We start from the raw sequence: 288358 nt of genomic DNA, 5'->3' as shown, positions 1-288358 counted from the left end.
TCTTCTCCTTTTACTTTTCTCCGAGTGCCCCATAGACGGTGGATAGATACTATTTACTCAAGTCTCCCTAGGAAGAGTACAAGATTATCAGTAGAGTGTGTGGCCTGATGTGGTGGAAGCAATTTTGCAAATATCACAGCCCTACGTGACGTAAATAATTATTCTTAGAGTTTCTGGGAACTCTAAAGGTGTTCCTCATTGTCTTTTTTGCATTTCTACAACATTAAGTTTTTAAACATCCACACTGCATATGGGTAATAATAAAGACCTTTTTTCCTAAAACACCAAAAAGACAGAGCACATGGTCTGCCAACAAAGGAGACAGCGCAATTCAAGAAAAGGCCCAGAGATAATGATCAACTCCACCTCGACAGCAGCTTGAGGAAAACACGGCTCACCTGAGGAAAATAAAACCTTCTTCTGCAGAACCGATTAATACCCAGCGAGTGTGTGTAGTGTCTGTTTTATACCGGGCAATAGTTTCTTTTTGCATCCCAGGTTAAGCACAGGTGCCTTTACATTGCGGCTCTGAGTTGTCGCCAACAGAGGTAAAATTTCTACCCCACAGAGGAGCAAAGATTCTCTTCACCACTCCCTTACTTAATATTAGATAGCATCTTCTCCGGTGTGGTGTTGTCTGTAGTGCTATGAAAGGCTAATTCTAACAAAATGAAAGAATAAACCATCATCTTCACAATGATAAGTCATGGCCATTTACAGATTGGTCATCTACAGAATCTAACACAGAAAGGCAAGACTAGGCTCATGATTATGTGTCCAGTTGTAAGATTTCTGGACTTGAATGCTTCCTTTGTGCAGTTTTAAAATCACTCTGAATCACAAGCTAATTAGAACGAATCGAGAGGATATTTCATGTCTACTTGGGAACAGATGCAAACTGAGGCAATTTGACAGTTGGAACATAGACAAAATTGATGAAGTATTGGAGACAGATTCCAAGCATTCTGGCCTCAAGATATCCCTGCATCGGGTGTGTATCCCCAGAAGTTTAAGACTAAATTGTCCACTAGAATCTGAGAAATGTTTTCATCATAGCACAAAGTGAGGCCATATACGGCAATGCAGTATGGCATGTGGTTTTATAAAAATTAGTCAAATCGGCGCCCAAGGAGAGAGTAGAAACAAAAACAGATGTGTAAACATGCATAATCAGAAAGGCTTATGCACATCATCCTGGTGGCTTTATCCAGTGGCTTATTCCAGTTCAGTAATCATGTTGGTAGATGAGCTAATTGCAAATTTGTTAAATATTCATAACCAGCAATTTCTGCTAAATGACAATGAACTGTCACCGTCAAGTGAATTACAGACCCTCATGTGACATGATTTCATAGGCTCCTTCCTGTCATTGCCCCCAAATCATATCCACACACACCCCCACCTCTGGCAAAGACATTTAGGAGCAGAATAAGAATCCAGATAAGGAGCAAAGGAAACAAAGACTGGCCTTCAGGTTTGATACCATGTGGAAAACTGAGACCGATGCCTAGGCATTTTAAGTTCAAAGCTGTTCAAAGTCCAGGGTTTTGTTACTGAATATGAAGAATACATTGTTGGGATTTGTCTCAGTTAGGGCTTCTATTGATGTGAAGAAATACCCTGACCATGAAAATTCTTATAAAGGAAAACATTTATTTGGGGTGATGTCTAGCTCAGAGATTCAGTTCATTATCATCATGGCAGGGAGGATGTAGTATTCAGGCAGACATGGTAGCTACATATTGGTCATAACGCAACAGGAAATGGACTCAGTGTTACACTGAGGAAGGAGCTTTAGCAAGAGACCTCAAAGCCCACCTCCACAGTGACACATTTCCTCTGACAAGACCACACCTACTCCAATGAACTACACCTCCTAATAATGACCCTTCCTTTGGGGGCTATTTTCTTTCAAACCAATATATCCCACTCCAAAGTCTTGTAGCCATATCATAAAGCAAAAATGCATTCAATTCAACTTCAAGAGTCCCCATAGTTGATAACAGTCTCAAATTTTTTCAAAGTTCAAAGTTCAAAGTCTCTTCTAAAGACTCATGGCAATCTCTTAATTGCAATCCCCCCGTGAAATCAAAATTTAAAAAGCAGATCACACACTTTCAATGTATAATGGCATAGGATATACATTATCATTCCAAAACTCAGGGAAGTGAGCATAGTGAGGAAATACTGGACCAGAGAAAGACTGAAAGCCATCTGGGCAAACTCCAAACTTTGCAACTCCATGTCTGATATCCACACGCTCTTCAGACCTCAGCCAATTCTGTTCAGCTCTGCTGACTGCAACACACTTCTTTCTCTTGGTCTGGCTCTGCTCCCTGTTAGCAGCTCTCCTTACCAAGTATCCCACAACTCTGGTATCTCTAGCACCTTGACTTCTTCAAGGCAATCAATCCAGTCCTCAACCCACAGCTTCATTCAATGACCTCTCTACTAGACCACCATTCTGGGACACCCTGATACATGCCTGGTCTCAGCAGCTTTCCTTAGGCACAGGGGCAAATTCCATAGCCCATTTCTTCTGTCCTTTACTCTACAGCCAGAACCATGTGGCAGAAACTGCCAAGTTCTGCTGTTTGCTGGGGCTGGAACATAACCCCTTCATTCAATTACATCTTCACCAATTTCTGGTTTTGATTGTTACCTTCACTGCCTAAAGTTGGCTGTCCTGAAACTGTATCTGTAGACCAGGCTGGCCTCAAACTCAGAGATCTACCAGCCTCTGTCTTTCCAATGCTGGTATTAAAGGTATGCATCTCCACACCTGGCTCTAAGATTTTCTTTAGTTCCTTTTCACAAATTGGAAGCTTAGCTGGGTGGGATCTTGGCCTGAGTTCACCACTTCCTTAATCCCATATTCATTTATCTCTTTGAACATGGAATTTAGCTCTATTCCACGTCCTGGTGCCCCTTTTCTCCTTAATTGGTATATTTTATATTTTCACTTGTTCAGCTTGCTCCTTTTCATTATAAATCTTCAGTAGAGTTAACACTAAAAACCACACAACAGAATCTATACTAGACTGTTTTGAGCTTTCCTCTGTCAAACAAATTAACCAAAAACTCTTCACTTTGCTCTTAGACAGACTCTTTGGATAAAGGTAAAAAGCAGCCACATTCTTTACCAAAATATCACAAGACTTGTCTCCAGGCCACATAATACCATTCATCTCCTCTGACACCTCTTGATCCAACCCCCTATAGTTCAAATAACTCTTAGCACCACTGTCTTCCATGCTTCTACTAGTTTGGTCCATTAAGCAACACTTAAATTGTTCAACTGCTTTTTTAATCTACAGGCCCAAAGTCCATATTCCTTCAAACAAAAGCATAGTCAGGCCTATCACTGCAATATCCCAGTCCCTGGTATCATATTTCTTCAAACAAAAGCATGGTGAGGCTTATCATCCTAGTCCCTGGTACCAACTTCCATCTTAGTTAGGGGTTTTATTGCTATGAAGAGACACCATGACCATGGCAAGTCTTATAAAGGAAAACATTCATTTGGAGTGACTCACTTAAACTCAGAAGTTCAGTTCATTATCATCATGGCAGGGAGCAAGCTTGGCAGGCAGTTATGATGCTGGCTACATCTTGATCAGAAGGCAACAGGAAGTAGACTCAGTGTCACACTTGATCAAAAGAGACCTCAAAGCCCATCCCCACAGTGCCGTATTTCCTTCAACGGGACCACACCTACTCCAACAAAGTCACACCTACTAATCGTGCCACTCCCGTTGGGGGCCATTGTCTTTCAAACCGCCACAAGGTACCATCTCATTCTTAACTTCTTCGTGTAAACACCACTCCATTGAAGTAGAAAAGTACATGAACAGTTCAAAACACTTTTCGTTAACAATTTTTCCTGTTAAGTGAAGTTTCACTCCTCTACATTATGTTCAGTGAACCAGTAGCATCCAAACTACCTTGGCATATATTCAGGCCTGAAGAATCTCAAGGCTTCGCCCAGACCTACAATTATGACTTAAACTGAAATAGCACCCGACAGGATTTGAGCACATGGGCCCTAGCTGGAGGTGCTGTGTGAGAAGGGTACAGGAACTTTCAGAGTTGGGGCCTGGCTGGAGGAAGTGGGTCGCTAGGACATACACCTTCTGTTTTGGCCCCATCTCTACACGTATTTGTTTACTTTGTGATATGGAAACTACACCAAGTTCGCAGAATCCTGGACCAAATTAGTCTCAGCTTTCATGCCTTTTTCACCATAATGAACTTCCCCCTCTCAAATCCTGTGCCAGAATAAATCCTTTCTCCCCTAAATTGCCTTCATCCAATATTAGCCACAGCAATTAACTAATTTACTTTCTGAGCCATGATCTGCATGTGAACAGGATTTGCATCCCCAGGTGAATCTCATATACTTTAAAGTTCCAAGAAACACACTTCAACTTTTTCAAAGGAAACACAACCCCTGAGATTCAGGATCACATGGGCATAGAAGGCATGGAATTCTCACACTCAGGAGTTCTGGTAGTGCCCGTGTACACTGGGAGTTTAACCCATCTCTTTGTACACATCCATAAAATTGGCAGCAGTTACTGTAGAAACCAAGTTTAATCTTCCCGTACCCAACGTGTAGAAATTTGTATTTCACAGCTCTGTCTTTGTCCACTGGCATGATGTGATACACTGTTGAGGTTATTCACAGATTCGCACATAACACAAAGAGCTTTTTGTAGGGCCTTGCTTTTTTCCCTTGCTCTTCGTGAACAGATTCCTCATTCAACCATAATATGCCTGCAACTCCAAATACCTTGCAGTCCTTCCTTGCTGTGAGTTCTATATTTCTCAGTTTCAGATTAGTCTATTCACATGAATATCATTTTTACTTCACCCAGATGGTCACAATTGGTCAACTAATTCACTCCCCATGCAATATGGCTCCATTGAACATAGTCATTCTTCCCAGCATTTTCTAGGCACTCATCTCATTATTCAATACTGCACATAAATTATCTCTAATTTTCTCAGCAAACCGGCACAATAGGTATTTACTCCATATTCAGATCATAAAATCAGTCTCCAAAGATTATTTATTCAAACTCCATATAAAAACACAGGCGAACCTGCGTCTAAATTGGTTTCTTTTTTCTACCTTACCCTCCCCTATTACTGCTTGGCAATTTATATCATTAAAGTCACAAGTTTGTATAACCATGTAGTTACCACACCTAGGTGCTACAAGTATTCATTTCAGATTATTCAGCATGCATCCTTGTCATTTGGAAAAGGAATATTGGCAAGTGCACCAGTGTTCTGGCCAAATCTCTTTGGGCTGCAAGAAAGAAATTCACCTACTATAATTCAAATAAAAGATAATAGAAAATATCCAAAGGTAAGAACTCTTTACCCCTGGCTACCAAAGGATGAAGGCAAGGAATATGGACAGCTCACGGAAGCCATGAGTCAACAGGCATCTATGGAATGTGGAGTTTCTCTACAACCTGCTTTCTCTTTGAGCCTTCCCGCATCACAGCCACTCCTCATCCCAGATTCCTAACTAGGAGACCAATCTCGACCGCACAAGGTGGCTGTCCAGCGTCTAAATGGAGAAAGCTTTACAGTGTCATCTTTCTTTTCTTCACCTGTTCACACCTGGGGAAGAGACCACACACCCTGATGTTAAAAAGGACAGCATATACAGTCTAACTTTTTACAAATGCAGTTTCGGACTCATGATGATATTACCAAGGTCAACACAGGAAACCTGTAAAATGACATCTGGCCTTGGAGTCCTTGACCCTCAGAGCTCTTCTACAAAACCAGCTCCCTTATACAGGAAATACTGGGCCAAGATTCAAAAGATAGTTGTGAAATCAAACTGTCTTGCTTGTCTTCTAACATTAGGCAAAACCCAGTGTTTAAATTGACCATGTCTTAAGGAGAATATGAGCAAGGAAGTCAGGACCATGAGGGGTTGGTTCACCCACTGAGACAGTGTGCCTGATCTAATGGGAGCTCACCAACTCCAGCTGAACTGGGAATGAATGACCATGGGATCAAACTGGACTCTCTGAATGTGGTTGACAATTGGGGCAGACTGAGGGGCCAATGATAATGGCACTGGGATTTGTCTCTACTGCATGTACTGGCTTTTGGGGATCCTATTCTCTTTGAATGCATACCTTCCTAAGCCTGGATATAGGGGGTGGGCCTTGGACTTCCCACAGGGAAGGGTGCCTTGCCCTCTCTTAGGACTGGAGGGTGGTGGTGGAGGATGTGCAGGGGAGTGGGAGGGAAATGGGAGAAGGGGAGGAAGTGGTAATTTTGATTGGTATTGTTTATAAAGTAATAAAAAATAAATAAATTGCCCTTATCTTGAGATGAAGATCAGAAATCTATGAGAAAGAAACACTTAGGCAGCAAGGATATCCATGCAACTGCCTATAACAATTTAACAGCAGATTTTTAAGCACAGGACCCTGAAAGTGTTATCACTCAAGACTAGTGTGACCATTCTATCACATTTCTCAATCACCATGGGTATGACACAGTGTGACCAGCATGGTCAACTCTGTATTGCTCTCAAGTTAAATACTTGGCATCATTTCAACTTCCCATGATATCTTCTAAACCACCGATGAGTCAAAAGGCAAGGAAGAAACTAACTGACCTTCTTACCTATAGGCTGACTCCAAGGCTTGATGTGGGGTTCCCCTCTGTAGGCTGTGACTATGTTTTAGTACCATTGGTTAGTAAAGGAGCTGCTTTGACGTATGGCATGGCAGAATATAGGTAGGTGGGAAAACTAAACTGAATGCAGGGAGAAAAAAAGGCTGAGTCAGGCAGACACCATATAGCTGCAAAGGAGAAAGATGTCAGAACATTACTGGTAAGCCACAACCTCATGGCAATATACAGATTAATAGAAATGGGTTAATTTAAGATGTAAGAGCTAGTTAGAAATATGTCTGAGCCATTGGAAAATAGTGTTGTAATTAATTTAGTTTCTATGTGATTATTTGGGTCTGGGCATCTGGGAAACAAAAGCACAGTCTCTATTTATACAGGCAGAGGCAGGGCACAGACACCAGTGGCAAGCTCTAAGTAAATCTATAAGACCAAATCAAGCTCAGAGTGTCATGTGACAGGAAAGGCATTCAAGAAGAGGTTTGCCACATCACTGACAATGAGAACCAATCAGCATTTACAACAGAATATTTTGCCATGAACATGCATCTTTCTTTAAAAATCAAATTTTCAAATCCTTTGCCTTAAAGTAGCAAACCTGCATGCTTCAAAAGTCAAAATGTTCTAATAAGACAATGTGAAAAATTAGTCCTGCCTTCTACCTCTATGCCCAACCATTTTCATAAGTCATTTCCAATAGGCAAATATTGTCACTATTATCTTATATTTCTCTCTATAGATAGATAGATAGATGATAGATAGATAGATAGATAGATAGATAGATAGATAGATAGATGATAGATAGAGATATGTGTGTGTTTAATGCATTCAATTATATGTAGAATATACATGATTATGCATAAGTAGAAGGGTCTGTTGGCATATATGTCACAGATACCCAGTTCCTTGTAATTTCACTTCAAATATCTTGGCAAACCTACCATATCAGAATATAACAAATCCCATTTGATGGATATAACATAATCTATTCAATTGGTTCACCATCAGTGGACATGTGGATATTTCCAGTCTTGAATTATAATTCAATATTACCATATTACTGACATATTACTGACAATATTACCATAGCAGTCACTTAGGCTAAAAATTGTTCCCTTCTCCCCTGAAAAAAAAGGATCACCAGTCTTAATTCTCAGAACCAATGTTACCAGATATGGCAAAAGTAAATTGCAGGTATGAATTAAGTTTTAAAGTGAGACGATTTTATACTACCCAGCTTGGTTCTCAGTGTTATCACATGGACCCTTAAAGAAGCTCAAAGAATTATGCCAAGAGCATAGGGGAGCCAGGGCAACAGAGAGGCCACTCATGTAGTCAAACACCAGTTAGGGAGAGGCTCTCCCCTAACAAAGTGCAGCCCTGTGGCTCCAGAGTGTGACCCAGTGCCACAGACTTCAGATTGCTAGATTTCACTTTATAAGAAAATACATTGGTGCTGCTCTCAGCCCCCAAGACTGTCATAATTTGTTTTCGTAGCCACAGGGAACTAACATATGTGGACATTTTTTAGATATTCATATGTATGGGTAAAACTCCATAAATTCCCCCAAGGACAGATGCCTGCAGATGTGCATTTATGATCTCTCTAGGTCAGTGGTTCTCAACACATAAGGGTAGCGACCCCTTGGGGGTCAAATGACCTTTTTGTAAGGTCTCATATTAAATATTCCTGCATATAAGATAATTGTATTATGATTCATAACCCTAGAAAAATTGCAGTTATGAAGTGGCAACAAAAAAATTATTTTGGAGGTCACCACAACATGAGGAACTATATTGAAGGGTCGTGGCGTTAGGAAGGTCCTTGAGAATAGTTGCCATAGATCTTCCTGATTGTCCCTCATGGTAAGTGTGATATTTAGCACTCCCAGAAACAAAGAGTAAAAGTTCCTTTGTTCTGATATGTCCCAGTACAAAGCTAATAAAGGTTTTGACTATAAAATTTCATATGGTTTTCTAATTGCTGCTTTAATTTGAATTTTGATTATTATGAGTGAGATGGATTTGTTTTTTAGTCTACTGTATTGATTTTTTCTGGAACATGTAGTAGAGGGGCTGCGGGCCGGCTTCCTGCCGCCAGGCTCCCAGCCACCAGCTAGCTTATGCCCCGAAATCACAACTCACAAATTGTATTCTTTTAAATACTGCCTGGTCCATTACTTCCAGCCTCTTACTCACATCTTGACTAACCCATATCTAATAATCTGTATAGCACCACAAAGTGGTGCCTTACCAGGTAGATTCTAGCGTACGTCCATCTTGGGCTGGAGCTTCATCGCGTCTGGCTTCTCTCTCTGAGGAGAGGCACAGCGGTCTGTCTAACTTAGGAGAGGTGTAGCATCTGACTGATCCTTCTACCTCACTTCCTCTTCCTGTTCTGTCTACTCCACCCACCTAAGGGGCGGTCTATCAAATGGGCCAGGCAGTTTCTTTATTAGCCAATGAAATCAACTCAAACAGAAGACTCTCCCACATCAGGAACATCTACTTTCATCTGTTGCTAGTTTTCTATTGTGGTGTTTGCATTTCATCTAATGAACTTTCAGAAATGTTCATCAGTTTTCTGGTCTCGTTGGTTTATGGTATGTGAATCAAACTCATGCAGGCTCTAAGTTCAAACTGAGCTAGAACTTCAGCCCATAAATTGTGTTTTTATTTAGGAAAAGCTTTTTTACTTTGTTTTTTATAATTTTTTACCCATCAGGATTTTTCAGCTGTATGTGGCAAAAATCATATTTGGGGGCTGAGATGATGGTTGAGTTGTTAGAGTACTTATTAAGGATGAAGAACTGAGTTTGGATCCCCCATGCCCACATAAAAATGCCAGGCATAGTGTGTGCTTGTAAGTCAAATGGTATGAAAGCAGAGGCAAGTGGATCCCTGTGGCATGTTGAACAAGCGGTCTTTCTGAATTAGCAAGCTCTGGGTTTGGTAAGATATCCTTTGGCAAGACTACAGTGGAGAGCCTGCATGACTAAGTTAAAGGTAACTACTTCAATGCTTGATGACTTGGGTTCAATCTCCAGGACTCATATGGTTAAAGTAGAGAACTGGCTACTTCATGTTCCCTGATCTCCAAGTGCATACTGCACATGTAGCCCTGTTTTGCCCACACATGTGCACATTTAAATAAATATCAGTTTTAAAAGAGAAGGGAACTCTTTTAGAAAAATAAATAAATAAATAGAAAATCATTCCATATCCACCTCTGGCCTAAACATACACCACACATGTTTATCCATACCTGAACACACATGTGTACACCATACATGTACACAACTTTAATCCCAACACTTAGAGGCAGGGGCAGGTGAATCTCTGTGTTCATGGCCAGCCTGGTGTGCAGTTCAAAGATGGCCAAGGCTACTCAGAGAAACCATGTGTTGAAAAAAAAACTTTAAGGAAACCAACAGAATCAAATAACCTGGGTTCATAGAGACTCATAGAGACTTAACCAACAATCAGAGAGTTGGCACGAGACTGTCACAGGCACTATGGTTATATGGTACAGTTGTGTAGCTTGTTCTTCTTGTGGGACTCCTAACAGTGGGAGCAGGGAGTGTCTCTGATTCGTTATCTGCTTTCAGGACCATCTCCTCGTACTGAGTTGCCTCAGTGTGAGGCTTGTTTGTGGGGGTTCAGGTGCCTGACAAAGGGAAGCTATAAAAGAGCCCCTCAGAGTCAAGGAAGAGAATCTTCCATTGAAGGGAACAGAAAGAAAGGAGGTTAGGACATTTGTGGAACAACTGGGAAATCATTTCAGTGATTTCGCGAAACTGCAAAATTATGTTTGGGGCTGGTGACATGTCCAAACATAGCCACAGAATATCATAAGGACCCTCTAAGCTCCCTGCCATAGGAACCATGAAATTTCTAAAGCTTGTCTAGGAAATGAAAAGTAAATTAGCACTTAAGAGTATCCAGGGGAAATAGATAAGATCGCCTGACAAAATTGGGAGCTTGGGTGTTGGGGGGAGAGAGGAGAGTGGAAGGGAACGAGAAAGGGAGAGGGGCGGAGGAGAACTTGAGGAAATGGGATAGTCGAGATACAGGAAGGACAGAGATGAGCGCAAGGAAAGAGAGATTTAGATTGAGGGAGCCATTATGGGGCTAGCAAGGAACCTGATTAGAGAAATTCCCATGAATCCACAAGGATGACCCCATCTAAGACCATAAGCAATAGAGGAGAGGGTGCCCAAACTGGCCTTACCCTGTAGTCAAATTAATGAATATCTTAAATTCATCATAGAACCTTCATCCAGCAACTGATGGAAACAGAGGCAGAGACCTGCAGCGGAGCACTGGGCTGAGCTCCCGAAGTCCAGTTGAAGAGTGGGAAGAGTGAGAATATGAGCAAAGAGATCAAGACCATAATGGGGACACCCACTGAAACAGTTTACCTGAGCTAATGGAAACTCACCAACTCCATCTGGATAGGGAAAAAAACAGTATAGGTCCAAACTAGTTGACAGTCGCATGGCTGGGGCAGACAGGGGGACAACTGGCAGTGGCACCAGGATTTATCCCTACTGCTTGTACTGGCTTTTGGAAACCTATTCTCTTTGGATGGATACCTTGCTCAGTCTAGATATAGGAGGAAAGGCCTTGGACCTTCCCCAAAACAATGTGCTTTACCCTCTCTGAGGAGTGGATAAGGGTTTGGGTGGGATGAGGGGTTAGGTAGAGGGTATGGGAGGAGGGAAGGGAGTGGGAACTGGGATTGGTATGTACGATGAGAAAAGATAGTTTGTTTTCTTTTTAAAAAAATAAAAGAAAAGAAATTATACATTTAAAAAAAGTTTCCAGTGCCTAGCATCAAAAATAACAACAGTTTAAAACAGCAGCAGGACTAGCTGACCACTGCTTCCCATAGACCCCAGGGCAGGGTGGGAGTGCTTGCCTCCAGTGTGACCCTCTATATGGTGGTATACAGTTGCTGTGCAGTTTTTCACTGTGCACGACTTTTTAAAGGGTTTCTTTTGGTTGTTATTAATTTGTTTAAGGTCAGGCATATAGAACATAACTTGATGCATCCAGGTCTTCTTGTTCTAAAGCACCGTTAGGTAGAAGCAGTGCCTGGTGAGTGCAGAAAGGAGAGGCAGACTTATTTCTTATGTATTAAGGATGGAACAAACGCCAGCCAATTAACTCCCTCGTAGCATCAGCTATAAGCCTCCACCCAGAGACTGAAGGGTGCGCACAAAGCTACCAATATGTTACAAGACCTGGACGGGTTCAGAGATAAGCCTTCAGACATATGAGCAGAGAGGAATCTCCCCCTGTCCAATTATTCTACAGAGACTGCCAGCACAGTGGGAGCCACCACAGCAAAGGGGTCTATTAAAATTAAAATTAAGTAAGAAATGAAAAAAGATAAACGTGTCCTCCTTCTTGGTGTTTCAAGTAGAATAGATTATCCACTGGTCTTCTTGCACAGTGTCTAGAGAATCGTGTAAAAGAAAGGTCTGCCCTAATTCCTGGAAGAAGATGGTGACAGGAGAATAGGCCTAAGCCGTAGATATGGCGGGTTAGGTACACCCAGTTAACTCTAAGACCTAGTCAGCATGAATTCCCACAGCAACATTTTTCTTATCCCCGACAGTGTTTTTATATAGAATAATTAACTCTTCCTTAAGGAGGAAATATGTATTTTAATAAACCTATGTGAAGTATGTTCTTAAGGGCTATGGGTGTTTGGAATAACAGTGTGAGATAAGGTAGGAAATTCTCTGAAAATACATGCTCCCAACGATCTGTTCCTGTGGCATACACAGCACAGAGGCACACGCACGCACACACAGAGGCGCACATAAATCCACACATGGAAGCATATACACCTGTGCATACATGCACACACATGCACACACACACACACACACACACTGCATTCTGTGTCTGAAATAATCAGGAACAGGTTAAGTCTGAAGAATACTTTTCCTATTACTGCCATTTCCTCTTAGGATTGTCATGTCTTTCTGCCTTCTTTCTGTCGGGGCAAGAGGACAAATATCCTTTCAGAGGAAAGAAAGAGGGCAGGGATATCAAGACATCATAAAATGTCCAAAGTGCTGATGTGTCTACCAAAACAGTTGCTCTTTCAAATCTGATTATTAGGAAAACGGGATCAATGATAATATAAAAGCAAGAAGGCAGCACAAAGACCTGTGTCTCTTAAAAGATTCTTATTTTTTTAAAGCTACAAAATGTTTCACACACACACAGATTCTCTTCTCTGGCTGGGTTTCTTGGCACATTGACACAGCATGTTTTGCTTTCGAGACTTTTGATTCATACCCTGTCAAGTGTGTATGTGTGTGTGTGTGTGTGTGTGTGTGTGTGTGTGTGCATGCGTTAGTGCAGTGATGGTAAAATACCTAACAAAACAAATTAATGGAGAAAACATTTATTTTATTCACAGACTGAATCCTTTATAGAAGAAAATTGAGGTGAGTCTATCAGGGGGTGCTGGGCACAGGTGGCAGAGACTTCTCACATCATGGCAAATCACCTAGCAGACAGTGCCACAGGCACAGAGAGGTGGATATGATTTTCAAAGACTCGCCCCGAGGCCCAGTTCCACCAGTCAGGCTCCACCTGCTAAAGGCTCCACAGTCTCTTAAAATAGACTCATAGTGTGAGGAGCCAGCATTGCAAAAAAGATTCTGTTGAGGCCATTACAGACCGAGTCACAGTAATCTCTTGAGTATTCCACTTCGAAGTAGCACAAGATCAAGATGGAATAAATAGGATTTGTTTGATCATATCACCAATAAGAGGTAAAGTTTATGGACCATTAAATTTCAAGATTCAAGATAATCAGTCTTTGGAGAGCAATGATCCTGAGAGATGGTTAACAATTAAAGCCACTCCGCAATCGCCTTATCTAACTGATTCGAGAGATTGTCAACATATGTTTCAATGCCAAGGAACCAAGGTGGAGACACCAGCATCTCAATTCAAAAGCTGTAATTAAGTGCCAAGAAGACCAAGGGCACAGGGCTCACAGGGCCCAGTTCCAAGAAGGGAAGATCTACAGAGAGGCCCACTCAAGTACTGAGCAAAGTACTGGCTGATCACATACATGAAATTTCCTGAGAATAGGGAAAAAAGAATAACAGTGTTACTAATCATCAGCCAGACTCAAAATCTCATCACTTACAGGAACACAGTTATGGATTTTTACTTTTTAAATGGTTTATGAAATGAAAATTATACTTCAGGAAAGTAGTCAGAAATAAATGTGAGTAAAAGTGTGATGTTATCTGTGAGTCTTAAAACATGAATTAACAACTTTCCTCAAGACCCAGTAATACCACTTTGGGGTATATATCGAAAGGATGCTCAATCGTGCCACAAGGACCTGTGCTCAACTATGTTCATAGCAGCATTGTTTGTCATAGCCAGAACCTGGGAACAACCTAAATGCCCCTTGACCAAAGAATGGATAAGGAAAATGTGGTACATTTATACAATGGAGTACTGCACAGCAGAAAAAAAAATAACAACGTCTTGAATTTTGCAAGCAAATGGATGGAGCTAAAACACATCATATTGAGTGAGGTAACCCAGACCCAGAAAGACAATTATCACATGTACTCATTCATAGGTGGTTTTTAAGCATAAAACAAAAAAAACCACCTCACAAATCACAATCCCAGAGAACCTAGACAACAATGAGGACCCCAAGAGAGACATGCATAGATCTAATCTTCATGGGAAGTAGAAAAAGACATGATCTCCTGAGTAAATTAGGAGCATGGGGACCTTGGGAGAGGGTTGAAGAGGAGGGAAGAGGCAGGGAGGGGAGCAGAGAGAAATGTAGAGCTCAATAAAAATCAATAAAAAAAACATGAATTAAGAGCTGAAGAAGCAGCTCAGTGGTCAAGGGCACTTTCTGCCCTTGTAGAGAACCCAGGTTCAGTTTCTAGAACCCATGGGGTAGCTCATTCCAGTTCCAAGGAATCTGACACCATCTTCTGGCCTCTGTACATAGACACATATGCAGGCAAGTACTCATAGATGTAAAATAAAAAATAACTAAACCTTTAAAAAATAAATTGAACATGAAGACTATCAAGCCAGCAGTGTAGTTCAGAATCAGAGAACTTATGTAGTCTGCACAAGGCCCTGGCATCAATCAACAGTACTACAAAGAGAAACAAATTAGATAACGTTAAAATAATTATGTGCCCATAATATAGTAAGGGGGATTTTCCAGTTTACTTATTACTTATCATATTGAACGTTTATAATGTAAAGTTTTGTTTAGCCAAATTTGTTAATATTTCTGTACCTTTTCTTCCCTTAGTGTTATGCTTATGTAATACTTGTTGGGTCTTTCCCAGGTCAGAGACTGTATAGACATTAAAATATATTCCCTGAAATTTTTAGAGATCATTGTTAGTACAGGAAACATTTACACTGTCCCTGAAATTTACTTTGGTACAGAGATAAGGCTTTTGCATTTTCTTAAATAAATCAGTAGCCACACTGAGACTTTTATAGAAGTCAGTGTTTCCCTTCCTGTATACGCAATAAATTAAACTTAACTTTAAAATAAAAGCCATTGCTTTAAAGGTCTATTATAAGTTATCTATGTTAAAGAATTTACCTCCTAAGTTCTCTCCATTCTACATTTGCTTGTGCTCTGGGCTGAAACGTTCCCCCCCGCCCTTCTCTATTTTGTTTGCTTGGTTGGTTTTGTTTGCTTGGTTTGTTTTGTTGTTTGGTTGGTTTTGTTTAATGTTCTAAATATTTCATAGAATTATTTTATTGTAACAGAATCATTTCTCCAGTTTCCCGGCCACAGCCATATCTGTTGGTCTAAATTCTCAAAATAGTGATGAAGTATTTAACAGTTAGAGCTGAATCTAGAATCTAGAATCACCTGGGAGACTGGCCTCTGGGCATGTCCCAGGGGATTGATTATCTTGATTAGGTTAAATGGGATGGGAAAATTGCCCACTTTAGGTGGTACCATTCCCTGGACTTGGATCCTAGACTATGTAAAAAGGAGAAGGTAAGGAAAGCACATCCATTGCTATCTGCTTCTTGACTGTCAATATGATGGAGCTGAAGAAACAGCTGTCACAGTTCTTGCTTCTGTGACTTCCCTATTATGATAGTTGTGACCCCAAACTATGAGATAAGATAAACCTTTTCCTCTTTAAGTTGGGTTTATGGTGGCATTTTACCCCAGCAATGGGAAAAATAATTGATATAACATCTGATCTCTCACCTTTTTCCTGGTTCTAAGGAATCCAATTAACCCTGCATCTCTCTCACATTATCTGACCACACCCATTACATATTTTCTACTCTCATTCTAGTTCACAGAACATGTGTGTGCTTCTCTGGTTAGGCACTTGCTTTCAGCGAGTCTGTTGAGATACAATTTCAGTACAGCAAAATTCACTTCTTGGCCTGTGCAGTGTTTTATGAATTTTCACAAATGTATAGCATTGCATAACCATCACGACAATTGAGATAAACAAAAGCTTCATGACACCACAAATTCTCTCATACCATCTGTAGTCAAATCTTTTCCTGCCCCTTCCCTGACACTACATATCTAGTTTCTGTCCTTAATAGCTTTGCTTTTCCAGAGTGTTGTATAAATAGAGTCATATATTATGGTGCTTTTTAACCTAGTCTTTTCTACTTAGCATAATGCATTTGCAGTGAAGCCAAGCTGTTTCATGGAGCAAGGCTTGATTACTTTTGGCTTTTCTTTTATTGTCTTTTTGTGCTATTTTCCATTTATAAGTCCTGTACTACATTAATAAGTAGAAACAGCAGTAACAAGACAAAAAACTGTGGTGGCACAGTCGTGGTCAGAGTACAAACGAGCAGTCATATTATAGTTTGGAAATAAAATGTCCCTCAAAGGGATTCATGTATGAAAAGATTTTCCCCAGCTAGTGGAACCACTTTGAGAAGGTTTAGAAACTTTAGTAGGCAAGGTCTCACTGGGCAAGGTCAGTCACAAATCTGTCGTTGTTCCAGGTCCCTGTCTACCACTTGTCCCATTGCTTCCTGCCCACCGGGAACCAAAGATGACCATTGCCAGATGTTCCCACTGACATGATGTTCTTCCCAACCAAGAAACCAAAGATTGGATCCTGTAATACCATGAGTCAAATTAAACATTTCATCTCTCAGATTCTTTTTCTGTTGGGTCTTTTATCGCCATGACAAGAAAGTTCATACAAAAGTTGCCCATGGTTGCACATTGTCTCAGAAAAAAGTTCTAGTCTCTCCCTAGATAATATGTCTGCTGTGAGCCTATTACAAATACCTTTCATCAGATTGATGAGGTCTCCCCTCTTTCTACTTTACTCAGTATTTTTTTTGCAATGAATGTTCCTCATGAATAGATGGCAGATTAGAGACTTTACAAAGAGAGAGGAGAGGGTAGTAGAATCTTGAGCATTCATCACTGTATCTTCGTCTTTCACACCTTGAGTTATAACACAACACTCGAGTCATGGAAAACTGAAAGAAGTGAAAATCATTCTCATCTAAATGCAAATCGAGCCTGTGAAAGGCAATCAGCCCTTACCCTATGGATATTGACCACATTTTGCATTTAGTTATAAATTTGCCTTATTATTGCTCATCTACCTAAAATATGTGGCACGTTGAATTCTCCCTTGAACTTGCTTATGAAATGATGTGTGATGCCATTCTGTATGCTGTGAATATGTCTTATTATCCTTGGTTAATAAAGAAGCTGATTTCGCCAATAGAGGCATTGCCACTCTTCTCTTATGGCTTGGTTTTGGTTGCATAACTTATTACCATAGAAGAAAGCATGCAACAGCCATTTGGAGGCACTCCATACCATAATACATAAAGATACCCATATTATGGTTGTGTTCATAGACAAGTCACCCTTAGATCAGCCTCGGCTACATGTCCTATCACTCACTACAAGGATGATGTGACTGCTCCTCTATAACTTATCTTTGACTCTGTTGGTACGTATTTTGGTGTTGATGCTTTATATCATTTTTCCTAGGAGACATGATCAAACATCTATTTATCCCACATAGAGCACTAACGGCAGACTAAAGAAAGGATTCCACCTAAATGTAACTTTGCAAATCATTGAATCTTAGGAGATTATTTACAGGAACATGGATGAAGTGTTATGTACAGATGCATGGGCAGTGATTCAGAAGCAATTGTACAGTTGGTAATAGAACAGAATGGTTGATATTGGCGAAAGAGTACGTGTGTGTGTGTGTGTGTGTGTGTGTGTGTGCATGTGTGTGTGTATATGTGTTTGTAGGAGAGGAGATAGTGAGGGATAGAGAGAAAAGGAGAGAGGAGAGGGATCATGTTCAGCACAAAGTTTTAGTCTAGTGCTCGGCCCTCAGCCTGGCTGCCAGTCTATAAACATCTGAATTTATTAACCTACTCTGCTTTTGCCTAAGATACAATGACAGAATTCTGTCACTATCATAAAACCTGGCTTGTATGACAATGATATGCATCAATTTTTAAACTTGTAAGATTTGTACATGAAGTTTTCATGTTTGGGGGTGCAATGTGAGGAAGTGTGTAGTGAGGAGCTGCAGGTTGCGTTCCTGCGGCCCAGTTCCCGGCCTCCTGACTAGCTTATGCCCCAAAATAACAACACACAAATTGTATTCTTTTAAACACTGCCTGGCCCATTATTTTCAGCCTCTTACTCACATTTTGATTAACCCATATCTAATAATCTGTGTAGCACCATGAAGTGGTGCCTTACCGTTTAGTTTCTAGCTTACGTCCATCTTGGGCTGGAGCTTCATCGCATCTGGCATCTCTCTGAGGAGAGGCACAGCGGTCTGTCTAACTTAGGAGAGGCGTAGCATCTGACTGAGCCAACTACCTCACTTCCTTCTTCCTGTTCTGTCTACTCCACCCACCTAAGGGCTGGCCAATCAAATGGGCCAGGCAGTTTCTTTATTAGCCAATGGGAATCCTCCATCATTTCCCCTTTTTCTGTTTAAAAAAAAAAAGCTTTCACTTTAACATAGTAAAATTACATATAACAAAACAGTTATCATGCAAAAATTACAGTTACAATATTTATATCTACTTTATCTTTTATCATAACAAAGGAAAACAACTATAACTATCTATCTATTCTTCAGCTCCATCAAAGACTCCAGAAGAACACAATATTACCTAAGTAAATAAGAAATATGCAATTTCCATATAACTCTAGAAATGATAGAGACATCTCGCTGCCTGGACAGTCACCCAAAGTTCTTTTGTATTGTTGGGGCATCTATCTTCGGCCTATAGGCCCACAGTATCCAGCAGAGTTTCCCATGAAGCAGGAAATTTCAAAGACAGTTCAGTCACTATCTGCTGTGTCCTGCAGAATGTCTCGCAGACTCTTTCATGAATCAGGAACCCAAAGAGATCATCTCACCTCTAGGCAAGTTCAGCAGTCCTCTCTCTGAGGGTTCTCTGTGTCCAGTTTATGCAATAGTCCAGGCAAGAGCAGTTTCTTGCCCAAATGGCTATCAAACTCAATAAGGAGCCTCTTCGATGCCCATCTTCCTCTTGAAGTAGATTGGTGCTGCCAGGAGCAGACATGTCTCATTGTCATGAAAAACCCTAAGTTATTAAGACATTTAAAATGCAATATTCTGTAGTCTTTAGAAGATATGAAGTATGCCTATCTAACTGAAATATATCTCTATATATCTAGAAAATCTAACTAACATGACTACAAGCTTAACTATTATCAATGATTATTCATTAGCAACCTATATTTCCTAATTATACATTACATTTTTAAATGAACTACACAATCACAATACCTTAATCGTTATTAGAAATACATATACATATAACAAAGTAGACCTTAAATTTCTATCAATAGGCAAAATTTATACCAATGTAAATTATTCATATCTATATCATCTCCCCCTTTAAATGTAAAAGAACATTTATAAACAATATTTGGGAATATGGACGTAGTTATTTCTCTCCAAACTGCTTCCTGCTGAATGGGGACGCTGTTAATCAGATCTTTCATGGTGTAACCTGTGTGCCAGGTTCATCTCAGTCATCAGTTGGGTGAAGTAATTTTCTGAAGGTGTTCACAGCAACCTTTCAGGAGGGCGTGGTCTATCATACCATATTGGGAAAGAAGCAATCCATAAGGTCTCATTTTCTGTAAAAACAAAAGAAGAATCTCTTTTCCAAAGTATCATATCCTTAGATCCAAATTCTGAAGTCAAGGTATTTTCAAAATATCTATCTTGGATTAGTTCAGCAGCATTTATAAACAAATATCTTTTAGCAGCTGTTGCTTCTTCCTCAGCATTCAAACAATTCAAAGAGAGCATAATAGTATACAGTATCAAGATTCTCTGTGTATTTTCCATCTTTGTGTGGCTTTATTTTAACCTCTATTTCTTTTATTTTTACTTTTACTTTTTGAGACAGGTTCTCTTTATATCTTTGTCCTGAAATAACTCTGTAGACCAGGCTGTCCTTGAACTCACAGAGATCCACTTGCCTCAGCCTGGGATTAAAGGTGTGTGCTACAACACCTTGAACTCACAGAGATCTTTCTGTCTCTGCCTCCCAGGCATTCGGATTAAAGGTGTGTCCTGCCACACCTTGAAGTCACAGAGGTCAATCTACCTCTGCCTCCCAAGTGTTGGGATTAAAGGTGTGTACCACCACAACAAACTACTTCCTTTTTCTTTCTTTCTTTCTCTTTAACTGTAAAAACTTAAACTTTTAGCCTGCATGTATTTTTAACTCACTGTAAACCATTTAGAGGTTTTCTTTGTCTTTGCATCTCTCTTTACTGTATATCTCTCTTTTTCTGACCACACAGGTCTTTAATTTACCAAGCAATATAGGTAGGATTAAAGCCATGACTTTGGCAGCTGGATCCAGCCCATTCCTTAGCTTTCCAGCCTCTTGCAGAGGTACTGGCTGTAGCCATGTTTATCACCACAACTCTGTGGCAGTTCAAGGTCCCTGCCAGCAAGCAAGCTGCAACAGTGTTAAACAACACTCAAAAGCTCCATAGTCAGGACCGCCTGCTTGAAAGAGTCAGAGTTTGCCCTGGCAGGACGGCCCAGAAAGCTGGCATTTTTAAAACAGCACAACTTTTTTCCTGCTACAACTGAAAACAAACAAGCAGACGTTCAGACCCAAGAAATTGCTGCTACCAAGAAGCCATGCTTTACTCTATTCTTTCCCAAGCTTTCTCAAGCTTTCTGTGGATTCATTTATCCACGTCTGGGCGCCAGAAGTGTAGGGTAAAAATTCACTAATGAAGGAGGTACAAAGGCCTCTCCATTTTTTCAGGAATTGGCCTAGCTTGCAGGAATCACCCAAAACTGGAGTTAGATGACAGAGAAGTACCTTGGTATAGCTATGGTCAAACTTCCTGGATTTTTATTAGCATTTCAAAATGTTTTCAATAAGTTTGGATCATATTCACCCCAGCTCCTCTGAGATCCAATCCTACTACTCTACTCACCCAACTTTGTCTCTATTCTCTTCCTTTTTCTCCTTCTCCACCCCTCCTCCTCCTTCTTTGTACAACTGTGAAGTTCAATTTGTGCTACTCATATATTCTTGGATTCATGGACTTCCATTGGTCACCTTCCTGTGTCATGATTTTGTGCCCCACTGACAGGAGGTCTGACCAAAGTCTCCTGTTTCCATCCCTATACAGGAAATGCTGGTGACTCTCCTTCCTGTCAAATTCCAAAACTCAAGAAAGACATAATTCAGGCCAGCATATCTCAGTCTCACCCTGGAAAAAGAAATAGTAGTTAAAGAACTGGGTCTCCAAGAAGATGGCACCACGCATCGACATCTAGGAGCTAGAGGCAGGCAGGGGCATACCTCAGAAACCCTGAATGTCCACTCTGCACTTGATGTTTACAAAGGCCAGTTTAGAGGAAGCCATGCATTCTAGTCAGCAACAATCATGAAATATAGCCAGGTATGAGCTCTATCCTTAATAATAGCCAAAGTTTTTAAAGAATTAATAAACCCAAACCCAGAAAAGCAAATGCTACATGTTTTCCATCATTGTGAATGGTAACTCCGAAAATATGCATGCTCCATTTAGAATACCATAGAGGTCGGGAAATTATGGAGCCATGAGTAGGGTCTTTTAAGAAAGGGAAGATAAAACCCAGTAGTATAAAGGGAAAAGTAGAACAGAAAAGAGTGAACTGGGAGAGGGGATCGGAAGGCAGGGTAGAGAGAAAAGGCTTATTTGGGCTTAGAGTTTCAGGAACTTATACTCATTATCATGGGGAAGGCATGGGGATGCCACTTTGATTATGGTGGTAGGAGCATGTGGTAGAAGCTGCTCATGCCATGGGTGGCCAGGAAGAGATACTACAACAAGAAACAGTCTGGACATAACCTTTGAGAGCACATCCAGCAAGGGTATTCTTAGCTAGGCTTCCAATGAAATTTAGGCTTCACCCTGTAAAGGTTCTGTGGCCTCCAAAATAGCACCACCAGTTAGCAGGCATGCATTCAAAACATGAGCCTGTGGGGTCATTTAGGATTCATGCCAAAGCATACCTGTGGTCTTATTTTCTTCATGCTATTTCTGGCCAATGTGTCTAAATAATAATAGAAGTCAGAATTCAGTTAAGGAAAGAGTAATTGTATTCATCCATGGCTTGCCTAAGTTAAACCACAGCCTAATTCTAAAAAGCAGTCCTTTAAGGCAGGACTCATCTCCACTTTCAAGATGAGGAAACAGGTCTGCAGAAACTTCCTGGTCTGGGAGTGGTAGAACACAGAACCTGACACAGGACAACAGGCTGTGATCTTTGACTCCACAGCTGAAAAGTAGTGATCTTGCCTGGGCCAGGCTGAGGCAATGGCTGTGTCCAGCACAGTTCTGAGCACATTGTTTTCAGAAACTCCCGCCGTGGCGTTCCCTGGTCTGTTTCTTTTCAGGGCTTCTGCTGCTTACTTTCCAGTAAGCTTGGCACAGTTTCATGGCTGCTTCACAGCAGAGTTCCCCAAGCTCTCCGAGTCTCCCAAGCCTTGACATAGCTGCATAACACACACACACACACACACACACACACACACACACAGAGAGAGAGAGAGAGAGAGAGAGAGAGAGAGAGAGCCATGAAGAGCAACAAATAGGCACTTTAAGCGGTGGAACTGGTTTGGTCTGGATGCATTAAAGGTCTAAATGTGGGGATGAAATGTGCACTTGCTGGCTATCTCCTTTATATGCCAAAGACCATTGATATCCAGGGTGACATAAAGGCAAATTAAATTAAAAAAAGGAAAAAGGAGAAACTCATACACTGTGGTATTTCAACCTAGATGCTATAAAATTTTTGTGGTTTTGCAAACACAAATATATACACATCCTATATATGTGAATATATAAGTGTGCGTATATAATATACCTATATCGTAGTATCTCTATGAATACAATGTTCAAAGCTGTTGATCTGACACATGTAATGATTTTCATTCTGTCACAATAAAGACAAATACCCCATAACCCACTTTGAGAATCAAGTTAGATTTGATTTTCAGAATTTTTTTTCAAAATTGAAAATTTTGCTTTTCCACTGCTCAATCCTGTGATATCTCTGAAATCCCTTTGTTCTCAGCTTGGCTCCTGGTTCAGTTTGTAGTTTAATTCTGTGGGGAGAAAAAATCAAAGCAAAATGCAGTGATATTCATGTTCATTAGTGTGGAGTAAATGAATTCTGGCCTTGAATTCATAAACAAAACAAGGGAGAAATTCACAAGTCTAGCAAACAGAATGCAAGTAAGTGGCATACACTCTATTCTATTTGTAATCAAAATTTAACTTTAAAATATCTGTAAGAGTATATTTTGATTTATTATAAAATAAAGCTACCGTTCGTCTATTTTCTAGACTAGGCAGTGGGGATGGAAATGGTTTGGGATTACAGAATTCTGCATGGGGTAGGATGTTTATTTCCATCAGAATTGACTTTCCAGGTGTCTTACAATACTCTCTTCTGTGAAAAACCAATTTATAATTTGCCCTTTAAAAACTAAATACAAATAGAAAAACCTCAGTTCAGAAATAATGGTACTCCATTCCCTAAATTTAAAATACAGCAAAAAAAATGCATAGGGCATTTTCTTTTAACACATCAAAAAGTAACATGAAAGTAGAAATTACTAGGCCAAAAACTGAAGCTGCGTTCCAGAGAGATGCTCACTGTCCCAGAGGACACACTAAACCCTTCAGCCACCTGAATCCTGACAACAGTACTGGCATTCTGAGTTCCATTTCAGACGGCCTTTTTAGCATCCAACCCTTGCCAGAGTCCTAGGCCTCCTGAAATAAACCAGACCCATTGGAGTCCAGCATAGTGACCAGCTGCTACACAGACTTCAGAACAGTGTCAACTTCTTGGTAAATCAACCCTGCTATTTCTGGCATGGGACACACACTCCTATGCTTGCTCTGGAGCTTGTAGAATTCCAAACCCTAGAACTGCCTTTTGTGAGCTTCACTACTGATACCCAGGTGCCAGGAAATGTCCTTTGAAGGAAAAAAGAGTTGCCCTTCCCCAAACATTATTTCTATAACTAAACTTGAATACAATGTCCAATACAAAGCAAGCAGAGAGACAAGCACCCAGAGAGACATGATGCAGAGTTAGAATCTGCCAAAACAATACAGAGAAATTCATAAGGATTTGTGACCATCTAAAAGAGATATAAATACATAGGCAATTATATATAATAAGAAATTATAAATATTATTGTTAATAAACAAGAAAGAAATTGAGATGATAGATATTGCTTCAAGTTACTAGTTAGGCACCTGGTGGGATACTATGCAGCAGGGATCAGCAAAGCACAGCCTAGGAGTCCAGTGTACCCCGTGATGGGTTTCATTTGGTTTCAGTGTTAGTTTTGTTTGACAAGTGAGCTAAGAGATTTTTACATTTCTAAATGTTTGTTTTATAAAAAGGAAAGAAACAGAAGAGACTAGATGAAACTTCAATGGCCTATAAACACTAGCATTTCCTCTGGGATCCATTCCAGAGAATGTCTGACCATTCTTTGGAGAAAGGGAAATAAAGGAAATTCAGTGGAGCTCAGGGTGTGACATATGGCTGACACAAAACCAGCAAGGTCAAATGTCAAAGTTCCCATGTGAGTCCAAACCCACGGTGGTAAAACTATAGAAAAAGAGCAAAGGAAGAGTGTCCAACCGCATCATAAACAGGAAAAAAGGAGAGGGGAAGACGATGAATACGCTTTAAAGTGAATGCATTGACTTCTTGTCGGTGATTGCTATGAAAATGTTTGCAGCAATATGTTTAAATGTACTGATACGTTTTATGCATGTTCTGTATGTGCATTCTATTTAGAGGGTGAGACAATGTCTCATTCTGTAGGTCAGGTTGTTCTGTACCTGTGAAATATGGCCTTGTTTTAAACTCCAAGCAGTCCTCCTGCCTCACCCTCTTGAGTGCTCGATTACAGGCATGAGCTACCAGACCCAGCTTGCGTGCATTCTATTTTGCGGGGAAGATGTTTAAGAGACTAAATGTATACAAATCAACTGAAAGGGGAGACAAAGAAGGAGGGATAAGAGGAAAGGAAGAAAAGATGGGAGGAAGACAGGGGAGGAGAGATGGATTAAAATTTCATCTTCTAGGCAAGACTGATGTTTAGAGTCTAAATTGGAAAAAATCCTAAGCAGTATTTTCAATCGCCCCTTGAGTCAATAGGCAATTTTCATAGGAAATGATTGCCTATTTATATGTTTATAAAGGACTTGGCTTGAAGGAAAGGTCATTGTTCTTGCTGGGGGATAAAATATTGATGAAAATTGCCTCGGCTTTCTGCTCCCCAGCTGTGGTCCCCCCACCACACCTGGCGATGTGCTTACAGCTAACAATGTGCCTTCCGTAGGCTGACCTCTGCACGGGGACATTATCACATCCTCTAACAGAACTCAGTCTTCCCCGTAGATCTCAAGGTCCTCTTTTCTTCCTCGTTCCTTCTCCTTCTGAAAATATTCTTACCGTTACTGAACTGACAAGTGACAATGACAGTGAGCGACAGTTTTAGAACATGTGTCATGAGAAGCTTAGCACTATTGTACTGTACAACTTCCAGGCAACGTGGAGGCAGGAGAGGCAGTCACATTGCCTACAGCTGGGCAGGGCAGAACCCAGACTGAATCCATTATGTGGCAGCTTGCCTGGAACCATGTAAATACATTATTCAGATTCCTTTGGGTCTCAGAGAAAAAAAGAGAGATTAAATATATCGCACAAAAGATTTCGATTAAGTCATAAGTGAATTTCTTTTTTGCTGTTAAAATTTCCCAAATACTAGTAGGAGCCGTATACTCAAATTCTGTTCATTATTTAAGGCCCTGTCTAATTTCTATACCTTGTAAACTTCCATATACATCAGCAGAGTTGATTCTCACAATTAAATCTAATGATAGGGCCAACATCAGTCAGTTTCTATAAACAGTGTCAGACAGAACTAAGCCGGGAGCTCATTCTTACTAGTCTTGCAGTCTTGGGAAATCTGCATGGTCTCCTTAGAGCCTCACATTCTATAGCTAGAATTAATGACGATGATAGGCGTAACCATCTACCATAGAGAATTAGGCAGATTAATATACCAGGTGTACAGTCCTGACAATAATGTCCCTATATCTACCAACTTCTGCTCTATCTACGACCATTCCTGCTTCCCTTCCAAACAGATCTTTCCTCCTGGATCCTCCAGGCCAGACATGCCAGGGGTCCTCTACCCCTCCCAGTGCCAGGATCCAACTTCCATCATTACCGTTCCAAGCAGTTACTAAGTAATGGCCATGAGTCCAGGCAGTGGACACTAGACAAACAGAAGCTTGTGAGCAGTGGTTCCCTGTTGGTCCATACACAAAATACACAGCATCCACAGACCCACAACACTGGCCAATGCTTTGCCTGTCGTTCACAGAATAAAGCCCAAACTCTATTCACAGCCCACAACCTACCTACTCCCTCCACACCTGCTACCTTCCCTTCTGGAATGTTCTCCCCTCCATTGACATTCCATCGGTTCTTCAGCACTGTGGCTATAAAAATTCCCCTTTGACGCACCCTTGATTCCCTTGCCTCTGCCTTCCCCCAAAATGCTCTACCTTCTCCCCTGAGCTGCCAACATTCATGTCATGACCACATGATTAAAATTAGTCCCTGTTCTGTACTGAAACACCTTCAAGGTTTTTATCCTGCACATTGAAAGCCACCGGTGTGCATTGTTCCCATACTTTACTAAGTTTGAGGTCTTTTTACACATTGGTGGGCATGCCAAATAATAGCTCATAATTAATTGATTGAAATAGAAAATAGAATCTTTCCATATTTTTCATATGTTTATGATGCATATGTGTGCATGTACGTGTGTGTGTGTGTGTGTGTGTGTGTGTGTGTGTGTGTGAACACTCATATGTAACCTTGGTCTGTGTTGATCCTTACTTTCCCTCTCATTTGAGACCAGGTCTTTCATTGTTAGCAGCTATATATACATGCCAAACTAGCTGGCCCACACACTTGTGTGGTTTCTCACTTCTACCCCGACTTCAGGAGCACTGAGATTAAAGGTGCACACTACCGTCTACATGGATTTTGGATTTGAACTTAGGTTCTCACATTCACACATGGAGCCATCTCTCTCATCCCCTGGAGTCTTCTTTCCGGGTGACTTTTCTAGGAAAGCTGGTTACTTGATGTCGCTGAGGTATCTTTGCTAAGATGTGAAGAATCTTCACTCATGGTCCTTTTCATTAACATCTCAGTGTTTCCACGTGATGCTGCACGCGAGCCAGGTGCGGAGTTTAGCAGTCACGTTTCCTCAACATTGCTTCTCTCCCTGCTGTTGGTCTTCCTTAAGAGAGTGTGGGGCTGGAGGGGCAGGAGAGAGTGCCCCTAAGGCCTTGTGTAAGTTGAACAAACACTCTACACTGAGCTACATTCCCGGTTATTTTTATTTTAACTTTTGTTAAAGTCAAGGTCTCACTAAGTTTCCCAAGGTATCTTTAGACCCACTGTGTAGAACAAACAGGCCTTGATCCTGTGAGCCTTCTGTTTCAATCTCTTTTAAATAGCCACTGTGTTGAGCTGAAGCAGTTGAGGTTGTGCTTTCTGGTGTTGATAGAAAGCCAATCTTAGGTGCTCTCCTGTCTCCAAGCAAAACCATATAGAAGTGATAGGCTATTGTTAAATCTTTCTGACATCAAAAAAAAGAAAAAACAAAACAAAACAAACAACAAAAAAACTCACAATGCAGCCTTAACTCTTCTGTTCTAAAGTACATCACATTTTCTCTTTAGTTCTTTCAAGGAATCTGGCCCACACTTGTGGGGTCTCTATGTTATCAATCATAATATTAGAACAGTGTTTCTCAACCAGTTCATCATGACCCCTTTGGAGGTTGCATATTAGATACCCTGCATGTCAGGTATTTACATTACAATTCATAAGAGCATTCCAAATCACACTTCTTAAGTAGCAGCAAAATAATTTTATGATTGTGGGTCTCTACAATCAACTGCATCAAAAGGTCGCAGCATTAGGAAAGTTGGGAACCACAGCCACAGATACTTCATGAGAAGGTGGCGGAGTGACACTTGGACCTTTCAGTGCAGCTCAGTTGGGTTGAGGCCTGGCCACAGTTCTCAAATCCACATGTGGATTCCATTTCCTGTTGCTTCCCCGACATGTTAACTTCTCTGCTTGGTAAAATTGCAAATTCCCAGTGAACACATTCTCCGATTGATTAGACCTAGGCTGCTTGGCAATTTCTTTCTAATCTCTTTTATTGGGCTTTCCATAAAAATGACAGCCCTGGTATAAATCCTAGTTAAATCAATACCAGTAAGTGCTAATCTCTTCGCAGCACTAGAGATGAAAATGTCAAATGGCACCTGCTGGGCCTTCAACCTCCCACTGTAAATCATCAAAAATTAAAGCAACACCAAATTGATTTCAGTTACCATCTTAAAAATCTGTCTCGGATTCATTATTTTTCCCGTTCTATTATTCCTCTTTATTTCTTTTCACTTATGGCCTAGTAGAATGAAATTGATTAGCTGAATTTGTAATGATGAATGTGTTGATGTTTCCTGGCAAAAATATACAGGACCCTAAGACTTACTAGGAAGAGCTTAGGACAAAGCTCCTACGGTTGTGAATGACATACACATTTAAGCTGCATTTCAATTCTCCTTCCTGGGATAAAACCTCAGTACAGTGTGTGATCTTGGCTGAAGACACTGTAGCAAGAACAGATGCTCAGAACCAACACCAGTCATGGCTCAGTAATGGAGAAGAATGTGTAACCCTTTGTCTCTTATCCCATAGGCAAGTGCCAGAGTGCCCAAAACCTTCGCTAAGAGATACACTACTGGGGGATGGATGACTGGAAGCTGAGCATCTCACAGGCAAGACTTAGGAGCATGCTTAGCTCAAGTGCTTAGTTTTCAATTGATCCAGGAATCCAAGAAGAACAGAGCAGTCCTGGTTTGAAAACTTCAGGTAAAACATAACTAAGAACGTTGCCCAACTTCCCAAATTTACTCATTTTATCAAATAAAAAAAAAAAGCTTTGGGTGATTTGACATCAGGGTCATGATCACAGATTTAAACACAAAGTATAGCTTCTAGATATTTAATCTGTCTCTTGTCATCATTTGACAGTATAAGGATCATACTTACATTAAACATAGAAAGTGCAAGCAATCTGGTGTGTGCATACCCACAACAACAATTCATGAGGTAAACTTTACATGTGTTTATGAAATGCAGAAGCATCGAAATTACAAAAGGCAGAGTGAGCTTTATTTTGCCAGCTCAATCACGTCACCTTCAGGTTAGTCTGCACCTCAGGGTTATTTCTAGGAAAAAAAAAAAGCATTTTCGTATATCTCTTATGTGACTCCCTACCGTCTCTCACAGAGGATGCTAACTAGCAATGAAATGCTTACAGAACATGCAGCCTAAAGGGATGGCAGGAAAAACACATCCCAAAGACAAAGCAGTGCATAGAACAAGGAGCTGGCCTTTGCCTAATGGAGAATTTCCTGGGAGATTTCCATGATCTGGAAACAAGCTTTCCCCTGGCTACCTCCTCCCATGCTTCATCAGTCTTCAGCAAACCTCCTTCATAAACCGCTTATGACAGGACTCTTCTCTCTTTCTCTGCTCCTGGGAATCTGTCCCAAGATTCAAAGTTTAGTGGCTGGCTTTATTAAGAATTGATTTTTTTTTCCAATGAAAAAATGTAATGTGTGTCTCATAGGCAGCAGAAAATAAAGAGCTACATTTTAATTGATTTTTTTTTTAAAAATGAAAGAGACTTTTGTTGAAGGATTATAGATGTGCACAGGTGTGGGAGAGGGTGCTTGCCAAGAATCATGCTTCAAAGGTCACGTAGGAAGGCAGCACTATGCTACCGTGAACCACTGCCCACTGAGGAAACAAGATGTCTCCAAACTGGTCCATAAATTAATTCATTATTACAAGTTCAGTAACAGTACTAACGAAAGGTCAGGGCCTTCAAAAGCACTCGTCTCTCCTTTCATTAGCTTACTTATTGAGTCAGTGGCAAATGCAAATGACTATGTAAGCCAAGAAGGTAACAGAAATGGATAGCAGGTGCTGAATGGGTAAGAACTGGCATATCCAAGAGCATATCTCAAGTAAATAGTTCTGTCGAGCTGAAGCAAGCTATTGGTAAGGAAAACCGCATGCAACTAGTTCATTTCACTTTTGGGGAGATGCCAGAAGCCAAAGTTTGATGTGAACGCTCCCTACCTATAACTTTGATAATTAATGCAAATTACTATAAACATCTACCTGCTACCAGTGTGAGAACCCTAACCCCAAAGAAGGAAGGTTCAAGAATCTAGTGTTTAATGAGGTAGGAGAGAGATTTATGAGCAGTTCCCACTTTTCAAGGGCATCTGTTCTCTTAGCATTGGCATTTACCAGGAGCGAACACTGATATCACGCAGCCCTGTCATATGGAGGGATAAATTTATACCAGAAACAGAGAAGTCACAGCCAATGGCAGGTACTAGACAGAGTGGCACAGCCCATGGGATGACTGATGGTACAGGTAGCAGCTTGAGGTTGCTCCTCATTAAGTTGAATAGACATGAAAGCCAGACTCTATAGATTCTTTCTTGTTTATGAATTTGAAATAAAAAGGCCGGATTCATTTTTACTTAGTTGTCATGGCAGAGGCTCCTCTAAGTTCCGTTGTGGGGATGTGCACAAGGGTCACATCTGGAGCCTCCCTGGGGCTGCGGTGCAAAACTCACTCATCAGGTGCTAGGACTTGGGTTTCTTCTCCGTAGCCGCACCGCGGTGCAGAAACTGAAGAGCGCAGGAGACAATGGCAAGGGCAGGGCTGCAGTCGCTGCCCACCGGCCACGGGGATCTATTTCTGCCGCTCCTGGCTCTTCCCTTCTTTTGTGTGCTTTTACTTAAGAAGGCTGCTCTGTTGACCTTTCAGCGGCTGCCCTCAGAACATTAGAGCCATTTCCCTTGTACTGGGGACTGTAAATGCTTGTATGAACGCCAGGAATTGGTCCTCAGCCCATGGCGGCTCCTTTGCCTCCAGTTGATATACCCTGAAACGATTATGACCACTCCCCCTGGCTGGTCCCTGCAGGAGCAGGCTAAGTGAGTGCTGTCCCTGGCCACACAGGTTGTCTCAGCCTCCCTCCTCTCCCCTGCCTACCTCCTCCCCTACCTCCTCAGAGTCTCTAAGAGACCTCCTTCATAAACCACTTACGACAGGACTCTTATCTCTTGATTGCTCCTAGGAATCTCTCCCAAGATTGCCTTATTATGAGCTGATTTTTCCAATTAAAAACACGTGTTTCATATGCAGCAAAACAATAAAGTGGCACATTTTAATTGAGTTTTAAGACATTTTTAAAAAAACGAAACAAATTTTTGTTTTAGCTCTGAGAGGATTAGAGATGTATACATAGGTGTGGGTGTGGGGAGGGTGCTTGCCAAAATTACACTTCAAAGCTTGCATACGAAGGCAGCACTAGGCTGTTCGGAACAACAGCCCACCCATGATACCCCAACTCGTGGTCAATTTGTTTACACAACAGACATAGCAAGCCTCATCTTTCAGGTTCCCCACTTTTCTGTTGTTGATGACACCCAACAGAAATTGAGATTTTTAAGGTAAAACATGATCTAAGGGTTCGGAGACTGAAGTCTTCATTGTGAGTTTGCGGTCTGCCACTGCGAGCTTCATTCTTCTCATCAACAGTTGATGATGTCAACACAAACATCTGTAAACACTGAGTGAGAAGAACAATAAAGCTTAATCAGGCTTTGTTGTCACCTGTGTTCGATGTGGGATTTCCCTCTGTATGTTGTAAATATCATTGGTTAATAAAGGAACTGCTTATAGGGGAACAGAGGTAGGTGGGGAAAAACTAAACTGAAGGCTAGGAGAAGGAAGGCAGAGTCAGAGAGAAGCCATGTAGCTCCACCAGAGATGGACACCAGAACTTTATCCAGTAAGCCACAGCCTCATGGCGATACATAGATTACTAGACATGGATTAAATTAAGATATGAAAGTTAGCCAATAAGCTAGAGCTAATAGGCCAAGCAGTGATTTAATGAATACACTTTCTGTGTGATTATTTTGGGGCTAAGTGGCTAGGAACCAACAAGCGGCCTCCCTCCAACATGTGTTGACCTCTAAAAGCCCTCTGCTAGCAAACTTTAACAAGCACTGAAGATCAGAATAAACTCCCCACTTCTAGAAAATAGAGAACAATTTACAAATGGTTCATCGGTTGCCAGGAAAACCAAACTGCAAGTCTTTTACCTCCCATATCAATCCCCATTATATTCCAGTAAGACAAAATGAAGTTTGAAGACAACAAGCAATCCTACGGTCATTTGTTAAGCAGCTACAAGATTTAAGACTCATTGTTTTTGCTTTTCTGTCTCCCCCAAACCAGGCAACTGATGCCCTCTCTGCAGTGTCTTTCCAGAGGGAAGTTTCCCGCTCTGGTTAGAGCAGCACAAATCAGTGCCTCCTTTCCTACTTGCCAATCATTCACAGAGGTGGCCAACTACAATCTTCAAAGGGAAGAGTAGCCCAGACCACGCCCACCAGTTAAACTGGGATGGAAATATCCATAAAGGTAGGTAGAAGAAGCAGGGAGCCGGGAGAGGGAGGGGACAAGGTGACAGGACAGATGGATGGACATCAAATGGTACATACAGGACTGCTAACCCTCTGAGTTCTCAAATCTCCCTGTGGGAAGCAGGTTGGAAAACAGTATATAAAGTAAACTTTAGCTTATTGTTTAAAGAAACAGCACCAGGTATTCATGGAAGCCATACCTGAAGGGTACCAAGCCGTAAAAGCAACTGATCTCCCTCAAGCTGCTTAACTTTTAACCAAGCAGGTTTGACCTCAGAAGCCGCAGAATGAAGACATCTTAGAGACTTTCTCCTTTGTTAGCTCTCCCGTCACCAGAAAGGCCTTGGTAACAGATGGAAGCAGAATTCAGACCCAGGAAATAATCTCTGTCTTTGTCCTGTGGGTTCTCCTCCTAGCATACATATGCAGTTGTCCCACATCCTAAAGGTTACATGGTCATACTGAATGATTCTACGTCACACTCTTGACGGCCATCAAAATCAAGGAAGGTGGGGTAGTCACAATTTGTCTCTGGGAACTGCTACCTCCTTTTAGTCCCTGAGCCAGTGCCTAGCCTCTCTCTCCTTGTAGGAATCTTTCTTCCATGCGACAATTGTAGCCGAGTCAGAACCAGAACATTATTCTCACAATGGTACAACAGAGGGGACACAGAGCTGTGTCCTTCCTGCCCTGCCACACCGGCAGTCTCTGTGTAAATCTCTGAATAGTCGTTCTTCCTTTCCCAGAGAGGATCCTGCAGAGCGGAGCCGTCCTGATTTGCAGAAGTGACAATAGAGGAAAGATTCTCAAAGGGATTTACATTGACTAAGGAAGAGTAAAGAAAATTTGCTAAGAAATGGACAAAATGGGGTGCAAGGAGAAAGTAAAAATCTCAGGTTTTTTAAAATAACAGGGTTTTTTTTTTTTTGTCTTTTTCAGGAAAGCTGGGATGCCTGAGGGCCAGCTGCAAGAAAATGCATTCTAATTAGGCAAGCATTTTTGAGCATCTTTATGCTTTTTTTTTTGTGAACAAAACTACTGAATGAGAGCATAATTCTCTGCCTATAGGTGGTTCCATTCAAAGCACCTAGCTGAGTTCTAAGCTCAGGGACTTAAAGTGAATCCGATGAAAATTCTAGTCTTACAAGAACCGTCAAAGAAACTGAGATTGAAAGAAGTGAATGAACTAACTCAATTCACATAGCTAAGACGTTAAGGAATCTAGCTTTGGATCCCACTGTGTTTACGTCGAGGGGGCATGATCCTTCTCCTGGCTAGGCATACAGAAACTATGGAACAGTGTTAAAGGTAAGCTTCAACTCTAAAGCGAGACATCCTAGGTTGGCATTCTGCTCCCTCCAATTAGGAACTCTGGGATATTGCTCAGGGAGGAAACTTGATCTTTTTTGTGCCTTGGTTTTGTCATATGCAAAATAGAAATTTTAAAAGCATGTAATTTGCAATGTTATTTTAAGCATTAGATGAACTAACCTGTGAAAAAGAGTTCAAAGCAAAGCTTAGTGTGTCGTGAGTTCTCAGCTAATCTTTCAGCTAATCATTCTAACCGTTTTGTGTAGGTCATTGGAGTCAGGTGGATAATTCCATCCAGTAACAAAAATTCCAAAGTTAGGTGTCAGTTGCCCCAAAGTGGATCTCTTGACCATGAAATGAAGCAGCAGTCAGTGACAGCCAGCCCAGTCTTTGTTTTACTAGAATGATCCGATATCACCAACTTCACCAACATAGTCACCACCTTCATGTCATCTTCTCCATCTCCAGCTCTCACTTTTTAATATATTTCTTTCAGGTAGAGTCTGCACTCCCAAGCTGCTCAAGACAAGAGAGTCAACCAGCTTCAAGTCCTGATTCCAATATTATAAACAGGGACCGGTGCTTACACCACTGTCCTCCTGTGCTGATGACTAACACTTTCAGATTGGAAAACAGTCCGACACCACAGAGAAAACAGTGGTCGTGGCTCAGATGCTTCCACCTCTGGTTTCTGTCTCTGGTCATTCTATCTAATATCACAGGCCTCTGATTTCTCATATGCAAATTACAAGTAAAAGAAGATGGCCATGGAGTGTCTCACCCAGATGACACCATGTAGAAGCTGAACGCACAGGTCTTATTAGTCTCTTGTCTTATTCCAACCATTTCCAATGCGATACAAGTTACAGTGTAACTACTGTAGCTGTACAATGTTAATAAAATTAAACAAACAAATAAATAAACAAACACATTGAGAGATAAAAGTACCCTGTAATTTGGATCACATATTACTCTGCCTCCTGAGAGCTACAAAAAAAAAAAAAAAAAAAAAAAAAAAATGCATTGACTGACAAGATAGGCATATCTCCTGGCATCAATTTAACTTCAAAAATACATGTCAAGGTTTTACTTGAATGTTTCATATAACAACCTGAAAAAAAAATCAAATCCGTTTGAGTTGAAGTGATTCTGAGAGGGATTAAAATTTTATGGCTTAAGCATGATGCCTGATAGTAACCAAACATGACATGAGCACAAAGTTATAAACATGAAAGTGTTCTGATGTCTATGGAACAAAGGACTTGCTGCAGGAATGCAACTTGCAGAGTTATGGGTGGCACTTGGGTCTGACAAGGGAACTGGAGTCTGCTATAAAGACTCGCATTGGTACAGATTTTGGTTTATTGATACAAATTTAAAGTCAATTTTCTTATACTGTGCATATGTATATATCTGCTCTTGATTAAGGTACTGTGTTTGTGCAGTTCATTTAAAAATGTAATGTATAATTAAGAAATATAGGTTAATAGATAGTCATCTATAATGCTCAAGCTTGTAGTCATGTTAGTTAGATTTTCTAGATATACAGGGATATATTTCAGATTGATAAGGATTCTTCAAATCTTTCAAAGCCTACAGAATATGGCATTTAAATAGTTTAAGAAGTTAGGACTTTTCATGACAGTGAGACACACATGTTTCTGGCAGCTCCAAGCTACTTCAAGAGGAAAATGGGCATAGAAGAGGCTCCTTATGGAGTTGGTTAGCCATTTGGGCAAGAAACTACTCTTGCCTGGACTGCTTGATGAACTGGATCTGCAGGACCCACAGAGAAATGATTGCTGAACTTACCTAAAAGTGAGACAATCCTTTGGGGTTCTGGCTTCATAAAAGAGTCTGCTAGACATTCTGCAGAACACAGAAGAAAGTGACTGACAAACTGCCAATATAAGTAGAACTGTCTTTGAAAATTTCCTGCTTCATGGAAAAGTCTGCTGGATACTATGGGCCAGTAGGCTAAAGATGGATGCCCCAATGGAGCAGAAGAACTTTGGGTGACTGTCCAGGCGGGGAGATGTCTTTGTCAATTCTAGAGTTTTAGAAATTGTTTACAATGCACTTCCTGTTTACTTAGGTAATATTATATCCTTTTTGAGTCTTTGATGGAGTTAAAGAATAGTTATTATTAAAGTTTTCCTTAGTTATGATAAAAGATAAAGTTGATAACTATAATTCCTGCTTGATAACTCTTTTGTTATATGTAATTTTACTATGTTAAAAAGTTAAAACCTTTCTTTTTATATAAACAGAAAAGGGGAGGTGATATGGGATTCCCCTCTGTATGCTGTAAATACCATTGATTAATAAAGAAACTGTCTTGGGCTTGTGCAGGGAAAAGAGGTAGGCAGGGAAAACTAAACTGAATTCTGAGAGGAAGAAGTCAGAATCAAGGAGAAGTCATGGAGCCACCTACGGAGACAGACATGCTGAAACTTTGCTGGTGGGCTACAATCTCGTGGTGATGCACAGATGAATGGAGATGGGTTAAATTAAGATAAAAGAGTTAGCCAATAAGAAGCCAGTATTTTAAAAAATATAGTTTTCTGTGTGATTATTATGGGTATGAGCAGCTGGTAACCAACAAGCAGCCCTCCTCCAACAGGAGTCCCTGAGAGAAATCTCCAACCCCCACAAGAAGCATGTTTGGGTCAGTACCTAAGGGTCCAATTGTCAACCTGGAGTTGCTAGAAGTCGGTGGAGCTGGGAGATGTCAAGAAGTGTCTGATTTGGAAGCTAAACCAAAAACTCACCTGTGCATCTGCCTCTCTGATGTGGACACAATGACCTTCAGAACAGGAATGCTTACTGCTTCCATTCACCCAACACCTCTCCAAAGCTAGTGTCTGGACTACAATGTCTAGAACTACAATGAAAAGTTTTTGTGAACAAATACATTGGTCCTTTTAGCCAAGTGGTTTGTGAACAACAACAACAAAAAAAAATAACCTACCCAGGGCACAGAGCCTATCTCCAGTCAGAAACAAGAAGACATACACAGGAAGGAGTCGTGAGCTAAGGGCTCCTAAGGACTAGCTGTGCAAGTTGTTCCTGCTCTCTATGTATCTGATATGATGGGCAGCAGTTAGTTTGTTGTCTTAGCCAAATTATCCCACACTAGCTTTCCAGAAGACACAGCAGTCCACACAATACCTGTGTTGATGCTTGACCTACCCAGAGCCTGTGGACTACAGTAGTGTCCAATCGCCTCCGCTGGCCTGTGAGGTTCCAGCTGCGTCTGACAATATGCTAGAGGAACAGTGACTAATACAATGCCATACTGTCCCGTGAGACCTCTAATGAGAAAATGATAGCACCACATTGAGCTGAATGACTCTTCCATTTAGTAACAATAATCACACATATAATCATGCAAAGTTTCACTGTGGCTTTAACTATGCAAAGCCTTACATTTATTTTTACCTTATTTTATCCCCGTGGTCCTAGAAAACTTAATAAAAAATTAAATGTGAGCTCCATAGGCTTAAAACCTTTCTTATTTCATTTTTGCAAACGTGTTTCCTATGTGATTAAGTAATTTAGTTGTTTTCCTAATTATTACTTAAAAACATTCTGGCATTTTCATACATATGTCTTTACACATTGTACTTATTCATCGTCCTTCCCCATTTCCCTTGTCACTCTCTTGTTGGTCCCTCCCTTACCCCAAGTACTGCTTCCTTTCTTTCATGTCACATACATTCCATGAGTTTCTTCTTTTCCCCTGCCTCTCTCTTCTCTTGAATTATTTCTCCTGCATCAGTCTTTTTGCTGCTTTCATCTCTCTCTCTCTCTCTCTGTCTCTCTCTCTCTCTCTCTCTCTCTCTCTCTCACACACACACACACACACACACATCATTTAAATCTAGAGTCTGCATGTAAAAGACAAGTAAAATGCACCTTTGTGAGTATTGCTATTTCACAATATATTCTCCAGTCACATCCATTTTCCTGCCAATGCGAAGCTTTCATTTTTCCTTTGTGGCTGTGTTGTAGAATATTATTTTAAGATGTGTTACATTTGTTCATACTGCGGAACATTTGTTTAATGATGCAAAGATGTGTTGCATTCTGTTATGTTCCACTTAACTCTGTGAAGCTGTGTTGCTTTCCATGTCTAAAACACCTGATTGGTCTAATAAAGAGCTTAATGGCCAATAGGGAAGCAGGAGAGAGAAATAGGTGGGGCTGGTAGGCAGAGAGAATAAATAGGAGAAAAAGAGGATTGGGCAGAATGAGAGATAGAAGAGCAAAAAGAGAAGGAAGACATCAAGGACCAGCCACCCAGCTACACAGCCACACAGCTACTTCTTATGGAGTAAGAAGTAAAGAAAGATATACAGAAATACAGAAAGGTAAAAGCCCAGAGGCAAAAGATATAGAGGATAATTTAATTTAAGAGAATATGACTAGAAACAAACCAAGCTAAGGCCAGGCATTCAGAAGGATTAATAAACCTGCATATATTTATGTGGGAGCTGGGTGGCAAGGTCCCCCCAAAAAATACCCCAAGAGCCAAAAGGATAAAAAAAATTTACAACAACATGACTACATAAAATTCAGTTTTGAATATGAACCACATTTTCTTTATCCATTCATTTGCTTTATGAATTGAATGAATTTTATGAAATTTATGAATTTTATGAAATGAAAAGCTGATCTCATTCTCTGGCTATTTGAAAAGTGTTACAATAAGCATGGATGTGCAAGTATTTCTGCAGTGCACGGACCTAGAGTCCCTCCTGTGTGTATTCAAGAATGGTGTGGCTGGCTCCTATGGCAGTTTACCTTTACGTTTGGAAGAGCCTCTGTACTGATTGCCATAGTGGATACACCAGTTTACTTTCCCACCAGTGGTGAATAAGGAAGGGTTTCTCTTTCCCCACATCCTTGCTAGCATTTTTCATTTGTTTTCTTGATGACAGTCATACTGACCAGGGTGAGATGAAATCACAAAGTGGCTTTAAGTGGCACTTCCCTGATGACTAAAGATATTGAACACTTTTTCAAGTATTATTTATTTTTATTTCTGCTTTTGAGAATTTTTTTTCAGCTCACTAGCCCATTTGTTGATTGAAGGATTTAGGGCTGGGGTGTGTTACCAGTTCTTTATGTACTTTAGATAGTAATACCCTATCAGACATGAACTTGGCTGAAATTTTTCCCACACTCTGTAGGTTCTTGCCACCCTGGTGATTGTTTCCCTTTCTAGGTGGAAACATTTTAATTTGATATAATTCTTTTGTCAGTTTTAGGGATTCCTTTCTGTGCTACCAGCATCCTTTTCAAAATGTGATTGTCTATGCCCGTATCTTTCAAACCTTTTATATAAGTTTTCTTCAAGAAGTTTCAAAGTTTCAGGTCATAACTTGAGGGTTTTGGTGTATTCAATTTAGGTTTTGTGCAGGATGAAAGATCTGTGTCAAATTTCTTCTCCTATGGGTAAATATCAGGTTTTCCCAGTACTATTTTGTTGAGGAGGCTGTTTCAATAGATATTCTCCATTGTATTTTTTTCGCATCTCAGTCAAAACTCACATAGCTGAGAACGTGTGAGTTCATCTCTGCTTATTCTCTTTTTCTCTTTGGTATGAGTGCCATGCTGTGTTTGTTTCTATGTGTAGGCGGACGCTTCTGTCCCACCAGGTCCCACAGTAACCCCACAGAAACTATATTATTTAAATCACAGCCTGGCCTATTAGCTCTTTTTTCTTATTGGCTAGCTCTTGCTTCCTAAACTAACCCATCTCCATCAATCTGTGTATCGCCACATGGCTGTGGCTTACTGGCAAGGTTCCATCACGTCTGTCTCTGATGGTGGCTACATGGCGTCTCCCTGACCCTGCCTTCTTTCTCCCAGCATTCTGTTTAGTTTTCCCCCACACAGCTCTGTTCTGCCCTGCTATAGGCCCAAAGCAGTTTCTTTATTAATCAATGGTAATCCCACATGCAGAGGGGCATCCCACATCAACTATGGCTCTGTAACATGATTTGAGATGAATTTTTTTCATGCTTAAGATGGCTTTAACTATTCAAAGTCATTTCTGCTTCCATATTATCAGTATTTTTTTCTAGTCATGTGAAGAATGTCATTGGCATTTTGATGGGATTGCATCCGGTCTTAGATCACATTTAGTAATGTAGGCATTTTTTACAGTATCGATTCTTCTAACCCATGAACAGAGGGATTGCTTTCATCTTTCTAGTATCTTCTACAATATCTTCCTTCAATGTCTGAATTTTTTTCTTTGTAGAGATCTTTCATATCCTTGATAAAGTTTATTCCCGAATGGTTTTTTAGAATATTGTGAATAGGATTGTTTTCCTAATTTCTTCCTAGGCAAGTTCATTATTGGTATATATAAAGATTACTAATTTTTGTGTGTTATATTCTATTCTGCTAGTCTACTGAAAGTGCTTATCAGTTCTCAGAGTTTTCTGTTGTGTACTTTGCTATGTTTTAAGAATAGGATGTATCATTTAAATAGAGGTAGTTTGACCCGCTTTCTTTTTTAGCCAGTTTTTTTCTTTTGTCATACTGCTGCAGTTCAACACCTTAAGCACTTTATTGTGAGCACTCTTGCCGCATGCTAATTTTAGAGGAAATGGCTGTAGTTTTTTTTTTCATTTGATATAGTGTTGTCCATAGGTTTGTGGTATGCAGCCTTTATTAAGTCATGATACATTCTTCCTATTCCTAGGGATTTTATCAGGAAAGGATGCTGAACTTTGACAAGAGACTTTTTCTTTATCTGTTCATGTGATTTCTATGCTTGCCTATTTTCATCTTGTGTAACATTTATTTGTTTGTGCATTTTGAATCAACCTTGCATCTCTGGAATAAATTTAACTCGTTATGGTATATGATCTTAATGTATTCTTTAATATGATTGTCAAGAATTTTATTGAGAATCCGTGTATATATGTTCATCACAGAAAATGGCCTGTAGTTTTTTATTGTTTTCTTATCTAGTTTTAGTATTGGTATAATACTGGCTTCTTAAAAGGAATTTGGTGGTGTTTCTTTCTCTTTTGTGGAATAGTTTCAGGATAACTAGTGTTCACTCTTTTTTAAGTGTTTGGTAGAATTCAGTAGTGAATCCATCCTGTCCTGGACTCTTCTTTGTTGGAAGAGTTTTTATTACGACTTCAATCTTATTGCTTGTTTATATCTGCTTAAGTTGTTTTTATCTTCCTGATTTAATTTTAACAGGTCTTTACATTTTTCCATTTTTTTAGGATAAAAGTTTTCAAAATATTCCTGGTGATATTCTGGATTTATTGGAGCTGTTTGTAACATCTGCTCTTTTATCTCTGGTTTCATTTTCGGTTTTCTTTGTCTTGCTTTTGTTTCAGTTCAATGGGGAAATCAACCCTGTTCATATTTTCAAAGGACTAATGAATGATATTTTCTTTGACTGTTTCTATGTATGATAGGTTTTGTTTCCATTATGTTGATATCTGTTTTGGTCTTTACTGTTTCTCACTGCCTACCATTTAAAGATCTGTTTTCTGTTTTTCTCAGGTTTTGAGGGGAAATTAGAGTATCTGAGGTCTCTAAACTTTTTAACACAACATTCATAGCTATATGAACTGCTTTGTCACAATTCTTTCCTCTAAGAACTGTTATATCCCAAAGGTTCTGGGAAGTTGGTCTTTCATTTCATTTTTTTTTTAAATTTTCTTTTCTGGTTTTGTCAATGACCCATTGGTCATTCAAGAAAGAATTGCTAAGTCTCCAGTTATCTTTGTAGCTTTTCTAAACTATTCGTTTCTAGTTTTATTTCACTATGATCTGGCAAGATAAAAGGAACTATTTTGGCTATTTCATATTTGTAAAGACTTGCTTTGTGACCTAGAATGTGTTCCAGTTTAAAGTAGGTTCTGCAGGCTGCTGAGAAGAATGTATATTCTGGATTTTAGATGAAATATTCTGAAGATACATGTCACATGCATTTCTGGTCTATGGTTTATGTCAAACCTGAAGAGTTTCTTTGCTTACATTAGTTTGGATAACCTATTTGAAGATCAGACTGAGGTGTTGAAGTAATCTGTGACTATTGTATCCGAACATAAGACTGTTTTCCATACATTACTGATTACTTTAGGAAATTTAGAGTCCCAACACCTCAAGCATACTATTGGTTACTTCTTCTTGGTGAATTATTCCTGTAAATAACACGCAGTGACCTTCTTGATCCCTTCTAAGTAGGTTTTCTTGGAATCTACCTTATCAATTTCTATGTACTTGATAGATTGTCATCCATTCTGTGACTATAAGTTTGTGGCTATCTTTACCTATAAGATATGTATTTTAGTAATTGTATCTAGTTTTTTTTTAATACAATCATCCAACCAGAATCTTTTGTTTTGTTTTATGAGACAAGGTTTCTCTGTGAAACAGTCCTGGCCATCCTGGAACTCACTCTGTAGACCAAGCTGGCCTCAAACTCACAGAGATCCACCTGCCTCAGCCTCCTGAGTGCTTGGATTAAAGGTGTGTGCCACTACCATCCAGCCCCAACCTGAACGTTTTTAGTGATAAGTTGAAGCCATTTGCATTTCCTGTTGTAACTGAGAAATGTGTACTAGGCCCTGTGCTTTTTTGTCGGTTGTTTTGCTGGTAGGATAGATTATTTTTGGTTCTTTTCCTTTCTCCCCCATTAGTATTGGGGATTTGACAGTTTACTGTGTTGGACATGATGCCTTTTTTCCTAACCGTTCCTTGTTCATTCTTTTCTCTCATGAAACTCATTATTTCCTGTGTTCTTGTGTTTAACTCCTTCTTCTTTGGGATATAGTGTCCCTCTAAATATTTTTATGCAGTTCTATCTTGTGTGTTCTGAACTGCATTAATTTGTGATTGTTATAAAACACTGTTATTTCTGAGTGGGTGTTAACATGTATGAGGGGTGCATATGACCATAAGTCAACCCAAGATGTCCTTCCTCAGGAGCTCTCTGTCCTGTTTACTAGACAGAGTCTCCCATTGGAACACGGCATTCACTACCAGACTAGCTTGGTTGGTTAGTAAGTCCCAGGGATCTGTTTGTCATAAGCTCCTTGGCACTTGAATTCCAAGAAAGCACCACTACATCCACTTTTTACTTGACTTAAATGCAATAAAGTAAGAACACTGCTAAAAGTAGTAGATGTGTAATACAAAAAAAAAAAAAAGGAGAGTGCTCAATGGGGAGTAAAAAGGCTTTTTATGTCCTTGAAAATTGTCCATGACTAATTGTAGGCACAGAGTGAATGTGTGGGCCATTGTACTTCTTATATTTCCTGTTTGTTTATGCCAGTGTTGAGCCTATATTGTACAAATGTCTGATATCTTCCCGTTGTCTTTTGGGGGTTGGTTTTTTTTGTTTGTTTTGTTTTGTTTTGTTTTGTTTTGTTTTGAGACATAGTCTTTCTGTATAGCCCTGTCTGTCCTGAACTTTCTCTGTAAAGAACACTGACCTCGAACTCAGAGACCCACCTGCTCTCCTTCCCATCTGCTGCACCACTATGTACAGCTCAGAGTTGCCTTCATTTCAGTAGTTCTCCTTCTCTGAATTCTAGGGACCTCTTCTGGCCACACTTGGCTCCCGCAGTCTCTGGGCTGAGCTGGTTTTCTCAGCTACCCAAGACTCCAGTACTCTCCTGCGTGGCTAATGTTCTAGGTAGCAGAGAGGTGGAAGAGGATTACCTAAACATGTTGGGAGTAAAGAAGGCAGCTATAACACAGAGGCAGAGGAAACACCTTCATACTTTCCAGACCTCCTAGTTATTAATCAAGCTGCTAGGGGCATGAAACTATAGTTGTCCTGTAGGCATCTGGAGTTTCAAAGTCCTCAATCTCCACAGTGGTGAATGCCAGGTGACTGAATCCAGAAGTTGGTTCACCTACTGGTGTGAAGCCATGGTGCCACTCTGGCCTACACACTTTGTCTGTGCACCTCACAGCCTGAGCAGAGTGTCCTGGTGCCTACAGAGTTTGCTTGTCAAAGTCTGGACTTCTGGCTTTCCACACTGCCTCACAGGAACATCTCCCACCCTGGAGCCATGACAAATTAAGTGAAAGTTGTCTATCTTCTGACTGGCCCTTCTCCATTATCCGACTTCAAAGTAGCTCTGTTTTAAACAATAGATTTTCTCTCAAAATGGCACCTGGATCCTGCCCTCCACATCATTCAGAGTGTCAGATGTGTTTCGAAGCTTGTGAGGGGTGTGGGCTTTTCCTAAGAGTAAGAATTCAGTTTCCTTCACTAGAGCTTCCAAGTTTGACTTTTGGGGAGATGGTCTGCTCTTCCACTCTACACTGGAAAACTTCATGGTTAGAACTGTGTGTGGTTTGGCCTCCTTGCTGTATTTTCCCATAATTTTACCACAGTTGGAGTACTAGACCACTACTCGTATGGATTTCTGTAGTTCTTGTCTTTGGAGAGAATCCTTTTCTCTTATCTTTGATGCCTTTCCTTCACTGAGTCACACAATAAGCTTCTAATCGACCGTCTTACCCATTATTCACTTTGTTCCATCCACATCTCCTCTATTAATATGAACAGACATTGTAGAAATGGAATGAGTTTTCCACCAGGGTTCAATATTTTCTACCATTAGTACTTCTTTGAGCTTCACAGCTGATATTCACAGTGTCATTCTGTGTTTAGTAAATATTTATTTTTGTGTCATTTTGAGGAACCTTATGGGAATTATGATTTGGTTTATCAAGGTCCATTATACAATATAATAAGAAAAGTATTCACTTCATTTCTAATTGGTACAGTAATCCAGTAGAAAAGGAAGTTATAGGTGAGCAATATCCAAGACTTTCAGACATGAAAAATGTCAGGATCACCCAGTCCAAATGAAGCTTGGGACAATTAAATTCAGGTTGCAGACACTGAAAAGACTCTCTCTCTCTCTCTCTCTCTCTCTCTCTCTCTCTCTCTCTCTCTCTCTCCACACACACACACACACACACACACACACACACACACACACACTGAGAAGCTAACACAGCCTTGGGAGGCAGAAATTAATTTATAGGGAAATGAGTACCACCAAGCCCTTGTGCAACATCATCTGACAAACTGAGACTGTGTCCTGAGCCCTTTAATGTTTTCTCCTCAGACCCAGAGTCTTTTCAGACTCAGAAAATAAAAAGCAAGAAATGGAACACAGGGTGACTTTCAAGTGCTTACACTTCCCAGTGATGCTGTTAAGCACATGACTTATATTCTCTCTATTCTCTCTCTTTCTCTCTCTCTCTCTCTCTCTCTCTCTCTCTCTCTCTCTCTCTCTCTCTCTCTCTCTCTGTGTGTGTGTGTGTGTGTGTGTGTGTGTGAGAGAGAGAGAGAGAGTGTGTGTGTGTGTGTGTGTCTGTCTGTCTGTCTGTGTGTCTGTGTGTGTATGTTTTGTGTGGCCTTTTAAGAATTTGATCACAAACCAACCTGACAAGTTAATTCCTGGTTCTACTTTATTGTGTTATAAGAGTGGTGTTTCTCTCATCACGGCAATCCGCTCTAGGCTCCCATGCTCACATTCACACCAGTTCACCCTAATTCAGTGAAAAGCCTTCCAGGTTATTGCAATGATATCATTGTATTAGAGCCTACATTTTAAACTTAAGATCTTTAATACCAGAGTTGCAACACACTGCAAAACTTCCAGGTGCTCAAGATTTCTCAGTGATTATATATTTGATATTTTCTAAAAATTACACTTTTTTTTTTACTAAGAATGAGAAGATTGAAATAATCTGGAGAAAAGGCCTGTGTGTTCCTCTTGGTCACTGTTGCTATAAAGAATGATGATGTGATAAAGAAAAGCCTTATACTACGTTGTGATTTCTTCCAAAACTCTCCAAATACCATTTATTGTACCAACTAATATGCATCCATCTTATCTTTTACAACAATTTCCTTCATCTTTGAAACAAGAAACAGCCCTTTTTGGTACAGGATAATGAAACTGAAGAAATGGGGAAAAGAAACCTCAGTTCTACTAAAATATATTTATTCTGATATTTAGATTGCTTCCATCTTGTGAACATAAGGGTTAATTTCCCCTGACCTCCTATTTTGAAACTGCTTCTCTGGGCTCTCCCATTTGTGCCTATCTTCGTGGCAGATTGTTTTAGCATGGTAATGTGCTCAGCTCATTTGCCAATGGCACTGATGCTACTACCAATCATTTACAGACATGTGAGAGTGGAAAGACAAATGATATGCTTCCCCAACTTCTTCAGCCTTGCACAGTTGGCTTCTCTGGAAACTGCCCTTAGTATAAAAGAATTCTCAGACCAGTCTGAAGGCACATCAGTCAGGAAGGCTGAGCTCCTCTGCAGAGGACAGGAAGCCCAGGCTGTGGATAGTCAGTACCACGGACAGAGTCCACCACACTGCGCATGCTCTCCAGAAGGCAGCTTAACCACCACCTCCTTAGGCCATCTTCTTCCATAGTTGTAGAGGTGGTGTTTTCCTGCTTGGTTTGTTTTGTTTCATTTGAGAATTTTGATTTGTTTTTGTTTTGGTTTTTCTGGTAATCCCTTTTACCCCCTTTCCCCCCCACCCTGATTATCTGAATTTTCCCAATTTGATTTCTAGTTGTTTGATTCTGGACGTGGCCTATAAATTCTGGCTGTCCCATTTCCCCGTGCCTCTTAATAAAACAGTATGAATACGTCTCCTACATTTATTCTTCTATGTTGTGTTATTTGTCACTGTTCCGTTTATTCTGACAACTGCAGTCTTCCATCGAATCTCCAGAAAGGCTGGAAAGTTGTAACTATATTCATAATAAGAGCTGAATTCAAAAACATAATAGGTTTAATATTTATGTATTCGACATCCTCAACATGTAGAGCATATTTTCATTTTACAGGAAATTTCCTAGTCAGGCTGCCAGCAAGTAAGAAATGATGTATATAAATAAAGTCACTGACAAAAGCATCAAGGGGATCAAGAAAATCCAACGAAGCCCCAGAAACTAGTAATGCATTGGTTCCATTGTCCTTATAGGATTAAAAAATAAGACAGTGGTTAATGAGATCTGAAGAATCTTAGACAAAAAATAAAATATTTGGTAAAGAAACATGTGCTGAGCCCCTAAGGGGCAAATGTGGAATAGAGAACCCTGAACCACTCTTTGCCAGCTCTAATTTAGAAACAGTTTCCCCTGCTGTCTTAATTCAATGGGAAGCCATGAAAAAGGAGTCTAAATTATGTGGTCCATAACAGTTAATCTCCAGGCACAGCACAAAATGGAGTGAAATCTCAGAAATACCTCCACATATATGATATTATTGGGGTCCACATAATAATACACGTCAAAAATCATTAAAAGAGTATAAACTCGGATTGTAGTATAGAAGCCAGTTGGCCAAATATTCACTAGTTGGTGCTTCTAGAAAGTAGTTGACTCTCCAGTCTCTTGCTCAAACACCGTACCCTCTTTGAAGCATCAAAGACAATTATTTTCTATGGGATCCCTCACTCAACACCACTCACACTGCAAATTAAACAATATAATTTCCCCATTGTTTACTGCTTTGGCAAAAATGAAATGCCTTCAGATGAATATATTCAGCCCCATATGTGAACAGGTCATTTCATGTTCTACCAAAACCTCATCTTCAATCTACTCTATGATTTATCTCTTAAGATCATTCTCAATTGAGGTAGAGCAGAAATCCTAAAATCAGAGGACAGCCACATTGCTGTGGCTTTTTGACGAATCACCGCAGCTAAAAGACACATGCTCATGCTCCTTCTCTATTCATCTGTTCTTGCTGAGGAAAGTTGCCAGCTCCTCCCTGTGCATGTCTCCCTGGGAAAAAAAATGATAGGAGAAATAATAAGGGCACCTTGAAGAGAGGATGTAATTATACATAAAGTCCTGTGGGCAGTGATGAGAGCTGAAACGACTTTGCCATCTCATGTGGAACTTGGAACAGGAATCCTTTCTCCTTTCTTTGCCAGTGAAAGAAATGTGAAGACACATTCCGGCTGTTATTTTTATCATCATTTGAACCCTAGCTTTTACATAGGAGTAAATGACTACTAGTTTCCTCTCATGAAAATTAAACCTGGATTTGGGTATGACTAATATCCTAATTAACTGAGCAAACCTCCCATCAACAAGTCAATAAGTCATAAGTTAGTGGCATGCTGCTCACTGAGGGCTACAGTGGCTGGTGAGTCCACAGGATAGGATGGTCCTTCTTAATGTTCTCAAAGAACCACAATATCAAATGTTGTTTCCTCTGTCCAGCAAATCAAGCATGTGAAGCTGGAGGACTTGACCGTTTCTGCAGCTTGAGCTTGATTTTAGTTGACACCTTTTAGTACCTTTGTACCTTTGTAGTTCTGTACCAAAACCTGTCTCTTACCCCAAAACATTACCTATAACTGGGGAACAGATGTCAAGACACCAGTGACTATTTTGTGTTATCAGACATGGACAATGTGCCTTTCTTGAAAGTTTGTATTCTGGAAGTCTGAGATTAATATGTTTATATCTTTTCTAATAATTTAGAGAATTTGCCTTTAGGTACATGTCATTTGAATATGTTTGGTTAAAGATATTCTAAAAACATCTATGGGGCAGAAGAAAATAAGACTTTATAGGTTGTTCAAACTAAAAGTCACAAACTCAGGAGACCTTAAGAGCCAGGTGAGGAATATAAAACATACAAATTGTATTGGTAATGTAGAGGCATAACTCAGACCCAGTTTCATGGAGTGGGGAGATCAAGAACCACTAAATCTAGTGAGCTGCAACTACAGCCAAATCTTTGCCTATACCAAAAGAAGCTCCATCCCTGAATTTTTACAGGAAATAGTCAACCTTTAAGGGGTCGTGACTATTTTCATAATCTTTGTGATCCACATAGGAACCCCTCCACATGGAAATCACTTGCATGTGTAACTTCCAACAGAAATTCATACGTATGGGGTGTGTGCTGTTAGAAATTAAGTGTATTTAATTTTTGTCCAGTCTTGGAAACTAAGCAGGTTAAGGCTTGATAAGAAGATGGATAGGAGAAATTAATACACTCTGAGTGGGATGTACATTGACAGACTTTTAGTACAAATGTTGTTTTTCTTGCAGTGAACCTAGGACATTATGTATGGTAAGCAATTGCTCTACCACTGAGCTATACTCCTATCCTATACAGAATTATGAAGGAGAAGATAAACCTACAAAGTTATTACAGATTGTGTCAGATGGCTAGTTCTAGAAATATCTGTTTGTAAAGATGTGCTTTTGCTTCACTCTCTTCAGAATCCTAAGAAGATAGAATAGTTTCCCTAAAATAGACCATGCCATGTTTCTTCAAATCATGACAGGATATAATGTCAAAGGAATAAAAATGGTGTACCTGAGCACACAGCCAGAAGGTTGAAACTGTTCCTTCAACATGTTAAATAACATTAGGTCCCAACTGTGTGCTGAGAGTGGACATGCATATTGGCTCTGGACAATGCATTAGCATTTAAAACATTCAGGCCAGAGTCAAGAGCATCAGAAAACATTATGTTAGAGTGGATCTTACCACCTGTGTTTGAGTTTTTATTTTTATCTAAAACTTTTCTTTTATTATCCCAATTTAAATTTTCTAAAAAGCCACTTTGTTCACTCTGAGATGTTTATTTGTTATAAGTAATTTGAAAGTCACAAGCAAAGGTTCCCTATTAAAGGCAATTTCCATAACCCTTCAAACTGTGGATTGTGGAAGATTTCCTGCATTTTTTTAAGGATCAAGGGGAAGAAAAGGGAACAAACACAGGTGGGGAATCCATGAATAGATAATCACTTTCTACAGACAATAACAACGTTCCAATGAGCCCTAAGAAATAACTAATTAATTTTTCCAAGTGAGCAAACATTATTCTTTAGTCCTCTAGACCTGGGGAGGAATCTAAAGACAGTGACTAACAATGTGTTTCTAATTTTCCAAGGAAGATTAAAAGAACCCTTGGTCCTCATTGCTTAGCTACTTCAAATCCTATCAAAATAGTAGGAGCTAAATTAGCATAGGACACAAATTTTCAACATCCTGGAAAATAAGAAAGCAAGAAATCCTTTTTGTTTATGAAGAGCTGATTAGTCTGAATAAATCTGATGATTTGTTGGAAGTCACAAAGTGAACACCACCTTATGCTGTCCAGACAAACTGCTTCCATAACAGCAAAACACTTGACGAATCTCCAGGAGTACTCCCCATGGTATTAATTTAAGATGATTTAGAAAAGATGAGTTAGAAATCTGAAGACTCTCAACTTATAAAAAAAAAATAAAGAAACAGATCATTTAAGGGAAAAACATTAAATTAGTAAAATGTATAAAAAATTGTGATAAGAGCAACCAAGTCCCAATAACTGTGAAGGAGAGAGTGTAACTTGAGGATGTGATTTAAATGTGTCAGACACCTGAATCCTGCATCACAGTAAGTGCAAAAGGATTCACACAACTGGGAAATGTGGCATCATCTTGAAATATAAGGATTAACTGGGGGTAGGGAACTCAGTGTTGAGATCGGGATGTGGCAGAATTGAAGAGAGGAAATAAAGCTTGAGGAATCTTGAGTATGGGTAGGTGTGTTCAAAACAGGAAGGGCAAGGAAGGCTGAAAGAACATACCAGCAAGACACAGCAGCACACTATAACAGAAAATCTATGCTGCCAAGAGAAAATGTCCATGCCGCGTTTGAAGCGTCAAGATGGTAACACAAATTGTGTAATTTTTTTTTGAGATAGATATTTTGTAACTCAGGTTAGCCTTCAAACTCATGGTTGTCCTGCTTGCAGTCCCAAATGCTGAGATTAAAGATGTACACCATCCATTTAGACTCAATCAGAGCTCTATTTAAATCATGACCTTAAGTGGCACATCATGTTTACATTCCAGCCTGTGTAAGAGAAATCACCAGAAAATTGGTTCTCTTTTCTAGTGATGCAAACAACAGGCACAGGTCAAGAAGTCCTCCACAGGGATGACCCTGGTTTGCCCTCTTCCCCATCCCCAGCATGGCAGCAAGGTTTTCCTTAATCTGATAGTCTGTGGATCCAAAGTCTTCCCCCTAAAAGAATCTGAATACACCTGGATGAAAAAAAAAAATCCCAATCTTGTCTCTGGTAGTTTTTGTTCTTCTAACCATGCATGTGTGTGTGTCTACATTTGTGAGGGTATAGCATGTGTGTGAGGGGGGTAGACATTATGAAATGGAAATATTCTGCTCCTTATATCCTCAATGAGGAGGTGGGTGTTGGTGGCACATATTAGCCCTGTTGTTGCTACAGCTTCAAGAGAAAATAAATGGAAAGAAGTCAAAGATCTTGATGGGCTTCATATCCAGTTCTGATGGTCAACACTTGTCAATTATTTTCTCAAATCCACAAACTTAGGGACATGTAGGAAGGCTGGGGGAGGTGTATGGAAAGTGATCATTTAACCATTGCAATGTGTGGGTCAGCATGACTAGCCTTAACACCCATGGAGCTGGCGATACTTTATGCCACTCTATGGGCTTTAGCATCTCTGAAAGCACAGTTTGGGATCTAGAGGATGGCAGGATACAGGCTTAGAAAAAAATCAATGGTTTGATCCAAGTGGCATCCATTGACAACCACAGCAGACCTTAGAGTGGTTTCTGGGTCACTTTGCTGCTGCCTCTCTCTCTCTCTCTCTCTCTCTCTCTCTCTCTCTCTCTCTCTCTCTCTCTCTCTCTCTCTCTCTCTCTCTCTCTCTCTCTCTCTCCTGTTGGTGTTCTTTGTCTAAATCTATTGATATTAGAAAAGAGTTTGAGTGATAATACTTCTTTAGAAGAGCAAATTTGTGCACACTTGAATGTGTATTTACATTTCAAATACCAATCAAATATTTTAGTGCATTTCCTCCACTGGCTTATGGTACCATAGTGCATTAAATATTTAGCATTTGCATCACAAAATTCTGTTTTCATTCTGCTGTGCTGACAGTATTATGATAAATTATATACTAAATAAACCACAGCAGACTTCAGGAGGTTGGAAAGCTCTCTCAGCAGCTAAGAGAATGTATCAATCTTGCAGAGGACCTGAACTCCCTTCTCAGCACCCACATGGTGGTTCACAACTGTCACTCCAATTTCAGGGGGTCTAATGCTGTCTTCCTGACCTCAACAGGCATCAGACACACACAAGGTGCACATACACACATGCAGGCAAGACACTCAAATATATAAAATATATTTTAGAAAAGACAACAGACTTCAATCAATTATCCAGATTTTATTCAGACTGTACCTGGTTTTATAGCTTGAATTATTTAAAATGTAGGCTTACATCTTGGTCCACTTTCTGTTGCTGTAGCAAACTAGACAAAACTTTAATTTCTAAAAGAATTCTTGAGCTTCCAGCTTAGGATGTTAAGAAATCCAAAAGCGTAACATTGGGATCTGGTAAGGAATACTTGCTACATCATAACCTAATGGAGGGAATCACATGACAAGATACTAAAAGCTACCCAAGTAAAGTTTGCTTTTATGGCACTTCCACTGTCCCTCAATAACTCATTAATCTATAAATAGGTTAAAGCCCTCATGAGGGCAGAATCCTCATGATCCAACCACATTTCAATAACTTGACCACCTCCTACCAGCACCACCAAGGAAATCAAATTTCAATGGGAGTTCCAGGGGACACTAACCATGGTAGTAGATTGAGCACACACTGGCATTTCCTCTTTGGGGTTTGTTTAGGAAATGAAGCTTAACTCAGTGGTTCCAGAAAAATTGATACATAATCTAAATAGATGATAATTTCAGAGAGATTTAGCTATAATTGTCCTGCTACTTCCAAGCACCTCTAATCTTTTAAATTGACTTATTTGATGCTCTTCAGGTCTGTTTTCTAAAGGCTTAGATTTGTATCTCAGTTGCTGCTTTTGAAATTTTCTCCCCCATGGTAAATTTATATAATATAGTTTTCATATTTGATGGCATTTTCCTCAAATGACAGCACAGGACAGGAGGAATCATGTGGTTATTGCTTCACTAAACAGAGACTTTGGCTCCAAATGTGGATGGACTGTAAGGAAGACAAAAGGAGAGGAAGAATGGGAGGCCTCTGGGTCAGGTAACCTTGTGTTACTGTCCGATGGGCGGTGGGGCATGACATGGTGACAAAGGAAAACATTCTTGGCAGAAATGAGCTGGTGTGTGCAGTTCCAAACTGAGGCTCCCGGAATGATCTGTCGTTTCATTAATAATCTCCCAAAACCCTGTTTCCACTTTGGAATCCTCTCTACCACGTTCTTGAGGTTTCACTTGGTTTTCTTAAAGAGGAATTCAACACAATTGATAATGTGGTATGCTGAAGACTTAGTTTCCGGAAAAGCATCTTGCAATGCCGGCATACATTTATCTGTCAATGCTGGGGGACAGCTATGTCAGTGCAGACAGCGTGGCTTGTGTGCTAAGCATGTGTTCATGTCCACCAATCCTGTGTTTCTTGACTAGACTGTGATTTTTGTGCTAAAACGGGGGGAGAGTGGAGAGGGTGTTGCTGGGTGTGGTGAGGTTTATCAATGTTACAAACTCACAGTTTTTCTCTCTCTCCTTTCTCCTCCCTCCTTTTTCTCTCTCTTTCCTGAGAAAACTCATCTTCGTGATTATCCAATTTATGGAAGGATTTTGAACTTTGGTGCCGAAAGGTAAACACTGTAAACATACTACATAACTACGAAAGATTTAAGTTACTTGGAGCAATGATCTTCATTTTCATACAACAGAACCGGTCTACTTCCTCACACTAGAGCAAGAAGGGGAAGTCAGACCTCAGCAGTTTACTGGACCTGGACAACATGGCTGTCCTGCAGGCAAAGACACCTAGCAGGAATCCTGACCTAGCGCCTGGGTGGGTGACTACACCTCCTTAAACCCTCACTCTTGGTCCTGATGCAGCTGCAAGCCCGGGGTTTGAAAATCTGCCTCCTAGTATGAGCTTCACGCCTTCCCCCTCTCGGCAGTCTTGAGATGCAGGTGCATCGCTGACTCTAGAAGAGCCTCTTCTATTAGCGATCACAGGTGTGGGGGGAGCCTCCCGGACTCCCGCTGGACTGCCAGATGTTTAGTTTCTGGCCTGCTTGGAGCATGGGGAAAAGAACCGGGAGAAAAGCTCCTTTCCACCCCCATGAGTCACCCCTGGAAGGATGCTCTTCCCAGCCGAGGATTTGCCCAAAGTGGAGGGGGCGGGAAGGATCAAATTCGTTTTGTTATTGGGAAAAAGGGAGAGAGGTGGGAGGGGAAAGGAAGGGAGAAAGAAGTGGGAAGAGATACGAGAGAAGGGAAAAGAGAAGAGAAAAGACAGGAGAGTTGTTTTGCAGCTGAAGACTAGTAGGAAGAGCAACAGGGAGCGGCCGGGGCCCCTGTTCCCCTCGGGGCTTCTGACAGCCGCTCGCACCGTAATTCCTTTCCCGGAGCTGTGCAGATTTCCACAAACAATGACATCACCGGGCGCCGGCTGCGGGTGGCAGCGGGGGGATTTTCCTAGGCGCGCGGCGGCCGGGCGAAGCAAAAGCGCTCTGGGGCTGGCGGGGGCGCGGACAAGCGGCGCCCCCGGGGACCCGGGCAGCCAGCTGGGCGGGGGAGGGTTGAGGCGGGCGGGGGCGGGCTCGGGGCGGCCCGGGGCGGGGCCCACAGTTCCTCTAGCCTCTATTGGCCGCTGGCGGGCGCACGTCACTCGGGCTGGCGCTCGCCTCCAGCCCTGTGGAATTGGAGCCGAGGAGGAGCTGAAAATGCAGATTTAGCATCAAGCACAGACATACACTAGCTCTTTCTCTCGGGTACACATAGCTCCGCACATTCGCACCCCTGCCAGCCAGCCCGGCTGCGCGACTCCTCGGCTTCCCTGGCAGCCAGCTGCTGGTGGACAGCGCACAGATTTGCTGCTTGCCAAGCTTCTCTTTTGACTCTTTTTCTATAAAAAGATTTTTAAAAAGAAAAACAGAAACAAAAACTACATACCTATTTTTTATTTGCATCTTCCCTCCTCGTCCCCTTGCTCCACCCGCCTGCGCGCTTCGCAGCCCCACTTTTCACTCCCAAAGAAGGATGGAGGGCGGTTGTGGATCCCAGTGGAAGGCGGCCGGGCTCCTCTTCTGTGTCATGGTTTTTGCGTCTGCCGAGAGACCGGTCTTCACGAATCATTTTCTTGTGGAGTTGCATAAAGACGGAGAGGAAGAGGCTCGCCAAGTTGCAGCAGACCACGGCTTTGGAGTCCGAAAGGTAAGATATCTCCCATGCATTTCACATGTTGTTTCCAGAGGAGGGACAGCCTTGCGCAATCTCGTTGCAGATTTGCAAGTTTTCTGTCTTTTTTCATGCTATGCAGCTATTCTGCCATCGGCTCTCAAACACGACATTGCCTCCGGTGATCTTTCATGGGTTATGTAATTAAAATGCCCTTCATCTGTATTAGAAAGGTCAGCGAAATAATTTGTTGGTGTTTGACTTGGTGGGAGGAAAATAGGACCGCACCTTGCATAGGATGCTGTGCGCCCGGGCTGCTGTCCGAGGTACCAAGTTCTCCAGGCTGCCTGGGGACAGAGGGATAGAGTCCAGAGCAGCTAGGCTTGACGTCGACTGCTTTGCCAGGGAAGTCTCCCCGCCCCCACACCCCGGAGGAAGAATAGTTTCCCACCGACATGGCTCAAAGATTGAGCGTTGCAGTTCACCCCAGTTTTCCGACCCACGCCTAGAGGACTTCCCTCCCAACGACTTTAGTCCTAGCTTTTTCCCAGCGGACAAGAGCTTTCTGACTTGAAAACATGGACCGGATTCTCTGTCCAAAACCAGTGCAGAACTTCTGCGCTCTGGCCCCCGCCCACGACCTCCCACCCTCAAAGCGCACTCCTGTTTGCAGAGTTCTTGATTCGCTGCTGTAGGACACCACGCCGCCAAAAGAAATGGATTCTGAGGGGGATTCCCCACGGAGAAGTCGAGGTGTCCTCTCCTGATATGTGGGCAGCCAGCATGGCTTTCCCCAGATAGCACGGGGATCCCCATTCTAAGAAGTTGTCCAAGTTGAACTGTTCGGGCACTTGGATAGGTTTTCGGGCTTCGGATGCAGCTGGCCACCTCTGGAGAAGTTAGGATACATGTTCTAGGGGGAACAGAGGAGAAAAATGAGCTTGGCGGGGAGGGGGGCAAGCGTGACCCTCTTGTTTTTCCTGCGAAATATCTGTGTCCGAGATCTGTAGTGTCCTTAGGGGACCCGGCACTGCCAGGGTGGAGCAGAAGCTGGGATGTGAGAAGTCAGAGGGAGGGGATCGGAAGGTCAAAATATAAAGCTTGGTACCCATGGACCGGGAGGACGCCAATGGGATTTTAGGCCCCATCCCCTCCCTCCCACTCTGACAAGGGAACAGGATCGAGAGAGCAGCGGGTTCTCTTGGATGGGCGGCACAGGCTGGTCTCCTCTGTCCGCACTTCCTATGCCTCTCACCGGTCTCCCAGCCACCAGGAAAACTCCTTCAGGAGCGCAGGACTCTCCCGCCTCCACTTACCAGCGCAGCAGCGCGTTCTTCACCACAGCTGGGTTTTGGCAGCGAGTTTCACAGAGGTCCTGGAGGAGGCGCGGGTCTGCGGGTGGCGCGCGGGCGGGTCTACCACACAGAGAACTAGTTGCTCCAAAGAAGTGTGGGTGAAACCGGGGAGACCAGACCCCTGCTGATGGAGCAGTCTGCTGGCCTCTCTAACTAGGGCCCATGGAGGCTGTTTCTAAAAACACCTAGTCCTAGAACAAGTGGACCCTCCCCACCTCACCCCTTCCCTCCAGAAAAAATGGTAGGACCCAGGGTCTTAGCACCGTTGGATATGAGTGATTATGGTTAGCTGATAGCTGACAGTGAGAACTTTCGTATGTCACAGTCCTTGCATACTTTCCTTTTTGAAAAAAAAATTATTTTGTTATCAATTGTGTGTGCGTGCGTGTGTGCAGGCTAGCAGAGGCCAGAGGCATCAGATACCCCTAGAGCTGGAGTTACAGACGTTGTGAACTGTTCCATGTGGGTCCTAGGAACTGTATGCACCCTTAATTCTGAGTTCTCTCTCCAGCCCGCTGGGTGTTAGAAGACCCTTGCTGAGTGTTAACAGGATTTGTGGGTCTGGGGTATGCTAGGGAGGGATGAGGCAGCAAGATTCCTACTACTTCAGTACCCATGCAGTTCTGCTTGTGGGTGCCTTCTGTGCCAGCTCCTTCTCCCAGGGAAGGTAGATCCTGTTGCAGTCCTTTCCCATCTCCTTTCCTTCCCTTTGAAAACACATCTTTAGGGTCTGATGCTAAAAACTTAAATGTAGGTATAGCTAAGTCTGACAACGGCTCATCTCTTCAATGTTCCATATAGTTGATTTTTTTTTTCTGATGTGAATGAATAACTCAAGGAGAATTTAATGGTTGTGATGGTGAAGTTGACAGCAGGCAAGGTATAGAGATAATCTCGTTGCTTATCAACATTTTGGATAGACTTTGAACCAAAGAACACAGGTATTTGGGGGTTGACTTATGTCTCTCCATTCTTTCTCGGAGCAGATTCCACTGATTTTTGTATTGTGATATAAAGCTGAAATTTTCATCTGTGATAAACAGGCTTTCGTTTTACTGTCTCTTTCATTATTTTTCCTTATTTTCTCAGACAGTATCTCCTAACCAAATCCTGAGACTTTTGCCCTGATGCATATTCAAGGACTAGCCACTGTATGACAAGGTTCCTCTGCCTGAAAAAGCTTCATGGTGTAGTGCCTGCCCCCAATGAGCTCTTTTCTCCTCCTTTGGATCCATGTGCTATTGATCCATCAAGACTTGGACCTATATCTCAACAGATGCCACAGCCATAAAGAGCGTTTCCTTTCCCAAATGTCCACAAGACAGGGGCATCTAGTGCCCTCTGTCCCATCCTCAGTGTCTCATGTAAATAAATGAAAGTTAGGCAGTTTGTTTTTCCACTGGGCAGTTAAGTATTCAGAGCTGACATCATCTGTATCCCTAACTTCCTCACCTTAACCAGCACACTGCTGTGCTCCAGAGCCCTTAGAGAAGTAATTAGCCTGGTTTATTCCTGTTTCCCAGGCACTGTTCTCTCTTGGTCTCATTGCATTGTTCTGTGCTTGTCCCAAATTTTGTCATTTGTCTTGGATTTTAAATCCCAAGACATCCTTCTCTGTGATTGCTCTAAGCTTTAGCAGCCTCCCCCCCCCAACTTTCTCATGTTCAATATTAGGTATGAAAGATTCTCAGTAGTTAGTTATTCATACATAGGAAGAGGCAGCAATGCAGAAAGGGTAGCCTTCTGTGTTACAGGTTATCCCATCCTAACCTTGCAAAAGGAATAGAAATATCAGCATCAACATTAGTTCTCAGATGAAATTCAAAGTTCTAAGTTATTAAGTAACTACCTAATGTTGGCAAAAGGAATAATCCAAATACTAATCCAATTTCACTTGTCCAAAAGCTACCTCCAGGAAGCCCCGACTGTCAAGAACTTTGCTTTGGAGGTACCATTTTGAAAATACGAAAAAAATCCCTTCTATTTCCTTCCTTTGCTATAATTGCCATTTGTTTTTTGTTGATATTTGAACATGTGTCATTGACTACTGTGCACATCTGTATACTTCTCCAGAAGATAAAAACTTGAATAGCCTGCCCTTTTCTACCCCTGGTGCTACGGGTTGTGCTGGGCATGAAAGCCTGGTAAAGGTTTTGTTCGTGATTTAATGATTTCAACGCTAGATTACCATCAGAAAATACATATATTCCCTCCAATAAATCGGATAAAATTCATGTTGAATTTCTTTCTGCTTTATTTTGACCTGGTCCTCACCCCGGGGCATGTCCATCTGAGGTGCTATGCCTGAAGAATGAGGTAGTGACCAAGCTGCCTGCAAACAACGCCTCCACATCTCAGAAAACTGGGTGTTCTTGATTATTTTGAAATGGAAAATTAAAATTATTCATCAAAGTAATAACATTCTGTATCAAACAGTTTCAGCCAGTGGTGGGGGGTAGAAATATATTGGGCAAAATAAGGAAAGAGCCAAGTGTTTTTAAGAGTTTAAACATTTTTAGGCACTTTTGTTTTATTGTAATGTGTTTGAGGTTTTACCCATGGAGGACTAACCCTGGGGTGCTTGCCCAGGTAACACTGCATGACCATTTTTATATGTTTAAGACTATTTTTCAATTCTAAAATCAAGCTACTAATAATTGCGCGGGCAGGTAATAAAAATAAATTTTGGATCATTGTACTTTATGACTATATAATTTAACTTATGAGAGAATATAATTTAATATTGCCATGAAATGAGCACACTTGTAATTGAGCACTGAAATCAAGAAATAATTACTATCAGAAACCCTAAGCCCTCCCCCACTGCTTCATTGGGTACTTCTGAGTTTAGGCAAACATAAGCACTGGTTTGGGGGATACCAAGTCCAACAGGAACTCCCTACTCAGGCAGCTTCCTATCTGCAGACTCAACCAGAGATGGGTGGAAATATTTTAAAACCAAAGGGACGTCTGTCCTGAGAAGATGCTTCTCACCTTACTATGTTTCCCAAAACAATTTGCTTATTGTTTATATTGCATTTACACTGAATTAGGTGGTGTAAGTAAGTAGACATTATTTGTAGTACTGGCAGAAGTATGTGTGCTGGCTACATGCAAATATGACACAATTTTATATAATGGACCTAGTATTTGGAATTTAGGTAAACACCAGGGATCCTGACACCAGCTCCCAGTAGATCCTAGTAGGTAGCAGTGCTTCTCTTCGGCCAGACAAACACGTGCCTTTCTGTCAGATATTAATAGGATGTTTTCCATAAGTCATGCATTCATTTGGGGTTAGGAAGTAGTATTGGTCTTTTTTATTATTATTACTCTGTGTCCTGATGAGTTTTTTTACTAGCAGTTTGACAAAAACTTAGGAGTTACCTGGAAAGAATGAGTCTCAAATGGGAGAGCTGCCTAAATAAAATTGACCTTTGGCCAAGTCTGCAGGGAATTGTCTTGGTGGTTGATGAATGCTGGAGGGCCCAGCCCATGGTGGAAGGTGCCATCCCACAAGCTGTTGCTAAGTCACTTAAGAGAGCCAGCTGCTTGTTGAGTGTAAGCACAGGAGCAGAGTTTCTCGGTGAGTTCTGCTCCAATTCCTGCTTGGGCATCTTCCTTAACTTCCATCAGTGATGGGCAGTGCCCTGGAATTGTAGGCAAGATTAACCATTTCTTTCCCTGAGCTGTGTTTGATCTGCTTATCACAGCGACAGAGAGGAAGCTGGAACACTAGGTAACAAACCGCTACAGTATGCATCCTGTAGAACTGCATTGAATCCAGGAGGTTTTAGCCGAGTCCTTTGCTAGGAGGTCCTCAAAAGATGAAAATCACAACACCAGCCAGCAGTGTCCTCCCCCAGAATCGTGACAGTGAATGAACTGCCTCCAGGTGCACCCAGATTTCAGATGTAGGCCTGGGATCTTCAGTTCCTCACTGACTGCTGTTTAGAGCAAGGCTCAGCACCTAGAGGCCACCTTCTCCGACACACAACTGGCCTTCCACAGGCCTTCAGATGACGTAACTGTTCAAATATCTTCTTTCTGCAAAGGACCTGTCCGTTTCTTAGGTCAACCTGATTAGGTCAGATCCGCCAAGATAATTTCTCTTCTGATTTTTTTTTCCCCTGAAAAACTGATTTGGCAGCCTAACTGTATTTGATTATTGCCTCAAACACTTCGTAATTTAATTACAGAAAAGAAATCCTCCTACTTTACGGTCCGACCCCACGTTGTCTTATTTGAGGTAGGAGAATATAAAGGACATCCACAGTGGGAAACAGAAGTCTTGGGGTATTTCTCAGAAGTCTGCCTACTACGGACGAGCAGCCACAAAGTCTCTGAAAGCAATTATGAAATGCTGTGTACCCACCAGCAGAGCCTGAGGACTCGTTACTCCACGCTCTCACCCACATTTGATATCTCACTCCTCTTGGCTCTTAACCATTCTGGTAGAGTGTGGCCGTATCACCTTCCAATTGTCGTTGCACTGTTTTGTCTGGTGAATAGCTGGAGTAAAATGTCTCACAATACATTGCCCTTTGGATGCTCTCTTTTATTCCGTCTTTATTCAGAACTGGTCAGAGTGCTGAAAAAAAGAGACTGAGTGCTCAGCCCTAAATGGGACATCTGCTTTAACCCTACCCTCATCAAGGCTCTGGGGATAGCAGGAAAGAGGAGGTAGGAAGAATGTTAGCCCTAAATGATGGGAAGAAGCGCTGTGAAATGCTCTCACAATCGGGAACTCAGAATGGTTGTAATTTCTTGTTTAAGACCTATAAAAGATCAAGCCAGCCCAAATTTCATGGTAGATAAGTAGATGATCTCCAAACCTTTGGTCCTCGTTAAGGAGCTTTTGATAGTTTCTGAAATTGAGAGAATCACTCTTTTTGAAGATGTAGCCTCTGGTTGGTTTCTTGCTTGCCAATGGATGCCCCCCCCCCCCCCCACACACTTATGAACAGTACTAACTGGATTTTGTGGGTTATCATAAACAAACAAAAAAATGCCATGATGATGAGAGGGGACTTGCAGGGGATATTCAGAGAGCTGTAAGAAGAGAAGTAGAGGGTAGATATGATCATATTTCATTATATAATTTTTATTATTCTAAAACATTTTAAAATAATTAAAATGTTATGTTTGCAAAAAGCTAATGTTCTGTGTGTGGGAACTGAGCACAGTGATGTGTGCACAGACTTAGATATCTTTCATTGGTAGTAGCAATGATCAGTGGCCTAGTAACACCCCTTTACATAAGGAAGCAGTCATGTGCTGACTTGCAATAGATCATAGAAGTAATAGACCCAAGGCCAATAACAATCCATCTGTGGATTAGTAATAGTCCAAGAAATGGCCCAGATCCTAGTTGGTTCATCATAGACCATGGTAATTGTTGCAGGTAGCCATTCTGTCTTTCTCAGATTTTTGACTTGGTTGTGTTAGAGAAGAGAATCATTTCTATGAGGCTAATCCAAGCCACTAGAGATTCAGTCTCCATAAAGTCACCTGTAGGAGCAGATGAAACCTTAGTCACCAAACTCATGTCCCCCTTTTCCCTGATTTTCTGTTAATACACATCTCTCAGTCTGCATTATCGACAACTTTGACCACATAACATTTCTAATCTGACTCATATAGGCAGAAATAATGCATTCTTGGCCCATGCCTGATGCACCAAAAGAAAAATTCCCACCAAATGATTCTTCACGTTCTTTTTCTTCTGAGGCTGTATGATGTTGAGAAGAGCAACTCTGAAAGCCAAATCGTGACAGTAACATAGTCACAAAATGAAAGGAGTCCAGATTTCTGATTGCTGACCCGGAAGACTTTCCACAGTGAGAAATAAACTGTGACAGTAGGGGCCTGAGATCTGCGGGCTTATCTCTTTAGAGCAGTCAGAATTACCCAAGCTAATATGCTATCAATAAATATCCTCTTTCTGTGTTGCTAAAGTCGGTCTCTAACCTTATAACTAAACCAAGACAAAACACAACAAAAATTAACCTTCCAACCTTTGAGAGCTCCTGTGTTATTTCATGCTATCAGTGAACTCTCTAAAAAAAATTCATTTGCTTTTTTCTAGAAAAAAACATAAAATTCTTTCAAAGCTCCATCTGCCTACTGCAGCCAATAAAGCTACTCATAATAGATGCTTAATACGTACTTCTTCAGTGATGAGACTCATGGACAGAAGATAATTTGGCCATAAACACAAAAAGAATGTGCTGGAAGAAGTGCGGTTCCAAAAACTACCCCTGTAGGATCTTTTTGTCTGTAAGAAAAAGTTCAGCCAGGAAGTAAAGGCAATTGACAATCATCAAGTGAGCCATTGGCACACTTCTGTTTCCCTACGATTCCCAGCGAAGGAATTGACAGTCGTGAAATGGAGGACATCTTTGCACAGAAAAAGTAAAGTGTGTGATTAAGGCATGAGCGAGCAAATACAGCAGGAGAGAGGGTGGTGCTTCTTAATGAATGATGTGGTTCAGGGGGTCCTACAGCTGTAAATCATGTTCCACGTGCTGGTGAATGAGGCTGCAATTGCGTTTGCTATAATTACACATTCGGCGATAACTTCTCAGAGAAGCCCGGCTTTACAACAAGTAAGGTTTAAATTTTTTCTCTTGTTTCATCTCACATTTGCACCCAGATCCATCATTTAAAGGGATTAAAAAAAAAACCTTCACTTGCACATTTTTATTTTTATTGCAAACTAAATAATGTGATAGTCAAGAATGGGAGTTATATTTGACTTTCTTTTTGAAGTGTATCGATTATAAATCCTGATCATTGGTTTACAAGATCTCAAATGGCTAAGGAGTCAAGAAAACATGATTGAGTTGATGCTGCTACCCTGTTGTGTATGAGCAGGTGAAACTAATTTGACTCCAGTGTTTGGGGAAATGTGGTGTGCTTAGATCTTCTGGTGAGTGTAGCCCAATAAAGCGAGCCCTTACATTGTGCGTGAAACGATGTCACAAACTCTGGCACAGAGTGAAACGGAACTCAGGACTTCACAAGATATTGATGGTAGGTTGACAGGGACAGAAAGAAAAGGCAAGATCCAGGCCTCTTCGCATTAATCACTTTGAAGTTGACATTAAGCTCCATAAACATCCATTTATTTTGCTAACTTTAATTATCTCTAAAGATGCCAACTAGAAGAAATCCAATAAGAAGCATTTAGAGCATTCTCTCAGGTATTGTTACTCAGAGGTGACCATTACCAGTCATGCCAACGCAGATATCTGTGTACGAGTCCATGGAGAGAAAAAAGAGATGAGCACTTACTGAAGTGCAATCACATTGTACACACTGTCTTTCAGTTTTAAAACAACTGATTTAATCATTATAGACTCTAGCAAAAGAGGAGAATAAGAGGAAACTAAAATGATTATGCTCAAATAAATTTGCTATATAGAGCTTATTTTCCAATAAATTTCCATGAATTTAAGAAAAAAATACTGCATATAAGATTTATGAATTTGTTATTACATGTTGAAAGACAGAATATGTAAATATCTATTTAATTACATGCTTAATTATTTAATTACATATTTCAAATTGTAATGAGTATAGACTCAGTGATTTGCAAAATGGGAAAATTAGGACCCTGGGACCTCCCCTTGCCTTACTGCTTCTACTGATCAGTGTTTGTTAGGTATGTCATTTCGGTAGCGTGTCATATACAACTGTTAGGCTCTAGTCTACAAAAAACTATAATGCATGGTATTTCTTACACTCATTCCGAGATTCACTTCTAATTCCACTACAAATCATTTTTTTCCAGACTTCTTCAAGCCCAAGTTATTCATTCTCATCAAATTTTTCAGTTTCATTTAAAAAAAAAAAAACAAAGAAGGCAGAATACACACAAAAGGAAACTGGACTCAATTTGAGATTGAAGGATTGAAGGCAGGAAAGGGACAGTGAAGTTCTATTTGTTAAGCAATTGACAACCATCAAGTGAGCCATTGGCATACTTCTGTTTTCCTACCATTCCCAGTTTAGGAATTAATAGTAGCAAGATGGAGGTCTTTACACACATGCACCAAAAGTCTGTGATTAAAGCATGATGTAATACAGCTGCAGAGGGGAACATGGGAATGGTATTGCCATGGTTTGGATATGCAACGTCCCCACACACTTGTGTTTTGAGCACCTGGTCCCTTGGTGGTGACTCAGTTTTGAGAGACTGAGACCCTTGGGGCATGGTGCCAGCTAGTGGACATGGTTCACTGGTGGACCTTAGAGGATTTTTAACCCATTCTAGCTTGATTCACTATGATGTGAAGAGGAGCTGCCTCGTGTTGCTACCATGGCAGACAGAGACTCCCTGCTGCCAGTGAGCTGTATTTCCTGAAACCTGAGCCAAAACGAACCCTTCCTCCCCTAGGCTGCTTCTGTCACATATTTTAACATAGTGACAAGAAAAGTAACCAATACAAACATCCACTTAGGAGCTGTCATTATTTCAAAGGATAGGGAATCAAAGGCAACCTTTAGAGTACGGGAAAAGAGGATGGGGCTTGAAGAGAGACAAAATTTTGGACACTGCTGATGGGCACTGGAGCGAGACCTGGGGAAGGCTTATAATGATTTGTGGGCAGTGCTGGGATGTGATGGATAGCTCTGGAGAAAGATGTGCAATTAACATCGTAGAGTTGTCTTCTACAGAAACATTCAGATTGAGTATCGGGAAATAAATGCTGACACTGGGGATAACTAGAGTTCTCTGACGTGCAGCGGACCTCAATGTTGTCCTGTCTGTAGAGGTATTTGTATGACAGTTTCACGTATACACTAACTGATGGCTGGTAGCTTCTCTGACCTGGGACTGGCATATTCTCTGAGTAGAACCTAAAGAAGAAGAGTTTGCTAAGCACTAAACTGTCAGGCCCACGGGACTCTGAGCAGCAGCCTCCGTAAGGAAGGTCAGCTGTGGATGGTCAAAAGGAATGGGAGCTGCCAAATGCCAGTGGTTCCTTCCGTAAGGATGGTGCTGAAGGAAGGGAGAAAGTGGTTGGGTATGGTTGGGATGACTCTTCTGAACAAGGATGTCTAAACACTTGTCACACCACTGGCAGATTGCTACTCCTCCAAAAATATTGTGACATTCCTCACTAATTGAGTCTGTATTATTCTAGCTGGTTTATCCAGAGTCATTTACATTTTCACAAATAATAACTGCAATTATAGTATCGCAGCCTGTCGGGGAACGAAGAGACTTTTAGAAAAGTATTGGCTTTGCCCTTCATTTTACACATGAGAAAAAGGAGATTAAATATGCTATTTATGCTGTTTGGTTTGCTGTTTGCTGGTTTATTTTGCTGGGGTTTCTCATTTGTTTGTTTCTGTTTGGATGTTTTGTTCTGTTTCCTTTGTTGCATTTTTTTTTGTTTTGCTTTGCTTTTAACAAAAGAGTTCCCTATATAATCCAGGGTACTTCAGAGTGGCCTCGAACTCATGGTAACCCTCCTGCCTTGGCCTTCCGAGATTCCAGGCATGAGCTACCATGACTAGTGCATAGTTACGTAGTTGAGTCTGGTGGTTTGAATGAGAATGGCCCCCATATGTTTGAATATTTAGACCCCCCTGGAACTCTTTGGGAAAGATTGGGAGGGGTGTCCTTATGGAGGAAATATGTCACTTGGAGGGGTCATACTTTAAAGTTTCAAGACCTTCACCACTTCCGGGGTTCTCTCATCTCCTGCTTATGGATCCAGGTGTAAACTCACAGCTGTTCTTGCTACCATGTCTTTACTCCACCATCATGGACTCTCACCCTCTGAAGCTGTAAGCCCAATTAACTGCTTTCTTTTCTAAGTTACTTTGGTCATGGTGTTTCATGCCAGTGGCAGGAAAGTAACTTGGAGCACTTTAAGTCAACACTGAGTCCTTCTACTTATCAGCTGTGCTTTGGAACACCTGAGCTCTTTCAGGTTGAAGGAGACTGCAAACTAGACCAAGTGACATTCCTGCGGGTGACTGGCCTCAAAGGCTGCTAGTCACTTCAATTCATTGAGCTGACCATATCCGTTCACGTGGGGCCCTCCAGTCTGCTTTGTTGTGCAGTTTTACCCCTCTAGTGTTCATGAACTCTCGCTTCCTAAACAAAACTGCTCGTATAGTCAGGAAGTCTACCAGCCTGCTGGACTTACCTTTGATGAACTACAGCACAGTAATCTATCTTGGCAACTGTATTAATTATTTTTTTATATGACTGCACTAAAATATCATGACCCAAAACAACTTATAAGAAGGAGAATTTATTTGAGCTAACAGTTCTAGGGAGATAAGAGTTCATCACTGTTATGGCAAGGAGGTATGGTGGCTGGGGCAGGATGCTGGGAACTCGTGTCTTTTACTATAAGCACACAAAAAAAGCAGCTTGCATGGTCTAAGTTTTTATACTTTCAAAGCCCACCTCCAGTTACATGCCTCCACACCTCCCAATCCTTCTCAAACTGTTCCACCAACTGGGGACAAACACCCAAGCATAGGAACCTGTTGGGATCATTCTCACTGAAATCACCATTAGTAACTAACACAGTGCTGTGCATTTAGTAAGCACTCAATAAATATCAAAACAAATGCTGAGATAAACCTAAAATCTTAACATTGCCATTTGATGCTCTCTGTGGAACAGGCAGGTGTGTCATAAGATGCTTCAGTAAAGGAAGCTAGATGGGAAAAGTAATTGCCACACAAGCATGAGGACTAAGTTCAGATCCCACAACCATGTAGAAAAGGCTGGATGTGGTTGGACATGCCTGTAACTGGAGTCCTGGTAAACAGAGACAGACGGATTGCTGGGCTCAGCTATGGGCAGTCTAGCTGACTTGATGGATTCTAGCAGTGAAAGACTCTGTCTCCAAACATAAAGTAGAGAGTGATAGGGGAAGATAGTTGAAGCTGACCTCCAGCCTCCTGTGTGTGAGCACTCATATAAACACTCATTCACAGAAAATAAAGAGAACTGGGCATACAAGAAATGGCCAACTAATGGCCCTACTTTGTGCCTGTGTTAAATGACTTCCAATTGATTGATTGCTCTTGATAGCCTAACATTCTGTGACTTGGTTGTTAATTAAGAACTGAGTGACAGAGGGGGGGGAAGATTATCCACAAATACTATCTTTCTTTCTTTCTTTAGCATGTGCTTGGCTTCTGTAAAGGAAAATACAACTTCACCAGATAGCAGTCATTATCCTTCATTGTAGTAGAAGTTAAAACACAAGAAGATGGTTGACATCCAAAAATAAACTCTAGCTTGTTTTTTGTTTCTTTTATTTTTCCTGATGACTACATTTCCATGCACCATCATTCAAGACTAGTGAGGGAAACAAAGAAAAAAAGAACTGGTAGAGCCTAAAACATGGAATAAAAGTGGGAAACCACCTGTGATCCTTTGAAGTCACACTTTGTGGTGAGAAGGATAAGATGAAGGGGAAGGATAGGAGGAAGAGGAAGAATGGCATGAGGAGTAAGGATAGGAGAAAGAGGAAGGATGACATGAAGAGGAAGGATAGGTGCCAGCAGAGAGGTACTTTGGATGATTACATCTTCAGGGAGCTTTGGCATGAGTCCTAATTTGAAGCCAGCAGTGGAAGCTATAAATACATCACCCCAGACAGTTAACTGGAAAAAAGGAAGGAATCATTGAATGATTGTGGGAGGATTGAATCAGTTAGCAACAAAGTAAACAAGGGCTGTAGTCACACCAGGAGAGAGGGTAGAATATTCAGTTCATGTGGTAAGTGTGTACTGAGTACATTCAATAAGCAGGGATGATGTAGGCCATGGAAACATAGACTTTGAGATTAAAAAAAAAATCCATGGTTCAATCCCTTGGGTATAAGCAAAGTTCTGAAAAATGGAGAAAAGATCAAGTCCCAGTATACACTTTTTAAGCCTTTGCTTAGTGTCTTAGTGTCAGTACTAAGTAAGGAGATTTATAGATGAGGATACAGGATATATAAGAAAGTACCCAGGGGTCTTAAAACGACTGTACTCTTTTTGCAACTACTTGTAAGTAGTTGTTCTGACTAGATGCTAAGGGATGGGGAGATGAGCTCAAAGAAGTGGGCCAGGGCCAATTTAAGAGAAGTTTCCTGTAAGAGGGAGGCCACTTGTTTGTCCCATCCACTCAGAACCAAAATAACCACACAGAAACCATATTAATTAAATCACTGCTTGGCCCATTATCTCTAGCTTCTTATTGGCTGACTCTTATATATTAATTTAACCCATTTCTATTAATTTGTGTATTACCACATGGCTGTGGCTTACCAGCTAAAGTTCCGTCTGACTCCAGCGGGGGCTACATGGCTTCTCTCTGACTTCGCCCTTCTTTCTCCCAGCATTCAGTTTAGTTTTCCACACCTGTCTAAGTTCTGCCTTGCTATAGGTCCAAAGCAGTTTCTTTATTAATAGTAATCACAGAATACAGAGGGAAATCCCACATCAGTTTCCCACCACAAGCTGAGGCGTTTGCATTCTACAGCTAGAAAGAGGGAGGCATTTAATATCAGAAAGTTCAGCAGAGTGACCATATACAGGAAATCCTAGGATGATCGATGAACTAATAGAGAAAGGGAGAGGGGCTAGATCTCAGCCTGTTCTGTTTGTCCCACAGAATCAGTCACATCTCAGCAGCAGACAGCACTTCCCTTTTAATAGATGATATTACTAGGAAGTCAGGTATTGTATCTTTAACCCCATTACCACTGGCTGATGACATCAATGATGTTAATGCTTTGATTAATCACTATCCTCGAGTCTCAATAAACAGCTATTGGAAGCAGCCAGTTACATCTATAAAATTTAATTCAGCTGAAAACAAAATATATGCAAGTACATTTTAAAGGACAGACTCTCATGCCTAAGTCAAACTTTTTAAAGAACAGGGGAACCAAAGAGCATCACTGGGGTACCAGTCAACCTTAGAGGCAGGAGGTTCCCTGACATACCAGAGAAATAATGTTTGCTGTAAGTTTTCCTTCAGGGATGCTAGTTGGATGGAAAGAAAAGCTAGTGAGTGGGGCTTTAGTCAGATACTCTCTACCTGTGTCGCCACCTGATTGACATTATCCTAGACTTGATATGTCCATGTTCAGTTCTTAAGCATAAATCATAGTTTGAATCCCATGCATGTGTATATTCAGTATTAAAACAACTCAGCTTTTCATCCTGCTGTGCTCCCTGTTAGAATGAAGTGTGGTTCTAAGACTCAGAGGCTGTCATTCATGGAGAGCAAATGTTTTGGTGTGGTTCAGAAGTGGCCAAGGTTGGCTAGAGTAATGTGTTCCAAGGGTTGGACCAATGACTCCTTACACATTGATCATAGCAAATCTGCTAATTTGGGAAGAACATTAATTATTATTTTATTACTACATCCTTGTTAAGCCCTGTGGAGATGAGGAACACTTAAAGTGATAGATTCTACCAACTGAATGAAGAGAAACTCAACTTTATATGCAAAGCTTATTATTAATTTTTTGGGTAGATTGGTAAATTCACCTAATCCGATGTCACCACTTAGCTTTTCAAAACATGGAAAACTCGTAGCATTCTGTCTCAAGTTCTACATGCAGAAAACCTTAGATCACACTAACCTTATGCAACCCCCTAACAAATGCAGTTGAATGCTGTCCTCCACGGTAGCTACTTACTCAAAGCAGCAACAGCCTGCTTCCACTGGGCTCGTGTTGACACAAGAGCTAGCGACACCCTCAGTAATGAGGCTGCTTTACTGCATGAAAGACATCTGTTTAAAGAAGCTGTCGGGCCTTCAGTCCTCTAGCAAAATCATATTTACTTTATTCATCTAAATAATGTGGCGTGCTCGCCTTCTGTAGGAAATTATCTTGTGCTGCTTCTCGTTGATTGAGTTTTATGAGACAGTATATGATTTTATGTGTACCCATATGCCACTCTGCTGAGAATGGAATGTCCTCTTGTTGAGTGGTTCAATTACTACATCCTTTTAGAGTTCTAGCATCATTGGATGCACCCACAATAGTCATTTCTTCGCCTCCCCACTTTCTTTATCATTGCCTAGCTATAAATTTATGAGTTCCCCTCCTAAATTGAAAGAAAAAATAAAAAATAAATGCCCAGAATAACTTATTCTAGATTCCATTCCTAATGCCTTGCTTTCTGTTTGAATAATTATAGCAACTGGAGTCCACTGAAATTCTGTTAGTCACATAGACATTTGTATGTGAATGTCCAGAAATAAGTGAATGATAAGCACAATGCATGTCCAGCGATATCTCTCATCCTCATTTTGTAAGATCACTGTGAGGCAGGTGTGGTCATAACTGTGATTGTGAACTTGTGCTCACCACACTTAAAAGACTGTACTATATCAAGAAGCACACTGAAAACCATTACTGAAACACCTGACATCAGCCTGCTCCTGAGAACAAACCCCTACTGAGGAGCTTTATAAAATAATTACCTGGCCTCTTTAAATCTGAGGAAGCAATAAAAGACAGACACTCTAAGGAGCTCCTTGAGATAGGCAAAGAAAGAAAAATAGTAACTCTGTGCAGCAAGCGATCCTGGTCTGATCTTTAGTTCCAAGTTTTTCATTTTTTGTAACAAATATTATTAAGGCAACATATTGATGATGTCTATATATTTTGAAATATAAGTAACAATTTTCTTTTTTTATTTGGTGGAGTGGCAAGACAGGGTTCTACTATGCAACCAAAGACTGGCCTCAAAGTCATGGCAATCTTCCTACCTCAACTTGCTGAATTACCACTATGCCTGGCTTCAGTGATAAGACAGTATTACTTGTTCTTATATTTAAAATTTTTAATTCCTTCCAAAATGTGTGGACTGACTCAAAGCCAACACTCTGCTATTTCCCTCTATGAACATGAACTCACTTAAACTCCCTCTGCCACGTGAGACTTTGCCCTCCTCTGCCATGGCAGAAAGCTTTGCTGTAGCACAAACTGATAACCCTCTGACCCTCACTTTTCTTGGCTGTATAAGCCAGAGGTAAATTAGATACCTGGGCCCCTGGGATCTAAATAACACCCGCCCAAACCCCTATTACATCCCTGTAAAAGCCCTATGCTTTCCCCACTATTCACACAAACTCTGGGCTAGATCGTTATTTCATTTCTGGATCCAGCTTCCGTGCAAGCTTTCCGATTAGCAAATCACATGTCTGTCCAACCTGCACAATCCACATTCTCTAGAACGGTGGCTTAACCATGAAACTTGGCCATCACCTTGGCTGCGCCTGCATAGCTAACCCTCACCATGAATCCAAAGGCATTTTCCTGATGATACCAAGAGTTCAGACAGAATTAAAATATGCATCCCTGGAAAGTCATCAGAACGACTCCCATGGGAATTCCGGGACGTGGGATTGAAAAGGACTTTTGGAAAGGAGATGAGTGACTCCTCCAGTCCAGCCTCTCACCGCCTGGGCTCAGAATCTTTGCAGCTTTCACATTTGCTCCTCCCCTGACCTGCTGCACTCAGTTCTGCCCAGGAACAGCAGATCCTTTTCTTACCTAAGCCACTATGGCCTCCCAGACCTACAAACCATCCCAGGATTCTCCCAAACTGAAACCGTTCTCCTTCCCAAGATATCAGCTGAGGTGAGAAAGTCCTTACTCTCTCAGTCTCTGTGAAGTAAGACCTGGAATTGAGAAATAAGACCTGAAGTAAATGGCGATGGACTCCACCTGCTTTTATTTTTCATAATAAAATTATTTTATTGTCAACTTTCTAAAGCACACAAATGTCACTGCAGGAAATAATATAGGGAAGTAAACACAGGACAATTAAATCAGCTGAAATATTATACCTGATGTCAATTTTCACTAGCAAATGAACATTTAATATGCATCTTTTTACCTGGTACCTTTCTTACACATGTCACTTAGTTTTCTCAAAGGGTAGGTTGTGAGGGTCGGTCTGTGTCAATGAGAAAGGCAGTAGAGCTTTCAAAGCTGTACAGCGTTCCAGCTCTCATCTTCTAAAATGCAATAAACTTCTTTTTCTTTATGCCTTTTCTTCATTCACCATCACTTCTATGCTTCCTGCTGTTCTGTCCTATTGAGACTGATGTTGATGTCTTAATATGTAATTTGTGCTGATATCATTGTTCAAAAATATAAAATTGGAAAGGTAGATGATCATGATAGATAGATAGATAGATAGATAGATAGATAGATGATAGATAGATAGATAGATAGATGATAGATGATAGACAGATAGATAGATAGATAGATAGATGATAGATAGATAGATGATAGATAGATAGATAGATAGATAGATAGATAGATAGATAGATGATAGATAGATAGATAGATAGATAGATAGATAGATAGATAGATGATAGATAGATAGATAGATAGATAGATAGATAGATAGATAGATAGATTATAGCCAAGTAGGTAGATAAACTGTAGATAGTAGGTAGATGATAGACATAAATGATTGGAGATAACAGATGATAGTAGATGGTAAGTGTTAATGATAGAAATAAGGTAGATAGGTGGAGAGAGAGAGAGAGAGAGAGAGAGAGAGGGAGGAAGGGAGGAAGGGAGGGAGGGAGGATATGGCATAGATAGTGTATTGGTCACTAGTTCTTTCTCTCTTATTCCAAGGGTGCCATGGCTTGACTTACCATTATGCACAATTAAAAAAAAATCTAGGATGGTCTCTGGGAAAGGTCAGGAAAATGAAAGTCCCATTGTTTTTTATATGCAAGCACCCAAATATAATTGCCAAGCAGTTTGCAATCCTGGCTGTATTGTTTCATCTCCCAGTTTATTCCTGAAACATCTTGACAGTAGCTTCTAGAGGGCAAAGTTGTAAGAATATTCAGATGAAGAATGATTCCTGAGCATCCAAACTAGACTCCCAGGGAAGGCCAACTGAGGTCATCAAAGTAAGCAAGGTGATCAAATGCAAGGAAGCAGTCAGGAGAAACAGCTTCTGGTCAGAAGGGAGGCTTTCACTTGGGGAGGGATGGATCCCAGAATCCATGGCTACATTACTTCCAAGTAGATGCACAGAAGCACAGCACCTGGGGTGGAGGCCATGAATACAGCCTATCTGGAGCACCAACACATCGTCTAATCCACAGAACTAGAGCCTTAAAGAAGGCAAGCACAAGCTGCATCAGAATGCCATGCCTCTTAATCTGGACGTCCCTGGTGCTGGGAGAAGCAAGTGTGTGGGTTCAAATAAGTGTTTCAGCTTGGAGTCATACAGAAGTGGGAAATGAAGCAAGAGGGGACAGAGAGAGGCATTGGGAAGTCTTTCTGGGATCCATAAAATTTTGCAACATACTGAGAATTTTCAGCTCTCTGCAAGTCTGAGTTAGCAGCGTTAGGATCCTGTTACCTAGCCTGAGTCTACAAGCTGACAATTGACTTTGAATCCTTGTCCCACTCATTTTCTCTTTCCTTAAAGAGCCGTGCACATTTTGCCTTAAAAGAATAAAGTGACAGCACCAAAAAATGTATGTAAATGTGCGTGTGTGAGTATGTGTGAGAAAGAATGTATATATGTGTATGCATGTATATGCACATATGTGTACATGTGAGTTGCGAGAGTGTGTGTGCACATGTGAGAGTATGTGTGCATTTCTAGGTAAATAGGTCATTTAAACGTATAAAATGCTTTAAATATGAGAAGATTTTTACTGGGGCGCTCAATTGAGTATTTGGGGACCTATCACTGTTTTTAATGTCTCAACTATTTGTAATACTGGAATTATTCTTAGAAATGAAGGAATGCATCTATCAGCATCTCATCTTTGAGCTGTATTGGAGAAAAGTGTCTTCCCCTACTGGGAGGCAGACGCAGCTTCTCTCTTCCCCTTCCAATGGGGCTCCTGCTGACAGTGTTCTCAAACAACTGATGTGTCACAGGACAGTAGATCTGGAGTCTGCACTCCAAAGATAAGAAGCAAAGTAACCGATGTGCAGATTACTATTCCATTAATTTGTGTTTGGTCAATGTATCTGTTTATACATTGCCCAAGAGGAAGCTCATTAGTTTCTGAATTCAGCCTTGTCAGACCAATTAGCTCCATTTGCTTCCAGAGCTCAGAGAGCTCATAAAGAAGTCACCATCATGGCTCCCATGGGCTCAAGGATGGGGATGTCACTCACAGTGTGACTACATGTTGAGTTCCACTCACTTTACCATGAATTCCAGTCCAAGGTTACACAGATTTAAAGCCATATTTACAAAGATGGGTGGAACACAGAATTAGAAATGATGTTGAGGGGACTCTTGGAAGTCCTGAGCCTTCACACTCTTAGTGGCTGGGATTTTGTTCTTTTGTGCTTCTGTACAAATGCATCCGTCCATTCATGAGTCTCTGTGTGTGTGTGTGTGTGTGTGTGTGTATTATACATATGAGTGCACACCTATCACTGTATGTGTGGGGCTGTAACTCCAGTGTCTTCCTCTATTGCTCTCCAGCTGATATTTTGAGGCAGGGTCTCTCACTGACTCTGAAGTCACTGGTTCAGCTAGGCTGTCTGATGGGCAATCCCTGGAGTTTATGCTTTCTTCCCCACCCAGCCCCCGCCCCCTGCAGTACTGGAGTGACAAGCATACATCAGTGCTCTCGGTTTTTATGTAGATGCTGTGGACCCCAGCTCATGATCGCATGCTTACACAGCAAGCATTTTACCCAACTGAGCTATCTCCCTAGCCCCTAATGTTTGCTCTTATGAAATGAAGCAACTGGACCAAGCCAGAGGGTATAACTCAGTTAGCTCTGACAACACAGCTAAGGAAAGCTATCTCAGTACACGACAGTCAGAAGTGGTAGGGCCTTCACAATTAAATATTAAAATATATTTACATTTAACTTGCAATTTAGAAATGATCTTAGACTTTTAAGTGTTGCTCAAACACAGATGTACCCATGTTCGTGGTTCTCCTTTTTACAGCAGCCAATATGAGAAGCAAACCAAGTGCCCATTAATGCTTGAAGGGAAAACAAAATGTAGAATTTAAGCACACAGAGTGAGTTATTGCTCCTTGTTAAAAGGGAAGAAACTCTGACACATTCTCAACACATAAGAGTCATGAGGAGATTCTGTTTAAGTGAAATAAGACAAGCATGAAAGGTCAAGTGTTGCATGCTTCCCCTGACAAGAGATATCACAGAGACAGAAAGGGAAAAGTTGCAAGCCTAAGAGAAGGGAGGATGTTTAATGAGTTGTCATAACTTCTTTGCCTGTTACTGTGTTAAAATACCTAAGAAAAGCAACTGAGAAAGGAAAAGACTTTTTCTGACTCATTCTTCAGGGGTATAACTCATCAGGGCAGGGGAGTTGCGGGGCAGTAGGAGTTTGAGGCAGCTGGTCACATCACATTGTGGTAGTAGGGAACAGAGAGTGATGGATGCATGGTATTTTCCACTTTTCCTTGGTTTTATACACTATGGGATCCTCACAACAGAGAATAGCCCCGCCCAGAGTCAAGTCAGTCTTCTCAGATCAGCTAAGGACATCAAGGCCATTTCATACAGGTGTGCCTGGAGGCCCAGCTCCCAATTAAACCCAATTCTACCATGTTGATAAATGATATTGACCATCATACAGTTATAAGTTGGTTTTGATGTTTTAGTTCCTATTTGGGGGGTTGGTGAACAGCAGTGTTTCCTCTGAGTGTGTGTGTTCATGTGGTGGTTATCCAACCCAAGTGGTCTGCCACTGAGCTCACCTTCAGCTCTGTTTGCTTGTTCTTTGCAGTAGGGTCTCACAGTCTAGCCTAGGTTGGCCTCACTGCTAATGCTCCAGTCTCTCAGACTGATGGAAACATTAGGCCGGCACCTTAATTTTTAAAATTTTACATACTAGCCCCAGTTCTCCCTTCCTCCCCTTCTCCACTCTTCACCTTCCCCCATCTCACTCTGTATCCACTTCTCAGAGGAGGTAAAACCTCCCTTGGGGAGTCAATAAAGTCTGGTATACCAATTTGAGGCAGGACTAAACCCTTTTCCCCTGTATCAAGACTAATCAAGACATCCCCCATAGGGGATGGGTTCCAAAAAGCCAGTTCATATACCCAGGATAAGTCCTGTTCCCACTGCCAGCCCCACCCCCAATAGATCAATTGACTTAGAGTTTTATTTGGTAGTGGTGAACTGATTCTGTGTTGGCAATAGTTTCTGTCCTGCCCAGTCCCACAGCCATTCAGTCCCAAAGAAACACACAGAGGTCTACATTAATCGTAAACTGGTTGGCCTATTAGCTAAGTCTTCTTATTAACTCATACATCCTACATAACTCATAAGTCTTGTCTGTGTTAGCCACGTGGCTTGGTACCTTTTATCAGTGAGGCATTCTTATCTTGCTTCCTCTGAATCTGGGTAAACTGTAGACTGAACCTTTTCTCTTCCCAGAATTCTCCTATATGTCCTGCCTATATTTCCTGCCTGGCTACTGACCAATCAGCATTTTATTAAAGTAATACAGGTAACAAATCTTTGCAAGGAACAAGACCATTGTCCCACAGAAGTTCTGACTGTGGGAGGTTGACAAAAGGTACACAATGAGATGTACTTAGCAACACTAGGCTGCATATGTTAAAGTGGTTGAAATGGAAATTTTCACACTGCACATGTTTACCAGAACACTATTCAAAAAACAAGTAATAAACAATAGCATGGAGAATTTGATCCCTTAGTCCTGCCTTTAATCCAGCCCTCCCCAAGATGATGTCTTACATAATCATAGTCCAATTAGTAAAAGCAGCAAGGAAGCATTGATTCTAGTCATTAAGACCTTTACAAAATTTTCCAATGGCCTCACAAATGTCTTTCTCTCTGATGCAGGCTCTAATCTAGAATTTGTAATATGCTTATTTAACTGTCTTCCTTGTCTCCTCTAGTTTTGAAAAGTTCTTGGTCTTTCATGAACATGACTTCAAAGACTCTTAGCCAGTTATTGGTTTGTCTGGCCTTTTCACCTGATAGAATACACATTATATATGTGTCACCAGAGCTCTATGCAGGGCAGAGTATGTCCTTCCTGTGGTCACCTTGACACATGCCTACAGCATCTCATAATGGGGCAATCCACTCATTTCACTTGGTCAAGTCGGCACCTTCTAGGTCCCTTTGATTGCCTGCTGCTGTATTTTTTCACATTAACTTTGTCATCCATTGGTAACGCTCTACAGACACACATCCTAAATGATGAGGTTCCACTTTGACCACCACCTCCACAAGTCCACTGTAAGAAAAATTTCCTGTTGCCCCCACTCAAATTTACTTTATAAAATTCAGTAAACAAAGCCAGAATAAAAATAAAATATATTCTTCCAAAACTCACTGCTACTTAACCCCAAGTTCTTCTCTAGTGTTAAAATTCTGAGATTTATAGTACCCTACTTAATAGGAAATAAAAATCTAAGTCTGTGCCAACCAGCAGAGGTCAAAGTCATAGGATTCTGGGTAGCCAGAGGCATTATGGCAATGCTTTCTTTCCCTTGGTTCATGTTTTAAACTCAAATTTTAACATTACCCCAAGCACATGAATAGGGTTAAGTAGAAAATGTATTCAAGAACCATTGAGCCTGGAAAATGCACATGAAATATTTATGTTAAATATGCCCTAGAGAATCTGGTTTTTAATGAACAGGAGCTAAATTACAAAAGCTACAGTGTTCTAAAGACTTTCTCTTGCATGCCCATCCCCTGACAGACTTGGCTGTGCTGCTGAAGGCCACCCTATAGCCACAGACCTGATACTAGCTCTCTCCTCTCAAGCCAAGAATGTCCCAGCAGAGATCCTATCTGAGCTGATGGGACTGTTGTCATAAGTGGACAGATAACTAATCTTATTACAGACTTCCTAGTTGCCCTAAAAGCAGAGGAAATAAGGCATTTTTTTTCATTTAGATATTTCTTTCCTGCTATCTACTGCTAAGGGGGGAAAATCCCTAAATTTATAGCAGTATAAAATAATAACTTTTTCATTATAGCCACGCTTGAGGGTTAGAAATTCAGACAATTCAGAGAAGAAACTGTAATGGCAAAATAAGTATATGAAAATACTCAAACATTTAGAACAGAGAACCCAAATAAGGTGGTATATTTATCTATTAAGTTGGCAAATATTTAAGCACCAATCAATAGCTACTGAATTCGTGTTGTTGAGACTTTAGAAAAATGGATATTTGCATTCTTCCTCTGGTTTTGGTCGATTTTAGAATATACACTCTTAGAGGAGACTTATAGAAACACTGAGCAATCTGGGATGCAGGAAATATCTCCTATATGGGATATCTCCTCTACATACAGTGTCCATTGTCTGGTATTGTAACAAAATAACCAACATAACCAACTTATGAAGATAAAAGAGATTTAAGGGCACCACCCTTTACACTTAGGTTTGCTGCCACTGCGGTTGCTCCCTTCTTCCTGTGGATTCCCACAAATGTCTGAAAGTCTTTCATTGTAGCTGAAGTTAGTTATTCCAAGTGAGAAACTGCTTCTTAATTTGTTCTTCTGGGGCTGTAAGAGTTTCTTTATTTTTGAAGAGTAGTTTTGTCAGATCCAGAATTGTTGGTTAATGAATTTTTTTTTGGCATTGGGAATATACTACCCAACTGCCATGTGCTCTTCATGACTGCCCATAGGCAGTCAGGTGTTTTTTCGTGTTCTGTTTTGGGTTGTATTCAGAACTGGAAATGAACACAAGGCCTTGTGTATTCTATTCAAGCACTCTACTTCTGAGGTTCATCTCTGGCAAAAAGTCAGTTTCAAATCTTCCTGAGTATCTCAAAAACATTTTTTGGCTCAGTGCTTGGATGATTCTCATGTGTGCCTCTCAGCAGGTAGACCATTGTATGTATAATATGCACATGTCTGATTTTATCCTATTCTGATTCTATTTCACTTCTTAGACAGGAATACTAATTTTGCCTGTGAATGTATGGAAGTTTTCATTCATTGCTTATTCCTGTTTACTTCTCCCTCTTCTTGAGAAACTTCTACTGTGTATAAATGGTATGCTTGGTAGTGTTTTCTTCATTTTACTTCATTTCTTATCTGTTAAAAGAGGTCATCTGAGTTGAACTATATTTGCATTTGTTGATTATTTTTGACAACTTAAATATGCTATTAAGGTCCTCTAAGGATATTTTTCATTCAGTTATTATACTTTCCAGTCCATAATTTATCCTTTTTGTTTCTATTTGTTTATATTGTCTGTGTGATTATTCAGTGTCTTCATATTTTGCTGTCATTCTGCAGACAAGCTGTCCCTTTTAGCTGTTTGAACATATCTAAAGTCTTCATCTAGTAAGTACAACATGTGGACTTGCTCAGAAGGTGTTTATTCATCCTCCCCTTTTCCTATGTGTGGACCATGTTTCTTTATAGGCCTCATTATACTTTTGCTGAAGACTGGCATCTTAAAAAACACTATGCAGAAAATCTGGAAGTGGGATTCACACCACTCCTGTGTTTAGAGTTATGTTCTAAGCCTTATTGTTGCTGTGTTGATTTGTTTGCTTTTTTGTTTAGTGTATTTCCCAGACTAATTCTCTGAACTCTGACTTTTTGAGTGCTCTTCTGATCTCTCCTTGCTTAGCCTGGTAGTCAGTCAAATATTGGACTGACATTTTCTTAAAGATAGTGACAGGGTTTATATCTGTACCCCATTTTTAATCGGATTATTTGGTTTTGATGTCTAATTTCTTGAGTTCTTTATATATTTTGTACATCAGTCCTTTGATGTGGGGTTGGTGAAGATCTTTTCCCATTCAGTAGGCTGCCTTTCTGTCTTATTAACTGTGTCTTTTGCTTTACAGAAGTTTCTCAGTTTCAGGAGGTCCCATTTATGTATTGTTGCCCTCAGTGTCTATGCTACTGGCATTATATTTAGGGAGTGATCTCCTGTGCCTATGCATTGAAGACTACTTCCCACTTTCTCTTTTATCAGGTTCAGTGTGGTCAGATTTATATTGTGGTCTTTAATCCATTTGGACTTGAGTTTTGTGCATGGGGATAGATATGGATCTATTTTTGTTTTTCTACATTTTGACATCCAGTTATGCCAGCACCATTTGTTGAAGATGCTTTTTTCCCCATTGTATAATTTTAACTTCTTTGTTAAAAATCAGGCATTCATAGGAGTGTGAATTGACATACGGGTCTTCGATTCAGTTTCATTGGTCAACCTGTCTGTTTTTATGCCAATACCAAGCTGTGCTCATTACTGTAGTTCTATAATAGAGCTTGATGTCAGGGATGGTGATGCCTCTGGAAGTTCTTTGATTGTTCAGGATTGTTTTGGTTATCCTGGGTTTTTGGTTTTTCCATAGGAAGTTGAGTATTGTTTTTTTGAGGTCTATGAAGATTTGTGTTGGGATTTAATGGGGGATTACATTAAATATGTAGATTGCTTTTGGTAGGATTGCCATTTTTATTATGTTGATCCTAACTATCCAAGAGCATGGGAGAATTCTCAACAGAAGAATCTCAAATGGCCCAAAGACACTTAAGGAAATATTCAACATCCTTAGCCATCAGGGAAACACGAATCAAAATGACTCTGAGATACCATCTTACACCAATCAAAATGGCTGAGAACAAAAATATCAATGAAAACTTATGTTGGAGAGGATGTGAAGTAAGGGGACACTCCTCCATTGCTGGTGGGAATTTAAATTTGTACAATCACTTTGAAAATCAATATGGTAATTTCTCAGAAAATTGGGAATCAACATACTTCAAGACCCAGCAATACTACTATTGGGCATATACCCAAAGGATGCACAGTCATCCAACAAGGACATTTTTTCAATTATGTTCATAACAACATTATTTGTAATAGCCAGAACCTGGAAAAACCTAAGTGTCCCTCAACCAAAGAATGGATAAAGAAAATGTGGTACATTTACACAATGGAGTACTACTCAATGGTTAAAAAAAAAAAAAAAAAAAAAAAAAAAAAAAAGTCATCTTGAAATTTGCATGCAAGTGGATGGAACTAGAAAAAAACATCCTAAGTGAGGTAACCCAGACTCAGAAAGATGAGCACAGTATGTACTCACTCATAAGTGGATACTAGCTGTAAAGGAAAAGATAACAAACCTACAGTTCATGACTCCAGAGAAGCTAAGTAACAAGGAGAACCCTGAGAGAAACATATATAGATCCCCTTGCAGAGGGAAAATAGACAAGATCTCCTGAGAAAAAATGGGAGTATGGGGGTGGGAGGAGAAGGGAGGTAGGAAGGGGACGAGGAGGGGAGAAGAGGAGGGGGGAGTAGAACTTGAGGGAATGGGATGATGGAAATGGGGAAAGGACAGAGATGGAGAGCAAGGAAAGAGATATCTTGATAGAGGGAACCATTATGGGGATAGCTAGAAACCTGGCACCAGAGAAATTCCCAGGAATTCACAAGGATGACCCCAGCTAAGACCCTAAGCAACAGTGGAGAGGATGCCTGAACTGGTCTTGTCCTCTAACCAGATTGATGACTATCTTAAATGTTACCATAGAACCTTTATCCAGCAACTGATGGAAGCAGGGGCAGAGAACTACAGTGGAGCACTGGGATGAGCTCCCAAAGTCCAGTAGAAGAGTGGGAGATGTGAGAATATGAGCAAAGAGGTCAAGACCATGATGGGGACATTCACAGAAACAGCTGACCTGAGCTAGGAGGAGCTCACCGACACCGGACTGATAGTGGGGGAGCCAGCATAGCATCAAGCTAGGCCTTCTGAATGTGGGTGACAGTTGTATGGCTGGGGCAGACTGTGAGGCCACTGGCAATGAGACCAGGATTTATCCCTACTACTTGAACTGGCTTTTTGGAACCCATTCTCTTTGGAGGGATACCTTTCTCAGCCTAAATATAGAGGGGAGGGCCTTGGTTCTGCCTCAAAGCAATGTGCTAGACTCTGTTGACTTCCCCATGGGAAGCCTTACCCTCTCTGAAGAGAGGATGGTGAGTGGGGTAGGGGGGAAAGTGGAGGGAATAGGAGGAGGGGATGGAGTGGGAACTTGGATTGGTATATAAAATGAGAAAATATAATTTTAAAAAAATAGATTAAAAAAATCAAAAAAGGAGATAGTTATTGGGTAAGGGTTTCTTATCTTTGCTGGCAGGCTTTAAATACATCTTAGGGCACACCTTTTATGCTCAGGCAGAAGTTTGCAAGCCTGTTTTGACCTTGAACTTCTATTTACATAGAATTTCAAGATCAGTCAGAAGTGAACATTTGAGATCTTTTTAGGTATTTTCTGGTTACACAAACAATTCTCTCGTATGTGTCACCTTCTAAGTCTCTGCAAACATTGTGACTGGCAAAACCTCTGTGAATATGTCTCTCTCCATATTTTTCTTTGCAGTCCTTGGGCCAGTTACTCATTGACCGCAGTTGACATTGCTAGTTTAAGAAGCTGTGGTGTTAGGTAATTGCCACAAACTATCTTCAACAAATGCTCCAAATATAAAACCTTTCTCAATGAACAATGTTGAAGTCATATAACAAACTTTAGCTCTATAAATGGGACTTTCTGGATATCTTCCAGTTATCTGAGAAAGGAGCTTCTTGAGTTACTTCAATCTTGTGTACATTACCCTGTGTGTGTTAAGTTGCTGTTTTATACACATATAGAATTCTATGGTGGTTGGGATGACTTTGAAGCCATCTGCTTTCAAAGAAACCATAGAATTTGGCATCAATGGACAGACAGGACAAGTTATAAACCCCACAAGTCTTTAGTTATTACTGGCAGAGTATTGTCTTGCTTGATTAAATGTTCCTCGGGAGGCTTCAAGCTTCCTGCTAATTTTCCGAATTCTGAAATGGTTGCTTGGCAATTGTTTCCAGTGCTTCTGTGAAAGTCATTCTTGAAGCTCCTCAACTCATCATTCCTGAAGGTCTCCCTGTCCCCAAACACAGCAGCGTCTTCAATTATTAAACAAGAAAGAGAGGAATAAATGTCTAAGAATACATCAGCAATGTAAAGTCTAAATACATCATGGTATCTCTTGTGTCATAGCAACAGCTACCAACAGAGAGGTAAAAGTAGAGTGTGTAATAATATGTGAGGGGCAGATGAAAAACTATTTTATATAATAATGCCTAATAGTTACAATATATGTGACCAAAATTAACTCATATATTTAAGAAAATAATAGTTTGCTCCTGACGGTGGATTGGCTTAGAAAAGAAAAGGAAAAAGATTGTCCATTATATCCATTAAGCCAAATACTACTAATAAGGAAAAGGTGACTTAAAAAATCCAGTTCTTTTGTCTATTTGTGTTTTCCTTAGTTTTCTAAATTTACTATATTCTCCTTTTATAATGATGATAATTACTTAAGAAATATTTGTGCCACACTGAGGCCCTACTTGATGTGAAAGTTCTCAATAAACCTCATTTAGTTTTGAAAAGCTTCTTTAAGCATTCACCTACTCTTCCCTTTCCTTCTAAGCACTTGGTTGGAACACACATCTATAGTTTACCATCAAATGTTTAGAATGGTGGAACATTTTAATTCAGGAACCCCCTTAAAAATCTCATGCAAACCATGTGTCCTCTCTCCAATAAAAATGTACATACACCCATTATTTTCTTAATTGTGAAGCATTTGGTTAAATTAACTGTTCAGAATAAGTACTATAAACAACATATTTTCATCACTATGAAGGCATGTGAAAAAGTAACAAATATTTGGAAACCTTGGATCTTTATATATACATATACATATATGTGTGTGTGTGTATGAAAATTTTATACATGCATACCTATATGCAAAGGAGGAAGAGAGAGGGTCCTAGAAGGAGGTAAGTTGCCCAAGCCCATCCTGTTAGATGATAACAAACATGGGCAACATTCAAGAGTGCAAGCTTTTATATCAGGGCTCTTCCCTCAAGTCACCTGGGGCCATAGACCAAATGGCAGTACATGCTAGATCTTCTGTAACTCATAGAGAAAGACAAGCTCTCCTTGCTGTGGCTTCTTCTCTGGTCTTGGCACTCACGCTTGATTCCAGGTGCCCTTGGAATGTAGGAAAGCAGTGTGGAGCCTGGCCTGGCACCCAGCAGGCACTTGTCTGATTTAAGTGACCACACTGTTCCCAACCAGATGAGAAGTACCAAAGAGACGCAGGGAAACCCCAAGAGAGATTAGGTAATTGGTCTGTAAGAGTATTTAGTCACAGCACAGCCCTTTGTGTATCTGGGTACTGCTTGCTGTATAAGTACTTTCTGGAAGAAGGGGCTGGAGAATTTAGTGTGTGTGTGTGAGTGTAAAGATGGGGTTGTAAAAGCTACAACTTGGGAGAATAAAGGACATTTGAAGAAAGAGGAAGAAATAGGTACCAGATATGCAGTGAGGAAAGCAATAGCATGGAGGTTTGGGGTCTAACAGGAGATCTAAACTGTGTCCTCACTCAGTTCCTGCTTCTTGTACATATTCTGGTGCCAATCTAGAAACTAACTACCCTCCTGTCTGCTTGGCTTTCCACAGCTCCCCTTTGCAGAAGGCCTGTATCACTTTTATCACAATGGCCTTGCAAAGGCCAAAAGAAGACGCAGCCTACACCACAAGCAGCAGCTGGAGAGAGACCCCAGGGTAAGTTCTGCCCAAAAACCTACGTCTTGATCTCTACTTCCACACCAGAACTCACCTGGTGGATACAGGGATGCTGAAGGCAGGTGGGGGATGTTGAAATGCTGGAATTTCGTCTGTTTTGATAGAAGCAATGGATCGTTGGAAGACACCATGGATTCGCTGTTCCTGTTTAGTGCACAATAAATAACCCTAGGTTATTCCTAAGGATAGGAATGGGGAGGGCACTCGGGTGCTTCATTCCCTTTTCTTATTATTACATGGAGATAACAGATTGCCTGGAAGCATGCTTTGGCCTGTGATGATGGAAAGACACACAGTGGTTTACTGAGTTGCTTATGGAAGGTTTCTGGTGGCAAATTCATGCTTTGAAAAGGTTTCTGTGTTTCCTATTATGAAAAGAACAATATGCAGACCAGTAGATGACGCTCAGCTCTCCACAGACCGTAGGTGTCTCCGCATCCATGCATGGCTGTGCTGAAGACCTCAGTCGGCTTTCTTCCCTTGTATCTTCTTCTGATCCTTACTCCTCATTTGTCTTTTTTGTTTAATTTAGTAATATTTTAATTAAAATATAGTTATAAAATTTCCCCCTTCCCTTTCCTGCCTTCAATCTGTTCCCTCCCTTTTACTCCTTCTCAAATTCATAACCTCTCTTTTTTAATTATTGCTATATTTTTATAAAAAAACAAATATAAATACAACATGGTGAGTGAGTCCACTTAGTGTCTCACATATAAATTATATATATACATATTATATATATACACATATATATATATACATATATATAATTTTACGAATGACCCCTTGGTATTGGATAACCCATTATAAATTCCCGGGGGAAATTTATTCTCTCTCCTTCAGTAGTCCTAAGCTGCCTATAGGTCTATGTCTAGAGGTTCAACCCTATGAACCTCCTCCATGTTTTGATATCTATTGGTGCTGTCTTTGTTCATGTCTTCCTTAGGCAACCATATTGTTAAAGTTTCATGGGTACATCTTCCATGGAATTTCTAGGAGATACAGTCTCACAGAAGACTCTCTGGTCCTTTGACTCATATAATCTTCCTGCTCCCTTCTTTCCTGATATTCTCTGAGTCTTGAGTGTGGGGATTGTATGGCAGGTGTGTCTATAAGGGGTAGGCACATCGTGATCAGTCATTTTCTGCATTGTGACAGTTATGAATCTCCATCTGCTACGAGAACTCAGCTGTCTTTTTAATGTTTACGATCTCCAACTTTTACCTCTAATTTTTATTTGACTCTTGGACTCTAGATCTTATTTTCAACTCCCTCATACAGGTAATATTTGTTTTTTCAATCACCTGTAAGATCTTAGCCAAGAGGAGTTCTCTCCAATGTTCGTACTTCTTCTCTTCAGAACAGGAACTTTACCCATCGCAACCTTCTTCCTCCTTGAATCTCCAACTACCTCGTGTACCTATATCCCAGTTTCTTTAGGCGAGTTCTTAAAGGCAGAGTACCACCAAGATCAAGTTTCAGTCTCTGCTTTGAAGGCAGTGCAACCTCTTTCTTATGACTCTTAAACCATCAAAGTGGGTAAGATGTTTGAGTTAGGGATTGGTCAAGACCCCATTTTGGTAAGTAGAACCTGGGAATTTATTCTTCTGAAACTGATCAACATTTCATCAGTTTTAATTGGGGCTTTAATTAGAAAGTAAAGGCTCCCAAGCAAGTCACCAGATAAAAGGCCACAGGTAATTTTGTTTTTACTCCCTAACACAGGTCTTTCCATGTGGCCTGAGGGAAATTCTGATTCTGAAAAGCCCTTTTATCATTCATTGCCTTTGCAATAATAACCAAGGGTCTAATGCCGAGTCTGTTGTGTAAGTCACCACCGTGACTCATGGGGAGAGCTCTCCTTCATAGCCTTGTCCTTGGCTTTAGTAACTAACTGCCCAGGGACACCTTTGGGCACGTTGGAAGGGATCTTATTGATATCACTTTTTAATCCAATGTGAGTACCACTGGGCAAAGCTCACCAAGATACATTATGAAACTGGTTTTGCCTCATGTCAACTGTGCCCCATCTTGCCTGTGGTGGCCAGTCAGTTCCCTTTCACTTCTATATGATACAGAAGCCCTGTTAGTTTCTCTCCTTCAGTAGTTCAAAGGCAATGCCTCCCACGTACTCGAAAACACATAAAAGGAATGAGACCAAAACAGAAAGATGCTTTTAAGTCCAGGCTGGCTGAAAGCAGAACTGAAGAGCCAAATGTCTGCAAGGCCAATGTTTGGATCAGGGAGATTATGTGAGGTCACTAAGCTGAGATTATTTCATTTGAAATGATCTCTGGCATGGTGATTCTTGGTGTCGTGTGATGTTTACAAAAGGGAAGATAATGAGATGGGTTGATAATAAAGAAGGAGGTCACATCTTGAGAATTCTATTCATTTTTTCTTTCTTCTCAAAACATTACCTATTATCACTAGCAGGAGCATCTGCTCCCTTTCGTCATGCATTTTAAGAGTCCTAGAAGCCAACTACCTGGACCTAGTCGAGGTAAACGTCTGCCCTACCCATAAAAGCCCACAGAAGTCATCAGGGAAACTAGTCAAGATTAAATAACCTAAATGTTGTCAATAATGAATCCATTTTAGGAGAATAAATAGAGCATGAAGTTCTTATAATCTTTAACGAAAAAAGTTCGTATTTGTTTTTGGAAAAACAAAACTCTTCTTACAACTGCTTCATTTCAAAACATTACATTAAGGCTCAGATCTTTTCTGTGTGATGTTCTTATAGTCGCACAATGTTAGGCATCTGCAGAGGTCAAAATTGTCAGACACTATTCTTAAACAAAAATCATCAGTGAGCATTGCAAAAGTAGCAATGTGAAAATGCACGCTGAGGCTTTATAAACCTTAAACAAAAATGTATGCATGTATAGTTCGGGAGTAATGCAAGTATGTGTGGCTTGGGGGTATTCCAGCTTCAGAATTTGTGCTAGCTAGTTTTATATCAGCTGACGCAAGCTAGAGTCACCAGAGAGGAGGGAACCTCAACTGACAAAATGTCTCCATAAGATTGGGCTGCATCCAGGTTCCTTCCACGCTTGATTTGTTTTCCTGACTTCCTGACTTCACTGGAAGTTCCAGTGAAATAAACCCTTTGCTCCCTGAGTTGTTTTGGTCATGGTGTTTTATCCAGCAATAGTAACCCTAACTAAGACAGGGTTACTAAGCATACACAAGCAGATTGTAAAATGAATGTAAATAATAGAGAAATAAAAGGGGGGAAGGGCTGGGAAACCTGAAGAATAGTTGATGCAGTCTCGTTTCTTGCATAGATGTTGCAAACAGTGACTCATGAGCCAGAATTTAAGAATAGGTTGTTTCCCCCTTCTCTGAAAATGTCTTCTAGACCATAGTCTCTCAAACTGTGTACTGTAATCCACATGGGGTTGTATAATAAAATAACGGAATTATAAAACAGTTGGCAATGGCAAAGGTTTCTGACCATATGACAGTCAAATGAACAATGAATTCAAGGTGCTTCTGGCAGCCTATGCCCATATTATGACATGTAATTTCACCGAAGCCTGGTTTTGACATATGTGTACACTTTGTCACGTAGAATTCCATGCCAACCAATACAGCCTGGCACACTGTTTTAGTTGCTTTTCTATTGCTGTGATCAAACACAGAGGCAACTTATAAAAGAGTTTAATTGACTTACATTTTCAGAGGGCTAGAGCCCATGATGATTTAGTGATACAGCAACAGAGATCTCATATCTTAATCTACAACCATGAGACAGAGATAGAGAGAACACAAGTCTTTTGAAACCTCAAAGCTAGCTAGTCCCCAGTGACACATTTCCTACAACAAGGCCACACCTCCTAATCCTTCCCAAACAGTTCCACCAACTAGAGACCAAGCACTAAAATATATAAGCCTTTGAGTCAGGCACTAATGGTGCACACCTTTAATCCCAGCACTCAGGAGGCAGAGGTAGAAGGATCTCTGGGAGTTTGAGGCCAGCCTGGTCTACAAGAGCTAGTTCCAGCTTGTTCCAGAATAGCTAGGGTTGTTACACAGAGAAACCCTGTCTCAATATATGTGTGTGTGTGTGTGTGTGTGTGTGTGTGTGTGTATTATGCCTGTGAGTCCAGTTCCATTCAGACCACCCACCATACCTCAGCTCAAATTCAAGCACATTTTATGTTATGAATTTCAGTGTTTGGTTATACACAAAATTTTCTTCTCATACAGAAATACAATGGTTTAATGATGGAAATCAAAGACTTTCAATATTTTCCTACCAGCGTTCCTCAGCATGTATCAAATTAGTATAGTATTAGATTGCATTGTGTTATAATATTTGATTTCGAATATTGCTGTTTGAGCTGATGACGAGTTACAAAAAAATTATTGAATTAATCTTGGCTGAGGCAGAATTTCCGACAATTTCTCTGATAGACTGAAACACTATTTTGTACTACATGTTGATGAAAAGAGGCCAATTATAAAATAAAAGCATCTATCAACTCTGAGAAACATTTAAAATGCTTAATCAAATATTTAGCCAAGATTTAATACTTTAAGCAGAAACAAATATATCTAAATATGCAAATATCCATCTCAATATGCAAATTTGCCCTCATGTTTACTAAATGCTAAAATTATAGGTGTACCAGAAAACCTATCTTAAAATAAATCTCTTTATGATTTGTTATCATTAAGTGTTTGGTTTGTGTAGCTGTTTTATGTTTCTTGATACTCAGACTTGTGTAAAAAGAAGTCTTGAATACAAAATGGTCATGAGTTGAAAAAGTTGAGAAGTCCCATCCTATACCAACCAATTTCATCTGTGCATGTCACCTCAGCTTCATCCTTCACGGCCCCTTTACTCCCTGTTTGTGACCTATAAAAGGTGGCATAAAGCCCAAGGGACTGCAAGCATGCAAAAGATGGGTGGAGTTACTACAAGCTCTTGGGGCTGCATTCAGCGAGGCAGTTTTCTGGCCTAAGAAGCCAGGATCCACTACCATCCCAAAAACTACATGAGAAAGACAAAGCCGCTGAGAAAATAAAGATGGATGGGTGCAGCAGGTTTCTCTCTGTGCTTGGTCTGTCTTTAGAATAGAAATTTCAACAATGCTCCTCCACTTAATGTGAGTGAAAACCAGATAAAAATGCTAAACAGGGGCTCTAACATGCCGCTTTTAATACACCATCAATAGGCAAACATGGATATAATTTCAAAATTATTCTCTCTTTCAGTTTTTTCCCTCTGTCAAATTATTGGCATACTATTGAGTATCATGACTTAAACTTGTGTGCCATTTGTCTCTTCGATGTCTTTCTGTAGTGTGTATCTGAATGTACTGTACAGCTTCCACAAGTAATGGCTGAATAAATGAATGATAATCAACATTGTTTTAAATCATGAAATAGTGTTCTCCTTCCCTACTTGTTTTTTTTATCATTATTCTAAAATATATATCTAGGTAACAGAAGTATAGTCCTCTACCTAGTGTGTCTTTTGATGCATTCATAACCAGGGGTAAAGGAGGACCAGTTGTTATTTCATTTCTTCCAAGCTTACCCCTAACAACTCACATGATGAATGATTTTTATTTTCTAAAATATTGTTTAGTGTCTTCCTGAGCATATTGATGATCATGGCACAACCATGGACATACACATATGGAAAGTTTAGGTAGTGAGCAGGATTTGAAGATGTGATAAATCAAACTCTGGGATGAAACAATAAAATAAAAATGCATTTTCAATACCATGTTCAAAAAGAAACTAATGAGCTGTTCTCTGCCATTTTAAAACCTTCCTGAGATTTGTCTAACTTGTTTAGAGCAGCATCAGTAAATATGAAAGTCAAACCTAATTGTTGTCCCCAGTTAACATATCAACGTCGCATAAATTCTGCAAGACCTTGTACTATTGGAGAATCGATTTCTTTAAGATGATGCTTGTTTCACAGATCTCCCTATCTAGCTTGTACATAGACTTTTAAAGAAAAATATAACCAAAACGCATGGGGAACTCACGCTCCTTTATGAGCAAAAGACACTCATCCAATGGAAGCCAAGTGGGTTGATAAAGAAACAATCTGTGCTTTATTTATTAGAAGAAGTCATATTAGGCTTAAGATTGCAATCTTTGTTTTATTTTCTAAGCAATCTACTAGATCATACTATTATTCCCCAAAACTCATTTTTAGATTCAGTTTTATACTTCAGAAACTTCTAGAAAGGACTAGAAATGGGGCACAGCATTAGAACATTCAGCCCAATATATGAAGCCTTGGACTGGATCTTCAGAAAAGGATAGAGAGAAAAAGAGAGCGGGAGGGAAAGAGAGAGGGAGAAGAAAGGAGAAGGGAGAAGAGGAGAGTCTGCCAGTCCATTAAAGACATCTCCCGTTTCAAGTGTCCCAAGAAATGGATAGTGCAATTTCCAAGATTCTTCCTCTTCCTTATGGCTAGCATTTAGTCACATGATCTGAACCTTCTTTTTTAACAATCTGTTTTTGAACATGTTTGTGACATTTTTCTGGTATCCTAATGATGCATAAAAGTTTGTTTCTATTGATAATAGAATCACTTCAAACATTCACAGTTTTATCTCCAAAACAAGAGAGAGTATGCCTGTTCTTTGAAAGAAGCCAGCCATGATTCATGTGACTTGCTTATAAAAGTCTGAGCTATTGAGAAGACCAGACTTTCTCTGTTCATGTGATTTAAACAATAGGAAAATTGGTATTGTTTTTAAAGATGGGTTTATAGTCTCAATTGACACTTGGGTGACTGACAAAAATTAAGAATATCTTGTAATTGCTGAAACTTTTTTCCTGACTTGACACACTAATATACTGATGATTAATTGAATGCAGTGATTTAACCATAATTAGTGAACATCTTACTCAGCTATGTGTAGACTCAGATCAGAAAAGTAAAATGAGCTATGAAGGAACCCATGAAATTAACAGAGCCATGATATAACAATTCAGCCATAGTTCACACACCTTCTGAATAAAAAATGTTGGAACCTCATTATTCAAAGCAAGCCAAGATATTCATGTGCCTCCTTCCCACAGCAGTTATATAAAATTTTGTCACAACTGCTAAACTATTAGCTCCCAGTTCTTTACAAAGACATTGAATTTATCATCAGTTTTTTAAATGAGGACAAGTCATTGGAAGGTACTGTGGTCCAGCCACAATCATTCCTTGGAATTATATTGATGGAAAATTTTATTACTTGAATTAAAAATGGGAGAAAGGAGGAAACACCATCTCATTTCAATTCAAACAAAAACAATACCACCAAAGAAAGTCCCCTTTCCCACTTTTGTGCTGGCAATGCTTTCTTCCAGGGGATGGCTAAAAAATTCGAGGTCTCTCTACTTAACATCACATAGAATGTGTGATAGTCTCTCAGGCTTGGCATTGAGTATAGTATAGTATAGTATAGTATAGTATAGTATAGTATAGTATAGTATAGAGTCTATTTAAAAGAATGTTTTTACAAATAGATTATTTTCCCTCATAGTCTTGCTTCTAAAATGGTGAGGTTTTCTGTCTTGAGATTCTGCTCGAAGAAATGTTTAGGAACTGCAATATCATTAAAATATTAATATATACCATAGTCTTATATAATTTAGGTTAAATGAATAGACTGAGCTATGTAGGAATGGGGAAAGGAAGAAGAAACTGATAAGGGCAAGTTCTTGGCTCAGTCTGCTGCTGGGTTATTCTGTGCCCTACCATGGCCAGGAACTGAACAACGAGAGAGCTAAGCATGAAGGTGGCCTCAGTTCCTAGTGACTCTCACTGTTTCTGGATGAGAGATTACAGCATTTGAAGATAATACTTTAGATACAAAATGTTTCCTGAATACAAACTGACTTCATCTTCTGTGGGAGCAATGGGCCATGACCAGGTTCCAAACTTCCACACTTGTAGAATATTGTCTCAATATTTATGTCTAACTTCCCCCAAGGAATTTTCAAAGTTAATTTTAACCATGCATAATTTCCACTTTACATGTTTTAGACTTCAATCCCTGAGGTGTGATTTCTCAGTGAAAAAGTAAACAAAGACGGGATCGTCACTTGGATTTCCTAGAAACATGTCCTAAGAAGTAGAGTCACGTGCCGTTTTCTTGGGGAATGGGGCAGGTAGGGGTCAACAGAGGGAGACGCTGACCTTGGAATGTGCTAGTAACAGGCCTACCTCCGTCAATCCTACAGATTTGAAGGCAGCGATGTCCTTTCAGAGAATCTTAACTTGAACTGTGATAAGGAAGCAGGCTTGTGTGCTCCTGTGTTGACCAGATGATTGGTATTTTTTTTCAAGAATCTTAGAGACTCACATCCTGCTGTCAAAGGCAATTTAGAGTCAAAGGCAAAGGGTGGACCATCTTCAGCAGCTGGGGATGTGGGTGGCTCTGCAAAGTGACCTGGGAACGCACCACAGTGCCCACCAGAGCTGGTGTGCCCAATGAGCTTAAATTGTCTTCTGAAAGGGGAAGAAGCCCACGCTGGACTCAGAAGAAATGTTGTGCAAATAAGCCTGGCATTCAGAAACACAGCCAACACCCAGCTGCCCTTTAGGAAACATGTTCAGATCCACTGCAGTCTATGATTTCCTATTCTATCCCAGTTTCATCTATCTCATTTTCACATGGGATAGGTCAAGGGAGGCTATGTAATGCCCTTAAAGTGATCTAGGGCTGATGAGCTCACAAAGAAAGGTCTCTCTTGCTCAGAGGTAGCACGCCTTCCAGAGTCAAGCTGCCCCTGATCCTCTCAGCTCCTCACCTCACCCCTCCCGTCTCCTTCAGAGCTCACTTTAAACTCGGGGGAAAAGCCTGAATCCGTGGCTAATGACCTTGACCACATTTTGAGCCCAGATGCTGAAGCTGTGAGATTCAAGCGGAGCAGCTCCTGGTTTCGCCTCCCATCTGGCAGCCAAATCCATTTCCTAGCTACGGCGTCAAGAGTCCAGCAGGTGTTTATAAGTGACGTATTTTCAGGGTGACTTGGCAGCATCTAGAGATGAACATGATGGGAGGGTGGGGGGAATCAAAGTTAGATGCCTACGTATGTGCCCACATTGGTGGGAAAGGCTCTTCTGCCTAAATCCACTGGTTTTATTTCGCAACAGGGAGCGACTTCCAGTCTCTCTTCTGGGCATTGCAGATGTGCCTGGCTTCCTGCCTCAGTGCACTGCTATTGATACTATAATTAACTATTTGTGGGGAGCTGGGGAGAAGTATTTACTACAGCTCCAAAGAGGCAGGGGAAAGCTGCCAGTGAATGAGACTGGTTATTTCCCTAGACGTGAGCACATTTTCAAATGATAGCTGCTATTCTTGCTGTTATCCTTCATAGAGAAGGGGCAGGAACACTCTGGGGACGCTGTGAGAAAATCCAGACAGCTCTCAGCAGCTGGAACTTTCACTAGGAGGAATATAAGGGTGTATAATATAGAGCTTAAACCAGCCTCAAACTCACTGTGTGACCCAGCATAGCCTCAAACTCTACCCTTCTGCCTCAGCTTCCCACATGCTGGGGTTACAGGGGTGCATTAGTAAGCTTGAGCCACATGCATCATCCTTCTAAATCACAAAACAGACTTCCAGAGATGAGCTAGTAAACTTTTAGGATTTCCCAAGAGAAGCATAAGTGAATGTAGAGCAGATTTCTCCTGTCTTGCCTTAACAAGTTCTCTCCGTGTCTGTCCCCAAAACACAAAAAGAAATGTCTTCATACACCTAAAAATGCCCCTATTACCTGCTCTAAAAGTGAGCATTTTGTGTGTGCTTATTAAATTCTCCATGTAACTCCTTTATCTGAATGCTTGCTAAAGAATCACCTATTTACTGAACCCTACTTAGGTGCTGGGCACTGTTCTGGTCCCAAGATACAACAGTGGATACAAGAAAGCCTTCCTCCCACAAACCTTGCGTAGTAATGTGGATGAAAGGGGAAAGCATAAAACTCCATGAAGGTGGGGAGAGGAGAACACGTATTATAAGGATGAATAGAGTACAGCAGGAGGAAGGGAGCACACCTTGGGAGCATCTAGGGTTAGCTATCATGGTAAGGTTACATTTAAAATAGAGTCAGAGGGGGTAAGAAGTGATCCGTGTGTATATCAGGAGATAGAGGGTCCAGGGAGAAGAACAAGCAAGAAGAAAAGACCTGGAGTCCAGAGACACATAGTGTGCTTTAGAAATAGCAAGGTGTGCTCCAGGAATGGTAGGAAGGCTGCAAAGCAATGAGCCAAGGAGGAAGGAAGAGATGTAATAAGAGAGGAGAAAAAGGGTAAGATCTTGGGCAGTGCTAACCAGTAAGGTCAGAAATTCTGGAAGTCCATGGGTGTCTCAGCCTATGGGCAAAAAAAGGTGACCAAGTGGCACAGAGGAATAGAAGAGCAAGGCAAATTGATTGCAGTGCTTTAGAAGGAGAAAGGCGGGTAGCTTAAGTTCCTAGAAGTGGTAACACTGGTGAGAAACAAGCAAACTTAAGCATATTCTATGGAGGGAGTCTTCGAATTTTCTGATACCTTTGTTGATGCGTTAGATAAGGAGACAAAAAGAAAGCAATGAGACTCCAAAGATGGTGACCTGCTTTGCTACAGAGTGGAAATAGTACTCAGCGGACAAAGACGGGGCCAGGAGCAGGTTAATGGCAATGGGTAGGCAATGTGAGTTTATATTAAGCATGTTAACATCTATCAAGTACGTGAATAGAGATGCAACATGAACAATTGGCCATAGGATCTAGGAAAGAGGTCAAAGTTGAGGCATCCCCTGGGAGTCACCCACTTAATGGTAGAATTAGATGCCATGAGAAAGGTAGTTGAAATTGCCTGAGAAATTTTAGTAATATACCAGAGAAGATGAGTAAGAATGAGACTTAGAAAATGGCAAAATGTAGGGTCCCAGGGAAGATGACTGGGGACCTGCAGAAGATAACAACAAGGCAAACCATGTAGCCAGAGGTTCAGAAGTTAAATAAGAACAATCCAGTCAGTATTTTCTAATGCATCCACATTTGAAAGACTCAACTAGCCTTTCCTATGGTTATTTATTATTGAAGATGTCAATATTGCTTCACTTTTCACTCTTGTCTATTTTTCAATCATTCTCAAATGATACTGAAATCCATGGTGCATAGATAAACTTATGAAATAAAATTGGTGGCATGAATTCCGCTGGACACTGCTATGGTTGGTTGTATAGTAAACAGTAAGACAGGGAGTCACGTTTGAGAATTTTGAGGACAAGCACCAAGCTCAAGTCCAGGGCTAAGGAGATGGTCCAGTCAGTAAGTGTTTAACACGTGAGCATGCAGACCCATGGTGCATCCCTAGAACCCATGTGGGAAAAACAGCTAAGAGTGGTAACTCCTAATTACACTCTGAGTACTGGAGAGGTAGGTACACAGGGATCTCTGAGTTTGCTGGACAGCCAGCCTGGTCAGATGGTGAACCCCAGGTCAATGAAAGATTGTCTCAAAAAGGAAGGCAGATATATGAGAAATGACTCTTTCTGAGAAAGTTGTCTTCTGACTTTAACACACACACTCCAAAACAGATATCCATACACACATGTACAATTACATACAAAACACAGTGAAACACAGAGAGAGAGAGAGAGAAAGAGAGAGGGAAAGAGAGAGAAATGTGCAGGCCCTCTCACAGAGAGAATTCAAGTTGAACAAAGAAGTACCTTAGGAAGAAGACCTGATTCCACAACTGCACGGCAAAGTTACCAAGAAAGAACCTCTGATGTGGTGAGGAGATTGACATCCTGAAGCTTCTTTTATTTTTAAGGAAAAAGCCAAGGGAAAGATAAGTTCTGCTGGAAACCAGCAGAGGGAAACTGTTAACTTCCAGCTAAGGAAAACGAAGATCCAGCTTGTATCGATGGACCCCTCAGCATATGGATTTCAGAAAAAACAGCATTCTTAAAATAATTTCTTTGTTAAGATTCAAAACCCTAACTAGAAAGTAATTTCTCACTGGAGTCACTGCTCCAAATGGAATGAATTTTGTTCAGTGTTTAGCTGAAGATAACTGAATGTTCCTCGCTGGTAACATAAACAAGTATATAAACGTCTATCCCACTACTAAATATTCCTAAAATAATATATTGGACGAAAAAGATAGGATTAAATTTGTGGTTCCTTGTAAAGGTTTTTGTTTTGTCTTCAGAGTTCCCATCTACTGTTCCTAAGCTGCTTTAACCCATGGCATCTTTGTGACCATGATCTCTGCCTATAAAAGGGCTAGATGCTGTGGGATCCCAATCAAGGGACTATATTAAAGCAAGTGGAATCGAATCCCTGCCATTTCCACATATATGCAAGTCTTGTGGGTTTAGGAGAGAACAAGGGGACGAAACCAGGTCCAGAAATAAGAAAACAGCAACTAGACAATGATATTCATGTCTGAATAACAGCCCCACTTCTGGAGTTTATCTAATTGGCTTGCCATTATCCGTATTGAAAAGGTTGTATTTTCCATCTTCTCTATGGCAAATATGTCTCATTTAGCAATTAGAAAAACATATTGCCTGAGAGAAAATAGGTAAGACAAAACAATTTTCCATTCCCTGAAAGAGAAGAATGACCCATCTCCAGGTATTAAAGAATTTCTTAATGGGTGTTAGTTGTAAGGACTTCTCAGAAAATCCACATGAGAAAGCCCATCAGAAAATGGAAGCAGAGCAAAACAATCAAAGCCAGCTGTGAGGAAATAAACCCACATAATTGTCTGCTGGGGGGGAAAGGAGCATGAGGAAGTCTGACCCCAGGTTGCTCTGGGGTTTGATGCTTGCTACTTCTAACACCAGCTGGAATAGCTGTTGTTTCTTTTAAACAGGCGCCACTAGTTCACACCTTCAATTCCCCTCTGTGTTCTGTGAGGACTGTGGAGCAGTAGGTCTCTCGGCCTCCCCTTTGCTCTTTAAGGCTTTGGTTCCTTAAAACTCTGAAGCTTCTCCAACTAGTTGAAGCCAAAGCCGGGACAGAAACCCAGATAATCTCACCAGTTCGCAGTCCTTCCTTTGCATGTTTTTGTTCCCACTGATGAATGCAGAGTCCCCTCTAACTGGCACTGAAACATGCTTGGAAGACCTACCATTTGCATGCTAGGACCTTGTCTTTTAGAATAGCATTTCAAACCGAGGTTAGCAAAGCCCTGGACATGGATCTCTCCTCCAAGGGGAAACTTTACATGGTGAGATAAAGGTCATTCACTTATTCAACTAAAATAACTGTTCAACTGAGCTTTATAACTTGGAATTCAGTGTGAGATTTTATTTGGTGTGGTGGGTGAATGGGAATGGTGTTCCCTCTACTAAAAAATATTGTTTGAGGACTGGTGAGGTGGTACAGCAAGGGAAAGTACATGCAGTCAAACCTGATGCCTTGCTCCTTCGCCTCTGCTGGTAGGAAGAAAGAACCAACTCCCACAGTTGTGTTTTGGCCTTATCATGGCACACACACACACGCGCGCGCGCGCGCATACACACAAAAAATATAAATATCATAAGCACGGTGTTTAGAAATAACTAATTTTTAAATCAGCCCAGTTCTCCATTCCAGTCAATCCTTAGCCACCAGGGATCAGAAACTGAATGCCAAGAAAGGCCAGGGAAATGTTTCAAATTGGGGTGGGCCACACAGAAGCAAAGATGAACCTCAAGCAAGAAAATACACAACGAAGTCATCTTCTGCCTCTTTCGTGGACAGAACGGGGAATAGACTGCTGAACAGAAAACGCACGCTGTGAGCAAAGAAGCAACAGTCCACTTCCTCTGCTACTACTTCCCAAATCAGAAGGCTGTGGTTGGCAGTTTGGCCAGCTTTTCCAGAAAATTCCAATTTTATGGAATCTTCACTTTTAAAAAAGTTTTTGTTGAAAATTAGCTGGAAGAGGTGGTACATGCCGGCAATCTCAGGGCTTGGTTCACTGAGGCAGAGGAACGCTCATTTGAGCCCGACCTGGAGTACATAGTAAGATCCTGTCTCAAAAATGAATAAATAAGTGAAAATTTCATACACACACACACAGGTGTTACAGGTTACAGAAGAGCTACAAACAGGTTTTAAAGGCCACAGAAGAAGATCAAGGCATACAGAGTAGGAAAAGGGCTGGTGGAAACTCAGCCGCAGAGCCAAATCACAGAGTCAAAGATTTTAATCACCAGGGTTAAGTCAAGCTGCAGAGACCTGACTGGCTGAATTTAGATGGATAATAGGGCAGATGGGAGTCAGGTGAGTGGGCTCCATAAGCAGTGAGAACAGAACTGAGCTGAGCTCCAGGGACCATCAAACACACACCGGGTGGTCATATAACATGTTGGCGGGAGCCATCAACACCCCAGTGTGAAGTGTCTTCTCCATATGGGTGAGGGTGTCAGGGTGTGATGTGCTTGATAAGTTCTCAGGCCTCAGTTTTCTGATATGATTTTAATATGTTCATAAGTCCATATGATCCCAATCAACTTTAGTAAGTTTATAGGGTGACACCTGTTAGTCTTAGGAATTATTTGTTTACTTCCAGCCCATGACTCAGGGTGGTGATGGACATGTGGTGTAGGGTATATGCATAGCAATGTGTAGAATCATCCTGTCTCTGCATATTACATTCAAAATGGAGTTAAATACTCTTTGGAAAATGGAGTCAAGGCACAATCTGAAAACCTTTTTTACACAATATGTAGTCACTTAAAGTAGGTTACAGCCTGATAGCAAGATGTGGACAGTATGTTTAGAAAAGTTGACATAGTCTGTCTCTTACACACACATACACACACACACATACACACACACACACACAGAGTATCATATACAAACATATCAACTGTGTGATATGAAATGTGTGATCTGAGAATTAATGATAGTAATTAAAATCAGAATGATAGAACCTGTGCTTGCTCACAGTCAGTTATCCAGAGAAATTGAGACTACTTTGCAAATTGAGGCCAACAAAACCACATGATTTGTTATGCAATAAATCTATTTCCAGAAAGATTAATGTGTCCATCTATGTTTCTTACACAACATGATCATGAAACTAAGCTATTGGGAGAAAAAAAACTGACTATAAACCTATAGACCACTATTTTGCAAACTCCTCTCTTAAATTTCCAAGGCCCTATGGGCCCATATCCAGCAAGACATCTTATAGCTAGTCTTGACTTCATCATTTGCGAAAATGGTCAAGCTTAAGACTAGCTGGTAAGAAAGCCTACTTCAATAGAAGCTTCCTAAAATACACACATAAATACATATAAAAACTCTTTAAATGGAGTTACCTTATAATGCAGTGACAATGGCCCTACTAGACACAACAGGCTAACAAGTAAAAAGTTGAGTGCCAAGAATGTTTTTTTTTTCTTTTTGAGTTGTTAGCCAATGAAGTCTCATAGACCCCCTCAAACATTCCATACCGTTACCAATGCTCAACCTTCACCTCCAGAACTTGGGAATAAGGCCTATAGCTGAAGACACTCTGTGCTTGAGTTGTGGAACACAAGTAAATCAAGCTGTACTCACCTTTAAGTTTCATTGCTACCAGCTAGCCTTCATGGTGCTGGAAGGCGCTATGCCTGCTCAAAGAGAAGAGAAGTAATCGTAAGTCTTAACCAGAGGTGAAGCCTGTAAGATAAAATACTGCCTAGCCGACATGAGCACTGGTGCATTAGTTGTACAAATGTCATGACAGCAACCAAACCCTCTGTGGTTGGATCTAAGGTTGACTCCACAAGCTGAAACGCATCTGGCTCCAATATCAGGGCCAAAACTCTTTGTAGCCAGACAGATCAAAGCCGTAGCGGAGAACCTACTGCAACTACTTCTGTTAAACAAGGATAGTATTAAACCAACTCTCAATGACTCATTATTGTGCCTGTAGATGAGGGCACCTCTCAACCCTCATCACAGAAGCTCCTTTTTGCAATAAATGGAGATTAACACAGAGACCTACAACATGTCACAATGCAGAGAACAAGAACTGTGGTTTGTTCAGCCCTAAACAGGACTTCTATATTATGCTTGTTTCTCCCAAGGCTCAGGGATCATTGTAGAAGAGGGGACACAAGCAGTATAAGAGCCAGAGGTAGTGGGTAACCACAAAAGAAAACTATTTTCTGAACAGAACATGGCAGTTGCACAGATGAATTCACAGCAGTTATGAAAGTATGCACAAAGCCTACACAAGCTCATATGACAAAGTCCCAATCAATACGGAAAGGGGAGGTGGGCATGAAGTCATCCCCCACCCCATCTAAGGAGCTATTGACAGTAGTTAACTGCTGGAAGAGGATGAGTCAGTTTATTTAAGGGTATAGCTCCTCGTGGACTGACCACACTCCAATGGAAGGCCCACGCCCAAGTGTACATGGGCAGCACCAACTGCAATGTTTCAGACAGACAGACAGACAGACAGAGAGATAGGTAAAAAGTTGCTAGGCTGGGAAGGTAGGAAAGAGAAGTGGATCTGGGTGGAGTGGGAAAAGGAAGTGATGTTAGTCAAATTAAACTGAACAAAATTCTCAAAGAACTAACAAAAATGAGAAAAACTGAAATTGTTTTTTTACCTTTTCCAGACAGGTTTCTTTGTGTATGTAGCCTTGGCTGTTCTAGAACTCTATCTGTAGATCAGGCTGACCTTAAACTCAGAAACCTACCTGCCTCTTCCTCCCAAGTGCTGGAATTAAAGGCATGCATGCACTACCACTGCCTGACGAAAATAATTAATTAAATAAAACAATAAATAAATTCACAAAGCGAAAGCATAGAAATGAAAAAGAGAAAAAATAAGAGAAAAGACACACAAATAGAAACAAGAAAATATCTTCCATAAAATAACCACACACAAGCTGGACAGATGGCTCAGCCATTAAAGACTAGGCTCACAACCAAAATAAGCACAAAGCCACCTTGTAATCCTTACCCACAGTCTAGGTTCCACTTTGCGGGGCCAATGATTTCATATTCTACTTGAACACCCTTTTAACTTTTGAAAATTGATATGCACTCTGGACCTTCCTATAACAAACATTCTTCACTCCTGCCAGGTGTCCTAACTGACCTGGGGACCAGTTTCCCCAGTATTCCCAGGCATGCCTCTCAGAATCTTTTCTGTGAGCTACTTGAATCACCTAAACACACTTAAATAAAAGTAGGCATCTGCTGCTGCCCATAGCTTCCCAAATTTTCAAAACTCTTCTCCTCTTAATGCATACTAGGATCATTTTAGCCTTTCATGGAAATCATAATGCTTACTATTGACTAATTTTGAATCTGCAGTGACCTTCTAGGTCCTTTCACATTTGCTAAGACTCAATCCACTCTGGGGGCGATTGATATGTTTGTCTTAAAACAAGGGACTTAAAATGACTTGAATTTTCCATCTCGGGAGAATTTGTTCCGATCTGTTGAGATTTCGCTGGATCCTGATTCAATCTCCTTCTCATTTCCTGGCATCTGTATTTTGATCAACAGTGATGACCTCAACTACTTCTTAAGAAAATCTAGAAGAAGACAGAAAAATATGACAAAGCTAAGAGCCTCTCGGCCAGGATGATATAAATCTATTAATACAGACTCAAAGCTGGCACCATATTAAAGGGAAATTAAAAACACTCCAAGTCCCAAAAACATCATGCAAGGAAAGTGAGGAACAGTCTCAGCAAGGTGGCTATTTGAGAGGAGAGAGAGAGAGAGAGAGAGAGAGAGAGAGAGAGAGAGAGAGAGAGAGAGAGAGAGAGAGAATGTGTGTGTGTGTGTGTATGTGGTGTGTGTGTGTGTGTGTGTATGTGGTGTGTGTGTGTGTGTGTGTATGTGTGTGTGTGTGTATGTGTGTGTGTATGTGTGTGTATGTGTGTGTGTATGTGTGTGTGTGTATGTGTGTGTGTGTGTATGTGTGTGTGTGTGTATGTGGTGTGTGTGTGTGTATGTGTGTGTGTGTGTGTGTTAGTGGCATCACTCTCAATCTCATTGATTTGTATGTGTGCTACTCTCTGAGAAAATCAGTTTGTTTGCTAGGGAACCATATAATTCAGTCATTCACATGACAGAAATCACCGGACCAACCAGTTTTCAGTCTGGTCCTCTGGGGCGCTTTGAATTTAGTTAATAACTTGCTCACCCACCTGCAACTGTCTGGTGTTGAATCACGGAAATTTTTAATCAGAGACCCTATAGCAATGGGTAATTGCTAATCATGAGAGTGCCAGGTGGCTCTTCAGTGTGGGCCAAATCAATTTTTTATAAAGCTTAATAAAGAGATTCCTTTTAAATGAGGAAGGCAAGACATCTCAGAAATAAACTAATTCAACTGAGGCTCATATTTCCCACTGCTGAAATGCAGCCTGTGATTTGACTTAAATCGGTGCACTCAAAAAGTTATTTCAACATTTATTCGTGAGACATGAGCAAGTTCCTTAGCCGCCACTAATTATCGCCATCTCTAACATCTCATAACAAAGAAAGTCCAAATGTCTGGAAATAAATTGCCTTAATTTCCAAGTCTGACCATGGCACCACAATGATAACTGAAAATAGGTGCCCGAGACTTCGAAGTTAGAAGAGTGACTTCATTCTGAAAGTACTCATTAGGTTAGAATTATTTTAAACTTGTCAAGAGGGGAAAGGTGATACTGTCAGCTGTTTCTTTTGCATGTTCTCCATCTAATTCGCTACTTATTCTGCTGCCCTGCCTTGACCTCAGGAAATCTTTTAGTACAAGTTTAAAACAGTGTTCCTTATGCTGACCTGCAATGGAGTTCTCGAACTTCTAGCCAGATATATATGAATGATAAAAATTATTGTCATGGTAAATTAAATTATTCTTCAATACCAAATTTAGCCCTCATATCCCATCAGTTTAATATATAAATGCTTTCTTCTCATTCACGGTATTAGTTTCTCATTGTGCCAGAATGCCTAGCAAAACCAATTACAGGAAGGGGAGGCTACTTTGGCTTGTGGTCTAAGAGTGCAGTCCATCGTGGAAGGGGATTGTGAGGCACCTGTTCATAGTGTGTTCACTAGGGAGAGAAAGAGAAAAATGGATGACTGCTAGTGCTCAGCTCCCATACTCCAGAGCCTCTGCCCATGGGGTGATAGCTCCTGACTTTGGAGTGAGTAGTTATTCCTTTAGAAATATCCACATAGACACACTCAGAGATGTTTCTCCTAAGTACTCTACATCAAGTTGACAATTGTCTTAGTTGGGGATTTTATTGCTGTGAAGAGACACCATGGCCACAGCAACTCTTATAAGACAACATTTAATTGAGGGTGACATGCTTACAGTTTCAGAGGTTCAGACCATGATGGGGAACATGGCAGAGTGCAGGCAGATATGCTGGAGCTGAGAGTCCTACATATTGCAGGCAACAGGAAGTCACTGTTGCCTGCAATATGTATGATACACTGGGTGGTATCCTGAGCATAGAAAACCTCAAAGCCCATCCTCACAGTGACACACTTCCTCCAACAAGACCATACCCCCCTGCAAGAAGGTCACACTTCCTCATAGTGGCACTCCATATAGAATTATGGGGATCAGTTACATTTAAACTACTACAACGATGAAGATTAACCACCTCATTCATGGCACAGACTCTACTGAGTTGGTAGAAATTCTAATTGGCATAATCTTTCCATGACTGGTGTTGAATGTATGACCATTATGACATGCCGCTATCCTCACATATGGCTTCCGGGACATTGGGAAGGGAGGAGAAGGAGAAGCATGATAACCTCAACCCACCTTAGTTTGAAAACAACTCATCACTAGTGTCTGCACAGTCATGAGTGGGCAGCATGTCCCTCTTAATGTGAAAGACATGAGACATGCAGATCGCCCTTGTGGTCAGAAAGGACAGGTAAACTCAATACCAGAAGCAGTATAAGTCTCTCACACAGTGTTTTTTAGTTCAAAATAATAAGAATGTGAGTTACATAATTGGTGATTTCTTGGAACTCAGACTTTCCTATAAACTCAGCCTTTGGATTATAACTATATTAGTAACAATTACTGCTGTGCAGTCTGTGTTTAGTGAGAAAGTAAAGGGCATCTGCATTAAATACAGCAGTTATAACCATGTATTTCCCTAGGATAGCTAGAACCCCACCTTCTAGGACATGTTCTCTTTCACAATGTGACCTTGTCCCTTCTCTAATGGACTAGGAACGTAGCTCAATGATAGAGTGCTTGCCCATCCCCAGCACTGAAAGAACAGTAGGGTCTATTTCTTCACCCACAATGACGTTTTACTTACTAGATTGTGAGACGCTTTGTCAATTATGGATGCTCCCATCATCTCACCGAGGAGCTTCTCAACCTTCCTCTGGCATGGAGCCATATGGGAAGTATAGGTCACACTGAAAATATAATACTGAAAGAAAGCAAATCAGGTGGAAAGGCTGATGTGTCATGGGAAGAGAAAGGGGAAGAAACACCCAGACAGAAGATATATGTGTGCAGAAGCCGTTCTGCAAGAGGAATTGTCGGCTCCAATGATCCCAGCTGCTGATATCCAGGTACCAACCACTCAGTTACATCTTTTCTGAGTTCTGGACCTAAAAACCCTTAAGCCAAATAAAATGGTTGCTTTAAGTCACTGATTTTTGACATATTTTACAGAATGCAATAATAAACAATAGCAAATGAATTTTCTGCCCAGGAGAATGATGAAAAATGAGTTAGAGATGGAGCAAGTGGAAGTGAGTAGCGCAGAACACTGTACTCCGGTTGTCCACAGATTTGCACTGTCTTTATGTTGGTGTTTGGTTTGGTTATTAAGGTTTCTGTGGTGGTGCTCAGATTTAACCTATAACTTGTTTTATCTTGTATAAGTATAAGAACTATAAGAATTAGGGGTTGCTGGATAAAGGTTCTGTGATGACAATTAGGGTAGTCACCAATCTGATTATAGGAAAAGGCCAGTTCAGGCACCCTCTCCACCATTGCTAGGAGTCTTAGCTGGGGTCATCCTTGTGGCTTCCTGGGAGTTTCCCTAGCACCAGGTTTCTCCCTAACCCCATAATGGCTTGCTCTATCAAGGTATCTCTTTCATTGCTCTCCCACTCATCCCTCCCCCAACTTGACCATCCAGTTCCCTGATGTTCTCATTCCCCATCCCCTCCCTTCTACTGCCCCCCCACACCCAGTTTACCCAGGAGATTGTAACTATTTCCCCTTCCCAGGGCAATCCATGCATCACTCTTCGGAGCCTCCTTGTTACCTAGCTTCTCTGAAGCTGTGGATTATAGTCTGGTTATCTTTTGCTTTGCATCCAGTATTCACTTATAAGTGAGTATATACCGTGTTTGTCTTTCTGGGTCTGGGTTACCTCACTCAGGATAATTTTTTTTCTAGTTCCATCCATTTGCCTGCAAATTTCATAATGTTATTGTTTTTTTTTCCACAACTGAATAATACCCCATTGTATAAATGTACCACATTTTCTTTATCCATTCTTTGGTTGAAGGGCATCTAGATTGTTTCCAGGTCCTGGTTATTACAAATAATGCTGCTATGAACATAGTTAACAGATGCCCTTGAACCTTCATCTAGTTACATGGGACCAAACTAGGCCCTCTGCATGTGCTCAACAATTGTGTAGGTTGGTCTGTTTGAGAGGGCCCTAGCAGTGGGGCCAGTATCTATCCCTGGTGCATGAGCTGTCTTTGTGGAGGCCATTCCCTATGGTGGGATGCCTTGCTCAGCTTTGATGCAGTGGGGGAGGGGCTTGGTCCTGCCTCAACTTAATATGCTAATCTTTGTTGACTCCCTATGGGAGATCTTACCATTTCTGAGAAGTGGATGGAGGGTTGGTTGGGGAGAGGTAGGGCAAGTGAGCAGAGGTGTGGGAAGGGGAACTGTAGTTGGTATGTAAAATGAATAAAAAATTTAAATAAAAAAAGAATTAGGGGTTGCTACAGTTTGAATGTTAAATGGCCCCAAAATGCCCGTGTGTTCAAGATTGATCCTCAGGCCATCACTATTAGGATATAATGGGAACTTTGAATGATGAGCCCTAGGGAACAGTCCTTGGGTCACTGGAACTGTGTCTGTAAGGAGATAGTGAGACTCTGTCACCCTACTGTTCGTCTCTCTGCATCCTGGCTCTTGATGTAAGTGGTTTTGCTATACCATGCACTCCGGCCTCCCCAACACTGATCCAATACTCTGGGATCAATCGATCATGAACTGAAGCATCCAAAACTGTGAGCAAAGGTAATTCTTTTCTCTGTGTAACTGAATTAACTGTGAGCAAAGATAATTCTTTTCTCTGAGTAACTGAATTACCTCAAGTACTGTGCTAGAGTAGCAGATGCCGGATTCCAAGGAAGATGTTGCCAAATTTCATTTTGTGCATTTTTTTTTTCAATCTATTAACTTGCCAACATTAGAGGAACCAATAGAAAGTTTATTTCCCTGTCAAAAAAGCCCATGCTTAATCCTGTTCTAGAAGCTGATGCATTTGGAAAAGATCTAGAAGAAGTGGTCTTTTTGCTTAGATGTGACATCACTGGTTGCTGAGTGAAGGACAATGGGTGCTGTGTAAAGACAATAGGAAAATATCACGAGTTGCGAGTTCTGCTCACAGCTCTGTCACTTAGCACCTGTGTGAGCCACAGGAAACCATTGTGCTTTCCGGGTCCTGAGTGTCCCTATTTATGAAATAATGAATGGCACCGACTGAGCTTATTTCATGGGCCTAGGGTGGCCATCAAACACAATAGACAGGAAGAGCCACTAGCAACTGTGGAGTGTCACTGCTGTGCACAGAGATTCAGGGCAGCATTTTAAGTTGTGTGCCGACAAATCTAAAAATAACCTCACTGAAAATGTGTAGGAGATGAGTATAAAAAGAACCTTCAATATTTCTTTTGTAAATTTAAGCCAGTGCCTTATCACATAGCAAATTACACGGGACTTAAATTTTCTTTGAAGTACGGGGGAAACTTGAAGTCTCTCTCGCACGGCCTCATCTATGAAGAAGGGGAACATCCCGAGCTCTCTAATTCTTCTCTGACGTCCCGTGGCCCCAGATCTCTTAGCAGTGAAAGACGTGGGGCAAGGATTATGAGTAGTGCATAAATTCTGATTTTCCATTTTTCATTGTTCACATGTTTCCTGGGCAGTTTTGTATACGCACATAATGCATTCTGATTGCTCTCATCCCCACATACTCTTACCTCATTCCTGCCCCATCATCAACCCCTCCTCCCTGTTTTCCCATATTCCTGGCTTTTTCTCTTGTTCTGTGACTCACTCATTTTGTTGTTGTTTTTTGTTTGTTAATTTATTTGCTTTCAATTATTTTTTGAGAGTATAGTATAATTATATCATTTCTCCCTCCCCTTCCTCCAAATCCTGTCCTATACCCCTCTATGGTCTCTCTCAAATTCATAGCGTTGTTTCATTGATTGTTGTTGGGACTGGGCTCCACAACTGTGCATTTTGATTGGCTGTGTTTGTTGTTTTGGTCTCTGTCTGTTAGGAGGAGACATTTCCATCGATGAAGGGTGAGGACTATGTTTATCTGTGCTTATATGGTCTTTAGATCTCGGGGGAAGTAATACCAGCCTAAGTGGGAAACTGTCTTTTAAACTATACATGTATATTTATGATCTGACTTATATGTTGTTTTAGGCAGTTAGTTGATAACATGATTCCTTACATCTTTCTCTAGTCTTCTGCATTTATCTCCCTCCTTAATTAGAGTCCTCCTCATTTTCCCATCTCTCAGCAGCTTAAGCGGAACATGAATCTCCATGTTCACCACCATTCCCTGCAAAGAACAATTTCTACGACTAAGGATGAGAGTATCTTTTGTCTGTCCAGGTGTAGGGTGGGGGTAGAATGCACCTATACTCTGACCATAGTCTCGGGTTCATTCCTCCGCTTTCCAACTATTTCATCCCCCCCCCCCCCCCGCTCATCTGTAAGATGTACTTAATAATTGCAGCATCCCTGTTAAGGATGAAGATGGGCATTAAGTGAGACGATGCTAAGTTATGTATCCAAAAGATGACAGCCATAATGGCTGTCACTTTGTCATCTGACATTTAACTCTATAATGCCTCTGTATGAGCACTTTTATTCGGGGTTCTCCTTTTAATAACTCTAAGTGTCATAAAAATCACATTGAGTGATGAATGGGTGATTTTATTTCCGCTGTGATTTTATCAAAATAATAGCTTACAGTTTTAAAAGCCAAATGCAGGCTTTAAACATTAATGACAGCTGCATTTGTCCCATTATTCCTGAACCTCCCTTCTCAGTTTATTAACAACTCCCCTGTGCTACGGAGCTCCACATTTTAAAAAGGTGTCAGTTTGTTCCAGTTCAGACACTGCATATGAACTTTCTCTATTGTAGTGAAAATTGCGCTTTTTTTTTTTTTTTTTTTTTTTTGGTCAAGCAAAGTCAAAATTTACTCAAAGAGGACATTTTTGCGAAACTTGAAAAGAAAAACCCCAGAGCAGGCAAACTGTAACTCTCAGCAGCTACTGAGAGAATGGGGAAATGATGGAAAAGAAGCCAGCACAGGGGTCAGTCACAGGGCACACAAACAGCCACAGAGCCTGGAAATGGGCCTCGGAGAAAGATCAAAGAAACTCAAAGAACCAGCAAAAGTATACTTAGGTTCAGCCAGTATCTGAAAGAGACATTAAAAAAAAAAAAAAAGAATGTAATTCATGGCTGCTTGTAGGGACTTTGCTGGGGACAGGAATTCTGGGAAGGAAAAGTGTGTGATCCCACTCTAGGGATAATTAATTATTCCATCTATCTCTTTAGCATGGCTCAACCTGAACTTGCCTTCCAAGGGGTGAGCCTGCCTTCCTAGAGGTGAGCCTGCCTTTCTGAATGTGATCTCTTAGGTAGGTAATTGACCAGTCTGCCTGGATTAACTCTATTCTCTTTGGATAGTTGGAGTGTTAGATCTCCTGCTAGTCTAGCAATCTCATCATTTTGACCAGAAGAAACTAGTTTTCCCTTACTGGGCCTTTACCAGTGCTGTTTCACCTCCCAAAGGGGTGGTCCTAAAACTCCTTAGAAGACAGGCTGAAATTGGGGATAGATAGAGCCCATTTTCACCATGAAGTGTTGAGGTCCACTGCCAAAACTGTTCACGGGAGGGATTAATAATGTCCCTGGTCTGGAATTTAATTCCCACCTCATGTGCAGCCTCCAGGGAGGGTCTCAGTGGGTAAGTAGATAAGAAGTCACACTCAGAAAACCACGGACACCTCTGAAACTGCTGCTTATGGGGTCCTTGCCCTGAGCTGTCTCTCCAGTTTTTTCTCCTAGTCTCATCACCAACCCCTGAAGAGGTGACCCTAGTCGCCATTATGAAATTGGGGTGACTGCCAATTTGATCTCTTTGAGAATTTAACTTTTTTAAATGCAACACACACACACACACACACACACACACACACAAGTGCATGTGCACATTTCTTTCAGTTCTTGAATATAAAGCTAAATCGATATTCAGTGTTTATATAATTAAAGGTATTTAAGCATCATCTACAGCTGAACTGATAGCTTCTCTTTTCTCGAACAGGTTTTGTGCTTCCCTTGGTAATAATGATTTTATTTTTATTTTGTCGGTTTCTTATGTTTCCATATCTAATTTTCCCCTAGATGGTTTAATAACTTTCTAAATCTCCTCTCCATATGATCAACACATCTGATAATCTACCCACAGTATTATTTAATTGTGTCCCTCAGGGAGAAGTCGCCCATTGGCTGTGCTCTGTGCTGCTTTCTGGACCAGCTCATAATTCCTCCCTTCCGGTTTCACCCTAGACTTCCCCTTTGGGCTGCTCGGTATTTGGTCCATTTCTCCCAGATTCCCAGCATCTGCCTATCCCAGGGTACTCTCATCCCTCTGGGGAATAACCTTCAGACTTCCACACTATACTCGATTTGATTGATAGCTTAGTAGGTTAGTGACTGTTGAGTTGTAAATAAGCATCTCTTGAGATGGAGTATCACCCCATTATCTGTGCTTCAGCGGTGCTATGGGGAGGTCAGACACCATTCTGGCTGTCTCCACGCGTTCATCTTTTCACCCAGAACTGCTTCAGCAACAGTTTTCAGCATTAATCTTTTCTGATCCCCCTTCCCTTCCCCTCTTCTCCCTCCCCCCCCCCAACATGCCTGCTGCCTTGGTCTTCCCTCTCTCATTCTTTTTGTTCTTTTTCATGAAGGTTGGGTATGTTTAGCAATATTTGAATATTACTTGCTAAGCTCTAATACCTAAATTCTAAGTGACTCAGGGTATGTCTCTGTGGATCAGCCATATACAAAATATCTGCTCCTCTGGCAAAACTGTTGAGTCTACTCCTGAGGTCTTAGTTCAGATTGCTTTAGAAAATACATTTTTTCTCTGGCTGTTTCTAGATGATGCTTCTAGGTGGGCTCCAGTTCGATTTCTGCATGTTCAGTGATGTAAGTAAGTTCTGTCTTCAGCAACAGGGACTTACCATCAGGACATACAGATTAACCAATAACCTTGGCAATAGCCTGTGAGGTTTTTAGAAGGGGTCAGTCTGTGGAACCCGTTTGGCCAATGTTTCAATAAGATGTAACCCATTCCTGGCACTGGAGATTTTACTTGATGGCCCAAGATGTCTAGTTGAGGCATTATCTCCCCTATTATATAACTCCATTTAAATTGGAGATTTTATATGTTTCATCTGATTATACATTATATATCTTTTACATGTGTTTACATTTTAGGAAGCTCCCAAAGCAGTAGGTTCTTTACGGCTTTGCAATGGATCTTTAGTGTTAGTTGTCCCTCCCCATATTCCATCCTTTACCCTACTCTCCTAACCTAGCCCTGCTTTAATCCTCCTATTCTCATTTCTCCTTTATCTCTTTATAGCACTATACTGTGTTTCCCTTTCCTTTGAAGTAGAGAACACATTTAATTCACTTTTAATTACACAAGTATGACATGAACACATTGATGCTAAAAGTCCAGAGAATTGTAGGATTTTTTAAAGCTGCCCATAGCACCCTTCAATCTCAATGCCCTCCTTAGAAGGAAAGACTTGTAGGTTTCATGTGTCTTTCCAGAATTTACTATATCCACTTAAATATGCTACATGTGGAAATGGTGTGTGTGTGTGTGTGTGTGTGTGTGTGTACATAGAATGTTTTTAGCCCAGTTGCACTATATTATATATTCTAACTTTCAAACTCCCCTTTTATTTTTCCATTTAGTAGCCTATATTAGAACACTGAGCACTTTGGCCCCCCACCTACAATCCTAGCACTTGGAAGACTGAGGCAGGACTGGGAGTTCAAACTCAAATTGCTGCTGTTTCTGTTGTTGTTGTTGTTATTGTTTTATGAACTGCTACCTGGTATTTCCAAATGCATGTGCGTCGCTTACTTAACTGCTAACTCATTGATGGGATGTTACATGGTTTCAAACTTCTAACTTTATAAACATGTCAACGTTCTTGGTATCCATGCTTAATTGTTTCTTTGAACTGAAGATCAGAAATTGAATTGTGGATCAAACATGTGTTTTGATCCTAGATGATCTTACCTCATCCCAAGATCTTGTCTGACCGCATAGAAATCAGATACAAGTCCTTACGTTTTAAAAATGCATGCAGTATGGAGTCTTCCCCTCCTCACAGAGTCACTCAGAGCAAGTTCCCTGGCACCCTTGCTAGTTATTCTTTGTTCTCCACCTTGGATTACTTGTTGAGATATTTATTTCCCACTGTTCCATTATCAGCAGCTGCCGGCATACTGGTCTTACATTCAGGGTAGCCGGGCACAGCACAGTAACACGTTACAGACATAGTAGGCAATGTATAATAACAAGGTATATTATCCCAGAGCTCTTAACTTAGGAAAATGCTCCAGCATCTATTAGATCTACCTAAGATAACTAAAAAATTCTTCTGACCAGGAAGTATTAATGAGGTACACTTTGTGTTAGAGCATTTAATGTCAAAATGTAATCTGAATAATTTATTGGTACTCTCCAGGCACCGGTAGTCTTTTCTGAGGCCCACCTGAGTATATCTGGAAGTAAAACACAGTGAATGATAAACTCCAAAGTCAGGTGTGAGAGCATAGATTGCCTCTGAAAAATCAGTCACTCTGGCTTGCTTGCCAGTAGCCTCCCTGGGCTCCTCCTTAGAGCACTCTACAGTTCAGTCTGCCTGGTGGTTCTTACGGTGACTGGATTGGAACCCACCCTGTCAGCTTTACCTTCTCCTTCTTTCCTTCCACTTTCCTTTGTAAAAGATGTTCCTACTTGAATGTGTACTGTTGAATATATAGAGAAGTTTTCCATTAAGACTCTGCCTTTGGATTCTCATTGGACATATGAGACCTCTCAGTGTACACATACTGACTATTTGTCTATTGGCAGATCTTGGGAACAAACCTTTGTCCTCCTAACCATGCAATAGACTTAGATTTATGCTTTGTCTGCAGTGACCCCTCCCTAGTACTAGCTTTCCTATACTCAATTCCCCCTTGCTGATGAAGGATGAAGTCGGAAAAACAATTCTGTTACATATAAGGTTTTAAAAGAGAAATGGGAGGTAGTTTCCAGTCTACCATTTCTACTGACTCCCATGTAACTTCAAGTACAAATACCCATTCCTTTCATTGACTGTGCTTACTTTTTACCTAAATATTCTCTTTATCCCTTGAGCTGTTCATTTCAAAGCCTCGAGGAAAGAAAAAAAGAAAGCTTCCATTGTTGCATCAAACACAGATAAGCTCACCTGATGTAATGTTTCCCTCTCATCTTATTTCTGTAGCTGAAGATAAAAGAACATCTCCAAAGGAGGCCTAAAGCACAGCCACATTAATTAAAGGGAAGGGGTTTTTTTTATAATAACTAATGGACATGTAAAGGAGCCTCATTAGTGGGAATATTTCCTCTGAAAGGGCATGCATGCTGTGAATAAGAGTGTTATGACTGGTTCTTTTTTTTTTAATAAAGTGAGACCTTTTGTCTTCTTGCTATTAATAACACAGGCTGAAAAGAATGAATCTAAGAGAGTTTTGTAAATATGCCACCCTAACAGGAGGATTATCAGATCTTGGCTTCCTTATTTCTCCCAGTTCTAGGATAAAACTTTTCCTTGTTGCTTTTGGCCATGAGCAGAGAAGAGCTAAGGACCTGAGCTGTTTTAGAGAATTAGACCTAAGTGTGATGACATAGACTTCATTAATCCAGCTAACAAATGAGCCACTGGCCCGCATAGCAACTGAATGGAGAACTTACCATTTCACCCAAGGTACAATATCCAAATATAAAAGACAAAAGATGACATAGTAGGAAGATGGAAGAGAAGGTGTATGAACAAATAAATTTTTGGCATAAAATAAACAATTGGCATATTGACAGTTGATAGACAGATGTGCAGGTTCATAGGCACATGATTCGCACAGTAAACCCTTGCAAACTAAACACTGTAGACATTTCTACAATTAAGAAAAATCTAGACAACTCTTGGATCCATGGGGAATTGTTTTCAGGACCCTCAAGAATACCAAAATCTATGGCTGTTCAACTCCCTTACACAAACCATGTAGTACATGAATATTACATACTCCCATTGTCCTAGGAACAATGAAAAATTGTTGGCTTCCTTATCAGACGTTATACAATATAAAGACAGTGCTGCAGGAATGGTTATTATGGGATATCAGTTAGGGAATAATGGTGAAGGAAAAAGTCTATACACGTTCAGCACAGATTCAATTCGTAAAAAGCATGTTTTCTATCTAGTTGGTTAAACCTGGCATGTGAATGCCCAGAATACGGGAAGCAGGGGTAGTTGTTTTAAAAGCAAGGGCACTAGGGTGAGGTTGGAACCTTAAGGTATTTCAAGGAAGTGTAGGGTTTGTATAACACACCAAACTCTTCTTCAGGGCACATCTGGCCACACCCCATCATTGTGGTAACAGAAACAGTCTCAGAACCTCCCTAAGAAATGGGACAACTAAGCAACTCTGCATATCTCATCAGAGTTCAAGGCCTCCTGAGGCTCGACTTTCACATGTAAAATATATCTAACTGTTGGGGGCCAAATCCCATGAGCGCCTACAAGATTACTAAAGTCAGTTCTAACTTTAAGTATTTGCTCTCTCTCCAACAAGAGTATGACTATAAGATCTTAAAGATAAGCTTTCAATTATTTATTTAATGGTGCCGGGGATTGAATCTATGATCTAGTGCATGCTAAGTGACTACTGTACCACTGAGCTACATTCTTAGCCCCCAAGGATGGGCCTTCTTTGAAAGATGCTTGAAGTTTCAGTTTGCGGTACATAATTATCAATCTTGTCATGCAAGAAGTAATTCCATTGAAGGTATAGGCACTTAGATCAGACCAGCAGTGCAACTTAGGTCTAGATCCGCTCATCTCTGTAGTAAGTGGGAGCCATGGAGGATGATTCCTTTCCGACCATAAGCACATGCCACTAACAGCCTTGGAGGTCTTTAGCAGCTCCGCACAAGCTCACATTCACACAACTGCTGGCTGCTTCTGAACCAATGAGGCCCACTTAACCTACAGCTACCTGTGTTGAGCTAACTGTAATACACTGCATACAACTGGCAATGCCTTCCATGAATTCAAACTCCGAGTTCCTCTAGGCCATGTCTTAATCACTGTCATGGCCATCTGGCTCTCCCAGAAGTTATCTTCTATGCGTCCCCTATCATTCCTTGTTTGGGGGAACATGTGTATATGAGCTGTGAGTCTCTCCACAGTTCTTGAGGAGGCTATACTTTGAGCTCCTCCTACAGACAAAAGTAGACAGTAGATCTCTGGGAAAGCAGTAACATTTGGTCCAAAGCTCTGAAGAAATACCTAACCGTGGGAAAATCTGGATTAATTCTGTCCTCGGTCCGCCGATCCATTGCTGCCGCGGCTAAAGAATTAGAAGTGGAATTTTCCTTCCTTCAGATCTGGAAGTTACAAGCACATATTTGGGGCAGTACCAATGCATCATGGGAGCACTTGAATGAACTTCTTTCTACCAAATCCTGGAGGAACTGCTAAGAATGTTCCCCGTGATGAAAACTTTCAATCTGTACTCATAAGTTGCTTTTTATGTAAATTTTAATTGATAAAATACAATTTTCAAAGCCTGCAGAAAACACATACATTTAGGTCAAAAGCTATCTCTCAAAATGATTCCAGATAGAAAATGAAGCTGCCATTGCTCTCTTGTTCCTGTTTTTTCCAAAGTGAACAGCTTTGGGTAATGGCATAGAGACTTCTCTTGGAACCTCATTGATCAAAAACTACATAAAATAGATGACACTCCCAGACACATGGGGCCATTTGAACATCATCTGGAATAAAAATAAAACAGAATCAGCGTACAGCGTATAACAAAACCCAGATGTCTCGCGAATCAAAGGTGAGTCAAATGCAATGCTAAAGGAAAGTTTTAAAGGCAGGAGAAAGGACTGGGGATGGATGGGGAAATTATATGCAGCCTCCATGTGAGTTGGAAGAGAACGCTCTCTGCACAGAATTTTTTAAAGGAAATTAACCTTTCCTTTAACACCTAAAATGTGTTAGGCGTTTTATAAGAAAAGTACTAAATACTATTCCAGGAGCCTGAGATTCAAATAAAATCAAAACTTCTGTTATCCTCAGAGAGAAGTACAGCAATGCCTAAGATTTTTACCCTTTGGTCATATTTCATTAGATGTTTATATATTAGTTCTGATTCTGTCAGGGATTCAGCGGGTTTGCAATTTTTTTTTAATCCCACCTGCTTTGCTTCATGAATTGCAAAGCAGCCTGTGCCTCACATCCCAGCACCTTCAGCCCTCCTCTCCCCCTTGAGGACTGGGTCATGTTCACAGTCTGCATTCGTCTAAGTTCTCCAGGGAAACAGCACCTGGAGGGGGGGAGGGGAGTCATGTGTATTCTAAAGAATTGCCTTATGTAATTGTGAGAGCGAGCAAGGCAGGTTGGAAATGACAGCAAGAATCTGTTCCCATTTTGGAAGCAAAAAAATTTCCTCCTCTGGAAACTCTGAACTAAAGCCTGCAACTGGCTGAATGACACCATCATGGTCCAACAGTGATTATCAACTTGAGTAGATTAATAAACACCTAGGGGATTACTGAGCCATACCTGCGCTGGCTAATGTTGATAATCAACTTCACTGGGTTAATAACCGAGTAGGAGATGTGTCTGTGAGGCTGTTTCCAGGCACAACCAGATAACCAGTAACTGAAATGAATGGATTAACCCCTTTTGGGTTCACAATTTGATAACATCGGTAGGAGATGATAAAAAGTAGAAGGTGGGGTTGGTAGAGGACACTTCCTTGCCCTGACCTCATCTTATATGCCCCCTTCTCTCTACTGCCCATCTACCAAGAAACAAAGTATAAAACTGGGCATACAGCCCCGTGGTAGAGCACTGGGGGCTATATGCTCAAAGTCTTGGGTTCTATCCCGAGCACTGAAAACAAAGGTTGAGAAAGGGACAAATAGCCTCCACCACGCATTGCCACCACCAAGATGTTTACTGCTGAGTCACCATGGACTGACCTCTCTGAAACAGTGAGCTAACACAACTCCTCCCGAATTTAAGTCACAGAGAGACACAAAAGCCTGACTATTTGCCACCCACATTCTGAGAACTATCTACTTTTACCTCAGTCTACCAACCTGGATGTTAATCACTTCTAATAACTACCTTTGGGACATCTAAGCTGGTGACTGGCGAAATGCCTGGCACCATATTGTAGCCAAGTTGACACTTGTAACTAATCTTCACTTAGTATAACAATCAAAGCAAGCAAATCAGAGAGCAATTGATGTACAAGGCTGTTGGGGATAATTGGGGATAAAGGGTAATGGAGAGAGAAAAAATACCATGAGGGACAGTTGTCCGTGAGAACCTAGATACATTTCAGCAGTCTTGCAAGCAGGTTCTTTCCAGCAAACATACATAAGTAGGGAAGGGATGGATGAGCCCGGAGAAAAGCTAGAAGGGTTTATTATTTTATGTCTAGATGATTTGTTACTCAAGAGCATGAGCAAATGTGGTCAGATTCTACTTTTTACCCAGTAACTTGAGCAATCTCAGACATTTTTAGCAAATAGGCTGCTTTTCTCCAAGAACACTACTTCCAGAGACCGCAGTACCATCAGCGGCACCTAGCTGGTGCTGTCATTTTTTAACTGGGCCCCAAACCTTCAACTCCTCCCCTGAACACTGCCACTCCAAGTTACCCTCCACAAACAACCCTGAAGAAGGAAAAGAGGTGTGCCATTTCCTTCAGATCCTGAGTGTCTGTGCCCCTAAGGGTTGCCCGCCTTTCCTGTCATGTGACTATTTTGGTGATGTTATTTGCCTTTACCTTGTCCACAATATATAACTACCCAAAAGAGCAATCTGACTGGAAGTCTGACCTTTGGGTAGTTTTCCTTCTCTCTATATAGTGATGCATATATTGCATTGCTCATGAGGAGTGTTCTAGCTCCTACACAGAGCAAATCCCACAAGGTGCATCTCAAGGTTGCATGTAACCTTCTCCTTCCCATGCTAAAGCTACTCTACCAAGCAGGAACCCTCATTGGCCTCCCAGGAACTAACAATTCTGCCCTCGGGGTATCTCTTCTTGTGAAAGATAACACTGGACAAGAATTTCAAGCTTGTCCTTCAATGGGTACTCCATCCAGCATCTACCTTAGCAGTGACCCTGCTCCAATCAGTAATAGTACAACGCTGGTGGAGCGGTGGAAATCCTGCATCACATTTCCAGAGGAGGAAGAGCAAGAGACTTCACAACATGATCTGGTTCAGAGAAGGATAGTTTTGGGATAGAAAGAGCAGAAGCTTCAGAGCCTGGGCAGATGCTGTTTCATGGGGTGCTCACTCTCTGGATGCCCAGAAAAGGCTGCAGCAAAGGGTCTCCACTCCCCAGCTGCCAGTTCAAATCGTCCCTCCAAAACTCCTGTCAAAAGTCAACAGTCTTTGCAGCAGTATTGTAATCAGATCCTTAGGGTGGAATTGGCAAAATACAGGAACAGATCACTTGCCAAGAACTTACTTTCCTGGCAAAGATGAGTTCAGTCTACTTCTTTCTCCTTTGGCACACTTAACTTACTTCCACAATGTTTGGACAAAGCACAATCATCCTCTTTGTCTGTGCCATTCTTGGACAAGCTAGCTTCCAGAACTTTGTGTCATACAAATCTCTATCATTACATCAACTCAGTCTGTGCCATTCTGTTACAGCAGCAGAACACAGGCTAAACTACCCAGTCCATCACCAATGATGTAGCAACAATATGCTTAGCATAATGTGGTTTACTTTGTTGCCATAAAATGCATGTGTCCCAACCCCCCTCCCCCCAGTACCTCTGAAGATGAATGTATTTGAGAAAGGGCCTTAAAAGAGATAATTAAGCTAAAAGGAGATCATAAAGATCAGTCTCTAGTCCAAGGTGACCAGTGACCTGGTAAGAAGAGAAAATGTAGACCCACATAAGAGGGAGACCATACGAAGACACAGGAATAGAGACTCATCTACCAACAGAAGAGAGCTCAGAGCAGAAACCAGCCCCACTGATACCTTGTCCTAAGAAAAAGAAGTGCTGTCATTTAAGCCATGCAGTCTGTAGGACTTCAGCCTTCACAGACTTTCACCTAGTCTCCCTCCAGGTCATGCTGTGGCTTAGCTGGTGATTCAGAAAGACTGCCCTCAAGAGCCACGAGAGAAAATTGGAGCTCTCGTGTTATAGGATTGGACCCCAAAGGAAATAAGGGTGAAAGATGTTGCTGCAACCCACCTCATGCCTGCGGAGAAGCCCGTCCTTTCATCCCACAAAAGCAGAGTCCCAAGAACAGCTAACAAACCCCCTACCGTTTTGGAGATAAACCCATGACATCATAGTATCTCATGACTGCTTAGCTCCTCAGGTCTAATTGATTAGCTGATACCAAGTGAAGTGGGGACAGACTTGATCTTTCCAAAGACTAGGCCTGTACTTAAAACAAAATTCTAAGCCAGTAAGTCACAGATACATGTCTGAGGATCTGTGGGATGTGCCTTTAAATAAAAGAAAGAAAGAAAGAAAGAAAGAAAGAAAGAAAGAAAGAAAGAAAGAAAGAAAGAAAGAAAGAAAGAAAGAAAGATGGAGGGAGGGAGAGAGGAAGGAAGGAAGGAAGGAAGGAAGGAAGGAAGGAAGGAAGGAAGGAAGGAAGGAAGGAAGGAAGGAAAAGAAAGAAAAAATATATACTTCCATTATAAAGTATACCACTGTGGTGCTGAGCAGCAGCAGTGAAGAGTTTATAGGGATGTAGAAACAGAGGAATAAGAGAACCTCTGAGATTTCTGCTTAATTTTGTTGTGAACATGAAATAATTCTAAAAACCCTGGTGTGTTAATTTTGAAAAATGAGTAATTGTCAATTTTTTAAAATATCTTACTATTCAAAAACAATCATTAATTCAATACTTTTGCTATTTGAAAAACCAACACATTGATTTTCTATATCTACAAATCAGTATATATCTTTAAGGGTTTATTTTTAAAAATAAGGCTTACCAAAAGAAAATAGTGCCTGAGGCAGTCAGTCTATAAAATGGCATGACTAGTAATAGCCAAGACATGGAAAATTCTAAGTGTCTGTTGATGGATGAATAAAAAAGTAGAAATTAAAAAGCACTGCTATGTACATACATAAAAGGACATCTTATTTCATCTTTAAAAGCAGGTAATATTATTAAATACTACAATGTGGATGAATTAAAGTTATTGCACTAAGAGGACATTGTGCTAAGAGAAATAAGCCAGCCACCAAATGACAGATAGTGAATGATCTTGTGTAGAATCTAAGAAAGCCAAGCTCATGGGAAGAAAAAAGAATGAAGACTCCAGGAGGTGGGGTCGGCATCAGAAATAGAGAGACATTGTTTGGAAGATATTCTAGAGAATCAGTGTACAGCATGGGGATTGTGGTTAAGGATGCTGGACTGAGGAGGCCATGGCATGTGGGAGGCTCTGGCATAATCCCTGGCAAACACATACACATCACACACACACACACACACACACACACACACACATGCACACACACGCACATGCACACAAAACCTGAAGTGTTTCCACTATCTTAAAAAACGACTATTTAAGAAAATTAACTTGACTCTTCATTAGTTGTGCTTCATCTTAATCACTATTTAATAATATGTAAAAATATGAAAATACCACAAAATGCATCAAGAATATATATATATATATCAAGAATATATATATATATATATATATATATATATATATATAGTGTTTTGCTTAGCAGCTGCAACTCACTAAGTTTGGGGAAATATCAGTAATTATCCCAAGCTAAGGCAGCATTGCTAGTTAATCTCCTGCTGTTCTTTCTCTGCTTTAAAAAAAATACTTTTAAAACTAGCAACCTCTCATGAAATCCAAACTTGCCTTGGTTTCCTCAGTGGCCCGTTTTGAAGCTGTGTCACCCACCACCGCACGGCTATAGTGTCACTTCCCTAACAATCTCCCTATTGCAGAATGATGGGCATGTCTAACTTCTCTAGTGAACGAGCTTCACGGAACACTACTATAAATCAGTTCTCGTTATTGCTCTCTAACGTCCTCCTGATTATTTGTGCAAGATAAATTCTCAGATGAATTGCTGGGTTAAAGATTGCCCATTTCTAGGGTTTTGAACATATTGCTATCAAGGTATTGCCGTATTCCATCTTCTCCCACATGGCAGGCATCATATTTTAGTGTAATTTTCTTTGAAAGTGGATGCTGTCCACGTGTGTCCCATAAATAGGTTTTTGTCTTGAGGAGCTCAATGACCTCCTGTGGCTCACAGTAGGTCTGCAGTATCCAGCATTGCTTGGCACATAGTAGGCCTTCACTCAGAGGCAGGGGATTTACCTCTTTGTGCCTTTCCCATTTTTGGCAGACACCGCTCTTTTCCTTAATAATCTGAACGTTTCCATTTCATACCAAGAACATTAGCTTTTCCTGCATAAATACACTTTCTACAGAACATAGTTGGTCCACGTGTTATTTAAATCTCTATCAGTAGAATTCAGCACCCACAAGCATCACCTGGGCCTAGGGTGAATGTCCTTACCTTGTCTACTTCTGCCCAGTCCCGTACTGTCTAGTCCTGCCCTGTCCTCCCCTTGTGCTATCTCTCAGTCTTCTCCCCTTCCCAAACCAATATCTGCCTATATTTTCTTTTACCCTTTTATGCACTCAGTTTTGTTCCTGATTTATTTTAAATTTATTTTGAAATGAAGAATATTTTTCATTAAGTCTTTTCTTTCTTATTATAAAAAGACCTCTCTCGTTTAGTCCTTCAAAAAAGAAAGAGAGAGAGAGGAAGGGAGAGAAAAAGAAAGATACTTCTAAGTTTCAAGTTATACAAAACAAAGTCAACTAAAAAGCACCAGTTGGGTTAATCTTTTTTTTTTTTTTTTTTTTTTTTTTTTGGTTTTTTGAGACAGGGTTTCCCTGTAGTTTCTAGAGCCTGTCCTGGAACTAGCTCTTGTAGACCAGGCTGGTCTCGAACTCACAGAGATCCGCCTGCCTCTGCCTCCCGAGTGCTGGGATTAAAGGCGTGTGCCACCACTGCCCGGCTCTCTGCAGCTTTTTTAGAGCCTGTCCTGGAACTAGCTCTTGTAGACCAGGCTGGCCTCGAACTCACAGAGATCCGCCTGCCTCTGCCTCCCGAGTGCTGGGATTAAAGGCGTGTGCCACCACTGCCCGGCTCTCTGCAGCTTTTTTAGAGCCTGTCCTGGAACTAGCTCTTGTAGACCAGGCTGGCCTCGAACTCACAGAGATCCGCCTGCCTCTGCCTCCCGAGTGCTGGGATTAAAGGCGTGCGCCATCACTGCCCAGCCAGTTGGGTTAATCTTAAACACACCTTTAGACGCTCTGTGGTGGTGGCTCACACCTTTAATCCCAACACTCAGGAGACAGAGGCAAGTGGAGTTCAAGGCCAGCCTGGTCTACAAGAGCTAGTTCCAGGACAGGCTCCAAAGCTACAGAGAAACCCTGTCTCAAAAAACAAAAATAAAACAAAACAAACAAACAAAAAAAACCCACAATTAATCTCTTTGGTGTTTATTTCTCTTCGCTGTATAATTCAAGAGTTTCTTTTTGGTTATCTAGCTGCCTCAGAGACACACATCAATTGATTTATCTTGTCCTGATCATTGGAATTTATCACATACAAAGGGTTTTAAACACATATTTGGCTAGAATTTTAATTAAGCTTACAGACATTGCAGGGGCCAAAGCAGGCCCACCTGTGATGTTGGACAGTCCCTTTGAGTCACACCTTTTATCTTTCCAACCTTTTTTCAGGCCCCTGAGTAGACTTTTACATTTCTCTCTGTTAATATCTTATATAATCCCTGTGACTCTGTTCCCAGGGCTCTCATAGCGGAGTTGCTATTACCAATGTTTTTCTCATAACTCTTTTTCTAAGACTCTTGCTAATGCATGGAAAAGCTATGCAATTCGTTCTGTGTGTGTGAGGGGAGAGGGGAAGGAAGAAGGGAAAGGGAGGGAAAGGGAGAGAGAGAGAGGCTGACATCATGTTACAACCTCTATCACTCTCTATTTACTTTTAGAGACATGGTCTCTCATTGAACCTGAAGCTCCCCGGTTGCCTAGGCTGGTTGTCCTGAGAGCCTGGATCCTCCTGTCTCTGTGAACCATCACTAAGAATACAGATGCCTGCTGCCAGTCTTGGCTTTTCCACAGGGATGGTAGGGATCCCAAAGCCAGTCCTCATGCTGTGCAAGCACTTTACCCGCTGGGTCCTCTCTCCAGCACAACTAGATTATTTTAAATGTTGACTTTTTTAATATCCTGCAGAACTCCCGTTAATTAGAGAGACCATTAAACACTTCTGAATTTTCAAGGAAGGAACTCAGAGGCAGCATAAATAATGATCACTTGACATATCTTCTGTAATATTTAGATTACATGCATTTTTCTTGCTATGGTTTTGGCTACCACCTCCAGAGAAATTGACAATAGCCATCCGAGGATGCAGTCTTATCTTGTGCGTGGTTTTACTAAGAATGATTCCGTTATGTTTTTATGTTGTTGGGTTTATAATAAATACCATTTATCATGTTTGGAAAGGTTTTTATGATTCTCTATTTATCAAAAGTGGAAATATTCTCATATACATCGCCTATGCTCGAAAGTGCATCTATCTACAGGATCATATCTGGCTTTGTTCTTTTGCCCTATTAGTGTAGTGAAGCACATTACATTGCTAGGCATCACTATATGAAAGTGGTCCCAAGTAAAAACATACTTGATAAAATTTTATATTTGTGAGATTATCTTTTGTATTCCTTAAATTCAGTTTATTCATATTTTTATTTAGAAATCTGAGACTTTGGATCTGGTTGATTCCAGTGCCTGGGGTTTCTTTTTATCTGCATGTTTTTACAATAAAGTTTATTTTTAAAAATCTATATTCCTGAGAGGTTTTTTTTTTTTTTTTTTTTTTTTTTTTTTGCCTTAGTCTCCTTTTTGTCAGAATTTATCTCAGATACTGAAACAAGACTGGAAATGACCTTCTGATTCTGATGTCTCTCAGCATCTTTAACAGTAAGGAAGCAACAGACCATTCAGAGGTCAATGGTGGCATCTTTAAATGAGCTGGGCAAGGACAGGGGTGTGGCTTACTGGCAGAGGATTACTTAGCAGACTTGAGGCCCTGGACTCAATCCTCCAGCACCAAAATAAACAAACTAAGGAAATAACTGAGACTCTTGGGTTCTCTTCTGGAAGCTGACCTTGCCGACTCGGTGTCTTTCAAGCATTCTGCCTACTCCAGCTCCTCTGGCTTCCTAGGCAGCTCTGCGCCTTTCTCCAGTCTCTGCAGGGCACATATGCATCTCCATGAACAAATGCTTGCTGTAAATGTGTGTATAGTGACTTTCATTGTTGAAAAATCCCTTTATCGCCTTTAACTATTTACTTTTATGGTGGATGCAGTATATAGCTATTTTTCTCTTTCTCCTCGTTATAGTTCTAAAAGATTTGTCTATCTTGGCCCATTCAGAGAACCAAAAGGTATTTTCTTAGTTGATGCTGCACTTTGGAGTGGGACAAAGAAATTCCTTTTCTGTCATAGTAATATTATTTCCTTACTGTCTCTGAAATTGTTTTTGTTTTGTGGGCTAACACTGTGTTATTTCATGGATAATAAAAGCTACTTATGTTTTATTAATGTATGGCATTTAATTAACAAGTCTTCTTTGAATCAAGATTTGGATTCGTATCACAGGCTTTGAAGTGAGCTTCCATTTTTATTCCCAGGTAGTCTGTAATTATTTTTTAAACAAATTTTCAAAGAAAGTGTACCACATCTGTTCCCCAGTTGCAGTGTTTCCTAGGGGATTATTAAACCCTGCATCTTCCATGTAGTTGTGCATTGTCTGCCCTTCATGCACAGCCTGTTAGTCAAAGAACAGTACCCTCTTTTTGCTGCTCTGGCAATTTCTCTTTTCATCTCTAAGAGTTGTTGCTTCATGTGTTCTGAAGTTGTTGTTTGTGTATTTTATGGTTTGTAGAAGCCAAATTTCTTACATGGATATTCCTTTAAACAAAATGAAACATTCCTGTTTCTCCCCAGGCCCCTTCCCTTTGTCTTTCCTGACGCTGACATCACCAGAACTGTCTGACGTTGCTCTCCATTTGTTCACACAATCCTTCCTCTTATTGCTCTGATTTTTTGGTGGACAGTATTTGTTTGTTTACCCAGGCGAACAACAATTGTTTTTTTTTTTTTTTTTTTGGTGAGGCACCTAAGACCTTTATGTGGATTCTGTGCAGTCACTTGAGATAGCAATTTAAAAGAAGAGAGGTTTATTTTGTCTCACAGTCTTCAGGATTTGTCCATAGTCTCTCAGTTGTGCTGCTCTGGGCCTGCAATGAGATGGTGACTTGTGCAGAAAGCCTGTTCACCCTTGGTATCCAGGAAGCAAAAAGAGACACAGAAAGAAACTAGGGCCCCAATCTCCCCTTTAAGAGTGTTCCTCCAATAACCTAATTTCCTCCTACAAGAACTCCCTCTACAGTTTCTACCAACCCCCAGTAGTGCCACAGGCTGGAGCCACGCCTGTGATAACACAGTGCTTTTGAGGGGCATTGATTATCCAAACTCTGAAATATCTATTGTGAGCCTTTTACCATGTGTTTCTGTCCTCGTAATAAACTGTTCCCATCACAGTGATAGAAACACGCCCCTCAAGCTACTTCTTCTACCTGCAACTATATCCATAATTTTTCTGGCATCTGCCTAATTTTCATAAATAAAAATGAAAATGCATCTAAAATGATAAGAAATGTGGTTATACCCTGGCTTGTCCCTCAAGTAAGGTGAGGTAGTACCACCAAAGAACCTGTCCCAAGATGACATAGGCACAGGCTACAATCCATGCCAGTCCCTTGGGTACTGATGACCATCTAGTTCACTGCTCCAGCCCCAGACACCCAGGTGGATAGAGGTGTGCCTGCCAAGAAACGTCAGAAAGGCTGTGTCTTAGCTACTTTTCTATTGCTGTGACAAAGCACCATGACCAAGGCAAAGTATAGAAGAAAGCATTTAATGGGGGCCTACAGTTTCAGAGGATGATCCCATGACCATCATGACAGGGAGCATGGAAACTGTTAGACAGGCATGGAGCTGGATTGATAGCTGAGAGCTCACATCTGATCCACAGGCACCAGGCAAAGAGAGAGAAAGCTGAAATGGTGTGAGCTTTGAAAACCTCAAAGTCCATCCCCAGTAGTATACCTCCCCCAACAAGGTCATACCTCCTAATCCTTCCCAAACAGTACCAACTTGGGGGGGGGGGCAAACATTCAGATATATGCGTCTATGGGGATCATTTTCATTCAAACCATCTCAGGCCTCCTGAGTGAAGCAGTTTTCCTGGGACAGAGGCCTAACACCACATCAGATAGAAGGCTGATCTCTAAAATATATAAAAAATTCAAGAAATTTGTCATCAAAAGAACAAATAATCCACTAAAAAATTGGGGTACAGACATAAACTGAGAACTCTCAACAGAGAAATCTAAAATGACTTAAAGACACTTAAGGAAATGCTCAACATCCTTAGCCATCAGAGAAATGCAAATCAAAACAACTCTGAGATTCCATCTTATAGCTGTAAGAATGGCCAAGATCAAAAACACTGATGACAACTTATGCTGGAGAAGATGTGGGGGAAAGGGAGCACTTCTAGATTGCTGGTGAGAGTACAAACTGGCACAGCTGCTTTGGATATCAGTATGGTGATTTTTCAGAAAATTAGGATACAACCTTCCTCAAGACCCAGCAATACCACTTTTGGGTATATACCCAAAGTGTGCTCAATCGTATTATGAGGACTTGTGCTCAACTATGTTCATAGCAGCATAGTTTGTCATAACCAGAACCTGGAAACAACCTAAATGCCCCTCAACTAAAGAAAAGAAAATGTGGTACATTTACACAATGGATTACTACACAGCAGAAAAAAAAATGACATCTTGAAATTTGCAGGCAAGTGGATGGAGCTAGAAAACATCATTTTGAGTGAGGTAACCCAGACCCAGAAAGACAAAAAAAGACTCACAGAGGAGGTTTATTAGAAGAGGAGAGAGAAGGGATAGAGACAGTACCTGGGAAGAAGAGTGGTAGAAGAGAAAGAGAGAAATAGAGAGAGGGAGAGAGAGAAAGAGATGAGAGGTAGGCAGGGCCTAACTTTTAAAAGCAAACATAGTGAATGTGAACAGGAAGTGCTTTCAGTGGCTGCAGCTGAGGATGTATCCCGTCAGGACCCCAAAGGCAGGCCAGTACAAATGCTTGAATCTAACATTCCTCCCTCTTGCTTATCATAAAAAAGTGAGGAGCTGTTGACAGAAGTTTCTGTCCCACCTGGTCCCGCAGCAGTTCAGTTTTAAAAAAAGAACACAAAAAGGTCTACATTAATTATAAACTGGTTGGCCAAGTAGTTCAGGCTTTCTTATTAACTAACTCTTACATCTCACATTAACCCATAATTCTTGTCTGTGTCAGCCACATGGCTTGGTACCTTATATCAGTGAGGCATCCTCATCTTGCTTCCTCTGTGTCTGGGTGACAACTGCAGACAGAGCCTTTTCTCTTCCCAGAATTCTGCTGTTTGGGTTGTCCTGCCTATAGTTCCTGTCTGGCTACTGGCCAATCAGCATTTTATTAAACCAATACAAGTGACAAATCTTTACAGGGTACAAGACCATTGTCCCACAGGAAGGAATTAGAAAGGGGTAGCTGATGAGGCAGGATGAGGATGCCATGTTTTCAAAACTGCTTCCTGCTGACCTCGGGGGGCGTCAACCATCTTTGGGGGACCTAAGAAAGTTGAGGTGCTGGTCACATCCTGGGTATCTGGCTGTTTCACATCACTATCCATGCTCTATGGGGCCATTCAGTGCCTCTTGGAACTGACAAGATGCTGTTTGAGGTGGATCCAAGTTGACTCCCTGGAGCTTACAAGAAGTTAAAGCACCTGTTCCTTTCCCATCACCACAGCATCACCTTAACACCCTCTTTCTATCTGATTTACCAGGAGACACAGGTGGCTGACTACTGAGAGCAGTCAATAGTGAAACAGAACAAATTTATACCAAACTAGTAAGGCTGTCTCCTGAGAAGGCAAGGAAAAGTGACAGGATAAAAATCACCAAGGCCAAATGGGAACAGGAATTGAGTATTGAGTAAAGAAAAAGACAGAGAGAGCCAGTGTGTGCTGAGCAAGAGGAAGCCGACTTCTCCATCTGACCCACAGGGAGAGCAGACAGAAAAAGAAAGTGGAGAATTCTTTCTCAGTTTCCCGACTGCCTGGTCCAAGGAATACTGAGGCCAGATTTGATTTGAAAGGAGTAGTCAGTGGGTCCCTGAAAGACACCCTAATGGGAGTGAGGAGGTATGACAATGACACAGTACCCACAAGTAAGACTCAAGGGTCTGCTTTTTCCTGGTGTCCCAGAAATTCAGAGAGGACCAGATTAAGTAGGCACAAGTTAGCCTGTGTGTCATTAGGCAAGAACAGGGGCCAAGGGCTCTGAGCCCAAGAAAGACACAGTTGCCTGGTACCAGGGTACCAGGATTTGATGAGCCCCAAAGGCAAGAAACCATATTCAAAAGACTAGTTCTCACTTGTGGAAAACAGCCAGAGGTAAAGAAGAGGGAGCTCATCAATCATGCTGGTATAAATAGAGGGGCCCAGTGATCTGTTAGTTGGAGAAGTGAGGCTTTTGTATGTGGACTGGGTTCCAGGGTCCTGATGTGCCTCAGACTACTGGTGGCCAGGAGGGCCTGCCGAGTGTCAGCACCAATGTTACAATTTTAAAAAATGCCAAAAAAAAAAAAAAGAGTTACACCATACATCAGGGATAACGTGGAAGGTTTATTGGGAGAGGAGAGTGAAGGAGAGAAAAGGGTACAGAGAGGGGGGCAGAGACTGGTCCCTAAGGACAAGACTAGTGGAAGAGGAAGAAAGAAAAAGGAAAGGAGAGAAAGAGAAAGAAAAGAAGAGTCGGGGTGGACTAGGCCCACCTTTGAAGAGGAAAAATAGCAAATGTGCACAGGAGGTGCTCTTAGTGGCTGCAGCTGAGGACACGTCCTGTCAGAACCCCAAGGACAGGCCAGTACAGGTGACTGAATGTTCGATTTGGGTAGGGTGAGCGTGCATTTGTGGCATGTTTGAACTTTGGCAGGAGGAAGTTAGGAAGATGCTTGTTAACAGTGAAAATTTTTTCAGTTAGAAGAAATCTATTCAACAGGCCTACCGTACGGCAAGGTAACTGTTGTTAATGACAACAGATTGTGCCCTTGGATTGCTAAGAATAGATTTTAGGTATTGCATATTTTTAAATGTGTTAGCATATTTTTTAATCATCAAGAGAAAGTGTGGAAAAGATTTTATGGTGATGTTTCTTCAGTCCTAAAGTGTGTGATTTCAGTTCTGCTTTGAAAGGTCAGCACGAAAGCCATCTGTGACCATTCCTAACAAGCTAATGTGTGTTTTAAGATATTCTACTCCTTGCTTCCAGAGACTATGTGTTTGCTTTGTAATGTCTGATCTATTGCTGATGGAGGATCAGCAAACCGGGAGGGTAAGCTAGGCTTAAATGAGACCAAATTGGGCCTCTTTGTGTTTAAATATTTATTTATTTATTTTTATTTATTTATTTATTTATTTATTTATTTATTTATTTATTTATTTATTTATTTGGTTTTTCAAGACAGGGTTTCCCTGTAGTTTCTAGAGCCTGTCCTGGAACTAGCTCTTGTAGACCAGGCTGGCCTCGAACTCAGAGATCCACCTGCCTCTGCCTCCCGAGTGCTGGGATTAAAGGCGTGCGCCACCACCGCCCGGCTTATTTATTATTTTAAATGACTAACATGGCATGAGATTTTGTTTTGTTTTGTTTTTTGGTTTTTTGTTTTTCGAGGCAGGGTTTCTCTGTAGCTTTGGGGCCTGTCCTGGAACTAGCTCTTGTAGACCAGGCTGGCCTCGAACTCACAGAGATCCGCCTGCTTCTGCCTCCCGAGTGCTGGGATTAAAGGCGTGCGCCACCACCACCCAGCAGGCATGAGAATTTATACAATTACCATTATGTAAGATACATTGATTGAGTTGATTCCTTAACAGAAATTTTAATAAATTGAGTGTCATATGTAGTCTGAAGAATCAAGTTCAAGGGGGGCTATTTACACTAGAAAATAACAAAGAGGGCCTTGGGATGGAGGGGAGATAGAATAAGGGGCTGAGTGCCAGGCAGATTCAGAGAAGTCAAGTTACTGTGGGCCTTGGAAACCACAGCAGGGAGCTTGGATTTCCTTTGTAAAAGCACATGAAAAAAAAAAATGAAGATTTAGAATGATCACTGGATGATTCCTGAGCCTCAAGAGAAGTTGCTAATGTCATTGATTGTCTGGAGTTGTGGTTGGGTTGAAGTGTCATTTCAGAACATTATCTGGGCAGCTAGAACTCCTCATGGATGGATCCAGATCGGCCATGACCATCATCTCCAAGGCAGCACTGCCTTAAGTGCTTATGTGCTGTGTGCTTCGGGCTGCAAGCTGGACTCAATCTTTCCAAACCCTCTTTCCCAGCCTAGCATTTCCCAGGAGCCTGGCCCTTCACGGAGAAACTTCAAGTCTGAGCTACAAGTTTGCACATATTATTCTATGAAGAACTAACATTGTTACAACAGTACTATAAAAACCATTTACATTGAATAGTATAAAATAATGTCAGGCGATACCTATTTGTCATGGCTTCATTAAGATATTTTCATTGCCGGGCGGTGGTGGCGCACGCCTTTATTCCCAGCACTCGGGAGGCAGAGGCAGGCAGATCTCTGTGAGTTTGAAGCCAGCCTGGTCTACAAGAGCTAGTTCCAGGACAAGCTCCAAAGCTACTGAGAAACCCTGTCTCGAAAAACCAAAACAAACAAAAAGGGTATTTTCATCAAATATGTCAGAGTGTTTTGTTCATATTCACCCTCAATATGCTCTCTTATCCCCAATTCCTACCCACTGATTCCCCTTCCTCACCTCAAATTGTGTTCCTTCTTCTTTCACATTGTAAGTGTGTGTGTGTGTGTGTGTGTGTGTGTGTGTGTGTGTGCATGTGCACATGCCTATGTGCGAGCTTTAGTCTTCCTAAGTCTGTCTTAGTCCACATAACATGATGATCTCCAGTTCCATCTATTTCCCTACCCAGGGCATATTTTATTTCTATTTCATGGATGAATATAAGTCCATTGTTTATATTGTCATATTTTCCTTATCTACCTCCAAGTGCATTTTATCTAATATTGGCACTACTCTCTGTGCACTTGTGTATGTGTATATGTGTGTAGTGTGCAACACATGTGAGTGTGCATGCCCACTCATTTCCATGACAGCCATCGGAGGATGCCAAATGTCAGAATTTCTATCAGTTTTTGTCCTTCCTTCGAGATTGGTTCTCTTGTGGAATCTAAAGTTGATCACTTTTTATTTTGGTTTGTTTTCAATTTTCCTGGCTAGGTTGGCAGTCAGCAAACTCCAGCGATCTTCCTGCACCCCTTAGATGGGGTTACACACCCAGAGGTGGGGTTACAGGCACACATGACCATGCCAGGACTTTTGTATGGGTGTAGGAATTCAAACTTGGGACTTTATGCTTATACAGCCAACTGTTTCCTACTGAGTCGTGTCTGCAGCCCCCACGTCCTCAATCCTAATGTTTTTAACTGCCATTTATTCTTAGACTGGCCAGAAAGTGATTTAAAATAATTTTCCTTTAATCAGGCTCTATGGAGAAGATAAACTGTGCTTTCTAAGTTCCTGATGTTAGCACACATCTTCCTAATGCCCTTGTGGACAGCTCCCTGGAAGCAGGTTTCTTCGGTCCATCATCCAGCCCTCTCCTCGGGAGACTTTCCTGATAGATGTTGCTCTCTGTCGGCTTGCACATTTGAACCTCTGTTTGCTAATTGCCTGTCCTTATCGTGCTTGTTCTGCTGTCTAAAATGCAATGTTTTATGAGTATTACCTTCATGTCTAATACACATCCTACAGACACTCTCCTGTTTGAGACAGCATTAATGCCTTAGCTAATTTACAATGCCTGGCTTCCTTTTTATACATTCTCTGCCATGTCTTGTATCATTTTTACCTCTCTATCCTGAGGTCAGCTAGTTCCTTAATTGCCTCAAATTTTATTTTAACACATGATCATCTCAACTCATCAGGATTTGTTTTGCTGTTTGTTATAAATTACCCTCCACTTGCTAAATAACCCACCCTTTCCTCAACACAAGGGCAGGTTTCTGGAGGTCATCTCCTCTTTCATTAAATCTTTTCTTGCGCTGGTCTCTCAATTTATTTTGGCTGTGCAGTACACATTCATTCCTACCATCTTCCTTAACTACAGCTGTGTCCAACAACCACCTTGCTGCCTTTCCTTGTACGTTTATTCTCCCAGAAGATCTCTGGAGCAACATTATCCTGTTTCAAAACACCATCCCTTGGGGCTTTTGGTTGGAACTGCATCCCACCTCCGGACACAGAAGGATTTACTATGATGCTAGGTGCCGCTAAGCGTCCTTCTGCTCCTCTTTCCTTCTACAACATCCATAGCCTACTCTTGCCCTTACATTCTGGAAGGATTTCTCAAATCCACCTCTCCTTAGCTAATCCAATTTTCCTCATAATTTAGCATTCTCCTGAAGTAGCAATTTTAAGCTTCATAATTCTATGTTCTTTCTGTCGTCCTCATTCACATCAGAGCCTGTTCTCTGGGGAGCTCTCGGGTTTCACGGAGATGAGGCAAACATTCATTCCTCCTCCTCCTCCTGTTCCTAGCTCTGTCTATTTTTGTGTACAGCATCAATTCTCTGACTCGTTGGAACAACAGCCTGGCCTTCTCAGTGTCTCGGCTGCCTCTGTTTTCCTCTCATGGGCAATCTAGAGAGAATGATTCCTGCACACTCAGGCCCAGAGAAGGGAGAGGGGTGGGAATCCGGTCTATTCTCGTTGGTTTTCGCCTGTACAGAGGCCAACAAAAACATGCTGTGCCTGGGAGTGCCTACTTCCTTCCTCCTGGATTAGCCCATCAGGGTCCTTGTGGCCCACCGGCTACACCTGCCCTCATTAGACGTCCACAGCCCCATCTTCCCAGCACCACCATCTGGGTCTGGCATCGTCTCGTGTCTACGCAGCAGGGCACACCTGCTTCTAAGTGACACTGGTGAGATTAAGATGAATCTCCCCAGGGCCTTCCCAGCTGAGTGACAAGACATGCCCAGGCTCTGTGGAGGTCTCCGGTTCTCTTCAGAGTGTGGAGGAAATATGAGTTGAAGTAGGGCATGTAGCCCTGTTCCAGGTAAGGAGCAGGGCTCTTCTTCTCTGTCACGTAGAGTCATTTCCACACGCATTCAAAGGCTGAGGTCTTCACAGCAGACACCCCGTGGCCAAGGTGTTAGGAGGAAGTACAATTCCGTGTCTCGCTTGTCATGGATAATTTTCATCTATCCTCATTTCTCATTTTTTTCACTTTTAAGTTATTTCAGTTAATAACTAGTGCAAGGATTTTTAAACAAAATTCACAGTAATACAACAGATACTGAATTTGTCTAAATCCAAGTTAAGTCTCTACCAAACTTATTCTTGGAGAGGCATAAGTCACCTCAGAAGGAGGTCTCCCAGCCGCCTCTTAGAATGCCGTGTGCTCCCAAAATTGGCTTTGGAGTGGAGCTCTGTTCGGGAGAGGCACAAAGACCTTGAACAGCCTTCAGTAATGCCACTTTGGAACTGCAGAAATGGCCCAGTGAAGTAAGTAAAGGACGCCAGGAAACATAACAAAGGCATCATCAGTGTTGCTTTGGACAAGACCTCCTCTCATGTAAAGAATGTGTTTGTAAAGAAGCCTTTAAAAATCAATATAAAAAGCCAGGAGGCAGACCATAGCCTAGAGGATAAAAGAAAACAGAAAGGCCTGGGGACAGCACAATCCATGGGAACTGACAATAATAATAAACTATACTTTATGTATTAATTAGGCTGTCCTTTTATAATTGTACATTTTTTGGATAATTACTTGGTCAGTGTAGATTTTACCCAATTTGCTCCACACTGATGAGGATGATGCTGGTTTTTCCTCTGGTATGTCCCTGTAATATGACATCCTGGCATGGGTTAAGCACTCAGTATTTGTTTAGTGAATAGGGAAAACAATTACTAGTTAATAAGCAGTAGAATGTTCTAGCAGTATACACAAGGATAGAAACAGTGGGCTCCCTTTTTCTAATTTACATAATCTACTTGGAAACTCTACTGTGTGTTTGTGTATTTCAGTCAATTTTTACATCTTTTTATTTAAAAGGCTGTGAACTGGATGCTGTACAGACTTAGTCATTACTTCTGAGTTCTTAGGCAATTCAAGCCTTAGCTAAAGAGCCATGTGCCACCAAGACCCTCCATTACTCAGTTTCTCCAATCACAAAATACAGGTAGTGTCCAATCCGTGGGCCAAGAGAGCACTAAGTGAGATATGTATGAAACACTTGAAATAGAGCTTGGTGCACAGCACTCAATCAAACGTAGCTGTTACAATCACTATCACCCACTTTACTGATAACAACCAGCAACGCTTTGTAAAAAGAAAAACAGTGGGAATGGAAGCTGCAGTGCCCAGAAACTATAGCAAAGGTGTGAGCAATAAAGATCAAATCCACTCTACCTCTCCTGGATACCTGCTGTGTTTTGTTCTGCTGTGTCTGTGTCTGCCTGAGTCAAGTGTCAAAGCTCAGCCCACCTGGATGTGCCACAGCTCCACTCACCCCCTGGCACCTCAGTCTCCTTTCATAAGTCCAGTCATCCTCTCCCTGTTTATTCCTGGTACAGTTTTTGGTTTTCTTATTGGTGGATATCCAGGAGTTCCTAAGAGGGAGTATGGTTTCTGCTCCATTGATAAACAATTATGTCAAAGCAGCACTCCCCAGAATGTTCCTATTAATTCATGTTATTCAAGAAAATGTCCCTATGGTCCAGGAGTTTAGGGACTGTTTTCATAAACAACACTAAGCAGATGTTTATATCCCAAGACTATTTGGCATTTTAAGCATAAATTTTTGTGTTGTATTTCTGAAAGAAAACAGAGTAAGATGAACTGTTTGCAACAAAAAATGTTTTACTTCTGGGCCTCTAAATAAATTTTCTGAGCAGATTAGTGGTGAGAAATGTCCTTAGAGGACTAAACTGGGAAAGGGTGGAGTCCATAAGGTAGGAGAAGGTCTTCATGGGTAAGAGAGGACTTGCAGGCACGTACCTGTGACAGGACAACTTTGGGTTCATGGTTTTGGCCTCCCAACATCAGGTTGGCCATATCCCAGCCATGTGACTTAACAATAGCACCATCACTACCACCATCAACAACAATAACACCCACCACCATCACCACCATCAACAATAACAACAACAACAAAACCACCACCATCACTACCAACAATACCATCACCACCATCAACAACACCATCACCACCACCATCAACAATACCATCACCACCACCATCACCACTATCACCACCATCAACAACAACATCATCACCACCACCATAAACAACAATAACACCAGCAGCAGCAACAGTGGCAGCACTATTACCACCACCAGCACCAGCACCACCACCACTACCACCATTATCAGCACAATACTGGGCTGAAAGCCAGGACCACATATTCTGGGACAGCACTCCACCACTGATCTATATCTCCAGCCTTCTTTTGATTTTTGTGTTTTGAGATTGGTCTCATTGTATTGCCTAGGCTGGTCTTGCATTCATGCTGTAGCCTCAAATGTGTGATCTTTCTGCAAAAGCCTCCTTAGCAGCTAGAATTACAGAGCAACTAGAATTATGGGCCTGTATCACTGCATCTAGGTTCTTCTAGAACTTCCACCTCATCCCAACCTCCTAAGTCCTTCCCAGACAACAGACATTACTACTCTACATTTAGATTGATGTTTAGTGCCCACATATAAGGGAACACACAGTTTCTTTAGCATTAAAATGGGGATAATACTAGATACTAGATAATACTAGATACTAGATACTAGCTCCTTCCAAAGGTCATTGTGCAAATCAAATTAGAAAAAATAGAAGCACATAGTTTAGTCAATATGTTTTCAGGCAAGAAAGCTTAAACATAAAATGAACACAGGCCATTAATGTTTTTTTTCATATTTTATTTCTTTGTTATCGCATTTTATTTCTTTATGCCATTTAACATGACATCTCTAAGAGTAGGCCATCACTAAAGCTCTGTCAAATAAGCAAATAAACAAGAAGCTTTATTAATTGGGTAATTAATCAAACCATAGGAGGGTGGCAATGGGCCATGTATTCAAACACTGGGAAGAATAGCACCTTGATTAAGTTGAACACAATACATTTTGCCACTGCTGGCCATTCTCACTGCAAATGCCACCGACTTTTCTTAGTTGGATGCTTTTCCGCAACTGCGTTACTTCCAGAATGAGGGCAGCATTTGCACAAACGGTGTTTTGGTACTATGTACTGGATGTATTCAGACAGACTGAATAGGGCTTTCCAATGCAATCATGTGAACAATGCAGTCCTATCTCCCTCCAGCCAGAGGCCTGGCGGTGCAATCTGGACAAGGTTATGAAAACAGCTTCAGTTCCTTGGTTGTGTGCTGGTTTATAAGGAAGTTGTTATGCCAAGGTGATTTGTTCTGGTTCAGCATTGACATCGAGTATGCAAGTGTGAGAAGAAAATTCTCACAAATAAGGCCTTTGGTGAGGGAGCCGGCAGGGTGGCTGTGAGCAAGGGCTGAAGTTGCCCAGAAAGAACCATTCTAACCCTGTAACAGTAGATAACCCAAGCAAGAGATAACTTGGTGTAGCTATGCTATGTGTCGGAATGGGTAATGGATTATATTTGGGGCAGGGCTTAACTCAGGTGGGGTGCTAATGAGAAACAAGAAAGAGACACTGTTCCCCAGAAACAGTGGCTCAGGGAATCCTTCCCCCGCCCACTTCCTGTTAACACTCCATCTGGTTTAACCATTGGGTTTATTAATAAAAATATGTGTTCAGGGATTCTAGAACCTTCTTTATGCCCTATATAAAGAGCTCAAGATAATATGTAATGAAGTATGTAGAAACTCTTTCAGAATTGACAGTTCCCCTAAAGCAATTAATGTCAGATCCATTTGTAACTCTTATGTCTTAAACCATAAAGTGGAAGGGGGAGAAAAACCCTCTTGAGATTATATTGGTATTTAGTAAAAGCTTTGAAATCAAAATGTTATGTAGCTCTCTCATTTAGGTCTCTGACTTCGGGGTGGGGGGAGGGACAGTCTGAATGTGGTTGATGAGACAGTGAGCAACAAACTTGTTTTAACATGCTGTCTAGCTAGGGCATTCTAGAAATGACAGCGCCAGCCACATTAAGCTGCGAAGTTACTCCATCTTCTACATTACAATTCCCAAAAGCATGCTGAGTAATTTCAGTGACATTAACTTATTTTATTTGGCAAATCCGGGGAGCCTCTTTTTCTAAGGGTGAGACTATGTAGAAGGAGCGGCGGGGCTGTATCCCGCCACCCGGCTAGCTTTACCCAAAATAACTACACGGAAACTGTATTCTTTTAAACACTGCCTGACCCATTAGTTTCAGCCTCTTATTGGTTAATTAACCCATATTTAGTAACCCGTGTAGCACCACGAGGTGGTCGCTTACCAGGAGAGATCTTAACCTGCGTCTGTCTTGGAGAGGAGAAGCATGGCAACTGCCTATGGCAACCGCCTGAAGCGTCTGCCCAACTCTGCTTCCTTTCTCCCACAATTCTGTTTTATCTACTCCGCCTACCTAATTTTCTGTCCTCTTAAAGGGCCGCGGCAGTTTCTTTATTAATCAATGAAAGTAACACATAAACACTCCTCCATCAAGACTACAATGTGTAAAAAGGAATAGTCTGTGACTGATAATTTTGGAGGATAATGGACAAGACTATCACAGACACATTTGTTATGAGCTCTGAAAATATAGGTGAAGAAGGATTAATTCTCCCTGGTGACCAGAGAGAGTTAGAATGATGAGAGAAAGTGGAATGTAGAGCCCTGCGGACTGAAGGAGAATATGTCCATGGCCATTCTCAAGTGCACAGCACAGGCAGAAGTCATTAGCCATTCAGGAACATATTAAGCAACCTAGTCCTAGTGTACCCAGAACTGGATCGTAGCCATAGAAGGAGTAGCCTGAGAGATAGCTAGGCCTCAGACTCTAAAATCATTGTTAGTGCAAGCTACCATTATGTTACATGTGGCTTCTACTGAATGGCACCAAGTTGAAAAGGCCTCTTATCTCCTTGCCATTCATTGAGTTCCCTGCCATGTCCCAGCAGTTGGCCAGGCCCAGGATGCAGCCAACTCCCTGATTTCACGATGCCAATGTTCTAATTAGGCAAGATAGACAGTATCCAAAAACAAGCAAGAAGTAGAAAAGAGAATATGTCAAGAAATAATAAAAGCTACATAGAGTGCTAGAGCCGGGTAGTGTGGTAGACAATAACCAGGGAGGGCATTTAGCTGGGAAGATGGCCAGGAAGGATCTTTCCAGAGAGCTGACATTTAAACTAAGATCTGAATCACAGAAAAGGAGCTAAATATACAAAGATCCAAGGGAAGGCCAATGCAGACAGAAATCCCAGATAGTTACTGCTGTATAGCAGAGTCTTCCAAAACACAGTGACTCCAAACAATGACTTCTTTAGCTAACTCCTCTACATATCAGTAATTTAGAAAGCGTTCAGATGGGTAGCCCCTCATGCATCTGTAGGCGGCTCTGGGCCATTTAGGAAGCTTTGTTACTGATATTAGCCAAGACCCTTAACAGCTGTAAGGCCTTAGATAAGACATTTCATTGATCTCAAGTCTGCTGCTTGTCCTCATCCTCCAGTAGGCCAGCCCAACCTAGTGACAGTATAGGATTCCAGAGAGAGAAAAAAAAATAAATCTCTCCAAACCTAACATCATAATAGGTACATCATCACTTCTAGAGTCTAAAATGGGGTTAATATCAAAGCAGGTGATAGGTTCAGGCCAAATTATAGGGAGGGAGATTAAACTCTGTCTCTCAATTTAAAAGGCTGAGAGGTCACATTGCAAAGGCGTGTTATATAAATAAGAAGTGGTGGATCCAGTCTGTGCGTTTGGCAACCTCTGCTGCCTAACCCAACGTCAGGAGCGAAGTGGGTCAGCGTAGAGGCTCTCTGTTGATGTGACCATGAGCTGATAGACCATGCCATCGAGGAGGAAGCAAAAACGGCAAGGGTGAATAAGTGCAACTGATGGGAAGGGAAAGCTTCACTCCGTCAACGTCCGTCTCCTCGTCCTGCTCAGAAGAATTAGCAGGAAGCTGGAGTTGTTGTGTAGTAAGTCACCTGATTCCCATACAGGAGGCTTTCCATCATCAATGCTGTCCCCCTGGCAACTGATTCTCTGAGACGTTTGCCATCACCATGGGACAACAAACACAGACCAAGTATGTTTTAACTAGAGACTTGGTTCTTACCAAAAAAAAAAAAAACAAAAAAAAAAAAAAACAAAAAAAAAATCTTATTGACAAATGAACATGAAGATAGTTCCTTTATATAGAAATTTTATCTTCTGCTATCCCAACAACTTCATAGTTTATTGAAATATTAATAATAATATCACAATGACACTGATGAAAATTTGCCTTTCTCACATTACCTTGATTGCCGAATTGACAAAAACAAATGTTGCCATTTAGAAACTGTGCATATTCAAACTGTTTTCTTCTACTGAAGTATAACTATCAAAAGTGGTCAGTTCCCTGACCACACAGTAACTTCTTGGAGACCAAGAACTTGCTTTGTTCATCTTCGTGTAGCCAGAGGCTGGCACACACAGCATCTGCACCCAGTAGGCCATGAAGAAATATTCATGGAAGAAATAAATAAAATCTTCCTTTGGAAGAAGATAAAAATAAAATCCATTGGAAAGATTCATCAACTATAGTAGCTTGAGGTCTTTGTGTCCTTTGAGACTCTCCAATTTCAAACTGCCTATTAACTGAACACCACAATGAAAGTGCTCAGCCTTTAAGAAAACCAGGTTGATTTCTATTACATAGTCTAATGGATTTGGAAATTGTTCCGTTGAAAACATCTAATTTTTTAATCTAATAAGTGCTGAATAGGTAAATTCCAATTCCTGGAAAAATGTATACGCATGTAATGATTTAATCCCTAATAAATACAGCATTAATGTCTCATGAATGCATATTTGTCAGAGAGTTTAAATGTCTAGCGTTTGGTATCTCATTAAGGTTAGTAGAAGGGGTGTGACTGGCATTGTAAGATGCTGACCTTTCAAGGTGACCCAACATGTAGATGACCAAGTCTCAAAGTGAGTGATTTATCATTTCATTCCGGGAGAGTATGACGAAGTTCTCCACTGTTATGATGTATCTTGGGCACATTGATAGTGATGAATAGCCTTTTATTATACAGTTTAATATGGACAGATGGAGCTGGGACAACAACCTACATCTTCTGGTTCTGGTATTTTGTTTTTCAAAAGTGTGCACCCTTCAAGGAATCCAGACCTGAAAGAAATAATAAATGGGGATTTTGCTATGCATAAAACAGCAGCTCCAACCTGGATCTTGTGGCCTTAGAAACACCTCTCTTTCCTTTCCCTCTATAACTGGCACATACATACCCTGAAAGGCTTTAGAGCCACAGCATTCCTAAGCTGTATGGGGACAGCATTTCTCCTTTTCTTCATGTAGTAGGTGACCAGAGCAAGGCTTACTAAACAGGTGCACCCGATCAATAAAAGATATTTCATTCCATTTTTATGACTCAGCTGCTAGGCTCTGCAGTCTCCACCGTTATTAAGAATTCTTTCCTGTGGCTGTAAATGTGTCAGTTTATCAAGGGGTTCTTCAAAAGTGGGGGCACTGAAACACAACTTCTCATTTTCAGATTGAAAAATTAGATTTTAAGGACTTTGAAACTCAGGAATTGGAACTGGAAAGGTGGCTCAGCAGTCAAGAGCACATGATGGTCTTGAGAGGACCTGGATTCAAGTCCCAGCACCCACGTCAGGTGCTCACAATCACCTGTAACTCTGAATCAGGCACCTCCCTCTGGCCTCTGTTGGCACACACGATGCAACACTAAGAACTGACTTCTCCTTTCTTTCCAAATCCTGCTGCCATGCCCAGTTTCTAAGATAAGTGTGAGAGAAGGTACAGGGATAGAAACATAAGAGGTTAAGATACAGGCCACGTAGATCCTCTGTCATCTAAGGAGGAAATCCTCCCTTCCCCTGGATCAGCACTCCTTTCTGTCTGTATGCCATTGACAACTTGTTCATTTAAAACCATTTAATAATTTCTAAATATACTCCCAGCTCCATTGTTCATTTGCTCTATATATCAATGCTATCCAGTCAGCAGGCCAAATATTAGGACATTTAATAAATGAGAACAGGAGGCACAGCGTGTGCACATAGCTAACTCAAGGGCAAACACAAAGCCTGAACATTACCAAAACAAAAAAAAATCATCAGACTGGCCATAAAAGAATTTTCCACTCTTCGACTGGAGGGGAGGGGAGGGAACCATCGTGGTACAGCAGGTTTCTATGCAGTGTGAGCCAAAGTATTTTTGCAAAAGCAAGCAAGTTAACCTCAAAGGGATCACGATTAAGGTGGGAAAGGGAGCAAGCACAGTTCTGTTTCTAGAAATTAAAAATGCGGGATTTGGGGGACTGGAGAGACAGCTCAGTAGGAGAGAGCACTGGCTGCTCTTCCAAAGGATCCAGGTTTGGTTCCCAGCACCCACAGGGTAGCTCACAACCAACTCTTAACTCCAGTTTGGCTCCAGGGGATCCAATACTGATGTCCTCTCCTGACCTCCTCAGGCACGAGGTACACAATTGTGCATAGACATATACACGCAGACAAAACACCCATCCATAGAAAATAAATATAAAATTTGAAATAAAAAAAATCCCAAGATTTCTATGCTTCAAACTTAACTCTATGCACTCTCATTCTGGACTCTTCCATAAATACAGACTGCATTTCCTAAAAGGAGATCTGAGGTCACCAGCCTAGTGAAAGGTATTTTCTCTCTGGATTCATCAAGATGAACTGCAAGGGGAACTACGTGGATGATCCTACATTTTCTATACTTTGAAAGACAAAGTAATTAAAATGTAATTTTGATAATGCCTTTCACTTGCCCCCAACATCTCCAAACTGTTATTTGTAATGCAGAACCTCAGAACATTTTATTTTAACATGATACCCATTTAAAATTATGTTAGTGAGGCATTTTCAACCTTGGTCTTCAGAACCAACATGAATGCTCTACCAAGAGAACACCTCACTTTAGATGATTGTGTTTGTGCCAATGACTAAGGGCCCTGTGCAGCTAGTAGCTGGCCCCGGGGCTCCAGGAAAGTGCTGTGGGACAAGTCTCTTATCCTGTCACTTGTATTATTTTTAATAAAATGCTGATTGACCAGTAGCCAAGCAGGAAGTAGAGGTGGGGTGACCAGGCAGGAAATAGAGGCAGAACAATGAGATCAGGAGAATTCTGTGAAGAGAAAAAGTCATTCTGCAGTCATGACCCAGCCCACAGAGGAAGAAAAATGTGACTGCCTCACTGAAAAAGGTACCAAGCCACGTGGTCAACACAGACATGAATTGTGGGCTAATATATGTTATAAGAGTTAATAAGAAGCCTGAGCTAATGGGCCAATCAGTTAATAATTAATGTAGAACTCTGTGTGATTTCTTCAGGACTGAATGACTGCAGGACCAGGTGGGAAAGAAACCTCGGTCAACAGGAAAGCACAAACTGTCTCTCAAATTCTGTGATACTGTCCCCCTCAGAGATGTGCTCACCTTCCTCCTTCCAGCCCTGATGCTTCTAACCTCCATCCCAGAGGGAACCCCCAAATGCAACTCAAATTTCCTATTCCAAGAGAGCCTGCTATCCACCTGAAACCCAGGAGAGAAAGCCATACATAGATCTTACAGAGGCCGACTTCGTGCAAGAGGCAAAGAGGCTGGCAAACTGGGCTCTGGGAGCCCATTCCCTCCTCCTTGTCAATCTCCTCCCCAAACCATTTGCATCCTTTGGAGAAGAGAGGCCTCCCAGGTTGCTTTTTGTGTCACTGCTGGGTGATGCAGGCAACAAAGAGCCATAATTTCTAAGGTTTCTCCCAGCAAGTCAACGCTGCTAATGGCAGCCTCACATTAATGCTGATGCCCACAGATAAAAGGGTAGATGTTTGTTTGGTCAGCCCATTGAAAACTCCAGGCCCCAGCCCATTTACAGAGCATTTCCACACAGATAAATGAGACACAAATCATGTGTACCTGACTGCAAATGAATAGCTTGCTTGCACAAGGCAAACTCTGAAATCTCTATTTTTCAGCGAGATAGCAAAGACTAATGACATGCTTTTGTTTCCACCTAAGACTAAGTGGCTCTTTCCAGAAAGAAACAGACCTGAGCCTTACACCCTAACTCACCCCCACCCCCCAAAGAGACTGAATTACTGCGAGTATCAACATATGGGTCCCAGAAAACCTTACAAAAGATCACAAATAGCAGTGTTACCTTTGAACTCTGTCCCCCCAAAAAAGTGCTTCAGCTGAAAAAGGCACAGCAATGGAATAACTGAGCTGCTCTGGTTATCTTGTTTATTTTGAGCTCCACTGGGCCTTGACTTTGTAACATCAAGAGAAGAACAGAGCCAAGCTTGAATATGATGCTGGACATGTAGATTCAAATTCAGAATCCATGTAGGAATCACCAAGCCAGGCCAATTTCTCCAAACCTATGGGAAAGGAATTTCCAGACACTGTGGGACCCTGTTGTTTTGGAAATGGTGGGTTAAACAGCCCATTGCCTGACTTGTGCTCCAAGAAATGCAAAGTACTTGGGTACATGCAAGTGGTCAAAGTAAGGCCCGGGTCGGTTTCTGGCTTAGCCAGGAAGATGGGTTTGTTTGTTCTGTTAGTTGCACATTGAGCTGAATAAACCCATCAATACCGAATGTTACTTCTGAGTGAGTTTTTAAAAATTATGTCTCTAGTAAGAATATTGATCGGTTCTATTGATTTTTTAAAGACCCTTTCCAATTTTGCAATGTGTGTCAGTCACTGTTAATCTACATTTTTAAAAGGTAGATTTCACAACATTATCTTTGCCTCTTAATGTAATCATGGTTCTTAGATGTCTACTACGGTAAGAGTGGGTCCTTTTATACTTACTGTGTCTAATGTCCCTGCTGTGTTCCTGGGGTCACTGCCCTCTGGAGCATGTGGATTGGTAAAGTGCACCAGGAGAGATCAGAATAGGCATCAGGGAGGAGTTCCTTACAGAAGTAGATATATTTTCTCTTAGAGGATAACTATACATGCCAGATACACGCTTCCAGCCCTTTCTGAAAGAAACCAGTGAAGTAAAGCACCAGACTGCTCTCTGAGTCTCCCTGAAGGTGTATCTCTCCAGCCTCATCCACAGCTACAGGTTTGGAGACTTCTGAAGTCCCCACAAGGGTTAATCCAGTGATGCTTGAGGAATCTCACATCAGCTTGCACTTGTACATTTTCTTCAGGTTTAAAAACATACCTGAATGTCCTGTCTCTGGTTTCTTTACTTTCTCTCTTACCAGAGCTTTCTGTAACACACATACACATACACACACATGCACACACACACACACACACACACACACACACACACACTACTTGTTCTCAAATTCTATTAATGATATGATTTGATCATACCACAGAGAGTAGTGACACCTTGGCATGCTTCCTGGATGTCAGGACGGTCTTACCCACAGAGAACACGCATCCCCCACCTATTAGAATCCCAAAACACCATCAAGGTGTGCTTGATCCAAAAACCAGCTGGGTCCTACATTGTGGCATGGTGAGGTGTTGTGGGAATAATACCTGATGATATGGTGTGGCATCTAGATTACAAGAGGGAAATGTGTAAAGATTTTTCTGTTAAATCAGAGCTTTCTGTTAAATCTTGCGCTTCTTCATCATCCGACCCAACAGACAAAAGTTATTAAAAATTAGCTTTCACATTTCTTAATCTTCTCAAATAATACTAACAAAAGGCATTTCTTGAAGTCCCTTCTCACCTTCCCTCTCGTTCCCTAGGTAGCTTGTAGACTGAGTCTTCTCATTCATTTCCCAGCCACCTGGACCTGAAATAATCACACAGAAACTGTATTAGTTATAACACTGCTTGGCCAATAGCTTATGCATACTTCTAGCTAACTCTTACATCTTAAATTAACCCATTTCTATTCATCTGTGTATCTCCACATGGTGGCCTACTGGTAAGTTTCCACGCAGCATCTGTCATCTATGTCCTTCGGCGGCTACATGGTGGCTACCTGATGTCTCCCTGACTCAGCCTTCTTTTCTCTTCTATCTCTGCTTGGAATTCCTGCCTTGCTCTATTCTGCGCTGCCATTGGCCCAAAGAAGATTCTTTATTAACCAATGATAATAAAACATATTCACAGCATACAGAGGGGAATCCCACATCAGTACTTCTTCCTCTTCCCCTGATCCTTTTCCTCCCACTCTTCCTTTCTGTCTCTACCTAGTCTTAGTTGGGTAAACCTTAGCCTCTCTTTCCATGTTCATTCTCAACCTCCAAAGTTTCCATAATGAAATTGGGAGCCTGACTCAGCTGTTCCCAGCACAAAACAGGGAGGTATGATGAAGATAAAGGTGAATATATATATATATATATATATATATATATATATATATATACATATATATATATATATACACATACATACATACATACATGTGGGGGTGGCTCTTTCCTCGCCGTAGCCCCTGTGAACTCTGCAAATAGACATCCAGTGTCAGCTGGAATCACCCAAACTGCTCCCAGGCACAGTCGAGCTATTTCCCCTTTATTTTTCTTTCTGGGAGGGATATAATTTTTCAAAATGGTCCTCGCTGTTGCCTGGCTGGTTTTGTTCCTCCTTGATAAGCTGGGGTTTGGAAAATGGGTACGACATCTTCATTTATTACAGGTCACCTATTCCTCTCAGCCCCATACCAACCCCATCCCTCTCACATCCTCCTGAGACGTTCTCATTCCAGGTACCCTCTGAGGATTTTCACATTCAATTGTGAGACTTTCTTTGAAAGAAGAGGGGAAAAAAAGAAGTAACTCAAAGTTGAAATATTACCCACAAATAGAGGTGGGAAGACGCTTTTTAAAAAGAGCATAGAAACAACAAATGAAAGATTGGGAAACAATTGGTTGTTTAGAAAACGATTTAGATGCAGAAAAGAATGGCTACGGTAAAGAATTAAAAATAAAATTGCCAGAGGCTAGCCTGAAAAAAAAACGAGAGGTATAAATCAGAAGAGGAAATTTAAAGTTTGTCTGACGTGGTTATACAGACAGGCCTTTCAAATGTTCCATGCCATTCAAACTTGTTTGGATGTGTCCAGTATCTCCTGTATCTATCCTGAGCTTTAGATGTCGCTTAGTTGGAAGACAGGATATGTTTTAAGATGTGCTGTTCTGGTCACAATGCTGTATTATGTACTTACAATGTGCTCCCCGCTGGGACACAGCTCAAAATACCAAAAGAAACGGAAGACAGAACAGCAGGGTCAACCCCATTTCCATCCATAATGTGGTCCAAGTGAACCCCAGCCCTTGAACTCAGACTTGTTTGTTCTCAGCCACTGTGCAGTTGTACGTGGACTTGGTGAGAGACGCAGGATGTGAGTGGCTTCTGATGGATGGATGTTTGAGATCCGGAACAGATTGAGATCTACTTGTCTGCCATTACGTTTCTCATTTGCCCATATCCCATGCAGCTGGAAAACAACATTACCAGCCTCTGGAGGGAAAGGCAGAATGCATTCAGAATTGTATAGGAGCGGGTAATGTCAAGTGGCTCTAACGGCAGTGTGGGAGTTGTTTTGGTTCGATGTGACTTAAGTCAGGAAACAATGGATATGTTTGTCATTTTCTCAACACAATGCCATCCCAAGCCACTTGTGGCCAGTAGTGTCTCAACACCACAGAGTGTTCCAGCCAGCAACTGCCATCTGCCAGGATGCCTACAAATGTCAGGGGTCTCCAGGGTTCTTCAAAGCCTGTCTCTGCTCTCAGCAGTGCTGAATGGCATACCAAGCCATATTTTGCTTCTATAATCATTTCTACAGGGATGGAAAAGAATGTATTTCCTGATTTAGATGAGAAGCTCAAGAGATGAGAACACACACACAATCAAAACAAAAGTCATGGTCATTCTGCTCAACTGAAGAGAGGGAGGGGATGCTGTATTTCATAATCACATGACTCATTTCTGAGCTCATGCTTGATGAAGAAGCATTTTTTTATCTGATAGGATATAGTCAAGCAAGAATTAATCAGCAGATCATAAGTAATCAATACAAATATCAACTATGAGAGAGCACCAATTTTTGGTAATAAAAAATAGTTTGTTATTTTTATGCTGTGTTCCAATAATTCTCTTGGCTCTGCACCCATAAGAAAAAGAATGGATAATTAAAGGCAAATAACTTTCAGCAAGTCACACTCGACTTTCACAAGCCGTCAAAGTGGAATAGGTTATAACTCAAGCTTTTGGTCCCCTGGGTCAACAGTGAGGATGAGCTCAGTCGGGCGCATCTGTTTGTCTGCTTCGGAGCATTCGTGCACATACGATCCGCAGGTGGTGTGCCTGGGACTTGGATAACCCTTGGTTGCTTTACCTATGTTTCCTGTCAGTAGTGGCTGTTGTCCAGGGACGCTATGGGAGTAAGCTATTGCCTCGAGCAGATGAGCCCAGGTGTATCAACCCACTGGTCGTCACCGTGTGTTCTGATATGCAGTAAGAAAGGGCAAGCCCCAGTACATGAGCACTGATCCAGTGACTGCCTATGACATGTTGGCTATGTTCCATTGGACAAAGGAAGTCATGGGGCCAAACCCAAAGGTAGTGCAGATAGGAAATTCCAAGAAATCGAAGAGGGGGCAGAAGACCAACAGGTCCACGGTTCCAACAACTTACCAGAGACGTATCCTTAGAAATAGTTTTATGTCTCAGGAGACCAAAGCTCTGAGGACTTGGAGTCATGCAATCACATAACTGACTGGAGCACAGATGTTTTCAAACCCTTCCTTTAAGAGATGAGGCAAAGGTACTTGTAGGAGGAGGGCCCAGGGCCACTTGTTCATCCCGGCCACCCAGAACCAAAATAATCACACAGAAATTGTATTAATTAAATTACTGCTTATTAAATTAAATAACTTCTTATTGGCTAACTCTTACATATTAATTTAACACATTTCTATTAATCTGTGTATCGCCACATGACAGTGGCTTACCAGCAAAGATTCTAACCGGTGTCTGTCTCAGGCAGAAGATCCCTGGCATCTCCCAGCTCCGCCCTTTTTTCTCCCAGCATTCAGTTCTATCTTCCCCACCTACCTAAGTTCTGCCCTATCAACAGGTCAAGGCAGTTTCTTTATTCATTAATGCTAATCACAGCACACAGAGGGGACTCCCACATCAGGTACTGGAAAGCATTTGGGATCAGTGGCCATGCTTAGGATAGGAAAAAAAATCTGCTATGGCTTTAGAGTTGGGAACATATTTTAGCAATGAAATAAAATGGAAAGACAGAACTCAGGTGGGTAAGAAACAAGGGAAAGTCACCTGATGCCCATGGTGCCCTCAAGCTTTTCTGGAGGTTGCTTATATGAAGAAGTTTTGTTTGTTTTTGAGACAGCATCTCTCTGTGTCGCTCATGCTGGTTTCAAAGCTCCTACTCAGAGCTGGCCTTGAATTCGCCATGACTCTCCTGCTTCAGCTTCTTGAGGGTAAAGATTTCAGGTGTGCGTGGCCAAGCCCCATTATTTTTAGCCATGATAGGCAGCACTTCCCAGACTTTGGTGAGCCTCTGAAACATCAATAGATTTGGAAACATTCTGATTCAGGAGGTGGGGTCTGAGACAAACACACCCCAATTGATTCGGGAGATGGGGCCTGCACTGCTGACTCAGGAGGCGGGGCCTGCACTGCACTTATCATACACCCCATCTGATTCAGGAGGCAGAGCCTGGCACTGCAAATATAGCCCACTCCTGGGTGAGGCTAATGTTGCTTGTGGTAACTAGAAGTTAGTCTTGCCTATATAACTCCTCGTCCTCATCTCTGTCCATGAGTCTCTCCTCCCTGACTTCACCCCTGCTCACAGGGTCAAGGAGAAAGCTGACTGATGTTCAGGAACACCTAGGAAGAGCCCTCCTTCCATCCATGCTTGGTGCCTTGAGACAATCCTCACCTGTGGTTTTGTTAGGAACAATAAGGAATTCAAAGAACATCTCCTGAAACCTGGGTTTCTGCCCTAACAATGTTCCCCAGGGAGACTCCTTGCTTTGATCTCTAGACTCTTCCTCCTAAAAACAGTCTTCTCATGACTGCAGCCCTTTCTCACTGAGGCAGAGATGAATTTTCTCCCACTTGCTGGTCAGGCCACTTTATCTGAAGGGTTTTGAGCCTTCAGCGAGATCCTCAGAAAGCAGCAGTAGGCTAGAACCATGACAGGAAACAAAATGAAGACAATAGCAGTGTTTGGTTTCAAGCAAACTGCTACCACAGCACCTGGGGCTCAAACTCCTGGGGAGTTCTGGGAAATTAGAACAGGCTTCAGTATTCTCCCCTCAGCTGGGAGTAAGTCGGAATTCATTTTACAGATCCTGGAGCGGGCTCCAATAGATTTAGTTACCGCCCACTTGAGAGTTGTTTGGGCATAGGAAGAACATGCCAGAAAGAGGCTTTCTGGAAGAGTCTTTGGGGTCTCCCAGTGGACTCTTCCACTCATAAAGGCAGATGCAAAGAGCATTCAGAGGAGGCTGGAGTTCCTCTGCCTTAGGCACACTAGGAGAATTAACTGGCTGCCTCTCGTCACTTCTTGCTTTGGAGAAAAAGATGCTTAAGAAGTGACTCTAAGAAAATGGAGTAGTGGTAATTCCCTGCACTAGAAACAATGCTGTGCTCTGACCTTTCACTGGGAGAGGGACTATCCCCCATCGTTCTGTAATTCACTCAACAGTGGTTGATTCTGTAATTCAGAGTCAACTGCTGGAGTCTGCAAAATTCCCACCAACCGCCATGCTCAACAGAATTGCACCACACTTTTGACTAACCTCCAATTGACTCTGACATATCAAGGACTGTGTGAAAGAGTTGAATGTAATTTAAAAACTGCTGACTTATATAAGGCACAGATTTATTCAGACCAAATGGGGAGACAGAATGCTTCTGATGTGAGATTATGTTGTCAACTTGGACATGACAAAGGAAAAAAACAAAAAAAAATTATTGCTCGAGCTTTGAAAATCTTTCCCCTTGTAAAGATACTGGAGTCAGGAAGAAAATGAGCGTTGGGTAAGCCCCTCTAAATGCCAGGTACTGTGACAGAGTCTTCATTTGTCATTTATTTGGTCCTGTCTTTCCCCCAGAGACCATCAGAGAAACTCATTTACCAAGGAAAGCTATTTATCAGACTTAATACAGTTACAGAGAACAGTGCTTTGGTGGAGAATGATTTCTGGACTAAGCTAGACTCTGTCCCAAAAAGACTTCTTTGGACTAGTTAAAGCTTGTGGTATTATTATTTACTTCTGTTTGATGTTCAGGCCGTAAGGGAGTTTTGACCCTAAGTTTGTCGATCTTGATAACTAATCTAATTCATTTGGTGTTGTGGAATTAATTGTCCCTCTAGGATTCTTTTGCTGAATTCCTAACTTATCTCACCTCAAAATGAAACACTATCTGAAGATGAGCTTTTAAAGGAGCGTCCTGGCTAATTTTAACTATCAACTTGACACATCCTAGTATTACCTGGGCAGAGAACCTGAGATAAGGAATAGGCCTATGAACATGTCTGTAGGGATTGTCTTCATTGTTAATTGATGCACTATTTCCTAGGTAGAAAGCCCTGAAATGTGTAAGAAAGCTAAGCACAAACCTGCCTGAGAACCAGCAAGCTGCATCTTCCATGGTCCTTGCCAGGCTACTTTGGCTTTGAAGTGGGTGCCATGATCAGAGGTGATGTTATATGTAGTTCCAAGCAGACAGGCCTTGAGTGCCTGCCTTAACTTACTTCAGTGTGGTAGTTTGAATGTATTTGCTCCCCATAAACTTATAGGGAGTGGCACTATTAGGAGGTGTGAATTATTGGAGTAGATATGGCTTTACTGGAGGAAGTGTATCACTGAGGCAGTGGGCTTTGAGGTCTCATATATGTTCAAGCCAAGTGTCTCAGTTCACTTCCTGTTCCCTTCAGATCAAAATGTCAGCTCCTTCTCCAGCACCATGCCTGCTTGCACACTGCCGTGTCCCACCATGATGATAAACCTCTGAAACTGTAAGCCAGTCCCGATGAAATGATTTCCTTTATAAGAGTCGCTATGGTCATGGTGTCTCTGCAATAGAAACCCTAACTGAGACACTCAGTGATGAATTGTGACTTGAAATAAACTCTTTTTCCATAGTATTTAGTTTAGGTCAAAGTATTTTTTAGCGTAGTAACAAAAACAAAACTAGAATAGACCACGAGGTTAAGCTTTCGTGAGATCACAAAGGTGAGTCTTAATCCAATATGACTGCTATTGCTATCAGTTTGAGCTGCTATAATAAAATACCTAGATGTGTAATTTATAAAGAATTCATATTTAACTCTCACAGTCCGATAAACTAGGAAATCCAAGATGGAAGCACCAAGTATGGTGTCTAGGGAAGATAGTACTTTCCTTCCATATCCTTTGGAAGGGAGAAATGGTGGGTCCTTGAATAGCAGGGAGGACAGAAAAAGCAAGAGGAAAGAATTCTCAGATACCTCTTCATAAGGCTAAATGCAGTTTCAAGCATGACTCCTTTATGTTTTAATCACTTCCCAAAAGGACTTTTTGTTTTGTTTTTTACCATAACCACAATGCGAATAAATGTCAGTACCTAGATGAGTGGGAACATTCATATCATAACAAGTGATGCTCTCCTAAGAGAGTAGAAGGGCCTAGAGAGAATATTCAGCAGTTAAGAACACGTGCTATTCTTGCCAAGGACAGGGGTTCGATTCCCAGCACCCACATGGTGACTTACAAGCAACCTCAACTCCACTTCCCGGAGGTCCATCATCCGCTTCTGAATATCAGGCATGCACACATAGTGCGCAGGCACACGTGAAAACAAAACACTAAAACACAAAATAAGAATAAGCAAATCTTTAATTTTTTTTTTTAAAGAAGGGAGTAGAAGACAGAGGTGCACAGAAGAAGGATGCTGTAAAGGTACAGGAAAAAAATCAGACCCTTGCAAGTCAGAGAGAAGGGGCATAGGAGAACTTTGACTCTGAACATGATCTTGGACTTTTAGCCGCTGGGGCTATGGGCAAATGCATTTCTTTTGTTTTAGCCAGTGACTCTATAGTATTTTGTTATGATGGCCCTATGAAGCTGATATAGTCAGGCCCCGTTGTTCTTCTTGAAGAAGGCACTTCCAAGAGGGGGAGATTAAACACTGGAGAAGTCAAGTATGCTGCAAAAAAACTCGTTCTCCCCTGCTGTTTGAATGTTCCCCTGAAACAGAAACTAATTACAAACGCAGATTAAATAGAAAGTAATGGGGGCTTCACTGCTCATTTTAGTGACCGGTCTATTTTTCTCTAGGCCAGGAGGCAACACAGGACACTCAACAAAGGTTTGCGCCCAGCCTCCAACCTAAGATAGTATTTTGCACTGTCGAGTATGAAGGCCAGCTGGTTGGTTCTTTTGGTTGTTGCTGCTGTTGTTTGTTTGTTTGTTTGTTTGTTTCACATAAACACACATTCAGATTCCTGTACTGACCATTTCAGGCCAGAGATGTCATGACTTTCCAGTATCCAGTACCTTCCACCTGTCACCCGAGGGACTCACTGTTTGACTATGGCAAGTCAGACTAGACATGGCTTCTAGCCATGAATATTCCCCTGAGCAGGCCCAAAGCCATAATGAAGAGAGAAGCTGATGGGTGAAGGCTGTGTCCAGAGCTGCTCAGAACAGCACCAACCCTGGTTGCCCCTGTCGCCACTGCCTTGCTAATGCACCCTCACTGGCTGCCCATCCTCCTGTGGTTCTGCTTCCTGGGAACATCGCTCAATTACACTGCCTTCAACTCCTTGCCTTAAAGTTTCCTGAAGGCACCCAAATGAAGATGCCAGGCTATCATTAGAGGCTCCAAGCAGCTTCTTCTCCTGTATCTAGTACCTCTAAAGAGCACTAGCTGTCTAGGAGAAATGCAACCGTCTTTAGTTGGCTCTGGAAAGAATTGGCACAATTGGCACCTAACTAAGGTTAGAAGGCTAAGAATCAGGCTGAGGTAAGCGAGGAACTGCAGTCAGAACCTTATGTTTGGGATAATCCGGACTCTAGAGCTCAAGGAATCTTAGCTTTCATCACCAGCTTTCCAACGCCATATTCCACTACCCAGACCTCCCCCTTGCAAATGGATACTCAACTACCAGCAGCCGGGTGAGGAACTATGTCAAGTACCTTCTTGTCATATCAACTAAAAATTAAAAACTAAGCGAAGGCTATAGGTGTGACATGCCACCAGCTTGCAAGAGGGAAATCACTCCCCTTACTATGCATTGGCAGGGACAAGTGGGACAACCCAAATACACAGCGAGCTCAAACAGCGGGCAGCTGGAAGCCAGTCCCCTTCCTCTGCTCAGACTTCTCCTTGTCCTGAGCTGAGCCTCCCCAGGCTTTCTACAGTCCCGTGAGCCACCATGTTTCCTCTAGCGACAGAGTGAAGTCTTCTGTCTGCACAGACTACACCCCTTCTCTAGCCAGTATGTTCCCTTCCTCTTCAGAATCCACATAGACTTTCTGAAAGGAAGATTTCCGGAAACCACAACCAGGTCAGATCTCCTGGAAACACTTGCACAAATAGCTTTCCTTTGAGAAGGGCACTCCCCTCGTAATTGCTTTTTATCTACACCTCTCCTGGAGGTCAGCTCCCCAGGGGCTGGGGCAGCATTCACTTCTACTTCTATGGGCCCAGCACCCATCAGAAACCAAATAAAGAGCTGTTGAAGAGATTTTTAAAAAAATGAATGAACACACTATTAAGCAGCCCAGTTTCAATTTTTTTCCAAATCACTACATAGTTTTCTAATATCTGAAGTCATAAGATATTTATATCAGATTTTCTCTGAGAAACACATCCTCTAATGAAAATCAGTCAACAAAACATATGGCTATTCATTACATGTTCCCAAAATATGTTTTGAAAAGACTACATAATAATTATTTTCCAAGCTCGGAGGCAGAAAACAGCATCAGTGACCAGTCAGTATCCATCATTGGTGATTAGCCGACAATGGAGATAGAGGCCCTGCTCCTTTAAGGTGGCTCTGCTTTATGTGACTTCATCCTTCTTATGCCACCAGAGGGCTATCTCAGACACGTCCTTCTCACTGGGGGTGACAGAAGCAAAGGAAGCCAAACAGAGTCACAGGAGCCCTAGTAACACCCAAGCTGGCTCTGTCCCATTGCCATTTTTGTCCACGTGGCCTGGACCAGCACTTTCCATGATGAAGCCCACAGTCAACAGGTAGGGATGCAGTTTACCCACAACCTCCACAGCAAGCACATGGATGCAGAGAGGGTTAAAAAAAATTATGTGATCTGCCTTAAGATCAAAGGTCAAGTAAATGATCACCATATTTAGAAAGCCAGTAACAAATAGAGATCAAATCCTCAGCCAGCATGCATATTCAAAGCCGTTAGAGGAGTAGCCAGAATCAATACTCTTTAGACATGGCCAGATCATCAAAGACATGAAAATTTGCGAATTGCCACAGTCAAGACTAACCTAAAGAAAAAGGACAGATAAAAGTGATAAGGGGACCAGCAAGAAGGTCCAGTGTGTTAAAACACTTGCTGATGAGAGTAACAACCTGAGTTTGGGCTTCAGAAGCCACAGAGTAGAAGGAAAAAAATAACTCCTACAAATTGTTCTCGGATTTCCACAAGTGTGCCATTACACTGTGTGTATGTGCATGTGTATATATATGATGGGTGTGTGTGTATGTGTCCCTGTGTATGCCTGTGTGTGCATGTGCATATATATGGGTGTGGGTGTGTGTGGGTGTGTGTGTGTGCATATATATGGTGTGGGTATGTGTATGTATACCTGTGTGTGCGTGGGCATATATATGGTGTGGGTGTGTGTATGCACTCTCACACATGTATGAATAAATAAATAAATAAATGTTTTTTTAAAAGTAATAGAAAATCCTGGGCTCATGAGATTGGAATTGGGGGTACTTGGTTAAAACTAAGAAAATCTGAATAAGTACGAGCTCTAGCTATCACGGCATTAGTATTGGGCTATCAGTTGTGAGATACTAATTGATGGAACCAGGCCGTGCCTGCTCAAAGCTACTCTGTAGTGTAGAGAGGCTTTTCAGGGCATGCTTTGCCCTGGGTGACTCCATTTTACAAGCCACATTTGATGCCATGTGAAGCGCAAATGCAGAGGCAGGCTGACTCTGCACCTTAGTGGACATGTCAACAACACCATCTGTCTTAGGCCACCCACCAAGCACAGACTGATAGATCATTTATACCTAAAAATAAAATTGGGGGGGGGGGGGGAAGGAGCTGTTCTGTAATTTATTGAAGAAGGGTGGGAACATGTTAGGACATGAGCATATTAAAATCATATCAAGGAAATCAGGCCCCTAATCTTACCAAATGAATCAGACCGAGGCCAGAGTACTCACTTGGTTCCCATAAAAATAAAGGCACCTGGCGCTGCAGTGACAACAGCCCCAGTGGCTGTCCTCTGATGGCCCTGCGTGTGTGTCAAGCGACTGACAGGCAAAGACCTCCTGACTGCCCCCGGGGACTTCAGTTTGGCCCTTTCTCCACTGCTTCTGCAGCCTACTGCATCTGTCCATCAACCCATGCAACCATTTAGACCTGGCTCTTCAGCCTCCACAGTTCTTCATCTTGCCTGGAAGCTTGACTTAACGCCGAGGTTCAGCTCCTTTCTGATCCTGCAGCTGACTCCACGATGAGGCCTCCAGCAGATCTCCAGCAGGGTTTATTTTCTGCCTCCTACAGAGACTCTTCTCTCCCACCAACTGCCTGCTGTTGTCTTAGCCTTGAACTCAATGAACCCTGCAGAGGCCTCACAAACATTTGTACCCATTCTGTAAAGTGTGTGTGTGTGTGTGTGTGTGTGTGTGTGTGTGTGTGTGTGTGTAGACATGTTTATTGTGCAATGTCTGATATGTTATCAGCTTACATCAGTAGGTAAGATTGGAATGAAATAACCTGTGTGTGCCCCAGCCAGGCAGCTATCAAGGGGAATTGGAAGTGCTTGGTTAATCGTAGTCGACCAAACTGACGAAACTTGTGAATTTGTTGTTTTCCAATCAATTCTGACATTGTGGAAAGGCACAAGCGTGTCCATCTATGTTTCTGACATATCATGCTCATCCAGTGATGTTAAATGCTAGAGAGTAAAACTGAGTAAGGCATTGTCTTGATTATCTTTCCATTGCTGTGAAGAGATGCAATGGCAATTGGTGCTTTCAGCTTCAGAGTGTTAGAATCCATGACTAGCACAACAGGGAGCATGGCAGGAGGTAGGCAGACATGGTGCTAAAGCAGAAGTTGAAAGAGCACATCCTGGTCCACAAGCAGGATGGAGAGAGAGAAAGAGAGAGAAAGAGAGATTGGGAATGGAACGGCTTCTGAAATCTCAAAGCTCAACCCCAATGACACACCTCCTCCAAAGATGGCCACACCTCCAGTTCCACCAACTGGAGCAAAGTATTCCAATATATGAGCCTTTGGGGGCTATTCTCATTTAAACCACCACAAGGATATACGGAAATCTGTAGTTTCAACTTTCCTGTAAATCGAAAATTATCCCAAAGTAAGTGTATTTAAATAAACAACCAGTCAGACAAAACATGATTTGTTCTTCCAATTGCTACTTACCTAGGCTCTACCAACTGCTTAGCATTGTTTTGCAAAGGTCAGATTCTGCCTGGAGAGAGGAGGGGATATCTTCTCAGAATGTCAGACTGCTTCCTCGATGAATCCAAGTAAACTGTGGCTTTATGCCTGCATGTTATGCTCAAATGGAAACAGTGAGATATCTCCTTGCAAAATGGCTGGAAGTACCTGGAGAGACCCTCAGAAAGTACCTCTAGATTTCATCGCCTATGTGCCTCTCATTTGGGCTCCTTCTGGCCTCATTCCCTCTGCTCTTATTCCTGCCAAAACTTTTGCCTCTGCTCATTCCTTATCTGTCTCCCCACCTGGAAAGAAACTCTTCAGACTCAACACCAAACTTCTGCAAACTTATCAATACATTATGTAAGTAAACTAACTTAAAAGTCCATAGCTGTAGCAGGTACAGGGTGGTACCCTTTGGTTTTATTCTTCAAACTCTATAGTATAGCCTTGCCTCCTTCTAAGAGGGTTTCTTGGGTTACTGGCACCTGCAGCAGCAGCACTTCCTCTGGGCACAGGAAGTCCTTACATCATATAAGTTTTGCCCTGTAGTTAAGTTTTCTAATCTAACTATAAGCTTCCCGAAGACAAAAACCAGCTGAACACATCCTACATGCTCCAAAACTTTAACAAAATGCTTGATCATTCACTATCTCCCCATCCTAATCAATACTCTAGAGGCAGTGAGGTTCTTCACCCCTTCTCTGGTGTACAGCTGGCTCTGTGAGGCTCTAGGGCCTAAAGTCTAGGCAGTTCCCAGGCACAGCTTGCTGTCATGGCAACGAGGCATCCCTCAAGTAGACTTCACTCCATGATGTCGTGGAGCAGCTGCTAACACTGTGTCTCCACCCGTGCCATTTCTGCTTCCCTGAATTTCACATTGCCTGGAATAATAACACAAATTAAGGTACTTTCTGGTTTCTGATACTCATTTTTTTGGTAAATAACTTTTTTCATATTAGCACACAGGAAAGAGACTGTCTGCAAACACACCGTTGATTTCACTAAAGAAGACATTGAAATGCTCAGTCATGTTTTTTTTCTAATATAATTCACGGCTTCCAAATGTATTTACTATTGCTTTAATATGTCTGAGTAAATCATGCCTCTGTGCCTGCATGCCATGCCCACACGGAGGCAAGACTTGCTAATGAGCTGTTTGCTGTGTCCTGAATCTGAATGAGCACCCAGGACAGTCGTACTGAAGAGCTGGGTGGTAAAAGAATGGAAGACAGCAAGGAATTCCTACTTTCTGCCCGAAAGAGCCCAAGTTTGGGGGTGACAACTCTAAATGGAAGAGGGAGGAGGATAAAAAGAAAGAAGGCCACCTCCCCATCAATGTTATGTTCTCAGTGCTGCTAGAGAGCCCTTGGGAGGCAACATTTTATTAAAGTTTTGAAACCACAAATTATTCTTCCTCTAATCTCATCCAGAGAAGGTTTTGAAATCTGGAAGCTCATGTGTATAGTTTCCAAACTGGAGACTCCCTCATATGTGTGTGTATGTATGTATGTGTGTGTCTTCATGTGTATAACCACATGTAACATAGTTGCATGGTATTTGTATATGATTGCATAATAGGTAAATGATACATAATTTTATGTATCCTATATTATTATAAGTGATTATAGACAATTATAAAAGTATACATAATTTTTCTTTGAAGTTTTTCATAATCATAAGTGTAATTTTACGTATTAATGATTGCATTGATTATAATACACATACATAATTTAATAAATAGTATATAGCAGTAGAACTACTTGAAATGTAGCTAACTGAGGCTTTAAATGCCAATCTATATGTTTTGCTGATGAACTGAGCATAAGATAAAAGAGATTGCCATAAAAGAGAGAAGGAGGAGGCAAGCTCAAAGTTGAAACTGACTTTGGGGTCAGCTACCTGTTTCATTGGCCTAGAAAGTGAGATCTTGGGAGAAAGTGACCTGGCCAGCATCCTAGAGCCAACTTCCAATGAAGCAAGGAGTAAAATGATGAATCGAAGCAAATCACTTGGATTTCTGGTTGACTCGCAGACAATAACAAAACAATGCTGGGAGATTCCAGTGTCTCCACTGAATAAATGGACCTAAACTCTGCAGGAACACAAGCAGAGTGGGCATAGAACAGAGGCACACCCTATGCCTGTTTACTTCTCCACACCCTGAACCATGATTGATGCCCCCACTGGTTCCCGGAACTCTATTAGCTGCTTTCTTGCCAGCTGTACTGGCAGGTTAGGGATCATGTGATGCTTTTTAATTAAAAATAATAATAATTAACATACTAACTAGTGTTGAAGACAAACAAACCATTATTCTTCCTTAATCACTGAGGCCCAGTAATTTATCTTTGCATTTGGCAAGTTCTCGAAAGAAACAGATCAATGTTAAACTTGAACTTTAATGATTTGGAGGACTGAGAGGAAAAAATAAACTCATCCCTGAATCATAAAAAAGCAAGAGAGAGGAGATCTCAGTTAACTGTTTCACAAGTCACCGTATTCCCAGTGAAAGAACAATCCCCATAAATATGGCTACTTAAATGTGAGCCAAATATCTTAATGCCGTCATAAGCCATCTTTTACTTGTGTGGTTGAACTCATAAGTATGCCCCAACTATTCCAAAGCAAGGTAGTTTTATAGGCAGGATTTCCTGTTCAAAACAGACAACCTCTCTCGCCGTCACAACTCTGTCTCCATCCCTGTGAGCTCTTAGTGTGGGAATGAAGAGTAGAGAGTGGAAGGGCCACCTACTGCACAGCTTTAGTGCATGGAACGTTCTAGATCAGGAGTTACCAAGTTTGGAGTCTTCCTTACAGCTAACATTTGTCTGCCTTCACATTGGCAGAGTGTTTGCCTGTGTGTTAATTCATCAATTAGGAGCTTATATTTCTAAGACTCACAGAAGGGACCTACAAGTGTTTGTTCAATGTGGGAACCACCAAAGCTTACAGAGGGAGGGCATATTTCCCCATGGACCTTAGAAACAGACATTATCACTATTTCAGTATCTATCTTTCCATCACCGAGCCAGTGCACTGGAAATAGAAAATGAACGGCAACTGAGTGCACGATGTTAAACTGCCATGATGGAAAAAGGAAAGAATTAGAATTAACCCCAGTCACACTTTACTTACTGTCCACAGTATTTCTGTTTCAACACATAACCAGCATAGAATTAAAGTGAGTGTTTTACATAGGCTGTTCAGTACCCAGACATCTCAATTGTTACCAGTCATGTTTCACGCGCTTAGCAGCCACACAGACCAGTGACCCCACACACGACGATGCAGTTTTAGATCTGTCAGTTACCCAGACAGTAACATCATGTATCAGCTCATAATCCTTGTCTAATGGTAACAGAACTAATTATTCAGGGTTAGTCACAGCTCTCTAGAGGAACGGAACCAACGGAGTGAATCTATATGGAAGGATATTGATTCACCTGGCTTACCTATATATTCCAACAATCGCTTTCTTCACAGTGATAAGGCTGAGAACCTGGTCCTTACCCAGTGCACAAAACCATATGTCTCAGTGGTCCCAGTTTGGAACTAAAAGCCTGGCATATGCCTGAAGAGCCAGTTGTGACCTTCAGACCACTATGGAAGGCTGAAAAGGCCGGATCCCGATGTCAGTGAAGAATGGTGGTGGCATTCATGGGATGCCAACAGTGTAGATGGCTTTATTAGCACGACTTGAAGACAAGAAACAAACCCTTCTCTTTCTTGGGCTTCCTCTTTCATCTGAGCTGCCACCCAAAGTTCCCTCCACATTTAGGAGGTCTTCCCAGTTCAATTAAACTGATCAAGAAAATCTCTCATATGTGTGCCGAACTGCATGTCTGTTATTGATTCCACATCCGGCTAAGTTGATCACCATGATTTTTTTTTTTTTTTTTTTGGTTTTTCAAGACAGGGTTTCTCTGCAGCTTTTTTAGAGCCTGTCCTGGAACTAGCTCTTGTAGACCAGGCTGGCCTCGAACTCACAGAGATCCGCCTGCCTCTGCCTCCCGAGTGCTGGGATTAAAGGCGTGCGCCACCACCACCTGGCTTGATCACCATGATTAATCACCACAGGTGGCTTTAATAATATTCCTGTGATCACAGCTTTCAGGGCAGAGAAGGGGAAGATCCTGTTGCTAGCCTGGGAGAAATGAAAGAAATGGAGGGAGGTGAGGAGAGGAGAGACGAAGAGAAAGAGAGAGAGGAAGAAAGAAGCAAGGGCGCCTTAATTAGTATAGATAATCCAAAGGCTGAACCAACAGCCAACAACCTGAATCCAAATTGCTGTCTGCACTTTCTCCAGTTTTCCCATGGTTTACAAATAGTGTCTGTGTGTCCAGGAAGTGCATATTCCAAAGACAGGAAGCAGAAAGATGGCTGAAAAGTGAAAGAGTTATTTTCTTATTCATGGAGTGAAAGAAGACGAGAAGAAGGATAAGAAGAAGAGGAGGAGGAGGAGAACGAGGAGGAAAGAAAAAGTCTTTCCCAGATGCCCTCTCTATCTCCTTGTCAGAACAGAGTCTGTGTAAAGAAGGTCACAGTGACAGCTGGGTGGACTCGGTAGCACGTGACTTGTACTAACTGTCACTTCCTCCAATGCTGCGTAAGAAAACATATTTCATTGCTTCTGCAGGAACTTCAAGCATTATTGGATTCTCGGGGAAATATGTATTATCTACACTCATAAATATCACCTTAATTTTATCCAGCAGTGAAATAATTTCCCCAGATCATAAAGGAGAGGTTGAGCCATGAACCATCCTACAGTGCAAATTGGTTGCTTTCTCCACCTTCAGGTACAATCCACCTGACATTGCAGGGAATGGGGGGAGCAGTTCATGATAATTCAAAGGACAATTAAAAGAGCCTCAAAGCAAAATTTCAAAAATTGAACTCAAGAGCCAATCCTTCCCCGTATAAGCTCTAGTTTATGTAAGAGCTCACAGGCACCCTGTCCATGTCAGCAAGGTAGATCTTAGAACTGAATGAGCGGCCTGAAAACCAGAAGTTCTCAACCTGTGGGTCGAAATTCTTATCCTGCATATGTTAAAATATGTAACAGTAGCAAAATTACAGTTATGAAGTCGCAACAAAATGATTTTATTGTTGTAGGTCACCACAACATGAGGAACTGTGTTTAAGGATCACAATATTAGGAAGATTGATACTTTGTAGTTGTCCAGGTTTATGGGGACAGCGAGTTGCTTTGAAATATGTATACCACCTATGATAATCCAATCAGGGCACTTAGCATTCGCATGGCCACACTCAAGCCATTTTTTAATATGGGCAAATAAACTTCGTTGCCATTGGGCAAACAGCAATGCCATAGGGATGTGGAGGGAAGAGAGGTGCGTCCTGCCGCAGCGGTCACTAGGCAGCTGCCACCCGAGAAGTCTTTATTCTTCTTCCCTGTCATCCCCAGCAACTGGCCTTCTTCCTAAACATCACTGTGAGTATCTCCTACCCCCTCTACAGGGAGGAGTGTGACGCCCACCGATGAGCTAGGGCACGAAATGTAAGATTTTGTGAGATCGCCTGCATTTAGAGTTTAACTCATAATATCACCATTTCCTTTTCCTTTGTAAAGTTTCACTTTGAAATAAGAAAAATGGAAAAAGTGGGATGGGGAGATGGCCCAGTGGATAAAGCACTCACTACGGAAAGTTTGAGGTCCCGAGTCACACCCTCAGCACGTTCATAAGATTCAGGACGAGTGGTGTAGCCCCTACTTCTGACTCTAGTCATTCATTCTAGCCCACATGTGCGACTGCGACCCAAGTGTGATTGCTTTACTTTTCTAAACCTTAAGATTGTTAAATAAATTTGGGTATTTAGTGTATTTTCTTTTCAAATCAAAAAAGATAGTGGGCATAAAAATACTTTGAGGCCTAGGAATCAGCATACTGTCATTATTTTTCCCTGTCTCTTAAACAATTTCCAGCTTACGCAGTTTACAGCGGTGGTTCTCAACTTTCCAAATACAGCTTCTGGGCTCAACAACCAGAAGACTTAAATCCTACCTTGGACATTTTCTACCAAGGTCACTTTTGCCAAAGCTTCCCCATCCTTATTAGTAAATTAGGGGTGATAGAAGTAGTGAGGATTAGATTAGACTAACATGTTCACAAACAATAGGTACATAATACGCTAATCAATAGATTACTGTCATTGCTATTGTTCCTCTACTTTTCATTCGGTGGCATTTCATATGTATACACCTTAAAATTCCAGACATTTGTACGTTCATAATACAGTCGACTTCACCTGGTCTTTCCCCTTTGCATCAAAAGATGTAGACTCAGAGAGATTACTACTTCCCAAAGTCCTACAGTCCGTTATTACCAGCTCAAGTCCTTTGTGTCTGAAATGGTTCCTGCCAGTGTGGTCTCAGTTGCAAGGGACTTCTCACGTTCCAGAGATGGATTTTTTTCAGTAGGACAGTTTAGTCTTGGGATACCAGGTCCTCTTGACCTAGGATTAATATCTGCCACCAATTATCACAGTAAGAATTTCCAGGGACCACGGGAGTGCTGGACCACAATGTCTTGTTCAAATGTTAAGCCTGAAGAGAAAGGAAAGTAAGTGCCACTGTATAATGAGACTCAGAAAATTGTGAGCCTAAATGCGCCAATCAAGCAGCGCAGGTGGCTGACTCTCCGTTAGCTGCCATCTCTACCCATGAAGCACCATGTCCTAGTTTCTTTCTATTGCTGTGAGAAAATGCTGGAACCGAAAGCCACTTGAGGAAGAAATGGTTTGGTTAGCTTGCACTTCCAGGATGCAGTCCATCACTGAGGAAGTCGGGGCAGGGTCTCAGGCGGGAGCTTGAGGCAGAAACCATAAAGCATTGCTAGTTGCTCGTGACTTACTGGTTCACTCTCATGTCCATGCTCAGACAGCTTCCTTACACAGCCCAGGACCACCTGCCCAGGGAATGGTGCCGCCCATAGTAGGCTGGGCCCTTCTACATCAATTCAGACCATGAAAACAATGCCTCACATATGTGTCCACAGGCCAACCAGATAGAGGCAAGTACTCAAGCACAAGTACATCTCACAGGGTGGAGTTTGCAGCCTGGTGTTAAAGGGCAGAATTGATTGGGCTATCAGCAAAGGTAAAAAAAAAAAAAAAAAAAAAAGGTGTTAGTCTGCCTCGGTGGTGACTGAGAAATACAGGTTTAGAGATTTCTAAGAGGATATTTAAGAACTGGTTTAGCTGGGAGTAATAATATATACATACAATCCCAGAATCACTCTTTTTAGGTGATTCTGGACTGTGTCAAGTTGACAGCTAATGCTAACGAGGAAACACAGAAAACCATGCAGGCTTCTATCCCCTTGTGGTGTCAGAAAAGGGAGAGAGGGTGGCAGCTGGGGGACAGATGATATTCAAGTATTTGTTCTTTTCTCCCCCATGGCTGACTTTGGGTAGAAAAACTCATGGTGAATTGGAAACTGGGCAAGTCAGAAAGAAGAGGGCATGGTGGGGAGCCAAGCCTGGAAGGAAAGCCTCCAGGGAACCTCCTAAGTGATACAATGGCAACCCTAACGTCACATGGTTATCCTGTCCTCAGTCACACACTGAGCCTGGGATGTCCATCCTTACCCAAATGGCTCTTCAAGGAAGCGCTTAAAATAGCAGTATTTCACTCCTTAGTCCCCTGTCCTCAGCCATTTGGAGTTCACTTCCAACTGGCTGATTAATTAGAAAAATCTTACGGTAGAAACGTGAAACTCGGGTTCAAACGGAAATGGCTGGTGTAAAGCAACCACCTTGGAAACAGTGCGGCATCGCGTACAAGTTTCTGGAAGTGTAGTCTCTTTGCGCATAAGATGAGAGTTGCTCTTGGTGATACTGACGTGGAACAAATTGCTCCAACCTACAGACTGAAAGCAACATACATTCTACCTGATTGCCATGTGGTGCGTCCAGAATTTGGAGTGAGCATGGGAACTCCTGCTTATCCCACGTGGTTGGGACAGGTGGCAGTGAGGTCCATCAGTGTTGGATGTCTGAGACAACCACTCACAGGACGACAGGCTGGGAGCCCCTGTGAAGGCACTGGCTTTTTCAACAAGTCACTCTTAGGAGTTCTTCTTCTAGATCAATCAAAATAGACAGCCATTCCCTGCCAAATCTTGACAGTTAGGGGGCATCTCTTGTGCCATGCTGGGTAGATAGTTACTCTGGTCAAGGGCAAGGACATGGATCTTACTTATTAGTGGAGGAAAACCAAAACGTGAAGAGGCTATGTGTTTAATGATGATCTTTAGTCCTTGGTGCTACTGAACTTTTGCTCTCAGCAGGATAAGCTGGTGATCTCACCTAGAAGAGATACCTGCCATCAGAAGGGAGCATGGATGTGCAGTACTGCTCCTTCAACCCATGGTTTACAGCCCTGGTCATTCGAATCCAGGCTAGCAGCTCATGGGATGCCATTGGTTGCTTAGATGAAATCACAGGGCTTCCCCTCTGTTCCCTAAGATACACTGACATCTTGCTTTCCTCCCCAGTGCTGGGCAAACGTCCCTGAATGGTGAGAGTCTCTCTGAATGGGCAGAGATATTGATTTTCTTTTCTACCTTTTCTGAAAGCTCCTTGTTTACCAAGTGCTGAGCAAACATCAGGCAAATGGTGGTCTGCACTGAAATAGATCAAGGGGAGAAAAGCAAAGGCAGTTCTGGCTTTCTGAGCATGGAGCTGGTTAAGCATCAAGTGTGTATACACACACACACACACACACACACACACACACTAGCTTTAGATTGCAAAGTGCTCACTGTGTTCACACATCACTATTTGCGGATTGATAGTGCAGCTGGCCCAGATGGTACTGGGAGGCACTGTAGAAAATGTCTCCAATCAATCCACAGAACTGAAGCTCTGTCTGGAGAGAGCTGACAGAAAGCTGCAATGGACTGAATGTCCCCACCATGGTAGGGCCACATCTCACAGGGTGGAGTTTGCAGCCTGGTGTTAAAGGGCAGAATTGATTGGGCTATCAGCAAAGGTAAAAAAGGTGTTAGTCTGCCTCGTGGTGACTGAGAAACACAGGTTTAGAGATTTCTAAGAGGATATTTAAGAACTGGTTTAGCTGGGAGTAATAATATATACATACAATCCCAGCACTTAGCCAATTGAGGCAGGCAGATCTCAAGCTCAAGGGCAATGTGGACAACTTAACAAGTCTGTGTCTCAAGAAACAAAAAACAAAAAAAAAAAAAAAAAGAAAAGAAAAAGAAAAAAAGAAAGCTCTGCTCAACATTGTATTCTGCTAATACTCAAGAAACAGGAGTGTTGTTACCTTTGTTCAGGATAAAAGCCAGAGGTTCCCTCCGGAACCAAAGGGGAGCATACTGATGCCTCCTGTAACTACAGCTTGCAAGAAAGCCACTGAGAAGGTGTGAAGTAGAGATCCAGAGTTCAGGTTGGCTCACTTCCAGAAGGTCAATATGGCCCCTGAGAACAGCCAGGGAGAATCCCCAGAGAAGAAAGCTTTTAGTAATTTTGTCAATTTTTTTTATTTAAGTGGGTTAATGCTATGCAGAATACAACCAACAGTATAATATGGCGTTCTGGGTTTTGGCGCTAGGTCTTTGTAACAGCCTCGAGGAAGTTGCTTTAGTGGAACAAGTTTACCAGGACACGTTCCGGCAGCTGGCTTGAAGGACAGCCACTTCACCCTCACCTGTGACTGAGAAGAGTACATATGTTTTCATTAAAAACTGAAATGCAAAGATGGCTTTCCTACGCAATTTATAAAAGGAACAGAGAGGAAAAAAGATCATCTTGTCTAACCTGTAGAGGTAAGGTTTCACCTGGACAGTTGGAGGAAGAGAAGGGGAAGGTCTAAGTGCCCGCACCTGGACATGGCGTGACGGGCAAGCATAACATGGCCCTGTCATTCAAGCTCCCCTGGAGTGGTCTCTCTGAACTTTGACTCTTTCTTCTAAGAAGAAAGCTGAATTTTTTCTATTGTTGTTGACAACTTTGTTTTAAGGAGGATATTTTTGCTTGTTCTTGCGAGATCATTTCAGGAGAATAACAACCCTAAGTAGACTGTCTTCACTATGTATTCTCTTAAAATCCAACAAATACCCTCATACATCTCTTCCCAACTGGGGTGTTCCGAGACAAGACCCTTACAGAGTTTTGTCATTGTGGGCACATCAGTGTTTGTACACAGACAAATATGAACATCAAAATACTGTAATTTTATGGGACCACAGTCATTTCTGTGGTCTACTTTTGATAATCTGACATAACTATATTAAGTAACCTCCTACATCACACTTGGCACTTCTGAACTCAGAAACCAGGAGAGAGGAGCCGCATTTCCAGGAAAAAAAAAAAAAAAAGGCCAGTACTAGGGGACAAATCCCTTATCTACAAGGACCTATATGAAAAACCGAGAGGGTAAGCCCACCTCATTCAAAGGATGATTGACAGGTGCTGCTTGCTGTGACCCAAAAGGGGAAACAAACTCGAACTCTAGTATGACAGATGTATCCTAATCAATGGCTGAGCTTTGACAAATCATGCCTTCCCCAACTGCAAACATTGCTCTGAGAAAGGACTTGGGAGTGGTGTGGTCTCATGACATCATCTGGCTTTCAATGCAATTCTGCTAGGCTCATCAAGACAGGCCTCTGTTTCCTCATTAACAGCATACCCTTCTAGGAAGAGTCACTTAACGAAGAGTGTAATAGGACTTTCAGCTTCTTGGGAATACCCAGCACTTCCTAGATTCCATAAAACAGTTGCATAAAGGGGATAGGATTTCAGTGCAAAATGAGACTTGATGCTTCTTTTTCAAGTGCTGAGGAGGGTAGGACTTTGGTGACACACGCTTTTAATTCCAGTACTTGGGAGGCAGAGACAAGGGGAATCTCTGTGAGTTTGAGGCCAGCCTGATCTACGGTACAAGTTCCAGGACAGTCAGGGTGCTTACGAAGAGAAATCTTCTCTCAAAACAACAAACTAAAGCAAATAATGCCGGTGAGGTGCATGCGTGCTAATGACTTTCATTTGCTTATTTAACCATAGGATAAAACTGGGCATAACAGAGGGAGAAGGTGAACAGAAATCATGCTCTATTGAGAATAATGATAGGCTTTGTCACATGTGGGGACATGGTTGTGTTGAGGGACTCTCCTATAGCCCTGGCCCCTAAATATTCATTTCCCCATCTCTCTGGAAAATACTTTTTCACACTTGATCTGATTTTCCCGTGAGGAACTTACAACTTAATAACAATACAGCAAGCAGCAACGCACAGGAAAATGGTTGTTTCTGTCAACCTGTTTGGAAGGGGACAGGGTTTTCCCTCAAAACTAGTTCTGGCTGTCATCAGGACATATCACAAATTATCAAAGAGTGGGGAAGGTGTGACAAGCCGCGCTGGACCAAAACCGTAGAGGATGTGCTCTAGGCAGGAAAGCATTGTGTCCATGTGAGGCCTCGATAGGGTGACCCCCTATGTAGACCAGTGGGGACGGAACACAATATGGAGTGAAGGGCAAGCAGTCCTCTGGTGTCATGAAACCCAGGCTAAAGTAGTCAGTGCATCCTGGGTGGCGAGGAGGGGGAATGCTTGGGACTCTGAGAGAAAGAGTTCAAAACTGAGACATTTGAAATATGGAAAACAGCTTCCCTTACTGGCCAAAAACCCATTTCTGTAGAGAAGACTGAGCAAAGCAGCAAACAAACAAAACAAAGACAGCACTGTTTCCCCAAAGATCCAGACGGCTCTGTCCCTGCAGGTCCAGACAGCACTGTCCCTGCAGGTCCAGCCTGAGCTCCAAACCAGCAGAACACTCCTTATGCAGCCCCCAGCTCCTCAGTCATACCCAGCCTTGAGTCTTCCCAGCTAAGGCTCTAGAATAGCATTATAGACAGAACTGCCTTCTGGGCTGGGAATGTAGCTTATTGTGGGGGAGCTGGTTCTGCAACACATACATGGCTTCATGTTCCTCACCAAGCACAATAAAATAATAAAATAATCTTTCTGTGTAATCTCCAAATTCCTGACCCACAGAGTGAATCTATATGATGAAATATTGGTGTTAAGCCACAAACTGGGTCAGTTTGTTAGGCAGCAATAGTAGGATACAACTGTTGACCTTGAATGATTTACTAATTGGTTACACCACTTAGTGATGGAGCCTAATTTTGTATTTTACTCTCTCTTCGTTAACACGCTTCCTAGTCTCTGCTTGGATGCTTCTGGGATCCTGTCTCTATCTCGTCACACAAATATCCCCTGAAATATTGATTCCCATGCCCTTTCTCTTTCTTGGGATGTGCTGAACCCTTCGGGCTATATCCACAAGAATTTTTTTCTGTGTCTGTTTCAGAGCTTTGTGTGTTTGCATTCCTAGAACATTGCTAGAATTATTCCTAAGTGGAGGAGTGACTCCCCACTGGTAAATTTGGAGTGCGAAGTTCAAGACATTCCCTCTACTGCTTAGCTCTTGTTTATTGCTACCTTGAATCCAAGGACCATTACTAAAGAGTCAAATAGCCTCTAACTATGGGTAGACTAAGGACGCAGTTTATTCTAGGTGACAGAAAATACTGGCAAAAGGCGTGACTTCAATACTTTGAGTCTTAAGACCTAAGGCTCAGCATCTGTTCCCATAGTATTCGTGACACCTAGCCATGTTTGGTTGTCTGTGGTATGGCACACAATTCCTCTCAGTCTCAGAAATTGATGGTTCCTTCACTGTAAATCCTTAAGCAGGATGTCTACCTGAAATGCCAGCGCTCATGAACACAAGTAAACAATCACATCTCCCAGCTCCTCTCCCCCCTCCCAAGGCTTTTTGTAATGGAAGCAATCCTCAGTTCTTGTTTGTTAAGAGAAAATAATCAGAAAAGTGAAGAAGTTTGAGGAGAATTTTATTTAGCAAGGCTAAGCAAAATGAACAACCCAGAAAAGAGAGGGGTTGGATAGAAACAGAACAACCCAGTAAATTCTGTGCTCTTGTGCACTATAAAGTCTCTAATGAATATTTATGAGGTAAATGACATTTTTCCTTCCCAGTCATGGTGGACTAGATCTCTCTTTTAGGGTTTTTCTTCCCAATAATTTCTACCAAAGAGAAGGTGCCAAACCCACAGGCAGTTAAAGTGATATGAGTTCTTTTGAGCATGCAGTATATATGTTTTTGTGTGTGTGTGTGTGTGTGTGTGTGTGTGTGCGCGCGCGCGCGTGTGCATGTGTGCACATATATGTGGGGGAATTCCCTAGAGCAGAGGTTCTCAACCTTCCGAATGCTGTAATCCTTTAATACAGTTCCTCATGTTGTGGTGACCCCCCAACCATAAAATTATTTTGTTGCTACTTCATGACTATAGCTTTGCTACCGTTGTGAATTGTAATCTAAATATCTGATATGCCGGATATCTGATATGTGACCCCTGCAAAAGGGTGGTTTGTCCTTCCAAGGGGTCTCGACCCACAGGTTGAGATCCACTGCCCTAGGGGCTTAGTCTCTGATCCAGCAGGAACCATGCCTCCAAGGATGCTTGGTCACAAAGGTCACCGGAGGCGCAGCTACTGAGACACAGCTGCCATCTTCAGTTACTCATATCTAGCTCCTTGCTTAGCCAGCCTCTTTTTCAGTCCGGAGATAAGGAACGGGAGTAAACACACATGTTGCTTGCAGATAGAGTCACTCAAGCACCATGCCACTCGACGTCCTCGCCTGCCACTGCCTCCCCAGTGCTGGCATTCAAGACCTGGGCTCACACACTAGTTGGAGTAAGAATCTTTGCTAAGAAGTCCTCTTCTTTCCAGCACATGACAGGCACCTCATCAGATGTGTTTGTTCCGCGGTACTGACCTAGCACTGTTAGCAGCGCCTTCAGATCCTGGTCAGATGTACCATAGCCCCACCTCTCCAGGAGCGTTGGGCTTGTGTGAAAATGTCTCGAGTATTTCTGTAAGAAACTCAAGGGTACTAGGCTAGGGAGCAGTATCCAAACTCAGAATCAAAAATGGCCCTCAAAAGATAAGTTGTGCTCACTGAGAAATTTGTCTCGATGTCTTCTTTTTTCCTGGTCTCCCATGCAAGTGACTCTTTGTCACCGCTCAACACCAACAAGTGAAACATATGTGTTTGTATCTTTGTATTCCTAATCAGTCTCCTTTAGCTGCTGCTCAGTGGGGGTCAAGTGTGTACCCATGAGTGCAAGATTAATCCAAGCCAGAAGGACACTTTATTTTTCTCTGATAAATTTGTATAGAAAGCGCCATCTAGTTCTGTCTTACAGGAAGGAAAATGGAGTGTAGAGTCTTAAAAAACACTAGAAGAGGGGCCTATGCACTACTACAGATTTCTTAAGTATTAAAATGTGACTGTCTACACACACAGCACCAGCAAACTACACACTTACATACATGAGCATGCACATACACATATACACAGGTACACATACATATACACACATGCAAAGTTAATATTATTTAAAAGTTCTTCACACACATGGTAAAAGTGTGCCTGATATTGCCAATATTCCTCTAAATTATTTAGCATGGCTCACTTCTTCCAGCCAGGAGGCAGATCGATTTATTCATGAATTTCCAGGGGCCACCAGAGTAGTCAATAGGCTGCTGAAAGAGGTGTGTGGAACTAAATGGAACGCAACCATCTTAGCAGCTTTGACTGGTGTAAGACAATAGTGTGACCCACAGCTCTCCTCCCAAGAGACTTCACTTTCACCTCCTGCTCATCATGAAACAGGATTTTTGTTACCCTCTCTTAAAATGCAAATCCACACGATAAAGCACTGACTGACATGGGTTTGTTAACGCGCTCTTTATGGGAGGAAGGAATTAGTTTATACCATGCCAAATCGTTTAATAAAAGTCCTACTAGATTTATGTATTCTCCCCACAAAATCTCTCTTCAGCCACCAGCTACCAAATCACTGCCACTTTTTATGGATTGCCTTGTCTTCCCACATCAAAATATACTCTCGAATTAGAAGTCATTCCTCCCTGACCCCAATTTGCATGTCCTTGAAATCAACACCACAGGTTCTCGAGCATCTGACGAGCCCCACCCTCTGCAGAAGGCAGAAGAGCGCCCCTCCCACCGGCTCAATTTCAAGAAACCCATTAATGTGTCCACCCAAGAAGAATGGATCAGTCCCTGAGTGTAGGGGAGGGTGCTTCTTCTGCTCAGAAAATGAGGTTGTTCTTAGTGTGATTCCAAAGCCAAGTCCTTTGATGCAACAAGGACATGGGGCTTCCCTAACAAGGCTGGGACGTGACTCCTCCCCATCCATCACAAAAAAGCCAAGTCAATATAAATGGCCGTTTTACAACGGTCTAAGGAAAGGTGTTTAATTGTTTATGAAGACCAGATTGATCACTGCGAATTTAGAAGATGTGGAAAAGAACTAAAGCTAAAATTCCCCACTTTAGTTTTGGTTCCCTTCTTCCTTTCTTCAGTTCCAGGTTTGAGTCTAGATCCTTGCACATTCTCGGCCACTGTCCTGTCACCACTAAGCTAGGACCCCAGCCTTTTTATTTATGTTTTTATTTCGAGACAACATGCAAGTTACCCGGCATAACCTAGAATTCACTCCATAGCCCAAGCAACTCCAGACCTTTCGGTCTCCTCGTCTGGCCCTCCCAAACAGTTTGGACCGCAGGCCCTTGAAAATGGAGAAAAAAGGGAGACTGTGAGGTTAGGAACGCAGGAAATCCAGTTCAGGAGTAAAAAGCAAAAACAAAAAAGACCTACCCATAGAGGCCCCAGAAAGAAACAGCCTCAGAAAGACTCCTCAGTACTAGACCTCCAGCCTCCAGAACTCCAAGGGCATAAGGTAATATTTTAAGCCATAAGATTTGGGGCAGTCTGTTACTTATAGGCAGCTAAGACACCACATCTGTTTTCTCTGATCTTTCCAAAAGGACAGACCTAAGCAAATGGATGGTTCCAAGCCTTCCATGAGCGCTATGGCAAAGCCCATTCCTTATTCTCTCCGTTTGTTCTACATCTCCCTGCTGATGCTCATCAACGCCCTGCCACTGGGTGCTCCCTGCATGTGCAGGAGTGTGTTAAGAATCAATAGCTCTGACCTTTATTCTTTGTTGATGTTCTGTCATCTTGGGTTGCTCGGCTTGACATGAATCACTCCTTAGCTGCTGGTGCAAGCTATGCACTACCCTCAGCAGCCCACAGTCTCAGACATCTGCCGACTGCAGCTTACATCTGGCGACTGCAGCTTTCAGCGCACGCTTCTGTTCCATTGGCAGCTAATCAAATCACAACAGAAGGGAAGAACTGACGAAACCTTGCAGCTGAAGATGCTGGCCTTGGAAGGCCACCACCAGCGCATGCCCTTGTGAAAGAAAGAGCAGAGGGAGGGCCTCTACCCTTTCCTTGACATCGTCGGCCCATCTCTTAGGAGGAAAAACTGACATTCAGTCTTGTTTAAGAAAAGGGGACTCCATTTCAGGGTTAGGGAGAATCTGGTACCAGAGAAACTCCTAGGAATCCACGGGGATGACCCAAGATAAGACTAGCAATAGAGGAGAGGGTGCCCGAACTGGCCTTCTCCTGCAATCAGATTGGTGACTGCCCTAATTGTCAACAGAGTCTTTATCTAGTAACTGATGGAAGCAGATGCTGAAGTCCACAGCTAAGCAGTGGACCAAGCTTTGGGAGCTGACGAGAGGGAGGAGGGGATGTACAAGGAAAGGGGGTCAAGATCATGATGAGAAAACCCACAGAGACGGCTGACTGAGCTAATGGGGGTTCACAGACTCTGGACCAACAGCTAGGGAGTCTGCATGGGACCAGCCTAGGCCCTCTGCATGTGGGTGACAGGTGTGTAGCTTGGTTTGTTTGTGGGGCCCCTCACAGTGGGATCAGGACCTGTCCCTGGCACATGAGCTGGCTTTTTGGAACCTATTCCCCATGCAGGCAGGCTTTGCCAAGCCTTGATGCAAGAGGAGGAGCTTGGTCCTTCCTCAACATGACATGACATGCTGTGTTGACTCCCACAGGAAGCCTACCCCTTTCTGAACAGAGGAGGTATGGATGGGGAAGGGAGGTGGGAGGTAGGGGGAGAAAATGGGAAGAGAGGAAAGGAGGGGAAAATGTGGTTGTTATGTAAAATAAATTAAAAATTTAATAAATAAAAAAGGAGCCATGCTAAAAAGAAGAAAAGAAAGAAAGAAAGAAAGAAAGAAAGAAAGAGAGAGAGAGAGAGAGAGAGAGGGAGGGAGGGAGGGAGGGAGGGAGGGAGGGAGGAAGGAAGAAAGACAGAAAGAAAGAAAGAAAGAAAGAAAGAAAGAAAGAAAGAAAGAAAGAAAGAAAGAAAGAAAGAAGAGGAGGCTAAATTTCCCATAATTCATTTTCTTTCTATACCAGTCAGCTGTTTTTGTCCATTCTTAGGATGAAGCAAAACCACAACCTCTGTAACAGCATGTGAAGGCTGGGTCTTTCCCATAGTAAACCCATTACCACACCTAAAGACTGTGTCTAGAGAAGCCAAACACTCAGTGAACGCTTTCTCCTTGCCTCCCATCCTTAGTTCTCCTTCCTGTGAGGGGCCCCATCCAAGCCTGATCCTTCATTGTTGATGACAGTACCACTTCTGCCTAGCTCACAGAAACTGCCCCCAGGCTCTTGAAATTGTCTTTTCCACCAACTCCCCTCCTCTCCTTGTGCCAGTCTCTCCCATTGCCTCTGAGAAAGCTGTCTAATTAATAAGTTCTGCACGAGCGTGAGTAAGTGAGAACACCTGGATGTAGCCTCCTTCCCAGAGGACTTGTTTTCCAAATCATTTAAATGGAGTTGCAATCAATCTGGATAATGAATGTTTAAAATTAAGGTTTAACCCTTCGCGGCTGCATCCAGCCCAGGTGCATGTGCCTGGGGCAGGTGGTTTAGGTCACAGGAGGCTGCCTCCACACCCCTCAGGTCACATCACATGCTCCATTAGCCTAAACTCTGCCCCTCATTGCTTCCTTTTCGTTTGGTTGGTTTTGTTTTGTTTTGTTTTGTTTTGTTTTTGAGACAGGGTTTCTCTGTGTAACAGCCCTGACTATCCTAGAACTCACTTTGTAAACCAGGCTGGTCTCAAACTCACCACAGATCAGCCTGCCTCTACCTTCCACTTGCTGGGATTAAAGGCCTGTGTCACCACTCCTGGCTCTTCATTCCTTCTTGATGATATAACTCTGCGGATATGTTGTTCAGTATAATTATCTCAGGAACATTTATAGACTGTTTCCCAGGTCCTAACAAGAGTGTTTCTTCCACCCGATCCTCACCACTAAGTTTGGGAGGTCAGGAATCACATCACCTCTGTGTTGAACATCAGCCAACAAATTTCTATAAAGAGCCAGAGAGCAAATACTGCAGGTTCTAAGGCCATACCATCTCCTTTGAACATATCTAAATGTTATACAGCACGGAAGCAGTCAGGGAACATATGTGAACAAAGAGGATTAGCTGGCTTCCAACAATTTTATTTACAGAAATAAGTTCAAATCTCTGCTCTAGTTGAAAACATGGCACAAAGAATTTGAGGAATCTACCTCAGGATTTGTACAAATATGGAGCCACTACACCAGGACCTGAGCCCACATTTTTTCCGATTCTTTATCTAGTGCTCAGTGACAGCCTATAACACTATGGCACTCTGGAGGATCAGGACTTGGATGAAAATACCACCATCTTCATCCAGCCATGCCTTATCACTGCAAGCATGGCATCACCTGGACCTGTGTGTCATCCTTCTCTGCTGTCAAGAATAGGAGCTTGGTGACCCAGACGCCTCCCACCTAGTATCTCCCATCTCCTGGCTCAGCAATGGAACTGGAAGCTACGTTATGGGGCTGTGCAATGCAGTGTTAGACGCTATGCTCCTGTGTGATGCTGGAGCCCTGCGCTCTCCACGGACAGCCTTGAGTACCTCCTCAAGTGCCCTGCTGGCCTCACTTCTTCATTCCCTGCCCCTAACACCGGTGCCTCCCTTCCACATATGAGGAAGAGGAGCACTCGGCAGACTGTTGGATATGAGGCGGCAAGCTGGTCACAGCTAGGGTGGAGGGTGGCAGAGCCTTTTTCTCCATCCTCTTTCTCCCATCCGTAGCCTCAGGCTTTTCCTTGCAATTATTTTCCCAGGATCCTTCTCTTGTTGCACTAGGGTCCCTCTGCTCACCTGTGATAGAAAACAGAATGGTCTGTTGTGCCCAGGAAGGCTCTTGGGAGTGAGCCATTGTGTGCATGACCAAAACTTGTGTTACGGTGGCTTAGCCTTTTTTAGCCTCTTTTCTGCACTCAGCTCTTGGGAGAGTTCCATAGAGAGATTAATATAATTTGGCGAAGGACAACATGTAAGGCTTCTAACCTCCATGTCCTACCCCACAACATATGCCAGCCTAGCCAGCCCTTGCTTAACATTCTACCGTCTCCTAATATTCTCACTTCCATAGATCCAGCTCCTACCATTCACCCACAACCCTGGTAAGGGGAACAAGAGGGCGTTCAAGCTCGTGCGATGCATATTCCACATGTGCCTGCAGACATCGGAGCTGGAGTTTTATCCTTAGTGACGTTCTCATTGCTTCTCTCTGCATTTCGCTCCACTGGAAACCCTTCTCATCTCCTCCCTAATTGCATTGATTTATGTCATGGCACACCTTGTGCACAGAGCTCCGGATGATGGATAGCAGTTTGTTAATATCTTGTCACTGAGATGCAGCCGCTAGAACTGTGGTCAGAGGCCCAAAGCCATAGTTTGTTCCCTCAATCGATCGTCTTCGTTCTTGCAGGACGGGCAAACCTCTCTAAATGAGGCTAACCAATGTTGTGCACTCAGCCATAATTGTGGCTTGCCTCCGTGTTCTTTCAAAAGTTAAGCCGTGTGATTTGCACATAATTGGGCTCTCCAAAAGTCACACCTGCCTGCTCAAGGAAGAAATTAACAGTCTTGGCCACCTGCTCCCTCCCTTCCTGAATCTGACCTCTCTCGGCGAAGTCTTCCCTTCTCTACTCTATATCTCTTTGGATTCTGACACCAGAGCAGATAAACTGGAATACCTGCAACTACATAGCCAGGTATTGCATTTGTAGGCTGCAGCCATCCTAATCCACAGCCAGGGAAGTTTAAGCCACAGACATGGATAGAAACAAAAGTCAAAGATTGAGGTGTTGGCAGAGCTGTTTGGGGAAGCCATGTGGCTGGTTTGGGAGATCTGCTCCTTCTTTCTTGGCTTGTAGTCAGCCTTGTCAGAGTAGCCTCTTAATGGTCTCTCTGTTTGGACCAGTCTCCCTAATTTCTCTTACATGAACACACCAGTGCTTTCTGAGTAGGCTACAGTCTAATGGCTGCATTTGACCTCCTCCCATCAAAGAAAAAAACCCAGACATAATCTCATTCTGAGGAACTGGCCATGACTTCAACATTTGGGTCTAGAGATGGACACCAGTCTGTAACAAGTGGTAACTGTGCCTAGTTAAATGTCGATATGATACATCAAAGACGTAAAGCTATGGTATCCTGCCTAGAGATAAATGGTCCCTGGCCCCACTTCTTTCAGTGTCCCCCAGCTGCTTAAAGCTAGAAATTAAAGCCCCCACCACATCTCTGGCATCTCCTAGTAGGAAACACTGGCCTTCTCCCTGCCTCCCTGCACCACTGCTGTGAGAACAATCCAGAAATGGCTTGCCTTTTCTCTTCCCCAAAAGGATATCAGTGACAGGGCATATCTTCTGACTCCATCTATAATCCTATATCTCCTAAAGGTGTGCATTCATGCCCCTGAGTGATCTCGTTACAGTGCTGGATGAGAAATACAGTGTTGTTGGTTGTTTTTACTCTTTGCTCTTTTGGCTTTGGGGGACCCCACCACTGAGCTCCCAAACAAATACACATTATTTCTTATGAACGCCTGGCCTAAGTTTGGTTTATTTCTACCCAGCTTTTCCTAACTTATCCCACCCATCTTTTACCTCTGGGCCTTTCTCTATTTCTATATAGCTTTCATTGCTTCTTACTCCATGGCTGGTCGTATGGCTGGGTGGCTGACCCACGGAGTCCTTCTCCCTCTCTTGTTCCTTCCTTCTCATTTTCTCTCCTCCTAATTATTCTCTCTGTCCTTTCTCCTACCATGCTATTGGCCATTCAAGTCTTTATTAGACCAAATGGGTTGTTTTAGACAGGCAAAGTAACAGCTTCATGGAGTTAAACAAAAGCAACATAGAAGAAGACAACTTTGTCACTTGCCTCCCACCACCGCACCCTGTGGGAGGAGGTAAGAAGGCCCAGAGTCATGAGTCAGGCAAGTTGTCTCTCCTTCATTGGCTCCGGCTATCTGATGTCATGGTGTCATCAGTCTCCAGACTCCACGGCAGGCTCCCGATTGGCTCAAGGGGAAATTACCAATGTGCATGCTCTTATTAGCCAGCCCAAGGGGATTTCCATTTGGGCTGCATAACTGATTGAAACTGCTCAACTGGTTTCCTCTCACATATCCACCGTTTTTAATATTTTCTATCGGGAGCTCAGTGGGAATCAGAGTGCCAGTGATCCAGCCTTGTTGTCCCTGCCTCAGGGGGTACCTAGCAACTAGACTGTGTCTGTCTTAGACTGGCTTGTGAACAAGATCTTACCCATCATTGGCTACCAGCTCTCGAAGGGTGTCCTCCCTGGAGAGCATCCCCAGGTGAAAAGAGGGCTGTCTTAACTGGAGGCCTTTTGAGTCTCCATGAGTCTTGCTTGTAGGACCTCTTAAGGGGGACCATGGGAAGGATATCCAAGAGTCATTAGAACTTGGAGAATTTCCTTGTTGGTCGCTCGTTGGCGCCTGGGGTGCTGGCAGAGAAACTTGAAGAGAATGACTAGCAACAGGAGCATGCCTCCTATTACGGCATATGTGACAATCCAAAGGGGTCAAGAAGCCGCTTAAGACTGCTCCAGATTTTAGTGATAAAAATGGTCTGGAAAGCCATAGCAAGTACCTGCATCATATTGAGATGGGAGATTTATTCCTGCAGGAGGACTAAGTAATTAAGGAATTTGTCCAACCAAGCTTCTTGACGTTAAGAAGAAAGGAGGGTGGACACATATAGGCGAGGGGTTCCCGGTACAGGGCAGGTGGGGGTGGGCAGAGTTCATGCCCTAGGTATTGAGGTCGTGGGTAGAGGCCCTTGAGGGGCCAGAGTTGGATGGTTTGGCAGGGAGAGTAGAGACTGGCAGCTTGACTGGTGCCACACAATATGTCTAGTCAATCTCTTCCTCATCTGAGGAGTGAGGCCCTCAGTCATGGGCATCAGAGAGATGCTAGACAGGTTAACATTGGCCTGTTCTTGGCAATGTTTATTGTGAGCAGCAATGACCTCCTCAGGAGAGGAAGACTTAAGACTCTCAATGATGGCCAACAAGATGGGAACAATAGACAAAGCGGGGTTCGCTCCTAAGTCAACCTGTCATTTTCAGGTGACAGAAGGGGACACACATCCAAATATCAGACTCCCACATATTCTCTGGGGAGAGCCATGGAACCAGGATTGCTGACTCACTCCGGAAGTCCTCCAGTTCAGCAGACCTGATTTTCAGGCCGCAGGTGACAAGGAGTGACTTAAGGGCCCTAATCCGGGGCTCCTTACAGTGGGATGGTAGGCTGGCCATAGTTTTAGACAAAGAAGAACATAGATGGACAAAGAGGACAATGGTGTATCAGACCCAGGAATCTCCAGCTGGGGAGGGATGGTCGGGGGTCTCCTCCTTGATTCTGTGTCCCTGGGGTCAGCCCTTATGTGGAGATACCAGGCAAATCCAAAGTCAGAGGCGTTCCTCCCTAGCCACGGACAAGACAGACACAGAAGATGGAAGAGGGGCCTCTTGCTTACCTCTTGGGGGGTGAAGAATATGGAACATAAAGGGGACAACTTTCCGGGAAAACACCGAAGGGGAACAAAGTGAAAATGCCAGGATGGTTTGGCATAACAGCAGCAGAAGGGCAAAAGCTGGGGCCCAGAAAATGGTCAATGCGAACAAAAACATGCCCCTGAATCACACAGGCTCCAAACCCATGCCAGCACGGGTCTGTGAGCCCCTCTTTCAAGTGCCAGTTGTCGGTTGCTTTCTGCCACCTTCCATGGGGTTGGGGATAAGATGGCACAGAGTCAACAGCATAGACTCCAGGAGTCAGGAAAGTGCCAGAGCAGACTCTTGTTGCAGGTGTTAGGCAAACGTTTACACCCCTCCCAGGACCCAGGGGGCGGTGTCATCTAGAACCATGGTGTTGTGTCTCTCCTTAGCCCAAGGGGATTTCCACTTGGGGTGTGTAACCAATTGAAATCGTCTACTGGCTTCCTCCTACACGTCTTTGCATCATTAAACAAATGTTCCACAGCATAAACAAATGTAACACATCTTAAAATAATATTCCACAACAACTCGGCATTGTCCTTTTAGTTTGGTTTTAACTTACCAGGAAGAAACAGGACACCACCCAAACTAAAGGCCAGGAAACTGATGGTGTAAATCAAGAGGGTTTTCACAAATAAGACTTTCGTGTTCTTTGGAGATTTTTGCACTGTTCTCATCCCCTACATTAGTTCTGCATCACCTCCATCCCCACCTGGGAGGTGAGCCATTTATTTGGACGAACGGACTATATCTGCCTCCCAGTCGGAAGGAAGTTCTCTGAGGTCTTACAAAGGTGCTCGTCTCCCAGCCATCCTCTTTGGTTGGGTTTAATTTCAGCTCTTGGCCTTCGTTTTGTCAGATATGGTCAAAAGAGAACAGGCACGACCTGGGACACACACTCAACCCCAGCTGCCCCCGTGAATCACCTGGAGAGGAGCCCCAGCAGCAGGTGTACCTCCACTCTTGCTCCAGCCCTCTGGTATCCGCTTTGAGCCTTTGGATCTCACCAAATTCCATGACTATGCAACCAAAGCTGGCAACCTCTGCTGCATAGCTGGAAGCAAGTGTCATAAAACAGGCTTGGCTACTCTGAGGGTTTCTACCCAGGATAGGAAACACAGGACTCAGGATTTCACAAAAGGCCCAAGATCCTCTGTGGTTCCCAGACTACAGGATCAAGGTCTCTGAGATCCACACATTTCTGAAGTTTTCCCACTCTTACACAGTCTTACTGGGAGTGCCATTTGTTGAAAACATTCCAGAGGGGATTTAGCAATATTTGCCTTACAAACATTTTAAAATTACCTATTCATTGACCAAGTATTGAAAGACATTGCCAACATGTGTGAGCATGCCCAAGTGTATGCTCTGTGTATGAGAATATTCACCAATACCTGTGAGTATGCCCAAGTGTATGCTGTGTGTATTATGATGTTCACCAACACGTGTGAGGATGCCCAAGTGTACGCTCTGTGTGTGAGGATATGCATCACAGCATTGTGTAAACTTATTACACAACACCTTGCTGATGGCTTGAAAAAGCTCAGGACACACTGTGCCAGAGAGGCAAAGCGTGAGAAAGGGTAGAGAATGGAGACAACTGTGCATCTCAAGATGATCTTAGCCACAATGAAGCCGTTTTCATGTGTATTTCTCCAGGTTTGGGAGGTTAGGGCTTTATTATATCTTTCAGGACACAATTCAACCCATAACAATTGTAATCAACATAATTCTTTATTATTATTATTAATTTTATTTTTATAGATTTTTATTGAGCTATATGTTTTTCTCCACTTCCCTCCCTTCCACTTCCCTCCCCTTCTACCCTCTCCATCCCCATGCTCCCAATTTACTCAGGAGATCTTGTCTTTTTCTATTTCCCATGTAGATTAGATCCACGTATGTCTCTCTTAAGGTCATCATTATTGTCTAGGTTCTCTGGGATTGTGAATTGTGGGCTGGTTTTCTTTGCTTTATGTCTAAAAGCCACTTATGAGTGAGTACATATGATATTTGTCTTTCTGGGTCCGGGTTACCTCACTCAATATTTTCTAGATCCATCCATTTATCTGCAAAATTCAAGATGTTATTTTTTTCTGCTGTGTAGTACTCCATTGTGTAAATGTACCACATTTTCGTTATCCATTCTTCGGTTGAGGGACATTTAGGTTGTTTCCAGGTTCTGGCTATGACAAACAGTGCTGCTATGAACATAGTTGAGCACATGTCCTTGTGGCACAATTAAGGATCCTTTGGGCATATACCCAAAAGTGGTATTGCTAAATCTTGAGGAAGGTTGTTTCCTAATTTTCTAAGAAATCACCATATTGATATCCAAGCAGCTGTACCAGTTTGCATTCCCACCAGCAATGCAGGAGTGTTCCCATTACCTCACATCTTCTCCAGCATAAGTTGTCATCAGTGTTTTTGATCTTGGCCATTCTTACAAGTATAAGATGGAATTTCAGAGTTGTTTTAATTTGCATTTCTCTGATGGTTAAGGATGCTGAGCATTTCCTTCAGTGTCTTTCAGCCAATTTAGTTTCCTCTGTTGAGAGTTCTCTGTTTAGGTCTATACACCATTTTTTATTGGATTATTTGTTCTTTTGATGATTAATTACTTGAGTTCTTTGTATATTTTGGACATCAGCCCTCTGAATGGTGTGGGGTTGGTGAAGATCTTTTCCCATGCTGTGGGCTGCCAGTGAACAACGTAATTCTTTATGGTGCATAAAATGACAGTATAATACAGTCAATGTCATGGCCAGCAAATTAAAGTCCAAGTTAAAGGAGAAATCATTTATTCAGAAATGTTTTATAGGACTACAAGAAACACAGGGTCCCTTAGCTACTGGGTAATATTCTGAGGGAAGGAGAAAATGGTAGGTTTTTGTTATTATTTGTTGTTTTCAGGTTTTTTATTAATATGGGGCATGAGTGTGTGTGTATCCACACACTTGTGGGTACCCACAAAGGAGAGTTCTGGATTCCCTGAAGTTGGAGTTGCAGATGGTTGTGAGTTGCTTACTTAAGGTGCTAAGAACTGAACGTGGGTCCTCTGGAAGGACAGCAAGTACTCCTAACCACAGAGCCATCTCTCCAACCAAGTGGTAGAGTTTTAAAAAGCAAAATCCACAAATGTGCAAGTAATTTTGTACTCATTATGACTGATGGAAGCAAATGGTTCAGCTTGGAGCCCAAATGTCTGCTGGTGGTCACTGTTTAGCTGCAAATCCTGCAAGAATCAGTGATGGCCCAGGATATTGCAGTCCCTGTGGTCTGAGCTGAGATGTGCATCTGCTCTTCAGTGACTTCCCTGACCTATCCTGGTGGCTCAGAACCGAAGTGCCGGTCACCATCTTCTGCTCTAAGTTCATAGCGTGATTGGCAAACCCCAGTACTTAAAATAACCTGGACGAGTGCTTTGTAGCTGCTTTTCTTGCATCCATTTCAAGCCAAAACCTTTCTTACCCCGTCAGAGGCAGGTGTTCCTTTTCCTACCCTTTCTCCTGGCTCCTCCCACCCCAGCACATTCCATGCTAATTAACAGCTGTTTAATTATCAGCCCAGCAGGGAAGTGATCACAGCCCAGTCCTTAGCCAGTTATTTCCCCCACTTAAGCTGTCCCAGATTTCTGGAAGGCGGACTGTGCTAAATGCCCCGTGGAAAAGCTGTGTGGCTTAGTAAAAAGTTCATGGCATTCGGACTCATCAATCGGTCAAGCTGAGTGACTCTGCCATCCTGGCACACTGTTTGGGCAAGGGCTTCTGGACGTCCATTTGCTCAGCGGTGACCACGCTCCCCAGTCTTGTTGGACAGGTAAAGGAGAGGGGACATACCTTGTCTTAAAAGAGTAAGTAAAGGCGGTAAAGGCGTGTGGTTGCTTTCTGTTCCATCATGGGACTGTCCTTACATGGCACACTCTGATCACACAAGAAACATCTGCTGACTGAGAAATTCTCAGTTGAGAAGCAGAAGGAGAGGGAGTGGGTGGAGGTGTTTGTGTTCCCTGTGTGCACACGCGACAAAGTAAGGTGTAAAGCTTGAGTCAGAACTGCGGGGTGGCCATCCGTTCCCCCTCCTTTTAAGAAGTAGCTGCAAGCGCTCCTGCTTTCCCATGCTTTTGCTTGGACACCTGTGCGTAGGGTCAACGGCCCACTTTGGGGAGGCCGTCTCAACCTATGCGTCTAAGTTAACTGTATGTTAGTAGAGGGGGAAGCTATGATTAAGTCATACAAATGGTGATGAAGGGCATTCCATGAAATGTGCTAAAATTCAAAGGCTAGAGAATGCACCGTGAGACAGGCAGTCCTTTGGTTATTGTAAAGCATATTGTTTAGGTACTAGGAAAATATTTCCCCGACATTAAGGGATTTCTCACACATAGAATTGAAGCATTGAAAACTTCCCCAGAGCTCTTTAAAGATGGCTTGCAGCCTCATCTCTCCTGTCATGTTTATTTCAGTTACAATAGAAAATAACCTAAAGGGCCAATAAGAGGGAAATAGTTGGCGCATGACTCTACAAAGCTGTAGAAATTAAAATACTATAGTTACGTAGTAGCATATTAAAAGCTTTATAGTAAGACACTCAGAGAAGAAAGAATGCATGGTTTTATCTACAGCATGATTACTAATTGTATAAAAATAAGTATAATTATGAATTCAAACTGAACAAGAACCCAGAAAATAAAATCAATCAACTTGCATGGGGGGAAAAACCACTTCTGGAATTATGCACAGCATATATTTACTAAGACATCCTGCCGAAGCACTCCTAGGATGTTTGCGGAGGACAGGAAGATAAAGATATAGAAAGCCTGCTTCAGGCGTAAGATTCCTGAGTTGCAAAGAAGGGTGCTGTCCAGGGACCACGGCACCCTAAGGCATCACTGGATTCCATTAAAACCTCGTTTGTGGAATGAAAATTAATTTGATGGAAATGGATTAAGCAGTCTTTTCATTAGTGTGCTCCTGGTCTAATCGAGTTTGGAGTGACTGGTGAAGTCATTCCTGCGCTGAGCCTCTTACCCTCAAGTCCTCTGTGGGCCTTTTGTTCCCAGACTGCTAGCAATGTAGATGGGAGTCTTCGAACGCCCCCCTCGCAGTTGGTGGTTGCACTAGCTTCCCTAAGATCCTAGGAAGGAAAGTTATGATTTCACAGAAGTTATTCAAGGCAATGAGTCCAACACAAGAATCCTTCAATAGAAGTCAATAAAGGTGTCCCTGTGGTGAGCACTGGGGATAAAGGCCTCCCTGTGAGACCAAACTGGGGGGAGACGAGTTACTGAGTTCAGACTTCTTCCTTCCTAAGCTGAAGGGATTCTCAGCTTAAATTCGTCTCATAGTAACAGGTCTGGAAAAGAGGCGCATAGGGCTTGCCCTCCAGACTGAGAACCACACATTTAGGTACTAGAAAAGGGTAAAGAATGGAGACAACTGTGCATCTCAAGATGATCTTGGCCACAAGGAAGCTGTTTTCATGTGTAGTTCACCAGGTTTGAGAGGTTAGGGCTTTATTATATCTTCCAGGACACAATTCAACCCGTAACAATTGTAATCAACATAATTCTTTATTATTATTATTATTATATTACTATTATTAATTTTATTTTTATAGGATTTGCAGCTAGACAGCAACCACCAGCAGACATTTGGGCTCCAAATTGAACCATTTGCTTCCATCAGTCATAATGAGTACAAAATTACTTGCATGCTTGTGGATTTTGCTTTTTAAAACTCTACCACTTGGTTGGAGAGGTGGCTTTGTGGTTAGGAGCACTTGCTGTTCTTCCAGAGGACCCGCGTTCTAACCACCTTTTAAATATTCTTCGTATTAATTCCAGCACATACACACGCACACACACACACATACACACACACACACACAAACACACACACACACTCATGGGGGGCATATGACAATATAGTGTCCTGAACCTTTAACTCTATGTAATATAACTAGCCAAAGACCACAGCTGTGGCGTTCTGAAAGCTACAGACCTGTAACAGTTAGGCTGTCCTTCTCAAAACTGCTCCATCCCAGTATTGGAATACTGAGGCAGGCCCATTGTCCCAGAAAGTCACAGGGTTCCACCAATGCCCAGATTTGGGTCCTCAACAGCTTTTGGGTGCTTCCTTAGTCTACAGGGAGTCAAGGATGCATTTGGTCAACTTTGTTCTCCTACCCTTTACTAGCTGCATAGTTTCTTGCATTTTCTCTCTTAATAAAATCTATGCATGTCTTATCCTATTTAGGGAATCTATATTTTAGAAGGGATGTGTGTGTAAGTATAGGAATGTACACATAAATATTCATATATATGCATTTGTCTATAGGCATGTGTGTATCATTGAGTTGTAATTTCTCTTTTGGTAGACATGAACTATGTCAATGCTATATGCATTTGTCTATAGGCGTGTGTGTATCATTGAGTTGTAATTTCTCTTTTGGTAGACATGAACTGTGTTGATGCTTTTGTCGTTTAAACAAAGCCAATCCACCCCACTTTGCTATTAGCCACACCACAGCGTCTGTCACCTTTGGGGGAAAAGATCCAAGAACTCAGAGCAACATTGCACAAAGACTTCTTGCTTAGGTATGGAGTTCCTGGCCAAGTTTGAATTTTTCTGTCAAATGAAGCTAGCCTTCACAGGTAGGTGTGAAGAACACTGGAGTGAGAACTAAGTTCCCCTGTGGAAAAGGAAGGGTTGAGTAAGATCTGGAGGCTCTTCCCTTCCTGTATCACTCTAGACTGGACCTACTGGTCTCCTCTCACCAACACCAACGACAATTTCTGACTTTATAGAAGAAATAGATTCTGGACCCCTCCCACGGGAGAGCTATCAGGAAGCTGCCAGGGGCTCACAGTCAACGGGAGCTTGACAGTCAGCTTTAGATAGCCTACAGTACCTGTCTATAGAAGCACTAACCAGGATCCTTTAGGAGAGAGAGAGAGAGAGACAGGGAGAGAGAGAGAGAGAGAGTGAGAGAGTGGGAGAGAGGGGTAAGTGGATTCTGAGGTAAATGAACCCCAAATATCTCTTGTCCTTGCCTTAACTTCTTAATAATCAAACTGCTAAGAGAGAAGCCACCAAAAGAGGAATCCTAAGACCGAGGAAGCCGTTGCTGTCATGAGAGTAGAACCTGCCAGAACTTCACTTCTACTAACATGGAACTCCGGAGACAGAAATAAAGTGTCCCAAACACTCTAGAGAGAACTGGGAAGAAGTAAATAGTGTTGGGTCACAAAATCTAATAAAAATAATAATAAATATCCAGTACACACCCTTTTGTGTGGGTCCTTCATCCTTGAGTTTATATAGGTAGTCAGAGAAAGAGGCCACAGCAATTGGATGATAAAGTAGTAAATTCCTAAGTGAAAAAAAAAAATCCCTGATTAGAAGGGAGTCTGGTCATTGACTGGAGTCTTCCTGAACTAACAGCTCTGGAATTTCATTTCTATCCAAGAGCTGGGGATGCTGCCTGACTGCCCAGAACTGAACTTTGAGAACAAGGAAAACAGTGCAGTCCTTAAGCCTCTTTCCCAGGGGCCCTCCCTTGCCTCCTGGGGCCTTTCAGTGGCTTGCCTGCTCATTGGCAGGTGGCTTTGCCTCTGCTGGGATTTTGGTTAGCTGATTCTCAAGTGTGATGATAGAGCGCTCACGGCAAAGGCAAAGACTCCATGAAAACTTTCAGCAACACAAGCTATGCAGATTTCACCCTGGACTGTCCCTCAATCCCCATCAGCTTCCTCCTCCTAACAGAAAGTTCTAGCATCTTCTTGTATTTCACTTAATAATCCCTGGTGCCTTGTCTTCCTGGAGAATACTTTCTGCATCCAATTCTCATTGTAAGGGAATTTGCTCTGAGCCGTTATTAACCCCTGAGAGATGCAGGCATCTGCAAGGGAAAATGTGTGTATTAATGTTACCTTCGAAGTGTCTTTTCCCTTATTTTCAGATAAACCTTTATGTCACAAGCTGAGCATGCCCAGAGGCATCCTGTCTTCACATTTGATCTTTTAAACATGTGTTTTAAGGCTATACACTAAGCATGTGTGCCTACCATCCTTCCTTCCTAAATTATGAACTTAAACTGAGCATGCTCAGGAATGACATCTTAACTGAGAATGTACTGAAGAATTGGCCCAACCCTGTGTAAAAATGCACAGGCGACCTAAGTAAAATTTCAGTTTCCTTTGGTCCTAGTGGGGTGGGGGGAGGTATTTCTTTGAAAATAACTCCCATGCTCTCTTTGCCTATGGCAGGTAACAAATCTCTCTCCACTCTTTATGTTGGCACTACCTAATTTGGCTTTACACACACCAACCTGTGAACTGACTCCATTCGTGGATGCCATCACCAATGTCTGGTTGTTCTGTATAGCCACGGGTAAATGCTCTTAGACAATAAACATGTATATAATGAGATCCTACATAGTACAATCTTACTTTTGCTGAAGAAAACATGTGCTTGAACACAGACATTGTTCACAAATAAAATCTGAATTTGTGGCAACAACTTCCAGGAGAAGGGTATTAAGGTTAGTACTTGGGTAATCTATTGGTATTGTCATTCCAGGTGAAGATGGCCCTGCAACAAGAAGGATTTGACCGTAAAAAGAGAGGGTACAGGGACATCAATGAGATTGACATCAACATGAACGATCCTCTTTTTACGAAGCAATGGTACCTGGTAAGTTTCTCTACTGCTTACAATGGTCTTCACTTTGAAGGATGAAATTGTTATTTGGCAGAATAATACACAGCATCCAAGTCAATGAATGCCTCTATGCCCTCCAATATGCTTAATTTTCTGTCTATTACTTCCCATGCATATTAACCCCTAAGCTTCTACCAATAGCTGATGGTGATCACATTGTCCTGGATTCTTAACCTGTATGAGAGGGAAGACGGGCAAACTACCTGAAAGTCACATCGAATATTTAAGATCAGTAATCCAGAGTGTCAAGAGTTACACAGAAAGGCTGGAGGGACATATGGGAGTCATAGTCACAAGAGTAAGAATCCAGGGTTTTCATGAGTAAGAGAGCTGAGAGATAATCAAAGGTGGCATTTCAACACAGCCCAAAACAGTAGCAGTGAATCAGGATTTACATCACTGGAACCTAGGCTGTCTTATGGCAAGAACTTTCTGTTTTATCTACAACCCATTATGACCCCTGTGGGTTGAGTCAGCTATGTTTAGAAGATTAATAGGGACACGAGGAATGGCTCAGGGATGAAGAGCATGTGCTGTTCTTCCACACGACCCAAGTTCAGTTCCCAACACCTATGTCAAGCAGCCCACAACTATCTGGAACTTCAGCTTCAGTGAATCCCACACCACTGGCCTCTTAGGCACCTGCACTCACCTTCATAAACCCACACATATACACATAATTAAAAATAATTTAAAAAATCTTTTTTAAGGAAATCAATGACTCCGAACCAACCTAAGTTGCAGAGCACATTATAAATGACTGATTCATAAATGTGAGTGATATCTCACTTTATGTAGGACTAAAAGATGATGAAAAAGAGAAAATTAAATGACATAGACTACTACATACAGTTTCCCTCTGAGGCTTCAATGTTTGGCTATGCCTTATGGTTTTAGACAGAGAATTCTGAAAGTTTGGGTAACTGAATGAGCTTATGTGTATTAATCAGGATATGGTAGGTTTGTTGCAATCACAAATAATCCCAAGTCACAGTAGCTTCTTAAAATCAACACCTGTTTTTTTCTGAACTTTACCCTAAATGCTTCCACAGCACCTCAGCAACTGTACGTGGCTCTTGAAACTTCTGCCTAGGTGTGACAAATAGCACATGTGCTCACATTGTGCTGGCCAGAACCAGTTACATAACCATTCTAAAAGAGAAAGGGGAAAAAGAAAGGAAAGAGGAGGTATAATCTTTAATGTGTGCTTGGAAGGAAAAGAATAGTAACTTTTGTAAAGCATATTAATATACTAATGACATTCCAGTAATGTCTTAGTAATATCAGAACAGCCTCTGGTCATGGTGAGCCTCTGTGAGCACACTCTCCTTCTTCACTATTTGAAGAAATAGTGGAAGATAAGCCATCATTGAGACAATCTGTACAGATCATATATTCATGGAAAGAGGCTAGTGAATGTATTAGTGTGAATCATTCCTTCATCTTCCTTCTTTTTAAAAATGAAGGAGGGGTTGGCACGATAACTCAGCCAATAAAGCACTTGTCATGTAAACATGAGGATCAGAGTTTAGTTCCAAGAAACCATGTGAAAAACACTTGTAATGGTGCTTAAAAATGGTGGCATGTATATGTAATTCCAGAACTGAGGCGTCAGAGATAGGGACCCTTTGACTAGCCATTCCAGCCCTCTTGGCAAGCCCTCAATTGTCTCCTAAAACAAAATGGTCATTAAGAAACAATACCCATTCAAGACCAGCCTGGTCTACAAGAACTAGTTCCAGGATAGGCTCTAAAACCACAGAGAAACCCTGTCTTGAAAAACCAAAAAAAAAAAAGAAAAGAAAAGAAACAATACCCAAAGACCATTAATCTGCACACACATGCACATACATACGATCTTGCAGTGCACATCCATGCAGCTGCACAAACACACTCATGAATACACACAAAGACTGAGGAGGGCTTTATTTTGTTGTTGTTGTTGTTGTTGTAGTAAAACATACACTGAAGAATAGCCACTTATCCTGACTTTAGTTCAACAAGACTTGGTATAGTGGTACTAAAATTACCAAGGTAAAAGCTTTTCTGTGAAAAAGAAATGTTTTTGTCATTTAGTGAAGGAACTTTATTAAATAAATACCCAAGATATTATATGCTAAGTTCAAAACATGAGCTAAACCGAGCTTTGACAGTGAACGTTTCATTCCCTATTTGGAGGGTTTGCTGTGACAGCCTCTCCAAAATCATTGCATAAGGTGATTTTAATTTTCTGTGTGGTGCCAGGAATTGAACCTAGGGCTTTATGTACATTAGGCAAAGACTTCATCACCAAGCTACATGTCTATTCCTGTACAACGAGGTTTAAAGACAGAAATCTAGTTTTGAGATGAGGGCATTAGAGCAGTCTCAATCTTTACATAAAACAGAAAAAAAATCAGTTGTTTATGTGAAGCAAATAGAAAACAAAGCCTCTAAGGGGTGAAGTAGGTCACCTTAAAGCATGTTTCATGAAGGGTTGGACCTTATGCCAGCCAGGCTGGCCACATCTAGCAACCAAGTGCCAGCATATGTCACAGCACCAAACCAATACAATTCTTTGCTTTGCATTCTTCTATCAGTTCAACACTGGGCAAGCTGATGGCACTCCTGGGCTAGACTTGAATGTGGCCGAAGCCTGGGAGCTGGGATACACCGGGAAAGGAGTGACCATTGGAATTATGGATGATGGTGAGTATCTCACAGCCCTTAAGTCATTTGCAAGAAAGTGCCTTTTGTGCCCCCAGACATGAAAGACTGTGTTTGATAGAGGCTAGTAAGGAAATTAGCAGCTTTGATGCTAGACAAACAAACCACACTTTGACAAAACCTACCCCTTCATCCAGATCAATAGTCATGATACTTGATGATACGCTCAACAAGTACTGCTTGACCTGATAAATAAGAAACCAAAGAAACCAGTCTGTCCTTGACTTGCTTTCTTACTGACTCGATCCTTACAGCTTACCTGAAAAGTCTTCTAAACTCATGTAGGTTTGCTTTCTGTTCCCCTAGAGCCACACTGTACCGTGCTATGACCGCTGAATATGCATGGCCACTCTGAGTTAATAACTAAAGCTAACAGCAATTTAAAATTCAGTTCTTCAAAACAGCTCCATTTCACCTTTTAGTGTTTCGTTTTCCACACTATAGGAAATTAAACCCAGGACTTTGCACCCTTGCAAGGCAGCTTCTCTATCACCCAGCTACATTCTTGGCTTCCTTGTTTTAGGGATCCATGTAGACTATTTCAATGGCTGAACTAAAAAAAAAAATTCACTTCAATAATCACAGAATGTTCTATCTGAGAGTGTGGCTTTGGGTTCCTGACAAGATTGAGGTTTAGAAAATTTGGCTTTAATGCTACTTTCAAAATGAACCCCTGTCAGGCAGTCTTTGATAATGGTTATATCATTGACAGCTCCATATGTTACCCTGCTAGGCAGGCTAGAGATTTCAGAGTCTTGTGAATTAGTGTTTTTCTAACTGTGCACAGCCTTGCCTCTGGAGAGGTCCGGCGGCACTGCTGCCCTGCCGTCATTTTGCTGGAATGCCCTGCTCCCCTGGGACAGCTCACTGGGTCTTCCACTAAAAGTACCACTGTGGCTTACATTATCAGCTTAATTACCTACAAAGCCTACGTAGCACTGAAACGATAGAGCCTCTCCTTTCCCAACATCCTCAAAGAACACTGTTGATGAAAAGCAAGCCTTTGAAGCAGAATTGATGGGGAAAACAAGGGAGACCAGGCTGCTCAAATCTGCTCTGTCTTTCTGGGAGCTCATTAAAGGACAATGTGAAACAATGCTCCATAGGCCTCTGATGTGTGAGATGTTTTGAAGTGGATGTAAAAGCCTTCTCTGGTGCTGAGAGCTTTCCCTAGAAAAAAAGGAACTGTGTGAAGAGATAGCTGAGCTTATAGACATATTTTTTTCCTTCTGAACACTTTGGCTTAGCCTCCTTTCCAAAGCAGCTGAGGCCAGATCACTCAGAAAGAGAGGCATCTAAATTTGGAAGAAATCACCTAGTGTAATCTGAGACTGCTTTTTCGGTTCCTGGCCACCCAGACCAAATAATCACACAGAAACTATATTAATTACAACACTGTTTGGCCTGTTAGCTCAGGATTCTTATTAACTAACTCTTACATCTTAAATTAACCCATATCTATTATTTTATACTTTATTACAAGGCTCGTGGTTTGTTACCTCTTGCTTCTTGAGCAGCTACATGGCATCTGCCTGACTCTGCCTTCTTTCTCCCTGTATTCAGCTTAGTTTTCTTGCCTCCTATATTCTGCCCTGCCATAAGCCAAAGCAGCTTCTTTCTTAACTAACAGTAATAAAACATGTTCACAGTATACAGAGGGGAATCCCACAACAACCTAGGATATACTGTGAGAGCCAACTTAACAGCCCATTGGGTGTCCTATACTGTAAACAGAAGCCACCCTGAATGTGGCACAACGGTGACAACAGACACACTGTCATGATCAACTTTCCAACAGCACTATAGATGCCAGCTTTAGTGTCTGTCCATAGCCTCCTTGAAGACACACAAGCCCTCCCTTCCAAAGATGGCAAATGAGAAGGTGCCTCACTGCCCCAGACTGGAAAGCAAAAATCCTTTAGAAAGTCCGAGAAGGATTTCCTGTTTGATCTTAATTCTGTAGATTAGTAGTCTTTGTAATTCCCTGTAATTTGAACTCACTATCTCTCAATTAAAATTCTTGATTTTTCCATTGTTTTAGTCACATCTGCTACAGAACAAAACACCTGGATAACTTTTTTAAGCTACTGCGGCATATAGTTCTGTGAGAGGGTAGGCTCTGCTGGACTGTTTTGTTGCTTTCTCTAAATAAATAAAAGAATATATGTTCCATCAGGGAAGGTGGCTCAGTCCGTAAAGCATGAGGACCTGAGCCCCAATCCCTTGCATCTGCATGAAAGCTGAGGGAGGCAGTGCCTCTGTTCCCCCAGCCCTGGGGACCAAAGTCAGGCAACAGAGACTGGCAGACCCCTGGAACTCACTGCTAAGTCAACCCGAGTCAGCTTGAGAGTTCAGTGAGAGATGCTGCCTCAAAGAATAGGGCAGAGAAACTGAGGAAGACATCTGACATCTACCTCTGGCTTCTACATGCATAAGAACATATGCACACACACACATGAAGCATGCACACACACAAAGAACATGTGTTCAGTATATTCTACCTTAAGAGATAAACAAATACACAAGAACATTAAAATACTATCTATCAAATTATTATTTTAATTTAAATCATTCTTTTATTAGTAGAAAAATGTCTTTCATCCTTCACAGTTCTATCAATGGTATTTTCTTTCTCAGTTCCAAGTCTGCAACCATTTTAACATAGTTATTTCTCTTAACCTAAGGACTCTTTATTATAATTATAATATATACATTGTATTGAAATATAATTCCTTCCTGGGCTCATGTTATCTCTTTGCTCTTGTATTTCCCTTCATGGAGAAGAGATTACCAATTCTTCTCTTAAACAAAGTTCACTCTCAGAACAAGGAATTTTGTTTTTAAAACTGACTTCCAATCTTATAGGCGTGCTCTTTGTGTGTGGTTGTGGAGGGCCGAGTTTAGCTTCTCATTTGTTACCAAACTTTTTGCCTAACAATGTTAGATAATTTCAACAAATATATACAATTTCATCTCAACACAGATTTTAATATCAAGGCAATTTCTAGAGTTGTCTTTGTTCATCTGCTAAAACTGTCCCAGTGATGTGATAGATCGTGTTAGTTGCTTCTCTGTTGTTACATCAAATACCCTGACAAAATGCAAGCTAGAGAAGGAAGTGTTTACTGTGACTTACAGTCCCAGGGGAGACAGTAGATCATGGCAGGGAAGGCATGGCAGCAGGAGGGAGAGGCCCACCCTGCAGTCGGGAAGGTGGCTGGTCACATTTCATCCCATACAGGAAGCAAAGAGAGACTAGGGGATGGGACTACAGTATGAACATCAAAGTCCACCTTCAGTTATATACTTCCTCCAGTGAGGTCCCACCCCCTCTAGGTTCCACAACGTTCTCAAATTACACCACCAGCTGGGGATCAAGAGTTCCTATGTATAAGCCAATGGGGATAATTATATATTCAAATGACAAACTCCTACCCCTGAGCCACATAGTCTAGAGACTATTTCATAATACAAAATACATTTAGTCAAATTTCAAAAGGTAAACTCTTACTGTAAATCCCCTGTAAAAATCAAAACATAAATTATATACTTCCAGTATACAGAATATATATTCCCAATCCAAAGAGGAGGAATGTGGACATGGTGAGGAAATATTGAACAAAAACTAGACTAAAATTAGCAAGATAAACACCAAAACCCTAGCTTCACGTCCGGCATCTAGGGCTTCAGTTTCAAGGCACTTAGGTAGCTCAGTTCTTCCAACGTTGTCTCCTGTTACATATCTCTCTTCTAGGCTAGCTCTACTCCCCAAATGCAACCCTCCTTAGCAGATATCCCACAGTTCTGGCATCTCCCAAACCTTGGAATCTCTACCATAGAATAGCTTCTCGGGGCATCCTCAAGGCTCCTCCAAGCTTGACACCCACTGCCTAGCCACAGTAGCTCTCTGGAACCACACAGGAAAATGATGGCCCCACTCTTCAGTTCTCCGTCTTTCACGCTTTTAGAACTAGAGCCACATGAAGAACACCACCAAGTTTGTGCTACCAGCTTGGGATGGAAACTAGCTCCCTTGACCCAGGGTTGGAGCACTTGTATACCAGCATTGATACTGGTGAATGTTTCCCTGGGCATTTGTTTTAACAGGACCAGGAAAGCCCTGGGTGTCCCTCCTTTCAGAAGGTGGGTCTTGCCCTCAGGGCATCTTCCCTGTTATTTCAGTGCAGAGCAGGAGGCTTTGACAATGGCACGAAACCCTTTAATGGCGCAGTCTTTTTCAGTGTATGCCTGGGCTGTAACCTTCAGCTTCCTGAAGCTTTCTGGTGCTCCCTCCCTCCCCATTGTGTAAATTTAATCAGTAATAAACATTTCACAGACTCCATGTTATTCTGTTTTGAAGTTTCCTCCACCAGAGCAATTAGTCCTTTACTTTTTAATTCGGCTTCATGCAAATTCTCAGGACACAGGCAGAATGCAGCCAGATTCCTTGAGGAAATGTCATATGAATAGCCTCTAACCCAGCTGCTAATAAAATCCATATTCCCTCTAAAACTTTGTGAGCTGGGTCTCTACTCTCCATTGTACCCTCTGCACCTCTGATTGGCCCATTAAGCTCTGTCCACAACACTTAACGATTCTAGCATGAAGTTCCAAAGTCTTCCACACTCCTTCAAAAAAACAACATAATAATCGGGTCTATCAATGCAACAGCCCCACTTCTCTGAAACCAATTTTTGTATTAGTTATTTTCTATTGCTGTAATAAAATGCTCTCACAAAAAGCAAGTTTGGAGGTTGGAGATTGTTTCGGCTTAAAGCTCTAGAGGAAATCATGGCAAAGGCATGGCAAGAGGAGCATGAAGCCAACCGGGCAGTCAGGAAACAGACTGATCACATCTCACCTCAAACAGGAAGCAGAGAAAGAACAGGAAGTGGGTCATGATAGCAAAACCTCGAAGCCCACTTCCAGAGACATACTTCCTGCAGGGATACTCTGCCTCCTAAAGGTCTCACAGCCTTCCCAAGCAGTGTTACCAGCTGGGAACCAAGAGTTCAAACATGAGCCTGGAGGGGACATTTCATATCCAAACCACAACAACAACATTTCTTATGATGATAATAAGAATCCATTAGCATGTTTACTATAAGCCAAATACTTCTTCGAATTGTTTCTAATCTTTAAAAAATCTCTTAGAAGACAACTCATGCATTTCCCCCAACTCTGAAGGTCACTTCTATTCTGACCTGGAAAAAAAAATGAAGATTTCATCTTGGAATGTAGGCATCCTGATTCAAGAGGGTTTGTGGGGGGGGGGGGGAGGGGTTGTTTTGTTTTGTTTCTCACCACAAAGCCTTAGGATGCCTGGCATAGCTCCAACAACAGTGGCATAGCCTTCATATGAATGGGGTAAAGATGCCAGCAGAAGAGGCTTAATGATGCTTCTAGCTTACAAGTCTAGCGTCCCAGGAGAGCTATTAAATGCACCTGCTGCTAGGCTAAAGCTGCCATCTGCATGAGTTTGAGCCCCACCCTAGCCTCTTCTCCAGTTGTTCAGGAAGGAATCAGTCACAGAGAGACCCAACAACCTCCCTGAAGTCGTTCTGCTGGTTACATGACAGTTAGCAGGCAAACTCCACTCTTTGACTCCAAACACCTCCATGTATAACCATGACCGCGTGTGGTTGCAGGGCCCTGCTCTGTTGCTGTTTCCCCACCGCCCATATGTACAAGTACAGCCTATGCTGAGACTCTGTAGTCCTGCAGACCTGGGTGAGAGCTTTCCAGTTACCCCTGGATCAAAGTGTCTGGTGAAACTCAACAACATAAATAGGCCATAATTCTACCCTAGGAATGATTCCTGGGCCCAGAGCAGGCTCCAGCTCAAGAGCAAGCACAGAACTCCAGCTGAGGAAATTGAAGCCTCTGATTTTCCAGAAAGGCACGTTCTGGAGAGAGTAGTGTCAGCTCCCAACTGACAACACCTCCCTAGAAACCGCTAGCTTTCTCCTAATGGCTTTTCTCGCCTGGCCATGAGTCTCTTATTTCCATGCTGGAGTGCGCCCCGCTAATCCACGGTTCTCCATGCCCTGTTAAATAATCATCACTTTTCCTCCCCGGGGCTAGCTTCATTTCAGAGGAGAAACTAGTTGATGCTTTAGAAATGTCAGGATTTCTACAAATCTCTTTTACATCGCCGCCGTGATGAGCCATCCATCTCTCAGTCACTAAGCCCCTGACTGCTGACATTTATCCGGAAGCATTATCCATGGGCCCAGAGCTCTAATTGGTTTCTCTGCTCTGCGGTGTGTCTTGGGGCAGCTGTCTCTCCAACGAGGAAGTGATGCAGCCCTCCCCCGCACAGAAACGGAAGGCAAAGCAAAGGGCTCAGGATAAGCATCCTCTTCCCACCCCCAACTCCCACAAGTCTCCTGAGCCATCATCCCTACAAGGAGCATCCATTTCTGGGAAACTTTCTTGAGAACACAGCAGCAGGTTTTAACCTTCCACTCCTGTGTTATGTTTTTGCAGGAATTGATTATCTCCACCCAGACCTGGCCTACAACTATGTAAGTACAAGCTGATTTTAAGGTGTGGAGAATGTGTGCTTTTAAGCAACTTGCTACATGTGGTTATCAGAAACACTCAAGTATATGCACTATGCATGCATTCAGAGGATCAATACCCCCACACAGGAGCACATACATGCCCAAGGCAGCAGAAACAGTCACACACACACACACACACACACACACACACGTAACTCAGATACTCATGTGAACACAATCACCACCCACATACTCAAATGTTCACACTTGTGTGCTTGTACACACTGAATCAACCCATCTTGTTAGAGCTATTGCTCAGATGTGCGAGCTGGCCGAATGTCAAATGAGTGGCTTTTCGAGAAGAAAGGCTAGCACGTTGGCATTTGGAGGAGCAGACTGCCAAGAAAGTAAATACAGGGAGAGGTAGAGAGGAGAGTGGTGTGTCAAGGCTTGAATCAATGCCAGTTACAAAGCTCAAGGGAAAGGGATAATCAAACTATCTTGGTGCTCATTGGCCAAAACTGAAGCCCTAGAGTCAAAACCTACAGTAACTCGCATTTCAACCATCTCTCTGTGAGAGGAAGAAGGAAGAGCATCTTTTTGGACCATTTTCACTCTTCTAAACATTTCACTGAGCCCCGCCTTTAAGACCCCTCTGCAAGCAAGGACCATCAGCAGAGACTCACAGCACAACGCTGGGCTAGAGTCATATGCTTTCCCCAATAAATCTACAAGCTCTTTAAACATAACTGATGTCTTTGTTCCAACCCCAGGAGGTACAATATGCAGGCACTGGTTGTGTTCACTTAAAGCTGACCCAGCTGGGTGACACTCTCCCCACAAACTCAAGGTCGAAGTTTAAAAGACATGAACTTATTGACTGGAGACGTTCATTGAAAATGAGGGCTTACGTAAAAGAGACAGTTCATAAGCAAAGCTGTTCCAGAGTCAGCATTGTGGGTCTGTGCCCTAGAAGTGCCTTTCTATACTGTGTGGAAGTCAAGGGACCGTGTTTTGTGCACTGGGTATCAGAAAATGGGACAATAAAGTTTTTGTTATTTTCTGCACAGGTCTTAGCAATCTTGAAACATAGAGCTAAAAATCTTTTCTAATACAAATACACACACACATATATATAATATTTACAACTATATATGTGTATATGTTCATATACATATGTGTGTATGTATGATATATATGAACGTACACACACACACACACACACACACACATATATATATATGAACAATGGGTCATCCCGTCACTGTGGCCTCCAAGGAAAATGACAGGAAGTTAAACCAGAACTTTATTGCAGGTGATAATAACCCATTCCCGTGGGGAAGATAGTCATTGACTACCATGCATGGCATGATCCTGTGGGTCATGTCTAAGAATCCCTTCTCTAGCCCTGTCCCTGTGGCCACCTGCCCTGCTTCCAGCACACATGTCTAGCTGTTCATTTACTCTTAAAATAGTCTGAATTCCTGGTGACTCCTCCATACGTCCTTCTTTGTGTCCCCCATAAATACAGAGCCCTGAGATGTCACTGAAGAGGGGAATGAAAAGAGCAAATGTTTCAACAAATGCAGAACACTTCTCTGGTACCCCAGGGGCTTTCCTCTTGGAGGCGGTTTTCCATCAGGGATGCTATTCTGTACTCTAGAACTGCCTACCCTCACAGAGGCACTTGTATTTCCCATAATTCTCTTCTGCTCCGGGGCCCAGGGCATCATTAGTGCCACTTGGGGCTCTGCTCAGTTTCCTACATAATCACTGCCTTATCTCTTGGGGGACCCCAAGGTGGGGTGGCTGTCCTCTGTAGAAAACTGGAAAGGCAGAAACAGATTCAAAACCATCCATAACTCTATCAACCTTAATATCTGGAGCTTTCAATTCTGTGTGTATTTTTTTCATAAAATCGAATTCTGACTGCATACTGTATTCCCACACCTTCATGTTATGAACTTTTTACATTTTAAGTATCTTCATTATTTTGAAGGCTGTGTGGCATTGCCTCACACTATAATTTAAGCACCACGATCCCCTGTTGTTGGACAACTGGCTGTGTTTCCGGTGGTTACGCTAATCTAAAAGAGATCATGATGGGCAGTGGGATGCTTCATAATGGGGCTGCACAGACCCACTATTCAGCTTCTTCCAAGAGCTGAAAGAATGCTGGGAAAAAAGAAAATGTAAGAGGAATATCAACTATGTTTCAAATTATTTCAGTGTGCACTGTGGAATGAGAGATTCTACAACTCCCATAATGTCTCTTGAGCTAATTGCCACCAACAGGTGGCAGCTGCAAAAGGTATATTTTCAGTTCATTTCAAGGGTGAACTGTCCTTGGATTGAAGCTGGTAAATACATAGGAGTGGTGAGTTCTCCAGATCTGAACATATGGATCATATAGCCATTGGGAGAGGATGCTGAAGAGATGATGTGTGCATTAACCTTAATCTAGATGATCTCTAATAATGAGTAGGAAATGTGACTGATAATAACCTCCTCTTGGCAATGAAGCTTCCTGCCTCTGGTATGGTGTGAAAGCTAAGCATCTAACTAGCAGGAACTTCTCTCTCTCTCTCTCTCTCTCTCTCTCTCTCTCTCTCTCTCTCTCTCTCTCTCTCTCTCTCCTCTCTATCTCTCTCTCTCTCTTTTTCTCTTTCTCTTTTTCTCTGTGTAGTCCTGGCTGTCCTGTAACTCACTCTGTAGACCAGGCTGCCCTTGAACTCAGAGATCCAATGGCCTCCAGAGTGCTGGAATTAAAGGTGTGGTGTGCCGCCGCCACCACCAGGCTAAGACCAGTTCTCTTAAATCACAGTGTCTCTCTCAGTCTATGTAAAGTTGAACCAGAACCTAACAATAAAACTTGTCATATTTTGACTAAAAATTTTACGCGATCGTTAAGTGTAAGTGGAGTCAACCTGCTGAGAAGAGCCATGAAGCCAGCACACAATGAACAATAGGCTCAAAAACCATGTGGGAAAAGAATTTACCGGTTCACATCTCCACATTATTAAGTGATTTGATGGCTTAGATATGCTGAGCTCACCCAAACCCTTCTAGAAAAAGGTACTTTGGGAAGGTTATTTGTTTGGGTCTTCCCAGAAACAGACCCCTAAAACAAGAGTTGCAGAAAAAAAGAAATCCTTTCTTTCTGTATAATGCCAGAAAGCAGAGATAAAGAGGAGAAAGCAGCCGTGATGGGCACATTATCAAACAGTGGCCACTGCAGGCAGCTAGAACTTAACCCCACTAGGACAGTCTGAGAGATAATGAATAAATGAGACAGAGTGCCAGGGGCTTCTCACTTAGCATAGGGCCCCTGGGGCCTCCGGGGATTCAACCCAACTCCAACAGTCATTGGATTAGAGCTGGTCCCACTGGATAATTAGGCTGCCTTCCCAGGCTGGAGGACAGGGACATGTGGGTGTCAGGCCATAGAGACATGTGATGACAACACCTCCTGCCAGTGCGTACCTTGGAATCTCTTAAAGGTCCAACAGAAACGTTCTGTATTGTGGGAACAGACTCCTCCTCTTTATTAATTTACTTTCAATAAGAAGTGAAAATTCTACCCAAAGCCGTTCAGCAAGATTTCTTCATACTCAAACCAGGCAAAATGTTTCCCAAAGCAAAGTTCTTCTCCTGGCTTGGTTATTCTGAGTAGTAAGAAGAGAGAGAGTGTGTGTGTGTGTGTTGCTAGTTCAGGGTTCTTTCCACTAAACTAAGAATTAAAATACTTTGAAAACTGCAAATCAATATATAAATGTAAGTCTTTGGTGTTAATTTAATTCAGCAAATCTACACTGGGTCTGTTGGGTGGAGAGCAAAGGATAATAACAGCCACTTCTGTGATTATTCTATTGTTCAAAGGTTGAATTGAATCTCGGGGTCTGTTCCCATTTGTAAGTGCTCACTATTCCAAATAATTAAAAAAAATTTTCCATCCCAATTGCAATAACAATGAAATGAGTACTGGCCAAGAGACTACTCTGAACCGAGTCAGCGCTTCATTTCCCTGCCTTCCCTATGCCACAGTCTGAACAGTTCCTCCAGTCCAGAATGGGGCAAGAGATGCCAGGAAGGTGCAGGCACCCGCTGAGGGGGTGCAGGCATCCGCTGAGGGGGGTGCAGGCACTACTGAGGAGAGGTGCAGGCACCCGCTGAGGGGGGTGCAGGCACCCTCAAGGAGGGGTGTAGGCATTACTGAGGAGGGGTGCAGGACCTACTGAGGAGGGGTGCAAACTCCCACTGAGGAGGGGTGCAGACTCCCGCTGAGGAGGGGTGCAGACTCCCGCTGAGGAGGGGTGCAGACTCCCGCTGAGGAGGGGTGCAGACTCCCGCTGAGGAGGGGTGCAGACACCACTGAAGAGAGGTGCAGGCACTCGCTTAGGAAGGGTGCAGATGGGGTATATCTCACAGCACAACTTAGGAGGAAGAAAATGGGGAAGTGACTCTGTTGGGTGGCTCTCAGCCCATGGTAATTCCAGATTTGTATCTGCAGCACTGGTCCTTGACTGAAGTTGGGCTAAGTCTATGGCTGATGGATAACTTCTTTAGGAGTGTGTGGTGTGTGGAAGAGGTGGCAGTTTTCAGAGCCTGGGAGCAGATAGGGCAGAATCTCATCTTTGCTTCCTAGGCCTGCTTTGTTTTGAAGTCATGAGTCATGCAAGGCTGGGGAGTCTGTAAAATTCAAAGAGGAAATTCCAGCTGTGTTGTAGTTTTCTTAGGCACATATGTTGAAATAAAGATTTGAAACACTCTATTGTAGACAGAAGTTTCTGTACCACCTGGATCCTCAGTTGTTCAGCCCCAAAGAAACATAGAGTCTTGCATTAATCATAAACTGCTTGGCCTATTAGCTCAAGCTTATTATTAACTAACTCTTACAACTCAAATTAACCCATAATTCTTATCTATGTTTAGCCACATGGCTTGGTACTTTACTCATCTTGCTTCCTCTGCATCTGGCTGGTGACTGTGTCTCTGCCTTTCTTCTTCCCAGAATTCTCTTAGTCTGGTTGCCCTGCCTATACTTCCTGTTTGGCTACTGGCCAGTCAGCACTTTATTAAACCAATGAGTAACAAATCTTTACAATGTACTAGAGCATTATCCCACAGCACTCTATCTGTGAATTCCAATTGAGGATGCACAGACATTTTTTTCTTTTCATTATTCCCTAAACAACAAACTGTTAGACAACAACTATACTATTTGTATTGTATTAATTACTATAAGTCATGTATAAATGGGCTCAGGTGTGTCCCATCTATTATCTATCATCTGTATGTGGCCCAAGACTGCTATGAATGTGACTCAGAACACAATAGTAAACTTACTTACAATATTAAGAGATCTTTTTAATTCTTTTTTGCAACTCAATTGTAAATTCTCAAGCGTGAACTTAGTAAAGGACAATATCACACCTAAAGGTGAAAAAGTTGAACCCACCTGGAAGGAGGATGGATATAGGTTGTATGTAAATACTACATCCTTATGTAAGGGGCTGGCACATCAGCAGATTGCTTCCGTATCTTGGAGTAGGGCTCTGCCCCCTAGAAATACCAGACTGTACTTCATCTGGCAGAACAACCCAAAGAGTCCTAAAAGAGTGAAGAGAAGAGATAACAAAAGAAAGGGCAGCCAAAAAAAGGCTTTTATGTAAATAATGCCAGAGGGCAAGGACCCTTAATTCCACTAAGGAGTTCTGCCTTAGCCTTTACCCAGCAATACCTACCCATCACTGGCTATTAGCTACTACCCAAGAGCAGCGCTGTAGTGGAGAGGAAGGGGCTTTGCTTTAGATCTTCTGGCCTGCCCTCTAGTTGAGCAGAATGGGGTCCAACAAACAAGGGTGTTCCAAAGCCCGAATATTCAGGTGATTGTGTTTCAACCAGCATGCAAAGGTGGGTTTCTAGCAGTGTGATGACTGTAGGAACTGAGTCAAACCTGAGCACCATTCTGACGCTCTACTTCCTAACTGTGTAACCTCAGACCTTGAACTTTCATAGGTTATCCACACTCAGGTAACCTCAAGACATTTGTTTTCTATGGTAGCTATTACACCCCTCCCCTGGCCCCAGGTTGGTGGAAATATTACATGATGATACAGTTCAGTCCCCAGGTTTGAGGATGATGAATTAGACTTCGTTTCAGTTCAAATGTCAGATTATTATGGATTCTGCAGTGTTATGATTCAAGGGACAGAAGTGCTTAAAAGAGAAAACAAAGCCATCCCTGAGGACCTGCCCTTCCTTCTTCCTCTGATGAGTCTTGACAGATCACCGTTTCTGAGAAGGAACCTGTAGAGAGCTCTGAAGTACTGCCAGTGTGAGCCGACAGGAAGTGCCTTGGGCTTGGCAGCAGTGTACACACCAGGGCTCCAGGTGGCACAGGGCTGCCATGCTGAAAGAGTGACAGCTGCCGACAGACACTGTCCTCAGCTCTGGGTGACTCATATGTCATGCAGTATTGATCATATACATTGCTCCAGGCTTTTAGGCCTATTAATATTTAATAAGTGCATTAATAATGCATGTGAAATTGAGGCTTAAATACCCTTTGTGTCTTATTGAAAGGGAGTTGGGCTATTTTTAGCACTCTGTGTGTGTGCGCGCGCGCGCATGTGCGCGCGCGCGTGCTCGTGTGTGTTGACCAGTTCACAGTGAACTTCATCACCAAAAAGCCAGACTGAATAAATAGAACTATCTGAATGTTCCCTTGGAGAGATCCTGGGACAAGTGATTATAATCTTATTCAATCGACGGATTAGAGGAAATAGTCCATTTTTATAAAGGCATATTTGGTATGAAAGTAGAAAAAATAAACCTAGTTTGATTAAATGGAGCTCCTTATTTGGATTCCCTATTTGTAGCAGAATTGCAACTAAAAGCAGTGGGAAAAAAATCTAGTTAATGAACTTTTACAAATTGCTCACTGGACTAGACTTCGCTCCACTGAACCGAGTCAATTTTCAAGAGATCTGTGTGGTACTCTGAGGTACTATTCTAAGGACCGGGATTGCAAAAATGTGGGGTAAAATTCCTTGCCCTGTCCTTGGGTGGTTTCCACCTAGGTGTAGAATTATGATGCAATGTACTTAATACTCTCCTGGAAAACAAAACACCAAACACTTGAGAAAGCAGAGGAATCAACAAGACACACAATCCGAAAAGCTAGAGTGAGAGATGCATTTAAAGAGTAGCAATTTGCATGCTAAAGACAGACTTACTTTCTAGGGAAGGTATATTGCAGTTTGCCTAGAAATCCTTTTGGTGCGATTCCTGACACATAGGTGATTTGAAGTTCATCAAAAGATCTGATTGCACCCAGAAGTCTAGACTGAAAGTGACCCACAAAAATCACTTTCTTGCTCCAAAAAGTCCCTTAAAACCTTTGACACAATTTCATTTCATACACCGACTTTAAGTGACTTACAAACCAGGATTCTGTCTTTCACTCATGAAAAACTCACCTGGAGGTATCATTCCCGAGGGAGATCATTAGGAGGGAGGGAGAGAGGGAGGGAGGGAAGGAGGGAGGGAGAGAGGGAGGGAGGGAGAGAGAGAGAGACAGAGACAGAGAGAGAGAGAGAGACAGAGAGAGAGCCCAAGCACATGTACAAAGACTTTTTCTATTAACAAATACTAAATTATGTAAGGATAGAAGGAAAGATAGATGGATGGATGGCAATCAGAGTCTAAACTGATTTATCTTTTTATTTCTTGATAGTTTCATATATATATATATATATATATATATATATAGTGTCATGCTTATATTCACACTTCCCATTGCCCTCAAACATCCCTCTTTTTTTCCCCGCTGTCCCCTCTTCTTCCTGACTATCTCCACAGTGACTAAGTCATTTAAAAAAAAAATGACATCCTATCCTCCAGCAGGCTTTTGCCTCCATTAGCTCCTCAGGAAGGGGTGGAGCCTCATATTCACGCCCTCCATTCTTGGTGGAAAGTTGAAGGTGTCCACAGCTGCTGTGTGCTCATTTTTGCAATGGCTGTGTCATACCTAGATGGCAGCATTTCAAGACAGTCTTCCCAGTGCTCCTTCTCTTGATTTACTTCAGCCCTGTCTTCCGTGATGCTCTCTGACTTAGGAGGTTGTATTCATAGATGCCCCACTTAAGGCCCAGGGCTCATTGGCCATTTATTCTCCGCTCTTTGATCAGATATGAGTCACCTCATTAACCACCACCCTCAACAAAAAGGAGATGCACTCCCCCAGGTGGGAAGCCACATGTGTCTATGGATAAATATTGTAAAAATTTGGAAGTCGGCTTGACAACATGTTCACATGGGAAAATAATAGTATTAGGTTCTTCCCTTGGCTTCATGCTTTCCCCCCACACAAGATTTTGACCTGCTTGCCAGTCTCAGGGTGTGATTCCCTCCCACCGACCAAACCTTACATCCAATAACAAAGCAGTTGGCAATCACCAAAATAGTCATGCCACTATTGTGCCAGCGGGCACATCTCGCCTTGTGGATCAGCATTGTGGCACACATCGTCTACAGATGGGTGAGGTCGCTGACAAATTTTCTTCCCCAACAACCAACATAGCCTCTTCCACACCATGCATGGTAGTCATCAGGAAGCCAGTTTCCAGCTCAGTTCCTCCTTGATTTCTCAGTGTCTGTAACCTAAATGTGGACTATTCTTGGCTATCAGCTCTTACCATCTAGTTCTGGTGGGCAACCAAAAGTAATGTCTACAGCCTGTAGTCTTCCAGGGGTCTATGAGACCTGAACTGACTTAATTGTTTTTCAAGTCAGTAAGAACAAATCACCCTTCAGTTTTTAACATTTTAATATGTTCGTCTTTATCTCAAAAATATGTGTACTTTTTAAACTATTTTTATGTATTTATCTTTGAAAAGTTAATTGACAATTTCATATATGTGCATGTGATCTGTGTTCATCTTCGTGATCATCTTGCATGAGAGCAGCCACCATGTCTGTCTCTGCATCCTCAAAGCTCTACACATGACTTGAAACTTATCAGATACGCAATAACAATTTGTTTTCTACTGGCTAAGTGGGATCATGAGACTTGACTAAGAAGAAAGGGTTCACCTAAAGCAAGGAAATAAAGGAAGGCATGGGACACGATAGCTATGCTGTCCACAGAATGGTCTCAAGAATGTCCACGTCCTGATCCCTACCACCTGAGACTGTGAGATCATGTGGCACTTTGCTAGTGGACTTTGTTGTTGATGACATGACCTAAATACTTCACAGACACATCAAAGGGAAAAAAACTTATTTTGCTCACATGTTGGGAGAGTTCACTACATCCTCACTTGGTCCCAAGAGCTTGAACAGGGGAACATCCAAACAGTGGGAACATTAAACAGAGAAGAACTCACTTCACGGATGAGCAAGAAACAGACGGTATGACCTGAGCAGGGGGAAGCCGAGGAACCCCCAGAGCCTGCTCCCGGGGACCCGCTTCCTCTAGTCAGGTCTTATCTCCTAAAGCTTCCACAATCTCCCACAGTGCCATTATCTGAGATCCACACATTCAACTCATGAACATGTGCCAGGTGCTACATCTGCTGTTAACCCTGGCACCAGCTGCACCAAATGCAACCACAGATACTTTAAAAACAAGAGACTAGAGCAGACATCAGATTCAAAAGAGGCATGAAGGTCAGTGAAGGGGCAGAGGAGATTCAGGATATGAAGACTCAACCCATTTTCTTGCCCTAAATGTAGAAAGAAGGGACATAAGTCAAGGTGTGCGTGACCTCTGGAAACTGAAAATAGTCCTATTGGCAGCATCAAAGGAACAGGGACCTCAGCCTCACAAGGACCTAATTTTACTAACAATCTGAACAAGCAAGCAACCAGGTTTTACCCTAGGATCCCACCAAAGAGGCACAGCCCAGCCAGCACCTTGATTTTAGCCCAAAAGATCCAGACCCTGTGGGATTCTAAGATACTAAATACGAGTTATTTGCCCCTATTTAAGCTTATGTTACAGCAACAATAGAAAGAGAATACAGGGGCTTATGAGATGGCTCAGGGGGTAACATGCTTTCCACAGAAGCTTGCCAACCTCAGTTCTGATCCCCAGAACCTACATAAAAACTGGATGCAGTAGCCCAAGCATCTGTATTGCAGCCCCTTTCCTGAGAAGAGACTCATGGAAGCTTGTGGGCCAGCTGTCCTGGCATACACAACAGTGAGCAACAAGAGACCCTTTCTTAAACAAGGCAGAAGGATCAACACCACAGGCTGCTTTCTGACCTCCATATCCATGCTGTGGCACATACACACACACACACACATACACACACACACACACACACACACTCACTCATTCTCTCTCTCACACACACACACACTCACTCATTCACACACACACACACACACATGAGGAAATGGATGTAGGCCTTCCTAACTAGAAACGCTATGTTCCCTCCGCTAGAGGAGAGCTGAACACTCAAATCTCACCAGTGGTAGAGAGTGGAGCATTACTATCTAGTCTACCCCTGAAGTTCATGGGGACACAAATCAGCCGGTTCTGAAGCCAACAGTGACCTGCCTGAGCACCAAACTCTTCCAGATGGAAATCTAGTAGATCTCAGTCCTCAGTAGACACAGGGAGCAAGACAACAATGGACACTGTTGTTGTTGTTGTTGCTATCTTTACTCTTTGGCTTTGGGGGGCTCTTTGGGGAGGGGTGCCACTTAGCTCCCAAATAAATATACTGAATCTTATTCTTTCTTACAAATTCCCGGCCTTAGCTTGGCTTGTTTCTAGAAAGCTACTCTTACCTTAAATTAGCCCATCTACCTTTTGCCTCTGAGCTTTTATCCTTTCTCTTACTTCTGTACATACATCCTTCACTCTTGCTTGGTGGCTGTATGGCTGGGTGGCTGAGTGGCTGGGTGGCTGGGTGGCTGGGTGGCTGGGTGGCTGAGTGGCTGGGTGGCTGGGTGGCTGGGTGGCTGGGTGGCTGCCTGGGTGGTTGGGTGATTGGTGGCGGGTAGCTGGGTGGATGGGTGGTGGGCCCCTGATGTCCTCCTCTCCTTGTTCTAGCTCTCTCCTCCGGCTCTTCAGATTTCTCCTTCTATTTATTCTCTTTGCCTGCCTATCCTTTCTCCTGCCTTGTTATTGGCTGTTCAGCTCTTTATTAGACCATCAGGTGTTTTAGACAGGCAAAGTAACACAGCTTCACAGAGTTAAACAAACGCAACATAAAAGAAGGCAACATGTCTTTGCATCATTAAAACTAATGTTTTTCAGCAAAAACAAATTAACACACCTTAAAATAATTTTCCACAACACACTAAGACAACTCATGTGACCAAAACCCTCTCCATGGGCCTCTCTCAGGCCTCATTCTATAGACAGGCAGGGCCTGTGTCCTCCCCATTTCTCCAGCATGAATGCCCTCAAAGCTGAAACTGCTTCAGACTAAGGTTGACGTGGGTGTGAGTCTAGGGATATTTGGTGAAATTGGTGAAGAAATGTTTTGCTTTAAAGAATGAGTTGTTGAACTTAGGTGCTCCTGCCTCCTGCTCCTGGGTGTCTGTGTTCTAAGGACGCACCAACAATACACAGTCAGCAGAATCTTTGTCTCTGTTCAAGGCCCTAAGTTACATGGCTAAAACGAAAGCCCTGCAGATGCCGACAGATGGGCCTTGCTGTGCTGATGTTAAGGTCGTAATCAGTCGAGGAGCTTCGAGGTGTCCTAGCCTAAACTCTCACTCTACAGAGAGCAAAACCTTAGGCCTGGGTGGTCAGTGGATTATCCGAGGTCTGGGTTCAGGTTAGAGCAAAGTGAATCCTGGAACTCGGGTCTCCTGTATGTCCACGTGGCTGCAAGAGCCACTCTCACAAGTGAGGTGTGTATTTAGATATTTTGACGTGACTTTGGGCTATTTTCTCTGTCCTCTCCCTTGCTTTGGGCTGGCTTTGACTCCAATTACAACACTTGCTCTTTTTTTTTTAATTGCTGCAGGGAGAGATATTAGAGCCTCTGTTATCCTTTAGGTATAAAAATATGATAGGCTTGGGATGTCCCATCCCCTCTTGGCTACCATTAGGCTGGTTTCTTGTGTTAGGGTGAACAAACAAGAATGTGTACATCTTCCTGCGCCCCCTTCAGGACATTGACTGTAATTACATCTAGGCTTGGCTGGTTTCCCTGCCCTAACTTCTTAATCAAAGTCTCAGGGGCAGCTCCTGAGGAACTGGAGGATGCTGAGTTTACAGCTGAGCAGACTCGAGATTTGGGCTAAGCAAAAATTTTCATCATATGTGGCCAAGCCAAAAAGAAAAAAGTCTCTGACACAAAAAATAAATAAATAAGATTAGCTTTTCTGCCATGGTAACCTTGCTAGCTCCTAACCAACAGGAAAGAACCCTTAACTACCCACCAATAATTAAAACCTGAAGCCAAGCACAGGAATCCAGAGCTGGGCTCTTAGCGGTGTTCTTTAACATAGACCTGGTATCGTGTGAGGTCTGTGCTTCCCATGGAGCCTGTACATACCCTCTGCACAATACAGGATCTGCTGGGTGGAAGAATGAGATTGTTGCGGTGTGTGGGAGATGTTTTCATTAAGCTATGGAGAGAGAGGGCTTGTGTTTTTCAGAGCTAACGTTGCCAGGTTTTTAAATAAGTGGTTTGGCGTACGTCTAAGACATTCTGAATGTTTGAAGTCTCCCCTAGAATTGCTGCAAAGAAAAAAAAGCACTGTTTAGTGGTCCTCAGTTGCCCCGTCTCTAAAACAGTGGAGGTTGCCTTTCCCAAGAAGATTAGGACTACCTTCATGGTCAAAGGGAGAGGATGACTATGCATATTTCATGTACGAATACCAGGTTTTGTTGATCTATCAAAAATACATATCAGTTGAAGCTAAGCATCGTGGCTCACACCTGTAATCTCAGGACCAAGAGAATTGTCATGAGTTCCAGGCTAGCCTGAGTTACATAGAAAAAGCCTAGCTCAAGAAAGCAATGGGGAAACCAGCGGAAGAATCTGACAGATCTTAGATTATTAGAAAAAGGTTGACAAGGCCACTAAAGTTAGGCCATCCTTGGCCTCACAGGGAAGGAGAACCACCAGGTAGGTTCAAGGAAGGGACATGGCTTCTTTTACTTCCAGATGTAGGGAGTGAAGAACAAATCAGTTGAATTCCCCAGAGTATTAAAGATATGAAACTGTTCAGGTACAAAATGCTGGACCTGCCTTGTATCATCTCCTCCTCCACCACCACCTCCTCATCTTCATCTTCCTCTTCCTGTCTCTCTCTCTCCCTACCTCCTTTTCTCCATCTTTTCTTCCCTCCTTTAGAGGCACAGTGCAGAGTCCACAGGCCCTGCACAAGTGTCTGCGATGTTGACCAGATTGATACTAAGCCATTTGATCCAGGAAGAACCTTGACAGGATCCTTACCAGGCACCTTACACATTCTCTGTGTTCAAGACCACACCAGCTAATCGCAGACAAGCAGGCATGATTATCCAATACTACGTGACAGTTTGGTTGGAGAGTTCTTTAATTCACAAGTCCATCTCCCTTCTTGTAGAGCTGATGGTGACTCAACAAAATCCAAGGTCCACACTGTGTTTGCACCTCTGCTCCCTGCCTTCCGCTGCTGATACTTTAGCCCCTGTAGAGCCATCCCTTTTGCTGCTCTTGCTTCCTCCTGAGCAACAAGGATATACAATGTGGCTGTTTACAGTGTTCTGGCCTTGTATGGTACATGCATTATCACATTTACTCTGCAGCGTATACCAAATACATACATGGTTTGTGCAGTCAAAAGTCCTGCCACGGAGCTGTACCTCAGACGTGGGCACTTTCTTGTTCATCTGTCACAAACAGAAATCTGAAGACCGGAGAGGCTGGAGATCTGCCCTTACACAGCTCACCATTTGTCTCCGCCTTCGCTCAACCTGACCTTCTCCAGTCACCCCGTTTCTGCAAATGCCACTGCCAGCAACACAGTGAAGAGCCTCCCAAACACCCGAGTCTCTTCCTCCTCCCTTCCCCCAGCCCACCCACTCTCTCCTCCATAGTCACTTCTCCGGTTCTGTCCTAAGCATCCTGGACCGAGCCAAGATCACTCACATCCACAAAAGCATCTTGTTCTCACTCTTTGAACGCATTCTGCCCCAAACAACCAGAAACGGAAAAAAAAGAAAAAAGCCCTGTCACTCCCCTACTTAAACCCGCCTAATGGCTCCCCTGCCCTTAAACTAACATCTTTCTCCTTCCCTGTGAGACAAAAGAGGGCCTGGCTTCCACAGCCTTTTAATCATTTTCCTGCTGCATCATCTAAGAAATGCGCAACTCTCCCTCAGTTTCCTCCACTGTTAGGTCCATCTCGATTTCAGCACCGTATGCTGCTTAGTCATTTCCCAGTTCCTAACACAGTCTGTAGTTATGTGAGTGCTTTCTTTGTGGGGAGGAAGGATGAAGTTGGGGATGCCTACCCATTGGAGCATCAACCATCTTAGCTGTCAGAGTCACCTTGTTATCTTCCACATAGCAGGTAGCCGGGGCAGAGGAAACAATTGATAAGGACTCACCACAGGTATCAAAAATTCTTTCTTTTGCCTGTCCCCTTTCCTCTGGACATGTGTGGTAGTTTGAATGATAATGGGCCCCATACATTCATAGATTTGAATATTTGGTCCTCGGTTGGGAGAACTGTTGGGGAAGGACTAGGAGGTGTGGCCTTGTTGGAGGAGGTGGGTCACTGGAGCTGGGTTTGGAGACTTCAGTGACCTCAAGCTTGTGGTTCAAGATGTGAGCCCTCAGCTGCTCCAGCCACCCGACACTTGCTACCTCCCCTTCACCATCATGCTGTCTTACCCCTCTGGAACTGTGAGCCCAGAATAAACAACTCCTATAGTTGCTTTGGTCATCTCATCACAACGACGGACCCGTAACTAACACACCATGCTTTCTCTCTCACAGCTCCTCCTTTAGCTGTGCTGAGAGCAGGAATTATTTATTCACACCTGGATCACCGCCAGCCAGCATCTCACTACAAAAGATAAGCCGTTGTCTGCCCCACCCAGAATCCCCCAATCCGGAAACGATTGTGTTTTCATGTTTCCTGGTGGGACAGAACTGTTGTATTTCTTTATGGCCTGCAGCTGAGGAATAAATGATCCCCCCCCCTCTCAGCAGGACTGCCTTGTTCAGCCCCAAACAAACCAGAAGAACTAGAGAAGGGAGTAGGAGTGCGTTTCTCATTGCTTTCCACTCGTTAGTGCAATTGCAGCTTGATTTCCAAAGGCTTGCCTTCTCAGGCTAAAAAATAACCAGGGTTGCTTCTATAGTAGGATCAGTAGTCAAATGATTTTGAAAACTAAAAAGAAAAGATATACGTGGGTTTGGTCTTAGCTAAGAGGCTTCCTTTGTTTTCTATTTCCAGTAGAAGGGAATTCCCAAATAGAGGAACTCAACTCACAGGACTCGGCAGAAACTGGCCATTTTAGTGTCCTCCCGATCAATGTGAAAATCCATGCCCATATTTACAGATCTTGCCAAGGGAAAACAAACCTGCCTTAGAAACAACGCTGATAATTACAATCATAGATGCTATCAGTTCCTCAGAGGGAGTGCTTAAAATATCAATCTAAATGCAAATGGATTTTATCATTCCAAATTAGACGCACTCCACTGTGTTGAAATTAATATAGAAAATAATATTGAGTGCTAAATTGCAAATAATTGACATTGACACAATGAAAAATGCATGGTTTCATTTTTGTATTGGCGGGAAAGTCTTGTCTGCGTGTGTCACTATGTGTCATGATCAGTGTCCTCCACGTATGGCAGCATAGTATGTTGATTAAGAGGAAGACAAATCTTAGCGAGATATCCCAGGGCCAGCAAGCTGTCCTTTCGGTCTAAAAAGAAAAAAAAAGCTGAAAACTGTATTTAACTAACAAAATAGCACTTAAAAATAAATGATTTCCTATTTACACAGCGTGAGGTAGTACCATTAAACAGAGAAAAGGAGGCCTTTTTGTGCTCTGTAATCTAGCCTGGGGGCTGACAAATCCAAACCCCATCCAAACACACTGGCTTTAGAAAAACTAAAATTGTGTTTAAAACAGCCACCCTCACTTCCTTTGTTTTTTAGAGCTCAACATCAAGCCTTGCGCACACTAAATACGCACCCCACCACTACACACACCCCACCACTGAGCTATATGACCATCCAGCCTGTTTACTTATTGGCGATGCCTACTTTCATGTCATAAAGGCCAATTGTGACAGAGACCATGGAGTCTGCAAAGCCTGAGATGTTTGCTACTTGATCCTTTAAGGAAAGGTCTGCTTAGCTGGACGGTGGTAGTGTACGCTTTTAATCCCAGCACTCAGGAGGCAGACGCAGGTGGATCTCTGTAAGTTCGAGGTCAGCCTGGTCTACAAGAGCTAGTTCCAGGACAGGCTCCAAAACTAAAGAGAAACCCTGTCTCAAAAACAAACAAAAAAGAAAAAGAAAAAAGAAAGAAAAGATCTGCTGAAACCTTCAGATCTGAACAATCATGGATCAAAACACAGAAACAGGTTTTACTAAATACATAAGTCCAGAAAGCTCAGGGTGAGTCCAGTCCTCGCTGGACCAGTCTCTAGCTGGATGGCAATTGGTGTGAAGTTATACATGTCTCCGGGACAGAACTTGCTTGTTGGTACAAAACACTCATCCTCTCCAATAAAATCCCAGATTAAGAAGCAAAAGCTGGATTGCTTTTGTAAGGATATGATCGCCAAGTACTTCGAATCTGTTTCAATCTTCTCTTGATAAAGCAAACCCCGTCTTTGCACTCAGCACAGTAGCTAAGTGGCTTCAGAAGGCTTTGTGTCCATGTGCCACTGTTATTTCAAGTTCCCCAAAGCAGATACTGAGGGGCAGAGTCACAGAGCAGTGTGTTATTTAGACTTAGTCCAGGAAGCATGGGTAGAGGAACATAGGAATAAATAGGGAAGGTGTGGCTTTACTGGGCAATGCAAGAGTCTCACTGTGAGCAGCTGCAGCTCACTGGTAACCAACGTTCCTAGCACACAGGTTAGAATGGGTGGAGCAAAATTGTGGTCATTGATATACCCACTCCCACCAGCCGTCAAGTAACAGCCAAGTAATAGGATAGAAGAGGAGCAGCGGCCTGTCCCCTGGGCTGCTACAGTCACAAGCAGATGGGGCTCCAGAAGCCCAGAGAAAATGTAGTCTCACACAAGTTGAGCCAATGTGCACCGAAATGCTAAAAGCAAGAGGTTCTGAAAGGTTGTCCAACAGCTCCTGCCAAACTACAAAGTCCTAAAAGTGGGACTCTAAATGCCCTACTAACACACCTATCTGTGAGCTCTTCCAGTAACTGTGTGGCTATTTTTTTACACAGGATATGTATTGCTACCATAATCACTTACTGTACATATTATAAAAGAAAGGCAATCCTAAAAGATGATGTACCATAAATATTTAAAAGGTTACAATGCATGCCTGTGTCCGTAAGAGCCTTCTTCACCAGAACCAAGATAAAGAAGCAACCAAAGGGTTGATGAACATGGAAACAGAGGAGCAAAAGGCAACATTACAGTGGAATACCTCAGAGCTTTAAGGGGGAAGGAACCCTGAGAGGCTACAGCGTGGATGAACTTGGAGACATTATGCTTAGTGAGATAAGCCAATCACAAAAGGCATACACACCCCATTTACGTGAGTTTTCTGGAGTAGCCAAATTCTTAGAATCAGGAAGTGGAGTTGAAGAAGCTTGTATAATAGACTCACAGTTTCAGGTTTGCAAGATCAAATGTTCTAGAGATTGCTTACACACTAATGTAGCTTACGTTTTTTTTTTCCTTTTTAACTTATGGGTGTGGGTGCTTTGTCTGCTTGTATGTCTGTGCATCCAGTGTATGTGGCACCTTTGGAGTTCAGAAGAGGACACTGGATTCCCCGGGAGTTTTAGTTACAAACAGTTGTTAACTTCCATGTGAGTGCTGGAAACCGAACCCAGTTCCTCTGGAAGAGTAGTCAGTGCTCTCATACACTGACCCATGTCTCCAGCCCCACACTGATGTATTTAAACACTACTGAACTCAGCACTGAACATAGTTAAGAAAGTAAATTATATGTCATCATTTTACAATGATTTAAATAAAATACCTAGAAATCTTAAGCAAACTCGAAATAGGTTCTAGCATTTTCCCCTCAAGCTGAGGGTCAACCTTGCACTAACAGAGCACTGTGCGGCCCTGTTCTCAATGTGGCCAGTAAGGAGAAAATTTCCTTTCCGGAGAGCTATTCTGACCTAAATAAACATGGAAAAAATGATGTAATCAATCATAAACCTCTTCCTCTTAAAAAAAAAAAAAGTCCTCAGGAACACTCAGCACTTAAAATGATATGATAGAAGCAGGACCAATATCTCTAAATAGAGCAGATGAAGATGTTGTCCAGTAGTACAGGTCTCATTAGGAAGCTGGTCAGCCAGGCACTGGATCCTGAAGGGGTCTCCTCAATGGAAGAGAGACTCAGGATGAGCAGCACACTGAATGCCTCCCTCAACATCAATAGGACCTGAGCTGGCCCACAGAGAGCTCCGAGTAGCATTTATGACTTAATCAGAAAGCATGCAGCACTGCTTCTGGACTAATTGGATGCTCACATCCTCTACACACCGTGGAGTGTTGGGTATTACAAAGATTTTGGTGGGTGTATATTTAGCAACCATGACATTGATGTTGGATCCCAAGCAGGAACCCATATCTACTTGGAGGCTCATTAAACTCAGAGTGACAGCAGGAGCTTAGTAAATCTCTCGTGATTATCATCATCAACCAAGTCACTTGGAGCGTCTTTAGCAGCTAATGAGGAATTGTACCAGAGTTGAGGTTTTTCTAAACATGAGATCAAACCTGGGTTTTGTAACCCACTGAGCTTTTATTTATGTAACCGTTTTCACTTGACACGCTGTTTCGCCTTAGCAGGTCATTTGAAAGCTGCATGTTGCCTCCATAGCTGACAACCTCACTTGCCATGTGAAGAGGATGCTAATAAAAGTAGATATGTCATATGCCTGAGGTCCTCTATGTGCAGCCCGTGGCAGGGATAGCACAACCCATTCTGGAAAATGCTTAGTTGGGAGTGCCAAGAACTAAAGAAGATCTTGGAAGGAATAGCAAGGGTCAGGGTCATGGGCTCATACCCAGTGGTTGATATTGGGAAGAATGGTAGAGACGCCGAGGGATACCGCTCAAGTGAGCTGCCAACAGGCTGAATCTGAGAAAAAAAACAAGTGTTCCTGGGCACATGGAAGCAATAACAACGTGTTCTCAGGATTTGGAATGTAGTTTGAATAAGAATGGACCCCATTGGACCATTCATTTGAGTGCTTGGTCCGCAGTTGGTGGAACTACTTGGGAGAATTGGTAGTTTTGCGGGGGGGGGGGGGGGGGGGGGGGGGGTGTCACTGTGGGTGGGCTCTGAAGTTTCAAAAGCCTTTGCCATCCCCAGCTGGCTCTCTCCTTCATGGCTGTTGTTTTAACATGTACTCTCTCAGCTACCGCTCCAGCACCATGTCTCTCGGCCTGCTGCCATATCCCAGCCATGATGGTCACGGGCTCTAAGTCTCTGGAGCCATGAGCCCTCAGATCGAATGCTTTCTTTGATACGTTTGCCTTGGTCATGGTGTTTTGTCATAGAAAAGTAAGACAGGGAACTTCTTAGACTCTGCAGCTCCAGGGACTTATCTTCTGCCTCTGCAGTTTAAGGTGGCATGGGGACCGGAATAAGGGCTCAGTTAGGCCTTACTGCTGATGAACCCTTCTATGATCCTTCCTCTAAAACCAAACCCCTGCAGGCTCACCTAGGAGTGGATATTAAAGACAGCCAAACCTGTCTGCTACCCCAAACCTCGATGGTACAAATGTCCACACTACAGTGTCCCCCAGGGAAACAGCTTCCTACCAACTCCAACTCACCCACACATCTCCCAAACATGCACCCACCAACAACAGAAACACATACTCATAGGAAGGCATCCACTTGTATTAGCAAAAATGGAAGACCTGGAATGTCCATCAGGAGGTAAATAGGTAAATAAGACTGGTGGGTGATAAGTTCATACCCCAAAATACTATCTCACAACAAAATAAAAAATAGTAGAAACAACAAATAGGCAAATGACAAAGCGTTATCTTAGCTAAAGAGGCAAACACCAAAGGAACGCATACGTACCTGCTGCCGTCCACAAGGTATTCTAAACCAGCAGGACTAGACACTGTAGGGATCAACACGGTGGTTGCCAGAGACACCTAGAGATGTACCAAAATGTATTGCGTGGTGAGCGAACTTTCCAAGGTGATGAAAGTCTTGGTTGACTGTGATTGTGCATGAATGCCTCTACTTTGTACGCATCCAGCCGCCTTTATAATCACACAGTTTACTATGCAGAAACTACACCTACAAAAAAGAGACTTTCAGAGTAATTGTTAGTAATAGAGCCAATTCAGAAATCGGTAATTACTGAAAATGCCCTGTGAATGTGCTAAGGTTGGAAGAGAGAACCTATTCCAGCCCCAGGAACCTCACATCTCAGCCTTTCCACTGACCACCAGTGAGATGCCAGCTCATCCATCCCTTTCCCCTGATCTCTATAAGCATAGAAACGAGAAATCATAGAGCCTCTGTCCCTGTGCACACTGCCAAGGTCCGAGCATCGTTAATGAATTCTTAGGAAAGTATCCTTCTGCCAAGTTTATCCATATTTGCCTTTTGGCGTAGAATCTAGTGCTTGTTCATTGTGATTAATACTCACAGAAGAATAATCAACAAAGACCTACAGTTTCCCTCATCTCTTCTTCACTTCTTCCTCCCCTATAAACCACACTCACTTTCCAGTTTGGATACTGAGGCAGTTCTGTGTGAAACCTTCTAGATTTTTCTCTTTCTAAAACCAGAGTCCTACGGTCCCTCCCATTACCATGCCACCTCCTCTTCTATATAACAGCATATTCTCTCCTGCAGTATGGATACACCATAGTTTATTTAAGCAGCCCATAATGATTGATGTCTTGGCTTTCCTCTAAAGCTTTGTGGTATAAATGCGAACGACTTGCATGGAGGATGTTCACAAGCGTGTGTGACTGCCCCATTAGAACAAAATTTCTGCACGTGAAATGGCTGGGTCAAAGAGCATGTGCGATTTTAATTATGAAGTTACACGATTTTTATTTTAATTCCCTCCTCAAGATATTCTTTGGATATTTCGTAGTCATCTCAAGAGAGTCCTCTCCCATTTTGCTCTCAAAGAGACAAGAAATGAGGTCAGTCCAGAGTTAGCAGCGATGATGAGAAACTGTCCAACCTCCTCGGAAAAGCAGTGGATCTGAGTCCAGCGGGGTCTTATTTTCTAAATGCCGCCTTGAAATATCCATAATGAAAAATAAAACAAGATTTTTTTTAAAGCCTCTGAAATACTGCCACTGACGAGGGTTGAGAGGATCTGACTCGATCATGTGCTAGTTAATAAATTTAAGGATAGACACAGTCTTGTGTCAGTTGCTGCCGTTAGCCAGAAATGAAGATGAATTGAAGGGGTCCTCCTTCGCCAGCCAAGCCTCAGCTTCAACGCAGGCTAATGAGGAACAACAGAGGCACGAGCTGAGCTGGGAAACTCATGCAGTTCTGAGAGTCTAGAGCGCATGCTGGCTCTGAGAAGGAGAGGCTCCACCCCGCAGAGAGCCCACCTCACATAACTGACCCTCCAGGAAACAGGACACCTCCCAACTAAAGTTTGGCTAGAGCTCCAGGGCTCTGCTGGCCTTAAAGGGAGTTAAGCTCTTTCTCAACCTGAGAGAGCCTGACCCCGGAACAAAGTGAGCTCGTCTGTTTCCATGATGAAGCTGCCTGAAGACCTAGGAAGTTCTTTAGCATCCTGAGGACTACCACCTCATCAGGCATTCCTCACCCCCTCCACTGTCAGCAATCACAACAATGTTTTTAAATGTTTTATTGAAAAGATTTTTTTTCCACTTTACATACCAACCAGAGTTCCCCCTCTCTCCCCTCCTTCCATTCACTTCCACCTTTCTCCCATCCAACCCGTCACCCACTCCCCAGAAAGGGTAACTCTCCCCATGGGGAATCTACAAAGTCTGGCACAACAAGTTGAGGCAGGACCAAGCCCCTCCCCTCTGTACCCCAACTGAGCAAGGTTTCCCTCCATAGGGAATGGGCTCCAAAAAGCCAGTTCATACACTGGAGATAAATCCTGGTCCCGCTGCCAGTGGCCCCACATACTGCCCAAGTCACAGAACTGCCACCCCATTCAGAGGGCTTAGTTCAGTTCTATGCAGGTTCTCCAGCCATTATTCTAGAGTCAGTGAGCTCCCATTAGCTTGGGTCAGCTGTCTCTGTGGAGCAATCAGACCAATTTTTTTTTTTTGGAAGTAATTCTAAGAGAGTCTCCAAACTTATAAATGGGCACTTTACTTTAAATTACATAAAACTAGTCTGATAACCAATCCCTATGTTTCAATTCATTTTTAAATTTTATTTACAAAAGATAAAATTTAGTTTGGGTACACCATGCTGTGACTTTTGACAACATAAAATCATATAAATAGCACCACAATCAAAAAGCCAACTGTTCCTTTCAGGTTGCCCCCCGCCCAGATGCTCTGATGCTCCCCTTCTTGTCAGCCCTTTCCCCCATCACTAACAACCACAGATCCATTAGCATCCTCTACAGTGTCTTCTTTTCTAGAAAGTCATAGGGACGATTGTCCTTTGGGTATATGTGTGATTAATTCGTGCAGTTGATGATATCGGTCACTTAATCTTTTGGTTGCTGTTTGACATTCCATTGTGTGCTCTGCCATGATTTGCTACACCAGTCTCCACGCTGGGACATTTGGACAACATCCAGCTTGCACAATTAGAAATAAAACCTCTTTGCTTTTATAGGAAACTAAGATTTCTTATGGTAACCCAACTGCTACTCAATCTTTAGAAAATGTCACCATCCCTAGAGTGTATGGGGACCAAAAGAGCCTGATTTTCTAGAGGTCAAGAAAGCTCATTGTCCCCCCCCCAAAAAATCTCCTTTGTGCCCCATTGGCACCCATCCAGCTGTGTCTCCAGTATTGGATAAGGAACTTAGGCTGTGTCCTCTGACACTTTCAGTCAATGGGTGCTTGAACTTATCCCCCCTGTGCCTTATCAATCTAAGTCAAGATACTTCGTTTTTTTCCTGTCCCCTGGTCAACTCTATCTTAAAAGTTTTATAAATGTTTCTTAAGCAAATAATTCTTGAGATTTTCTTTAGAAACAGAAATAAGCTTAAATGAAATTGTAGCTATTTTTCCACTTGATCTTTTAAAAAATATATACAGTTTACACATTTGGATGTTAAGTGTGCATTTAGAATGTAAGATTATATTCCCAGATTTTGTGAGTTAAATGTGTGTTCAGGGAAAGAAGCTGGTGCGAGCCCACTCTTCAAAAAGACATTCATTAGAAGATGGGTCCTTGAAAGGGTGGGAGGCCTTCAGGCCTGAAGATGAACTTCAGTGGGAGAACTGCCGGCACCAGGAGCATGATGGGAGGCTGCAGGCAGAAAAAACCCTTCAGATCTGGAGAACAAAGCAGATTTCTGACTCTTACTGATTTGGGGGATGGGGAGGCTAAGAAGGCTTCAGATCACATGGTCTAGCCTGGGCTATGTGTCAAGTCACATGGAGGCAAGTACTAAGTAGGGCCATAAACTTACCTTGCAGATGTAAGGCAGACCACAGTGCAAGGCTATACAGCACAGTAAGCTTTACTGTCAACTCTGCCCTAGAGAAAGAGCTGCTTGAGGTGAGGTCTGGCCTGATTTCTGAGAGAGAGGCTGCTAGAGCATCTATAACCAAAAAGCTAAAAAAAATAATTATTATTATAAATTTTGAAAAGCTTAAATTATCATAACCATACAATCCCTGACACACTTGAACTCATGACAATTTCTCTTCAAAAGAAGATTTTTAAATTGTACCTCTTTCATCTTCACCAACCTCACATCAGACGGAGGGCTGAGTTCCAAAATATACAAAGAACTCAAGAAACTGGTCATCAAAAGAACAACTAGCCAAATAAAATATGCGGTACAGACCTAAACAGAGAACTCTCGACAGACGAGTCTCAAATGGCTGAAAGACACCTAAGGAAATGCTCAACATCCTTAACCATCAGAGAAATGCAAATCAAAACAACTCTGAGATTCCATCTTGCACCTGTCAGAATGGCCAAGATCAAAAACACTGATGATAACTTATGCTGGAGAAGATGTGGGGGTAAGGGGAACACTTCTGCATTGCTGGTGGGAGTGCAAGCTGGTACAACTGCTTTGGATGGCGATTTCTTGAAAAATTAGTTAACAATCTACCTCAAGACTCAGTAATACCACTTTTGGGTATATACCCAAAGGATGCTTACTCATACTACAAGGACTTGTGTTCAACTATGTTCATAGCAGCATCATTTGTAATATCCAGAACCTGGAAACCACTTATTTTTCTAAAATAACAATAGCAAGATACAATTAAAATATGCACATGATATAAATGATAGTGGTATAATATCGACATCTGAGCAAAGGTAACTGGAGCAGAGTCCACTGAGTCAACTATGTAATGCCAGCCCTCAGGAGGAGAGGCAGAATTGTATAGCTGGAGAACAGCCTGGGACACCTAGCTAATGCCAGACCAGCCTGAGCTACATAGAAGAACCCTGTGTCCAAAATAAAGAAATAGACTAAAGGGGGTTTAGAGACATCATCATTTTAATATGCTTTTGTTGAAATAGAATTGGACCACTTTCCCTCTCCTATCTTTTCTCCCTCCAGCCTTTCCTTACTACCCTTACTCAGTCCCCTCCCATGCCCCATTCTCAAGTTGATAGCCTCTTTTTCCTTTATTATTATCATATATACATATATAAGTGTATGCATTATGTGTGTGTGCAAAGAGATATAAACAGACTCACATTCTGTTGAGTGTGTGTGTGTGTGTGTGTGTGTGTGATTTCAAGGCTGACCACTCTGTGTTGGACAACTGATAAGGGGGTTCATTCCTGAGAGAAGCTAATTCTCCTCCCGGCAGACCTTAATTGCCTGTAGTTCCTTGTCAATGGGTGGCACACCGTGAAATTTTCTCCTTCTACTTTCACATTCCACTGACGTTGCTGTTATTCCAGTCTTGTTCATGCAGTTGTTTCTGGAAGAGACTTTCACGGGAGATTCCCCCAATGTTCTCGCTCTTACAATCCTTTGGCCCCCTCTTCTGCAATAGTCCCTGAGCCACAGATGCAGGAACTGTGATGTCGATGTATCCAGTGGAGATGCGCCTCCCCCCCCCCCCCCCCGCACACACACACAGTCTCTGATCTCTGCATTGTCCCCAGTTGTGTTTGTCTGTAATGGTCTCCACTTGCCATAAAGAGGCTTCTTTAACGAGGGGTGGTAACTACACTAATATGTGCCTCTAAGGCTGAGATTTAGACAACAATAAGAAATTATACTGGTTTAGCAAAGTGGTTTTGCCATTTTGGTATCAACATTTTAATTGTATGAAAGTACAAGTAGTGAAGACTTAAATATCAAGCATATCAACCATTTTCAAGCTCTGGGAAGCATGCTTATATTGTTCTGTCTAACTCCAAAAGCAAATCATTATATTTTAATAAAGTCTTTAATGTATAGAATGGGAGCGAGCTCTTTCTGATAGCTCCCAAAATGATGAATATATTGAAATCAACCAAACAGATGATTCCTATAATTTGTCCCTTCATTCATCAACATGTTTTTTGTTGTTTTGTTGTTGTTGTTGATGGTAGTGGTGGTGGTGGTGGTGGTGGTGGTGGCGGCAGTGGTGATGGTAGTGGTGGCTTTTGTTTTGTTTTGAGAATCTCCTGTGTAACCAGTGTTCTCAAGTCAAAGCCCCAGTCCACGCCCATGGACCAGCCAAAGTGACCGGCAAAGCAAACATGCTATGGACCAACACAGCAGCAGCCTGCTGGAGGTGGAGGGTGCCCTTCTAAACAGAGACATGGGAGCTCACTTCCGCTCAGCACACTGAGGAGGAAGAGAGTTCCAGATGAATAAAAATAGTGGATGGCCAGGTACCAGTGGAGACACCCTCAGCATAGTAGAAAAGGGGGCATTAGGGCCACAAGTCTGTTTCCTGGGGCTGCTGTAATAGAACCACATCCACTTATGTATCATTGGTGACTCTTTTCCCAAAATAAAGGCCGATGTGAGCCAGGACATTTATGTCCCTGAAGTCTGAAACATATTCCATATGGCCCTTAGAACAAGGCAACTTCTAAGCTAGAGAGAAACTGGTAGGAAGCATACTATCAACCACCTTGATGAAATTTAAAAGCCAGAGCTAATAGCTCTGGGGATGAAGAACAATCTGAGGAATGGAGCTCAACACTGAGAAGAAATGCAAAACGAAACTCAACACACACAAGCCCAGGAGGGACAGAGGCTTTTGCAGGCCCCAGAGAAAGGTGTTGGTGTTAGAGAATGAGACACTTGAGAAGATGCTGAAGATGATCCTGAGTGGGAGATGTTGAGCTCCTGGAGGGCAGAGGTTCTCTCCTAGTTCTTCAAAGTGCTGAGAACACTGGTGGCCGTGGGGATGGGAGCAAATGCCAGAAGTTGGGAGCCTGTCATCTTCCAAGAGACTAGGCCTGAACACTTCCCTCCCGGGGAGATTGCTGTACATAATTCACCTGCTAGAACCCAGAGCACGAGGAGATGGTGTGATTAATGTGGATCTAACGTCCCATCTTGTAGCAACTTAATAAAGTATGTGCACAGCCTCCAAACGAAGGCTGTAATCACTTTTCCATAGTTTATGAATTATGAAGTTGGATTCCCATCAGCAAATGCTGTCAAAGTTTTTGGCATCAAAACCAATTAAAATGATGAATCGCTGTGAAGGGAAATGGGAACACATTTAATCTTTCTCCAGAACAGTTGGGGATCACTTCTCTCTCTTCTGGCTACATTTCACATTTGCAGGGAACCTAAAATTGGTCTCAGTCAAAGGTAAATCTCAGCTTCTTCAGGAAAGGGAACGGATCCCCTTAGCTTTCCCTCAGCTGTAAACACCGCCGTGTTTATGGGCTGCCTTGTGCTTCCTTTTCACTCATTCCCCAAGGTCATGGTCCCCTCTGTTCTCTTCGGAAGGCCATCCTTCCTAAAGACTGGTAAGAGCATAGATTAACTGTGAAAAACACAAGGACAGAGGAGAGAAGACTGTGGGCGCATCTTTGAGCCCAATTTATTATGGATAGGAAAGTCGGCAGAACTCAAAGTTCTGAGGCTCCCCGTGGTTAGTTCTCATCCTGCTGACATTTACACATTTTAGGTCTTGAAGTTGCTGCTCCACACAGAGGTGGCAGGGCATAGTTAGGTCTTGTAGGCTCAATTTTTTTTCTCTCCCCTTTATCATCAACAGGCATTGCCAAGGTCACTCGGCATGCTGAAGAATGGCTGTGTCTGCATCAGAGGACCTCTCGGGTCTAGCATTCCCTCGCCACTGCTAGCTGAAAAACCTTGGGCAAAGCCCACAGCCTCACTGAACCTCTGTTTTCTGACCTGTGAGACGGAGATTACAATGTTCAAGTCCCAAACCTGTTCTGAGGCTCAAGTGAGATGGATCTGGTCAGAAGTATCCACACAGATATTCATATCTGAGACATAGATGTGTGCATATCTCAACAACAGATCCCTGACTGATATGTTTATATCCACATAGCTGTGGTTTTGACAGGTGAAGGAAAACAGTCTATAAAATGTGTTTAAAATGAGATCCCTAATAAATGATACTTGCCCAGGACAGCCCCCTGGAAGAGGTGACTCAGCTATCAGTGAACTCAACTTTGCTATTTTTAGGGCCGCAAAAAAAAAAGGAGGCAGACGACACTGAAGTTGTATAATCATTGAGGTGGGGAAAGTATAAACTAGTCACTCCATCTCTCCTGGGACATCTGGATTCCAAAGTAGTGTCCTTGACCTCACCTGCCACTCAAAGCAGGCAGAACCCCCACCAAGGGGCCATGCTAGAGATACCTACGGCATGGATGAAAGCCCAGTTAGAAAGAAGGGAACACAAATTGACTCATATCTCACCACCTTGACAAGACAAATTGAGGCCATGGCTGCCACGCCACCCTGCAGTCCTCCTCTCTGAGCTGAGTCTCCACGGTCTTGGTGTTAATTTATGTGGTTGCTGACGTAAGACTTTGCGGGGACTCTGAGAACCAGCCAAGAACGGCCTGATGAGCCAGCTCCTCACTGCCCCTACACCTTGCAGCCTGCCAGTTCCGTAGCAGCAGGGATGCTCAGCTCAGTGCCTACCTCTCCTCTGTCCTAAAGCCCCAAAGCACCCCTGAAGTCACCCTAGGTGACCCTCTTCTAACTCTCCATGAAGTTACCACAGCCCGACTCTGCTTTTCAAAGTCCCATATCTCTTCTTTTCCATCAACCTCCCATTAGCCGAGGCTGCTGTAAGAACTCTTAACCACTGACCTATCTTCCCATCCCCCAGCATTCATGTTTCTAAAAGTCCTCCAGGTGATTTCGTTGATGTCTTGCTAGCCTTTAATGGCTGAACCATCTCTCCAGCTCTGGGTGACTTTACTCATGTAGCCTGAGCTAGGAATCACAGCCAACTGACAACCACGGACTCAATTAAAACTTTTGCAGCTGTTTTTGACATCCTGAGGTTTAGTAAACAGCCTAGCCGAGGGCTCATTATTGGTTAACAGTGATTTGCCATTGCACAATGTCTGAAAAGTATCAGGTAGTTCATGAACGTCTGTCACAGTCACATAAGCAAGTCGCTGAATGTATGTGTTAATGGGAAGGGGACCCCTGAAGACATACAGCCTTTCAGGATAGAAAAGACTGACGTCATTGTGTCAACATAGCAAGCCCCAGTATGGCAGCTAAGGACAAAATATCTTTTCCGTTTCTTCCCAAATCTCTTGTGTAGATGGGTAATTCCAGGGCCACATTAAAAGCTGACCCTGCTGATAACAGGGGGAGCCAGAGCTATGCATTTCCCCCATGACTTTCTTCCAAGGCTTCCCAGCCATCTATCAACCCTCGCTGTGATTTTTGTGACCGGTGCTAACATTTACCTGGTATGCTTCCTCTCATTAACTCACTTCTTAACATTAGACAGGTGTGATTTAAGGGGAAACTACAAATCACTATTTCAAATAGAAAAGCAACCCTGGCACAGCAGAGTTGACTGTCAGGGAACACACCACCAAAGCAACCAAAGCGGGATGTTTCTTCCGCCAATGCTTGCCTCTGTGAGACGAGAAGAATTACCAAGTTTGGAGAGCTTTAAGGGCTTCCAAGCAAGGAAGCTCTTAACAGAGACTTGGTCACCACAATAAGAAGAAAAGGCCGTTTTGAAAGGGGCTACAGTCTTTCCCTAGAACGCCAGATTATCTGGAGTGGGGGTAAGCCCACAGTTAAGCGTCTGAGTTAGTCAGCTTCCTGTTACTGTAGATATACCTCACATAACTTAAAGAGAGGAAAAGTCCATGTTGGCACATGGTTTTGGAGGATTCTGACTATTGCTTTGGAGCCTGTGTTGAGGAGGCATATCTAACTGCTCACCTTGAGGACTGTAAGTGAAAGAGAAAGAGGAGAGTGGGGTCCTACAGTGCACCTGGGGGCATGCCCCAGATCTCCAGGAGGCTTCACCTCTTAAAGACTCCCACTACCTTCTGATAGCACCACAAAACAAGGACCAAGCCTTTGCCACGTGAGCCCCTAGTGGTCATTCTAGAGATACCACAGTAGCAACTGAAGAAATTCGATCCCTGGCCAATGAGTTTCAAACTCTACTTAAGAACCTGGAGCCAGGAGCCAGGCGGTGGTGGAGCACGCCTTTAATCCCAGCACTCGGGAGGCAGAGGCAGGCGGATCTCTGTGAGTTCAAGGCCAGCCTGGTCTACAAGAGCTAGTTCCAGGACAGGCTCTAAAAAAGCTGCAGAGAAACCCTGTCTCGAAAAACCAAAAAAAGAAAAAAGAAAAAAAGAACCTGGAGCCAGGTGAAGGTTCTATGGTGATATGCAAGATATTCATCAGTATGGCTATAGGATCTGGCCTTTTCTGGCTCCCTCTCCTCAGCTGCCCAAGGAAGTAGCTGGGGGCATCTCCCTGGATACCTGGGAACCCATCTAGAGTAAAGTCTCTTGACAACCCTCAGATGGCTCCCTTAATTAAGATATCTGCTTCCCTGCTCCCATGTCTACCCTTCTTATATCCCAAGCATACCCTTCCCCCAAGCTCTCCCCATCCTCCCCTTCACACCCTTCTCCCCCCATTTCCCCTTGCCCCCATCCCACCCCACCCCCTAGTTCCCAATTTATGCCCGGCAATCTTATCTGCTTCCAACATAGCCAAGGACAATGGCGATGGGCTTGGTCTCTACGACAAGGACAGGCTCTGTGTGAGCTTTGTCAGTTTGGTTGCTCACCTTCCTGGATCTGGAGGGAGTTGGGAGGACCTTGGACTCAACATAGTGTAGAGAACCCTGATGGCTCTTTGGCCTGGAGAGGGAGGGAGTGGGGGTATGGGTGGAGGGGAGGGGAGGGAAGAGGGAGGAGGAGGGGAGGAGATGGCAATTTTTAATAAAAATAATAAAAGGAAAAAAAAGAACCGGGAGCCGTCTATGATATTGAAGAACCTTCCGGGAAAGAAAAAGCAATGAGGGAGCCCAAGATTTCACCTTCTGAGACGTTCAGTCCCCAGTGATATTGGTCTTTTTTAATTGTGTGTATGCATGCAGGTTTGTGTGAGCCTTTGTGCAGACGAGTGTCATGGCCCATAGAGGCCAGAGGAGCTTATCGGATGCCCTGATAACTGGAGTCACAGTAGGCTGTGAGCTGACCAACGTGAGTGCTGGGAATCGTCCTCAGGTCCTCTGCAAGAAAACTACCTGTTCTTAAACACTGCACCATCTCTCCACTCCAAAATCGTAATTTAAAGGAAAAAATCCTACTTCCATACAAATGCTATAACCAACAGAAAAAAAAGAGTTTGGAAAGCAAGGGAGCCTCCTTGCTGGGAGCCTGCCTGTCTTGTTAGGCCTAAAATGTATTCTACCAACCTTGGATGAAAGAGTTCACTAAATAAGACTATGCTGTTAAAGAATGATGAACGGACCTTGCAAAGGAAGAGACTCGTGTCCCCAGCTCTTGTAAAGCCTGTCTTGGTGTGATTTGAATGACTGGGGTCATGAGGGTAAGACCCCTGCAAGTGTGATGGGTACTCACTGAGCAGTTAACTATCTGCTCAACCTGTACACTTGGTTTGAAATCAAAGGATCTGTCACTGCTCCTGAGAGTAAAGACTCCTTCTTTCATTGGATGGAGTAAAGTCCTTCTTTCTCATTGGGTGGAGATCTGCTCTTCTCTTTCAAACACTGCAGTAGAATGTAATGGTTATGACTCCAATATGAAGAAACAAAGATTGTTGTGGAAGAAGAGGCCTGGGAGCCAGACCGCACCCTCCCAACCCTGGCTTTCCCCTTTATCCTCCACATGACCTCTGGCAACCATTCAACTTCTCCATGGCTCTGTGTCTGTGCTCTCAGCACGGGAGTGACAATGAGTACTGCTCAAGTCAGATCATCGTGAAGAAAAACCAGTACACCCAGAATGCTTGAAAGAGCCTCTTGCATGAGGTGATAGTGAAGCACTGAGCATTTCCCGTTATTGTTAAGACAAACGTGTACACTTGGAAGGTTATACAGTGAAAGCCATGTCTTCCGTCCCAGACACATGCCTCTCCACAGAGGCGAAGCTCTATAAAAAGGCCTCTGTGCTTCTTTACATTCTATGTATTCTGAGTAGTCTATGAATTTACCATATATGACTCCCTCCCATCTAAATGAAAGCTCATTATGCATTCTACTCTGCACGTTGCCATTTTTACTGAATGGCATTTCTTGGGAATGAGTTCGTTGTAAGCCTTGTACTTCATCCTTTGCCAGAGGTACAGAGTTTTGCATCTTAGTGAACTATAATTTATTTAACTCATCCACAGTCTTGGTTATTTGGGATACTTTTAGTCTTTTAACATTATACTCATAAATGTCTTGAATACATTTAAATATATAGTATTTAATTAAATATGTAACTTACATAAATACATGTAAATATGCAAGTATACTTTTAGGGTCTTGGGGATGAATCATTAGGTCAAATACTTAATTTTTTATTTTGATGAATTATTGCCAATTTTCTTTTCAAAGGAATTGCACCAAGGTGTACAACCAACAAAATGCTCATGACCTTCATTTTCAAGGTCTTTTTTAAATACTTAAAACACATAGAAGAACCAAGTTTCTTTGTTTATTTTGTCTGTTATAACAAAATATCTCAGAGTGGGTAATTTCTAGGCAACAGAGGTTAATTATTCACAGTTCAGAAAGCTGCAAGTTCAAGATCATGGAACCAGAACATCCAGCTTCTGTGAGGGTCAAGTCTTCATTGATAGTGCTTTCTTATGCCATCCTCCTGTGGTGGGGCACAAACAAGCTCTCTGGGGGTGCTTTTAAAAGAGCACTAATCCCTCTTGCAAGGGCCTCACCCACATGACCCCAGTCACTCCAAAAAAAACATTCTTACCAACACATTGGAGATTTCATTTCAACATATAATTGCTTAAAGGAACACCAAGAAAGGCCAGTAAATATAGAAATATAGTTGTCAAATATTGAAATTACATGAGTGGCAATGTCATGAAACTGCTTATCTTACCATAACTTTCACTCCACATATAGAAGAAGAAAGATTTCAAACACATTTCTGACCATAATATTTGTTTGGAGTGCCGGAGAAAAGCTAAATCTCATTAAGTTTTACAGCCAGCCTCGATATAGACGTATGAATAAGGACATGCTCCATTTGAAGCAGTGACTAGCTAAAATAAAGTTGCATGCTTTTTCCCACCGAGTCTTAAAGCCTGGCTTAGAGTGGACTCTAGAAGTCAAATTCCAATGAGTAGCAGCCTCCGAAGGTTAGCCCCGGGAGCACTCGCCTGCGTGGCAGAGTGTTGCCAAGCAAGCAGAAAACCTGAGTTCAATCCCCAGAAGCTGTGTAAAGAAAGGTAGTGCAGCGGGGTATTCCTGCAGTCCCAGTGCTGGGGCCGTGGACACAGCTTCTTGGCTACCTGTGAGTTCCAGGCCAGCTAGAGAGGGACCCTGCCTCACCATCCTCCACACACCGCCACCCCAAAAGAGACAGGCAACACCCAAGGAACACAATGCAAGATTGTTCTCTGGCTTTCCCACATGCATACATAAAACACACACACACACACACTCATGCATGCACATACACACAAATGTGTGTGAGGGTATCCTCTTCAGTCTAACCTAATATATGCATCACAGGCCATTTAAGATCTGAAGACAAGCCAAGGAGACACAGACAGGCAGTGGTCATCATGAAGGGGACTCCAAGTTGCTACCTTGGCTATTTCTGTGAGCAACTGACCACCCTTCCATCTACGTGTACTCCATGGGCTTTGGAGAAATATCTAAAGGAAAAAAGTGTTCTCTTCTTCTAAAAACAATTAAGACGCTGTTAGTTTAGGGCCCTATGTGTTGACCTTTAGAAATTTTCATCATTGCTATTATTATTATCACTAGCTCCTCTTAGATTTAGAGCCCGATGCCTCTCCCAACCCTGCTGATTAGGGCCGCATCCAGTATCACAGCGAGGATCTGCTCAGCAGCTTTGGGAAATGCAAGCAGTCCAGGCACAGTTCTGTGGCTTGAGGCATGCTGATACTCGGGGGTCCTTGCTGTTGGGATGCATCTTTCCTAGTACCTAGATTCTAGGTCAGTAGCTAGAGAAGTAGCTAGAATTTCCAAGAACAAGACCTAGTGAGAGGAGATGTCAAATCTGCCACCAGAGAGCGTAGTGAGAGAGGGGAAGCAAATGACCTTGGAAACCTGAAGCACCTAGAAGGAAGATTGCAGACAGACTTCTGACGACACATCCCCTTTTAAGTTTTCTTTTTTTTTTAATTTTTGGAGTGCTAGAGAAATGTTAAATTTCATTAAGTTTTATAACCAGGCTTAATATAGACATAAATCCCTTTAATGTTGGCCTCAGTCAAAAGTGAGCTGAACATTACCATTAAACCAGTGCATGTGGGGGAATTATTTGAGGAAAATCCAAATAGGCACAGTTGGGAACGTTCAGCCATGACCATATTAGATGCAAGTAGGCGCAGTAGCAAAATTCTTTAGGCACTAATGGACTGGGCTATTTGGTTGCTCAGTTTCCATATAGATGAGCTTTGTGCGGGGGCAATATGGTTGCAGTTTAAAGCCTATCTGGGGAAGCTCATTTCTCTTTCATTAGCCCGTGAGCACAGCGCAATTTCAGCTAATACTGTTACACAGCTCCTAGCTGGGCGATTCGGTTAAATGCCTTCAGGGAAAGTAGCAATCCAGAACAAAGGGACAAAAGTGGTGTTTCTTATTCTGAACTCCTGCAGCTTGGCATTGTGTCGGCGATTAATCACACGCCACCCTATCCCCAAGTCGCACACCTACTGCTTGAGACATTCCGTAAGAGTCTTGAACTGTATTTCACTGGGGACATCTTATCCCCCTCGTCTGACTTCTCTGAGGTCCAGACTCGTGTAACTACAGCAACGTAGACCTATTTCTTGTTGTGACTGATACCCCAGCGCATACCTAATGCCCTTGTGTGGGACTGAAGCACGAACTCTTCAGCACCTGGAGAACTGCGAAACGGAAAACAAATCCGAAAAGGAGCTCATCTGGGCAGGTGGATGAGAAGGTGGCAAGCCCCCTTTCCTGAAGCGCCACCAACCCAGCTGCCGCCCCAATTGTACCCCTTGGGCGAGGTATGTCTTGCCCAACTGTATACCCTAATCTAAATAACACCTTCTCAGTTTAGGGTTAAACCACAGATTTGTTCCTTGGTGCTCAAAAAAAAAAAAAAAAAAAAAAAAACATGTCAGCTGATACCCAAGCCTATCATAGTCAAAGTACTTTTTAGAGGAGTCTGGGGGGAGATGTAGGGAGAAAATGGGGTAAATATTATCATATTTTATTATTTATGTGTGTGGTATGCTCAAAATAAGTTTTTTGTAATAAGATGGCTGAGAGTAAGATGGATCTATCTGTGGGATTTCGATCACTTTAGCCAATGACTTTTGGGGATTATGAACCCTAGGACGGGGCCTTGCCTATGGACATGACAACTTAAGCTTCTTATAACATCTATCTTCAGCCTTCAGTAGCTTTGCTGTAACATGAGGCAGTGAGCATGGTGTTCCCTGAGCTCCAGAGCCCCCATCTTCCTCCCAGGCGGGCCCCAGTGATACTGGCCCTAACGTCTGAAGTGTGCCTTTGGTCAGCCTGCACCTTGGATGGCCACACAAACATAGCTCTGGGTCTGAGACACAGGAGGCTGTGAGATTGAGTGCCTCCAGTACCTTCCTTGTCCTTCCATAGCTCTGGGCGCGTGTTGACCCTCTGTGTGACGCATACATGAGGCTAATACTGGCTGGAACTCAAATTACTGAACCATATTGCTAAGAGTAAAGTAAGTCTTGCTTTCTATGTATTCAAATATTCAAAAACTCGGTCTTTGGTTATTGAATTACCAGAAACACCAGAGGTGTCTGACTTGCACTCCTTATAGTGAACTTTGAGAAGAGAAAAGAAACTGTACTTTGAAGTTTCTTCCAGGCATGACTTCTAGGGAAGCCCTGAGGTCACCCTGGATTCAGCCCAATCTTTCCCCACCTGTGTAATGGCACAATGATAATTCAAGTTCTTAATGACGCCTGAGTCACCACAATCCTGAATCATGGAAGATTAAGTTATATTTGCCAAACAACTCATATTTTCTAAAGCAAGAAAAGATAGCGAGGTATTTTATGAAGAAGTCACAAAAATCTAAGCGAGCGTCTAGCTAGACCTGAAGTAATTTTGGTGTTCGATTGACCACAGTGTCACGTCCTCTCAAGTGTTTTCTATGGCTGCCATAGGAAAGTTCAATATGATTCAAGGCCAGTTTAACTTCTTGTACACAGATAATTTTACAGCAGGCACGTTGTCGTTCACGTTGATCAGTGATTCGGTTTGCCTATTAAAGCATAAACAGAACCTTTGACAGCATTGTTTTTTCCCTTTCTTGCTATAAACCATCAGATTTGGGGCCAGAAAACACCCACTGTTGGCCTTCTTTAAAGTTCAGCATAGACTCTTACCCAAGGACCTAAGGCTTAATTAATTATGAGAAAAACCACAAAACTGCTAGGTCTAACAGATGGCTAAACCACCATCTGTTTTGAGGAAAATCTGACCCCTGACAATGCAAGGTCTTTCTTCTTTTTATAAAAGTGCCCACGGGACTCAAGGCATTTTAGTTTCAAGGTTTTCAGAATTTCTCAGGCCTTCCTTCTAATTCTTACCCTTCCTAGGACAGCATCCAAGAGTCAGGAATGGGAGTCAAAAGACCTCAACCCCAAAGCCAGATGGAGCGTATGTGCCGGAAAGGATGGAGTGGAGAATGCACGCTCCTTTAGGCAGCGAGCACAGAAGGGGCTGGAGAGATGGCGTCCTGGTTACAAGTGATTATGGCTCTTGTAGAAAATGAATTTTGTTCTCAGTACCCACACCAGGTTCACAATTGCCTGCAATTCCAGGTCCACTCGATCTGATGCTCTCTGGTCTCGGTAGGCACCTGCATGTAAACTGTGCACATAAATTCACTCAGGCATAAACATATAAACAAAAGCAAAAGGTCAGTCTTTTTTAAGTGAAGAGAATCTGTTTTCCTCTAATGGAACTTGGTCATCTCAGCTGTGCCCCAGTCCTCCCTGTCCCTAGCTTCAGACACGAGCTCAGTGGGGGGAGGGGGGGTAGGAGTCATGGTACTAGCTCTCATCATCGTCCCCAAGTCCTCCTCAGCATTGTCTTTCCCCAGACATCAGCTGTCAATTCAGAAACTCCTGCCCAAACCCCGGGTCCTCATTGCCTTGACCACCGGAACTTCCTAGCTAGTTGGGTCTCACCAATCTCAAGAATATTCTGCTCTTTCTTTCTCTGAGATGGAGGAGGAGGGTCAGTGATGTAAAGGGCAGGACTGACTGACCTGGTACTGTAAGAGGAGGTCCCTCACAGAACTTTTATAGTCTTTAACCCACGGCACTGTCATAGAATGAGCCGAGACCTGTGTCAAGTTGCCATTCCAGCCTGTACCCACCCCACTCCAAGAACACAGCTCAGAAGAAAAAGGCAGCACTTGGAGGGCTCACTCTAAGGACCTCACAAATGCTAATTGTGCCGAGTGCCATTGCCAGCTCAGTCTAGACCAGAGAATTTGGATCATTTCTATGGAGAAACCAACCAGACTTAGCAAATGTGTTTCAAGATCTGTTGCTTCCATCTTAATATCAACTCTGAAGCCTAAAAGAAAAGAAAAATGTGTATTTATATTTATACTTACAGTTTTCTTATTTTTATATTTTTATAAATATATGTATGTTTTATAAATATTATTATATGTATTTATAAGTATATATTTATACATATATTCTTATGTTCCTCTCAGTATTCCTGCCCTGCCCTACACACTTCACATAAGAATGCTCAATTTCTAGAAATTTCAGTGAAGTTTAAAAGTAACAACATACTTTAGGAAGACAAATAAGTGTTTTCAAAATAGTTTTCTTAAAAAGAACTGAAATACAAACATCTCAAAGAAAGTCAAGGGAGAGAAATGTCAGCACTGATAGGGCAGATTGCTCCAGAGACAAAGACTATAGATCAGACAAAGATTGAAACTTTGTGAGTCATAAAGTTTCCCTGGGATCTAAGCCTGTGGGTGGTGGGAGTGGGGTCTAGATCTAGGAACTTACTCACCACTGCGCCCAAGGCAGACAGGAGACTTGCTTCTGAAGACTGGAGTTTTATGAGATATTAGTTACATGTCTCATTACTATAACAAAGGGTTGTTTGAGCTTACAGTCTGAAGACACAATCCTCATGGCGGGGAAGGTCTGCTGGCGATGGTGGCTCACCGTGACAGTAAAATCGTGAGGCAGCTGGTCACACTGTATCCGCAGTCAGGAAGCAGAGGGAGATGTAGGATCTTGATCCCTGTTCCTTCTCCTTTTTTCTCTTTTATCCAGTCAAGAACCCTCAACCATCACTGGGTTAGGTTGCCTATTCTCAGCTAAACTTCTCTAGAAATGCCCTAATAAAGGCATCTACATGCGTGTCTCCTAGAAGATTCTAAATCCAGTCAAGCTGGCAATGAAGATTAACCATCACAGAAAAGACCTAGATTCTGGAAAAAGGGAAAGAGACTCAAAGGGCCAAGTCTGAGAACACTCAAACTAATATTAATTTAAATAAATTAATATGAGTTGAGTATCCCTCATTTGAAATGCATAAAACCACAAGTATTTGGGATTGAGATTGTTTTTTATTTGGGAATAGTCACATACACTTGAGATGTTCGGGAGATGGGACCCAACTCTGCACATGAAAGTCACTTATGTTTTATACTCACCTTGAGAATTGATCATAAGGAAATTTGATACAATATGTTCAGCACATCTACTTTTTCACCATGAAAGTGAGGTCAGGTGTGGAATTTACTTCTGCTTTTGACCTCTCATCGGTTCTCAAATAGCATCCATGTTCCAGAGATGGAAATTCTGGGTACTCAGCCTGTACTATAGTTCTGATCATTGCAACCAATGGTGTCTAGTAGCCCTTCTCATCCAACAAATCAAAACTAAAATAATTGGAATTAGTCAATATCCTGCCAAAAACATGACAACACTGATCCACTGGCTTTTCAAATTAACGTGAGTCACATGCTAAAATATTTTTACCACATAAAGGAATACACACAACTTCTAAAAATATCTCAGGACCATGAAATCAAGGAACACTAAAGAAGGCATGAAATATCGTTCCCAACCCAAAGTAACTCAAAAAGCCATCTGGAGTCTTCTTTGCAAAACCCAAAAAGAAGAACCAATAAAGAAATTAATTTTTCACAGACTAGCCTTCCTGGGAAGGCCGCGGAGGCAATGGGAAAGGGCAGGATTATTCACTCAGTAATAGTAGGCATTGCATAGCACAGGCAAAAAAAAATAACAGACAAACCAAATAGAAACCTAAGTACGTGTATAAAATCACTTAAAGATTGTTGAATATAGTACACGACTGATTTATTTGACAAAAATCTCACAGCAGAGAAAGGAAGTTGTAGGATGACAGAATTTCATGCTCCTAGCGGTTATGGGGTGTGTACATTAAGTTTACAATGACATATTTATTTGTTCAGTCATTTGGCTGATTGTTCCTCCAATTAAGCTCTAAGATGCATAAGAGCAGGGTTGCCAGCACTGTGCTGTTATCCTCATCTAAGTCTCTGACATACATTAAACTCTCCATGGCATTTACAAAGATGATAAGTGAGATTAGCTGTACACATGGGAGGAGACATGGGAACAAAGTTAGCACATATGCCGGGAAAGGAGGCAGGCCTTAAGTAGGCCATGTGAAATAGCCGTATGAACGTGAGCCTTCCGCATAAAGCAGGAACTAACCGCTAACGGCTGTCTCACTTAGGACACAAGAACTAGAGTGTTCTGGCCATCAGTGAATGAAAGCACCAAAGAAGCATAGCACAAGCCCTGGATTCTAGGTGGAGCCCGCTAACACAGAGGAGGTACCCCAGCTTAAAATGAAGTTGTTCGGGAGAACCCTGGACTCGCGTTAACCAAGTCCTTGAAGGCTTGAAATAGGGGTCACAGGCTCTAAGGACACATGTAAGCCTGTCACAGTTTTGCAAGGGCTACTCTCACAGATTGCAGTATATGAAAATATATATAATAATTAAAAATATGTGCAAAAGACAAAAATGCAGAGCATTGGCACAACCCTCCAAGGAGGAGACACAAATCCAGGATGGTGTGTTTAAGGCACCAGCCCCCTTTATGTGCTTACAGCTTTACTGACCTGAGATCCCTTGTGTTTTTCAGAACTCTGACGCAAGTTATGACTTCAGCAGCAACGACCCCTATCCCTACCCACGATACACAGATGACTGGTTCAACAGGTAAGCTGAGCCTTGAGAACATCTTTACTGTTAGCCTTTGGGGTCGATTTTGCTCTGTTTTGTTTAGGGCTTAAGTGTCAACAGCAAAATAATATCAATATTATACAGTATTATGTATGTTCTTCTTCATAGTGGCTCCATTTCTTGATCCTTGGATTTTTAGTACTACAGTGGCCCTCAAGAATTATCATTTGATTTTCATCTTGTTCCGTTGAACTAGAAATGGTTTGCCAATCTAACCTATTATGGATAAGAAAAAACAGCAAGAAAACTTTTCTCAACTTACTACAGTAATTTAAAAGAGTTCACTTGTCCTATTAAAGCTATTCCAGAGAAACTTTTGTTTTGTTTTTTTTTGTTTGTTTTGTTTTGAGACAGGGGACTCACTATATAACTCTGGCTAGCCTATAACTCACTATGTATACCAGGCTGGCCTCAAACTCACTGAAATCTACCTGCCTCTGCCTCTTTACTGCCGAAATTAAAGGCATGCACCCTCATACCTAACACCATTCCAATAAAAATTTTGTCAGTGGTTTGGTGTTTATATGTTTTTAAAAAATATTCCTGTTATAACCTCATATCATCTCAGGTAGTCCTTTCCACAAAAGTGTAATTGACAGAGGTTTGAAATATGGAGCATATGATCCATCTGAGGGTACCATTTTTCTCCATCCTACTTTGCTACTGACCACATAAATGTGGCTTCTTCTTTCTTCTTGCTTAAATGGTTGCCTGAATATGAGAAATATTCAGAAATTTGGGTGTCTGGATTACTCCAAAAATGCTCTAAGTTTCAAACCTGGTGCGTGGAGAAAGGTTGAACTTAGTCACAGTTAGAGATGGGTAAAGGTTACCCGAGACGGGTGACTATCGATGACAGTGGTGTCTTCGTATTTCAGAAAGCTAGAGCTTGAACTTAAGGATTCTCATCAAAGTAAAACGGTTAAATGTTTGAGGAGACAGAGATGATAAACCCAATCTAAATATGATATATGGGAATGTCGTGTGTAACATTAATATGAACATTTTATGTATCAGTTAAAAATAAACTATTGTAAATTTTAAAGTAAATTAAATGACAAAGCTTCTGCTTGCATATTACCCCTGCCTTTGGGTGAGGATCATAAAAGTATATGAATTTCAATTCACAGCATGGAAGCCATAGATAAGACAGAAGTTATCTCCTTCCGTTTAGTGACAGGGAAAAAGCCGTAAAAGGCTGAATGACTTCCCTGATCAAAAAAAATTGGGTTCATCTGGGCGGTGGTGGTGCACGCCTTTAATCCCAGCACTCAGGAGGCAGAGGCAGGTGGATCTCTGTGAGTCTGAGGCCAGCCTGGTCTTCAGAGAGAGTTCCAGAACTGGCTCCATAGCTACTAAGAAACCCTGTCTCCCCCCCCCCCCCAAAAAAAAAACAAAAAACAAACAACAACAAAAAAAAACTGTGTTTAGTCAAAACTGATAATAGGTCATGCTTTTATTTCCTTTTCGGTTTTGGTTTGAAGTAGGATCCTGATTTGTATTCCAGGCTGACCTTGAACTTTCAACAGGCCTCTTACCTCAGTCTCCTGAGTGCTGGGATTCTGGATGTGCACCACCATGCCCAGACCAAATGTGCACCATTTTTATAAGCATCATTTCTTTTATTCAAGAAGTGTGACATCCAGAAGTGGCCAGGGCAGATCCTCAGTGAAGCAGGTGTCTTAGGTCAGCTTCCTACCAAGCCAGGGAGCATGTGTGTGGAGGCTAAACAACTTGAGAAATGCAGAGAGAATAAAGACAAGAATTAAATTCAATCATATAACAGTTTTAAGAGATGGTTACTGGTGGGCGGTAGCATAATTCACTCTCTGTCAAGTCCTTGCAGCTGGAATATGATCATGCAGTGCTTGGAAGGGCGTCTTTGTAAGGTGAGAATGTATCTAATAAGATCTGAGAATTCTGGTCATGAAGTCTTTCTTATTCCCATGACATATAACCCTGCATCCTAGCACCTTATCAAAGAACCTTTTTAGACCCAAGGATATAAAGTTACCAGACAACGTCTGTAAGTGAGAGTTTATACATAACTAGCAGGGACTCTGGAAGACTGGGGCGAGCTGGGTCTGGCCTCAGCATTGACCGACTCCTGGTCCTCTCATGAGCGTGAAAAAGAGCTGTGGCATGACAAGAAGCAGACCACATGCCATCTCTCTGTAGCTAAGAGCAGACCACATGCCATCTCTCTGTAGCTAAGAACAGACCACATGCCATCTCTCTGTAGCTAAGAGCAGACCACATGCTATCTCTCTGTAGCTAAGAGGCATTAGGTGTTGGTAAACTGACCTAAGCAGAGAGAGGAGGTTTTCCTGAATATAAACTCAGTCTCCCCCAAGCTAACCCTTCTTGTGTGATACTTGGAGGAATATTCACACACAAAAAACACTCTATGAAAATGCCTTATCTCTTAAATATTTTTATATGCAAGCTTGTTCTTGAAAGTTCCATTTTAAACAGACTAACAGCCTCTAATTAAAACTAATTAGTGTTTAGTGTAACAAAAATCCATCACTGTCAGCGGTAAGAATTCCCAAGTGACAAGTTTACCAGAGACACAACCCTAGTGAGTCAGGCAAGCAAACTGCCTGTGTCCAGACAGAGTGTCCATCCATTCCGATCAATAAATAACTTTTTTTCCAAACTGCCAAGTCATTTCAAAAACTTTCCTCCACTACAACTTATGCTGCAAAGCCTGGGTTCTTCCCGACTCCACTTACAGTCTCGCAAACGTAGCAGGGATTGTAATGGATTGGATGCGGGTGGTAAGATAAGATTCAAGTCCACCACATCAGGAGCGCCTTGGCCCAAAACGTTGGCACCTGCTTGACATGAAGAGAATGTCAAAGGGTGTCTTTCCTCCATGGGTAGGATACATTACTAAAAGTTCCCTGCAGAATAAAAGAGCAATGTGTCCGGTATCGTCTTCAGTACTGCTTCCTATAACCTGGGGCAGGAGGTGGAGAACGGGTTGGGGTGTTGAAATGAGGCTGGTCATGAGTTAACTGCTGTCACAGCTGAGAGCTGGAACTAGAGTTTGCTCAGTTTGTTTACACCTTTTCTAGTTCAGTATGTGTCGGACTTTTGTCGTTGGGTCCAATAGCCAAATGAGACCATTTAAAAGTTGTAAAGTTTTATTTGGGCTCACAGGTGTGGAGACTTGAGTCCATGGGCCCCAGCAGAGGCAGAATATCATGGGGGCAGGAGTTTAGCAGGGCAGAAGCAGCTTTCCTTATGACTGTCGGGAAGCAGAGATAAGAAAAAAACCAGGGCAAACCTAACGCCCATGTGTAAGCACTACCTCCTCCAACTAGACCTTACCTCCCGGTTTCTTTAATCCCACCCCAGCCCCACCCCCAAAAAATTGCTGTCAGTTGGCAAACAAGCCTTCAGCACACAAGCCTGTTGGGAACACTACCTGTCCCCACCATAGGATTATATGAGAAATAAACTTAAAATGCAGGAGGCATAGAAATAATCAAAGAACAGATGCAGGAGTTGAGTTTGTAAAAGCTTTAATTTTGCTCTGCAAACTTCTGAGGAGCTTACCACATTACATGAGGAGGAAGCACATGCTTGAATTACCAACGCTGGCTGGATTCAAGGCTAACTTTACACAGCAAGCTAACATACATTGAACTAACCTTACTGTCTCTAAGGCAGTCTTAATGCTTTGCATGTGTTAACTTAGTTAATTACCATTAAGTCTCTGAATTACCAGCATGATCCTTAAACATACAGCTAACATCATTTATACAAGATCACACAGCGGTAGGGGCAAATTTTGGTGTCAGAGAAGGGCTCATTGGTCCAAGACTTAAATGAAGATCATAGGTAGAGTTGGAAGTGGGAGTAAAGACGACGAAAAGAAGACCATATACAGAAAGCATTCAAGGAGTTCCCTGGCCATCTGGTCTAGATGGAAGAGAGAGTGCAGGGAGCAGTATTCTAAAAAGGGTTCATGGAGGAGGAGAGATGGGCTGCTAAGAGAAAGAACAGGACAGACTCTGTGACTGGGTGAGAAACTGAGCCAGGATCACTTACGAGAGTCCCTATCCCACTGAACTCAAAAAATTGCTGTCACCTAGAGAGGCGGGAGAGCCTTGAGCTCAGCCAAGATCTGCTGTTGTTCCACCAAAACCTCATGCCAGCTGTACCATCACAGGGACATGCCATCGCCTCTCTGGGTGTCTTTTTCTGGACATGGGCATCAACTCTGGTGTGCCACCGCCATTAAGGCTCTTTGGTCCCTTAAGCAATTCTCACCACAGCATGCTCCACATCTCCAACACAAATGCCGGCTGCTGGCCCAGAAGGAGCATGCTGCTATTGATTCCATCATGCTGCCTGCTGCAGAGGCTAGTTAGATTCCAGGAGCAATTGCTGCACAGGAATCAGCAGTGGCAGGAGCCATCTATTCCAAGAACCCATTACTGGGGAAAGAAGAAAATACAACAAAGAACCCTCGAGCAAGCAGCTAAAATGTCCTCCTTGGATGGGAAACTACATCCAATAGCAGCATGTGCCTCCTGAGTTTTCCCAGCCATGTTAAAGCATGCTATCACAGACTCTGTTCTTGCTGATTAATCCATTTTTCTCCTAGTGCATATTTCTGATAGAATGTATTTAAGGATTGTTTATGAAAACAAGCTTCATACATATGCGCACTATTTTCAATATGTGAGAACGTCCTGCCCTATGGTTGACTGCGTTTTGTAGTATATTCATCCCGTCATGGACCAGTCAATAACTCTATGCAGTATTGAGCTCCAGGGATATATATGAAACACAGTGGAAAGTTTTGCAACGTATTCTTTTCTTCTAACTTGCGATTAGAGAATGACATTTGAACCAATAAAATAATAATAACCCAAATTACCAAAAAAAGAGGTAGAAAATACCACACATTTAATGGGCATCAATGATGGGCAGAACAGATATAATTTATTTGCTGGGAGGCCTCAGGACCTAGCAGCAGTTCTTTTCCTGGCTGGCATTCAGTCAACACTGATTAGCTGGTTGATGGATGGGTAGCCTACCTTTTCAGGCACCCTGTTGAGTAGCCTTGACATCTGTCCATTTTTAGAGCTGCCTGCTATTCGCAAGGCTTGCAGCGCACAGTTGGTCAGTACCATTACACCTCACTCGGCTTTAAGAGAGTGTCTGGTGATGCGCTTGGATCTATATTCCATTACTGTGCTGTTGTCCATAAAAACCACTCTTGCATAGCATGTCTTTGACAGGTGCTGGTCACAGAAATGTCATCCCTGTCAGCAGCAATATTTATGGGGCAGGGAGGGTGCTGCTCATTCTATTAAGACCTAGAGAGGAAGAGATTCTGCACGAGACACAGTTCCTGGCAAGTTTACTATAAATTCAAGAAGAGAGAAGACATTTATTACTCAAACAGCCCAAGTCAAGAGAAAGGGAGGACAGATGTAGGCTGAGAACCATTCATATCTGTGGGAGCTAATTTGATTGATAACATAGTTAAAACTTCAAATATGAAAAACTTTCAGTGAGTTGGGTTTCTTTTCCTTCTTAGATGTCACATTTCATTTTAAAGAGCCATATGCAATGGGTCATGAAAGAACACATGAGGGATATGTCCCTCCCTGGTTTGCTCCTGCCACACTGATGTAAAGTTATACCTTACCCTGGTGATGCTTAGCAGCTTAGGAAGATATGAATATCTTTTTCTTATGTCTTTATGGATTCATTTTTCAGTCACCTCCTGGATAATAACATTCAAACTATTTTCAAAGACCTAATCAAACTCTTGTGTTCATGTGAGCACCAAGGCAACCTTGTAGGCAGATATTAGCTTAGCGTTTGCTCTATATCTTTGCCAGAACTTTGTAGTGCCCAGCAGAGTGCCATTTTCCTAGTCGCTTATAGTCCTTGTTCTCTATGACATCACGGTCTCTAGTGCTCTACCTAGACTTTATAAATGTCCATCTTCATAAGATTTCCTCTTCATCTTTACAAAGAAAGAGACATAAGACAAATTTGAGAGTTAGGGAGATTATAAAGATTGTAAAATATCTTTACATTGATATAATCATCTCTACTTTAAAAGCTAATTTTGTGCATGTTCACACAGGCATCTTATGGTCCTCATGTGACAATAAACCTTTTCCCAAGAGAAAAGAAATGTACCCAGCTACGACAGACAAATACAATATTCTACAAAATGTTTGGGTTGTGTGGATGATGCCTAAGTCAGTTTCCCTGGTATAGAATAAATTAATGCTCTTGCCTTGACGGTTTCTTGGGCAACGAAGACATGTGATGTAGAGTACTTGATACAGAGCCTACAGGGACTCCCTCTGTGGAGGTGCATGTCATTGTGCATTTCAGTAAAGGGATTTCTTACAGAAGTGAAGGCAAAAAATTGGGTCCAAAGTTGGAGAGTGCCTTCCAAAGCTGCAAATGGAGCCACCCACTCTCATTTACCCAGACACCCACACTCTCACCTGAACTTCTAGGAGAAAAAAGAAGATTCCCACACAATACAAACTTAAACTTCCTGTATTTCTGTTATTGGTGGAAAGAGGAGTTCAATACACACATAGTTGTCTTGTGCGTGAGAGAGTGATTGACTTTAAAACTGAAAATCTTAGAAAATACAGCCTTAGAAAATGAAGAGGTTTCCTCACTTCTACAAAAGAAAACAGACCCCAGGCTTCACCAAAAGCAGCTTTGCAGGCTCCCAGGAACCACCAGTCCATGTAGGGTATTCATGCTCATCCTTTCTAATAAGTCTGGCCTCCCACAGCTCATTGGACTCAGCCAGCAAACACAGCCCACGCCAAGCTTGTTGGACATTCTCTACATTTAAGCTATTATATGCCTGATCCTGACATTTCCATCTCCAGAGACATGGATGAAAAACATACAGCTGGCTACCATGAAACTCTGGCTCTCTAAAGAGTCAGAAGAAAAGGAGAACGGAGGACAAAACGGTTGCACAGAAACTACCCAAGCTGCACGCTGCCTTGCTAAATCTGCCTTCTCCTGCATATTCTGTGAATCTAGAACCCTGAACCCCATCATAGGGCCTGGATGTGATACAACCAAAGAATCAACTAGAGCAAATCAAAGAAACAATACCCAGGAAATAGAGCTGGGGGTGGGGGAGGTAGGAAATAAAATGGGAGGGATTAGGTCAAACTTCTGCAACCCAAAATTCCAAATGCCGGGGGAGGGGGGAATATACCCAACCAAATCAAAACCAGATGTGGCCTTCAGCCACAGCTTAGGTTCAGATGCCACCATGGCCTCAAGTGACAGCACACCAACATAAACTCAGATAGCTGACCTGACTCCAGGCGTCTACCCAAACTTCGGTGGCAACTGAAGTCAAGGACATCAACAGAGTCCCTGGCTGCTGCAGGGCTATGGACCCAGTCAACAAAATACAAAATCATACCTGGCCCTCAGCTGCAGCTCAGGCCTGGTCGTCATCATGCCGCAGTCGGCAGCATGAACCACCCAGACAGGCTTGACCCCAGTGGCAGCAGGGCCCCCAGATACCAATATGGCCACAGATGACAGCGCAGACCTAGGCATTCCTGTGGCCTTTGGTAGCAACATGGGCTACACAACAGACATTAACATAGACCCCAGCTGATATGGGATCATGGACCCAGACATGGCCATCGGCAGCAGCATGGGCCAGGAGGTCACCATGACTCCAGGTATCAGCACAGTTCATCCAAATCACCCTGGCACAGCTACAGCATGGCTCTTGGACACCAACATGACCTCAGAAGGTGTACCAGACCCCAGGAATGCCCATGACCAATAAGAATAATATTAAAATTACAGGCTTACGACCACATGTAAGTTTCAGGGAATCTGACATCCGTAGGTTTCTGCACATATAATATACACACTCAGGCATGTACATATGCACATAAAAACATTTTAAAAGACAAAAAAATAAAAAGCAGAATAAGGAGCGCAGAGACAGACCTGACATAAAAAGAAATTCATGGCATGATTGAAACAGCAATAAGAATGAAAACTAGCACAGTGGCAGTCAGTGATTGGTGTTTGCTACTAGTGTCTGAGGGAAACTAGGCATCCATCCTACATTCTGAGCACAAATAGAGTCTTAAATATGCATGAACCTAGAATTAGATGTGGGAAATATCTCTAGATCCCAACATCAGATGATCTTCTTAAACAAGACTCTAAGCCAAAAAAAATGATAAAATTTTTAAAATATTTAAAAATATTAAATTTTTAAAAATTTGTTTAGCAAAAGCAATAGTAAATAAAGTTGGAAGTCAAGCCACAAACTAAAAGGCCTATGCAACAAATTGTATAAGAAAAGGAGTAATAATCAGTATTCATAAAGAACAGCTACAAATAAGCTTAACAGAAGATGAACATCTCGATGGGGAGAAAGGGTACCAAGGCTATGAATAGGTAATTAACAGAAGAGAAACCCTGAGAAAACTAAGCATATGGAAAATACAGCTTTGCTCATGATGATAAAAACTTAAAAGGAAGCTATAAATTCCATTTCACCCTAAAGAGATGGGCGTGGCAGTAAAGCTTGACAACATTAAGTGTTGACAAAGATATTGAGCACTGGAAACACTCCCACAGTGCAGAAGACAGTTCATAACCACACCATCCAGGTCCATTTCTACTCCCCAGACAAACTCTCCCTCGTGGGCATGAGAAAGCCATATACAAGAATTTTCCTTTTCAAATGATGTGTGATAGTCAAGAAAATCATTAATAAAATACCTACATCCAACTATGGATAAATAATTTACAACGTATTATAAGTGGACTACTTCTCATTACCAAAAATAGTCGAATCATGAATGTCCAAGGAAGTAAAGAAGGAATGATGTTGGGAAAATTTCCATCACACGTACAAAGACTTAAAAACTCTGAAGTCTGGAAAATACTTGGTTTTGCTAGGCTTATATGGTGGTTATATAAGAGATATTGTATTATTCATCAAAACTGTTGTGATGATTAAAATATTTCATAAATTAAAAGATTTACACCAGTCAAGATGATAAATAAAATTAAGCATCTCACTTTTGTCTCACAGTTCTGGTAGTTGGGACTAGATGATAGCAGGGGCAAGAATAAAATCAGAAGTTGGAAATAGATACTTGAATTGTGGTTCTGCCTCTTAATTGAGAAGTGGCCCAGTGGTTCTATGCCTCTCTATTTAAAATGGAGAGAATAACGGACCTTTTTGAAGGTTAAATATGATAACTTATATAGTATTTTTAGCACAGTCCCAAGCCCATAGTCTTCACCAATGCAGGGAAGAGTCATTGCTGGCATCCAGTCTAGAATGTGTTACAGCATGCTTCAGTATAGTATGTTTAGAGACAGATGTTTTGATGCTATGCATGATGGCTTATATCTGTAATCCTTACATCTGTGTTTGAGAGGACTAGACGGGAGGATTAGCACGAATTAAGGCCAGTCTGTACGACAAGGTAAGTTCCAGACCATCCTAGGTTATATAGTTCAAGGCCTTGTCCCCTGCAACAAAAAGAAGAAAACAAGAGGAGGATGAGGGGAAGGAGGAAGAAAAAAGAGGAGGAAGAATAAGAGAAGGGAAGAAAAATGAAAAGGGGAAGCATGCTTTAGGCTGGAAGGATGAAGGAGATGCTAAAAGTCAGCGGAGTATACGGGAGAAGAGAGAGTGCCTGCCCCAGCACTCAGAAAGTTGGGAGGCAGAGCCTCATGTTGTCCCTTGGACACCCCAGGAGCTGATGCAGGCTGTTCAAGAAAGCTTCACTTCAGCCACGCTGATACGTGTTGGACCTTCAGTTCCCCACAGTGAACCCTGATGTGCTCTCTAGACTGCTTGATGCATTTTTGTTTTATTACCACAGTGATGCTGTGTCACCAAGTCACCCAGAACTCAGATTAAAATAGTGAGCATCATCGCTCTACTCAAGGATGCATTTCTCTGTCCTCACTCATTCCACAGTACACACAGATTTCAAAACAATACATTGCACTCAGGGTGTAACATGACGGGATAATTGTCTGTATTCTGTCAATCATGTTTTAAATAAACGCTGATTGGCCGAATACAGACAATTATCCCTCACCACTCGGGGAATACATACAATTGTATCTGTTATTTTAAAATTGATTCATTAATTTAATTTTTAAGAAATGCAGAAAATATTATTAGCATTATCTCACTAGTAAGAAGGAAAATGCAAATTAAACAATAACACCCACACTCATTGGTTTTTACAAAAATGGGAAGTTGTGTCATAGTTTCTTTCTTATTGCTGTGATAAAATACCATGATGAACGCTACTTGAAGAAGGAGTTACTCTGGCTCACAGGTCCAGAAGGATGTAGTCTACCGTGGCAGCAGGTGGCAGGAGCCTGGCTGGCCATGTTGCATCTACACTGACAAAAGCAGAAAGTGAACAGGAAGTGGCCTGCTCTCAATGACTCACTTCCTCCAGAGAGTCTCCACCTCCTCAACAGCGCCACCAACTGGAGACCTGGTGTTTAATCTGTGTGCCTATGAGAAACATTTCACACTCAAACAACAACATTCCACCCGAGTCCCCACTGGCTTATGACTTCTACCACTTTCTTCTGCTAAAGCAAGTTGCAAGACCATACCAGATTCAAAGTCGGGGAAAATACACTTCACTTTCTCATGGGAGGAATGAGAGCATCACACTGCCAGGGTCATGGCCAAAATGTGGTAGATAATTCAGTTCGGCAAAGCCACGTGTGCACGACCCTGGCCACTTGCCCCATTGATCTTCACTAGGAGGCCAGCCAAACTGTAGGTATTTTCTCCTTGCCTTCTGAAATTCTTGAGACAGTAAATTGGCCAAGTGAAAATGAACTTCAGAAAGATTTTCCTTCAGTGCAGGGGAGCGAGAACATCCATGTCATGAGCATACCGTGTCAGAAAACAGACAAGCTTTCTAGCGTGCCAGAAATTACTGAACAGCAAATTCACAGACTGCATCAGGTTGCTTTTGCCAAGTCTTCCTGATTTCCCTTGATAACTGGTAATTTGAAGACACAGATTTTGTTTGTTTTAAAGCACAGGGTTTCTCTGTGTACCTCTGGCTATCCTAGAATTCATTCTGTTGGCCATATCAGCCTCAAACTTACAGAAATTCTCCCGCCTCTGCCTCCTGAGTGCTGGTATTAACAGTGTACGCCCCACTGACCATCCCATAGATTCTTTCTCGTTGTCAGCACTGCCTGGCTTAGCCATTTATTCTCATCACTGAAAACAGCCGCAAGTCTCCATATTAAACCCCATTCACGGAAAAGAGGTTTCTCTGATCAAAGGTGAGAGTAGAATTTGTCTGTGGCTAGAAGCAAACATCTAAAAGGCAGTTTGATACTGTATCCGCTTACCTAAACAACAGTACACAGTTCCCCATTCCCACCCTCCGGAGCTATGGTTTCTCCCAGCATGGGTTTTTGTTCAGGTTTCTAGTACCCGATATATATTCCTTCCTGCAGAGAAGGCCTCAGATACAACCTGCGAGCAATTTGCTACCCCCATAACAATAATATCACTATTGCACGAGTGATCCCATATTCCCCAGGGTTGGTCCCATGGATCAGAGGATTCGCAGGCAAGTAAGACGGCTGATGCTTTTTCTCCTCCAGTGTTCTGCATAGCATCTTTCAGGACTGTGAAAGCTAGCCAGCGTGGAGGACGCGTCTAGCTCAGTCCCGCCTTGATTTCTCTACACCAAGCAGCCAAGCTGTATGGTGTCTTCAGCAGTAAGGTCTTTCCATCCAGTTATGGTGGGGAACTAAGAGGACTATCAGGAGCCTGTACGGTTGGTGGTGTGGCCTTTGGGTTCTCTGTGAGCATCAGCTCCCAGGGAGCTGACTTCTGGCACAGGAGCTTTTGTTCAACAGCCTATGGCTTCTGGGAGCAGGCCTCTCCAGCCATGCAAGGCATCTCCCTTGAAATTCTTTCTTCATATAAATCCCTTTTTAATTTAGTTACAAGATAGTAGATGTCCATATTTGTTTTTGTATCCCCTTCATTTTGGTTAACCCCCATCCTCTTGTCTCCCTATCATCCAACCCCTTAAACCTTCCTACTCCAAGTATCCCCCTCTCTACTTTTATATTACCTATTTCTACTAACCCTGTCTTCAGGCAGCCCTTCTCAGTACCCTCTTTCTAAAGTCCTGGTTCCTAAAGGTACTCCAATTAAGCACACAAAATTACAAGTTAGAAACTAGGGACTTCATATGAAGGAGAACATGCAGTGTTTGTCTTTCTGTGTCTGAGTTAACTCACTCAATATAATTGTTTCCAGAGCCATTCATTTATCTGAAATTTTCATAATTTTATTTTTTCTCCCACCCTAATAGAATCCCATACGGTAGCTGTACCACATTTTCATTCGCCATCTGTCAGTTGATGAACGTATAAATTGATTTAATTTCTTAACTATTATGAATTAAGCAGCAGCAAACACAAACATAAGCAGCAGCAAACACAAACAAGCAAGCATCTATGGAACAATATGTACTGCTCACATGTGTATGTATAAAAAGTTTAAATTACTTATAATGGGGGGGACAATACCTCAAATTAGATTCCATATGCTACCAAATAGAATCCCAGTCCCAGGAATGAGCTACCTCTTTTTGAGTTGTTGACCAATGGGGTACATAGGCCCCCCAAAAAATTGGCAATTAGGTTATTGACAATCCTATTGCTTACCTTCCAGAACCTAACAGTAAGACCCTGTTTCTTCAGGCTTTTAAAGTTTTCAATATAGAATTATATCTTCTTGGTTAAATTAACTTAGAACTTGGTTTGTTGTTGCTGCTGTTATAGTTGTGTTGTTGTGTTGTTACTGCTGTAGTGGTTGTTTTGTTGCTGCTGTTGTAGTTGTGTTGTTGTGTTGTTGTTGTTTTGGTTGTTGAGATTGTTTCCATATTTCCTCTCTTGGTGTGTTTGTCATTGATGTCTAAGAAAAGCTAATGGATTTTGTATTCTAATTGTGCATCCTACTACTTTGCTGGATTCTTATTTATTGCCTCAGAGTTTTCTGGTGGCTTCTTTGGAGTCTTTTATGTCTAAGATCATATCTAACCTGAAAACATGGGTCATTTAACTTCTTCTTTTCCAAAACGCTATCAGAATGTGCATTTTTATTGCTGTGTCAAAGCAGAAAGCTAGTTCAGGGACAGCGAGTGGCCATCACTCCATCACTGAGAGGCAGTGTCTCAGTCCTGTATGCTGAGACACCCTTGAAAGTAACTACCCACACACGGGTCCTAGTCCTTCCAAGGAACCCAATCTGACCAACCACCAGTCAGCGCACGCCTATTTTATATTGTGCTTCATTTTTTAAGGAAACCTGCGTGTTTTCCACTGGAAGATACTTCCAATTTTTAAGTAAAGAAGAATTGTCATGTTAATAATGTAATGTTCTCTTTGTAGTAGAAACAACCTAGGGTCAGGAAGTTGACCGGAGAAAGTGGGGGAGAATAAAAGGACCTTCAGAGTGGAACAATGGAACATTGGATGGGCCACTGGTGGGCTCAACCTCAACTGAACCATTAAAGACTAAGCTAAAGAAATTCCCTGCAAATGTGTGACCATTTGTCCAACTTATGTCTGTTTTCCCCACAGCCATGGAACCAGGTGTGCAGGGGAAGTTTCCGCAGCCGCCAGCAACAATATCTGTGGAGTCGGCGTGGCATACAACTCCAAGGTGGCAGGTGAGCCAGCCCTGCCAGAGACAGGCACCGAGACAGTAAATTATCCCCCTGGTCAGGATCTCTGAGACCCACAGGTGGAGCGAGCATAGGGAAGACACTTCATTTCCACCTGTACACAACGTGCTTTCAATATCCCTAAGCAATAGGCAGCTCACAAGCACGTAACTCAAATGTGAAAGGATGTTCACAAATGTAACTCCCGTGAAACTAACAAAATCCAACCAGACCCCAAAGCCCTCCTCCTCATGACCCTGTCCCCAAGTGTTGCCCATACCTACCCAGCAGTAACCACAGTCTTGTTTTCTGACAGCGAAAATGATCACTTCTGGTATTCAACTTTATATTAATGCAAGGCCGCTAATCTAAAGAATTGTGCCAATGTCAATAGCACTTTAATGAGAATCAAATATAGACTACAGAGCATACGGAGGTGTGTGAGGGCTGTTTATAAAGATGCCGGGTGGCCTGGAAACTGGTTTACGTGATCCATCACTTCTTAAAGAGACATGATCCATGCTAAGGAACCTTTTTGAAGGCTCACTGGATCCAATGCTTATATTTTTCTCTTTTCAAGGGTTTTAGGAGTGGGAGCAGAAAGTCAATGGAAATTTAGAGAGAAAAGCAACCAGACTCAGAAGTTTTCAACAAGATGCCTGAGAATGGAATGTTTTCTAATTGTTCTAAGTTTTGGGTCAAACTGATTCTTAATTCAGTTAAAGCTGAGTCGCCTGCTCTTGTTTCTCTTTCCTTTTAACAATTTTCTTGATAATTTCTTTCCTAGAAACCTATTGAATCCTAAGCCTACTTTGTGCTGACACCTGCATATCTAGGGGCCTAAATAAAGCAAATGGAGTGCTACAAACCCACCCTTAGCTATTTCCAGAGTGCTTGCAGAAACACCTGCCTGAAATTGGGTGCAGAATTTCACAAAAGAATATATCTGGAGGGCTGGAGACTTTCCATTGACAAAGTGCTTGCCTTTTAAGTACAAGGACCTGAGCTTGATTCTCAGAGCCTACATAACGTGAACAAATATTACAAACTACAATCAGCGTGGCATGGTAATCCTAAGAGGACAAATTTGAGTGGGAAAAATATTTTACTCAATCAGGATGACAGTTCTAAACGCTGTCGTGTGTGTGTGTGTGTGTGTGTGTGTGTGTGTGTGTGTGTGTGTGTGTGTGTGTGTTTCACTAAAAATGAATCTAACTCTTCCCAAGAATTTTCCTTCAGGAACTTCCTATGCAATGGAGAGCTGAAGCGCCACCTGGTGGTCAACTAAGATAATTGCTAGTCTGTGGCATCCTGGAGATGTTCCGTGACAGTGGGAACACTTGGTGGGTTTTGATTCAAGTTGTCTTGAACAGAAGAAAGAAAAAGACTGTCACAGTTTAGTGGCACAGGCCTGTTATCTCAGAACATGAGAGACTGAATCAGAAGCATCTTGAGTAGGAGGCCAACTTCCGCTACTTAATGAAATTATGAAATAGAAAATTGATTTTCTGACGGGGAAGACCATTAAGCGCCTCTTCATTTGCTTCCTGCCTGTCCATTTCTTCAGTGCATAGACTGTGCTCGTGTTTCCTGTTGGTGTTCAAGCACTCTTAGTATGTCATAAATAACCTGTCATAACGTTTGTTTCATTCGGTGCAAACCTGGACACAAAGCCACCAGTACATCCAGAGTCTACTTCTGTAGCTATGATGCTAAGATGACTAGCCGTTCTGTTTTTCTACAGTTAACCAGTACTCCCAACACTCTCTGTGCAGTAGCTAACACCCACTAACAGTCACGTGAATATTGTGTGTTGTATGCTAACTTCCCAAACACATACGAGTCCATCTCTGGGTAAATGCAACTTAGGTAAAACCTCGTAAAGTATGAATTAGAAAGTATGGCTGTGATTTCTGCTACCATTGAGGACAGATCTTACCCCTTTATGCCACTCAGGCTCAATCAGGCCCTTCTGGAATCAGTCTCACGGACACATCCAAAGCGATGCTTTGGCAATTCCCAAGGGATTCCTTCATCAGGCAAGTTCACACCTAAAGCCATCTGTGTCGCACATGGCCATTTGATTGCTGCTTCTCCCTTGTCGACCACAGTCTCCACAAAGGCAGTGTCTGTCCACTTGGTCTTATATTAGCACTGCAGAATCCAGATCAGATTCTGGCTCACAGTCTGGGTGCAAATCCTATTTTCTGATTACGAGAAAAAATGAAAAGGAAATGGAGGGAAGCGGAGGGAGGGAGTCAGTGAACAAACTCACTAAGATATCCACGATCACTTCATGAAAGAATGGGTAAATCAGTAGAATTGAGAGACTGGGGACATAAAGGCACAAAGCCAGTGGAGTGTCACCCCAGGAGGTGAAAGAGGCCCTCATACCAGATTCATCAACCTTTGCAACTTTGCCTGCATCAGATCAGTTCCCAGCAATCAGAAGCCTTCTCCAGACACTCCTAGCTCATTGCTTCTCAAATATACTGTAGGGATGTCCGGTAGTGTTGAAAATACAGTGTGTGACTTTTCCTGGGTTCTCATTTTCAGGGTCTCAAAATATTGGTACCCAGAAAGGCTCTAAAAGTCCAAATATCCATGGATATTTGAATAATGACAACTATAAAACTAATAATAACCAGCAACATATTGCCTGTCAGGCCCAATGCAAAACCCTTTGCTCTTCAATGCATTCTGTAATCATATCGCATTATTGCATCTCTATATGACACAAACTCGGCGACCACATCTTATTAAATTGAGATTCTTTTGCACCTGGTGTCCCTGCTTAGGAAACTATCTACTGATGAAGCTGAATTAGGATGGAATCGCAAACCTGTATGACTGGGAACCAACTCTGTCTTCATTTTTTCCACTCAGGGGCTTGTATGACCCTCAGAAGTCCCCTTAAAGGGACATCTAAAAACACTCTCTTGTTTCTGGCATTTTTAAGGACACAGTTGTTACTACTGTTTCTCCACACAAGGAAGGAGAGAGGAAGAGTTCCAACCAGGTTAGCTCTAAGAGTAGTTGTCAAACATGGAGACTGGTGTCCCAGACTTGTTGTTATAGTCTGGAAGTTTTAATTATTTCAAAAGGTATCTGATAATTTAATTATTGATATTCCTTAACCATTTCTTTAGTTTTATGAATTTTTGAAAGAAAGACTAATTAACTTTGAAAGTGTCTTTCTTGGGAGTAATTATATAAACTGGAAACCCAATTACCTTCTTTTCTTTTCTTTTTCTTTTGGTTTTTGAGACAGGGTTTCTCTGTAGCTTTGGAGCCTGTCCTGGAAGTCATTCTTGTAGACCAGGCTGGCCTTGAACTCACAGAGATCTGTCTGCCTCTGCCTCCCAAGTGCTGGGATTAAAGGCATGCACCACCACTGCCTGGATTCTTTTCTTATTTTTAATTTTCACTGTTAAACCATATTTCACCTCTTCAGCAAAAGGGTTGGGCTTGAGAGATGGTTCAGGAGATGAAAAAGCTTGTCACACAGCCTGTTGACCTGAGTTCGGTCTTCAGAACCTAGAGGGGAAGGAGGAAAACGACTCCTGAAAGTTTTCCCTCTGACGTCCATATGCATGTCGTGCCATGTGTGTACACACATACGCACATCATACATGCAGACATCATGCATACACAGGTACACTCACATGCACACACTAAAAGGGGGATATTGGAAAAAACTGAACTTTAAAATCTATCAGTCATAAATACGTAAATGTACAAAAATAAAAAAAACCTTCCCAACAACATGATTTGCTGGTTTGTCAGCCTAATGCTGCTGAAAACCATGTCCATGAAAGGCCATGTCCAGCCTTTGGGGAGATGCTGTACCCCCAAAAGCCTTCAGGTCACCCTAGCCTGTGTCTTGATCGCTAATAGTGCTGTCATTTGCAGTATTAATACTGCATCTCAGACAGTGAATATGTGCCTCAGTCCTCCTGAGGTTAACATAATTCACAGAAATGCCAGGAGTCTGGCCCCAAGAATATGAACGAACTCAACTCTCGGTCTGCAGCCACCCCTGCCTCTCCCAATGCTGAAGCAGTCAAATGAATACATATCAGCGATTGCATTTCCGTTCAGCACAGAGAGAAGGTGCATGACAGGATGAAGAAGGAGGGACACTCCAGAACCACAGTCGTAAAGAGAAAGAGGGTCCAAGATGCAGGGTTGCCATCGGGCAGCTGGTGGGACAGGCAAGGGCTACTTGGACCATTGTTAAGTTTCCCTCTCCTTTCTTCTTTGTGAGGCTGGCTGCTCAAGCCTGGGTCATTAGTACCAGGTAAATCCAAAAGCATATGAGTGTTCTCCTTAAAATAAGAAAATGTTTGTCTCTCTGTTTCTTTGCTACCTACGATTTCACTTGAAATACGTTCTGTTCAGTCTATCCTGTAGCCCAGTGGTCTCGGTGTCAAATTGTTGCTGGCTTGCTGGTTGAACCCAGGCCTGGGTGTCTAGCACTAAGCAAATCTGAAAGCACGTGATCTTTCTCCTTAAAGCAAGAAAATTACAGGCATCACCACTGTGCACAGGCTACATTTCATAAGTAAATAGAATAGACATAGGTCCATGGCGAAATGTACTTTTAAGCTTTCTTAAAAATGCAACCTCTAAAAAGTTCAGAACAATTCTTAATCCAAATGAGCTTCGTCCCAACGAAAAGACTCCAATTCATAACTGAATGTTAGTTGGCATAAATGGATGACCTGACTTAGGGGTTAAGGCAAAGGTAGAGGGATTAATGGCCATCTTTGGCCTTTATTGCTTGTTCTGCTGAACCTGTTATTTCTGTTGAAGAAGAAAATACGCTAACGGACATAATGACATCAGACACAGACATTCATTCTTAAGAATTCGTCAGTCTTGCCACTCAGTGGTGGCGCACGCCTTTAATCCCAGCATTCGGGAGGCAGAGGCAGGGATCTCTGTGAGTTCGAGGCCAGCCTGGTCTACAAGAGCTAGTTCCAGGACAGGCACCAAAGCTACACAGAGAAACTCTGTCTTGAAAAACAAAATTTTAAAACCAGAGAACGGGAGCCTCGGTGTTGCTCATGTTTTAACGACTCATTCACAAGGTCCCAAGTGAACTACAGTAATCCCTTCCAAGAACAGTGTTCCCACAATGACGTAATTCCCTCAGCTCTCATATTGCTACTGAGTATCCAGTACCCAGCACAAATCTTTAGGAAACACATTTAGATCACAGTGGTTCCCATGGGTAAAACCAGCTCAGCTTCCCAACACTCTAGGGTGCCGCTGGCATATCCCACATGGCAAAGCCTTGCAGAGAGCAGTATAGACCAGATTCAGCTGGCTCATCTCACTGGCTGCTGGTGAGTTAACTTAGAAGCAGCCCTGGGGTCAGCCAGACCGTCATATGATCAGTGAGTTTGTTCTCTTGGTCCTTTCTCCTTGTGTCCTTGTGTGCAGCTCTGATTTGCCCAGTTCAATCCTGAACATCAAGCTCTACTCCCTCCTGGCAAGATGATGTCCAAAAGACATAAAAGAAAAACAGATTCACGAAGATACCCCAGTGTATCATGCACCCCATTATTGACTGTTTATACTAACCTGCTCCATCTCTGTCTTCCCCCACATTCCTTCTAAGCTATGATGAATGGATGGTTCCTCACCTCTTGTACCACCCCATCCCCTGCTCTCTTCACCCTGGAGCTTCTTGCTAAGTGTCAGTCATTTCTTTCCAGTCCCAGCTGCATCTAGAAACCTGGCCCCATCAACAAAGGTCAATTCTGCACCATGGGAGGCTGTGTTCCCACTTAGAGGCTTAGTAAGGATGTCCTTTCATACTGTGTCCCCCCAGTAAGAATTCAAATAAATTTTGTTTGGAGAGTAATTTTTTTCTTCAAATAATTACTTAAGTGAGACATGAGTGAGGCACTCAACCTCATAGAAGAGAAAGTGGGAAGTTACACTTGAACACATTGGCACAGGAGACCACTTCCTAAATATAACCCCAGCAGCACAGACACTGAAGCAATTAACAAATGGGACCCGCTTGAAACTGAAAAGCTTCTGTAAAGCAAAGGACACGGTCAACAAGACAAAACAACAGCCTACAGAATGGGAAAAGATCTTCATTAACCCCACATCGGACAGAGAACTTATCTCCAAAATATACAAAGAACTCAAGAAACTGGTCATCAAAAGAGCAAATAATTCAATAAAAAAAAATGGAGTACAGACCCAAACAGAGAGCTCTCAACAAAGGAATCTAAAATGGCTGAAAGACACTGAAGGAAATGCTAGGCATCCTTAACCGTCAGAGAAACGCAAATCAAAACAACTCTGAGATTCCATCTTACACCTGTAAGAATGGTCAAGACCAAAAACACTGATGACAACTTATGCTGGAGAAGATGTAGATAAAGGATACACTTCTGCATTGCTGGTGGGAACACAAACTGGTGCAGTCGCTTTGGATATCAGTATGGTGATTTCTCAGAATATTAGGAAACAACCTTCCTCAAGATCCAGCAATACCACTTTTGGGTATATACCCAAAGGATGCTCAATTGCACCACAAGGACATGTGCTCAACTATGTTCATAGCAGCATTGTTTGTCATAGCCAGAACCTGGAAACAACCTAAATGCCCCTCAACTGAAGAATGGATAAGGAAAATGTGGTACATTTATACAATGGATTACTACACAGCAGAAAAAAATAATGACATTTTGAAATTTGCAGGCAAATGAATGGATCTAGAAAACATCATATTGAGTGAGGTAACCCGGACCCAGGAAGACAAATATCATGTGTACTCCCTCATAAGTGGCTTTTAGCCATAAAGCAAAGAAAACCAACCTACAGTTCACAATCCCAGAGAACCTATGAGACAACAATGAGGACCCTAAGAGAGACATACATGAATCTAATCTACATTGGAAGTAGAAAAGACAAGATCTCCTGAGTAAATTGGAAGCATGGGGACAATGGGGGAGGATTGAAGGGAAGTAGAGAGAAGTGGGGGAACAGAGAAAAATGTATATAGCTCAATAAAATCAATAAAAAAAAAAACAGGCATGAGTAAGGTCTGGAAAGGAGTGGGTAGGGTGATCTGAGCACCATTTTGACCCTCGGACTCCATGATGTTCTGAGGCACTGAACGTCCCCATGTCCTCCCAGGACCCAAGCTTTTCTCTACCCCAACGTCTTCTGAGAGCTGAGGTACCAACATCTTGTTTCTCTGTTCGCCCCTGTGCGCAGGTATCCGGATGCTGGACCAGCCTTTTATGACGGACATCATCGAGGCCTCCTCCATCAGTCACATGCCTCAAATGATAGACATCTACAGTGCCAGCTGGGGCCCCACAGACAACGGGAAGACGGTTGATGGGCCCCGGGAGCTCACGCTCCAGGCCATGGCTGACGGTGTGAACAAGGTAAAGAAATGCCTGTCCCCACAAGGCTCCACACCACCCACGAGGTAGGACACGGAGGGTGACGTGGTGGTGACAATACAGTGGACAAAGTGGCAGGGTGTGGTTGAAGTGGGTCTGATGGAGGAGGGTCATCTGTCTATGTGTTACTCTCATTGGTTAATTAATAAAGAAAACTGCTTGGCCCCGGTAGGTCAGAACATAGGTGGGTGGAGTAGACAGAACAAAATTGTAAAAAAAAAACAAAAAACAAAAAACAAAAAAAAAACAAAAAAAACAAAAAAACAGAGTCAGACAGATGCCTCAGTCAGTCGCCATGCCCCTCCTCTCCTGGTAAGACACCATCTCGTGGTGCTACACAGATTACTAAATATGGGTTAAAACAAGATGTAAAAATTAGCCAGCCGGGCGATGGTGGCGCACGCCTTTAATCCCAGCACTCGGGAGGCAGAGGCAGGCGGATCTCTGTGAGTTCGAGACCAGCCTGGTCTACAAGAGCTAGTTCCAGGACAGGCTCTAAAGCCACAGAGAAACCCTATCTCGAAAAACCAAAAAAAAAAAAAATTAGCCAATAAGAGGCTAAAACTAATGGGCCAGACAGTGTTTAAATGAATACAGTTTCCGTGTAGTTATTTCGGGTAAAGCTAGCCGGGTGGCGGGATGCAGCCCACCGCTCCCATCACAACATGGGTCTCTAACTCTGAATGTCAATTTAGATGCTGTGGAAAGTAGGCATGGTGCTGGGTTTAGCCGTGCAAGAGGTGCATGGGAGGGAATTCCACGCAATTGTATGTGGATGAGAGGCAATGGAGTCTGAGAAGGTGAGTCAGGAACAAGGCCTGACCTGTGTGATGGGGACAGAGGAGGAGATTTGCAGAAGACTCTGAGACTGTCGTCCTACTCTGAAGGAGTTTCTGCTTAGCTGACAGGTTGTCTCCATGTGAAGTCACCCATGCATGCCAGAAATGGGCCAGCACTGGCCTCTTCGTGACGTGCTCAGTGGAAAGTCAGAAGCAGCCTACAAGCTGGGTGGGAGTCTCAGCCCACACTGGATGGTGCATCCATGGGCAGGAGCTTCCAGCAAAGCCCCAGTGCTTCTATGGTAGGAGGTCTGAGCAATGAATTTTGTGGCCATTGATTCCTCAGCAATGAACAGAGCCGAAGAGAAGGCACCAAGTTGGAGCCTCCAATGGGAGGGCAACCAGGAGACACAGCTTCATAGTTAACAAAACAATGCTACCTCATATTAACCAGGACCCGAGCCAGGTTCAGGGAGCAAAGCACTCCTGGGCCAAGACCCCATTCCAATCCCTTGTACCTGAGAACCTATCAGCAAGTGATTGCACCCAGTCTGTCCTGCTTTGTTGCCTAGAGAACAGTCATATGTAGAATCCTTCAAGGGATTGGGATCATTATGAGATGTAAATTTGGTAAAATGTGGTCATGGCTCTGGGAACTGCCCACAGTCCCATGCACTGCTGACCCTTTGTCAACTACCCTAAGACCTCACGGCATGAACACAGCCTCTGTAGATATTGTGGGTCCCATGGATCAAGAATTCAGAGAGGGCACATTGGGGGTACCCTGACTCTTTTCTGGATTGCTGGGGCCTGAAATACCACAGTACTTGTGATTTGAGCATCGGTTCCCAGACCGTCTTCACAAGCTGTTTTTGCATCACTGAACTTCAAGCATGGCCGCTGGCAAGCCCTGGGGGGAAAAGTAGTGGGAAATGCCATGGCTCGGCCAAGCCTGCCTGCTGTGGCCAAGACTTCATTTTAACAAGATTCTCTCAAGGGCTGAGGAGTGTTGCTATCAATGACTTGGGACTCCATGCCTCATAACCCTGAGATACTAAGACCCTAAAAATAGCCCCTTAAACACCCGCGCTAAACAGAAAGGGCATGACAACAGCTTACATTCTGGGAGTGGCAGTGTCTTATGGATGTCTGGTGACCAAGCTGTATGTCCTGCTTAATCTCTATGCCACAGGAACAGACATCCGGGTAGCTGAGCCGAAGGAAATCTTTAGAGGAGGCAGCAGCAACAAGAGCAATGAGATGATTCAGGCAGGTCCTCACGTAGCTGGGGGAGAGTCAGGCCTCCTGGATCCCAGAGAGCTGTGAGATGTACGGAAACCCACACTAGGGCTCTTCCACCCAGATGCTAGGCCACCTCATCCCTGTTTTCTCTGGCTTCAGAACCCCTTGGTCTTCCTTAGAACATGTGTTCGGGAAGGGAAAGACCCCTTCCCATCCTCTCTTGTCATAGCCTGGCAGCCTCTGTTCCATTTGTCCCCACTGCTCTCAGGGAAATCTTGGCCCCAGATTAGAAGACACATCCTCCCCAAGCCTAGGTTTCAAAATTAATGTGGTTCTGTCTGAAAGATTCAGAATCGGAAGGGACCAAGGACAGTGACATTTCTAACACCTTCTTTTTCTCTTCTTCTTGGGACATCTCACAAGGTGCATATTCGGCCTCCCCTACCCTCTAACAGAGAAATCTCTCGTGTACCGTTGAATTCTGCCAAAGATCTGAACAGAATTATAAGACCATATGTCACTCTGTAACAGGGTTGAATGGTGTGCCCCATTCGTCCTCTTGAAGTCTTAACTTCAGAGTATAGCCTAATTTGAGATTCAGGTCATTGCAGAAATAATTATTTAAGATGAAGGCGTGTTGAGTGGGTCAGGCCCCTAAGCCAGTATAATAAGGATAAAAATCCTTAGTTATTTGTAGTAGGAAGCGGCGGGGCTGCGTCCTGCCACCCGGCCGCCGGCTAGCTTTACACCCGAAATAATTACACGGAAACCGTATTCTTTTAAACACTGCCTGGCCCATTATCTGTAGCCTCTTATTGGTTAATTCTCACATCTTCCTTTAACCCATATTTAGTAATCTGTGTAGCACCACGAGGTGTGGCTTACCAGGAGAGATCTTAACCTGCGTCCATCTCAAAGAGGAGAATCATGGTGACTCACTATGGCGACTGCCTGAATTGTCTGCCCAACTTGGCTTTCTTTGTCCCACAATTCTGTTCTGTCTACTCCGCCTACCTAATTTTCTGTCTCTTAAAGGGCCAAGGCAGTATTTTTATTAACAATGAAAGTAACACATAGACACTCCTCCATCAGTTATTAATTAAAATGGTAGTGTTTAACCACAGACATGCTCGGAGGGAGAATGTTGCACAAAAATAAAGACAGAGGTCCTAGGACCCATGTGCAAGCCAAGGAATACCAAGATGCCAGGAAACCACCAGAGACTGAGGAGGGGGTGTGAGAGCCTTCTTCCAAGGTCGGGGGGTGGGGGAGAGAAATTAAGTCAACACTTCAATCTCAACGAAATTCCAGGGGATTCCGGAGCAGCTCAGCAATTGATTTCTGCTGTTTAGAACACCCGGTTTGTAGTACTTTGTTATGGTAGTACTAGAAAATTAATGTACCCTTTCAATCTTATAACAGACCAGAAAGGGGGCTTAGCCAAACTCTGTTTGACCAGGAAAGACCTGGTCACTATTCCAGGTCACCTTGATAGCCCCTGGTTCTCTCTTTCATAGGCAAGATGGTCAATCTGATGACAGTATTTTTTTTTCTTCTCTTTTGCAAACTCAAAAGACATCTTCCTTCATTCTGTACCATAGTGTGGGGACTAATGAGTCCTGGCTTTCAGCTGCTCGTCCCTACTAGAACCTTCTAATTGAAGTTACTAGAAGCTGTGCCTAGCTTAGAGGATCAGAAGATGGGATTTTCACCTGTTGGCCGTTAACTGCAGTGTATTTAAGCCTCCATGGTGCTAGAGGGGCTTTGGCATCAGTGTTTGAAGGTCTGCGTGTCGGTCTGTCTCTGCGTGTGTATTCTCAACCTCCAGCCCCTTGCCCGAAGCTCACAAACTGGGGTCTAGCGCATAGAGCGCAGACCGGGGCCGCGGTGCTCGGCACCATAGTTCAAGAACAAGCACTCAAAAATTCACAGAAAACTGCAACCAATCCAAATACAGAGTTGAGGAGACTAGTCCTGAGAGACACGTCTACATCTGAGAGATACTCCCACATCTACAGTTCAGAGATCAGGTGTGGAAGAGGGGCCAGAAAGGTTGTGAGAGCTGGAGGACCAGGGAGTTTGCTGTGAGGTTTGTCACCTAGTAACTTTAGAACCTACATCCACAAAGTCTCCCCAGCATGACTGCCTAAACATGAGCTGACCAGGAATGACACCAGTAGAACTGCCAAAGTGGATATGGGACTTCAGGAGGTTAATCTTAATGACAGAGGTGTCCCTGCATAGTCGGTGCCACGATGGAGCTGCCCCTGATGACATCACACCTAGAGCTTGAAATCAGGGATGGAAGTTGGTAAATAGAGCTTTGACTTCCTTCCAGAGAACGTGCTGCTCACCAACACCTCCTTGGTTTCCTTCTGTCTTAGAAGTTTATACTCCACGCTCGCCCTGTAAATAGCAACAGTGTTGTCCTTGTGAGGCTGAAAGTTCCCTTCGGGGGATAGGACTGAAATAAAAGCATCCGAAACCCTGAGTCACATGTTTCTGCCAAATGGCAAGTTTTCCATCCTGTGACCATGGAGGACAGCTTTGCTAAGTAAGCCGTGACCTCCCTCTGTAGAAGAGTTGTCTCCCTTATATTCAATACAAGTTTCAAGAAACACAAAGTCCTGAAAGTGAACAGCTTCGTGCCTTTAAACATCGGTTCCTACACTTGGGCGGGGCCTGGTGGGAAAGTAGCAAAATGTCCCGCTCCAAGGTTTGTGGCAATCTGCTGTTGAAACTGAGCCAATCCGAATCCGTGTGGAAGACCCTGGCATTAGAGCGGCACAAGTCAAAGGCCTACCAATAGGACCTGATTGGAGGAGGTAGCGTCGCTGCCCTGCTTCACATACTCAAGGCTGGGACTCTTGACACATCATCAGCTTGCTTTCTTAACACCGCATGGTTGAAAAAAAAAAGCAGACATCCAACCCAGGGCCAGACAGCAGGAACCTAGGGGATATTTGGCAGGTATCCATTTCTCCAGCAGACATGGTACGTTTTGGCACCCGAAGCTGGAAGGATCAGGCAAGTAAGTGACAAGTGCCCACTGGTCACATTTGCAATGCACATGCATTTGAAACAAGGCATCCCTGGGTGGCTCCTGTCATTTCATGTGCTTCCGAATGTCACATCTCAGAGCTGGATCACTCTTTCTGCTCCATCTGTAACCTCCCTGTCTCCACCTGAAAGGCATTTTCAAGTGCAGCGCTTTTGCAAAACATGCCAAGTTTGCTAAAAAAAAAAAAAAAAAAAAAAAAAAAAAAAAAAAAAAAAAAAAAAAAGCAAGAGAAAAATCTTCATGACTTATCTTCCAACAACAGCGTGCAAATATTTTGCTGAGGAAAGCGCACAGTGAGGTGGGACAGACATGTCCTGTCATCTGACATCCCCAAGCTGTGGGAACAAGGCTTTGTTTCAAGCTCACACTTTCACACTTTTTAGACAGTTTGGAGAATTCTGTCAGTGGCAGCATACTACACAGCAGCGAAGGGCTTCTCCTTATTCGTTCAGCTATCTGGTTTACTCTAAAGACAAACCCGCCTGGGAGAGACGATGTCTATTCACACACAGAAGTCTGACCGCTACACACAGAGGCAACTCTTACATTTGCCCTTTAATATTAACACCCTGCAGATAGATTTTGTTTGACCAATATAATAACCATAAAAATGAGGAGGAAAATGAAGAAGTGGGTAAGAGAGCCTTAAGAGTGCGCACCCTGTTTGCCACAGATTTTACCATTCCCAAGTGCCTAACCTGATTCACACATAAACCTTATTTATCCGGATCTTTAGAAATGTCAGTTTGCCTCTTGTAAGTTTTTTCAAAGAACAGGCAAGATGGAAAGAAGGGAACTGACAATCTGTGTCAGTGCTCAAATGTCCTCCAAGCATGCACAGTACTCTGGGTTTGAAAACCCACATCAAAGGAAAAGAATAAATCGTTTCCCTGTGCCGTATGGCAGTCTTGCCTCTTTAACTTGGTAGTATTTATGTTTGGTTTAGAGTTAAGGCATTTTCCACAGTACACCGGGGAGTTGGTAATAGAGATCCTGAATGATGAGGTGGCCAGTAACTAATCTCTACCTGTGCTGGCTAGTTTTATGTCACCTTGACATGAGCTAGAGTCATTAGGGAAGAGAGAACTTCAATCAAGAAAATGCCCTCCCTCCCCAGACTGGCCTGTAGGAAGTCTGTGCTGCACCTTCTTAATTAGTGACTGATATGGGAGGACCCAGCCCATTGTAGGGGCTCTACAAAAACAGCCTGAGCAACTCATGGAGAGCAAGCCAGGAAGCAGCACTCCTCCACAGCCTCCAGGTTCCTGCCTTGAGCTCCTGCCCTGGCTTCTCTGGAGACTAGACTATAAACTGTAAGCTGAACAAACTCTCTCCTCACCTAGTTGCTTTTGTTTGTGGTGTTTTATCAGAGAAATAGAAATCAAACTGGGACACAGTCTTTACTTTGAGATCTCCCGAAAGCAAACCCCTGAGACAAGGCTTGAGTTTAAGATCTGAGCTGAACTTGAGTCCAACTCAAGTTAGGGATTTGAGTTGATGTTATTTTGGAAGAAAAGGTGGCACCAGGAGTAAATATGGACGTGTGATGAGAACCAGAAAGGACCAACTCAGGCTGTGTGCTCAAGCCAGCTATCCCCATAAACAATGAAAATCTTAGATTACCAGAAATACATGTACACACAGTAAAACTATACTGTTCGGGTGCAAGGGAGCTAAGACAGAAACCACTGGATGAGATTTACTCCCAGGGGGGTCAGAGCTCTAGCAATCAAAGTCGGAGGGGAGGTACACAGAGAAGCCTTTGGCCTCTTGGGAAATAGCACTAAGACAAAGAGATGCCCACGTTGGCATTTGGAAATTCCCAAGCACAAGAGGTTCTGAGAGGCACCGTCTGCTATCTGTCACAGTCACAGGAACAATCTAGCCAGAGACATAGAGTCGTCACTCTCCAGACAGAGCTCTGGAAATCATACGTTCACTGTGTGGATGGACAAATGTGGCCCCTGTGAGGAGAAGGATGAGACAACAGAAAGCCACCAGAGAGCACGGCATCTCTTCTTCCCACATTTTCTTCTGCTCTGCCGCTCAGAAGAAGAATTCAGACAGCATGAGAGAACCTTGATGATGACAGAGGACTCACGACGCTCTTCTCCTGCATAAAGGGAACGGAGCCACCCAGGACAGCCTGGGACATTTGGGCTGGCTCTAATGACTATATTCCAGTCCCTTATTAATCTCTTTTCAGGACAGCTGCTAAAGAGAGCCAATAAGTAATGAGTAGTTAAAGGCAAGCTGCAGGAATTCTCTGTGGTCCTGATGAGACTGCGGGCAGATAGATTGTCCTCGGGACAGATGGAGGATGGAAGGATGGAGGGCACGGCGCAGGTGTCAGGTTTCCGCACTAGGAGATATGAAGATGATGAGCCACTTGCAAGAGAGTGGCTCAAACACCACCGCCCAGGATGAGGGAGTAGAGGGCTGACTGAGGAGAAAGTGATTAATCAGGTGTGGGTCAGGCAAAGCCCTGGTGCTGCTTGATGAAATCTAATCAGAGTGTGGGTCAGATACAGCAGCGGCAGTGCCAGGGCCTCAGCAGGTGATGGATGCCTCCTGCCCAGAGCACTCAGGGACACCAGTCCTGATTTAGCCTCTGAAGCCCAAAGGATGCTTGGCCTAAAGCCTGCAACCCAGCCTCCAAAACTGTTCACACACTATTACAATTCTTCCCTTCTTATCTGGGACAAAAAGAAGTGGAAGAAGGCAGAGGGTGTAGGATCAAGGGGTGCACAGTCATCTTTGGCAACAGAAGGAGTTCAAAGCCTGCCTGGGCCACTGAGCCCCAGCCAGGAAGGAGAAGTCTGCCTAGCATGTACAAGACCCTGGTCAATTCCCAGCACCATAAAAACAAAATTAGTTCATATTGGCATTTATTATTTATAGACATTGGCATTAGAGTTATTATAAAGAGCAGTAATACGACTATGTGGATGAAGAATCTTCAAAAGTGCATTCCTTCTCATCAAAAATTCCTTCTTTTAGTAGCTCCACCTAAGTAAACAGAGATAAAAATGATATAGATGAAATTATGCTCATTTTAAAAATTAGGCAGTATTTTAAAACTAGAAATAATTCTCCATGTATATCTAAAAAGGAGAGAATAAATTGTGAAATGTCTATTTAGTAAGACTAATAAGGCATAATATAAAATAGCCTTAATCACATGAACAAATGTTAATTATATAATAGTAAGAAATGCATTTTAAATCAAGTCAAGTAAAGTGAATCTATTTTATTATCCCGGGTTCATTGCAGAAGCCAGACTAATGCTTTGCCTCTCTATATAAAGCTGTCAGGAACCACAGAATCACACTAGGAATTATTTATTCACAGGTTATAAAGAATTTCTATTTTCCGCTCCATCGTCTATGCATTTCAATTGTTCTACATTGCATGTAACTTTCACAATAAAAAGCTAAATAATTTTTTAAAGCATGCTAACATCATAAGATGTCAAGGTGAAAACCAGACGTGGTAGGGCACACTTGTGATTCCAGCATTTGAGAGGCTGGGACAGGAGGGAGTCTGTGAGTTCAAGGCTACGCACAGGGTGAGCTACAAAGCAAGGCCTTCACTTCCATTCAATGGCAGCTGCTCTGCAACCCAGCGCTCTCCTACATCCTCATTCAGGCATTTGTGAGAGGTAAGCTAGAGACTGGCTGGTCTAAGGAAGCTTTGGCATTGACTATCAGCTGGGGCCATGAATTTGACTGGCTTCTTGACAGGCTAAGTCAGATTCGTTGTCCTGTATAACCAAGTTCTAAGACACAGCAGGAATGTAGAAGGTTCCTTAAGTCTTGTGTTTAGAATCTTTTCCCACTTGACATCTCTCACATTTTGATGGTCAGATCAAGACATGAAGTCAGTCAGGATCCAAGTAGGAAAGAGACCCCCCCCTTCTCTTCTTAGGCAAAGCTGCAAAGTCATATTACAAAGGGTATTGATACATGGAATTATGCAAGCAGAGGTCACAGTGACACCCCCACACACACACCAAGGTGCTTCCTTGTATCAAGGTTGCTTCTCTCTTCGCTCACTGACAGCCTGTTCAGGGACTTGCAAGGGAGGGTTATCCAGGTATTATGCCCAAATCTGAACCTGAGAATATGTCAACATCAGAAACCATCTGTTTCCTCTTCGCCCTGATTTCCAAGAGCAGCTGCTTATTTTGATGGAGACTTTCAGCAGAATAGATTTACCAAGAATCTGAAGACAATTCCCAGTTTGTGGTCAAACAATTATTAGTGAACTTATCAACTCAGTCACAGGCTAATTAGTTCCCGGTCCTGTTAGAAGGGATTCAGAATGCCACTTCTCCTTGTCAAGAGGCAGACAGACCTTGGAGGTGATCTGGTCCCTCGTTTTCTAATGACATCTCCACCTTAAACCACTGAATCGGAACCACAGACCCCTGGTGGCCACACAGGGGTTTTCTCTGTCTTCCCCCATTCCTTTTCTTTCTTTCTTTCTTTCTTTCTTTCTTTCTTTCTTTCTTTCTTTCTTTCTTTCTTCTTCCCTCTCTTTCCCACCCTCCCTCTCCCTCCCCCTTTCCTCCTCTCTTCCACCCCTCCCTTTAGAGCAGTGGTTCTCAACCTTCCTAATGCTGCAACCCTTTAATACAGTTCCTCATGTTGTGGTGACTCCCCCCCCACCATAAAATTATTTTCATTGGTATGCCATAGCTATAATTTTGCTATTGTTATGAACTGCAATATAAATATCTGATGTGCAGGATATCTGATACGTGACACCCCTCCTCACAAAGGGGTCAAGATCCACAGGTTGAGAACCACTACTTCAGAGGGTCCCCCAGCCACTCTAAACCAAGTTGTGGAGAAAGGGGAGCTTGTACACCTGCCCCTCACTTCCGGCGCTGCATGGCTACCCTCCTCTCCACTCCCCACCTAGTTCCACTGCCTCCACAACAGAGGAGAAAGCAACCAACAAATGGCTAATCCTGGTTAAGGCAGACAGGAAAGAGACTACTCATAGAGGCAAGGAAAGATAAACAAAACCACTAACGGCCGAGACTGGACAGGAGCAATACTGACTTGAGTCACTAATAACACAGTTTATCTTCTGTAACTGATGGCCAAATGGGATAACTACCGTACTATCCTCTGGAGCTCAGATTTCATTGGCTATTGTGTTACTTCCCCACATTAGGCTATTATTCCTAGAGTAGGTCCCTTGCCCAGGTCAAATGGCATGTAGCATTTCCAATAGGGTTCTCTTATTATCCAACTGGATTTTTTAAAGCTATATACACATATGTAAGATTTTTATTTCATACTGGTTAAACATACACTTCATTTTTATATCTACATATACATCTTATGTAGGTTAATATAAGCATAGGCATGTACACTTAAATTTCACTGAACACTTGTATGTAAGAATAAGATCACAATTGTTGCCCCTGGGGGATTTTAACTTTTCTTTTCTATATACATTGATACTTTTTATAATGAGTATGTACTATCTTTAAGGCATTTTGAAAATCAGTTCATTGGCATATTTTAAGGCTTTTTAAAAAATCCGTTTATTGGTAAATTTTTAATAAATAAATAAATAAATATGCCTAAAGGGCTGGAGATATGGCTCAGAGGTTAAGAGCACTGCCTGCTCTTCCAAAGGTCCTGAGTTCAATTCCCAGCAACCACATGGTGGCTCACAACCATCTGTAATGGGGTCTGGTGCCCTCTTCTGGCCTGCAAGCATACACACAGACAGAATATTGTATACATAATAAATAAACAAACAAATAAATAAATAAATAAATAAATAAATAATCTGTTTATTGGTAAATTTTTAAAGCAATGCTTCTAACCTTTGTTAACCTGCTAGTCTCAGCTAAAATCAAAAATTCTGGTGAGCTTATATTTGTCATTCTTTGGGCAGAGATCATTTCTACTATCTCCCACCAGATGAGAGTTTCCAGCCCAGATAAAATGAAGCTTCAGTTATTTGATTGCATAGCACCATTGGCTTAAATCCTGACCGTCCCTAGACCAGGGTCTTACCCATTAAGGAAACCCTCCCCCAACTCCAAGCTCCAGGCCATGACCCCACTGCTCCTGTTTGCTCAATGTCGGGACTTGGCGCCACATCTTCCTTGCTCTACCAGGGTCGTGGGGGAAAAGGCAGCATCTATGTGTGGGCTTCCGGGGATGGCGGCAGCTACGACGACTGCAATTGTGACGGTTATGCATCAAGCATGTGGACCATCTCCATCAACTCAGCCATCAACGACGGCAGGACCGCCTTGTACGATGAGAGCTGTTCTTCCACCTTGGCATCCACCTTCAGCAATGGGAGGAAGAGGAATCCCGAGGCTGGCGTGGTACGTGCAAGCTACTTCCGGTCTGGTTCGTTAGTGCCAGGGGCCCCTCTGTGACAGACTGATCTCTCAACCGCACTCCCTTCTCTTTATAAGTTAGCACAGCTTTTGAGGAGAACATCCAATTTCTCCATGTCTAGGTGAGCTTAATCAAGGTGGAGACCGACGCTCTGCGGGTGGGAAATAAGATTCTTTTCCAGTTCATTTTCTGTAGACTTCCTGGTGTGGCATCTTGCTTTCGCATACAAGTAATGACAACCTCTGGTTTACCAATAGGTTTCCCGGCATGTCACTTACAAGGAGAGGAATAACTGTAAGAACTGAGACATCACATCAAGTCACAATCACTAAGAAAGCACCCCTGCATTATAGCAGCTAGAAACAACACCAGGCTGCAAGGGGTAGAATTCTTGCCTTAGCATATACTCGACCCTGGGTTGGATCACCAGTACAGCAAAATAATTAATAATAATAATAATAATAGCAATAATAATAATAATGTCCGTGGGTGGATTTCTGTGGCTCCTTAGCCCTCCTAAAGGTGAGCCCAGCTGTGTATTTTCTCAGGGAAAAAAAGTCTGATTCCCTCATATTATAAAATGGATTCTCTGTCTCTCTTTTTCCTGAGGAAATCCACTCCCTTCCTAGGCAGCCAGGTATCACAGTGAACTTTTCGTTCCCTGCAGAGCACAGTAGCCCTTCCAGGACTTCTGCCTTTCTGGTTAGTGTGCTCACATTCCAGTGTTTCTTTGGTCCTTCAAGCCAGACATGTGGCATATGACTTAAAGCCATGGATAAGCTACATCCTGACTGCCATTGGGATGTCCCCACACACGAGGACGGGAGCTTGGAACAAACTCATTATCACCATGTAAGGTTTGAACTCCACATTCGCCTCTGTGTTCTCATCCTTAGGCATACAGTCAGTCTTACAAATGAGCAAAGAGGGAATAAAAACTTTTGGCTGCAAGAGACGCTGCCCTTACCAACTACCCATAATCCCTCTGTGGCCCTCCTGAGTGGTCTTCTGAGATTAGAGAAGAAGATATGCCAACTCCTAAGCAGAATGGGACTTCAGCCCCTCTGATCCATCCAGAGCCTAGCAGAAAGGGACAATGGAGGCCAATTTCCATCCTGTTCTGTTTGTGGTACCTTGCTCCACCCTCTGGGAGCCCGGTCCCTATCCAGAGGCCCCAAGTGATGGGATTTTTGTCGTCAGCCCTTATCTATGACACTCACTGCACTGGGCTTGGGAAGAAATTCTTTTGAATATTGTAATTTTCCCAATAGACCACCTTTAAGCCTTCCTAAAATAATAAGCTCTCCTGAGAACCCTGTAGAGGGAGAAGAGTTTCTGTGTTTTATACATGATCTCAATGAATACCTAGCTCTCACAATTATTGAAAATGAAAATGTTCTCATTAAAAAGTCCTTTAACACTCTATTGACCCCTAACACTTTATTTAGGGGATACATGGTATCCCCTAATTGAAGCTGAGGAGGAAACCAGGACACACCAGGGTTTCTTGGCATGTCTCAGAATACCTTCGGAAGTTTTAGGTAGAAAGGAATATTTGTTTTGGATGATCTGTCCTTTCCAGGTAGAATAACTTGCCCTGCCTCTGGAAACTTAGTCTTCCCACTTTGGGATTCCCACCTTTTCCTTCTGGAAGAGAAAGGAAATGCTGATGCAGGTCATGGTATCTTATGATGAACCATAATGATGAGTCCAAAAGCCAAGCTCAGCGCATCTCAACCCACCACTGACTATTGACTCTTCTGAACGGCTTAAATAAGATAAATCGATACTACCGTGATCCTCAGCATCTAGGGCTCAAACAGTGTGGCTTGTTCATTCATTTCTCAACATCCTCTTTTCCAGGCCACCACAGACTTGTATGGCAACTGCACTCTGAGACATTCTGGGACATCTGCGGCTGCTCCTGAGGCAGCTGGCGTGTTCGCCCTGGCGCTGGAAGCTAAGTATGTTCCTGTCCAGGGCCATGAGAGTTACAGGAGGTGACAGCTAGTGCTCAGATGTCAGCCTACCTGAGGAGTGATTCTCTGGTGGAGGCTAATCCTGTCCAGACAGGTCCGCAGGACTGTCAACTCTGGAAACTGTTGCTCGCTTTTGCTAAAGAAAGCTTAGTGTCTCTCAATACCTACATTGTAGTGTGTAATCTCATGTGATGTGTATATGTAATCTCATGATTACACCTCAATCTTATGGGAACACGTACCTGTAGGTGGTTGGGAAGACGACTTTTATTTAGCTATATAGTTTTGGTATATAGAATATATTCTAGGACAAACTTCATAACTAGATATATTTGTGGACACTTAAAAGCCTGCCTTGTTCTTTTGCTCAGACTAACTGCACAAAATTAACTTTCTTTCACCTCAAAGCAAGTTCGAACTAGACTAAAGGCTTTTTGTAAATAAATCACAAGTGTAAAACTTTACAGCTATGCACAAGGTCAGAGCTGCAGATGTCCAACCAAGGTTACTAAAGAAAAGCATGTCTGTTCTTTGCTTGCCAGGTCTGTTAAGAAAAGACCTATGTCTCAAAGCTTATCTCAGAGGACACTGTACTCCTCCACCCTCTGGTCAGGGTCTCGCTTCTGTAACCTTGGACCCTTATGTAGCCATGGCAATGGCTTGCCCTAGGAATGTGCTTCTGACCAATGGAGGCAATTTTTGTGTTTTCTTTATCGCTTCAAGAAAAAAGAGAGTTTTGAGGACAGGAGAAGAAGCTAGAAGGAATTAGAACTAGGAAGGAGAATTAGAAAGAAGAACAATAAGGAAACTGGCATGAAGAAGTTCAGAGTGAGAGATTCATTTCTTGCCCTAAGATCCCTAGCCTTCCACTGGCTGTAGACTTTCTGGGCCCTGAGAGGGTATTGGGCCTAGACCTCAAGAGCTCTCAGTAGGTTTGAGCTGGAGGTCAGCTCTGAAGGGCAGACTAGTGTGTGCCTCTCCACTCACATGCCAGGCGCCCACAGAGACAGGAGTGGGTGTGAGAGCCTAAAAAGCCAGAGCTAATGATTTCTGCTAGATATTGCTTAAATGGCTCAGTAAATAACACATAGTCATACACATCCATCGTAAAACTACATACCTGAAAGAGCAGAAGGCTCCATCACCCACAACACAAACCAGCAATTTATTTACATACCAAACGACAGCAGACAAATGTGTCTTCCTTCATGAAATCCCCCTTTGTCTTCTGTAAGTTACACAACTACTTTGCTACACTAATGCTTAGTCACTAAATGAAGAACTATTGAGATTGTTCTTATATGAGAAGACTCCATTTCTCTGCAACAAGCCAAACAAGATGAAGTTGTACAGAATAGACGAAGAAATAGATTTGAACACCGTTCAAACCTTGACTATGAAGGACAGACACTTCTGCCCTCCTAAGCACAGAAACCAAAACTCATTCACGTATGACAAGCATTACCAGAAGCTGAAACCATTCATCACACGGTCTGCACAGATCGTGGGGTCTAATCTGCCTTTACCCACTTGGCTGCAAGCCCATGTTAAGTGTCTCTCTTCAGCCTTTCAACCTCTGTGGACAAGGCTTAACTCCGTTCCTTGGGAACTTCCCAAGAAACCCCACCCAGAGCTGCTACTTATTTCTCATTGGCCAGAACTAGTCACAAGACCACCCATGCTTCAAAGGAGGCTGATAAATGTGCTATCACTTAGCATGTTGCCATTCTGAATAAAACTGAGTTCTATTTTTCTTTTAATTTTTTTTTAAATTTTGAGGTTAGAATATAATCACACTATCTCTCCCCTTCCTTTTCCTCCCTCCAAACCTGCTCATATACCCCTCTCTCCTCCAAATACAATACCTCTTTTTTCATTATCATTGCATGCATATGTACACATGTGTTCCTAAATATAAACTATTGCTTTTCTGTCAAAAATCAGATTTCCATAGGTGTGTGAATTAATATTTGGGTTTTCGATTCAGTTCCATTGGTTCTCCTGTCTGTTTTTATGCCAATACCAGGCTGTTTTCAGTACTGTAGCTCTGTAATAGAGTTTGAAGTCAGGGATTGTGATGTCTCTAGAAGTTCCTTTATTGTACAGGATTGTTTTGGCTATACTGGATTGAGTACTGTTCTTTTGAGTCTGGGATTTTGATGGGCATTGAATTGAATCTGTAGATTGTTTTTGGTAAGATTGCCATTTTTACTATGTTAATTCTACCTACCCCAAAGCAATCTTTCCATTTTCTGATGTCTTCTTCAATTTCTTTCTTCAAAGATTTAAAGTTCTTGTCATGCAGGTCTTCCACTTGTTTGGTTAGAGTTGCTCCAAGATACTTTATGCTATTTGTGGCTATTGTGAAGGGTGATGTTTCTCTGATTTCTTTCTCAGTCCATTTATCATGTATGTAGAGGGCTACTGATTTTTTTTGAGTTAATCTCATATCCTGCTCCCTTCTCACTCTGATCTTTGCTCTGTACTCTGTAACAGCCTGGATCTGACCTGGAGAGACATGCAGCATCTGACTGTGCTCACCTCCAAGCGGAACCAGCTCCACGACGAAGTCCATCAATGGCGACGGAATGGGGTTGGCCTGGAATTTAATCACCTCTTTGGCTACGGTGTCCTCGATGCAGGTGCCATGGTGAAAATGGCTAAAGACTGGAAAACTGTCCCTGAGAGATTCCACTGTGTGGGAGGCTCCGTCCAGAACCCTGAGTAAGTAGGGGCCATACTTCTGCCACATGTGAAAAGTATCCCCGTTGCTGATAATCCCAGGTTCCTTCTCCATGACAGGAACCATGCTGGGTTTCATTTGAGACAAGCAATTTTCTGGGAAAAGCTATGGAGATGCACAACTCCAGAAGATAGTTGTGCAACTCAGAACCTAAGCTGTAACTATTCCCATAGTTTATAGCATTATTTTTAGGTACACGGGTTAATCAACCAATATAGCAACCATGCAGATCAGTAATAAAACATGACTAATGTCCCAGAGGCACCCTGCAATCTCTTCCAGCATCATCTCCCCAAAGAGCAATCACTAAATCACTAGTCTTTGTTTGTTTGTTTGTCTTTGTTTTTGTTTTTTGTTTTTCAAGACAGGATTTTTCTGTAACTTTGGAATCTGTCCTGGAACTCACTCTGTAGATCAGGCTGGCCTCGAACCCACAGAGATCTGCCTGTCTCTGTCTCCCAAGTGCTGAGATTAAAGGTGTGCATCACCACCACTAGGCCAAGCAATCACTATTCTAACTCCATAGTTTGATTTGCTTATTCTATATTTAATATAAATGGAACCTATATTATGTTCTCTTTCTCATATATGTGTGTGTCTATATATGCATATATTCTTATGTGGAAATTTTCATTTGTGAATTTGACCACATTCAATGTATGTAGTTTATCTTGGCTGTTGATCAGTGATCCATTGTGAGACCTACCAATATTGTCAACTCTTACCTGTGGGACAAGGGAAAGGCTCGATTTTATTCTGCATGAGGTGGGCTGTGATTTAGAGAGGTCTGAGTGAGTTTTTCACACAGAAGCCACTGATTGGGTCAAGTATAGCTACTCTCCATCCATTTCCCTTATGTGCCAAGAGAATTGGTCAGTAAAGAGACCGCTTCGTTTAATTTCTTTCTAGCCTTATTGGTCCATCAGTAAGATGAAGCAAATAACTTCTGTATTGCATATAGATCATGAAAATTAGAGACTGTAAGTATTTGTTTGCAAAAGCAGAATTAAAATAAGATAGCACAGTGTAGTTTAGGCTGACTTGAGCTCACAATTCTCCTGCCTCAGCCTCCAGAGTGCTGGGATTGCAGACGTGTCCACAGTATTATTTGAGTTTTGATGGCTACAGCCACTGCTCTTATCCTCTCGCCGTAACTTCCTTCTACCAGTTCGTGATCTTAGCTAGAATCAGGCAACATGGGTGCTGCTGTTTCTGGTTTATTTTGCTCAGCATTAAATGTGTGAGCTGCAGCTCCAGTGCTGCATGTAGTAATCTCTCTTTCATGCTCACTGCCCAGTTTTGTGTTGTAAGACTTCTCCTCTGTGAAGCATGCCATTTAAAGGTGGTAAAAATCCACCTCCCTGTCCCTTTCAGGCACCTCCTACTCCTGCCTTTTCTGATGACCATCTGAGCTCAATGAGACTTGATCGCACTAAGAGGTGTCCTCTCTTCTGTTTCCCTTTCTTCTTGTCTGCTCTGCAGCTGTGGTAGTCAGTTACCCAGACCTGAATTCAAGTCCGAACTTTACCAATTTAGACCTCCCCACCAAGCTGCTGTCCTTCCTCATACCCCTATTTTGCCAGTTTTCAGTCTTTGTGATCTGACCCCATTGGCAGTATAGAATCTACAAACGCCCTCTCAATATAATAGTTTTGAACTCATTGGAGAAAATATAAAGCGTTACAAAGAAAGTGAATTGTATTGAAAGCACAACAGTGTTTCTAAAAGTCAATTTGTGACAAAGCAGTGCCTGTTCTTTCCTGTAAACAAACAAAAAGTTCTAATGTGCATCTAATTTACTCTATGTATCTAATGTACACAATAAATTTGGAGCAAAGGCTGAGGAAATGCCGCTGCAAAGCCAGGTTTAGTTCCACACACCTGTGATCTCCGCACTGGAGAAACTGAGGCCAGAGAATTACAACGCCTAGATTACGTAGCAAGACCCTGTCTTGTTTAAAGGTTACCGCAAGTCGTGTGCAATGTGGGATGTGAGCAGGCTCTCACAACAGGGTATGAGAAAGTTCTGTATCAGGCCCACATGCATGAGCAAAGCAGAAGCAACGTCTCCCTTACACGTTAGTGAAAGCTGAGATGCAGGCTATTTCCCCGTGTGAATGAACACGCTTCTTGAGCTCCTTGGGCTCCAGAAAGGCATCTTCTTTTGCCCATTACCAGCACAATGGCGCTGGTGCCTCTTCCTTTACCAGGCTTCTGGGAGATGTTAGTGATGCAGGATAGAAAGCTGGCACATGGTGGGCACCCAACCAGTACAGCTTTGTCTCGTCCTTCATCCCTGACTCCAAGCAGTCCTAGCTCACACTTTCGGAAAAGTAAGATAGTAATCTCTTAAGACTCAGGAAGAAATAACTGTCTGGTTCTTGTGTGGATTCCAATTTGTACTTTATGTCTAAAGCATCCTCTGATGGGAAGGTTTGGATGTTCATGCTTCAGTGAACTAGCATATTCTCATGGGGGACAATCCACCTGTGAGCAGGCATCCTCTCATAGGTGAGCATCTTTCCACTGATGAGAATTCTCCCTAAATGAGCAATTCCCTCATGAGTAAGCATTCTCCCTAGTTGAACAGTTATCAGTGAGCATCCCCCATGGACGAACATCTCCCCTAATTGAGCATTCTCTCTGGATGAGCATTCTCCCTGGATGAGCATCCTCCATGACTGAACATCTATCCGTGGATGAGCATCCTCCCATAAATGAACATCTTCCCATGGGGAAGCATCCTCTCTGGATGAGCATCCTCACTGTTTACTCGCTGAGTCCAAGAATGTGGCATAAAACACCTCCTTGCAGAACCCCCACACTTTCCCCATAAACCACTCCATTATCTCATAAAGCATCACTTCAGTCCATACTGAATAGGGAAGCAAAGATTCAGACCAGTACCTATGACCATCTAAAAGCACAAGCTCCAAGTAATTTTATAGATACCTACATCAGGTAAATGCATTAAAGACAGCAAAGGCACCAAAATGCATTGGTGTTTAAGGAAAGAAAGGTTGGCACTTCTCTGGGATTTATTTAACCAGGAGCGAGCCCAAGTTTGAATTTTCCACTTCTCTCCCTGTGTTTTTCATCTGTCTGCCATTATAGTTCCTGGCCTGTCTGTGCTTGTGTCTGTGACTGTTACTATTGCTGTGTGTGTACCTATGCCTGCCTGATGTCTAAGTGTCCCTAGCAAAAGACTTAGGTCTGTATTCATTAGTCAGCATCATATGATGAGGGAATGAGGGGCACTTTATAGAAATCCTCAACAGTTTTGCAGGGAATTAAGTTATTTGCTTCAGCTGACCCTAAAGCATTCAATACTGCAAGCATGCCTCTATCAGATATCTGCATGCTGCTTCCAACATTCATTGCCAATATTTGTTATATAATGTTGCTCTTGACCTGTTTGCTGTTTTCAACAAATGATTATCATAACACGCATGCATTGCTCTCTGAGCCCAAGGCATGGATAATTTAAGATAAAAGATATCAGTTAGCTTAAGTGGTAAAAGCAGATTACATGGGAAATCCAAGGCAAGTAAGATTGGTTGTGCACTGTTAAACAGGCTGAGTGCACAGCAGAATAGCAGGCTAAGTCTTAAGTGGCCTCAAGTTATTTATTCCTAACTTGGCTGTAAGATCCAGTAAAAACAAAATTCTAGTCTCTTAGAAAATAGGAGGTAAAAATGGGTACTCTAGAGAGTTACTGGAAGCTTTTACATATAAGATATATATATTATGTGTGTATATATATATATATATATAATATATATATATATATATATATATATATATATATATATATGGCCAGTATTAGCCCGGGAGATGTGTTCTATCGCTGTTACCTTTTACAGATGAGGAGGCTGAGATGCAGAAGGCATGAGAAATATGTTCAAGGTCAAGAGAGACCAAACCAGAGCTAAAGGAAAAGACAAGGCCCAGGTTCTTTCCACTATGGCTCTGACCTTAGTTCATTGATCAAATGACCTCCTGTGCTCTTGAGCCCTATATCAGCCCCTGTGGCAGTCCTGCGAGCTCAGTGGGGTCCTCATGGATCAGGAAATGAGGTTGGAGAAAGTTGAGGGCCTGCTGATGGTCTCCTAGCTACTAAGTGGCCAAGATTATATTTGAGAGGAGGCCATACAGGCTTCTTCTGTGTCTCCGTGAGTCTGCACTGAAGGAGGTGATACCTGAAGGATTTTTCAGTAAGTCTCCTGGAGACTTTGAGCCACTCCTACCTATGGAGTGGTTCCTCCCTCCCTGCCCCCCCCCAAAAAAAAACAAAAAGAAAACCATAATTGTTATTGTTGAGACTTCGCTACTGTGGCTCATCCTTTGAAAGTCACTGAACAGAGAGAACTGGGACACATGTCTGCCTGGGGCACTGAGGGCTCCACCTTATTCAGCATGACTACCTGCACCTCAAGTCAGTTATGGAAGCCTTGAACACTGGGTCTCTGGGTGGAATTTCAAAGAATTTCTTGAGAAATGTGGAGGCTGTGGGGCTTTATGGGTGGTGGGATGTTTTACATCTGCACCATCCAAAATAATAATGGACGGCTGTTGAGCACCAGCGGGTAAAAGCACAACTGAGTAGCTCCAGTTCCCATTCGATCTGACTCCAGGTAGTTTATGCAGAGGTGGCCCCCAATAGCTAATGACTATTGTCGGGACTAAGGCTCATCTGCGGTTCCTCCTTGGCAGGAGAGGTGCTGAACAGGGCAAACAGAACAGGAAATGGCAATTTAGCAATATCAGCTCCAAGAATTTGACATTAGGAGCATGCCTGGCCAGCCCACGTTACAGTCTTGGATTCGTGCTCCTGTTGCTGAAAAGCCACTACCTATTCCTCACACACAGACAGAATAGCATCCTGGTTTCAGAGAACTCAAAGGCCGGACAGGAGGGCTGAGTGGGCAGCATAGGGCTGACCATGCCACTCGGCAGAGAAGACCCTGCTGACCTGGAATCACACTTCCAAGGAGCTTTGATAGAGGGATGAACAGCCTCCACAACCGCCACTTCCCGCGACACTCAGGCTGCACAAAAACAGCTCGTACCACTAAGAGCGGTGATTGTCAGGTATATGGGTTTCCTCGGCAGTTATCTTCCCAGAGAAGGAGGCAATTTGAAAAGCAATTTTCTAAAGAACTTTATCAAGAGACTCAGTGAAGGGTGCTCAAGGAGGATCAAAAGAAAAAGAAAGCCGGCTGTGACCAGCTGTGCCAGCCACGTGCAAAGAACAGAATGAACTCCACTGCCCCATCACCCGGGCGGAGGGGAACTCTGAGTTCTGGTCAGTCACACCCCACCCTCTGTGCATTCCAAGGGCACCGTTGCTGCAGCTCCTGTAACTGAGTTTGTGTTCCAACTGAATTCCAGGCAAATTTGGGAAAACGTGTTAAAACCTGATATGAACGCCGGAAGAGGTGTGGAGGAGAGAGGGAGAAAGAATGTGCTTTACCCTGTAAAAGCTGCAGAGCTCTACACAGCACTTCCGACCCCCAGTGTCTTCCTGTGTGGGTCACTGGGCAGCAGACCAGAGGTCTGTGCAGGAACGGGTATCCCACTGGGGAGTGCTCACAAAGGCAACACTGTGGGCATTTTATGCCCTTGAAAGGAGTGTTTGTTGTCTATGATTAACAAAAGAATCACAATTACTCAGTTGAGGATCCATGGCACAGGCATTCCATGGGGCACACTAAGAAATGCTGCTTCTAGGCAGGAATCGACTGATTGCTCACTTAAAGCAATACACAACAAGATAAAGAGATGAGCCACCCACACACCCCCAGGGTTTTCTTTATAGGACTTGAGCACCAGGCTTTTGTGCACGTCCTTCTGTAAGGTCAGCTGCTCTGAAGTGTCCTGGAGCGTGTCTGCACTGAAGGCGTTCCAGAACACAGCCTAAGAATGGGCGCTCTAGGACGACTCAAAAGAAATGCTCCACAGCCACCTGCTGTTTTAACTTCTTCTAAGCTAACTCTTCCTAAGCACAGGTCTCATTTTATCATTTAAAATTAACTTTTTTTTCCTATTTTCTTTTTATAAAAACAAGATGCAGTCACTATGATAAAAAGCACAAGTGAGGAGAAGAAAAAAAACTAAATAAATAAAAAAAAAACCTGAAAAAAATAGCTATTCCACAGCGTATGTGGAGGCTTTGCTCCAGGACCACAGATGTTCAGGACATCAATGAATACTCCTCTTGTAAAGCAGTGTCCTACTATACCTGTGACACACGCCCCTGTGTGCCCTGCCTCATCTCCAGAAATGTATATAAAATGAAGTAAATGTTAAATAGATAGTTCTTATACTGTCCTGTTTAGGGAACAATGACAATGAGCGAAGGTGGCTCTCCTATCTGATTCTCTTTTTCTTTTATTTTTAATTCTTCTCATATAAAAGGGGGGGCATATTGGGAGTCAGGAGAAGTGGGGTGGGAAGTGGAGGAGTAGATATGATCAAAATTCATTGTATACATGTAGGAAATTGTCAGGGGACAAATTTTAAATATTCTTTTAAAAGGAAAAGAAAGTCATTATGAAATTTTGCCTCCATCTGAGTTGCTCTTAAAGCTAGCCCTAAGATGAGACCTTGCCGGTCTGGGACACTGAGTCATTCCACTAAGAAACAGGGATGCCAGAGAACATTTATGGAACACATCCCATCAGTCATTGGTCAGGGACTCTCCCCGAGGAACTCAATCCCTGATATTGTTAGGTGTCCTGCGCACAGACTGAGCAGATGCCTGTGATGTTCTCAGGGGAGAAGCTGGGAGACAGCTGAGGTAGAAGGTGGTCAGGCTACGTGAGAGCTGTAGTTACAGGTGACTACAGGGGGCTTAGATGTGGCGACACCAGCAGTGGCTGCCTTCTCTTTACAGGGGAGAGTCTATGCTCAAGCTCACAGCTGATGTGAAACCCAAAACCCAAGTCAGTCTCAATACATAATTCCCAAAGCACTTTCTCTTCCTGCTTCAGATGGTGTTTTGAAATCCCATCTCATGGTATGCATACCTTCTCTTACCAAATCTCCTCCTCTCTCTGCCCTCAGAAAAATACCACCCACTGGCAAGTTGGTACTGACCCTCCAAACAGATGCATGTGAGGGGAAAGAAAACTTCGTCCGCTACCTCGAGCATGTCCAAGCGGTCATCACTGTCAACGCAACCAGGAGAGGAGACCTGAACATCAACATGACCTCCCCCATGGGTACCAAGTCCATTTTGCTGAGCCGGCGTCCAAGAGACGACGACTCCAAGGTGGGCTTTGACAAGTGGCCTTTCATGACCACCCACACCTGGGGGGAGGATGCCCGAGGGACCTGGACCCTGGAGCTGGGCTTTGTGGGCAGTGCGCCACAGAAGGGGTTGCTGAAGGAATGGACCCTGATGTTACACGGCACCCAGAGTGCCCCATACATCGATCAGGTGGTGAGGGATTACCAGTCTAAGCTGGCCATGTCCAAGAAGCAAGAGCTGGAGGAGGAGCTGGATGAAGCCGTGGAGAGGAGTCTGCAGAGTATCCTGCGGAAGAACTAGGGCCATGCTTCCATCGCCACCGCCCCTCCTCCCTGTCTCTGCCTCTGTCCTTGCTCCATGGTTCTGGCCGCCACCAGCCACCCAGCAATTCCTGTTACCCCCACACAAGCAACCCCAGCCTGGTCTGCAGCTTTGCTTACTGTCCATGATTATTTTCACTACAATGGAAGCAGTCGTTTTTAATTCTGTAGCCCAAATACAGCATTCCTACCAACATCTATGTCCTATGTGTGACTCGACCTTTATTTCTGTCCTGTAAGTGGGTGATATACTGTAAACAAAACAGGGACAACTTTGCCCTCGATTCTTTTTCCATAGCTGAGAAGAAAAAAGAACGCATCTAAAAAGCCACCCTTGGTGGCTCAGGACCGCGTGTGGTCTCAGCCGAAGTGCTGTTTACACGCATGGAAGTGCAAGCTGGCAGGGTGAGATCCGCAGCTCCAGCACGGGGTGGGCAGTGGCTTAAACGAAGCAAGACTATTCTGGGATGTAAACTGAAAATAGATGATATCCCTAGGGAACCCTAAACACTGGGCAGGCGAGGAAACTTCAAGGACATGCACATCGAAAATTCACCACCGGTACCCTAACTGTGTTCCTTCCGCCCAGCCAGGGTGACATAAAACTGAAACATGTGGCTCTTCTGTCCCCAGCTGCTGCTCTGTGTTGGCATAGAATTAACTGGAGCAGCCAAAAATGTCGGTCTTGCACAGAGTTCACCCACACACCCTCTGTTCCCTGGTACCCTTGGCACAGCCGTCGGGAGGGGAAAGAGGCAAGGCAGGTCGCACGGCTGTCTGGCGAAGGGCGGTTTCCCAGGGTTAGAAACAGGAGCGCTCCTTCTCCTGAGGGGTTTTAGAAACAGGAGCACTCCTTCTCCTGAGGGGTTTTCAGACTTCCTTGACGTGACACAACCAAGAGGCAAAAGGTTTTCTGTTTTGTTTTGTGTTGCGTTTGGTTTATTGTTGATAGCTCTACCCACATCCACGTGAGCTTGGATTTCCCAAAAGCATCACTAGACTGCAGTGTCTCCCTCCCTCAAATTGTGCTTTGATTGATGTGCAGGGCAAACGGGCCACTGTCCCAGAAGTAGCCGGTAGATGAAAGGGGTACAACAGAAGACACAAGTGTCCGTATTCCAGTGGACCCAGACTTGCAAGGAGCCTGTTCCACTAAGAGGGACATCTGCCGCCTCATCCCCTAAAACTGGAGGCCAGAAGGAAGCAAGCGACAGCCTCTTTTAGGGAAGCACATGTCATCTTGGCAACTCAAACCCTTGAGAATATATAACAAGGGGACAGTTGTCAACCTTAAATGACACCATTTCATTTCCAAACAGTTATTACCAAAGTCACCCATGGTCACTTGGTGTCCCCTCCCAAGGATTGGCTTCTTGCTCAAATCTCAGTGCTCAGACATCCCACCCCACCCCCAGCCTCCCGGGCTCCCACCCTCCCTTCCCTGAAGCACAAACAGAGTCTGGAGTTCCTTTAACCAAGCCAGTGACTACATAGAAGCACTGGGGTCCCATTCCCTGAGGGCAGCAGCTTTAAGAGAGAATCCTGGAAAGCTTCTTTTCAATCCTTTTCTCCACCGTATTAGCAAGAATCTTGTCCTCTCTGATACCTTGTAACTTTCCCTGTATCATGCTTTTCAGTGTACTAATCTTTATGATTTTTTTTAAAGAAATTTATTACTTGTTGCAAAGGGTCTTTTTCAACCACCTTATATTTAAAGAAAAAAATGGTAATCACTGAAAATTCATTTCACGTTAATGGTCTGGAAATAAACCAAAGGACATTATGTGTGCATGTATGCATAAGTGCACACAGAAATATATATACATATGTAGACTATATACATGTGTATGTGTGTGTATATATATATACTTGTAAAAATGTACATACACACATACACCTAAATATGTGTGTATTCTGTATGTACTGAAGAAATAGCCACCATATACATCTCTAAAAGGGTATTCAGAAAATATCATAATGATTCTGGCTGAATAAAAGGCCGGTGGATATTCAGGTGAAATGTCTGTTCATCTCTTCCCAATATGGCACCTCTGTAATTTTGAAGCTCTCTGTATAAACATTAATGTCTTATATAAGCAGCAGAAATATAACATAGTTGTCCATATTTTCACATTTGTGGTATAATTTATGAAATTAGAGAGTAACTTATCAGCTTCTTAATATAAATGGCAAGTTTTGATATGAGTATATAGTATATAAAGGTATATAATGCTAAATATAATATTTGGTCTCTATTTCAGTTTTGGCATCAGTATTAACACAAAACTATGTCTAGACAGTGATGTTTTTATGATGCCCTTGATTTTAATGCAAGAGACAGTTATTTATTTTCAAAACTGAAAATAAGTAAATAACAATCAGGTTAATATTGTTACTCCATGACAAAAAATTTTTAAGGAAATTTTAAAAATATGTTGTAAATTAGGAGGCTAAACAATAAAATATACCTTCCAGAAAATATGTGGGATGTGCTGTATCTTATACAAAACACTTCCACCCATTGTAGGAGCCAAAGACAGGTCTTAAAAGTCTGCTTTAGCAAATATGCTTGACAGATGCGTAATTAGCAGATAAGTCACATGATCAACATGTGATCAACAACAGCATTTCTGAGACTCCAGTTACATTTGGTAGTGGGCTGTAAATTCAGTGTAGGTAATCAATACCAGAACTTCTAACAGGGGAGTGTAGGTCAATCATGTCTATTAAGTACTGTTTCTTGAGGTACATGATTCCCAGTGTGTGGGGGAGGAGAGGTGAGGGGCGGTGGCCGGAGAAATGGAGGGAGAAGGAGAATGTGTGTTTGTGTGTGCAGGTGAGCATCTGTCTTTCTGCCTGCCTGAGCATGTGTACAGGCCCATGATGTAAAATATATGTCTTATTGTGGGTCACAATCAAACCTCTCTTAGAGCGGGAACCCGCCTTTAAGCCCAGCATTTGCAAAGCAAAGACAGGCAGACACCTCTGTGAGTTTGAGGCCAGCCTAGTCTACACGGTGAGTTCCAGGACAGCCAGAACTATGTAAGAGACTCTCTGTCTCAGAAAGAAAAAAAAAGAAATCTTGTAGAAACAGGATTCTAGAACACACTAAGCTAGATCAAGCTACACTATAATAACAAAGAGACTCATAATCTCAGTGGCTTAATACAAAGGTTTGTCATTCCCATGAGTTCAAGTGAGGGTTTAGATAACTTTCCAAAGCTACAGATCTCCATGCCCTGAGAATGCCATGAGATATTTCAGTCTCATGGTTCGCTGTCTGAACATGAGGTTGCTTCTCATCCTCCTTCTATGTTCACAAGACATAGCAGTGGCAGCCAGTTCTCACCAGTGAACTGATATGAACGTGGGACAGCTGGGAAATGTATGATAACTAATGAGATACTTAGTGGGCAGTGGATCCCCCACCGTCATGCCTGATCCTGTAAAGCAAGTTCCTAACTCTGATTTACACGATAACCTCTCCTCATGGGTGGTACGGTGCTTTATTGCAAAATAATTATACCTCACCACCATGTGATCATATAGTATTCTAAGTATAGTTTTAAAGTAATTCATTATAAACCATTTATAATGTTCTCTGATCCTATATTTATTAAACTCAATTATTAAAACTTCAAGTGAGCCTATGACTAAAAACAAATAAGGAGAGAAATAGGCCCAAAGTTTGGTCTTGGGACATTGAACCACTATAAGCCAATACTTTTGTTCAGGCATTGATACCCTAAATATTAAGGTTTGTGCGGGGGGAGGCGTGCGTGTGTGTGTGTGTGTGTGTGTGTGTGTGTGTGTGTTTTCTCTGCTCACTCTTTTGTTTAATTTGTTCTATGTGTATGCATACTTTACCTGTGTACGTGTTGGATCTTTTTGAACTGGGCTTACAGATGGTTGTGAGCCACAATGTAGATGTTGGCAATTGAGTCTGGGTCCTCTGCAAGAGCAACATGTGCTTTTAACAGCTGAGGCATCTCTCCAGCCCCATTTTTAAACTATTAGAGTTATTATCCCATGCCATCATTACCCTTGTCATTATAAATTAATGATAGACTTCCATGTGATAGAAACATTCATTGATTCAAGGGATTATATGAAAACCACACGGTGCAAAACCATATAACCAAGAACTTTATAT

General features: G+C 42.4%; 1 protein-coding gene across 2 annotated transcripts; it reads left to right on the top strand.

Moving 5' to 3' along the window:
- The first annotated feature begins 55313 nt into the window (after nucleotides 1–55313).
- Pcsk2 (proprotein convertase subtilisin/kexin type 2) lies at nucleotides 55314–284185 on the top strand. 2 transcript variants are annotated; one of them, XM_038331505.1, is made up of 12 exons: nucleotides 55314–55487; nucleotides 85314–85418; nucleotides 189677–189790; nucleotides 192397–192505; nucleotides 199013–199050; nucleotides 239165–239241; nucleotides 252931–253019; nucleotides 260259–260434; nucleotides 271680–271895; nucleotides 273775–273875; nucleotides 276387–276614; nucleotides 283699–284185. In XM_038331505.1, exons 1-12 carry the CDS (start codon nucleotides 55314–55316, stop codon nucleotides 284183–284185), a joined length of 1914 nt encoding a protein of 637 aa, XP_038187433.1. The 2 variants fall into 2 exon arrangements, with proteins under 2 accessions (XP_038187433.1, XP_038187434.1); XM_038331506.1 differs by lacking the exon at nucleotides 85314–85418.
- Nucleotides 284186–288358: the final 4173 nt, after the last annotated feature.

The sequence above is a fragment of the Arvicola amphibius genome, chromosome 5, assembly GCF_903992535.2.
Source record: "Arvicola amphibius chromosome 5, mArvAmp1.2, whole genome shotgun sequence".
Classification (NCBI taxonomy): Eukaryota; Metazoa; Chordata; class Mammalia; order Rodentia; family Cricetidae; genus Arvicola; species Arvicola amphibius.
The sequence above is the reverse complement of the archived record's forward strand: the minus strand, read 5'-3'. Positions and strand labels throughout refer to the sequence as shown.

What these genes read in the sequence shown, in the direction of transcription:
- Pcsk2 (XM_038331505.1), top strand. Translation starts at nt 55,314, where the DNA reads ATGGAGGGCGGTTGTGGATCCCAGTGGAAGGCGGCCGGGCTCCTCTTC. An exon ending in CATTGGAATTATGGATGATG is followed by an intron (nt 192,506 to 199,012) that starts GTGAGTATCTCA and finishes ATGTTTTTGCAG; the next exon opens with GAATTGATTATCTCCACCCA. An exon ending in GGCTCCGTCCAGAACCCTGA is followed by an intron (nt 276,615 to 283,698) that starts GTAAGTAGGGGC and finishes CTCTGCCCTCAG; the next exon opens with AAAAATACCACCCACTGGCA.